We start from the raw sequence: 288,358 nt of genomic DNA, 5'->3' as shown, positions 1-288,358 counted from the left end.
CGATTTGGATCTGAAATTAACATTTGCATCAACTGTGTATGTTAATTTACTTGCTCTGTTTGACTTTATGTAGCAATCTGTTTTCTAAATTCCAAAAATTAGCAGCAAACCAAATGAACAAAATAAAGATGTATGTTCTACCATGGCTCTGATGGCAAGTTTGTGGCTTGCAATCATTAAGGTAGAAAACTCTTGTCTATTTGACAATCAAATTTTAAAATATTATGTAAAAGATTATTTTAAACACAGCTGCAATCTACACTGAAATGGGCACCATTTTCTGTTACAGCAACATAAATTTACATACGGCAGCTCGTAAATAAGCACATCTGAGGGCTAAACATGTGGAAAATGAGACACTTAGTGCAGTTGGCTATATTTTAGAAAACTATTGAAGTTAAGTTTGTACACTATGCTACGAGTGGGCAGCTTATTGATTATTTAATTGTTTCATTTGTATGTATATGGAAAAATTATCATTTGCTGATTGGCAGATATTATCCATCTTCATATCCTCTTGTGTCTTGTAATAGTGTGCATCTTTTGGGTTCTTCAGTTCTGTGACACATCACATCATGTTTGAAGTTTTATTCCTTTTCCTGAGCATGCTCCTTTTTAAGCCAAGTGTTGAAGTCATCAAATAACATGTTGAATGTATTTGGTTTGCTGTTGACTTTAAAAACTTGAAACGATGTGCAGGAATCTAATTAATGCCTTGCTGGGTACTGACTGAATCATCCTGATCACAGATTACTGTGGTGAACTTAAGCTTCACAAAACATAATGGTTAAAAAATCATTGCTGTTTTAACATTAGTAGTTTGACTGAATTTCTTAGAGGAGAGTCAATGTACTTATACAGTGTACTGCATTTATGACTCAGCATCAGTTAACTACATCAGTTGGATTCAATCGGTTAATGAAAGATAACTTAGTTTATTCAAGAAAAGCTATTTAATATTGGGGATGAGAGATAAATGCCAAATCCATCTTTTTTTATTAAGGAAATAGCATCAATAATCCTGTGTTTGAATTATTCACTCACTTGCTGTCCACCAGTTAATTTTCACATGTGAAGCTTTATTTCAGAATCCTAAAATGCTTTATCCATTTTTTTTTAATTCTAGGTACATGTATTGGACAGATTGGGGAGAAGTGCCAAAGATAGAACGAGCTGGAATGGATGGTACAACGCGATCAATTATAATCGACAATAATATTTACTGGCCAAATGGACTGACTTTGGATTATGAAGAAGAAAAATTATACTGGGCAGATGCTAAGCTAAGCTTCATTCATCGATCAAACTTTGACGGAAGCTTCCGGTAGGTATTTCCAAAAAAAGAAAGACTTCAAGAATCCAAGTTGGATTTTATATTTGTAATTATTGAGGCTCAAAAGTTGGGGATATTGGCCAGAATTCTTTGACCTTGTTGGATTCTCTGGTCCTGATACAGTGAATAGACTTTTGGTTGAGTGCCAAATTCTCCATTCAGGCAGCAGTGGCAGGGGAGACAAGATTGGAGAATCCCGGCCATCATGGCATGTCTATTGAAGAATGCAGTTCAGCAGTTGGAACTCTTCATAAAATGGTAGAAAACGTGTTCTGTTGCTTCCTTTAAAAAGAGAGCTTTACTAACCTTGTGGTACAGATGTGCGAAAAGCTAAAACAAAATTTCAGTGGAAGGAATTGAAGAATCTGAGATCTGAAAAGTCACGGAATATAGAGTTTTTGCCAGATTTTTTTTCTTTGTGCAGTATTTATATAATTCACTGGAATTCAGATAACTTATTACAAACCTGTAAGTCCAAAAGCTGTCTAATTGTATGAACAGGGCTGTTATTTTCTTTGCACACGAAAGCAAGGATTTACTTTCTAACTGCCCCCCCCCATTACTTTTTTAAACTATTGTCAATATTCCAATTGATAAACAATTTTAATGAGTGCAAACATATAACTTTGATCATGCAGCTGCAAGACATTGAAACTAATCAAATTGGAAGACTTACAACAGATATCTGTTCACGACACAATTTTTCAAAATGCGCTAGTGATGTATTCGTCTAATGAACCAGTGCTTTTTATTTCCTGGGAACGGCTCGACTCTGGTGCATAATCCTAATTGTTCCAGATAGACCTGTTCTCTCATATGATGAACCTGAGATCAAAGTTGAAGTTTGGGGTAGTTTGCAATTTATTCTAAAGATCTACTTTTGTTGAATACAAATTTTCTATACATGAGGGAAGAATCCTTTTGAACTCTGTTGTATGGTTTCCATCATGCAAGCTGAGTACTTTGGCTGGAGCCACATGGAAATGATGTAGATGTTTCCAAAATTGAATGGTTGTGGCCAACTCCAGTGTTCATTTGGCATCTGTAAGTCATTCCTTCTATATGCATTCATTTGGTTTGAGGCAGTTTCATTCTGCCATTTTGTTTTTTGTGTCTTTAGCTCGGCGAAGGTGGTCTTCCATTTCCACTGCACTTGTACACCAGCACAAATGTGTATTTATATCGTAAGAAGGAAGGTTTTGGTTTTCAAACACCTTTTTAAAAAATCTATGGTGGAATAATTTTAGAATTTTAACAATGTTTTGACCATTCTTTCATGTAAGCATTTAAAAATAAACAAAGTTTAATACTAGGCCCTAAAGGGTTTAATTATGAGGAATGTAATTAGTTGTAGAAACATGGTTTGTGTTGCTTGAGTTTAGAATGGTTGTGGGGTGATTTATTCGAGGTGTTTAAAATGATGAAGGGACTTTATTGTGTAGACGGAGAGAAACTATTTGGTCTTGTGGACAGACCCAAAACGAAAGGGCATAACCTTACAATTCTAGCTGGGCCGTGTAGGAGTGAGGTCAGGAAACACTTTTTTTCTTGTAACAGTTAGTGGAAATTTGGGATTTGTTCACCCAAAAGTTTATGGATGTTCTCAAGACTGTGAAATAGACATTTCTTGGGTATCAAAGAACATGAAGCAAAGGCAGGTCGGTGGAGTGGTGCTACAAGTCAACCATAATTGAAATGAGTGGTGGAACAGGTTCAAGGGGCTAAATGCTGCTGTCCCACCTTCCTGCAAATTAATTAACATGACTTTAGGATTCTATAACTGCTTACTTTTGTTGAGGGCACTTATGATGGATGAGGGTCATGAATTACTCGGATTTAAGTTGTGTACTTGCTTACGTATTCCCCACTCACCCTGCAGAAGTCGACATTGGGCCAGCTGCTTAGTCTGTGTACAGTTGGTTATTTCTAACCATCATGGAAAGCAGGAAGAAGAACCCAAAATTATACGCAGAGGAAGCTAAAGGGTGGAGAGTAAAGTGAGGAAGCAAGCAGAAGGAAACTAAAAATAGAGGCAGAAGAGCAAAACAAAGTGAAAAAATAGCAAAAAGTAAAAAGAGAAGTGTGAACCAAAGTATAATGTTGATAGTTTGAAGGCAATTTCCTGATTACAGTGCCTACACATGCAGCTGAGAGATTTACTTAGGAAATGTTTCCGGACACTGCCAGACTGACATGCAGGGTTATTTCACCTTCTAGGTGGGGACAGGGGTGGGTTGAGAAAGAGAGAAGGTAGACAAATAAAAATGGTTACCGATGCTAGGGCTATTTTCCCATCTGAAATAGTGGTTGGACTCTTGCCTAGAATATGACAACCTTTGATCAGACGAATGTTCAATATAGAGAGTTCATTCTAAAGCCAGGAGTTTATTGTCCTTTCTGGTTTAAAACCAGCTCAAAGGGAAACATTCTTTATTGATGGTGGCTGCATTTAGTAGCTTGTTTAGCACCAATAATTATTCCATAAAGTCGAAACTTTTTCGCATTATCATTGTTCATCCACCACCTTTGGCAATCCACTAATAGCATTTTACAAAGTGAATGTTTTTCCATACTGCCACCTTTGACTGCATTTAAGTGAGTTACTGCAGTACTCTCTCAATTTTAGATGAGTAATGGGTAAAGAATCACCTAATATCGACTGCCTTTCAAATTATCAAGGGCCACCTCTGTTGTCCAAAAATCCCGTTAAACTCTTCTACATCACTGTGGATTCCATACAATAGAATCACCAACCTAAAGTGAAAAAAGAACTTGAATATAAGCATCTTTCACAATTAGTGGATGACCCACAATGTTTCATGACTGACGAAGTATATTCAAGGTGTCATCATTTTTTGTGATGGAGAGAAACATACTAATTGTGGGATTTAATTGTGCCAAAATTTACCAGTATTTTCAAAGACCTGTTCATTCATGAGCCTGCATGAGAAAGTTCTGGATTACCATACTTTAAGAAAGCTTCTATTGTAATGATGAGCACTTCTGAATAATCTGGAAGACTAAAGTTTTGTTCATGAAGAAGTCACAGTAAAAATAAACTAGTCCTAGCGATTAAGTTTTTAAACATATGCTGTGTATTGCACGCCGTTTGCAGGGTATACTTTTCCGTTTAACCATCAGCCCACATCCTCGGTCAAAAACATCCTTAAAAAGGTTATTTCATGTGGATGGGGGAAAGAGGAGAGTTACGCGTCACATTGGTATAGTGATGGAATTGTAGAACTGGATTAGGTTTCCTCAAATCTTCATTTTGAGTTTTATGAATTTGGTAGACCTATGACCAAAGGTAACATGAGGGTGAACTTAAAAACCTGTTTTAAAATGCAGGATCAGGGTGTTTGCTCACAAATAGGCAGCAAGGTGGCACTGTGGTTAGCACTGCTGCCTCATAGCGCCATGGACTTGGGTTTGATTCCAGCTTGGGTGACTCTATGTGTGGAGCTCACACGTTCTCGCCGTGTCTGCGTGGGTTCCCCCCCACAGTCCATAGATGTGCAGATTAAATGGATTGGCCGTGTAAATTGCACCTTAGTGTCCAAAGATGTGCAGGTTAGGGGGATTAGTCATGGTAAATGTGCAGAGTTACAGGGTTGTGGGAGGGGGGGATGATCTTTTGTCAAAACTCCACATGGCCTGCTGAATATTGCCAGTCATGGCGATGGGATTTTCTCGTCCTGCTGCTGTCAGTAGGATTTTCCATTGGCACACCCCATGCTGCCGGGAAACCCGTGGCAGGACCAGACGATCCTAGGCAGCGTGAATGGCTGAAAAAGTCCGGCCCTAGTATCTGCCACATTTGTTTTTGTTTAAATACAGAAGTGTCTTTTTTCTAAAATAATGAATAGTTATTCAAGAATCTTAATGTTATAGTAAAGTCATTGATGATTCCATCAAACTATAATAGGAAAAGGCCCCAGAAGGAAGTTGCTGTAGATTCAGTTCTGAACTGGCTTAGTAATAAGTTGTACAGACTAGAAGGTTCCAAGTCTGAATCCCAATCTGTAGCTGAACTGGTTGATTTGAGTCAGAGCAGCAATTGTATTACAGGCTACTCAAGAACTCTTGGTTGATTGAAAAGGAAAATCATTTAGAATTTTGACTTCTTGATTGTTAATTAATGGCACTGGCAAGTATGTGAGCATGAATGTTTGGTGAGGACAGGATCTGGATGCATTGTGATCCTGCTAGCACACACTCTCCGATGAAGAATGACCATTTGGATAAGGCCTTGGGGGTGCTGGGTATGCAGTGGGTAGGTGAATCCTTGTGGTGTAAAGTGGAAGTAAAATAATACCATAGTCGACAGTTTTCTGAAACAGTCTTACTAGCTACTAACAGGGAAACTTGCATCATTTTCCCTGATAATCAGCTATGCTGAGATTTTCGAAGAATCTCATTAATTTGCATTGGAGCATAAAAACTGCTGAGTATCACACAAACATCTGAATTAAGAGCAGGAGTAGATGATTCAGCCACTGGAGCCTGCTCCAACATTCAGTAAAATCATGGCTGATCTGATTGTTGCCGTAAGTCTAAATTCTGTATACCCTGAACCTTTTACCCCGTGTTTGTCAGGAATCTTATCTACCTCTGCCTTAAAAATATTCAATGACCCTGCCTCCACAGCTCTCTGTGGGAAGAGAGAACCAAAGATTCTCAACTCTGAGAGAGAAAAAAACTCTTCTCATCTGCGTCTTAAATAGGAGATACATTTCCCTAGTTCTAGTCTCTCCCACAAGGTGAAACATCCTTTCAGCATCCAGCTATCAATCAGGATCTTATATACTTAAGTAACTTCACCTCTCAATCTTTGAAACTCCAATGAATCTGGTCCAGCTTGCCCCATCCAGCCCCACTCCGATCCCAGGTATCAGTCAATTGAACCTTCTCTGAAATGCTTCTAATGAATTTATATCCTTTCTTTAATAAGGAGACCAAAACTACACACCATACTCTAGATGTGGACTCAACAACTGCAGCAAAACATCTCTACCTTTATATTCCATTCCCCTTGCAATAAACAACAGCCTTCCATTTGCCTTCCTGATACCATATCTGCATACTATCTTTCTGTGATTCCCCTATCAGAACCCTCAGATCCCTCTGTACCAGAGTTTTTCAATCTCTCTCAATTTTAAATAGTTTACTCCTTTTCTACTCCTACCAAAATGGGCAAGTTCACATTTTCCCACATTACACTCCATTTACCAAATTTTTGCCCACTCACTTAACCAATCCATGTCCCTTTGCAGACTCCTCATGTTCGCTTCACTACTTACTTGCCATCTATTTGTGTCAGCAGCAAATTTAGCAGCCATATATTTAGTCACCGTCACCCCTTCACCGAATCATTGATATAAAGTGTTCATAAAGGAACTCCAGTAAATTAGTTCAATATTATATCCCTTTCACAAAACCCATGGTGGCTCTGCCTGATTGCGTTGAGATTTTCTAAGTCCCCAGCTATAACCTCTTTCATAATAAATTCCAGCAATTTCTCTACTGCAAGTGTTAAGCTGACTGGCTTGTAGTCTCCTGATCTGTGTCGCCTTCCTTTCTTGAATAGTCACATTCATTATTTTCCAATCTGATGGGCACTTTCCAGAATCTAGGGCATTTTGAAACATTGGAAATCAGCAGAACACTTGAGGACTGAGGAAAGCAGCAAACCCCGCACAATGTTTCTTCAAATTTCTGTGCGATAAAAATGAAAGGAACAATCAAATGATTAATTTTTCACAATAGGTGCCACACCGCAGCAATAAAGTTTTCCAATTTCTTACACAAATCATTGCATAATGATGCATTTAAAGATGCAGGTGAATACATTGTAGATTTCTGTGCAGAAAAATAACATAAATCACAATAACCACAAGCAATTTGACTTTGGGAACCTTTGCACTTAAAATCTGTGACAGCTGTACTTCTGCATTGTGGGGCAGACTTATGTTAATGAGCAGCAAAGGGTATCAGCAAACGCTTCACAGAACTGGTGTAAAAGGTAAGAAAATTCAGGTACAACATAAAAGTGGGTGTAAATCAATTGTGCTTCTTGGCCTTTTGACTAAGATCAAACGTCAGATCAATGCCCAAGATGGGGTGCAATGCCTTATCTTGTCAGCTTGGACCTTATTTGTCTCTCTTATGGGGACCATGAATTGGATTCAACTGAAGTTTGAATTTGGTTTTTGGAGCAAGCAATGATGTGGAGATGCCAGCGTTGGACTGGGATGGACACAGTAAGAAGTTTCACAACACCAGGTTAAAGTCCAAAAGGTTTATTTGGTATCATGAGTTTTTGGAGCACTGCTCCTTCATCAGGTGAATCCTGACATGTGAGCGCTCCGAAAGCTCGAGATACCAAATGAACCTATTGAACTTTAACCTGGTGTTGTGAGACTTCTTACAGAGCCAGCAAGGAATGGATTCGGGTTTGCCTGGTCCATTCTGAGCATTGGCTTTGTAGCTTTAAGACTGGAGTAAACATTTTAAAAAGCAAATTAATTGCGACCAAATAATCTATGAAAATAGCATTGCAGCATTGTTTCAGTGCAAGACTTTAGAGGAAACTTTGCATCATGTGGCTTTGCATCAAAGCCAAAATTGGTCCCCTTCCAAATGCACGATTGAAGAAAGCAGTCACTGCTGTTTGCAAATGTGAATTGTACATAAGTTGCTTTACTTCTCCCTCTGGAGATGCACACAGCTTGTTGATTGGGGTGTGGGGAGGGATCTGATACAATTGTGGCAGGCTGTGTGTGAGATGATACACAAAACACAGATGCACATCTGGATTTAATTGGAATATTTCCAGGACTGGAACTATTTCTGAGTGATAAACCACACAGTGTGTTGCAGCTAGTCTTTCGATACCTGCTGCATCTTTGTTTTCATTTTAGCAGTATTTCATTCAGAAGCTCGTGTCAGTGCAGTTTTAGTGACACGCATTATTTTAAGTTGGGACTTTTTAACGTGTATATTTCAACACAGTTATATTTCTGGAATTCGCTTATCTCTACATTGCTGGGCTGTAGAGGGGGAGAAGAGGGAAAACAGTCAAGTTTTTCTTTCCTGTTGACTTCTGGAAAATGTGCAGGTGACAATGCAATTGGAACCAGCTGCGAAGCCATCAATATTTAAGTAGTTTGCTGCCAGTGTCAAGGTTCACATGAGTGATGGCCATTTGGGTGAGGTAATCACTTGCAGGCACTTGTGGAACTGTACTTCACTTAAAATTCAGCATCTTCAAGAAAGAGGAGAGAAAGTGATGAGGAGCAAAATATCAGCATGAAATATAAAATCCTTCTTGAACTATTTTGCTCAACAGGTATTGACATGCACATAAAAGATCCAGTGCTGCCATCATGCCAAAGGGAAAAGAAACAATACAGAAGATTGGCTATGCTCTATTTAAACTGTTAATGCTTTTATGAATGTATATCAATAAGCTATTAAAGTATTAATAATGAGAGTACATGGCATTGGAGGCAAACTATTGGCTTGGATAGGGAATTGATTAGAAGGTAAGAGACAGGCTAGGAATGATGGATGTGTGCTCATTGGCAGAATGTGACTAGTGGTGTCTCCAGAAATCTCTACTAGGGCTTCAACTTGTCACTATATTTGTATACGGCTTAGATGAAGGAATGGAGAGCTATAATATGTAAGATTGAGTGGACAAAACTGGCAGATAGACTGTGATGTCTTCCACTTTAGGTCCAAGGAAGATAGGTCAGAGCATATTCTAAATGGTGAGAAGCTCAGAACCTAAATGAAAGGAGTGCAGAGGTCCAGGTATAGCAATCACGCAAAACTAGTAGTAGGTACAGAAATAATTAAAAAGGCTAACGGAATATTGGCCTTCACCTTGGAGGTTGCAGTTCTATAGAGTTCTGGGCAGATCCCATTTAGAATATTGTATTCACTTTTTGATGCTACATTGGATACATTGGCCATGGAGGGCGGTTTAGCACAGATTCACTGTTATAATACCAAAACGGTTCAATTCTGAGGGCAGATTGGATAGACTAGGTTTGTATTCACTTCAAAATCAAAGATTGAGGAATGGTCTAATTGTTGTGCATAAGATGATCAACAAGTTGATTGGGGAAGACATGATTTCCTCTGGTGGGAGAATCCAGCGAGTGATAGATTTTTGTTACATAAGGGTATTATGAGTTATGGAACGATGACCAGTGAATGAAGTTCAAATATAAATCAACCATGATCTAATTAAATGGCAGAGAATGTGCCAGGAGCTGAATGACTAACTTTTGTTCCCGAGTTCCGAGAAGAGTTTTAACAGAGGTTTGATCTTCTCTACAGTACTTGATTTGCAGTTTGGAGGTAGTAAAATAAACGTTACAAAGTTTTAAAGAAATAAATGGAGAAATTTTCTGCATCCTTAATTAAAATACAGAAGTCAATTATCTTACAAATTGACTACTGTAGATTTCATTAAACAAGTGTCTGACGCAACAGGCATTTTTAAATGGGACAGAGCATTTGAAAATACTCCTCACTAAACTTACTTTATAATATAAATTATAGAGATGGCCCTTATCAAATAAAAATAACTTTTAGAATAACAGTATTGCCATTTGCAAGCGTTTGAAGACATTCATAATGTGTTGTGATCTTTACAGAGTATGGAATGGGATTACATTTGTCATGGGGCAGACAATGATCTTTGGATATGAATAATTTAATATTAAAAAAATACTTGTGTGAGCAGAAGTTGGAAAGGTGACTTAAGAGGGTGTCTAAGATAACCACTGACTGAGTGCATGATCCCACAGCAAACAACATAACTGTCTATTCCTAATGCTCTGAAGAATTTGCCATCTTTTATATTCTGAGCAAGTAAAAGGAAACTGGAGTAATGGGAAAATAATTGTACACATGCAGATGTTGTAGTTACATTTTCAACCTGTTTTTAAAATTCATTTATGGGATGTGAGCATTGCTGGCTAGGCCAGAATTTATTGCCCATTTCCAGTTGTCCTTCAGAAAGTGGTGATGAGCTGCCGCTTTGAACTGCTGCAGTCACTAAGGTGTAGGTACACCCGCTGCTGTAAGGGAAGGAATTTCAGGATTTTAACTCAGTGGCAGTAAAGGAACAACGATATGTTTCCGAGTCAGGATGATGAGTGACTTGGAGGAAAACCTCCAGGTGGTGGTGTTCCCAGGTATCTGCTCATCTTGTCCTTCTAGATGGTAGTGGTCATGGGTTTGGTAGGTGCTACCTAAGCAATTTTGGTGATTTCCTGCGGTGCACCTTGTAGATGGTACACGTGGCTGCCATTGTTTGTCAGTGATGGAGGGGTTGAATGTTTATGGAAGGGGTAGTAATCAACTGGGCTGCTTTGTCCTGGATGGTGTTGAGCTTCTAGAGTGTTGGAGCTGCACCCATCCAGGCAAGTGGAGAGAATTCCATCACATTCCTGACTTGTACCTTGTAAATATTGGACAGACTTTGGGGGTTCAGGAGGTGAATTACTCACTGCAGGATTCCTAGCCTTTGATCTGCTCTGGTAGCCACAGTATTTATATGGCTAGTCCTTGTGCTTTGGCTTTGGATGTTAGGGATAGGTACTTGGGTCAATAAAGCAAAAATCACATTGTTGGCCTGTCAGGGAAGCTGCAGCGGGGTGGGGGGATTCTGATTTTCCTGGTTACTCCTCTTTGAGCAGGGTTTTCATACTGTAACCTATCTGAGAAATTCAATACATTTCTTTGTAGTAAAGCGAATCAGTTCAAAAGCATTGAAAATGACTGCAGCTTGTGAACATCAAATTACCAAGGCCCATTATAAGCGGTGCTTTTGTCGGATTTGCCTGGTATGGGCAGTTACCCCTTGATATGCGTAGACGGTATAAGTGATGGGGGCTGTACCTCCTACAATCATGTTTCCAGAAGGACTAATACCACCCTTTTTTCCCCTAACCTCGCTGCCACAGGAGTTGGAACTTGTCTGTTTTGAACGTGATGTAAATTTTAGGCACTGTCTATAATTTTTGCATAGATTAGTTTAGTTGTCATTCCAGTTGAATTAAAGATTTTTTAATTCTTTTGTTGTCCTCCTCCCCACCCCCAATTATCCACACAGTTTTAATTATTTCACCAGATTGTTGTTGATAAAATGACCCTTCTGCATCCTTGTGTTATAGCTTTCCCTTTGTGCCACATGGGAGAATTTTCTAGCTTCATTTTTTAGTCTAAGCCAACATAATTAAAAGAAACCAGCATATGTACCCTGGTTCCCAGTTTCTAGAGAATATTTTACTGAAATGCATTCATCCTCTGACATGGTAGGGCCATGCCAGTCAAATTCACACTTCTCTCCTGTGACCACTGCATGAAGCAGATGATGTGGTTTAGTGAGGCAGCTTATCAATTATATTTTGGTTTGTTCCCTGAAGCGATAACCCTTATTAATAAGTCAGGATGTGGGTTGATACAAGCAGATTTGCTACCTTTTCCCTGAGGAAACATCTGTGTTAATAAGCCGAGCTGTGAGTTATCTTGGGAGTATGTCTGACTGAATTTTTTCACTTTGTTCAGAATTATTTTGTCAAACGTCACTGCAAAATATCCATCAAAACTCTGCGCAGTCTGAATGTGCCTGTGCAGTGTTGCTTTGAAATTGAATATAAATGTGAATGATCTGTACTGTTTCACAAAATAGCCAGAGTTTCTTCCTCTTCACTGTTTTATTTTGGGGAACTAAATTTACTTGGAGGCATAACTAGCACTCGGGAAAATGGAGCATAAAGCAGCAAAACATTTGAAAACTTGCAGACAGGGCAGTTATGGGGAAATTGAAATTCAACATAAATTGTGCGGTGATGCATTTGTGGTAGGAAATATAGAAACACCACCTAGTCTAGTTTCAAAAAAAAACAATGAGATGGAAGAACAATGAGCTCTATGGATACAAGTGAACAAATCATTAAAGTCGCAAGTTAGCAAAGCCATTAAAAATGCTAATGGTGCACTGTGATTTATTTCTAAGAGTATAAAATTCGTAAGTATTGTTATGTTTAACTTGTATAGCAGCCTGAGACACAAAACTAGAAAAAGGGCAAAGAAACGTTGGAAAAAGTGCAATGAAGATTTACAAGAATTGAGAGTTTGCAGCTGTTGGGAAAAATTGTACATGCTGGGGCTTTTGCCATTAGGGCAAAAAAAAAGTAGAGAGATTTGATAGAGGGCCTTAAAATTATGAATGAGGAGCATAGGGTAGATATAATTATTAATTAGATAAAATCTTGATGGATAGAAATTCTAATAAATGCAATATAATCCTAAAATGACTACCGCACTGCAGCATAGAAGGACTGGAAGTTGGGTGGGGTGGCGGAGGAGATCACCAACAACCTGTCCTGGTCCCCCCATGCAGACGCTATAGTTAATAAAGCCCACCAATGCCTCTACTTTCTCAGTAGTCTAAGGAAATTTGGCATGTCCACTTCAACTCTCTCCAACTTCTACTGATGCACCATAGAAAGCATCCTTTCTGAATATATCACAGCTCGATATGGCTCTTGCTCTGACCAAGGCCGCAATAAACTACAAAGGGTTGGGAATGTAGCCCAGTCCATCGCGCAAAGCAGCCCTCCATTCCATCTAAATTTCCCACTGCCATGGAAAAGCAGCCAGCATAATCAAGAACTCCACGCATCCCGGACATACTCTCTTCCATCTTTTTCTGTTGGGAAAAAGATTTAAAAATCTTGGGATCACATACCAACTGACTCAAGAACAGCTTCTTTCCTGCTGCTCTCAGACTTCTGAATGGACCTATCTTATATTAAGTTGATCTTTCTCTACACCCTAGCTATGACTGTAATACTACATTCTGCACTCTCTCCTTTCCTTCCCTATGTATAGTATGCTTTGTCTGTATAGCGTGCAAGAAATAATACTTTTCACTGTATACATGCAACAACAAATCAAGTCACATTTTTGCGTCATCTGCAGATTTCAAAAATTGTGCTCTTATATACCCAAGTTTAAGTAAGGGAAATAAGGAGAGATTTCTTTAAGCGGTTGGAATGTGGAACACTCTTCCACGGGAAGTGCTTGCGATAACTGGCTTGGTCATTTTCTAAAAGAAACTAGACAAGTGCATGAGCGAAAGTTATGCTGAGATGAGGCAGATAGAATTGAGGAGACTGGAATATAAGCAGGATGTGGAGATGCCGGCGTTGGACTGGGGTAAGCACAGTAAGAAGTCTCACAACACCAGGTTAAAGTCCAACAGGTTTATTTGGTATCACAAGCTTTCGGAGTGTCGCTCCTTCTTCAGATGAGTGAAGAGTTAACTCCTTCAGATGAGTGAAGAGTTAACTCCTCACTCATCTGAAGAAGGAGCGACACTCCGAAAGCTTGTGCTACCAAATAAACCTGTTGGACTTTAACCTGGTGTTGTGAGACTTCTTACTGAATATCAGCAGCACAGACTAGTTGGGCTGAATGGCCTGTTTCTGTGCTTTTGTGCTATGCACATTCTATATAATGACAAACATTTGACAATTAAGGTCCAGATGTAAATTGTATTTTAAATATAAATTTTCATATTCCATGTGGCACAGTTATTTGTTTTAATTCCCTCCATTGCACGATGTCTCAAGAGTAAACCCCACCCCGCTCCTGTTATTTTGAGCGATTTCACCATAATTTTACTTAATCAATCTAAGCCACAGTGCTTCTAATTTTGTTTGATAATAGGCTGGGTTCTCATTTGCAGAAGTATTGCAATGGGGTGGGGACTTTGACACACTGCCCAGGCAATGCCAGAAGCCTGACCCGTTTCCTGGAGTTGGATCCATTGGGCTCTAGTTGGACACAAAATCCAGCAGTGGGGTTGCTACTGCTGCAGCACAAGAAATTATTAGCCCTTTGAAGTTAAGCTGTAGAGCCCTGAAGAGGAGATTTATTTTCCCCTGGCCTAAATCCGGGCCTAATAAGCATTGAAGTTGATATGGAGGTTTGATGGGTGGCAAGGGGCCCAGTGAGACCCTCTGCTACCATTAACGGTATTTTGGGCATATCATCACCATTTCCTGAACAGTAATACAGCAGCATTTGGGAACAAAATGGGCAGGATGCTTGCAGCTCAACTCCATCGATTAGTTTTCAGTGCCATAAAATTTAGGAAAAATAATTTTGCCTTCACTAATTTTCTGTAGAGGTAATGCACAAAAAATAGTTTGACTGTACTTCAGTATCTAGTCTTTTATAATGTAACATCACTGCCTTATGACATGACTGCCATCACTTTTTTTACTGCATTGCATATATAGTTCCTCGGACTGGAGGAGAGTAACAGGCACCTTTGTTTTTGGCCTTTCCGCCCTCCCTCTATTAATTCCATGTATATAGAATTGCAGGTATGAAGCCCAGCGCTTCATGGTCATGTGGCTAATACACTGTGGGCGGGATCTCAACCGGGATCTTGGGTTCATGTCACACTATCTGTAACCCCCACAACTTGCCTGGACTTGCAAAATCTCACTGCCTGTCCTGTCTGGAGACAATACACATCTCTTTAACCTGTGCTTAATGCTCTCTCCATTCACATTGTCTGTACCTTTAAGACTTGATTAGCTGTACATAAGAAATAGGAGCAGGAGTAGGCCATCTAGCCCCTCGAGCCTGCCCCGCCATTCAATAAGATCATGGCTGATCTGAAGTGTATCAGTTCCACTTACCCGCCTGATCCCTATAACCCCTAATTCCCTTACCGATCAGGAATCCATCTATCCGTGAATAAACATATTCAACGAGGTAGCCTCCACTACTTCAGTGGGCAGAGAATTCCAGAGATTCACCACCCTCTGAGAGAAGAAGTTCCTCCTCAACTCTGTCCTAAACTGACCCCCCTTTATTTTGAGGCGGTGCCCTCTAGTTCTAGTTTCCTTTCTAAGTGGAAAGAATCTCTCCACCTCTACCCTATCCAGCCCCTTCATTATCTTATAGGTCTGTATTAGCATTGATTAGCTTGATTAGCATTCCAATCATTATTCTGTAAATTGAGTTTGTGTCTCAGTATGCCCTGTTTGTGAGCACATCTCCCACTCCACCTGGCGAAGGGGCAGCGCTCCGAAAGCTAGTGGCATTTGCTACCAAATAAACCTGTTGAACCTGGTGTTGTAAGACTTCTTACTGTGTTTACTCCAGTCCAACGCCGGCATCTCCACATCATGAAGCAACTTACCCAGACCAAATGTTTGTAGTTGAGGTGTGACCTAACCAAATAAAGGACATTTTGAAGCATCAAATTTCATTCTTCTTGACAGTGGATCAGCTGGAAACAGTATGTGCTGTGCATTTGCAGGTCCAAGACTAAATTGGTGTATGACCTTAGTTATATTAAATCAAGTTAAATGTACTAATGGTTTTATCTTGTCGGATATCAATTTGTTTATTTAAAAACATACGTACCACAAGTCATATAATTCATTCGCACATGTAACTTCCAGCAGTATTTAGTGGGACATGCTTTCTATTGTTTAAATATCCACCATACAACTTTGAAAGTTCCCTTGGTTTAGTCATGCTTAATCCAAGCTGGAAATACCTATTTTTTATTTTAAAATTGAAATTTGTTTCTCCCTTACACATTCCTAATGTAACGGTATTTAACTTGTCTTAATCCACTTGACTGGTAATTTAGCTCAGTTTAGTGACTCATTTGATTTATTATTGTCACATGTATTGGTATATGGTGAAAAGTATTGTTTCTTGTGTGCAATACAGATAGCATACTGTTCAGACTACATGGGGAAGAAAGAAAGGAGACCAGAATGTAGTGTTACAGTCATTACTAAGGTGTAGAGAAAGATCAACTTAATATAAGATAGGCCCATTCAAAAGTCTGATGGCAGCAGGGAAGAAGTTAATTTTGAGTCAGTTGGTACATGACCTCAGCTCACTGTATTGTTAATAGCAAACATGAAATCTTGTCCTGCCATGTAATGACACAATGCTGGTACACCACTAAACTGTGGCCCAAGGCCATCCTTTTGTTTTGGGGATTTACAAAAAGAGGGGGGGTTATTCTGGTGAAATTATGGCAAATTATATTGGCACGTAAGCATTTTGATTTTAATGTTGAGCACTGTTGAGCTAGGTGGGATTTTAAAGTATTTTTTCTTGATCTATCTCTTGCTTTTCAACATCCTTGCGGATTTTTTTGGAGCATTTTTGCACTCTGCTGAAAAAGACAATTTGTTGCTAAGCCTGTTTTAATATTTTGTATTTGGCCATTTATTACATTGGATATTTGAGGATTATTTTAAATGAGAAGAAGGCACAATTGTATAGAACAGCATGATTTCATTAGCTGTGGTGAATGAGAATAGGTGGGCAATTATATGTTAAGTGCAGGACTGGAAAAGTAGGGGGTGCTAATCCTGTTTTCCTGTGTAATTGGATGGGTTGTACCTCATTTAAAGTAGTACTTTAAAAGGCAGCTGGAATTTATATTGAGACTATTTTGCATGCAGCTATTACAGTCAATTAGGAAAGGGATAATATGATTTATTATGTAAAGGCAGTGGCTTATACCATTCAAACTATCATCTGAAAGTTGCAGAACAATTTTGTTCCAGTTTTGTTCTTTTTGTTGTGTAAATGTGAAATGTTAAGGTTGACAGTCGAGCAATGATGTCTACACAATTGGGCAAAACAAGTTTCGCTAAGTATAAAATGTATGATAACATGCTTGTTCATGGACTAGGGTCTGATGCTGGCTAGTCTGATTAGCTAACCAGATGTGCATTGAGCTTTGAGTTCTCAATTTTTCTTTATATTTTGCTAATTTTCTCTCCCTTTACCTCCTCTTGATGGCTCTAACTTGTAACGGTTGCATCCATGTATGTGTATAAATCATTGAAGGTGGCAGGACAGGTGGACAGAATAGTTTGCTAAAGTGCAAAGGGACTTGGGAGTCCTAGTCCAGGATTCTCTAAAGGTAAACTTGCAGGTTGAGTCCGTAATTAGGAAAGCAAATGTAATGTTGTCATTTATCTCAAGAGGCTTGGAATACAAAAGCAGGGATGTACTTCTGAGGCTTTATAAAGCACTGGTTAGGCCCCATTTGGAGTACTGTGAGCAATTTTGGGCCCCACACCTCAGGAAGGACATACTGGCACTGGAGCGGGTCCAGCGGAGATTCACACGGATGATCCCAGGAATGGTAGGCCTGACATACGATGAACGTCTGAGGATCGTGGGATTATATTCATTGGAGTTTAGGAGGTTGAGGGGAGATCTGATAGAAACTTACAAGATAATGAACGGCTTAGATAGGATGGACGTAGGGAAGTTGTTTCCATTAACAGGGGAGACTAGGACGCGGGGGCACAGCCTTAGAATAAAAGGGAGTCACTTTAGAACAGAGATGAGGAGAAATTTCTTCAGCCAGAGAGTGGTGGGTCTGTGGAATTCATTGCCACAGAGGGCTGTGGAGGCCGAGACGTTGAGCGTCTTCAAGACAGAAATTGATAAATTCTTGATTTCTCGAGGAATTAAGGGCTATGGGGAGAGAGCGGGTAAATGGAGTTGAAATCAACCATGATTGAATGGTGGAGTGGACTCGATGGGCCGAATGGCCTTACTTCCGCTCCTATGTCTTATGGTCTTATGGTCTTAATAAAGCATATAGCATCCTGAGTTTTATTAATAGGGTAATAGGGAACAAGAGCAAGGAAGTAATGACGAACTTATACAAGGCACTAGTTAGACCTCAGCTGGAATATTAAGTAAAGCTCTGGGCATCACACTATAGGAAGGATATGAAAGCGTCGCAGAGAGTACAGAATAGGTTTACAAGAATGGTTCTAGCGATGAGAAACTTTATTTATGAGGATATATTGCAGAGGATAGGACTGTTCTCCTTGGAGAGAAGGCGGCTAAGAGGAGATTTGATAGAGATGTTCAAAATCAGAGTAGATAGGGAGAAACTGTTCTGCTTGTAAAAGGATCAAGAACGAGAGGGCACAGATTTAAAAAGTTTTGCAAAAGAAGCAAATGTGATGTGAGAAAAAACTTTTTCTCTCAATGTGGTTTGGGTCTGGAATGCATTGCCTGGAAGTGTGGTGGAGGCAGGTTCAATCAAAGCATTCAAGAGGGCATTCGATAATTGTTTCTATTTAAATAATCAATGTGCAGAGGGGTATGTGGAAAAGGCAGGGGAATAGCACTAAGTCATGATACTCGTTTGGAGAGCCAGTGCAGACATGATGGGCCAAATGGCCAACTCCTGCGCTATAATAATTTTGTGATTCTATGACCACATTTCAATATGCAAAATTATTAATCAATTAAATTGGTGTGTAACTTCCATTATGTAGGAATGTGGCTTTGTATTTTGTCTTGATTTGTCTGCTTAGCGTTAACTTTTGAGAAAAGTTCAGAGCTAGGTCTTTGTGAACCAACAGTGAGACGCACTGTGAAGTTGTTTGACTAGTGGGTACAATGCACTCATGCCTCTGATTTGATTCAGGGTTGAAGCCCCACTTGAGTTGGAGAAGATAAATGAGCTGGCATCAGTGAACCACTGGAAGAGTCCTACATTGGTGAGGTGTCGTCTTTCAGCTGATGTTAGTTCAGGTGGATGTGAAAGATCCTAAGGCATTGTTCTAAGACCAGAGATTTGTTCCAGTGATCTGACAAACATTCATGTGGGTTCAATCTCTTCTCTCAGTTGACACACACAGTGCCACAACCAAACCCCCCCCAATGTCTCCACTTTTTGGGGAAAGGTGGGGCATGGTAATCAATCTTTGCTGCGACTGTGTCAACTGAGAGAAGTGATCGAACCCACATGATGCATTATCCACTGAGTCATCAACAGAAGAGGTCCTATCCTGTATTTGAAAGGATGTATAGGGGGTCCATTCTTAATCTCCACTGATACCTCTGTGAATGGTTGCTGAAGATTGTGTAAATATGCCCTGTGATGTCATGATTATGCTTTGACATTTTTCTTGATAATGTGACCAACTTTGGAACTTAGTGTAACCATGCTAGAATCTGCTTTCCTGTGTCTCTGCTGTGCTTCCAAAAACCCCCACTTTGTTTGATCCCTTCTCTGGAACCCATTGTTCTGCATTTCTCAAAACTGTTTTTGAAGCGATGGCTAGGAGCCTCGTGTTAATTTATGATTCTAAGCTGCTGAAAATCACTTGGCTTCAGTTGACATTCCCCTTTCTTTCTCTTTGGCATGATTGCACTGAGGCATTGTATGAAATAAAAATGATGTCACTTCATCATCCCAATTAAATTGGTATGTGGGGGGGAGGGGGCGGGGGAAAGGGAAATAAAAACATTCATGACTTGGAAGATGACAGTGCGTTTGAGGGCACTGAAGGCATAGCAACCATTCAGTGTAAAGAGATGTGTAGGTGCAACAATTGCCAGAGGTAAGAAATTCACACAACCTTCAGATCAGGAAAAGAGCAAGAAATAAGCCCACAACCATAAATCTGAAGCTGAAACTTGATACTGGAGCATAGAGTAATAACATCATCCCACGCGGACTATACCACAGGATCTTTCCTGAAAAATTTGAAAGAAAATGATTACCCAAATAGAGGTGCTCTGAGTCCAAGCAACTTCATGCTAATGGCATTGGGGAACTGAGACCCGACAGCTAGAAAAAACCCAAAAGAGGGCAAAATGCAAAAGAACATTAGCGACACATTCTATGTTACTGAAACAGATGGATCCTGGTGATGAACTGTTACGAAGGATTTCAGCTTATCTGAATAAACCAGGAAATGAAGGAGACATCACTGAGGGTTGAAGGTAGTACACGCATTGGGAAAAGAACCTTTTGCTTAGAAGCAACAAATATCTGGTCTAAATGTATCTGGAGGGTTTTGACAAGACAGTTAGTTGATTTGAAGATTTTGAGCCTTACATCACTATTAATGCAGAGAAGACATGTTTTTAAGTTTTAAGTTTATTTATTAGTGTCACAGGTAGGCTTACATTAACACTTGTGATGCTACTGTGCTTTTAAGAAATGTATTTTTTAAATCATGTTCTCTGCAGTTATAAGCAGCTTTGTTTTTTTCATAGTTGCCAGTTGTCTGCTTAGCAGTCCTCTTATTGCTGCTTAAATGGTTTAAATGAGGTTTTGTTTATTTTTTACTCTGGGCTTCATGCAGTGTCCGGGATTTTACAACTTTTTTTGTTGTTACGGGGAAGGATGGTTGACAGGTCAGGTGACAGGAGTTCTTTCATTTTCCGTTTTGGGCTGCTGGCTGCTGTTTTAGTTGGAAAGCTTTTGGACATCAGACTGAAAAGCAGTGTTCTCTTTCTCCCTTGTATTGTAAATTCTGCTGGCTAGCTTGCAGCATATCTTCTTACCTTTCTGGAGTGAAAATTCTGCTGTTGGTGGTTTGCTAGTTAGTAACTAGTGTCTCTCTCTCTCTCTCTCCCTGGTGGTTTGGGAAGCTGTTCTGATTTTAAGCTTGTCTGTGTGTGTATTAAGAGAGCTGCAGAATCCAACCAAAGGACTAAGTTCCAGCATCATGTGAGCATTTGTATTTTCTGTGCTAAACCTGTGCCAAGGATATGTTTTAAGGAGATTGTTTGGTTGGAACATTTCACACATTTGTCAAGGGTTATACAATATCATGTTTTTTTTTCTTTTTGTAATTGGTAAAAGTTATTACTATATGTTAACTGTACTAAACTTTGTTTGATAAAAGCTCCCTCGTGGATCAGTTGAATCATACCTGAAGTGAAACATCTCATCCTTACCCATGCTTAGCCAAATTCAAATAGCAAAACTTATGATCCAGCGAAACTTCATAAAACACTTTTTAGACTTTCAGACCTGAATTATAACACACTGTAATGAAGTTACTGTGAAAATCCCCCAGTTGCCACACTCCGGCACCTGTTCAAATACACTGAAGGAGAATTTAGCATGGCCAATGCACCTAACCAGCACGTCCTTCTGACTGTGGGAGGAAACCGGAGCACTCGGAGGAAACCCACACAGACACAGAGAGAGTGTGTAGACTCCGCACAGGCAATGACCCAAGCCGGGAATTGAACCTAGGTCCCTGGCGCTGTGAGGCAGCAGTGCTTGCCACAGTGCCATCCCTGTTCTTTTGCATCATCATGCTGAGATACAAAGGAGGCTCCAAACTTTGTCTTATTGTCAGTACAAGCTGCACCTTTCAAGGCTGCCATGAAATTCTCTGCAGAGCTTCTTAATGGCACAAAGGACTTGATGACCTTGCCAAGCAAAATAGATCCTCCAAGTACCAGAGGGGAAGTAAGACAACACTAATTCACAGCTGGAGGGAACTCAGCACTTCAACAAGCATGCCAAAGGCCTGCCCGAGTTGAGAGGACAGCCTGTGCGTGTACAGGATCCAATCCTGAAAGCCTGGAACTCAGCAAAAATTGTTGCTGAAACTGAGACTCAAGTTCATACGCAATGGAGACAGACACCAGTAAGCAGATCAGAACCAATATTCAACCTGCACCAGAGCTGGTAAACCAAGAACGGTCATCAACAAGCAGTCCAAATTCAGCAATATCATAACAAGTGACACAACATACAACACCAGGAGCAACACAGAACATTGCTATTATCCTGTGCCAACTCATCAGTGAGAGCGATGAAGTCCAAATCCATTCACAATACTCTGAATAATTGTTTTTGAGAGAAAACAGAACAAGCTGTCAGAAAGAGTCTGTGTTCAGAATTACCTGTTAAATTATAAAAATCAACTGTAAACTTCCTTTAGTTTAGAAATTATACCAAAAAAGTCAATGATCGAAAAGGTTATGCTGCTATAAAGAAAGTGGGATGTTACTGTTATTCCAAAATATTTTTGGAGCTATATTATGATATCCAGAGTGGCACATCACTCACTACTGCGCTACAGTCACTGTAAAAGCACCAATGTATCAGTGCACCAACATGGTGAATACATTGATGTCATTTGCAACATTTGTGCCTAAAAAAGGTAATTCTTTCAATCTTCATGGAACTATAGGACATATTCCAGCTGAAAGAAAAAAATATCTACTGGCTTTCTGTTTGTCACCTTTGGATCATGGTATCAGAGCTCACAATCTTGTATTACTATGTATGAGGACACATGGCTGTGAAAAAGCTTTTAATTTTGTGGCACAGAAGCTGTTTTTGTATATTATTTGTCTCTGTACTTTGAAGTTGCTCGACATTTAATTGTAGTGCAAAACTTTTAAATGCTGGTATGCAAATTATGTTTTCAGCCAGCATTGGTTGGAAAATACTTCTTACGTTCTCGGTATAGTTTAGTTTTTGTTAAAAATGAGGTATTGTATTTTTCTTTTAACCTGAATCTTGTTTTGTCAGGCAAGTGGTGGTTGAAGGCTCACTTCCACATCCGTTCGCTTTGACATTATTTGGAGACACCTTATATTGGACAGACTGGAACACTCATTCTATTCATGCTTGCAATAAATACACTGGAGAGTATCGCCGGGAGGTGCACAGCAACATTTTCTCCCCCATGGACATTCATGTCTTTAACCAGCAGAGACAACCCAATGGTAAGATTGTGTATTTTGTCTTAAGTTGATATATTTGAATATGTGATACACTACACATCGTTTAATGAGTATTTTCCAATTAAACCCTATAATTAATCGAAGCTTGCGTTTACTCAACAAATAAACTTTATGGCCATGAAGCGAGTACAGCTCCATCCTGAGATAATGTGGTCTGCATTTTGTGGTACAATACTGATGGCTGTCTCTCCATTTATTGCATATGCAGTTATGTCGTGCCTATAACTTGTTAAATGACTCCAACAGCCCTTGTGGACTTGTAGATAATTGAGAAGGAGTTTTAGTGATCAAGAAACAAACATTTATAGAATCCCTGCAGTACAGGAGGCCATTCAGCCCATCGAGTCTGTACGACCACAATCCCACCCAGACCCTATTCCCATAACCCCCATTTACCCTGCTAACCCCCTTGACATTAGCGTCAATTTAGAATGGCCAATCAGCCTAACCTGTACATCTTTGGACTGTGGGAGGAAACCAGAGCACCCGGAGGGTGCAAACTCCACACAGACAGTGACCCGAGGCTGGAATTGAACCCGGGTCTCTGGCACTGTGAGACAGCAGTGCTAACCACTGCGCCACCGTGCCACCTTGTATAGCACATTCATGAACTCTGGATGGCATAAATTGCATTACAGCCATTGAAGTAGTTTTGAAATATAGTCATTGTTGTAGTATAGGAAACATGAAGATAGAGTATCTGGCTTAATGCATACGTGTCACATAACCTTTAAAATGTGGTGAGAATAGAATAATCTGAGAAAAAGAATTTGCTGATTGCATTTGATGTTTGCTTGTGCTCTATATATTGCAAAAGCTTTGTAATCATGTTGCCATTGAAATAAGATTTTTTATTAAAATGTTTAATTTTGATGCCAGCAGCCCTTAATTATCTCTCATATTGTGTTGATAATTTGGAAATCTAACCATTTAATTAAAACAGATTGTGTGCGCGCGCGTGCGCAAGAAAGAGAGAAAGAGTCTTTCACCATTCAGTTTGCTCCATGAAGTATAAAGGGCCAAATTTTGAAAGCTGTAAATACTGGCTTTATTTTAGTAATGGTTAGTAATTGGAATAGACAGGCAGTTAGTTAATTATCCTGACAATCTCAAAATACACAATTCAAGTTTAAGAGATCCCTTGGAATATCACTACCCTGTGCTGCTGCACATGAGAGGCCTCCCATGTAAAATCTGTAAGGCTCCTGCCTTGCTCCTTTACTTAAAACTGAGAGTCAAGAGTGGCCCAAATCTATTACCAGGGCATGGTAGGTAGCTTTGTTGAAACTGTAACACCCTCCACTATCACTTGATCTTATCCATGATGGATTTGCCTAGTGCGAGAATCATTATTTGCATTCTTTTAGAAAGAATTGAAGGCGGCATGGTAGCACAGTGGTTAGCACTGCTGCTTCACAGCTCCAGGGTCCCGGGTTCGATTCCCGGCTCGGGTCACTGTCTGTGTGGAGTTTGCACATTCTCCTCGTGTCTGCGTGGGTTTCCTCCGGGTGCTCCGGTTTCCTCCCACAGTCCAAAGATGTGCGGGTTAGGTTGATTGGCCAGGTTCAAAATTGTCCCTTAGAGTCCTGGGATGCATAGGTTAGAGGGATTAGCGGGTAAAATATGTGGGGGGAGGGCCTGGGTGGGATTGTGGTCGGTGCAGACTCGATGGGCCGAATGGCCTCCTTCTGCACTGTAGGGTTTCTAATCTTCTAATCTTCTAATCATAGTTTATATCTGAACTGAATATGAAAATACATTTTTAAAATCAAATCACTGCAAGTGCTGGGATCTAAAACAAAAACAGAAAATGCTGGAAAATCTCAGTGGGTCTGACTGCATCTGTGGTGAGAGAACAGAGCTAACGTGTCAAGTAGTTATCCAGACTCTAAACGTTAACTGTGTTCTCTCACCGCAGATACAGTCAAACCTGGTGAGGTTTTCCAGCATTTTCTGTTGATGAAAATATGTTGGTTTCTTCAGGATTGCTCTGTGTAGGAAAACCATGTTACGGTCTTGTCAATGTATTATAACTGTGAAGTGAATGTTCTCTACCCATTTGGTTAGACAGATTTTTGATCTACGAGGGAATTAAGGTTCTGGGGGACGGGGAGGGCAAACAGGAAAGTATAGTTGAGGCCATTATCAGATCAGCCTTGATTTTACTTGAATGGTGCAGCAGGCTTGAACAGCCAAATAGTCTGCCCCCGCCTCTATTTCTCATGCCCTTAGACTCTGGATGTAAGACTAATGTTTGTAACTACCATTCCTCAAATGGGGGAAAGTTTTGTAGGAAATAAAAAATGATGCCATCCAAAATCCTTTGATAGAAATGCTGAATATTGATTTGACGAAGTTATTGTAATTATAAGCCTTAGCTGTTTGAGTAACAGTGAATCTATGTTCACTGAATGTCACTGAAGTATCTCGGTTCCTGAATATCAGGAGACATGTTATTATCCTAAAATTCGGATCCACGTGCTGCTGCTTGGGTTAAGAAATTAATATTTCAGAACTGAAAATAACTTGCAGCATATCATCCATTTCCTGTTTTAACATTTATGTATGTGACTTTGTCCAATACTTAATGGATTAAGTTAATGTTTCAAATCAATTCTTAAATATAATGCTGGAGAAAATGATTGTTCTTCGTATAGATTGCATTTTGGTAGATAAATACACTTGGGAGTTTCCACATGGTTTCATAAGAACTACACACAGAGGGCCTCAAACCGAATTGTTTTTTTAAATGTTATTTCATAAATCATGACATTGTAATTCCGACCATTAGTCTCCAAATAGTGACTTATAAGGTTGCTATTCTAGTTACACTGTTCCAGTACATTATCATTTTTGTGGTGGCTGATCTCGAGTGCATAAAGTTTTCACAGGTGTTTTGGATTTTATAAGGCTCAGTTAGCCAAGATCTAGTCTAACTTGATCTGTTTTGTTTTAGCAGCAAATAGCACTGGAGAATGGAAATTGTGCCAATCAATCACTTGAAAGTTGCAATAAAAAAGAAAACCGCTCTTCTGCTAAATTGCAGACACAAGTTTGTTTAGAATATTTTGATGGTTTTGGAAGTGTCAGCTTGTACTGTTGCTAATGGGACAAACATATACGTTTGACGCAACAGTTGGGAAGATGTTGAGCAGAAGCCAGGTTCTCCTCTCGCACCCCCCACCCCCTTTATGAGAAAGGGAAAATTAGACTGAAGTCTCCTTTCCTAGAATGTTATTGCGTGTGTTAGGGTACAGATCAAAAACCCCATTGTATATTATGAATTCAGACTAGACCTGAACAATTTGCAATTTTGGCATTAATGTGAGGATATTATGTTTTACTCCAGTTGTGATTCTACGGACACACTGAGAAGCTTTTATCAAAACAAATTTTATTTAACACAGTTTAACTGAATTAGCTTAACATCTGCTAAACACTGAGTTCCAATTTAAGCAATATTCTGAGAAACTTTAAATCCCCTCTTCAAATTTAGTCAGCAAACCACAGACTTATTTGCTTGTCTCAGATTAACAGTCCTAGAGCTCTCAGAGGCCTTTACAGACAGAGACATTACTTTTCAGTGCAGGCAGTCAACTGCTTGTATTTTTTTTAAAAATTAAACTGAAACAGTGTTTCGTCCCTGCAAGCTTAGCTTCTCCCATTAATCACATTACTCTCTCCTTGTCAGTCAATCTAATGAAAACTCTACCCTGAAACCCCAGGGGAAACCTAAGTAAACACAAATGCATTAGCAGTGCTTAAACAAACACCCCAGAGACTTATCCTATTCTTCCACATACCAATTTAAAATATTTATTTGACAAATTGACACCTTGCAAACCAGATTTGAATTCTAAGCATACCCTTACAGAAAACATGATGTAAATATACTTCTTAAAGGCACAGTATCATTCCACATGCTTCCTGGCAGCCTGTTAAAAATTACATTGATGGTGCTCAGAAAAAACAGACAAAAACGATACATTGCCTTGGGAGGGAAAAAGGGAAAGATCTTTTGTGTTTTAGAGCCTAAAGAAAGCTGATATACCTGAGCTTTGGAGCATGAAGTGGAGAAGTATCAGATTTCTGTCCATTGCATTGCTCAAGGTGAGCATTGATGAGGGTGAAAACCAGAAAATAGCTGGATCTTTTCACCTTATGGCCAGAATATTGGAAAATGGAAGGTGAACTAATCAAGAATTATTTTGCGAGTTGTAAATGTCAGAAAGCTGGAATTAATTTCCTATCCAACACAACCCATCATTGCATGATGGTTCTTGGATGAACCAAAAGGAGGGAGAATAAAATGTGTGTGGGTGAATGGAGGAAAAGATGATCTGTGAAAGGTGAATTTGGTTATTTGAACTTGGTGTCTAGTTTCAATATATTTGCAGATATTGATTTTCACAGTACTTTAAGCACTAGTTTTGACTTTTTTTTACCTACCTCCAGCTCTTATTTGGATGAAAATAATTATAGTAATTACAACAGATGGGCTAATATTACTTGTCATAATGTTTTGCATCGGAAATGACTGCATTTACCCGTAACTCTTTCTATGTAACATATTGTACAGAACACAATATGCATAACACCACAGTCTACATGCTTAAACCAGTTAGTATCATAGAATCTACAGTATAGATGGAGGCCATTTGGCCCATCAAGCCTGCACCGACGTCAATCCCACCCAGGTCCTATCCCCGTAACCCCACATATTTACACTCCTAGTCCCCCTGACACTAACGGGCAATTTATCATGGCCAATCAACCTAACTGATACATCTTTGGGGTTTGGGAGGAAACCGGAGCACTCAGAGGAAACCCACACAGACATGGGAAGAACATGCAAACTCCACACAGACAGTGACCCAAGGCCAGAATCGAACCTGGGTCCCTGGTGCTGTGAGGCAGCAGTGCTAACCACTATGCCACCATGCCGCCCTTTAAAATAATGCATTTGATATGTTTTTTTCTAAAACTCTCGACAGGCGCCTGGGTTTTTATTTCTCTGAAAGTGCACCAAGTGCGTGAAAACTTGCAAAATATAACCCCTGATGTATAATAATTCTTTATATTTAAGCCGTAAAACTTGTGTTGGCCAAAATTTGGAGTGTATTGTATTAATACTTACCAACGTTGTTATTCAAACAGCTACAAATCCCTGTGGAAGCAATAATGGTGGTTGTTCCCACTTGTGCCTGATGTCTCCAATCAAACCATTTTTCCAGTGTGCCTGCCCAACTGGTGTCCAGCTGCTAGAAGATGGGACAAAGTGCAAAGATGGTAATTTATAAAACTTAATTTTAGGAAATGAAAGTAATGCCATTGAAAGGCAGAAATTATTGCTCACTCTAAAGCATTTCAGATCCTTCACAGTGTTTAATTCCTAATATTTAAATCTGAAAACTAAAACCCTTTCAGCGTATAAATATAGCAAATACAAAGTTCCATCTCTGATTTACAGTCACTTGCTTTATTGTCCTTGGGGTTGATCAATATGCAGGCAATAGCAGACAAGTGTGTCTCATGTGGTTCACATGGGGTATAGTGAATGCTTTGTTAATAGGGACTTGCAGTTAGTCTTACTCCTGAAAGTTGGGTTCCTATCTCAGAGGCACCGTGTATCCCATGCTATACCTCATTGTGATTTGGAGAATTCTAAATATTGTCTGTTACACTCTATAGAGCCTTTTACAATATCGCTAGACTATAATGATGATGAAAATATTAAAATTATTTCAATGGGTTTCTACTGTGTAATATTTAATAAACTTCAAATTCTATAATAATTTATCAAATATTCTTGATATTAATATTCTACGAAAAAATGTGTGTTGGTGGGAGCTTTGAGAACAAGGAGAGTAATACTTTTGATCTGGAGTGTTTCCCAATGCATCACAGTTTAATCTAAAATATTCATGATATATCCTATCTGAAAGGAGATGCTCCCAATTTGCAGTGAAAAATTGGCTTCCCACATGTTGGCTCTCCAGACTTTAAAAAAAATCTGTTTCTTGAACTGTCCAGTTGTGTCGATTTAGTTGGGTGTGCTGGAGTACGGAGTATCTGATCTGCATCCTCCCTGGTTCTAGATCGCACTGTTAAAGCTTAAGCCCAACAATGACATCCAACAAGTCCTTGCTGGTCTTAAATCTGCTGACTGCATGAAGAGTCTGACATGTCAGCAATTACACAATTTATCTTCTCCAATAGACATGCTGAACAAAGTTTTTTTAAAAAAAGTATATTCAAGAAAAGTTGGATTAAAAATACCTCACACCCCACCCTTTCCAACAAGTAATAATCTTTTATCGAGTTATTTGAATGCTGAGTCAGTTGTGTCCCACAAATGTCGCGGTTTACTGACTTGAGAGTGCAAAATGGTCACTTTTGTTTTGGGATACCTCTTGGCATTGATTGATGATCTTTGCATTAGAAGGTGAGATGAGCTGACCCTAAGCAAATAACAGCAACTATGGAAACTTGTAGTTTTGAATAGTCAGGATTTACAACTAGGCCATTCCTGCATGTATTCCAGCCACTGCAGGAGAAAGGTGTCTTTTGTTCTGTGGCTCTGTGACTTATGCAAGAACAATTCTTCATTCATCTGTACCTTCACTGTTTCTTTTTCCCTCAGTTTTTAAATTAAAGGAGATAGTGCATGTTTGGTCATGCATGGTACAAGCATTGGCTGCGTGGTTGAGATGTCTCTAATAGAGACTGACATGAGCCATTGATACGACTATCCCATGCTATTTACATTCCAACTGCGAAACACTGCATACGGAGTGAAATCTGATAAATGGAAACTTACAGTGGTGGAAGAAGTTTTGTAGATATGCAAAAATGGTGTTTTATTTCATGCCCACTGAAATTTGTGTAATAAAAACACTGCCACAACAAGAAAGAAATATTTCTTGGAGGGAGATTGACGTTTGTGTTGCTAGGGCATGAGCATGTGAGGATAACTAATTTTTCAAATGGCCATTTTGGTAATAAAAGGAAAGCTGTCACGAGTAACTATCCTAGAAGTGTACATTTTATTTTGTAAAACATTTTGCACCGATATAACCAAAAGTGTATTCTAAAATGGTGCGAGGGGAGACATCCATGTTTCTTATTGACATTGAGGTTGGGACAGTGATAAAAGGGCCTTGCATCTAACCAGCTTGATCTGAAAAATCTCAACACTGGATACAAATGTACTGTTTGACTATATATGTACCAGGCGATTAGTGTGGGTATTCCATATTTTGATAACCATAGAAATTCAGGGACAAATAAAGATAGTACTTAATTGTTTACAGTTTTAATTGAATCACTGCAGTATACATTGTTAACATTATCCCATCACTTGCAGTCCTTTTGTAGGCCAGTAGGACTCTTCACTAAATACTGCCACTGAATTATCCCTCAATAAAGCCCATATCCAATCTGCACAGCTTGCAATAATGACACCACCAATTGGCGTTTTCCCAGGAACAAGGATTATAGTGGTAATGATGTCAAATTGTGTCTGTAATGGAGAACCCATTAATCAGCATAAAGACTCAAATTGCAGAGATAACATTATCAGGAGTATACGCTTCATCAAACCCAGGAAATTTGCAACAGGATTATTTAAAAGCAAAACTTCCAATGCTTCCCTATGAAGTAAAAATCGCAAAATATTGTTCTGTGATCTGTGACATGTATGTATACATTTTACTCCCACGTTTTTACATACTCGGTACTTTCAATTTACTGATTACTTCCTTTACAAAAGAGACCCATTTCTTTTTTTAAAATGGCCCAAATACCCAACCGTGCTGAAGGTGAAAACCAAAATACAATAGCACTGCTCAGCGTTGAACGAGAAAAATAATACTTTATCTTGCTCCTTCAATTGCTGTTAGGCCACCGTAATTAGATGGCTCCAAGTTATTTTGTGTCACATTGATGGTCCATAGAGTCGTGACTTATATGCATCTAACAGGCTTTTTTAGTCCATCACTTCCCAGCAACAAAGCTGCTTTTTGCCATCAATCACAGCAATAAAACTGCTGCAAGCCTGAGTGTAAAATATCTGGAGCTGAATGGTGGTACCCCATTGGTCACGCACAGCTGTACAAACCAAATTGCTTCACCAGAAGTAGTTTAGCCCTTTATATCTAAAAGATTTTATTACCAAGTGAAATCAACTGCTTGAAAAGAGATAATTATATTGTAGCACATTTTTAAGTCTATTTCTGTCTGGTTGTGTCTTTCTTGTCTTTCTATTTGCTAAGTGTCTTTTTGCCTTGCCCTGACTAAATACCGTGAAATTTCGGTTTGGGTTGGCCTTGTATTGAACAGTTATTTAGCAAGGCAGTCAATAGGCTGCAAACAGAATGACGCCAGTTGTAAGCTTATTGTGTATCTTTTAAAAACAAAATTAATTTATTTTAAAGGTGCCTCTGAATTATTGCTGCTGGCTCGAAGAACTGACTTGAGGCGGATATCACTGGACACTCCTGATTTTACAGACGTCATCTTACAGCTGGATGATATTCGCCATGCAATTGCAATAGATTATGATCCAGTGGAAGGATATATATACTGGACTGATGATGAAGTACGTGCAATAAGGCGTGCTTACTTGGATGGCTCAGGAAGTCAGTTTGTTGTGACCTCCCAAATCAACCATCCTGATGGCATTGCTGTAGATTGGGTTGCAAGGAACCTTTACTGGACAGATACTGGCACTGACCGTATTGAAGTGACCAGGCTGAATGGTACAATGCGCAAGATCCTAATTTCTGAGGATCTGGATGAACCAAGAGCAATTGTGCTTGATCCAATGTCTGGGTAAGAACTTGTTTAAGATACCTTGCATGTTTTAAGAAAAATATTTTTGCTGAAGTCCACTTGTTGCATCTCTGCATTAAATTAATTTGTGCTCTTTAGTTTAAAAGCTCTTCCTGATGGAGGGAGAAAGTATCCTGTTATTTGTCATTTATATTAATGATTTGGATGAGAATATAGGGGGCATGGTTAGTAAGTTTGCAGATGGCATGGTGGACAGTGAGGAAGGTTATCTCCAATTGCAGCGGGATCTTGATCAATTGGGCCAGTGAGCTGACGAATGGCAGATGGAGTTTGATTTAGACAAATCTGAGGTAATGCATTTTGGTAGATTGAACCAGGGCAGGACTTACTCAGTTAATGGTAGGGCGTTGGGGAGAGGTACAGAACAAAGAGATCTAGGGGTACATGTTCATAGCTCCTTGAAAGTGGAGTCACAGGTGGACAGAGTGGTGAAGAAGGCATTTGGCATGCTTGGTTTCATCGGTCAGAATATTGAATACAGGAGTTGGGACGTCTTGGTGAAGTTGTACAAGACATTGGTAAGGCCACACTTGGAATACTGTGTGCAATTCTGGTCACCCTATTATAGAAAGGATATTATTAAACTAGAAAGAGTGCAGAAAAGATTTACTAGAATGCTACCGGGACTTGATGGATTGAGTTATAAGGAGAGGCTGAATAGACTGGGACTTTTTTCTCTGGAGCGTAGGAGGCTGAGGTCTATAAAATAATGAGGGGCATAGACAAGGTAGATAGTCAATATCTTTTCCCAAAGGTATGGGAGTCTAAAACTTGAGGCTATAGGTTTAAGGTGAGAGGGGAGAGATACAAGAGTGTCCAGAGGGGCAATTTTTTCACACAGAGTGGTGAGTGTCTGGAACAAGCTGCCAGAGATAGTAGTAGAGGCGGGTACAATTTTATCTTTTAAAAAGCATTTAGATAGTTACATGGGAATGATGGGTATAGAGGGATATGGGCCAGATGCAGGCAATTGGGATTAGCTTAGGGGTTTTTAAAAAATGGGCGGCATGGACAAGTTGGGCCGAAGGGCCTGTTTCCATGCTGTAAACCTCTATGACTCTAAAATTATGCCAATGTTAAAGAAACAATTTTATTTTATTTTGTATGAGACTTCATAAAGCGTAATGGTACTCTGCTGTGAACTTCTACTATGTATAGTAGCATTACAACTCCCAAGTTTAACACAAGCAGTCTGGAGAAAAGGCAGTTTTATACTTTAACTTCATGGGCTTTCAACCACAACCTCCTCTTAGTTGTTGTAACTGTGTAGGTGTGTTTGAAGTCAGAATATAATTTGTAGCAAGGATCCTGTAACAATGCCAATGCCACATTTGTATCTCTATTTCTTCCAATCAGGTACATGTACTGGACGGACTGGGGTGAGATTCCAAAGATAGAACGTGCCACTTTAGATGGATCAGACAGAGTTATCCTTGTTAACACTTCTTTGGGTTGGCCAAATGGTTTAGCCCTGGACTACAAGGAAAGAAAGATGTACTGGGGAGATGCTAAAACTGATAAGATAGAGGTTTGTATGTAACTTGAGTTAAAATATTAAGTCACTATTGATGTATATGTTCGTTAAACATTTCAGTTGAAATGGTTTAAGGAATTTCGATGTATTTAAGGCCAGATTTTTTTTTTGTGTACATCAGATCAAATTGTTTTCAAGATGTTCAATTCTGTTTTCTTGAAACTAGTCCAGCCACTATGGATAAGTAAATATTGAGGATAATGCCATCTTATGTTTTGAATCTCTTTTTTAAGCTCAGTTTCATTCACACCCCAATCCACCATGCTTTCTGCACCTTGTATAAAATTTATTCACTGGGATAGGTGTTATGCCAAATAATAATGAGCAAAAAACATTTTACTTTATGTGTGAAGTAAAATTTATTTAAATTAACAATTGAAATTTTCCAACTTCATAATTAACTCATAATTTTAAAAGCTATTTAAATAATTTAACCTTCTCTTCTACAGTAGCAGTGAGCATCTGTCTCTTAGGAACAACTACAGAAAGCTTGCATTTATGGTCATATTCTCACTTTTTATGAGTAATGATATGTTAAAGTTTCAATAACACAAATAGTTCCACTCTACAATTTCTAAAAATTACATCTATAGATGCCACAGGTGAGTTTATTTAAAAGCAAGTAAAAATAGCCTTTTGTATAGCCCATTGCCCATGTCATTCAATAGTAAAATGGTTACAATATAGAAGGAGCCCATTCAGCCCGCTAGTATTATTCAGCCCTGTCTCCACGCAGACCAACCTCCCATCCATTGACTCCATCTACACTTCCTGCTGCCTCAGAAAAGCAGCCAGCATAATCATGGATCCCATGCATCCCAGACATACTCTCTTCCATCGGGAAAAAGATGCAAAAGTCTAATAACACATACCGACCGACTGAAGAGCAGCTTCTTTTCTGCTGCCATCAGACTTTTGAATGGACCTACCATATAATCAGATGATCTTTCGCTACACCCTATCTGTGACTGCAATACTATATTCTGCACCCTCTCCTTTACTTCTCTCCTATGTACTATATGAACAGTACATTTTGTCTGTATAGCGCGCAAGAAACAATACTTTTCACTGTATCCCAATACAAGTGACAATAAATCAAATCAGAGATAGTCAAATAGCTTCTTCCTTGTTCCCTTTAGCAGCTGAGCTGTTCCATGTTAATGGTGTACATGCCCAAATAGTTAGAGACCACTGCTTTCACAAGCCGATTGTAATGAGAAAATGCTGTTTTATCTCACACTGGTGCAATAAAAATGTCAAGTGTGTTCAAGTGATCACTTTAACTTGACAGACCACCGCTGACCAGAGACATTATTTTGCACACAATAATGGCAACTGATTGCGACTCAGAATTCAGAATGGTTAAAGTCATGTTTTTTACAAACACTAACTACATCTCTGATGGGATGGAGAAAGAAGCAGCTCAGCACTGTTTGCTTTTAAAACTTGGCAGTTTCTGTTGGAATTATGTTCAAAGTAAGTTTGTTTAGACGGATTTCTTACATTTGGTGAAACAAAATCTTCCTGGAAAAGCACCAATGTTAAAAGCGTTTCAACTGAATATCTTCAGTTGATGAGAAAAATATGCCTACAATCACAGCTTAAAGATCACACTTTATGATTAACAATTCAACAATTATATCCAGCCTTCTTTAAGTGGGTGAAGGATTATTGCGATGTGTGGAAAGGAGGGGAGTGGTCTTTAATACAGAACTGCAACAAAGTTTAACTCATTCAAGTTTGGTCCATTGGTAAGATGCTGATTAAAAATTTGCAATAGGATTTGATCCTGTTTGCTCGCTTTCCCTATATTTTCACATTTTACTCTGCTTATATTGTCTTTTTGACCACAATGTTGTGTATAAATTGCATGCAACATACTCCTGCCACTAATGCAGAAACATTTAAAGCACCTATAATGGAAACTTGAAACCTCACTTCTTTGTTTTCTCAAAGCTTTGTTGCAATATATTCCTCTACCAGAGGTTTAGACAGACTGCATGTAGATAATTCAATTGTCTTCTGTCCTCTGAGTGTATTATTAACATGTTGTAGTCACCACATTGTTATATTACCCTCCATTGATGTGGCAACAATAGTTGACCTGAGATTAGTTTCCTGCCATGCATCCCAGCCCCCAACATCATTTCAAATATATCTTTCAAAACAAAATGTTCTCGCTTTTTGACAAAATTTCATCTCGTACCCAAGAAAAATTGGTAGGCTTTTATCCTGGCCAGATCTAGGCTCCTGGTCCTGTTTCCCCACCTCCATTTCTTCCTTCCTGTGTTCTAACACTTAATTTCAGCTCAGTCAGTGGAAGTTGGGAGCAAATTTGCATTTTACCATTTTGTAGACAGCTTGTTAGAAGGCTAAAATATTGTGCTGCTAATGGCAATTTTAAAAAAGTTTTAAAGCACCTCTTGTGCTAAATAATGTATAGTAGAATTAGATCCCCGGACAGATTGTGTTAAGTCTTTATTTGCCAGATCTAAAATCATCAGACACTTGAAGGTACAGCAACTGCAAGCTGGCCTTTATGTTTAGCCCAGCTTCTTTCAGACTGCTTTTTTTTAAAAAAAGCCCTGCACTTTTCTGTGAATGCAGATTCCCCTATCTTTGACCTTTGGATTGCTTAGTAACCAATTCTGTGGATGGTGTGCAGATGCAGTCTGTTTACATCAGCAGAGACACATTCATTAAGAAGCATGGCATTGGAGGTGGCTGCTGTAGTACTGGGGCCCCGAGGAGATAATAAGCAGCAGCAGGGGTTAATGGAGATCAGCAGGAGGTGCAGCAGGATGCTTTTGTTCCCAGTTTATCTGGCAGTGTACAGTGGGCAAAGCAGCCTGCAACTTGGCAGTCTGGTTTGTCATTATTCACAGTTGGTTGCTGCTGGTAAACTACGATACGATTGCGGCTGCTGACATCTTTCGTCTAGCATGAAAGCTTCATTTTTCTACATCTAAATATATTTGGACGCATTTGCCATAAGCAATGTTTTAAATACCTGAAATTGAAATAAGTGTAATTTCTCCAATTTTCTTCCAAAAACATTACTTGATGATGCTTCCTGTAAAGTATAACTAGGTAGTGCTATTAATCTGCAGTTATAAGCATACATGAAGTCAAAACCTTGAACAGTGTCAAACTGATTTTGATCAAATGTAGTTGAGCTGCTTTGAAACTAAATTGGTGTATGCAAGGTTTTCTTTTGTTTGTAATTATTAGAAAAATAAATTTACAGTGGGATAGATTTCTGGACTGTACCCAGCTAGGTTAGACATTGTATTTTTGAGGGGCATGATAATTTCTCAAATTAATATTGTACTAAAGTTGCAGCTTTCTGCTTTATGCAACTTGCAGAGAAAATTTACAAGCTTTTTATGGTTCTTGAAAGTTGCCTCCATTAGAATTTTAGAAATTCCCTTAAGTAAGGTAATCCAATGGTAAGGTGCATTGATGTACCTAAAGCATTGCCAGAATAGTGAGATATGGTTTCCTATATTAAAAAATGGTGTTGGCCCATGGTTGGAGCTTGGTGCTTCTGCAAAATGATACCGGGGATGAGTCAACCTAGGCGCTCTCATCCACTTCAATAGTCTCTGATTTCAACTGACAAATTGGCACCAAGAATGATACATGATGTAAGAAAGTTTAAAATGGGGCTGGTGTTGGGAGGTTCCAGAATGCATAAACATTAATAATTATTTTAAGACAGATATTTAATCAGATTTTTAATGCTGTATTTGTAAAGGTTGGTTTTTACGCATTTCAGTATTGTGAAAAGCATTGCTGCAATGTTGCATTTTGACCTCTGCATTCCATAAACTTATGTTTGCACAGATTCCCTAAGAATTGCTTGTACGCCTGATCAGGAAACTTGTATTCAAATTCGTGTCTTAATTTTACATTTATATGGAGACATTTTGGTTCCATCAGCTGTGGTTGTGGGCGGCCAAGGTGAACATAGGAAAAATCAATTGTGATGGGGATTTTCTTTTACCCTAGTCTGGCTTCCTGGAACCTAGGAAATTATGAAATTGATTGGAGAATGGGAAAATAAGCTTTGGGAGAGGGGTGAGGTGGCAATAATAGAAAACATTTGATTTTTTTCGGAGGAGTTGAACCTTGGATATATAATCCCCAGTTTGGTAACGTTGAGTTTTTTGTTAACCAGTGTTCAGGTTTACGTGAAAATGGCTTCTCCTGTACTCAGGAAATGAACTTGTGACTCTCAACAAAATAATTAAGTTGTGGTAACCTGGGGTGAGATTGTGATTGTAAAGCCTTAATCCTCCTTGTGTTAATTCTCTGCTGCTGTTGTGTAGTTTCTACTTATGTCCTACCTGTGGAGCAGGATCACCAACATATTTTGGATTTTAAATTGCTTCTGGGAAAAGTGTACCGGAAGAGTGTGAAGGAGAAGGATTTAAAAGGTGCCTTTTTTTTTGCTTTCAGTTAGTGATTCTACACTGTCATCCATCTTGAATCATCAGCTTACTGAGAACTGTTGTAGACATTTGCCTGTATGGTGTACTTGGATTTCTTTCAGTAAGACAAAGCCATTGGTGTAGTCTGAGGTTGCAGCCTCTTTACATTCAGTGAGGTACTGAGTAGGTTCACACAGTAATTTGCCTGATAAAGAGCTGTGCACAAAGTCAGAGGGAAACAGAGGGTTTTTTCCCTTGTTTGTTGTATTAGATGGGAACCGAGAATCAGTATCCGGAGAATGCTTCATTTTACATCCTAATCCTGAAATTGAGGCTGCCTTTTCCTCTGATGACAGACTACAAAGTCCAGCTAAAAAGAAGGTTGTTTTTAGCTGTCTAGACTGGGTAAAATTCTATCGGTGAGTGGCAGCTTGCACTGCCTACTGTGGGGAATAATGAAACACAAGGCTTCCATTTAGTCAAGCAGAGAAGATTCAAAGGTTGTAACCTTGACTTTAGTGAATACTGAGTTGAATACAAATTGATTTGGGGAGGAGGTTTACTGCTCAGGCAGTTGAAGGGCTGTTCGATATTGTGTGTCGGCAGTGTGTAACTCGATTTGACATATTTTTAAGATGGCCAAATTCCCAGAGGGGTTGTGGGGCGGTGGTGGAGGTGGAGTGAGAGAGATCTCTTCAACAATTGTTTTTGACTTGTAGGGTGAACTATGAATTAAAAGGCAAAATCGAAGCAGCGGTTATCTCTTTAACTGACAATTGTATCCAAAAGTGCTCTATATTCAATTGGTTAATACAAGGGTTTTGGAAATATGACCTAAATCTGCACTTTTAGTTCATTAGGTTATTTTTATAATTGGTCAACGGGTTGAATATTAGAATGTGCTCTTGTTTTTAAAATCCCTTTTAAACAAGTTATTTACTCCCTTCCTTTCCACTTCCTCTTCCTCCTTTTGGAGACACTTAATTTGACTTGGATTCAGATCCACATCCATTTTTAATAACCTCTGCTCCTAAACGGTTATATTTCATGTTCCATTATAAATAATGAGCGTGAGGCAAGCTGTTTAACCTGGGAAGCATCACAGTTGGGTCAGATATCGCTTCATTTTCAGTAGATTAGAAATGAGTGAAAACCTGGGCTCTTGTCTCAGTGCTACACTCCTGGTTTTAAAGTTGTTTTTAAAAAGTGAAAAGACTCACCCACGTGATCTGAGCCAACTTTGAATGAGAGCCATAGGCTGTAATCCAGCATCACAATAAACGCAAGGTAGTTTGTTAAAATGACACCAGTGTGGCATCCATGTCTCGCATCAGTACCAAGATGTTTGCATTCCAATTCCTAGAGATAAATGCTAGGGTAGTGGTTCCATTATATTGCAACTGTTAATTGATGTATAATCTTTGTGCATACCAGACTTTAGAACAGGCTGCAACATGTTCTGAAATGAGACTTCAGCCCACTGTAGTTTGATCGTGTGGTGTATAAGAGCGTTATTAAAGTAGGGTACCCTACTCTGTGGTTCAAGATTGCTGCATTTGTTATTACTCTGGTGGGGGTGAGAAGTTTAAGTCAGATGAGATTTGTGTCAGGCACTTTTATGATTAGCCTTCACCTACCTCTCACTCCATACTTGACAGGGGGGAAAATCTGGTCCAAGTGCAGTAGTGATTTGTGTCCAAGTGTGCTGACATGTAATCTTAGAATTTCTGGTGTGTTGAGATTTAGTAGGGAAGGGCTTGATTAATTTTAAAGTATTGGGAGAGGGAATGTGCGTAAAAAGTAGCCCATTTACTTCCATCAGAATCAATGTAGGTGTAGAAGGAAAAGTTCAGTTATGAACGTAGGCTGATTTTTGAATCATATATTTGATTATATAGCGTATTTATGAAATTATATAAAATATGTCCCTTATATGTCTATGTTGAATCTATTCCAAACTCTGTGTCTTATTTGTTAAGCAGACTGCCTGAAGTGGAATAATTCTGTGCACACCCTGTTTGAATCATGGGATAGATGATCCTGGCTGGGTTCAAAGGGTTACTATAAATTGCCTCAGTATGTTTTTGTTACCTCTGATTTGACAATTCCACCACACTCCCAGCTAGCCCCTCAATTTCCTCTCTCTGAACATTCCGTCATCCAAAGCTCTGATGCCCATGTCCTCACCATCACACACACTCCCCTTCACAAACACCCTTGTGCTCATTGGCCTACACTGGCTCCTGGTTAAGCAACAGCTTAATCTTTAAATTCTAATGTTTTAAAATCCCTCTATGACTCCTCTCTCTCTCTCCCCCACCCCCACCCCCAACCCCAAACTCTGCACAGTAGTCTCCTCCAGCTTGCATTTTCCTTTAATTCTGGCCTCTTAAGTAATCCCAATTTTAATTGGGGGACAAAATACTTCAACCACAAAAAGTATTCAAATCATGCTTTTGAAGGAGTAGTCCTTCATTGCATTGTCTACAGGGTCAGCTTTTGATATATATGTTGATAATATCCAGCAGCCTTACTGACTATTGCTATGTTGTCCAACGATTGGTTGTGAGGAGCAAGTTTGTACAACTTGAAATTCAATAAACAAAGGCCACCTACTTGACTTCCACCAAAACCCCGATGTTCCAGCCCCTGTCCCAAATCCTTTCTTAAGCTGAACCTGGTAGGATATACCTTCAATCCCTTTTTTGACCATACAATTTTGGCCTCCTTTGCACCTTCAGATCCAGGCTCAGTGGCAGATCCTTCAACCATTTTAACCCCTTAGCTTGTCATGTTTTCCCAAATTCTGTTCAACTTGCCATTTTCTACCTCACTTCAAAAACTTCATGAAATTCTACCACTTTGACCATTTTTACATTGCCTCTCCTCATTCTGTTGTTACTGCTCATAGTTCACCTGGACCTCTGGGAACTAACTTGGATGTTTTGCTTTGTTAAGAGCATTCTATAAAATGTAAGTTTACAAATTACTTCCAATTTATTTTAACTTTGTATTTCACTGGTGGGATTAGGGACGCAGCGTGGGAAACTAATGGAAACATTTAATTGATTTCCAAAGCACTGAGTTTCTGATGATGATCATTTGCATCGCTGTGAGTTTTATTTCAGCTATAGTCCAGGTACTTCAAAAAATGTTTTTTTTAATTCTTAGTATATAAGAACATACCAATAAGGAGCAACAGTAGGCTACTTGGCCCCTCTAGCCTGCTCCACCATTCAATAATATCATGGTTGATCTGATTATGGTAACTTAAATTCCACATTCCTGCATACCCCAAACCTTTGCTTATCAAGAATCCATCTCGCTCTGCCTTAAACATATTCATGGACTCTGTCTCCATTACGTTCCAAAGATTCACTAACCTCTGAGGGGGGGAAAAAATCTTCCCATCTCTGTCTAACTGGGTGATCCCTTATTTTTAAACAGTGGCCCCTCGTTCTAGGTTCTCCCACAAGGGGAAGCATAAACCTTCTCTGAACTGCTTCCAATGCATTTACATCCTTCCTTAAATGGAGAGACCAATACAGTGCACAATACTCCAGATGTGGCCTCCCCAATGCCCAGTATAACTGAAGCATAACCTCTCTACCTTTGTATTAATTCCCCTCATTATCAATGACAACATTATATTAGCTTGCTAATTGCTTGCTGTACCTGCATACTAGCCTTTTGTGATTCATGCATCCGGACCCCTAGATCAGAATTCTGCAATCTCTCACCATTTAGATGAAGTGCTTTTTTTCCGTACCAAAATTTTTACTTTTTCTTGCATCATACTCCATTTGACAGGTCTGTGCCCATTCACTTCACCTACCTGTATCCTTTTGTAGCTTTATTGTGTCCTCTTCACAACTTACTGTTCTGCCTATCTTTGTGTCACCAGCAAGTTTAGCAACGATATCTTCAGTCGCTTTATCCAAGTCATTTATATAAAATGTAAAAGGTTGAGTCACCAGCACTGAACCTTGTGGAACACCACTCGTTATATCCTATCAACCAGAAAAAGACCCATTTATTCCTGCCCTCTGCATTCTGCTAATTAGCCAATCTTCTGTCCACATCAATATGTTAACTCCTATACCATATTTTTCACAAATAACATTTGATGTGGCATCTTATCAAATGCCATCTGGAAATCTAAATATCCACCAGTTTCCCTTAATCCCTTCATCCATGGCAGGTGTTACTTCAAAGCATTCCAATAAATTGGTTAAACACGATTTCCTGTCACAAAACCATGTTGACTCTGCCCGATTACCTAGCACTTATTCAAGTGCCCTGCTATAGTTTCCAACATTTTCCCTATGACAGATGTTAAGCTAACTGGTCTGTATTTTCCCGCTTTGTCTCCCTCCCCTTTTGAAGAAAGGAGTTTTTTTCACTTATCAAGAATCTAATGGAAAGTTCCAATCTAATGGATAAGATCCTCTTGCAGAGTGTTGGTGCAGACACGATGAGCAAAATGGCCTCCTTCTGCATTGTAGGGATTCTATGGGATTCTATGCCCTCGTAATTGCCCTTATTTAAATTTATAATATGAGTCTTAGGCCCAGTCTTCTCTCCCTTAAACTGAATGTAATCATATTATGATTACTGCCAACTGCGGTGCCTTTACTATGAGGCAATTAATTAATCCTATCATGTTGCACAATATCGGATCTATAATATAGCATGCTGTCTGGTTGGCTATTGTAAGAAACTATCCTTAAAACATACGATGAATTCTTCATCAAGGCTACCTTTGCCCATCTGATTTTTCCATTGTATATGGAGATTAAAATCCCCCATGATTATCGCCGTATCTTTCTGACAGCTCACATTATTTCTTCCTTAGCTCTACCATATGGTTACTGTTAGGGGACCCGTACACCACTCCCTCAAGTAACTTCTCGCCTTAATCTTTATCCATCTGTACCGAAACCACATCTACATCCTGGTTTCCTGATCTTAAGCTATCCCTTTCTAATGTGCTAATACCATTATTAATTAACAGAGCCACCCCTCCACCTTTTTGTGGCTTCCTGTCCTCCCTAAATGCTTTGTACCATTCAATATTCTCGCCTAATCCTGCAGCCGTGTCTCCGTAATGGCTATCAGATCATATTTATTTCTAGTTGTGCTATCAGTTCATCCATTTTGAATGCTACGTGCATTCAGGGCGTTTAGTTTTGTCCTATTATTTTTGTAACGTCTTATCTGCTGATTTACTCTTAGATTTGTATTCCTTGTATTCTTAGTCCCTTCCTGTCATAGTCTGATTATCATTTCCCACATTAATGCCTTTCTCTCTTGCCTTGACTCTAACCTTTGATTTACCACATCTTCCCAAATGTAATCCCTCCACTATTTAGTTTAAAACCCTATCTACTTGGCTAGCTATGGGGCCCATTCGAAAATGGGCCCCAGCACAGTTTAGATGTAGACTATCGCAAGAGTACAGACCCCACTTTCCCCAGTACTGGTATCAGTGCCCCATGAACCGGAATATGCTAGGTCATCCAACATTGCACCAGTCGCCAGACCATAATCTGCCTGTATTCTAAACCCAGACAGATTGCAACAATGTCTGTTTTTGCCCCATAACTGACTTTGTATTTGTAATGTTTATTTCACCTTTACTCCAACAGTCTCGTGTTGTTTAGACACTGATTCATGTAGCTGCACTTTTCTTCAGGCTTTCAATTAAATGTTTGTCAGGTTACCTGTAGCAGAATAGTGATATGCACTGATTATTGGAGTACATTTACTACTTGATTCAGTTTCAATGTGGGACTCAGCTGGACAGACATGTTTATTGTAAAGAATTGTACTTGCTTTGTTCTTACTGGTGTAATAATGAATTATTTTAATTTTACTATTATAGCCCCAAGTTGCTCTACATATGTGAAATCCACAGAAGACAGTAAACATATTGTTAGTAACTTGAAAATAAAAATAATTTCAAACTTAAATTTTGGTCAAGATTAAATGAATGGATTCACATTCCATCTTTGAGCTCAAGTTCCTGGTTTGGACACTATTTTCCTGGGAAAATTAGATTGATCTTATCATAAAGTCATTTTTGTTTCTTAACGGTGAATTCACTTTTACTTTGTTTTTACTTGATCCTGCTTTATTCCTTTATTTTGGTGGTATGTAAACTTAAGACGTGGAAATTTGTTGTCAGATATTTGCTGAGAAAGAATTCGAGCACAGTAACTGCCATTGCAAGCGCATATCTGTTGTGTCTGCATTATGTTTACAGTGTAGCTGAAGTATGTCTAGTAAGGTGGTGACTGCGGTATCCGTCGCAGCTGTTTGCTGTTGCAGACAATATTCTTGCTGTGGTTTAAGTGTTTGATTGCCTTAGAATGTGAAATTTATACCACAGTGTGGTTCGCACAGGAAAGGAAACACTGGATGATGGAGGTCTCGACGATGAGAGCTGACATGAATTGTAAATTTGTTTTTGGGAGGGGAAATGTCAGCCTTGTGCTGCAATGTTTTCCTTAAAGTGAATCAGCCCATTTTCCTTGTGATACATGCAATCTAGGCACTGATAAAATAATGTTGTTTTAAAGGTGAGCAATTAGCTTTTTTTAAAAATTGTGCTATTTGATCCAATTTCCAGAGGGGAAGTAATTGCAAAAGAGATTGAAAAGCTTCCCTAGAATTAAAAAGTAGCTTGATTAAACCTGACTGTTGTTAACAAAAATTAGTGTGGAATGGTTCCATGTACTTATGGCATCACAAGTTCCTCCTCCAAATGAAAAATGATCCATATTCAAAAAGAATTCTTTTTTGGGTGACTCAGAATGGTCATTTTTGGCTTTTGCTTTTATTAAATTAAATAAATATGTAATTATACCTCTTGTCTGCAAATCATCTAACCAAAGAAGAGTTGGTAATTACTGAGAATTTTCCTGTGATAATCTATGAAGACTATTTGCATGAAATTAGAGAATACAGAATAAAAAATGCACTTGTATATTTTGGCCCAAGAGTGATTTCGATTTAAGCCTATTTTTGATCATAGGCAAAGTTCAAAGGCCGGAGTGGAAGAATATACCCGATTGATGGAGTGCTTTGTAATTAGCTCTCGACTAATGTGGTTGACTCTCCAAAATGGCCTAACAAGCCACTCAGTTGAAGGTCAATTAGGGATGGAAAATAAATGCTGGTCCATTCAGCGACACCCACATTCCATGAATTAAAAAGATACAAGCTACAGAGTAAAAATTGACGATGCAAAAAAACCAGAGTTGAACCTAAATTTGTTGGTGCATGGGAAGTGTTGATATACCAATGTCTTACACTATTATGATGTGGAGATGCCGACGTTGGACTGGGGTTAACACAGTAAGAAGTCTCACAACACCAGGTTAAAGCCACTAGCAGTGGCTAGTGGCTTTTGCTACCAAATAAACCTGTTGGACTTTAACCTGGTGTTGTGAGACTTCTTACTGTGTTTACGCTATTATGGCATGGAGCTGTATAGATTATTTTTCCGTTATCTATAACACCTACTGCATTTATCTCAAATGAGCAGAAATAGCATCTGGAACTGGGCATGGTAGAAGGCAACACAGATTGGCTTAGTTTTAATTAAGAAATTATTTTAATATTCGTAATACAGATCTTGCATGGTGTTTTGCTTCCACAATTCCAACATTTTTTTCTGTTAAATTGGATTACAAAGAATTGAGAATTCATAATGGTTTTGCTGTAAAAAGCAACCCAAGCCTTCACTTTATTCTGAAGTAAATTGAAGGGGGAAAAAAAAGCAATTTCTGTTTTTAAGGAATTCTTAACTTGCTTTTCTTCAGGCATTACAGTAGTACACATGCCCAATCCGCTAGAGTGTGGTGGTGAGGTTGGGGTTGTGTCTGCCCCCTCTCCTACACATTTAAGTTAATAATCTTGACTGTTGGCTGTGACAGTGGGGGGAGAAAAGATAGTAGCACACAGTGGTGGATTGGCTAGGCACAGGGGGATCTATGGCTTTCGTGCCCTTTCTCTAATTTGATGCCCAAAATTGTGGACTAAGCAATGTTTTGTGTAACTTCTTCATTATTCCTGTATTTATTTGATATATTATTGTCTCATCTATTGGTATACAGTGAAAAGTATTGTTTCTTGCGCGCTATACAGACACAGCATGCTGTTCATAGAGTACATAGGGGAGAAGGAAAGGAGAGGGCACAGAATGTAGTATTACAGTCATAGCTAGGGTATAGAGAAAGATCAACTTAATATAAGATAGGTCCATTCAAAAGTCTGAAAGCAGCAGGGAAGGAACTACTCTTGAGTCAGTTGGTATGTGATCTCAGACTTTTGTATCTATTTCCCGACGGAAGAAGGTGGAAGAGAGTATGTCCGGGGTGCGTGGAGTCCTCGATTTGCTGGCTGCTTTTCCAAGGCAGCGGGAAGTTTAGATGGAATGGAAGGGTGGTTTGCGTGATGGACTGGGCTACATTCATAACCCTGTGTAGTTTATTGCGGTCTTGGTCAGAGCAGGAGCCATACCAACCTGTAATACATCCAGAAAGGATGCTTTCTATGGTGCATCTGTAAAAATTGATGAGAGCCGAATTTCCTTAGCCTCGAGGAGTTGGTGGGCTTTCTTAACTATAGTGTTGGCATGGAGGGACCATGACAGGTTGTTGGTGACCTGGACACCTAAAAACCTGAAGCTCTTGACCATTTCCATTTCATCCCCGTTGATGTAGACAGGGGCATGTCTTCCACTACGCTTCCTGAAGTCCATGACTATCTCCTTTATTTTCCTGACATTGAGGGAGAGATTATTGTCGTCGCACCAGTTCACCAGATTCTCTATCTCTTTCCTGTAGTCCGTCTCGTTGTTTGAGACCCGACCCAGTACGGTGGTATCATCAGCAAATGTGAAAATCGAGTTGAAGGGCATCCTGTCATAGGTGTATAAGGAGTATAGTAAGGGGCTGAGGACACAGCTTTGTGGGGCACCGGTGTTGAGGATAATCATGGAGGTGTTGTTGCCTATCCTTACTGATTAAAATCACAATTTCTATGGGCATTTTCTGAGCCTTTGTTTACCAATGTTTTCGATTTCAGACAGATATATAATGAGCCCCTTTGTCTCGCTGCTTTCCAGGACTTTAAGTGTCCTTCTCGTCTCTTCCCTGAGTGGCCTGCTTCACATTATCTATATTAAATCACAGCTGCCCGTTGCACTAGACATATTCTTAAAACATTTTACTGGTCTGCTCACTGATTTCCAAACCCTTGTACTTCTGCATTCAAAGTTTGAGATTGTGTCCTCCAACCAAGTCCAAACCATCTTCATATATGAAAGAAAACATATGGACTGATCCTTCAATTAGACTATTTTCAATGCTTTTCCACCCTGATCTACACTCAAATTATTCTAAATCTCTCTCTCTTTCGATTTGTGCTGTAATGTTTTATCCTCTTACTGTTACAAAGTCAGGTGTGCTATAGATTTTCCAGAGAAAATCAGCAGCCTTATAGTCATCTGAAGGTCACGGTACAGCATAAGGACAAATGGTGGATAGAAAGAATGTGAGAATTCCAACAACTCCCAGACACCAACAACATGTGTGGTTTCTTCAGCACTGTCAAGACAATCTATGGCTAAAGCACTCAATGGCCCACCCACAGAGGCAGGCATGGAAGGGAGCTCATCAATGACAAGAGGCAGTTGGTTCATTTTGAAGAACTCCTCAACTGAGATTGTAGGTGGAATTTTATGGCCTCACTCATCCCGAAACCGTGAAATCCCACCCCAGGTCAATGGACCTTCCCATTGTCCGCCTTTTGCCCACTCCGATTCCCGTGGCTGGCAGGAGGGTAAAATTCTGGCCTATGTCTTCGACTTGAATGTCCTCAACTTGATTCCTCTGTAACCCATTGGAGCAAACTTGAAAATACCATTCAACAGCTGAAAAATAACAAGGCCTGTGGAGCAGATGGAATCCCTGTCACAACTCTTAAAACAATCCACGTGTGGTGACACAACCTCATGTATCTCTCATCTGGAAAGGGGAGTGCATGCCGGGAGATCTCAGGGAAGCTGTGATCATGACAGTATTCAAAAATGGAGACAAACTTGATTGCTGTATCTACAGAGAAGTCTCCTTGCTGCCTGCCGCAAGGAGACTTCTCTGCTCCCCCTCCCCGTGCCCGCGCGCTCTCGTGCGCGCGCTCCTCTCCCACCACCAATCTATTAAGATCAGTGGTGAGATTGTGGAAAATGTGGACCACTTTCCATATCTTGGGAGCTGCCATAAATGACATTCGTAATTGCTTCCAATATGCCAGCTCAACCTTCAGCCCACTGAGGAAAAGAATATTTGAGGACTGTGATCGCAAACCAAAGACTACAGTCGTGGTTTACTGGGCAGCAGTCGTCCCCACACCCTATAATGCCATGGAGACTTGGCCAAGCTACATCAAGCACTTAAAAACACTGGAGAAGTACCACCAGTGTTAACTTTGCAAAATTCTCCAAATTTGGTGGGAAGCAAGGTGGTGGAACAGGTCCTCTCCAATGGCAGCATGCCCAGATCATGGTGCATTTCACTCAAAAATAGTTCTGCTGAGTGGAACATGTCATTTGTATGCATGCCACCAGAATCCTGAAGCAACTATTCTACTCCAAGAGGAGAGTGGAAACGTTTTAGAGATGTATTTTCAGCATCCCTGAAAAGATCAGACAGCCTCGCTGACTCAAAGGTGTCCCAGGCTTAACGAGAAAATGGAGAAGGCAGCAAACCAAACGAGAGATGGCATCAAGAAAGCACAGTTTTCCATACAACTCACCTCCCCAACCCTTCAGGTACCACCTGCCCCACATGTGGCAGTATGCCGTTCGCTCATTTGACCAAACAGCCATCTTGGAACCCTTCGAACTGGGGGAAAGTCAGTCATCCTCGAGGTTGAGGGATTGCCTAAGAAGAAGGCCATTATCAATAGCTCCTTGTGTTCTGTGGTCTCAATCACTCCCTTAGCGGTCTAATGCCTTTCTACCATAGTAATTCCCATGTATCTACAAAAGATCAGGGAGCATTCGGGTTGATTTTGATTCAGTCATTGGTAGCTTTATTCCACAGTAAGCAACATATACAGAACAAAGGAGCATGATGAGAGCCAATTGGTACAATCAGTCCAAATGTTACAAAATAAGAAGTGGTGTCTATGAGCCCACTTTGGACTCTTAACATAAAACCACAACTTTTTTTCTGACCAGGAAAGAGGTTTCTCCCTTGCTGCTTGTCTGTGTCCTGATTTTTCCAAATGTTGCTACACAAGCTAGTCGAGATTGAAAGAGTTTGATTACACTAAGGTGCTTGGCATCTTCCTGAATGGCTAGACATTGCTAGCACGCTGGCCATTGTTCGGAATCCGCGCAAAGCAGCTGCCTTTCCTGCACTTTTTAAATACTCATTCGCCAAAGTGTCCAGCACTCTAGATAGTTTTTGCTTAGAATACTTGTTGCAATCTATGTTCAAATCTTTTCTGTAGAGAAATAGCCAAAAGACAATTTAAACTGTGTCATTGAACTTGCTTCTTGTGAGAATTTGTACTACTGGCCTTCTGAAAATCCATATACACCTACATCTATTGCATTCCCTTTATCTCATTAGTTACCTCTTCAAAAGAAAACTCAAATTTCCCGTACCTAACCAGACTTTTAACAAATCTAGGCTGATCTTTGATTACTACTTATTAATTGGTCTTTAATTATAAATTCTAAAACTACTCCCAACTTGTATTATATTAACAGGTTGATAGTTAGCTCATTTGGCCAGCTCTCCCTCCTTGAACAAGAGGGCTGTGCTAGCTCTATGGTACGATGCAGCTCTGGTACAATGCACAAGTTTTTTCTTTTTTTTCCTGATTTCTTTAAATTGTGTAAAGTGCTCATCATTAGGACCCAATGATTTATCCACCTTGAGTCCTGTTCAATTTTCAAAACCAAATCTTTTTGTATATTTACCTATCATAATTATTCCATATTCTTCTAATGTCTACTTTGCTATCTAAAAACTGATATCTAAAACCTAGCTGTCCTGCTTGAGCCCTGTAGCCGTAAGTTAACTTTCCTAATCTTTCTCTCCTTAACCTATCAGTGGAAGCAATAGAGATTACCACCTTTAAGGTTTTGTTTCACGGCCTAATGCTTAACTCATTAAGCACCCTCTGTAAGATATCAAGTATTCTTCTACCCGTGTGTGGAGGAAGATTCATTAACTTTCCAGCATTATTTTGATCATTGTTTAATGTCGTCTTGGTATCAGGTGGATGAAAAGGGGAACTAACCTGCAACACTTACCATTTGTAGTTTAAACACCATCTCTAATAAATCTGTGTCCTTGATAGTTATGTACTTTATTGTTGAATGCACATTTTGTCTTCTTTGTGTAAAATAGGTAATGAACTGTGATGGCACTGGTAGGCGGGTCCTCGTTGAGGATAAATTACCGCACATCTTTGGTTTTACTCTGTTGGGCAATTATATTTACTGGACAGACTGGCAGCGCCGCAGCATTGAACGTGTTGACAAAACATCTGCTGAACGACAGATAATCATTGACCAGTTGCCTGATCTGATGGGCTTGAAGGCCACAAATGTTCATCGGATCTTGGGTGAGTAAAGACCCTAATGGCCAACCCAACATTTTTTTTAAAAAGACCCTTTTTTTTTTGTTCTTGATGTTTCCACGCTGGATAAAGGGGACTGAATGGAACGCGTGTTGCTGCTAAGAAGCAGTGTTGAGTTCTCCATGGAAATTTCTGTAGACAGGCCTTTCTTAATTGTGCTATTGGGAAATGCTTGGGAACTAGAGAAAAACTGTTATCATTCATTTAACCTTGAGGGCTAATCCAAGGGGTAATTTTCTAGGGAACAACCCATTTTAATTCAGTACTTTAAAAAATTGCATCCGTTCCTTTTGGATTTTCGAGAAATGCTGCTTATTCTTGTGTTGTATTTGCAGGATAATACTTGGGCAGTAGTGAAGAATACAGCCATCTATATATTAATAGTTTAATAATTCAGGAAAACTGCAGGGAATTGTATCGGAAAATAGTGACTATGCTGCTATTGAAATTTGTTGTTGCGAATGTTTATTCAAAATCTCTATTGTGCCTGAATCAATATCTTTCGCAGGTAAACTATGTTGAGGTTAATATGTTTTCAGGTACCAACCCATGTGCAGAAGATAATGGTGGATGCAGTCACCTGTGCTTGTATAGACCTCAGGGTGTGCGGTGTGCCTGTCCAATAGGCTTGGAGCTCATCAGGGACATGAAAACCTGCATAGTACCAGAAGCTTTTCTACTTTTCTCTCGGAGAGCAGACATCAGAAGGATTTCACTCGAAACGAACAATAACAATGTGGCTATTCCACTGACTGGAGTAAAGGAAGCCTCTGCTCTAGATTTCGATGTGACTGACAACCGGATTTACTGGACGGATATTAGCCTGAAGGTATGAAAAGCCTTGCTGCTGCTGCTTCTCTGGTATCTGTGTCTCTCTGAGCTGCCAGGGCTAATGGGCTCCCGCAGGATGCTGCTGGAATAATAATTGCAGCCTCAGTATAAAAATAACCTGTACTTCTAACACATCGGGAAAGAAAGCCATGAGCCTGGATAGCGCAGTTGAATATTTGTGTATTGTTTTTAAGGAACAGTTATTACTATAACTCAAATGAGAAGGGAAAAATAAAAACACGCTCTCTCTTGCTTAAATGTTTCAATTCATTTATAATGTAATGCATCACATGCAGTTTTTAGTAATTAAAATCCATGACGTAAAAGATGATGGATCCAGTAATTTTGATTACTTTAAAGATACATACTTCTCTGTAATTAGTGTGACTTGCTTGGAGGGTGAATGTGAACCTGATTATTATGCTGATATAAAGTCAACACCAGTTATTTAAGCACATTTTAACCCATTGGTAACCGACCAGATTTAGACTGAAAATATATATGATCCTGAAGATAGGAAGACAACAATATTAATGTTACTTTGTATATTTTCCTTGATGCAAAGAAGTAGGCCTTTATTTTTAAAGTCAAAGTATATATTTGCAGATGAAAGTAATATTCAGAGGAAAGTAAATTTGATATGATTGTCATTACCACACTATAAATACCAAGAAACAGCTAGGAAAGATAAACAGCCCCTCATTGTCTTTCAGATCCTAGATATGTTGAAGCAAATATATATTGTACACCTCTTGTTCTACTTTGCAGACCATTAGCAGGGCTTTCATGAATGGGAGTTCCCTGGAGCATGTTGTAGAATTTGGGCTTGATTACCCCGAAGGAATGGCAGTAGACTGGTTGGGAAAGAACTTGTACTGGGCTGATACAGGAACCAACCGAATTGAAGTTGCGAGGCTGGATGGACAGCATAGGCAAGTACTGGTGTGGAAGGATCTGGACAGCCCCAGAGCTTTGGCATTGGATCCTGCCGAAGGGTAAGTCAGCAGAGCTGTTCAGTGGCATTCTCCTCGCTTTGAAGTAAAATCGAGTGTTCCTGAAGATGTCCAAAAGTCACTTCATGAGCATTGATGATCAATTAGTCCAGCCTATCTCAAAGCCTTTCTGTCTGGAGAATTAACTTTAGCTTAGATTTGTTATATCTGGAAATTGAACACTGACTTTGAAAAGATGAACTTTATATAACTACGACATTTAAAAAAAAAATTTGACCTCCTTAGTAATGCACACTGACTGGTAAATACAGTAAAGTTTTCACGTATTGCGAGTGGTGAGGGCAGCTTATGTACAAAGTTGCCATGTAAGGCAACAATTCTAAGGTTTTTCATGTTGAAGGCTGTCTTGCCAAATGGGTGATCAAGGACCTCGCATCTGGGGCGGCACGATAGCACAGCGGTTAGCACTGCTGCTTCACAGCTCCAGGGACCTGGGTTCGATTCCCGGCTTGTGTCACTGTCTGTGTGGAGTTTGCACATTCTCCTCGTGTCTGCGTGGGTTTCCTCCGGGTGCTCCGGTTTCCTCCCACAGTCCAAAGATGTGCGGGTTAGGTTGATTGGCCATGCTAAAAATTGCCCTTAATGTCCTGAGATGCGTAGGTTAGAGGGATTAGTGGGTAAATATGTAGGGATATGGGGGTAGGGCCTGGGTGGGATTGTGGTCGGTGCAGACTCGACGGGCCGAATGGCCTCTTTCTGTACTGTAGGGTTTCTATGATTTACTATAAATACTATTAATATAAAAAGCGCTGCATATAAAGGGTATTTTCTACAAAATTGTTTGTCACTGCAGAATCTTCCTATCCTTGGTGTGATCTTTGACAATGACGTTTGTAAATCATTCGACATAAAAGCTAACGTTTCTTGTATTTTTCAGGAAAGGTGAATAGAATTGTAGAATGAAGTTTCCTCAAAACACAGACAAGAATCTAATCTAATTAAAAATAGAGCTTTGTTTATTCCATTCAGTAAAACAGTGGCCCCAGAGAACACTGAGAGATTGGCTAAAGGGTGGTCTGAGACTAGTTTGACAGCTTTGTGCGTCTCCCTAAGTGAAAGTTCACCAATGCAAATGGTTAACATTTGCCACATCACTCTGCATGGGGGCTTTTAACCAAACGTTCAGCGTCTCAAGTAGCAGGAGATAGTTCTTTGTGGTGGCAAGATGAGTTCCGAGCCCTAACCTCTATGCACCGGGTGGTTGCCCCACCACAAGACCAATCCTGCTTGGCAGGACTCCCTGTGAAGTCTCCGCAGATCCCCAGGGATTCACAGATCCCAGTTTGAGAATTTCAGATGTATAAGATACAGCAGGCAATATGAAGTTTTAAATATCCTTTAAGTTAAGTTCCCATATCCAGTATCCTTTCCAGGTTATAATGGTGACCTGCTCTCATATCAATACTTGGCTATACTTGGCTGATGGGATGAATGGAAAAGTGGGCAAGGATGACTCAGTTGCCATTATTAAATTGTTTTCCTGCCTCCCTTAGCAGAAGCAGCAAGCTTCATCAATGTAGTAATGGGTAAGATCTCCACTTGTCCAGCAGTACCATCACATTGCACTGTAATGCCAATGTTTTATTTTGTCCTGAAGTATTGTAAAATGTCTCGCAGCATTTGTTGAAATAAGTGTTTGGCAGAATATGCTTGACTGCACCATTGATCAGCATGTATTTTCTTAGGTTCATGTATTGGACTGAATGGGGTGGCAAGCCAAAGATCGACCGAGCCGCCATGGATGGAACAGGGCGTATCACTTTGGTGCCAAATGTTGGCCGAGCGAATGGATTAACTATTGATTATGCAGAGCGAAGACTTTACTGGACAGATTTAGATACCAGTCTGATTGAATCCTCCAACATGCTAGGTAAATTTGTTTTTGCATTCAAATTTGGAGGGACAGGCTGACTTTCTTGAATTCGATATTGATTTCATTCAATGGCAGGAATTCTTCCAGCAACGGGCCAGGAGATGTCAGGGGAGGGGGGTGGTCTTAAGCGGGAGTCTCCCAGGCAATGTTTTTTTTCGCATAATAAGCCCCATGGTGGAAATTCCCCCCACCCACCCACCCCCCCCCCCCCCCCCCCCCCCCCAAACCTTTGCTGGAAGCAGTCCCCACCGGCGGGGTTTACACCTTCTCCCCACCAACAGGTAACGGGTGTACTTACCCCCTCTGGTGGGGACAGAGGCCACTGGGGCCTCCTGAGGGGGTGGCGGGGGGTGGAGGAGCAAGTGTGCATGTGCCGATCTCTCCACTGGCAGATCAGTGCATGTACATAGGCGCCCTCTGCGCTATGGTGATAGCGGGATGAGCCCCCCACCCCCACCCCCTCCTGGCGTGAATCTCGGCCACTCTGTGCATCAGAGTGTCAGAGATTCGTTCAGGTAAAGGGTGGGAAATTCCCTCGTTTCCCCGCCCATTGGGCACTTTCTTTTTGGGGCGAATCCCAGCCCATAGTTTCTGTCATAATATTGAGGAGGGAATTGAGGAAAATGTTTTTATAAATTATAGGCAGCACACAGCTATTATCTATGTATTCTGTGGTTTGGTTTAATTGATAACAAATATAAAAATGAGCAATTGCACTGTAAAGTGTTTGACCTGAAAAATAAACTGCCTAATATAATGATAACTGGTTGTCTTGTAGGTCTGGACCGTGAAGTTATTGCAGATGACTTGCCTCACCCATTTGGTTTAACCCAGTACCAGGACTATATTTATTGGACAGATTGGAGCCGCCGCAGTATTGAACGAGCCAACAAAACTAGTGGCCAAAATCGCACAATTATTCAAGGCCACTTAGATTATGTAATGGACATACTAGTATTTCATTCTTCAAGGCAAGGTGGTTGGAATGAGTGTGCCTCAAGCAACGGACATTGTTCTCATTTGTGTTTAGCTATGCCAACCGTTGGTTATGTGTGTGGCTGCCCTGCTCACTACTACTTGAACGTGGACAACAAAACTTGTAGCCGTAAGAAATCTTATAGTCTCTTAAACTTGGCAGTTTCTTTATAAGGCATGTGCTTTTAAAGCAATTTTCAGAAGTGGTAAAGTGGCACTCTGTAATGGGACACTAAGGCAATGGGGAGAGGGAGGCAGTGACACTAAATTTCTCATCTTAACCAGACTGCTGGCTCACAGTAAAACTGACAAAATGCGTTTCCAAATATGCATGTTCTTTGAAAATTGAAAGTAAAAGATAAAAACCTGCATTTAAAAACTCTGTTGGGCTTTTTCCATCTACTAAAGCAATTATATTTTAAAGCTATTACATTTTGCGCATGGTTAAAAGATTCCGCACAGTTGTAAGTTATAAATTACATTTATTGTTACGAATTGCAGGATTTATGCATAGTGAACAAGATGACGATAATTTGCATGTTGTCTTTTGGAAAATAATCTAATTTTAGAACTAAGCTTGTAAGAAACTTGCTTTAACATTTCTCATAGATTTTCATCAAATTTGTTTGTTCAAGCAGTTGATTATTTTTCTTTACTGAAGTTTTTTAGTAGCTAGTCCAGCCTAACAAAGTGATGTTATCATCTTGCAGCTCCAACTTCATTTCTACTCTTCAGCCAAAAGAATGCAATTAATCGGATGGTTATTGATGAACAACAGAGTCCCGACATCATTCTTCCCATTCACAGTCTGAGAAACGTCAGGGCCATTGATTATGATCCTGTAGATAAACATCTGTACTGGATCGACTCTCGACAAAATGTTATCAGGAGAGCACAGGAGGATGGAACTCAGGTTTGTGTTAATATGGGGAGCCCAGACAAAAATATTTCTGTCTTGAGCCGCATATATTAACCCAGTATTTGGATTTCTTCCCTTCTTTCAAACACTAGGAGAAAAGAATAACAATTGGTTAATACACTGTTTTCCTATTGGGACCTGTTACAAACAGTATTACCGCCATTTGAAATAGTTATTTCATTTATTAGATTCTCCCAAGAACATTTCCATTTTATAAATCCGTTGTTTATGCTGCTCAGATTGTGCTGAAAGAAGGAGTACATAAAATGGGCAACCTATTTCAAAAACTAAAGTTAAGTTAGCCATATTGCTTAGAAATTCTTACTCCAATATACCTTTGTAATTATTAGTCACCTTTTTAACCTAATTGTTTTATTTTTTGAAAGATTATGACCATGAGTGAGCTGCCATTGTTTAGTTGTTTACTTTCATTGCAGAGTTTTACAGTTGTGACCAGTGCAATTCCCAACCAAAACCTGGACATGCAGCCTTATGACCTCAGTATCGATATCTACAGTCGTTATATCTTTTGGACCTGCGAAGCGACTAATGTTATAAATGTCACAAGGCTGGATGGCAAACCAATAGGCGTGGTTCTGAGAGGAGAACAAGATAGGCCAAGGGCAATCATCGTGAATCCAGAGCGAGGGTAAAACTTAAATTTGGCATTTGATTCTGAGATGTTGTTGATGAAGCTTTTGTCAGGGGTGACTTTGGCAAGTTTGATATTAAATTATTGTTTTCTTCTTTCCTTGCATCAAACAAAAACCTGTAGGTACATGTATTTCACTAACCTTCAAGATAGATCACCAAGAATAGAGCGTGCTGCATTGGATGGTACAGAGCGTGAAGTTCTGTTCTTCAGTGGGCTAAGTAAACCAGTTGCACTCGCTATCGACAACAAACTTGGCAAACTCTTCTGGGCTGACTCTGATCTCCGCCGCATAGAGAGCAGTGACTTATCAGGTAGAAGGAGAAAAACAATATTTTGGAAGGGCTTCTAAGAAGGGGGCAAGGGGAGGAAGGGAAGAAAAATACCATTTTAAATTATCTGTGAAGTGCTGTTGTTGCAAGCATAGTCTTTTTGTTTCTGATTAATCACAACAATTTGACTGCACAGTGAACTACACAATCAGGATGATTATTCAAAATCATTAGAAAAATCATAGAATCCCTACAGTACAGAAGGAGGCCATTTGGCCCATCGAGCTTGCACCGACAACAATCCTACCAGGCCCTATCCCGTACCCCAAGTATTTATCCTGCTACTCACCTGACACTAAGGGGCAATTTAGCATGGCAAATCAACCCACCCCACACCTTTGGACTGTGGGAGGGAACCGGAGCATCCGGAGGAAACCCACACAAATATGGGGAGAACGTGCAAACTCCAGCGACAGTGATCTGAGGCTGGAATTGAACCTGGGTCCCTGGTGCTGTGAGGCAGCAATGCTAACCACTGTACCACCATGCTGCCCTGAAATGCGTTCCATACTTTCCATTTTCCCCAGGCTTCTCTTTTCCAAGTTCTTACAATGTTATGTTTTCCCTTCCTGTGTGCTTTGGACTACCTGCAGGAATCTATTCTGGACAATCCGGATTGTATAACTCATGTGCCAGATGATTTTTCTTTTGTTTACTTTGCCACAGCAGATATTTGAGCATTGTGCTACATAACATGTAGCAACACTCCAAATCGGCATTGGTCACAATTATTTGTGAATTGGGTGGGTAACATTTTCATTTTGTTTTGCAATGTAAATTTTTCCACTGGTATAGCAATCCTATCTGACACTGGAACAGTCCAACTGATCTCTGGCCGGTGTCTAATGATGTCGAGATATATTAATGCTTACAGGATTTCTTCTGTGCTCATGAGGAACAAATAAAAAATGTCGCTGGAAATCTGTAGAATTAACTTAGAAATGTACATTTGGAAGATATTGTAAAAATACACGATATGATAACTTAAATGGAAATTACTGACTAGCTGAAGGTGAATAGTTAGTGGCCCCATTTTTTGCCACATGCACTAATTTTAGTGGAAATCATTTTGCATATATTTGCACAATATCGGTAATGGCACTTTACTCATAGATTTAATTAACAAACATTAATCGTTGTTCAGAAACCAAGGAAGCAAAGCACCCATGAAAAGTCTGTATTTCCATAGCACTTCTAACACAGTAAAATGTTCCAAGGTGCATAATAGGAGCGTTATCAAACAAAATCTGACATCAAGCTATATAGACAGGTGACTAGAAGCTGCTTCAAAGATCCAGAAAACACTCATTCTGCTTTTCTGTATCAATACATTACCAACATGAAGAGGTTACATGTACCTGTAAATACATTGTGCAATTATTGAGATCACATGATTTACTGATGCAATTAGCCATGTCTTGGATTTCCCAGTTAGCCATGTGAGGTTAGCGGCTGTTGTGTTCAACAACACTGCTATGCAGAGTAGCATAAGGCACAAAGCATTATGGTAGACTTATAAAATCTTTTAAATTGGCTTTTAGGTGCAAATCGAATTGTTTTGGAAGACGCCAACATACTTCAACCTGTAGGTCTGACTATATTCGGTAACCACTTGTACTGGATTGACAGACAGCAGCAGATGCTTGAGAGGATTGAGAAGACAAATGGCAACAGTCGCACTAAGATTCAAGCCCGTATCGCGCAGCTGAGTGACATTCATGCCGTGAAAGAACTCGATCTGAAGGAATTTGGTATGATAATATAAATGCTGGATATATCTCTTCCATGTTCCAAAAAACAAATACAAGTCGAAATCTGTTTAAATAAATCTGTTTTCAGGGGGAAGGAATTGAAAACAAACAAACATATGGACTACAGTTTTGTTATGGTTGCGTAAGGCATGGCAGTTTAAAACTAAATAATATGTTACTTTCCGGTGTCTGACTGGATAATTACTCCATAGACTTGCAGTGCAAAATCAGACTCTTTAATCTTTCTCTCTGAATGTCATCATGCATCCCGCTGAATAAACTGGCAGCCCATGGGTGTCACAACTGATGCAGAATAAAATCAGGCCAAAGTTGAGTAAAACCTCCTCCTCAATTCCAGGTCAGATTGTTAAAGTAATGTGTGCAAGGAGTGATTCAAAACTGTAATCATTTCCCTAGAACCCATTATTTTCTGTATCCACCTGAAAACAGGATTTTTTAAAAATGAAACATAATTTGACTCTGTCATTATATAGACACCTTCAGGATATTTAGCAAGCCATTCCTTTACTTTGTGACTTTTTTTCTGTACAATGCCCATACTTGTACTGATTGATAACACCTGTGATTAGAAAACATAACAAGCATGAACATGTAAATAATGACTAGATTTTACAACATTAAAAAAATAATAATCATTTGTTTTACAACCAATATAATAACCTGATGCAGGAAAGGTTCTTATTAACTGTTTAAATATATGATCCACAGCTTTGGTTAGTACCGTGTTGAATCACATCAAAAATCTTGTTAAAGATGGGAGGGAGATTCTTAAGTTTTAAATGTTTTGCATTTGTATATTAATTTTTCAGTTATTGAACTTCTTAGGCATAGGTAACTTTGAAACATGGTTGAGATTATTAGTGCTTTTCTCGCAAAATTTGTAACTGGTTCATTAATTTTTGCTGCATTGTAACTGCTGCTGTTATGATATTACAGCGGAACATCCTTGTGCCCAAGATAACGGTGGATGTTCCCACATCTGTATTGTAAAGGGAGATGGTACTACACGTTGCTCTTGTCCTGTTCACCTAGTACTACTTCAAGATGAGCTGTCTTGTGGCGGTAAGGGAACAAATGTTCATTCTCAATGTTAGGCCCATCCTTTTATCAATCTGTTTTTCAATCAGCAAGCTAATTGAACACCAAATATTTGAGAACCAAGAAATTAGTCTTTTTTTTAGATTCTTGTCGGGTGGATTTACATAAGCTTGTTTGAAAATATTGATATGCTGAAAAATCTAATCCTGTTCCCCTTCTGGATATCAACAAGTTAATGATGGAGATATGGAGTGACAATTTTGTTCTTCCTGTTCCCACCCATTTGCCTTTTTAAATAGATGCTTAACTTGCTTAATTTTCCCTTTTCTCCAACCTGTAAAAATAGCCATCAACCTTTCTTTTTCCCAGAGCCACCAACTTGTGCACCAGATCACTTCACTTGTGCCACGGGTGAGATTGATTGTATTCCTTTAGCTTGGCGCTGTGATGGGTATCCAGAGTGTGATGATCAGAGCGATGAGCAAAATTGTCCAGTATGCTCGGACAGTCAGTTCCAGTGTGCCAGTGGACAATGCATCGATGCTGCCTTCAGATGCAATGGAGAGACCAATTGCCAAGATCAGTCTGACGAACAGAAGTGTGAAGGTAATTGAGCATTTTCTTTTATAATCTGAAACTTTTTTTAATAAACTGCTGAAGTACCACCACTTGCAGGTGGCTAGCTCCACGGCGAGCTGTGATCCTATGGTCCATAAGCTGTTTGACCAAGACGCTGCGGATCTGATTCTGTTCACGATGAGCATAACACAATTTCAAGCAGTGGTCACTGATTAACAATTAGGAAAGGAGCTCTTGCCGATTACCCTCGCTTTTACTTATCCACTGATGCTGAGGCCTTTTGTGGTAACCCGGTGGTAATCAGCACAGACCAGAGGTTAATGGTTAGTATACTGATTGTATATTAATTGTATTTAACTATATGCAGGTGAGCACTAACTGGGGATTTCCTTGAGCCCCATATAAAAAAAACTGACTAAAACTGCAGTTAGGATGTACATAATTGTAAATGTGCAATTCTATAAATAAACATCAGTGTGTAAAGATGGGCATGATGTGGAGATGCCGGCGTTGGACTGGGGTAAGCACAGTAAGAAGTAAAGATGGGCTCCAGTTCTCTCCTTCACCAAATGGCTTTCTGGAATAGGGGGTCACCAACTTGGGTCCTTTATGGTCCTTGGGAATCAACTATTCATTGCCGTAACCAACAACGCTCTCTGGAAAATTTTAAAAGATCTTTAAACTAATTAAAAGAATCATAAAGGCAAATTGGTGTCTGATTGGGTGTAAAGTCGCCATGGTTCCAGATGATCATAGACCCCTCTCCCCTTTGAGGGGGAGAGCTGACTGATTTAACCTGAGGATCTCCACACCTCGGGTGAGGGGCAAGGTTGAGAAGGCAGGGCCTTCATGAATAACTTCAGCCAGTGCGGGAATTGAACCTGCACTGTTGGCGTCACTCTGCACTAAACAAACATTGAGCATTTGTTTTCAATTTACAATGTACAGTGATATTGAGGAATAAGAAATGCTGAGTGAAAAGAAATAGGAGGGTGAATCATCAGGGGCTACTGTTTTGCTCCATTTTCAGGAGACTGGGAATGAATTATATGCCGCCTCCTTTCTATGTTGGAAAATTGACTTTTGGTATTCAGAGGGGTTGGTGGAGCTAATGTAAGAAAGGTATGTTGATTTACTAGTGAGCTGCGCCACCATCTGGCAGGATGTAGGTTTGCATTCCAGAATTTTAATTTTTCTTAATTTATGGAATGGGACCAGCATTTATTGGCCACATCTAATTGCTCTTAAGAAGGTGGGGGTGAGCTACTTCCATATGGTGATGGTACTCCCACAGTGCTGTTGGGTTGGGAGTTCCAGGATCCTGATCCAGTGTTAATGAAGGACATTTCCAAGTCAGGATAGCAGCGGACAACTCGCAGGTAGTTATGCTCCGACCTACCTTCTGCCCTTTCAGATGGTAGGGGTCACTACTTTGGAAGGCACTGTGAAAGGATTCTTGGCAAGTTGCTGTGGTACATTTTTTAGATGGTACAGGCTACTGCCACTATATGGTGCTGGTGGAGGGAGTGAGTGACACCCGGTTTACACCCTTGAACAATTTTGTCAGGATGCCGTTGCGCTTCTTGAGTGTTATTTGAGCTGCATTCGTCCAAGCAAATGGAAAACATTCCATCATCATCCTGACTTGAGCCTTGTAGATGGTGGACAGGCTTTGGAGAGTCAGGAAGTGAGTTACCTGCTGCAGAATTTCAAGCATCTGACTTGGCCTTGTAGCTAGCGTGTGATTGATCCAGTTTAGTTTCTGGTCAACGGTAACCCCCCAGGGTGTTGATAGTGAGGGATTCAGCAATGTTCAAGCCCATAGGTTACTAACCCAGTAATGTAACCAGTATACATCTAGACCACTGGAAATTCATGCCATGAAACCAGATTTGTCTGGGTGGAGTAGGAAAAAACAAAGCGATTCTGAATGTTGTGGGGGGAGGGGGGGGGGAATCAGTAGAGGGTCACTTGCGTAACTGGGGTTGGGGGGATGGTGGAGGAGTGCGTGATGGAGTGTTCCTCTCCTGGCATCACATTCAGTTCAGTATATTTTGGTAGCTTACCTTTCTGGTGGTTCGCACAGCCAAAGGACCACTGGTTAAACCACATTCTGAAAGCAGCTGGTCCAGCTCCATCCCTAGTCAGTGCTCCCCAGTTTGCCAAGGAGTCTTCAGATGGATTTTAGTTGTCTTATTTGCATATGCAAATGATCTAGCACCTGTTTCAGGTATATGCCCAGAATGCCTTTTTTTTTTGCCTTTGCTGATATGACATGTGGTTCACTCCTGGCTGTAATGAGCGCATGCTTCCTGCTCGCCACTTTGGAAGCTCAAACGCTGAAGATTATTGTGGCATCATTGACTTTCAAGGTCCAAGAATTTCCCAGTCTTGTGGCCCCGTGAGAGCTGGATCAATCTATCCCACTCTTGGCTAACTTCTGGCAGATAGTCACAAAATAACATTGGTGAGGCTGAAGGTGTTGAAAAAATGAACAAGGAATCTAACTATTTTACTTTTTACGAAACCATCTCTCCGCGAACACTATTGATGGTGATTATAACATATTGGGAAAAAGTTGCAAAACTGAATACTGTTTTTAAATTGCTCGGCATTTAAGATGTGTTCCAACTCTGCATCCCCCCACCCCCCCTATTATGCTTGACCTCTCAACTATGTGAAGTCTTATCATTTTTCTGCTTCTTCTCAGTTCTGTGCCCTATGGACCAGTTCCAGTGTACCGATGGCCAGTGCATTGCCAAACATAAAAGATGTGATCGTAAGAGTGATTGCACCGACAATTCGGATGAAAATGCTTGCTGTAAGCTTTCACTAAATAACATCTTGTTTGTACTACAGGGTTCTGCTTTGATGCACTTGTATGTTGTATTTACAGTGAATGTAAAATAACAGTTTACTTTAGTCAAACAATAATGATTTTCTCTCTCCCTGTCTCAAATTTCTGCAATGCAGCAAATAAATGCTGTATACTGATTTGGGTGGGGTTAAGAGCAGATCCTGAATGGACTGAGGTCCATGTTTCTTGTGCTGTGTTCTTGTTTGACACCACTTGGGGGAATTTACCAGGTAATCAGAATTCTAGTTTGACACGATTACAGGTACCAGCTGGGATCTCTCATCAAAGTAGGTAATAGGGTACCGCAGATTAAACAAAGGTAGTGAAAATTGCACAGTCCTCTCAAGGAAAGGATTTGTCTTTTTGAAAATTTTTGATTTGCCAGTTTATTTTGGCAGGTGTCGGCCATGGTTCAATTGACAACATTATCACCCATGAATCAGAAGGTCATGGGTTCAAGTCCCATTCCAGGACTTGGAAGACAAAAATCAAACCTGTCAATACAATGCAATACTGAGGGAGGTCTGCACTATGGGGGGGTGCTGTGTTCATCCAATGAGATGATAAATGAGGACCTGTCTTCCCCCCCGCCCTCAGGTGGATGTAAAAGATCCCATGGCAGTATTTCAACAAAGCACCGAGGAGCTATTCTGAGCGGCCTGGCCAATGTTTACCCTTCAGTTAACATCACATACAGACTGTCTGGCATTATCACATTTGCTGCTTGTGGGAGCTTACTGTATGCAAATTGGCTGCCATGTTTCCTATGTTACAACAGTGACTCTACTTCAAATGTACTCCATTGGCTTTAAACACTTCGGGACGGTGGCACATGCAGAATTTTTTTTCTTTGCATTTGCGAGAGTTGAATCAGCCTATGAAATTTTGAGGTATTCAAAATAAAGTGCAAGAGGAAATGACAGAAAATCGTTTTAAAATAAAGGAAATAGAACTGAGATGGGGGACGGAGAAAAATTGAATTGAACTGTGATGATTTGGCCGTAACAAAAAGTAGCATTTACATTTGGCAGCAGAAGAGGGAATTAAGTCTATTTCTGTTGGAGGTTGGGCAGGAGAGGGGCGAGAAAATGAACAGCCACTTAGGTAACAGATGGTATTTTTTAGGATTGAAATTTGCACTTTAGAAATAGAATTTTGTGTAATTGCAGACCGAGTTTTTCCATTGCATATTTTTGTGAGTGTTGTACTTCATAGTCTCTACGCTGTGATGAAGCTGAGTATTTTAAACAAAACCTCAGTGATATTTTGTTCAGAGCTTTTCACTTTGGTTCTGCTTTGTTACTCTAAATTTAACAATGTGAAGCACAGTAAGACAGTAAAATCTCAATTCATCCCGAGAAATATCCTTTTAATTATATTGTTTGCTTCTCTTTTTTTTGAAACCAAACCCAACAGTATCTTTCTTAAATACATTTATCTATCTGCCTCTTTTTTTCTTGAATATACTAATGGTAAGCATTAATGCACAAAGGCTGTAAATATATATTAATTTAATGGCAACCAGATGCAATAAATTTACCACCTTGGTTTACTGATCAAGATCAACATTGTTACAGATCCCACAGAGGAGCCCACCCCTCAACCTACAAACACCATTGGTTCAATTATTGGTGTGATCCTCTCTGTCTTTGTGATTGGAGCTATATACTTTATCTGCCAACGTGTTCTGTGCCCACGGATGAAAGGTGATGGTGAAACAATGACAAATGACTTTGTTGTTCATGGATCTGCTTCAGTGCCCCTAGGCTATGTACCACATACTAACTCCCTCCCAGGATCGCTGCAAGGTAGGAATAATTTATTATCTTTGAATGCTGAAAATTGAGGCCTTGTTTTTGCGGCATTCACACTGGGAAACTATAATTGTCTAGTTATTAACCAGGCTTTTTCTATCCCCAAATGTGTAGCAAAGTTTATTTTGTGGAGACTGTTTTAACATGGCTCACTGCACATTTTTAAAAATTTGTATTTTACATTAGTTTAATCTGTGTTAGATACTGCAAAGTCTTGGATCGATAACTACAGCATTACGTTCCGATAACTTTTTGTATATTTTCTGTTGGCACACTTTCTTATGTTAACGCCATGCTAAGGTTATCCTTTATTTAGCCATTGTCGCTCTATCTCTCATTTACTGCTAGGTATATGGTTCCATAGGAACTAAACATCCTCTGGTGCCACATTGGGATCAACAGTAGCCAACCCCAGCAGAAACTGGCTGCAAAGCCTGGTGCTTCCTTAGTCTTTGCTACTCTATTACACTTTTTTTCTATCACCTCGGGTCACTGAGGGCACGTACCAGGTTTTTCACTTTGTAGATGCCAGAGAAGTCTGCTGTGCCATAACTGATTGTAGTGCCTACTGCCATAATTGAGAATCACCAAGCAGTAACTGGACAATAAATAAACATCATAGCCGGAATTTTCCTGCCATTCACACCGGTGGGATTTTCTGGTCCCGCCGCAGTGACCAGAGATTTGGCTGGGCGCCAAATCCTCCGTCCTGGCTGCAGTGGGGGCGGGGCGTGAACAGCCGCTACGGTCGCGCTCCATATCTTATTGTAAACTTTATTACCATTATGAAAAACTGATATCTTCAACCAGTTTAAAAAAATAAACCTACAACCACAGTAAGCCATCTCTCCATCTCTAACCTCCACATCAAAATTAACAATACTGTGGGGGGGGGGGGGGGGGGGGGGGGTCGGGGGGAATAAAGGAGGAGAAGGGACATGAGATCTGGCCACCGATTGTATCTGAATTTTTAAATAAGACTGAATTGTTTAAATATGTTTAACATGCTGTAAATATTTAATTTAATTGCTGGGTTGTGTTTTCTTTAATTGCAGGTATGTCCCGTGGCAAGTCTGTTATGAGTTCCCTGAGCATTATGGGTGGGAGCAGTGGGCCTCCGTATGACAGGGCTCATGTTACAGGGGCCTCTTCCAGCAGCTCCTCAAGTACAAAAGGCACTTATTTTCCTCCTGTAAGTAGCCAGCTTCGTTATCAACATCGCTTTTTTTTAAAGAATATTCTGAATTTAACCAAAGCGATTTAAATAATAAACTTCACCCTTCCTTTATTTCCATTTGCTCGGTGGTCTATTTCCTGAATCTGTGTCTGTGTTCCCAAACTATGTGAAGGAAAACAAATGTATTGTTTTCTTTTAGAATTAGACTTCTTGGGGCTGCAGTGCAAATTTTCTGAGAATAGATGTCAGCAACACTCCAGAACCTTGTACAAGAGGCATTTTTTTTTCTCGTGTGTAGCATAGAACAGAGTGTTGGCAGACTGTCTGACAAGGAATCACATGCACTCTCTTACAGACTGCATATAGTGGTCAGAGGCAAGAACACTGGTTAGCTGAATTGTTGCTTAGTCCTCCCTGCTCCTCCAACTCTCAAGGGAAAACCGAGACAATTGATTTTTCGATTGAGAGAAATGCCAACACAGCACATTAATCCAAACACAATCCAAGAAATCTGTGTAACTCGGTACCACAACAAAAGGGCATTTGCCCAGTGTGAACATATCTTTTTGTGCAGTTGATTTGGATTTATGGTTTACTTTTTATTCTCTCTCCAGATGCTGAATCCACCACCTTCACCAGCTACCGAACGTTCACATTATACCATGGAATTTGGTTACTCCTCAAACAGCCCTTCTACTCATAGATCATACAGGTAAATGAAGAACACAGTGAGATGGAGATTTACCTCGAGTGCGCTTAACCGCTACATCATACTATGTTACTTTGCAACTGCAGAAACCAGATAAAAGGATTTTTTCCTCTTTGAATGTAATTGTTTCTTGTAATTGCACTGCACCTATGTAGAATTTCTGGGAGCCTCGAATGATACCTAACTATCTTTTGAGCAAACACGTTGGAATTTTGGTTATTTACTTTCCTGTTTCATCTAACAGTTTAGTAAAGACTTTTGTGTAATACTGAGAGCGGTTTCATGCACTTGAACAGGCTACACTAGAAAGTCAAACAGCATTCCCTTACTTTTGGTGTGTGTCTGTGGAGGGGGGAGCGGCAGCGAAGGGAGAGGGTTTAAACCATAATCTCACCAGTTCTGTGGGTTTTTTGTGCTGGTACAATTCATTTTTCCGCAGAACTAGAATAGCTTCTTTAAATTCACGGTGCATAGTGTAAAGATAAACTACCCCAAAAGTTTATTCAGCCATACTTGAAGAACAGGTGATTGTGTAAGCCACTAATTGTTTTGTTACCATGGTTGCATCTGGTTTAATTTAAGGTCTGGCATTTCTGCTTAAAGAGAAATGTGCAAGAGTTGTTTCTACCCTTTGAAAAAAGTTTAATTAATTTTGTAAATTATGGTGTGTGTGCTCAAAACATTCTTTGTAATAAAGCTAAATGATTTTAACCAGTAAATTCAATTACATGTACTCTACAAACAAGTTGATATTGATATCTTGTACTTTTTTCCCTATCTACAGCTACAGACCATATGCTTACCGAAATTTTGCTCCACCTACTACGCCTTGCAGTACTGACGTATGTGACAGTGACTACACTCCTGGGAGGAGAATTGGTACAACAAAATGTTATAGTGACTTGAACTATGACTCTGAGCCTTTCCCTCCGCCTCCAACTCCACGGAGCCAGTACTTGTCTGCCGAGGAGAACTATGAAAGCTGCCCACCCTCTCCTTATACAGAAAGGAGTTACTCGCACCATCTTTATCCGCCTCCTCCCTCCCCGTGTACAGACTCCTCCTGAGCACCACTTTTGCCTATTGTAAATAATTGTTAATATGAAGAGACTGCATAAAAGAATCACTAAAGAGGGGAGATGTGATTTGTACAGTGCAAATAAATTAGATTGGGAGGGAAGGGAAATGAGCTGCAAACAATTTGTACAGTAGAGAGGATATTTATATATTTTCTAACAGCATCTGCTGGTTGTGCCATAAAAAATAATTGTAAAAATTTGTACAAACAAAAAATCTTTTTTTTCCAACATGCAAACAAAAATGCCTTAACCCAGGGAAGCAATTGTACCTAAGAAGACAGAAGAAAACTAGCACACACATTAACAGGGCACGGTATACTGGATGGATTGCAACTCCAGTGCCCATAGAGAATCACAGTGCATCCTACAGTGAAAACAGAAATGCTTGTACTATCTTCCGTTTCCACCGTGAGAAAGACAGCTGCACAACACTGTTACAGAATTGAAAAAAGCGACTCACGGAAAGCTAGCAAGAGGATCTGTTCATGCATTTTTGTACAAAGCTGTTTCAGCAATGCTCAGTTGAAGGAGAGCACATGTAGAGTCACGTACTGCGATTCTTGTCACGCCAGTGCCAATAACAGTGAAGCCAGTGTCAGCCGCTCTGCAGCTTTTAAAGCTAATTTTAAAGCTAATTTGTGCCATGTGCTCTGAAGCGATTCCACGCCCTTGCTGCCTGGTCAGGGTGGGGTAGGATTGAAGGGGTAATCACCTTGATTCAGCTTCTTTGGAGTGATAATCATCAACATTACCATTTAAAGTAATATGGGGAGAAATGGTGGAATAGCACCGGTGACTTTTTAAAATTTATTTGACCAAGGGCATAAAACATGCCTTGATATCTTTTAAATTTGTCAATGAGCTTTTAACTTCAGTGCCCACAAATGTTCTGAGTGTATTTTTATACCACATATTGTGTAGATAACCTATTTATAAGCTATAAAATAACCTTGTATTAGATATCTGTAAAGCCTGTCCATATATCCTTGCAGTACTTTCATGTATAGTTGTATTACTTTATGCATCATTTTATTTTTCTATAAAACATTAGTATAAGGGTAATGACAATCTCAGATTTTTTTAATAGATGGCCAGATGAGTTTATTTTTTCCATTTTAAATGTAATTTTCAATTATCAGTTAAGGTACTGTGCAAAATACAGATATCACCTTTATATATTACATTGTATAAAAAGATTACATTTTGTAGCAAAGACTGAATACTTTGTAATGGTCCTTATGATTGAATGACATGCCCAGGATATCTAAATCATGTTGCAGCCCTTTAAGATGTTTCCAGTATTCAATTATTTAATTAAGTCAAAATATTTTTCATAAAACACTTTGATCAAAGCATGCATAGGATGATTTGTACATGAGGATTTTTAAATTGTCTGCTGCTGTATACATGGTGCCAGGAACGTCTGGTATATTTGACCTGGGATACTTCTGAGTGATAATAGAACTCTTGTGTGCCAAATTCTGTTACAAAAAAACACCCTAGCGGTGTGTGTCTAAAGCAAACAACCTTGTTTGGAAGTGAAGGATCTGGTGCTGCTGAATGCATTCATTGTAAACCTCTGCATTTTTTCTTCTTTTGATTTTCCTTCTGCTGTCAGTTAGAAGCTGACAGCCTTGTTGTGTTCCAGGAGCAATCCCTGGTACCAATATGCTTTGCAAGGATGTGTTTGTATTAATGACCAACATTTGGTCAGTCCTATCCAATTGCCTAATAACATCCTGAAAATGTAAAATAAGTGCTTTACTTGTCTAAACTGTGTTTTAAAAAAAGAAAAAAAAGCACCTTGTATAAAGCTCTTTCGGTTTCTATCAAGTTAAGTTGTAACAAATGAAAAATTGATTTTTATAATAAAACGAAGAGTGAAATCTGCATTTATTCTTTTCACCAAGATGCCAAAGCAAGGAGCAGAAAGAAGTGTAGTTGAAACACAGCTAAATTTCTTTAATCAAACTGGAGGAACTGAAATTACTGCATCTCATTTGTGGGTTTCACTGTTTGATGTTATTTACTGACCATAAAAGAATCTTAAAAATAGGAATAAGAACAGAAAATGATGGAAATATTCAGCAGGTCTGGCAGCCTCTGGAAAGTTGAACAAGAGTTAAAGTTTCAAGTCTGTGATCTTACATCAGAAAGGATTGTTGGGTCTGGGAAGCAGAGTTATTTAGGCCGGACTTTTCTGGCTGTTCTTGCTGGCAGGATATTCTGCTGCATAGAACGGGAAACCCTGTTTGCAGCAGCGGGACCAGAAAAATCCCACTACCAATGGTAGGCTGCCTTTGCTGCCATGAAACATGCCATGGAGGGCATGGAAAATACTGCCCATAGTAAAAGTTTGTAATAAAGTTTGCTGCTGTATACGGCACGTTTCAAAGCTAAATGAAACGTTGAAGATGTGTGTAAATTTGTAAGCATTCTTGAATTAGTGTGAGTATTGGTGTATGACGTGGTGGGATCCATAAGGCATTGGCTCCTGGCACAGATTAATGTATAGAACAGCACAGAACAGGCCCTTCGGCCCACGATGTTGTGCCGAGCTTTGTCTGAAACCCAGATCAAGCTATTTCCTCCCTATCATCCCGAAGTGCCCCATGTGCCTATCCAATAGCTTCTTAATGTTCCTAAAGTTTCTGACTCCACTATCCCTGCAGGCAGTCCATTCCACACCCCAACCACTCTGAGTAAAAAACCTACATCGGACATCCTTCCTATATCTCCCATCATGGACCCTATAGTTATGCCCCCTAGTTACCGCTCCATTCACCCTAGGAAATAGTCTTTGAACATTCACTCTATCTATCCCCCTCATCATCTTATAAACCTCTATCAAGTCTCCTCTCAACCTCCTCCACTCCAAAGAGAAAAGCCCAAGTCCTCTCAACCATTCCTCATAAGACCTACTGTCCAAACCAGGCAGCATCCTGGTAAATCTCCTTTGCACTCTTTCCAGTGTCTTCACATCCTTCTTATAGTGAGGTGACCAGAACTGCACACAATATTCCAAATGTGGTCTCACCAAGGTCCTATACAGTTGCAGCATAACCTCACGGCTCTTAAACTCAAACCCCCTGTTCATGAACGCCAACACACTATAGGCCGCCTTCACGGTTCTATCCACTTGAGTGGCAACCTTCAGAGATCTGTGGATATGAACCCCAAGATCTCTCTGTTCCTCCACATTCTTCAGAACCCTACCGTTGACCCTGTAATCCACATTCAGATTTGTCCTACCAAAATGAATCACCTCGCATTTATCAGGGTTAAACTCCATTTGCCATTTTTCAGCCCAGCTCTGCATCCTATCTATATCTGCAGCCTACAACAGCCCTCCACCTCATCCACTACTCCTCCAATTTTGGTATCATCAGTAAATTTACTGATCCACCCTTCAGCCCCCTCCTCCAAGTCATTTATAAAAATTACAAATAGCAGAGGACCAAGCACTGATCCCTGTGGCACTCCGCTGGTAACCGGTTTCCAGTCTGAAAATTTCCCATCCACCACCACCTTCTGTTAGATAGCCAGTTACCTATCCAATTGGCCAAACTTCCCTCTATCCCACACATCCTTACTTTCTTCATAAACCGACCATGGGGGACTTTATCAAACGCCTTACTAAAATCCATGTATATGACATCAACTGCACTGCCTTCATCAACACACTTAGTTACCTCCTCAAAAAATTCTATCAAATTTGTGAGGCAAGACTTGCCCTTCACGAAGCCGTGCTGACTATCCCGGATTAAGCTGCATCTTTCTAAATGGTCGTAAATCCTATCCCTAAGGACCTTTTCCATCAACTTACCGACCACCGAAGTAAGACTAACCGGCCTATAATTACCAGGGTCATTTCTATTCCCTTTCTTAAACAGAGGAACAACATTCACCACTCTCCAGTCCTCTGGCACCACCCCCGTGGACAGTGAGGACCCAAAGATCAATGCCAAAGTCTCCGCTATCTCATCCCTTGCCTCCCAAAGAATCCTAGGGTATATTTCATCAGGCCCAGGGGACTTATCAACCTTCAGTTTATTCAAAACTTCCAGTACATCCTCCCTCCGAACATCTACTTCCTCCAGCCTATCAGCCTGTGACACCCTCTCTTCCTCAAGAACATGGCCCCTCTCCTTGGTGAACACCGAAGAAAACTATTCATTCATCACCTCTCCTATCTCTTCTGACTCCATGCACAAATTCCCATTGCCGTCCTTGACCGGCCCCAACCTCACCCTGGTCATTCTTTTATTCCTCACAGAAGAGTAAAAAGCCTTGGGGATTTCCTTGATCCGACCCACCAAGGACTTCTCATGCCCCCTCCTAGCTCTCCTAAGCCCCTTTTTCAGCTCATTTCTTGCTAACTTGTAACCCTCCATCGAGCCTACTGAACCTTGTTTCCTCAACCTCACATACACTTGCTTCTTCCTCTTGACAAGACATTCAATCTCTTTTGTGAACCATGGTTCCCTCACTCGGCCATTTCCTCCCTGCCTGACAGGGACATACATATCAAGGACACGCAGTATTTGTTCCTTGAAAAAGTTCCACTTATCATCAGTGCCTTTCCCTGACAATTTCTGTTCCCATCCTATGCTTCCTAATTCCTGCCTAATCGCATCATAATTACCTCTCCCCCAATTTCAAACTATGCCCTGCCGTATGGCCCTATCCCTCTCCATTGCAATAATGAAAGACACCAAATTGTGGTCACTACCTCCAAAGTGCTCTCCCACAACCAAATCCAACACTTGGCCCGGTTCATTTCCCATTACCAAATCCAATGTGGCCCCACCTCTTGTCGGCTTATCCACATATTGTGTCAGGAAACCCTCCTGCACACACTGCACAAAAACTGCCCCATCCGAACTATTCGACCTATAAAGGTTCCAATCAATAACATAACTAAATTTAACAGTAGTCAAACAGCATGGTATTTGTTAAAAGCTGTACTGACATCACAATTCAAATAGCATAAACTGGCAGTCTGTGAAGCTAAAATAACTTTTAAATGATAGATAGATAGATACCCTACAGTGCAGAAAGTGGCCCTTCGGCCCATCGAGTCTGCACCGACCACAATCCCACCCAGGCCCTATCCCCATATCCCACCCACTAACCCCTCTAACCTAGACATCTCAGGACTCGAAGGGGCAATTTTAGCATAGCCAATCAACTTAACCTGCACATCTTTGGACGGTGGGAGGAAACCGGAGCACCCGGAGGAAACCCACGCAGACACAAGGAGAATGTGCAAACTCCACACAGACAGTGACCCAAGCCAGGAATCGAACCCAGGTCCCTGGAGCTGTGAAGCAGCAGTGCTACCGTGCCACCCCTAATATATATTACTAACCTTTAACTATTTCATATCCATTGACAAATGACATATTTACAGATTCATTAATATGGACAGGACATTGGTATAGAATCTACCACAGAGTCACAAAGACAAAACTAGGGATGGGAAACTGCAGCTGTGTGGAAAACCTGATATCCTAAAACAATTTCCATTGGAGCTCAGAAAGCCAAGAGGCGATTTAATAAATGTAAGTGTTTGATCTTTCCCTCCGGTCATGAAGGATTGCCAATTTCAAATAGTCACAGAAAGGAGAGTTGCAACTACATTGTGGTTGTTGGAGTACAGAATACTTAATCGAAGGCAGTGATTTAGATAGAGATCATGACACTTTTTTAAACTGAAAATTGGTAAAATATTGGAAGCAGGGAAAGATACAGGGTTGTGCAGTAAGAGCAGGTTAGTGGAATTAGTTTTTTATTATTGCAGCAAAAAAGCCAGCACAAATCTTGTGTTGCAGACTACTGTGATTCATTGGGAATGACTGGTACACATGCAAGTTTCACATACAGTAAATTTCATATTTAACAGCTCAGTATTGGATATATTGGACCAATTTTATTTCATTGCGCAACAAGGCCCATGCAGGAACCACTATAAATCTCCCCGTGTCTTTACGTTAATGGTGTTTCACCATCTCCAGAAAATTCAGTCTGCTGCCTTGAAATTACTATTAAAAGGGGAAATAAGGTTAGAAATTTTAGCCAGCAACAGTGTGGACGGCTGTAATTTATTTCATAGTTTTTCATAGCCATTAAACAGTTTGAAACTCAGTATTTGAAGAAAATAAATGCAGTTGCTTGTTTTTCGCGTGAGCAAATACTGCAGGAAATAAAACTGCTGACTGAATTTTAAAAACATATTTGGAGTGCAACTAAGGTGGTGATTAAAAGATAAATCTAGCAATAAGAGGACTAATTAAATACATAGAACATAGAACATAGAACATTACAGCGCAGAACAGGCCCTTCGGCCCACGATGTTGCACCGACCAGTTAAAAAAAACAAACTGTGACCCTCCAACCTAAACCAATTTCTTTTCGTCCATGAACCTATCTACGGATCTCTTAAACGCCCCCAAACTAGGCGCATTTACTACTGATGCTGGCAGGGCATTCCAATCCCTCACCACCCTCTGGGTAAAGAACCTACCCCTGACATCGGTTCTATAACTACCCCCCCTCAATTTAAAGCCATGCCCCCTCGTGCTGGATTTCTCCATCAGAGGAAAAAGGCTATCACTATCCACCCTATCTAAACCTCTAATCATCTTATATGTTTCAATAAGATCCCCTCTTAGCCGCCGCCTTTCCAGCGAAAACAATCCCAAATCCCTCAGCCTCTCCTCATAGGATCTCCCCTCCATACCAGGCAACATCCTGGTAAACCTCCTCTGCACCCTCTCCAAAGCCTCCACATCCTTCCTGTAATGTGGGGACCAGAACTGCACACAGTACTCCAAGTGCGGCCGCACCAGAGTTGTGTACAGTTGCAACATAACGCTACGACTCCTAAATTCAATCCCCCTACCAATAAACGCCAAGACACCATATGCCTTCTTAACAACCTTATCTACTTGATTCCCAACTTTCAGGGATCTATGCACACATACACCTAGATCCCTCTGCTCCTCCACACTATTCAAAGTCCTCCCGTTAGCCCTATACTCAACACATCTGTTATTCCTACCAAAGTGAATTACCTCACACTTCTCCGCATTAAACTCCATCCGCCACCTCTCGGCCCAACTTTGCAACCTGTCTAAGTCTTCCTGCAAACTACGACACCCTTCCTCACTGTCTACCACACCACCGACTTTGGTGTCATCAGCAAATTTGCTAATCCACCCAACTATACCCTCATCCAGATCATTAATAAATATTACAAACAGCAGTGGCCCCAAAACAGATCCCTGAGGTACACCACTTGTAACCGCACTCCATGATGAATATTTACTATCAACCACCACCCTCTGTTTCCTATCCGCTAGCCAATTCCTGATCCAATTTCCTAGATCACCCCCAATCCCATACATCTGCATTTTCTGCAGAAGCCTACCATGGTGAACCTTATCAAACGCCTTACTAAAATCCATATATACCACGTCCACTGCCTTGCCCCCATCCACCTCCTTGGTCACTTTCTCAAAAAACTCAATAAGGTTAGTAAGGCACGACCTACCTGCCACAAAACCATGCTGACTATCACCTATCAATTCATTACTCTCCAAATAACTATAAATCCTATCCCTTATAATTTTTTCCAACATCTTGCCGACAACAGAAGTGAGACTCACCGGTCTATAATTCCCGGGGAAGTCTCTGTTCCCCTTCTTAAACAATGGGACAACATTCGCTAACCTCCAATCTTCTGGTACTATACCAGAGGCCAACGACGACCTGAAGATCAGAGCCAGAGGCTCTGCAATCACTTCTCTTGCCTCCCAGAGAATCCTTGGATAAATCCCATCCGGACCAGGGGATTTATCTATTTTCAGACCCTCCAGAATATCCTGCACATCCTCCTTATCAACTGTAATACTGTCTATTCTACTCCCTTGCAACCCAGTGTCCTCCTCAGCTATATTCATGTCCCCTTGCGTGAACACCGAAGAGAAATATTGGTTCAATGCTTCACCAATCTCCTCCGGTTCCACACATAACTTCCCTCTGCCATCTATAACTGGCCCTAAACTTGCCCTAACCAACCTTCTGTTCTTGACATACCTATAGAACGCCTTAGGATTCTCTTTAACCCTATCCGCCAAAGTCTTCTCATGTCCCCTTTTAGCCCTTCTAAGCTCGCTCTTCAACTCCCTCTTAGCCAATCTAAAGCTTTCTAGTGCACTACCCGAGTGCTCACGTCTCATCCGAACATAAGCCTCCTTTTTCTTTTTAACCAACAAAGAAACTTTTTTGGTGCACCACGGTTCCCTAGCCCTACCAATTCCTCCTTGCCTGACAGGGACATACCTATCACAGACTCGCAGTAGCTGCTCCTTGAAAAAACTCCACATGTCGGACGTTCCCAGTCCCTGTAATCTCCTAGTCCAACCTATGTTTCCTAATTCTCTCCTAATAGCCTCATAATTACCCTTCCCCCAGCTAAAACCACTGGCCCGAGGTTCATGCCTATCCCTTTCCATCACTAAGGTGAACGTAACCGAATTGTGGTCACTATCACCAAAATGCACACCAACTTCCAAGTCTAGCACCTGGTCTGGCTCATTTCCCAGCACCAGATCCAATATAGCCTCACCTCTAGTTGGCCTGTCTACATACTGAGTCAAAAAACCTTCCTGCACGCTTTGAACAAAAACTGACCCCTCTAACGAGCTAGAGCTATAACAATTCCAGTCAATATTAGTCAAGTTAAAATCCCCCATAACAATTGCCCTATTACTTTCACTCCTAAGCAGGATTGACTCCGCAATCCTTTCCTCAACCTCTCTAGAACTTTTAGGAGGTCTATAAAAGACTCCCAACAGGGTGACCTCTCCTCTCCTATTTCTAATCTCCGCCCATACTACCTCAACAGATAAGTCCTCATCAAACCTCCTCTCTGACACTGTGATACAATCTCTGACCAATAATGCTACCCCTCCCCCTCTTCTACCTCCTTCCCTACTTCGACTAAAACATTTGAACCCCGGGACCTGCAGCATCCATTCCTGCCCCTGCTCTATCCATGTCTCTGAAATAGCCACAACATCGAAGTCCCAGGTACTGATCCACGCTGCAAGTTCACCCACTTTATTGCGAATACTCCTGGCATTGAAGTATACACATTTCAAACCCTGCTCCACCCCACCTCTGCAATGCCGTGCATTGCAGTCCCCATCCATGCATCCCTCACTTTCAGCCCCACTACTCAGGATCCCTCCCCCCCCCCGAATCAGTTTAAACCTCCCTGCATGGCCTTAGCAAATTTACCCCCCAGGATATTGGTCCCCTTCTGATTAAGGTGTAGACCATCCTTCTCATAGAGGTCACACCTTCCCCAGTACGAGCCCCAATTGCTTAAGTACCTGAACCCCTCCCTCCTGCACCATCCCCTCAGCCATGAATTCAAACCTTCCCTCTCCCTATTCCTCTCTAAACTATCCCGTGGTACAGGCAAGAGTCCAGAGATAACCACTCTGTCAGTCTTGGCCTTTAGTTTCCACCCCAACTCCATAAATCCCTGCCTAATATCCCCTTCCCCTATCCTCCCTATGTCGTGTGTCCCCACATGTACAATAACTTGTGGTTTATCTCCCTCCCCCCTAAGAGTCCTGAATACCCTGTCAGACACATCCCGGACCCCAGCCCCTGGTAGGCAACACACCAACCCTGAGTGGTTCGATTTAGAGTAGCAAGGATGGGGTTGAGGTTGGAGAGGAGATAATTCCTGGAAGAGTTTTTTTTATTCATTCGTGGGACATGGGAATCTCTGGCTGGCCAGCATTTATTGTCCATCCCTAGTTGCCCTTGGAGGACAGTTGTGGGGTCAACCACATTGCTGTGGCTCTGGAGTCACATGTAGGCCAGACCCGGTAAGGATGGCAGATTTCCTTCCCTAAAATACATTAGTGAACCAAATGGATTTTTCCGACAATCGGCTATGGTTTCATGGTCATCAGTAGATTCTTAATTCCAGATATTTTTTATTGAATTCAAATTCCACCACAGTTCTCTCAATTTTGGCACAAGCCACCAGATGTTAGTAAGGACAGCTTTGCAGGATCAACAGGGCTCGGTGTGCCATTGTTATTTCCAGTACTTGGGTTAACCGCAGTGGTCTGACCGGTTTTGTTCCTTTTCGGCTTCATAGTGCTTTGATACATTTGATTTATTATTGTCACGTATTAGCGTACAGTAAAAAGTATTGTTTCTTGCACGCTATACAGACAAAACATACTGTACATAGAGAAGGAAAGGAGAGTGTGTAGAACGTAGTGTTACAGTCATAGCTAGGGTGTAGAGAAAGATCAACTTATTGCAAGTTAGGCCCATTCAAAAGTCTGATGGCAGCAGGAAAAAAGCTGTTCTTGGGTCAGTTGGTACATGTCCTCAGACTTGTATCTTTTTCCCAATGGAAGAGAGAATGTTCGGGGTGCGTGGGGTCCTTAATTATGCTGGCTGCTTTTCTGAGGCAGCGGGAAGTGTAGATGGCGTCAATGGGTGGAAGGCTGGTTCGGCTGATGGAATGGACTTCATTCACAACCCCTTCTAGTTTATTGCGGTGTTGGACAGAGCAAGAGCCACACCAAACCATGATACAACCAGAAAGAATGCTTTCTATGGTGCATCTGTAGAAGTTGGTGAGAGTTGTAGTGGACATACCAAATTTTCTGATTCTCCTGAGAGAGTAGAGGTGTTGGTGGGCTTTCTTAACTATAGTGTCCGCATGGAGGGACCAGGACAGGTTGTTGGTGATCTGGACACCTAAAACCTTGAAGCTTTTGACCAATTCTAATTTGTCCCCATTGATGTAGACAGGGCATTCCCTCCACTATATTTCTCGAGTCGATGACTACCTCCTTCATTTTGCTGACATTGAGGGAGAGATTATTGTTGTCACACCAGTTCACCAGATTCTCTACCTCTTTCCTGTACTCTGTTTCATCATTGTTTGAGATCTGACCCACAACAGTGGTGTCATCAGCAAACTTGAAAATCGAGTTGGAGGGGTATTTGGCCATACAGTCATAGGTGTAAAAGGAGTATAGTAAGGGGCTGAGGAGACAGCCTTTTGGGGTACCGGTGTTGAGGATGATCGTGGAGGAGGTGTTGTTGCCTATCCTTACTGACTGCTGTCTGTGGGTTAGGAAATCTGTAGGGAGGAACCGAGCCCCAGGCCATGGAGTTTGGAGATGAGTCTCATAGGAATAATGGTGTTAAAGACTGAGCTGTAGTCTATGAATAGGAGTCTGACATTGGTGTCTTGTTATCTGAGTGGGTTACTCAGCCATTTCAGAGGGACAGTTAACAGTCAACCATGGTGCTGTGGGTCTGGAGTCAATGTGGCCAGACCAGGTAAGAATGGCAAATTTCCTTCTCTTAGTGAACCAGATGGCTTTTTACGATAATCAACAATAGCTTTAGACTCGCTTTTAATTCCTGATTTATCAGTTGCATTTTATTGGTGGGATTTGAGCCATATCCCCAGAGCATTAATCTGGGTTTCCGGATTACTATTTCAGTGACATCACCACTACAAAACCATCACCCCTTCAGTAGGAGTAGTAGTAATAGGATAAAGTAACAATTAGAGAACTGGCTCATGCGCAGTATAAATATCAGCAAGGCCAGTTATTGAATCGTAGAATGGTCATAGCAAAAAAGGAGACCATTTAGCCTTTTGTGTCTGTAAGAGCAACTCCACTGGTCCCATTCCCCAGGCCTTTCCCCATAGCCCCGCACATAATTTCTCCAATCTATCCAGGTAACTGAAATACCTTATAACCGGAATCATTCTATTTTTTTCTGCACCCTCTCTAAAGCTTTCACATTTCCTAAAGTGTAGTGTCCTGGGTTGGATACCATTTTCCATTGAAGGCTGAACCAGACTTGATGAAAGTTTATCATAACTTCCTTGCTTTTGTACTCTATTTATAAAGCCTGGTATCCTGTATATTTTAACAGGAGCGGTTGGATAAACTTGGATTGTTTTCAGTGGAAAGACGGAGGATGAGGGGCGACCTGATAGAAGTCAACAAAATTGTGAGAGGCATAGATAAGGTGGATAGTCAGAGGCTTTTTCCCAGGGTGGAAGGGTCGCCTACAAGGGGACACAGGTTTAATGTGAGAGGTGATAAGTTTAGTGGAGATATGCAGGGAAAGTTTTTCTGACAGGGTGGTGGGTGCCTGGAGGTGTTGGAAGCAGACACGTTAGCAACGTTCAAGGTGTATCTTAATTGACACATGAAGGGGACGCAGAGGGATAGAATCTGCGTATTGGTGCAGGCTTGGTGGGCTAAAGGGCCTGTTCCTGTGCTGTATTGTTCTTTGTACTTTCTCAATCTCTCCCTTTACACATTCCAACAGTTTCTGCCGGTATACTCCAGTTCTCCCTCTTCCTGCAACCCCTTTAGAATTATGATTGTTGTATTACATATCTTCAATCTTTCTACCAAGATGCACCACTTCACACTCTGCATTATATTTAATTTGCCACATTTTCACCCAATCCACCAGCCTGTATGTCTATCACTTTATATATAAATATCAAAAAAACCTTAATGCTGACCCTTAGGGGACCACTGCATATTTTCCTCTAATCTATACAACAAATGTTTACCACTATTTTTCCCTCCACATGGCCAATTTCTTGTTGTCGTTGGCAGGCAGTGACTAGTGGGGTACCGCAGGGATCTGTGCTAGGACCCCAACTGTTCACATTATATATTAATGATTTAGAAGAGGGTACTAAATGTATTATCTACAAATTTGCAGATGATACAAAGTTGGGTGGGAGGGTGAGCTGTGAGGAGGATGCAGAGATGCTTCAGTGTGATTTTTACAGGCTGAGTGTGTGGACATCTGCAAGGCAGCTGCAGTATAATGTGGATAAATGTGAGGTTATCCACTTTGGTAGCAATAATAGGAAGACATTATTACTTGAATGGGTGTAAATTGAGAGAGGTGGATACTCAGCGAGACCTTGGAATCCTTATGCATCAGTCGCTGAAAATAAGCGTGTGAATACAGCAGGTAGTAAAGAAGGCAAATGGTATGTTGGCCTTCAAAGCAAGAGGATTTGATAATAGGAATAGGGATGTTTTACTGCAATTGTATAGGACGTTCGTGAGGCCACACCTGGAGTATTATGTGCAGTTTTGGTGTCCTTATCTGAGGAAGGATGTCCTTGCTATAGAGGGAGTACAGCGAAGGTTTACCAGGCTGATTCCTGAGATGGCAGGTCTGTCATATGAGGAGAGACTAAGTCGGTTAGGATTATATTCACTGCAGTTTAGAATCATAGAATCCTACAGTGCAGAAAGAGGCCATTCGTTCCATCGAGTCTGCACCAACCACAATCCCACCCAGGCCCTATCCACATATCCCTACATATTTACCCACTAACCCTCTAACCTATGCATCCCGGGACACTGAGGGGCAATTTAGAATGGCCAATCAACCTAGCCCGCACATCTTTGGACTGTGGGAGGAAACCGGAGCACCCGGAGGAAACACACGCAGACACAGGGAGAATGTGCAAACTCCACACAGACAGCAACCCAAGCCGAGATTTGAACCCAGGTCCCTGGAGCTGAGAAGCAGCAGTGCTAACCACTGTGCTACCGTGCCGCCCAGAAGAATGAGAGGGGATCTCATAGAAACTTATAAAATTCTAACAGGGTTAGACAGGGTAGATTCAGAAAGAATGTTCCTGATGGTAGGGGAGTCCAGAACGAGTCATAGTTTGAAGATAAGGGGTGAATCTTTTAGAACTGACATGAGGAGAAATTTCTTCACCCAGAGGGTGGTGAATGTGTTGAATTCACTATCACAAAAAATAGTTGAGGCCAAAACATTGTCTGATTTCAAGAAGAGATTAGATATACCTCTTGGGGCTAAAGGGATCAAGCTATATGGGGCAACGGGGGGATCAGGATATTGAATTTGATGATCAGTCATGATCATAATGAATGGCGGAGCAGGCTCGAATGGCCTACTCCTGCTTCTAGTTTCTACGTTTCATATGCAAATGATCACTTTTCCATATATACTATGGGCTTCAGCTTTACTGGCAAGTCTATCATATAGCACTTTATCAAATATATTTTGGAAGTCCTTATACACCACATAACCTGCATCACCCTCATCAACCCATCTTTGTTACCTCAGATTCATCAAACACGAAATTAAAACAAAAACAACCACTGTAAATGCTCAGTAGGTCCAGGTAAGATCCATGGAGGGAAAGAGTCCTGTTTTGATCTGCTGACCATTTACTGCATTTTATGTTTTTATTCCAGATTTCCAGCGTCTGCAGTATTTTGCTTTTGTGTTAGTTTGTTAACACAATCTTCCTTCAACAAATTGATACTGGGTTTCCCTAATTAAGTAACAGTTTTAACAACATCAGGTTAAAGTCCAACAGGTTTATTTGGTAGCAAATACCATTAGCTTTCGGAGCAGCCCAGTCCAACGCCGGCATCTCCACATCATTTCCCTAATTAAACCATAGTTGTCCACGCGCTTTAATTTTGTTCCAGGTTACCATCTCTAAACCTTTTCCCGCTGTTAAGTGACTGGCTTAATTTGGCTGAATTGCTTGTTTCCGTGCTCTAGATTCTGTTATTCTAAGTAGCGTTCAGTCGTGTCTTCAGTGGTGTGAACCAGATTATTCACTGCTTTGTGATGTTTACAAAATAATTCAATGACCTACAGAAAGCCCACCTAGCCCCTACTTGGTGTTTCTAATCATCCATACAAATATATGTAATCCTTTTAAAAATTGTGTAGACTTACTTAAATTAGCTAGTCAAACATCTGATTTTGTGATGCAACACTGTCTCTATATAAAACATTTACTATGATAAATTGGGGTTAAAACCTCACAATATATTTTTATTACATATATTTATATCATGGCTAACTTATAAAGTTTTAACATTAGACAATGACCTTTTAAAATGGCTGAAGCTATGTCTATCTATGACCTTCGAACAATAGGCATAATCTGGCAGTATCAGGGAAATTTGTACCTCATTATCTCTGAAGAAACTCTTATCCCTGTGGGCTTCAAAGATCAAATTCAAATGGAACTATACAAAGGTCATTTACGTTTCACAACCCAGGCTGTCCAAATAGAGCTTATTAGTCTGCGAGAACAAAGAAACCTGCAGCCTTCCTTCAATTCCTAATGGCTGGAACATTTAACCACCTTGGGACCCAGACGAAAAATACATGTCTTTTGTCACAGTTGGTAAAGAGAGATGGGAGTGATGTGACATGAACCTCTAACTGGGAGAACCAGCTATACTGTCTTGCTGTACTGCAAAGCTCAGTATGCCATCTTTCCATCTAAGAAACAGCCACATGGAAAGGGGACTTTGTCCAGGTTGGAATGCCTGATGCCATCTGCACTGTTTCTACTGGAAATATTCAACCTCGAGTACTATTGCCTACACGATTGATTAATCTCTGCATGCCTGCCTATCTCATTGTTGAAGTCATCTCTACTAGAAAAGTGAATTATCCAGCATCAGTTTTCAACCTGCTGACCACAGTGAAAGGATACACCATTGGACTTTGATTCTCAAATCTGGACTCATGTGAAACAATGTTTCTTTGTGGGCTTTGCCCTGTAAATCTTTCTTTTTCTATCCCTCTTTTATTGCATGAATGCACGGGGGCTACATATAACCCCGCCCTCTCCACCACACATTTTGAATTTGTGCAAATAAACTAACCTTCTGGGTTTACAATATTTTGAATTTTCGATGGGGTTAGTAATAGAAATTGGATCACACCAAAACCATGGGGTTGGAAATTATGCTTATAAATGGGGAAATCAAAAGCCTTTCTGTTTACATACAGGGGTGGTGAGAAGAGAAATCAGGATTCTTTAAATTAAATCCCCTCCTGTCCACAACAAAATAGACACCACCTTCCATGGTACCATTGTTAAAATGAGAAATCATAATTCTAGATGTGTCAGAGTAGTGGACCTACAACTACTGCTCCAGCTAATCTAACGCACTGCACAAACATACATCTGCAAATTTGAAAACGTATAAAACCTATGTCATAAGTTGGTGTCCTACAATGATTACCATGATGACGATGCAACATAATCAAGACCTCTCCTCGGAAGTGTTGCAGTAAAACCACCTCTGTTTTACGCATAGCAATAACTACTGTGCCAGACAACACAGGATGCAATAATTCCAGTTCTGTAACTGCCTGTAAGACAGGAAATTGTATGGTTTTTTACACTGCCCTTAAAATATCCTTTCTATTGGCGTGCATTCTGGGCTGTAGCGAGATGATAATTAGACACACTGCTTAAGCTTTGCCCTCTGGTATTAATTTGTCAGTCTCCTGATTACATTAACAGCCATGCAACAACACAGCTGCACTGTTATATCTTTCACAGCATGACCCTCTTGGTACTTGCAACTTTTAAAGAATTTGTCTTGCAGGAAAAACACAGTTTGGTTGATGTTAGTATTCAATCCTCAGTTTTTATTTTGCCAACTAAAATGAAAATCAAATATGAAAACACAAAAATTGAATTTTGCGTGACAGGATAGTACCATGATTATTGAGCAATCATTACTTTTCACTTCAGCTTGGATTTTGTTTTTGCAGTGAATTCTGGAGATGCTTTCCTTTCCCAGCCATGCTTTGCAAAACAAACTGGAAACATCTGTCGGATGTAGTTTGAGAAGGCTGCAATCCTACTTGTTGAATTCAGGTCAGGTAAAGAAATGTTTGAGAACATTTGACTTTGCAATTCATTTGAGTAGAATCTGCAGGTTTTAAGCATGAACTAACTTTCAAACACAGTGTCTCGTATTGAAAATTAAATGTTTTTTGCGAATATTAACTCCATGAACAACACCCCCCGCCACCCACCCCCCCAAACACTTCCACTGCCACATTTCAGATCTTGGTAAATAAGAACTTCACAAAACTACATCTTGTTTAATTCTGTGTCCTGAGGGTAATCAGATCAAGCACTTGAAGAAATTTCTTCAAGAAGGTATCGACAAGAAAACAGTTGTACCCCGGGCTTGATGTACTTAATGTTGTATTTTCATCCACAAAGGCAACCAACTGGATCATAGAATCATAGAATCCTACAGTGCAGAAGGAGGCCATTTGGTCTATCGAGTCTGTACCAAGCACAGTCCCATCCAGGCCCTATCCCCATAACCCCATGCATTTACTCTAGCTAGTCCCCCTGACACGAAGGGTCAATTTAGCATGGCCAATCCACCTAATCCACTATAAATTACAACGACTGTAAGGTTCAGTTTTCATTGAGTTTGATTTCTGGACTCTGAATAGTTTTATTCAGTTCAATTTAGATGTACAGTGCGGCCCTGTTATAACGCGATGGTTGGGGTCCATAAAATGTGATCGCGAAAAAAGCGGGGTCGCACTAAATCGGGGTCGCGCTAAATTTGCCAATTTTTTGCGGAAAAAAAAGGGTCCAATGATTCATCGTGTTATATCCAAATTCGCGCTAAATCGGGGCGCGTTGAATTGGGGTTCCACTGTATTTAGAGAAATTGGCTTGAAAGCACAAGTTATAATTCTGCTCCCTCAGTCCAAAAATTAGCAATTTCACCTGATAGCGTACAGGGTAGAAAACTTAACTGAGGTTATTTAACATATTTTGAAGGTTTTTTAGGTAAAGCCTCCTACTTTAATTGCATGTATGATACATTCTCCTTTCTTGACGCTACATTAGCATGTCACTGACTGGTCGGAGCGAAAATTATGAAAATGATATCTGAACTACAAAAGCTTTTGTCCAATAATATTGATAGCGGCTGCCAACATTGTGCATTAACTAGCACTCCCCTTTAACAATCTCACTCTGGTTTAGCTGACTAAAGTAAAGCCACATCATCCAGGAGTGGGATGAGCCTTCTCCCCAATACACGGGATTCTCATGTTGTTTCCAGAATTATATGTTTTAAAAGTAAGTATGGACAGATGGAGAACTACAAATGGCCATCAACAAAAAAAAGCCTGAGACGCCTTGTACTAACAGTTAGTTCTTCAGCGTTTTGTTGGTCTTCCTGGTCAAGGAAGACAAACTTTTATCCAAAGATTTTGTTCATGCTGCTTCTTGCTATTTTGGCCAGTTTAGTCATTTAATTGTGTTTGTTCAGCTGCACAATGGGCTCTGATCATTTGTCATGTATCTATGTTGTATCTCACATGGGTTTCATCTGTCACGTTTCCAGATGTAAACATGTTGTATGTGCACCTGCTTGGTGAAAGATTCACATGTTTTTTTAAGTGAGTCACAAATTAACCGGTTTGGAAGCTAGCAAAAGAATGAAATGCACTACGATACTATTTTAAAAAGTGCAAGTCAACAAAAGCTCCCAGTAAAAGGGTGATCAAACAAATAACTCCAGATATTACTTTCACCATCGGCCCTAAGCTCGGGAATGCTCTTCCTTAACCCCGCTTCTATTGTTTAACCCAATTTTTTGACCAAGCTTTTGATCATTTCTGTCACCACCTCCTTTGTCAGTTGCTATCCATTCTTTGTTTACAACTTCCATGAGGCATGTGGGGAGTTTTTTCTGCACTGAAGGTGTCTTATAAATCCAATTGATCTTGTTGCTAAAACAGCATTTATGAATGCTGCCCATTCCAACAAACAATATTTTATCTAATAGGGGCGCAAAGAAGTAAGCTCCTGTAAAAACAACTACGGGAAATCTTTTTGGTTACCACATTGTGCTCATTAAAATTTATATACTTTTATCAGTGAGTAGCATAAGGCACTGATTTATTAAAGTCTTCAACACTGAGGATAATTTGATACTCACTAAAAGATGATTATCATAAATGACAATATATGCTTGACTTTCTGCCCAGTGAATTAAATTATGCGCTGTTTGAAATTCTACTTGAGGTTGACTCTCACTTGGTCACCAATGAGTTAACAAAGTTGATCATGCTCATAGATTAAAATTATTGTCATATAATTCAGCATCTTCCGTAAACATGCCATTTTCTCTAATGGTTCACTGTGTGCCTTGTACCTACTGGTGATTTTGGTCTTCAGAAATACTTTGATTTGTTCCTTTAAATTCTTACAGATTTTTCTCCAGAAACTAAAAATACCAATTTCAAAGGAGATCAGAATGTTGATGGTTTCTGTGGTAGGTATTTCAAAATGATTTTCTTTCTAATTAAGGACCAGGCTTAAAAGATTGTGCTCAGTATTCAGTTATAGTTTGAGAGCATATGGAAAGCTTAATTATTTACTACTCGGGGCTATAACAGATGTTAGTTAAAATATCATCTTATTCGGGACTTCTAACTATAGACTCACAGCTTAGGAAACTAAGGTGTACAGTTCAACAGTCTTTAATATTTTCTTCAATTTGTTTAAAGAAACATAATTTACTAGATAATTAATTTAAGGCAGCGTACCTACAATCCAGCTTCACATTTTGTATATAATATGCCCAATGACAAGAAATAAATCATTGAATTATAGAATCCTACAGAGCAGAGGGAGGCCATGCGGCCCATCGAGTCTGCACCGATCACAATCCCACCCAGGTCCTATCCCCACAATCCCATGCATTTACCCTAGCTAGTCCCCCTGACACTAAGGGACAATTTAGCATGGCCAATCCACCTAATCCGCACATCTTTGGACTGTGGGAGGAAACCGGAGCTAGAAATTCAGTTTTGTTTAGACTTCATGACCGATGGTGCAATTCAGTGGTGAGCATGGTAAATCTTAGCATATCATTATACAAAAAACAACATTTTACATTTATAACCCAGGGTACTCTAAAGGAGTGTTTTCAAACATGTTTTGGCACCGGGTCACATAAGATATTAGGACAAATGACCAAAAGCTTGGTCAAAGAGGTAGATTTTAAGGAGTGAGTTAAAGGAGAGAGAGACAGAGAGTTCAGGTTTGGCAAATAATTCACAGCGCCAGGGATCCGGGTTCGTTCCCAGCTTGGGTTATTGTCTGTGTGGAGTTTGCACGTGCTCCCCATACCTGCGTGGGTTTCCTCCGGGTGCTCCGGTTTCCTCCCACAGTCTGAAAGACGTGCTGGTTAGGTGCATTGACCCAAACAGGTGCTGGAATGTGGCGACCAGGGGAATTTCACAGTAATTTCATTGCAGTGTTAATATAAGCCTTATGTGTGACTAATAAATAAACTTTAAATAATTTTGGAACTTCGGAGGTAGGCCTGAGAGCAAATCACCAATGGAACTCCAGTGTAGTACTGAGAAAATGCTGCTTTGTCAGAAGTTCTGTCTTTTGAATAAGACTTTAAACCAAATCTTTGGGGGAGATTCCATGGCACTATTTCAAAGAAGGGCAGTGGAGTAATTCTCAGTGTTCAGACCTATTAATCCCTTTGTCAATATTTCAAAGAACAAGTTAACTGGTCATTACTGGTTTTGTTTGGGAGTTTGCTGTGTACAAACTTGTTGTTGCCTTCCCTGAAGTATAATTGTAATTATACTTTGAAAAGTACTTCATTAACTCTAAGCACTTTGAGATGTCCTGACATTACGAAAGGCGCTACATAAGTTCAAGTTTTCTTTTCCATGGTGGAGCAATGACAATCAGGAATGCGCAAGAGGTCAGGATTGTGGGGTCACAGAGATCAGAGGTTGGAGGAGGCAACAGTAAAGACCCATGGGGGGATTTGGAAATAAAGGTGAGAATGTTAAAATCAAGGCACTGCTGGTCACACAGTTTGGGAACATGGAAGTAAGGTTTTTTCCATTCTCTCTCAGGATATGGCAAAGCAGGAATTTATTGCCCAAGTTTAGTTACCCTGAGAAGGTGGTGATAGTGGGCTTTCTCCTCAAACTACAACAGTCCATTGTACTGGTTTGATACAGTTGGCTAGCGCAATTACCTTTCAACCATGCTGGTGTGGCACTGTATTATCTTTTGACTTGAATTCAAATTCTCAAAATGCCGTGGTGGGGTTTGAACTCATCCGTCCAGGTTTTTGGATCAGTAGTCCAGTTATACAAGTTCTAAATTATGGTACCCAAAGCAAATTACACAACTTGGTACTTGTTTTATTGCATTGGAGCAGAAATGTGTTGTTAAATTGGTAACCAAGGATTAAAGTAATACACAAAATAATCAAAAGAAATTCTCAAGAAATCTTTAATTAAGCTCACTTGCTTTCTGTTGAGGCTGGAGAGTTGTTTTCCAGTTTGACCATTTTTAGCTTGCCTCAGGAGTACACCACAGGGAGAAAAAAAAACCTTTAGAATCGTTTTCAGGAATTAACTACAGTCAAATCCAAATCCCCAGAGAAGAGACCTGATTTTCACGGAATGCTGGTGCAACTCCATCCAGGCTGAGGTGTGCCACCTGCTGGTTGTCAAAATGTATTACATAAAACACAAATGTGAGCCATACCTACAATCAGGAGAGCAAACTGGAGAAGGGGACAAATGATAATAAGAGGAATACGACAGAATCCATTCAAGACTGTTATAATGTTCCGGTTGATTTTGCTCATTTCCAGCAATTTTCCATCTACGAAAGGTGATGGACGCACAGCAAATAAATCCATTTCAGATTACATGTCTTCAACCTTGCTGATGGCTCTGCCACAATTGCTGCCCATGAAGCTACCAAGTGTCATTGCTGGTTGTTGTTTTCGGTGTTCCCTAGCCACTGGTGATGCATGCCAGCCAGCCCACAGGAATTGTCACCATTTTCCTATGTTGCCTGCCAATGCCTCACTGGGTGATAGTCGATGTCCAGTGCCTTCATGTTACGTTTATGAGCATCCTTAAAGCAGAGCTCTGGATGTCCCACTGGTCATCTAGCTCCAGCTGCCTCACCAGACAGAAAGTTCTTGGGTATGGGACCATCTTCCATTCTGCCATTTTCAAAGTCCTTAGAATTGTATCACCGCATCCACAAGAGGTAATTATATATAATATATATTAATTATTTATAATATATATAGACGGTCAATAATACAGACACAAGCCAATACCAATTGGCGGAAATCATGTTTTTTTCACATTTAACGAAGAGTGAAGGATAGAGTTGCTGCAAGGGGTAGATTTAACACCGAGCTCATTCTACTCAGTCTTGCCTTATGTTTCTGTTCCTCCCAGCACCTAGCTGCAGCTGCCACCAGTGTCCCAGCTGCCACCAGTGTCCCAGCTGCTACCAATGTCCCAGCTGCTACCAATGTCCCAGCTGCCACCAGTGTCCCAGCTGCTACCAATGTCCCAGCTGCCACCAGTGTCCCAGCTGCCACCAGTGTCCCAGCTGCTACCAATGTCCCAGCTGCTACCAATGTCCCAGTTGCCACCAGTGTCCCAGCTGCCACCAGTGTCCCAGCTGCTACCAATGTCCCAGCTGCCACCAGTGTCCCAGCTGCCACCAGTGTCCCAGCTGCTACTAATGTCCCAGCTGCTACCAATGTCCCAGCTGCTACCAGTGTCCCAGCTGCCACCAGTGTCCCAGCTGCTACCAATGTCCCAGCTGCCACCAGTGTCCCAGCTGCCACCAGTGTCCCAGCTGCTACCAATGTCCCAGCTGCTACCAATGTCCCAGTTGCCACCAGTGTCCCAGCTGCCACCAGTGTCCCAGCTGCTACCAATGTCCCAGCTGCCACCAGTGTCCCAGCTGCCACCAGTGTCCCAGCTGCTACCAATGTCCCAGCTGCTACCAATGTCCCAGTTGCCACCAGTGTCCCAGCTGCCACCAGTGTCCCAGCTGCTACCAATGTCCCAGCTGCCACCAGTGTCCCAGCTGCTACCAATGTCCCAGCTGCTACCAATGTCCCAGCTGCCACCAGTGTCCCAGCTGCCACCAGTGTCCCAGCTGCTACTAATGTCCCAGCTGCTACCAGTGTCCCAGCTGCCACCAGTGTCCCAGCTGCTACCAATGTCCCAGCTGCCACCAGTGTCCCAGCTGCCACCAGTGTCCCAGCTGCTACCAATGTCCCAGCTGCCACCAGTGTCCCAGCTGCCACCAGTGTCCCAGCTGCTAGCAATGTCCCAGCTGCTACCAATGTCCCAGCTGCCACCAATGTCCCAGCTGCCACCAATGTCCCAGCTGCTACCAATGTCCCAGCTGCTACCAGTGTCCCAGCTGCCACCAGTGTCCCAGCTGCCACCAGTGTCCCAGCTGCCACCAGTGTCCCAGCTGCTACCAGTGTCCCAGCTGCCACCAGTGTCCCAGCTGCCACCAGTGTCCCAGCTGCTAGCAATGTCCCAGCTGCCACCAATGTCCCAGCTGCCACCAATGTCCCAGTTGCCACCAGTGTCCCAGCTGCCACCAGTGTCCCAGCTGCCTGACATTTCTGTAGCCCAAAACCAGTGAGTTGCCTTTGATTGTTCATTTGGTATTCACAGCTCAGCAGTAAGATTCAAACAAGGCCCAAGCCTCAATTTATTTACTAAGAATTCCATTATATTTCTTGCTGGAACAAGAAATGTTGGGCTGATTAAAGCAGTAAAGATTAAAACCCCTCTCTATCTCTGTAATCTCCTCCAGCCCTGCAAACCTCCAAGATATCTGCTCTCCTCTAATTCTAGCTTCTTGCATATCCTCGATTTTAAATGCTCCACCATTGGTGGCTGTTTCGTCTTCAGTTGCTAAGGCCCTAAGCTCTGGAGTTCCCTCCCTAATCCTCTTTACATTGATTGAGACACTGTATGATAATACAATATTGATCAAATTTAACTCAGATACAGTCAAATGTTGCAGAATTGAATGCTCATTGTGTCTGTTTCCCATGATGAGTGAGTTTGGCTCAGTCAGTTTGGGAGTAGCACTATCATTATGTAGTGGGTGGCTATGTTTTGTTTGACATGGAGTTTATGGAGAGAGCATGATGAGAAGTTTGCAAGGAGATTAGTGAGACCGAGTTGAATGATAAAAGCAGGGGTAAAGGTTTCAGCAGCAGTGGGACGAGATAGGCAAGGAGGTGGGATTAGATATTCCTCGTTAGAGATAGGATTTGGATTTGTAAATCAGGTTTCTGGCACACAGGAGGCTTAGCCTGAATCATTCTCAGAAAGTGGTTAGAGACGGGGATGGTAGGACAAGGAAGCAGAGTTTATGTTTCCATTTTCATGTTCCGTTGGAGTGAATTTTCATTCATCAATACTCTGTCAGTCAGGAGTTCTGAGCATGGAGGTGTCTGTTGGACATCGGAAGCACTATCTTTTGTTATATGGCAGCTAGCCTGTGCTGCAAATGGTGTGACTGAGAGACTCATGTAGACAAAGAGAGACAGTAAGAGTTTTAACAACACCAGGTTAAAGTCCAACAGGTTTATTTGGTAGCAAATGCCATTAGCTTTTGGAGCACTGCTCCTTCGTCAGATGGAGTGGATATCTGCTCATAAACAAGGCACACAGAGACATAAACTCAAGTTACAGAATACTGATTAGAATGTGAATCTTTACAGCTAATCAAGTCTTAAAGATACAGACAATGTGAGTGGAGAGAGCATTGGGACAGGTTAAAGAAATGTGTATTGTCTCCAGACAGGACAGCCAGTGAGATTCTGTAGGTCCAGATGCAATTTTACAACTCATCCGCTTCATCCTGGACCACAATGTCTTCACCTTCAACAACCAGTTCTTCATCCAGACACACGGAACAGCCATGGGGACCAAATTCGCACCTCAATATGCTAACATCTTCATGCACAGGTTCGAACAAGACTTTCAACCGATGCTATACACTAGATACATCGATGGCATTTTCTTCCTTTGGACTCATGGTGAACAATCATGAAACAACTATATGATGACATCAACAAGTTCCATCCCACCATAAGACTCACCATGGACTACTCTCTGGAATCGGTTGCATTCTTGGACACACACATCTCCATTAAGGACGGTCACCTCAGCACCTCACTGTACCGCAAGCCCACGGATAACCTCTCGATGCTCCACTTCTCCAGCTTCCACCCTAAACATGTTAAAGAAGCCATCCCCTACGGACAAGCCCTCCGTATACACAGGATCTGCTCAGATGAGGAGGATCGCAACAGACACCTCCAGACGCTGAAAGATGCCCTCATAAGAACAGGATATTGCGCTCGACTCATCGATCGACAGTTCCGATGCGCCACAGCGAAAAACCGCACCGACCTCCTCAGAAGACAAATACGGGACACGGTGGACAGAGTACCCTTCGTCGTCCAGTACTTCCCCGGAGTGGAGAAGCTACAGCATCCCCTCCGGAGCCTTCAACATGTCATTGATGAAGACGAACATCTCACCAAGGCCATCCCCACACCCCCACTTCTTGCCTTCAAACAACCGCACAACCTCAAACCGACCATTGTCCGCAGCAAACTACCCAGCCTTCAGGAGAACAGTGACCACGACACCACACAATCCTGCCACAGCAACCTCTGCAAGACGTGCCGGATCATTGACATGGATGCCATCATCTCACGTAAGAACACCATCTACCAGGTACACGGTACCTACTCTTGCAACTCGGCCAACATTGTCTACCTGATACGCTGCAGGAAAGGATGTCCCGAGGCATGGTACATTGGGGAAACCATGCAGACGCTACGACAACGGATGAATGAACACCGCTTGACAATCACCAGGCAAGACTGTTCTCTTCCTGTTGGGGAACACTTCAGCGGTCATGGGCATTCGGCCTCTGATCTTTGGGTAAGCATTCTCCAAGGCGGCCTTCACGACACACGACAGCGCAGAGTCGCTGTGCAGAAACTGATAGCCAAGTTCCGCACACATGAGGACGGCCTCAACCGGGATCCTGGGTTCATGTCACACTGTCGGTAACCCCCACAGCTTGCCTGGACCTACAGAATCTCACTGGCTGTCCTGTCTGGAGACAATACACATCTCTTTAACCTGTGCCTAATGCTCTCCCCACTCACATTGTCTGTATCTTTAAGGCTTGATTAGCTGTAAAGATTCGCATTCTAATCAGTATTCTGTAACCTGAGTTTGTGTCTCTGTATGCCTTGTTTATGAGCAGATATCCACTCCATCTGACGAAGGAGCAGCGCTCTGAAAGCTAATGGCATTTGCTACCAAATAAACCTGTTGGACTTTAACCTGGTGTTGTTAAAACTCTTACTGTGTTTACCCCAGTCCAACGCCGGCATCTCCACATCATGACAAAGAGAGAGGCAGGGATAGAACATGAGACACTACAGAAGTAACTGTACAGAAAGAGAAACCTTTCCTGGAGATGTGGTGGCTATGTTGGGGCAGGTAAGAGTGGAAAAGTGGAGAATGTTATGGTTAATCATGTCAAAAAAGACTTGGATCATGGTGCATCATGGTCTCAGCTGCAGAATTTGGTGAATTTTGCCAGGGCAGCTTCAGCAATGTTATCAGGACTGAAGGAATTCGAACTGGGTTGTTACAACAAGTTGCATTTTTTTATAGCACCTTTAATGTTGTAAGATATTCCAGGATGCTTACAATATTCAAGAAATTCAGAGAAAAAGGAAGATAGAAATGAGATGATAATTGAAAAGGAAGAGGGGTGGGCCTTTGTGATGGAGAATTAATAGGTTTGAAAATCGAAAAATGTCTTCGCAAAGAGGGCCCATTAGTTTAGGGTTTAAAAAATTATTTCTAATACTTGACTCAGAATTGTTCCACTGATGTTTACAGAACTGGAATTCAGTCATCGTGGGCCGAAGGGCCTGTTCTGTGCTGTTCTATGTTCTAGTACCTGGGAGCAGCTCATATTCAAATAATGTCTTCTTAGCAACAGACAGTCGGCAGTTTTTGTACTCTTTACAGCCAGCTGGTGGTCTTTCTCCTCTGGGCTGAGGTGAATCCATTGAGTCCATCCCTAGGGATGGGTGAATCATGCTCAGCTTTCCTTTGGTCCACAATAGGAGCCTTGTAACAACTGACATTGGATATCTCTGACCGCCCTGGAACCGGAGAACCAGTCTTTGCAGTTTGGTTCCCTGACACTTCATACTCTTTGGCGAATCTTTAAAACTATTTTCTCTAAAATTAACCCTAATATTAAACTTCACTCTTTTTAAAGCTTTCCCTCATCTTTTTGAACGTGTAGAATACGTGCATCTGTTAAGTGAGTTAGTCCTATTTCAATATTGTGTTCTTTGGAAAGTGAATTGAAATAATTTGGGCTTGTAAGACATTGGTCGACACCTGTTTGCATTTGTGGTTTAAAGTGAGATGTTGGTTGGAAAGAAGAAAATAAGTAGAAACAGGCCAGGGTATTGGGTAATTTTGGTAAATGACTGGGCTCACAATCCGAGAGGTCATATCTCAGTTTTCATTCTGAGGTTTAACATCCCAGGCACTCGATCTGCTCTTTGCTATCACTGCCAGCACTGAAATCAAGTGCTTACGACCGATGCAAGTAAACGCCGGCTTTGCTGATGATGGTTACGGCTGGGGGACCGGTATTACCTTGCAGACGGCTGCTATTTTGTCTCCGGGGTTTGAGGGTGACCCGGAAGTGAGCAGTCACTGCGCTGCTTGTGTTGTGTTGCATTTGCTGGGCGGAATTACTGTCAGAGAGACGCGAGCGGCTGTGTGTCCAGTGGCCGCGTCCCATTCCCAGCGTTACCCGGAGAGCGTGAGCCTGCAGGAGGCTGTGTGTTTGCAGAGAGCAGCTGGAGTCTGACCGAGAGACAGAGGGAGGGAGAGGTTTGAATGTTCTAGAGGAAGGTTGGGATACAGCAGGCCCCACACTCTGGAAAGACATCTTTATTTGTGTTGGGGAACTGTGTCCACGCTTGTGCTGTTTAAAAGGCTTGTTGGTTTTGTGTGTCTCTACACACTTTCAGCTCCAGGTAAAGCTGTTACACTGAATGCACTAAATGTTTTTTAAAAAAAATAGGGAATTAGTCTAGTCATGAGTAAATAAAATGTAACCTAGATTCTGTGGTTTGGGGAATTGGGGCGGGTGTTAGTTCAGTGTTTAAATAGTAAGTTGTGTCTTGAAAATGAATTGAACTCTGCTGCAAGTGTTGCTATGGCGGGACTGAATGAAGGGTATTGTTACTGAAATATCTGCGTAATGTGTAAATTAAGATCTTGAAAGGTTTATTTAAAAAAAATATTTATGTTTGCAGGTTTCTTAAAGCATTTTGAATGGATTACACCTTTTGTGCATGTTGTTAGGTCATTATACCAGATAACTCAGGAGTAATTATATGAAAATCTTGCCAATTTTGGATATTTTGATTTGATTTATTATTGTCACATGTATTAGTATACAGTGAGAAGTATTGTTTCTTGCGTGTTATACAGACAAAGCATACCATACATAGAGAAGGAAAAGAGAGGGTGCAGAATCTAGTGGTCCAGTTATAGCTCGGGTGCAGGGAAAGATTAACTTAATTTGGGGTAGGTCCATTCAAAAGTTTGATGGCAGCAGGGAAGGAGTTGTTCTTGAGTTGGTTGGTACGTGACCTCAGACTTTTGTATCTTTTTCCTGACGGAAGAAGATGGAAGAGAGTATGCCCAGGGTGCATGGGGTCCTTAATAATGCAGGCTGCTTTTCTGAGGCAGCTTTACGGGATTGTCCTTGTTTAGTTCCACATTTACCTATTCAGTTGTAACTAGAATGTCTCCGACAATGACTTTTCTTCTGCTGCTGCCCCCTTCCCATTCCTCATCTACATGCTGCCCTTGGTGACATGATCTGCAATCTTTGTTGACTCCAATACTGTATTTGTCTGACTGCTTGACTAATATTAAATCTTTGATTGCAATTTTCTCTTTTGGGAAGACTGAAGTGATGGTCTCCAGCCTCCAGCATAAACCCCATAGGTTGCCACTCCCAGGCTGTTGTTTCAAGCTGAACCAGACTGTTCACAATTTCAACATTCTTCTGATGCCCACGTGCTCTCTGTCACAAAAGCAATTTACTTTCACCTTTAACACCAACTGTATCAGCTGAAATCCTAACTACTGCCTTTGTCACCTTCAAAACTGATTATTCCAATACTCCCCTGGCCGGCCTCCCATCTGCCACCATTCTGTCAAAACTCCATTCTGGGTTTGCAACTATACCATCTGCTTATTGCCCCTGGCCTTGCAGATCCATGTTGGTTCCCAGTCTCCCTCTCTGGCCCCGCCAGCAAAATCTCCAATTTGAAATACTTGATGATGCCCCAGCCTATTTCTGTAACCTCCTCTTCTGACCTTCAGTGCAGACCACTCTCACAGACACACCATTAGCAGTTGTGCCTTTTAATATGTGCTCGAACTTCCTCCCTTAATCTCTTCTGAATCTTTAACTCTCCTCGCTCCTATAGGCTCTCCTTGAAGCCCAGCTCTTTGACTAGGCCTCTGACCACCCCTCCTTTGGCTCTGTGTTCAATTTATTTTCTGATTACGCCTCTGTGAAGCATCTTGGAACAACCGAGCAACAGAATCAGTTCAATCAGTAAAACCTGTCTTTGAGTAATAATACAAATTGATGAACACTTGTCTCCACATCAGTGGGTTGTCTTGTTTGACTTAAAGCAATGTAACTTCTAATTCCCTTCTTGCATCCGAACCTTCTGTGACCTTGCACATTTCATGGTAAATTTTGTTTGAGATGCAGCCCCTGATATCTGCTGGCAAGGGTTCCAACTTGTGCTTGTCAGTTGCTAATGGCCTATTAGTGAATATCCTCAAAGGAGTAGTTTAGCAATGTGTTTTGGGGATCAGTGGAAACATGCATGCCAGTGATGTTCAGGATGAGATTAACCCTTAATGACAGACTGGATATCTGAGCTAGGTACATATGCAGTGCTGGAGGGCACAGTTAATGCCTGACCAGCCTCCTCTGTCACTATTGGAGCTTGGAGGTGAGAGCTGTGAGATTTTTCTCACGTAATTCCGGATAATCCTGCAAGACAGTGTGTATACCTGTGGAGAAATCCCACATACGGGTGTCAATTTCTCAGCAGTTTGGTTTAGAGATTCTTAAAACTCCTATTGGATTTTTCACCCCTGTCAAAACATTTGGCTGATCAAAAATAAATCTCCACACTCCGAACCCCTGTACATCATTTGGGATTTTTTTTTAGTTTGTTTATTCAGAGGATGTTTAGATGAGTTGTAATGAATTGGATACTTTACTGTTTAAAAGTATTTGTCAAGATAACTTATCAACAATTTGCATATAATGTACTAAAAATTATTGTTTATATTGTAAACAGCCTTTTGTTTGAATCAATTATTTTAGCTGTACATATTTCTGTGAAACAATTCACTGCAATATGGTTGCATTCATTCTTTTAACAGGAGCCAGTACAGGGGCAGTAAGAATCTGTCCACTTTATGCTAAAACCTGAACCAATTTGGTTCAGGAGTGGCACAGTGGTTAGCACTGCTGCCTCACAGCACCAGGGAACTGGTTTCGATTCCCAGCTTGGGTCGCTGTCTGTGGAGTTTGCACGTTCTCCCCGTGTCTGTGTGGGTTTCCTTCGGGTGCTCTGGTTTCCTCCCTCAGTCCAAAGACGCACCTAACGTGCATTGGCCGTGCTAAATTCTCCCTCAGTGTACCCGAACAGGCGCAGGAGTGTGGCAACCAGGGGATTTTCACAGTAACTTCATTGCAGTGTGAATGTAAGCCTACTTGTGACTAATAAATAAACTTTAAAACTGCCAAGTGAAAACCAAAATATTTTCTAACAAATGCTGGGGCCTGTAAGGTCAAAAACAATTCTGTTTTGTTTCTATCATTAAGTTACAAACTATGTTGGATAATGAATATTGCTAATTTATGTTTTGTTTGCAAATACCTGCATTCAAACCTGAAATTGTCGTGACTGCTAAACAGGACATCCTCCTCTCCCAAGAGTGTGTTTTCTAAGTATATTTTTAAAAAATAAACTACAGAAAATGTGCATTGAGCAGTCCAGAACTAACAACTCCAGTTGCAGAATGGTCGTGTGCGCTTTCTTAAGATCAATGTGTATGTGTTGGACGTGATTTTACCACCTCACTGCACCCAGCAATTGGCCTTGAAAGGGCGCCAAGCTTATTAGCACGGGATTGATTGGATTTCAGTATCATTAGGGAGTTCGGCATGCTTGCTTCCCACCTCTCAGGCGAGATATCGCATCGATGTGAATCACTACTGGTCTGCACTAGCGCAGCTGGTCACGCCAGGGAGCACGGAGACCAGTGAACCCCCCCGTGTGATTGGGGTTATGGCCGGACAGTGCCCAGGCACCTTGGCGGTGCACCCTAGTATGGCAGGGCAGTGCCGGGAGGGTGAGGACATGGCGAACGAGGGAGCAGGGCTATGCAGGGGGTCTTGCAATGGTGGATCAGAAAGGGGGTCATGGGGGAGTCAGTCAGGGGACCCATCGGTATGGCCCTGATGCCCCGAATGGGTGACCCATGTGGGGGTGAGGGGGAGGAGTGGGGGGAAGAATCTCTTGGTGCATTGTGAGATCGGGGCACCCTTGTGACATGGCGGTCGAGCGCTCTGAAGCCGTTTCACCGGTGGGTTTAGGCTGGGTCATTCCTGTACCAGCGCCAAGCTCCCAACTCGCCAAAAAAAATGACCGGATGTTGAAAGATTGCGATGTGAAGTGTGCCTGAGAGACTGGCATGGTTCACCCCATGTTTCTCACTCTTGTGACATTTAGGAAATTTTTTGGAAACATTCAGCCTGTTGTCTTTACTGGACAAACACAGACATAGGAATCTTGAGTTCAGTGACAAAGGAATGGCTCTGATCATTCTCCTCTGGTGACAGTTGCCTGCAGAGTTTTTGCAGGCTTTCGAGAAGAGTTCCTCTAATCCAGTGTCTGCTTAGCATGGTGCCATCTACAGGGGATCTGTAGCACCTGTGAGTAGGATAAGTAACAGCTTGGCTCATCAATCAGATTGCTGAGACTAATTCAAAACCAAGAACAGGGTGGGAGGGAGGTTATAAATTAGATTTAAATGAAAGTTGCCAAAATCCCAGAGGACCATAGGCTGCTCTCCCCCTTTTTGAGAGAGAGAGATCTGACTGGTGGTGATGTAACCACACCTCAGGTGAGGGGCAAGGTTTAGAAGACAGGGCTTTCAGCTGGTACTGGAATTGAACCAACGCTGTTGGCGTTGCTCCATATCATGAACCAGCTGTCCAGCTAAACTGACCCCCTTATTAGATTCAGATATTGCAGAGCACACAAAATAAAGATGGATAAACACAGATGGGGTTAAAAGAGAGAGATAAGAGACACAGAAAAATAAAATATATTTTGAAAAGCTCTAATAAATTTGTGCTGCGATTGAGACTCCACGCCTCCAAAATCAAAATTTGTCACTTACCACACAGTTTAAAAACTCATTTGCTTCTGAATATACCAGTCCAAGAGCCTTTGAGACATTTTTAGTGCAGAGTTTGCGGGAAGTTCTACACATTCAGCCATTGCAGACAATTCAGTGTTGAGTTGATCAGTGAGGACTGTTCGAGCTTGGCTTGTGGAGGAGCAGGGATTCCCTACCAGCCACTTACTGATTGATGTACACCCACCTGCAGACAGAGTTGTTGTACAGTTTACCCATTAATGGCAAAAGTTTCACCATTATTTTTATTGCGAAATTCAGGCCGTTGTTTTTAGGGCATATTCCATAGCACACAAGCAAAGTAACAATGCTGAGAGAGTTATATAAATAGACTAACTGTAACAAACCAGGATTGCTTTGAACAGGAGAATGCAAGATACCTGAACTGTAAACTGTGATGTAAACATAATTTTCTGCAGCAATTAAACAGAAAATGCTGGAAATATGCAGTTTAGACAACATCTGTAGAGGAAAAAATACAGTTTATATTTAACTCTCTGATATTATTTCAGAACATCTGCAGCAGTTCTAGTTTGCAGGGTGCTTGTCAAGTGAATGACTGTAACATGATGTCACCAGACAAGTGTCATGATGTCATCATGCCCACTCTCTTCAAATTGCTAATTCAACCAAATCCATTAAATAGCACCAAATGTTTCTTTCTGCATTTTGCAGTTGTTATAGCACAGAGGAGGCCTTTCGGCCCACTGTGTCTGTGCTGGCTCTCCAAATGAACAATGCCCCTAGTATTATTCTCCTGTAACCCTGCATTTTTTACTTTTTAGATAATTATTTTGCTGTATCCTTTCAAAATTGTATAAAATTTAATGCGTAGTTTCCATGCATAGAACATAGAACACAGAAAAGCTGCAGCACAAACCATAGGGAAAGCATAAGATCTTCAGCTGACAAGTCGGTTCCTGTGTTGTGCTTTGTACAGTAGAATACACAGCTTGACTTCAATTAAAACGTTTACAATATGGTGTCATGCAGATGAAGCCCTAGTGCGCTGGGATGCAGAGTACTATGATGCTTATTTGTCTCTGTGATCGCAAACGTTGTGCTGCAGACACCAGTGCCTCCAGAGAGGCAAAACAAGAACACATTCAACATTTGCCTCCTAGTGGCTGGGTACTGAACAGCATGGGGGAAACCGCAAATCTTTCTTTATTCCTTCGTGGGATGTGAGTTTCTCTGGCTAAGCTTAAATGAGCTTGCTCTTTGTGGTTAGGGAGCTGTGGAGGGCAGAAAATGTTCAATTGACAGCACTTCTTAAAACTTCCCCTTTTGACCAAGTTTTTAGTCACCTGACCTAATATCTCCTTGCATGTCTGAGTCATTTTATAACGATCCTGTGAACTGCCTTTGAACAGTAAGAAGTCTCTCAACACCAGGTTAAAGTCCAACAGGTTTATTTGGTAGCACAAGCTTTCGGAGCCCTGCCCCTTCATCAGGTGAGTGGGAGTTCTATTCACAAACAGGGCGTATAAAGATACAAACTCAATTTTCAAGGTAACGGTTGGAATGTGAGTCTTTACAGGTAATCAAGTCTTCAAGGTACAGAACAATGTGAGTGGAGAGAGGGTTAAGCGCAGATTAAAGAGATGTGTATTGTCTCCAGCCGGGACAGTTAGTGAGATTTTGCAAGCCCAGGCAAGTCGTGGGGGTTACAGATAGTGTGACATGAACCCAAGATCCCGGTATGCCGTGTTTGTGAACAGAACTCCCACTCACCTGATGAAGGAGCAGCGCTCCGAAAGCTTGTGGCTTGTGCTACCAAATAAACCTGTTGGACTTTAACCTGGTGTTGTGAGACTTCTTACTGTGTTTACCCTAGTCCAACACCGGCATCTCCACGTCTTAACTGCCTTTGGGACAGGATGTTTTGTTAAGTTAAAGGTGCCGTATAAATACAAGTTGTTTTTGTAACTGTGTTTGGTTGTGCAGGGTTGAGGAACTCTGGGACCACATTGCAATACCATGGGAGCTGAACAGAGCACGTACGATAATAAGCAACCAGAATGTCATGTGTCGGGTAAGTAACTGTTAAAGCACTGTGTCATCATTGACATTCATTTCAGTCTAACCCAGGTGATGTCCTGTGCCCTGCCAATGAACAGATTAGTATTAAAGAAAGCTAGAGTTCAACTTCTACAATACTGAGGGTAGATACACATGCTCAAAGGTTAATTTTAATTTAAAAAAAACCAATATGAATTGTTAGTACAGAAAAATCAACTTAGTGAACAGGATCCAATTTGAGCTCTATACCCAATAGATCGTTATACCAGGTGTAGCACACCTGATTGATTGGTCAACTATTGCGCCACTTCAGAACTTCCATTGAATAGTCATTCAAGCTGTTCCAGAACTTGGGTGGAGGAGATTGTATTGTCTGGGTCTGTACTTGATGGAGTTTAGAAGGACCAGGGAGGATCTTATTGAAAGTTATAAAACACTGAAAGGCCTGGATAGAGTGGACGTGGAGAAGATGTTTCCACTGATAGGAGAGACGAGGGTCCAAGGCCACAGCCTCAGAGTAAAGGGACAACCCAATCAAGATGAGGAGGAATGTCTTCAGCCAGAGGGTGGTGAACTGTGGAATTTATTGCCACGGTAGGCTATGGAGGCCAAATCGCTGAGTGTATTTAAGACAGAGATAGATAGGTTCCTGATTGATAAGAGGATCAAAGGGAAAAGGCAGGAGAATGGGGTTGAGAAACTTATCAGCCATGATCGAATGGTGGAGCAGACTCAATGGGCCGAATGGCCTAATTCTGTTCCTATATCTTATGGTCTAAACTATCTTTAAGATGTGTTTTGGTTTAGATTCCCCACTGCTGGTGTCTACTTCTGAGTGCTGCTGCCTTTAGCTCTGTAGCTGAAGACTCACTGCAAGACAAGCAGTTGACAGTCTTTGAAAGGACCCATCTTGGATGTGTGTTCAGTTCAGGCAGGCGAGCAGGAATTACACAGGAACAAAAGCTGAATTTTAAATAGCCAGCTGCACTAAATCAGATGCTGACGGATAGTTGATAGTTGATCAGAGATTTGAAACATTTTTTGGTGACTAAGAAGAATTAGAACACAGCAGGTGAGTTTGATGATTTGTACTGATCAAGACATGCAATGGAAAGACTTGTATAATTTGGTTTTGGGCATCATAGTATGCATGCTATATTATAAATGCTGGCTTCCTCTATATATGAAGGTATTGTAAAAGCATGATCTAGGGAAACCTTCTTGGTAAAATCACCCTAAGTTATCACTGCTCCTTTGAATCAATTACTGTTGGCCGAAGGATTGGAATGGTAAAACTTTTGAGTTTTTTGATGACCAACCGAACTACATAACTACTTTTGTAGCCTAGTCAGTCGTCAATTCTGTGAACTGTGGGGCTTTTCCTTTCTCCACTGAATTGATTAAATGGGCCATTTCTATTGAACGTGAGGTGAGATTATTGGTGAATTGACTAAAATATGGTTTTTGGAAGCAGTATATGGGACAGGTTTTTGCTTTGTCTGATTCCATTGCAAACAAAAGTGAAATACACCACAGGGACTTATTTGAATTGATGCAAAATATAAACCGTGTCAGTGTGGAGCTCGTAGATTAAGTGTCAAATTAGCTTTATCATTCCCCGGTTGTCCCACCACTTCAAAAAATATTTACCGATGACGGTATGCACATGAAGTAATATCTATTTTGTAGTAACAATCTTGGTTTTGCTTTTTTTCTGCTTGCTTGTTCCAATTCAATCTCTTTTCCACTTGTGTTCTTTCCAAATCTGTTTCGTTAGTGTTCCTGTCTCTCACGCTCTCTCTTTCTTTCATATTTCTTTCTCTTGCCATTCACACTTTCTTTTTGTTTATTAATTTAAGATATGGCGCTATCTGGTTTATAGTGGTACTGTCACTAATAATCCAGAGGCCTCACGGACAGCAAGGCAGCTGGTGGAATTCTAATTCAAATAGTTAATAAACAGTTGGAATTGAAAGCCATTCTCAGTAATGGTGCTGTAAAGCTGTCATCGATTGTTGTTTAAAAAATCCATCTGTTCATGAATTCCTTTAGGGAAGAAAATCTGCAGTCCTAACCTGGTCTGGTCTACATGTGACTCTAGTCCCGCTCTGCGGTGGATTCTTAATTGAACTCAGCCAGTCAGCAATTGGGAATGGGAAACAAATGCTGACCTTTATCAGTGACACCCACATCACATGACCAAATATGTTTCTATTTTTCCACTTTCACTTCTCTCCATTTATGGGGGCGATTCTCCCATCGCGCCGCACTAATTTTTTAGCACGGCGGGTCGGGAGAATAGCATGTGGGCTGATTCGAACCTACGTTCCCACCGTTCGTGCATTTCCTCGAGCCGGATATCCAGCACTGTCGGGACCACGCTGGAAACTGGCGGGAACAGCAGGTAAGTGATTTAAATCTTATTTTAATGTTATTTAAATATGATTAGCAGGCCTGGGACTGAAGTCTCTGGGCCCGCTAGCACCTCCCATCCTGCCAGGAGTATTTCACTCCAGTGGGGTTCAGACCAGCTCCCCACTTTCGGGGAAGTAGCAGGAGACCCTGCTGGTATAAAGGGGGGTAATCAGGACCACCCAAGGGGTTGGGTGGTGGGGGGGTTAGTTCATGGGCACCCTGGCAGTGCCAGCCTGTGTGCATGGCATTGCCCAAGAAGCAAAGTGCCCATGGAGCAGCGCCAAGGGGGTGGGGCCTGCTGAGCTTGCTGCCTCGGGTGATCGGTGGGGGTGGGGGTCCCGCTGCCAGTCTGCATGGGGATCGGTCTGCTGGGGGGGGTGGAGTCAGCCTCCTGTGGGGGGGGGGAGGGGAGGGTCTGCCAGGAGGGAGAGGTCTGCCCTCTGTGGGGGGGATGGGGGTTCTGCCAGGGGGGAAGGAGATTGTCACTGCTGGGTGAGGGGGGGGGTGAAGGCTGGAGATCGGGGCGCTCTGAGATGGGGGGGGGGGGTGATTTTGGGGTTAGCCCGCGAATAGATGGGGGGGGGGGGCAGCACTTTGAGGATTCCAGGCTGGCCAGCAATCGAGCGATTTACATCAGTTTTCCCGCGAATTCAACACTTGGACCTTTTTTGGGAGAATCGTCCCCAATGTTTCTTTTATGTTCATTTTGTTTCTATCTCTTCACTTGTTGTTTTTCTTCCCCTTTTCCTTTTCTCTCTTTTTAATTGTTTATCTTCCTGCTCTTCACTTTTTCCTTTCCTCTTTTTATTGCCATCACTTCTGTGCCGTGAGCAGGCTGTAGCTTCAGTGTTCATTGAGCTTGTGGCTTCTTTAAAAGATACATGTTGCTGTATTCATTTTCATGGACAATTTGTCTTTGTGCATGTTTGTATCCATCAACAACTATATTAAGATGTGTGTTACTCTTTTTTTGTTCTTATTCAGCAACCAATTCTCCAGCGAAGCAAAGAGCTAAAATGGATGACATCATAGTTGTTGCTACAGGAACACAGCAACCTGCTCGAACCACGTGGAATGATCCAGATGTTATCAAGCTGCACGAAATCCCTACCTTCCAACCTCTGCTCAAAGGTAATGCTTAGTCATCCAGCATCTGAAGCACATGGCCTGTAACTATTATCTAGTTATAGTTAAATATCACTTGCTTTCATTAGTTACATCTAAATAAAGATATCACTAGTGCCCATCCGATCTAATTATTGGTTTTCCCTCCCCTTTACGTTCTATTTCCCCAAATAAATCTTTGTCCACTTCTTAAGCAAATATTTTGGATATTTTTACTGATTATGTGCCACCTGTCTGAAGTGTGGGTTTCTATATTGAGGGTTGAGGAATATCATACTTATGAGTAGATTGAATTTGTATCTACTTTGCGTGATCTCTATGCTATAATATTACTAAAATGCTCTGCTTTACCGAAGATATTTAAATTCAGAACTTTTATTTCCTGCAACCGATGGTGCAATTATTCCATATCATATTAAATGTGTTGTTATTTTTTTGCTGATTACTTGAATGTTTCCAGTTATTGAGGAGGTCAGAACACTGGGGCACAGATCAACTAAATAATGTTATCCATGTCAGAGGGCAGGATTTATTTTGTTTTTCTAGAGAGAGCAGTGAGGTTCTATAGCTGGAGTTACTGACTTAAACTTTACTCTTCAGAAGTTTGTTTGTCAGTGTCACAAGTCAGCTTACATTAACACTGCAGTGAAGTTACTGTGAAAGTGGGCAAGGCTGCATTTATTGCTCATCCTTTATTGCTCTGAGGTGGTGGTGGACTTTCTTGTAAAGCTGATCTTGTGGTGATGGTGCTCCCATGATGGTGTTGGGAGGGGATTCTGGGATTATTGCCCAGTGATGATGAATGATGTGTATCTACGTTTAGATTTGTGTGCAACCTGGCAGTGATGGTGCACCCACAGCATTGCTGCTTTTGTTCTTGTTCGGAGCAACTTTGAGTTTTTGTAATGTATTGGTAAATTGTGCGTGCAGCTGCAGACTGCTCTGTCCCAGGAATGCTGTTGTGGCTACACCCACCCAGGTGAGTTTGGAACATTCTATCATGTTCTTGACTTGAAGATGATGGAGAAACTTTTGAGGGGTCAGGAGGTGAGCTAGTTGTCCAAGAGGACCCAGTGCTCTGGCTTGTTCGTGTAACAGTCTTGATATGGTTGGCTGTTTCTCGGGTGGTCAGTCTGCTGAACAAATTCTTCCACACGACTTCCCGTGATTAACCAAATCAAACCTCCATCGCTGCAGAAGTGAGATCCTTGTGGGCTTTGGCTTTATACCCCTTGATCTTTTAACATTCAAATCAAGCCAATCGATTGGATTTCAGTGCCTTACCTATCCTACTTGAGACTACCTACATGTGGTCATTTCCTGTTCTCAGCAGTAGGGTTGTCTCCAGGTGCATACCAGCAATCTGCATTCTGATGTGCGTGAAGAAGGCCATTTACATATATTCAGAAAGACCATTGTCTCTGGGAGTTGTTGTAGGCAGTGTCTGAGTGCAATTAGTCTGGGCCGCCACTTTAATGACATGTCATGTGTCACTGACACCATCACTGCCGGGACACGCACAAATCTAAACTTAGATATAGGCACGTGTCACGAATCTGCTGATAACTGTAGGGGTGTCCCAGCTTGGAAACATTGGTTCATGGTTTGTCCACGGGAATGGTGTAAGAGGTTCCGTCTAATATCCATGAGAGAAGTAGCCAGTCCAGTTGTACTATGACACTTATTAAAGACTATTTATTACAATGAAGAAAAGAGACAAATACACACACAGGTCTATAATAGTTTAAAGTTTATTTATTAGTCACGAGTAAGGCTTACATTAACATTGCAATGAAGTTACTGTGAAATTCCCCTAGTCGCCACATCCCGGCGCCTGTTCGGGTCAATGCACCTTACCAGCACGTCTTTCAGACTGTGGAAGGAAACCGGAGCACCCGGAGGAAACCCATGCAGACACTGGGAGGACATGCGAACTCCACACAGACAGTGACCCAAGCCGGGAATCGAACCCAGGTCCCTGGTGCTGTGAGGCAGCAGTACTAACCACTGTGCCACCCGTAATAATCTAAGACCGTTAAGTACAAGACTAATAAACACACCCACACAGTTTATGTAGGAATTACCCTTTTGATCCAAAGTACGTTTACAAGATCTGAACTCTTTCAGGACTTGATCTTCCCCAGCAACATCCAATCCAATAGGCCTATATGTAAAGGCCAGCTTATCGTTACCACACTGCATATGATTGAGCAGTTATTCTGGAGAATGTCTGTTCTTGGTTCAGTGAAGATATGGGTTTTAACTGCCTCCATGAGGTATTCTGCACACTTGCCTCGGGTCTGCTAACCAGCACTGGCTTACAGGCTGCTAGCTGAACTCTGCTGCTAGATGGATACTTCCTCCTGCTTCCACAAAAAGGTTGCCAGTTCTATCATTGTTTCCCTTTGATGATACTCTGTATATTTGGGTATCTGTCCCATTGGCTGTTGTTGGTTCTGTCATTAGCATATGCATGTTTTCCCTGAATGGTTTCATCATCTCCCCAACTATTTCCTATTCGCAGGATGATATATTTCTTTTTTGAATTGGCTGAAGCTGCTAACCTTGTTATTGGGACTCATCCTGTGAAATACGCTTTGAAATGCTGGTGGCTTTGGACCTGCTGACACATTCATGACATTAGTTAAACTGCTTTTATTTCCTTTGATAATATTTTCCTGTCCATGAGCACAAACTTGCAATAATACTCGTGCACCCAGTCTAACAGGTGAAGCTGGGGTAAAATGAAACATTCCACCCTGGCTAAAACAGATCCGGTCCTCGTACTGTTATTCCCAGCGAATGGCTGTCACATAATATTCCCCTTTTTCTTTATAAGCCACTTGTGTCAGGAACTCTTTTTTTTCCTCTCCTGGTCACCATGCCCATGCACTTGGCTTCTTTCTGATCCCAAGCGAACCCGCAGGTTAGTGCTGCATTTTCAGTTACATTGTACAGGCAAACAAAAGTATCCCTCTCGACAAGTGCACCCAGACAAATCCGGGGCTAACCAAGTGATCCTATCACTTGTGCCATGTATCTAAGGTTTTGGTGATAATGTGACAGATGACCCTGATCCTCTACAACAATGTTTTCAGCTCTAAAATGATGATTAAGCTTCTCCTTTTAGGACAAGGTAATACAAAACCAACACTAGCATGCCACGGTACTGGTCCTCAGATGGCACTCACTGGGTGTACTTGTACAAGATCTCTGATTTCACAGGCATCAGTAATCAGCTGGCAAGTTGACATAGCCCTACGATGCTTATCAGTAACCCAGGAGAGCAACCTCTCTCCCACTATTTTCTGGAGGTGTTCTCAGACCTGTTCCACCAACCAGGAACAATATATTGTGTAAACATAATTCTCAGCAGCCTCTTGTGATTTCATGCATGCTTTTCCAATTCCTCCACCACATCTTGCTACATCATTCATCCCATTAATATTTTCCTTAACCTATTTCTAACAGAATTTACCATTTTGTCTAAAGTAGCTAAATCTAAACTACTTAAGAGTGATCCCCCCCCCCCCCCCCCCCCCCCCCCAAAGAGAGTGAGATTTTGTTTGATTCCCTGAACCCTTATACAGACTTGTGCATCCATCCTCCACAATCGCAGTGCTGGTTTGTTTCTGGAATTATCGTAAAGCTTGATGCAGCATTTCAATTCTGCAATGCTCAGGTTTTATATTTGCATGATATCCACTTAATTAATCATCACGGGCACTATCTCATGATTCACATTGTCATATAGGACCACTTGTGTGGGCACAACAACCAGTCAGTTCTTTGGGCCTGAAATATGGCTGGGACATTTCATTATTATTTGTGTAAGGAAAGGCAGGGCCATGAGTTTCTTAGGCAATGTCACTTGGATATCTACGCTCTGTTCCTCCTGTCACTTGAACAGCATAGTTCCCAATCTTTACCCTCACACATCTAGATGCATACTAGAGCTACAAATTGCTTCCAACAAAATGCCTCGACTCCCTGGTGTCACCAACAGTACCCACTCTAATCCATACCTGCTCTTAATTTAGTGGTCTCCATGTTCCTGACTCTCTCTCATAGCCATGGGACAATTTTCCCTTCCCAGAATATTCTCGGGCCTAAACCTTTCTTCTGTATATGGGGAACATTCTACCTCTACGTCGATTAGACTCACAGCTGCATTCTTAGGGCAAGTGTTTATTATTCTCCTCCTAACCACAACCCTCCTGACCATCACTTGGTATTCTCAGTTCCCCTTTCCCTCCTGCATGAGAAATGTAACTTGCGCCCAACCAGAAGTTGGGGGTTTCAAATCAGATTTGCCCCCACCTTCTCAATGGTTACGGTGCTGGCTCCTTCTCTCCGCTGGTTGCCCTGGCCATTTTTTTGCTGCCTTAAGCCACTGAATTATAGATTTAACACATGACCTCCCCTTGAAAACGGGTGGGTCTCAGATTGGTGGGCTTAGGGTCATTATATGTGCAGTAGCTGAGCAGCTGGAATCAAAAAATGATGTGACGTCACTACCGGCTGTTTATAACGACCCCTCTGGATCATAACCATATACTGTTGTGGTTTGATATCTTTCACTTCCTCTTGCAAACGCAACTATTGTTTAGTCTAACTTCCACCACCTTTCCTGTAAAACAAGATAAAAACTTTCTCTGAGCAGATTTGGTGACAGGCGTATTATAGTTACCTATTACTTCATACAGTTTTGGTTTTGTATACACACACATCATAGAATCCTACAGTGCAGAAAGAGGCCATTCAGCCCATCGTGTATGCACCGACCACAATCCCACCCAGGCCCTATCCCTGTAATCCCACATATTTACCCTAGCTAGTCCCCCTCCGCCTCCTTGTTGTATTTCTCTGCTTCTCCCTCTGGGGGTACCAAAGTAGTTCACTGCTGCTTTTAAAGTTTATTTATTAGTGTCACAAGGATGCTTACATTAACACTGCAATGAAGTTACTGTGACAATCCTCTAGTTGCCACACTCCAATGCCTGTTCGGGTACACTGAGGGAGAACTTAGCATGGCCAATGCACCTAATCACCACTTGCGGGATTTCTAGGAATTCTTTACAAGTCCACATTATAGGCATGATTTTACCCGTGCACATAACCGCCTCCAGTCAGTGAGATGCCTTGATTTGGGACGTTGCTATCTAAATGTGTTTAATGCGGAACAATTTTGCCCGCTTGGGCAACTGTACCACATGCACCATACAGCTCACCTTGTCCACCATGCTGTTGGGTTCTTTGTACAGGAGTCGAAACAACCCACTGTCGCATAGTTCACCTGCACCCTTCTGACTGCTTTGAAATAGGGAGGGAGAAAAAGCCTTCCATGGTGAGTGATGTCTTCACCCCCATCAAATCCTGCCCTCTTTTTCTTTGAAAAGAGCAGAACAAGGACGATATCGGATGCGGTGGCTGGAGTTTGAACTGGGTTTTTGCTTTCAATGAGGAATATACCTGAATCTCTCCCTTTAGACTTTTTTTTTTGGTTTCAAACTCTTGTGATTTTTGTTCCCTCCTTTCTCAGAATTCAGAACATTCTGCTCTGTATTTTAAATCACTCAATTGTTCCAAAACTCCAAGCTTCTTTTTCCAAGCTTTTTTTTTTGAAAATCAAGAAACAAATGCATCCCATGAGTCCAGACAAACCAGCTCAACCATCTGAACAAAGAAAGTCTTTATCAACTTTTACCAAATTCCTTTTCCCATTTATTTCAGAACTCCAAAGATTCCCAAAAAAATCTTGTAACTTTTGTAAAAAGTCTCTAACCTGAATTCCAATTCACACTACCAAATGTATAAACATAGGTATGAATTTGTATTAAAATTGGATTAAAAGTCCTACACGCTTATCAAAATACCCTGGAATCATGAATGCGTCTAGTAACCATAAATCCAGCTTCATAACTTACAATTTATGTCATCATTTACATTTCTCTTTTGTTAGCTTTTAAACTACTACTAATAGTAATACTGAAACTACTACCACAATTTTGAGAAGAGAAGCACACAAACATCATCCACACACACAATAGTTCAGGTGGCACAGTGGTTAGCACTGCTGCCTCACAGCTCCAGGGGCCCAGGTTCAATTCCGCCTCGGGTCACTGTCTGTGTGGAGTTTGCACGTTCTCCCCATGTCTGCGTGGGTTTCCTTCGGGTGCTCTGGTTTCCTCCCACACTCCAAAGATTTGCAGATCAGGTGGATTGGCCATGTTAAATTGCCCCTTCATGTCCCAAGATGTGTAGGTTAAATGGATTGGTGGGGTTAATATGTGAGGTTGTGGGATAGGGTGGGGGAAGAGGGCCTGGGTAAGATGCTTTGTCAGATAGTCAGTACAGACTCGTATGTCTGAATGGCCTCTTCTGCATTATAGGGATTCTTTTGACTTGATTTATTACTGCCACATGTGCAAAGATGTGCTGGTTAGGTGGACTGGACATTGTAAATCGCCCCTTAGTGTCAAGGGGGCAAACAGGATAAAATATTTGGGGCTAAAGGATAGGGCCTGGGTGGGTTTATGGTTGGTGCAGATTCGATGGGCCAAATGGTGGCCTCCTGCGCTGTAGGGATTCTATGTATTAGTATACAGTGAAAAGTATTGTTGCGCGTTATACAGACAAAGCGTACCGTACATAAAGAAGGAAAGGAGAGGATGCAGAATGTAGAACGAGAGTAAAAGAAAGAATTAGAGGATAAGCTGGGCACAGCTCACAAGAAGTCGCCACACTCCGGCGCCATCTTGGAACATGATATTCAGAATGTATTTTCAGGGCCACAGGGTTAACACACTATAGAAGAGCAATTTGCATTACTCATTAACACAACTGATTACAAATGACACACTGTTATTCCAATATTATGATAATTTGTGTCTGAATGGGTCATTGAAAATACTAGCTGATACGATTGTCGGAAGCTGATACTGCTGTAAGACGGAGGGATCAGTTGACTTGACTGAACTCGGGGCAGTGCTTTTACACTTGGAAACCTAGGCATAGGTTTCCAATAGTGGATGGCTGTCAGTGATTGAGGTATGTTTTTTGGCTTCCTTGTGCCATATTGCTTCTGCTCGCAAGCTTTATTAAAGAGAAACTTCTAGAAGCACTCAGCAAGTCAGTGAGTCTCTATGAAGAGAGGAAGGTAGATTGTTTCTGGCCGATAATGTTTTGTCCAAATCTTTTTTTGAAGGTGCAAGTTAAAAGCAAAATTGATGAAATTCTCAGCTCAGGAAAAGGCGCAGCCATTCATCAAGGTGCCGTAAAAAGAGGTTAGAAAGGGGGGCATGAGCAGTACTGGAATAAATAATACTCTTAAATCCTCCAGGCATAGTTATGACTCATGGGGGTTCTCACAGTGACTCCTTTTATTGAAAGGAAGTGTGTGGAGTTGAAGGACGTTTTGTTCAAATGCGAGGAGAAGTTCAGCCAAGTGGTAGAAGGTGGTGTTGGATGGACGCTGGTTAGGCTGTGCTTCAAGGAAAAAGTGGAGGACTTGCAGTAATATTTTTCGGGAAGGTGAAGAAGCGTTGTCAAAAAGTCATTGACCTGAAACATTAACCATACCTTCTCCCTCCAGAATTACAGCCTGACCTACTAAAAGTTTCTGACTCTTTGAGCTTTCATTTTAGATGTCCAGCAACTGCAGGCTTTTCTTTTTATTTTGCTCACTATTGGTCTTTTAATTTGACATTTAACCGGCCTGAGTTTTGTACCTTTTTTTTTATAAGAGATCCTGGGCTACATCTTTGGCCTTCCTGTTAAAATACCTAGAAATGTAGCTCATCAACCACACAAGGCCACTGAAATTTTGGGGCAGCACGGTGGCACAGTGGTTAGCACTGCTGCCTCTCAGCGCTAGGGACCCGGGTTCAGTTCCAGCCTGGGGTGACTGTCTGTGTGGAGTTTGCACATTTCCCCCCGTGTCTGCATGGGTTTCCTCCGGGTGCTCTGGTTTCCTCCCATGCTCCAAAGATGTACAGGTTGATTGGCCATGCTAAATTGACCCTCAATGTCAGGGGGATTAGCAGGGTAAACGCGTGGGGTTGCAGGACTAGGGCCTGGATGGGGTTGTCGTTGGTGCGGGCTGGATGGGCCAAATAGCGCTGTCTGGGTTCTTTGATTCTATGAAATTAAATATAAGTTAACATGTGATTTAGAATTCTGATATGTTACCATTTTGAGTAAAGAGCAATGCTATTAGTCTTGTCTTTTTGTTATATATACTTGAGATATATAGTACATAACAGAAATGGTTGTTCCGATTGGTCATTGAATAAGTTCTCTACTGACCTGCGATTGATGAGCATAGCAAGCTACAAGAACAAAATACTGGGATAGGGCCTGGGTGGGATTGTTGTTGGTCCAGGCTCGATGGGCTGAATGGCCTCCTTCTGCACTACAGGGATTCTAAGAATAAGTTCTTAATAGGGGGCTGCAATAAACTGTTGTGCATTACTACATTCCGTAGAGGGTGATCTTGAGCCTTTTTCAGGCTTTAGCTGTGCAGTGGCCCGGCTGATTTTTCTGCTGTGTCTTTTATATAAGTTTTTAAAATGTAAATTGAAACCAAACAAATCATCAGAAATCTCACCAGGTCACATTTTGCAAATTGAAGCTGCGAAAATGGCACAGTCGAGCCTTGTTAAAAAGTGATTTTTGGCTCCTCGCCTGCCAAGTAATACATTTTAAGCGGAGAATGTTACAGAAAGGATCCATAAATGAGTGCTGTAGGAAAACAGTGATGTTTGATCAGCTGTAATTATTGGAGCTACACACTGGGAACTACTGTGTGTGAGGCCTGATTTGTTCACTCTAAGTTCCAGAACCCATGTGTTTTGCATGAACTTGGTCATGCTTGCTACTGGTAAGGGAGCACCTGTTGCTGCTACTAACATGAATCTAATGTGGATTTGAAAATTGGGGGGGCGATTCTCCCATCCCATTGCACTACCTTTTTAGCGCAGCAGGCTGGGAGACTCTAGAGGGGGTTGTTTCACGGGCTCCCCGCTGGGTGCCCGGGCCTGAGTGCATCTCCCCATGGCGCCGTCAGCTCTGTGCCGGAAATCGGTGCGGAGCTCCATAATGTACGCAGTATCTAATTTGCATACTATTTAAATTTATATTAACGTGCCGGGACTGAGATCTCCACATCTGCTAGCATCTCCCACCACTCCACTGGAGTGAAGGGCAATTGGGCCCTTCAGAGGGGGATGCCCCCTGGTCATTGGCACTTTGGCAGTGCCAGCCTGGGCCCCTGGCATGGCCCAAGAGCCAAAGTGCCAATGCCTAGAGGACATCTTGGCACTGCCCACCAGGCATGTGGCAGTGCCAAGGGGGGCGGGGCCTCTGGGAGGTTGCGATCGGTGGGGGTCCCGCTGCCATTCTGCAGTCAGGATCGGTGGGCGAGGGAGGGTGGCCAGCAATCGAGGTTGGCCATCCGGTTTAAGGGTGGAGGGGGCAGCCTGCCAGGGGGGTTGGCACTGCGGTGGTGGGGGGGGGTGGGTAGGCACTCTGGAGGGGGGGGGTTTGGGACTGCCGGGGGTGGTGCGAGCCTGGGCATGTTTGGGAGGCCAGCGATCGGGCCTTGGGAGGGTCACACAGCTAGCGATGCGGGGCTGCTCAGTGATCGAGCTGGCCAGCGATCGGGATGCTGGCAGACAGGTGCCACTGTGCATGCGCCAATCTCAGTGCTGACAGATCCGCGCGTGTGCAGTGGCCCGCTCAGCACTGTGCCGCCGGCCCCTCCAGCGGGAATAGGCCCCGCCCACTGAATTTTAACATGATTCACGCTAGTGCACTCTGCTGTGCACAGAATGTGGGAGATCCTTTTTTTTAAACTCCCGCTGAAAAAACCAACATGATTCACTCCAGTTTTTTACGCAAATTTGACATTTAGAATATTTTTGGGAGAATAGATTTAGGTTTTTCGAAATGACAGTAAAGGGGACTGAGTGATGCAGTAATTCCCTACATGACCCTTTCATTTCTGGGAGTTAAAATGGAATTGGTCCAAACGGTGGGTTAGAGATCGAGTGAGAGGAAGAGATAGAGTGGACAGGATAAAATTGTTTCCTTTGGTGGAGAATTCTAGAACCAGAGGCCATAGATTAAAGATAAGTTGCAGTAGGTGTAGAGAGAACGTGAGAAAGAACTTTTTTACGCAGAGGGTGGTGGGTGTCTGGAATTTGCTGCCCGAGTTGTTGGTGGAGACCCTAAACTCTTATTTACAAAGTACCTGGATCTGCACCGGCTATGGGCCAGGTACAGGAAGGTGAGATTAGAAAGGGCATCTGAGTGTCCTGGACATAGGCCGAATGGCCTCCTCCTGTGCTGTATGGTAGTGCGATCCTCTTCTTTCCCCAGGATGTGAGCATCACTGGCGTGGCCAGCATCTATTGCCTATCCCTAACTGCCCTTCGAGAAACATAGAGTAGGCCAATCAGCCCTGCTCCACCATTCATTATGATCATGGTTGAATATGAGAAATGTGGGAAACGGCTCTCAAGGGGTTAAATCAAATAGACCATTGTTAAGATACTTTGAATTCTCCCTTTGGGACTTGAGATGAAATAGTTAGGAAGAAATAAACAATCTTGTTTCTCAGTGAAAATAGAACACAGGATGAGATTTAAGGGAACCTCAAAGTCTTAATACATCCTTGTATTTCACAATGAGACACACCAACTTGTTTATACAAAATAATTGCTGTTTTTGTTATATTCATTGTTCCAACTAAGGTCATTCTGTTAGACAACAGCAATCTTCTGAAGAATGCCAACAATCTTTCGGTTGACTATCAGGGAGTAGAGCAAATGTGTGCCATATGGGTTTGGGTAATCTGACACTTCCGCTGCACATTGCACATCAGACCTATTTAATTGTTATTCGGTCAAAGCACTTTCAACATAGTAGTTTTCCTCCGAAAAGTTGAAGGCAGGAACAGAAATTAACTCCCTACTTTGAGATCAAGCTATCTTTACATTCCATTTGAAGTGCAAACAAAACATATTCTCCCCTTTCTGTAACTACTTCTCAGTTTCGTGACTACCCTTGCGGACTAGTTGACTTACTTGCTAAATTCCGAATCTCCTTGGAAGTTCTTCTGAAGTGGCGTGAGGCGGGTGGCAGGGATGGAACCTGGGAAGGCCTGGGATGATTGGGGTCTCAGGATGATAGGCCAGGTGGGAGTGGTTTCTAGAGATTGCTGGGCCTTAAAGGGAGGATGCCACTGGTCAGAAGGCGGCTTCTGATAAAAGTGTCCCCCACTTCTTCCCACCTGAGAGCCAGCTATGTTCATTAATGCAATTACCCCCTAAGCTGTCATCCACCTGCCAGCCTAAAAATTGGGACTGAGCAGGAAAAGACCCTTGAGTGCTCACTGAAGGGCCTTAATTTGGGCAAGGGTGTGCTGCCCCTCCAAGGACCTGTCGCCTGTCCCAGTGTAAATTCGCTACCAGGTCAGGCGGGCTGGAACCCGGAGGGAATCCCCTCCATGCAACCTCACACTCTGAACCTGGGTTCAATTCAGGCCTTGGTTGACTGTCTGTGTGGAGTTTGCACGCTCTCCCCATGTCTGCGTGGGTTTCCTCCAGGTGCTCCGGTTTCCTCCCACAGTCCAAAGATGTGTGGGTTAGGTTGATTGGCCATGCTAAATTGTCCCATAGTATCAGGGGGACTAACAGGGTAAATACGTGGTGTCAAGTGGATAGGGCCTAGGTGGGATTGTGGTCAGTGCAGACTTGATGGGGCTGAATGGCCATCTCCTGTACTATAGGGATTCTATGATTCTTTCTCCCTCCCCCCATTTGCCTCAGAATCCACCGGGGGGCGTAAAAGTTTGGCTTTGGGGTTTGGGCGCAACTCTAGAGGGTTTGATGAGGGATGGAGGCTCTTTGTTTAAAGAAAGTTTTTTTTCAAAGAAATGAAATCTAACTTAGTAAGGGGGACAGTGCAGCATTCTATTATTTTAATTGCTAGGAGAAATGGTAAAGAATCAAATCAAAGTATTGAGAGAATTGCTATGAATCTCTATTTTTATTTGCTGAACAGTTTCGAAATAAGTTGGCCTGTTGATCGTTATTTGGCTTCATCTGTTTAAAGTGTGAATCCATCTGCTCCTGGAAAATTGGCCTTGCTGTGAGTCTCATTTTAAATTTAAAACACATGGTGAGAAGTTCACTGAAGCGGAAAGTAACTACAAGGGCAAATGGTGTTTTATGAGCTTTATTTTACAGGCAGGAAAGCAGGAGGGTAAATGTATCAATTGGGGCACTATGCCACCAATGGTATACCTGTGACCCCCTACTGTTTTACAAGCTGCAGAGGAGGTGTCTGGTCGGTTGCTTGTCCATGGCCCAATTGAGATTGAGACCCCTTAACTGTCTACCACACCGCTCTCTCCCACTGCCCCCCCCCCCCAACATGCCTCCATCCCCTTGGTGGGGCCTGTTAGCCTGACCCCAACGAGATCCAAGAGACACTTGGATCTCCAGGACTTTCTGAACGTCACCTCCTTGGCCAACCTGCAACACCAATAGTGGCCACCGCTCCAGCTTGGTGTGTAGAGCTGCTGGCCTCGCATTGGCTATGAGACGTGACTCATGGTGATGGAGAAGACCCAGCTGATATTAATTAAGGGGCCATCGCTGACCAATTAAGGATCCTGAACTTCCTAACTCACAGACCACAATCAGTAAGGATAGGCAACAACACCTCCATGATCATCCTCAACACTGGTGACCCACAAGGCTGTGTTCTCAGCCCCCTACTATACTCCTGATTCACCTATGACTGTGCGGCCAAATCCCCCTCTAATTTGATTTTCAAGTTTGCTGACGACACCACTGTAGTGGGTCGGATCTCAAACAATGATGAGACAGAGTACAGGAATGAGATAGAGAATCTAGTGAACTGGTGCGGCAACAATAATCTCCCTCAATTACAACAAAATGAAGGAGATTGTCATCGACTTCAGGAAGCGTAAAGGAGAACATGCCCCTGACTACATCAATGGGGACGAAGTAGAAAGAGTTTCAAGTTTTTAGGTGTCCAGATCACTAACAACCTGTCCTGGTCCCCCCCATGCTGACACTATAGTTAAGAAAGCTCACCAATGCCTCTACTTTCTAAGAAGACGAAGGAAATTTGGCATGTTAGTTACGACTCTCTCCAACTTTTACAAATGCACCATAGAAAGCATTCTTTCTGGTTGTATCACAGCTTGGTATGGCTCCTGCTCTGCCCAAGACCACAAGGAACTACAAAAGGTCGTGAATGTAGCCCAATCCATCACGCAAACCAGCCTCCCATCCATTGACTCCGTCTACACTTCCCGCTGCCTCGGCCTTCAGCATAATTAAGGACCCCACGCACCCCGGATATTCTCTCGTCCACCTTCTTCCTTCTGGAAAAAGATACAAAAGTCTGAGGTCACATACTAACTGACTCAAGAACAGCTTCTTCCCTGCTGCTGTCAGACTTTTGAATGGACTTACCTTGCATTAAGTTGATCTTTCTCTACACCCTAGCTATGACTGTAACACTACATTCTGCACTCTCTCGTTTCCTTCTCTATGAACGGTATGTTTTGTCTGTATAGCGTGCAAGGAACAATACTTTTCACTGTATGATAATACATGTGACAAAATAAATCAAATCAAGAGTTGAGTCGGCTAAGCAAAGGTGGGCTCAGCCCCCCAAATTTTAGCAGTGGAGTCTGCCTTCAACATATCATCGAGCCAATGTTTCTTCGTTCTTTTTCTTAAAGGGTACTCCATATTACCCTTCAATATGTTTATCTTATTCTTTGCTGAGCTTGAAAGAAGTAACAAATCTTGCTGCACTCGGAGTTTTCTTGGTAAGTGAAACAAACAAATGGCTCAGATCAATGCTGTTGGAGGAAATGTCCCTTGAAGATCTTTGGATTGCTCTTAATACATTAAAAATACATGCTGTCTGGGCAAGCCCCTCATCTTGATTTGTCTGAAAAATGAAACAGTTGTATCTTATTAAAAATGACTGAAGTAAACTTTGAAAATTACTTTCTTGCTGACTATGTAACTATTTGCATTTCACTGGCAGTTACATTGCTTAATATATTGGCCTTTATTGCAAGGAGATTGGTGTACAAGAGTAAAGCCTTGCTACGATTGTGTAGGACTTTGGTGAGACAACATCGGGATTACTGTGTGCAGTTTGGGTTTCCATATTTGAGGAAATGCAGTGAAGGTTCAATAGTTTGTTTCCTGGGATGTGAGAGTTGTCCTTTGATGACATACTTGAGTAAATTGGATCTGTCATCTCTGGAGTTTAGAAGAATGAGAGATGATCTGTTTGAAACATATAAGATTCTGAAGGGGCTTGTTAGGGTGGACGCTGAGAGATTGTTTCCACCGGTTGGGGAATCTTAAACATGGGGGTACGGTCCCAGGATTAGGGGCCAATCATTTAGTACTGGGATGAGGAGAAATTATTTCACTTAAAGGGTTATGAATTTTTGGAATTCTCTACTACAGAAGGTTGCAGACATTTCAATGTTGAATATGTTAAAGGCTGGAATAGTCAGATTTTTGGTGTCTCGGGAATCAAGGGATATGGAAATTGGACAGGAGAGTGGAGTTAGAAGCCCAAGATCAACGTGATTGTGTTGAACGACACAGTAGGTGCGACAAGTCATCTGGTCTACTCCTTTTTCTTTTGTTTTGCAATGGAGAAATTTCAATTTTGCATTATTGACAGTTAATAAAACCTTAGCATCTCCCCTGGTGTTTTTCAGATTAATTTAGGATTTGTTTTTAAATTATTTTTATTGTTATAATCTCTGTAGCTCCCACCCCCCCCTCCCATTGTACATCATGTCAAGTAACAATTGCAAATGGAAAAATGACACAGTCCCCAAACTTTTATCTCTGTCTACCTTTGAGAGGGGCGGCACGGTAGCACAGTGGTGAGCACTGCTGCTTCACAGCTCCAGGGTCCCGGGTTCGATTCCTGGCTCGGGTCACTGTCTGTGTGGAGTTTGCACATTCTCCTCGTGTCTGCGTGGGTTTTCCCCGGGTGCTCCGGTTTCCTCCCACAGTCCAAAGATGTGCGGGTTAGGTTGATTGGCCAGGTTAAAAAATTGCCCCTTAGAGTCCTGGGATGTGTAGGTTAGAGGGATTAGCGGGTAAATATGTGGGGTGGGATTGTGGTCGGTGCAGACTCGATGGGCCGAATGGCCTCTTTCTGCACTGTAGGGTTTCTATGAAAAAGGGCACGAGGAGGTGCTTAAGAATCAGTTGATTGAAAGCTCTCCTACTGATTCCTTCTACCTTACCCCCCCCACCACTGCCACCACATAAGCATTGGTTTCCAGTAACGGTCTGGCTGAGAGATTACGCAGTAGGGAATTCTACCAGATGCGCACATTCGCCACTCCGTTGCAAATACAACAGAGTGGCGAATTTGTGCATCTGGTAGAATTCCCTATATCCCTGAGTGATATTTGATTTTATTTTACATGGGTAGAGAACATTCCTTGTTGAAAGTATGATAATAATATCCATCACAATATTAGCATCAAAACTATTGTGCTATGTTTGGACAAAATCTTCCTTTCCGAATGTAGCAGGAAGAAAGTTACCATTATTTTCACCCTAAATTTTTTTGTGTGGAGAAATATCCTCAGCTAAGAATGTTGCTTTTTGTTTTACAGATTTAAGAGTCATAATTCAAGGTATTGCAGGTGTGAATAAGTTACATCTTTCAGGCGTGTACCCAAGCCCCAAGTTTTGTTTGATTTTTTTACTGATTATGTTTAATTTCATGCCAGTAGAGGGCAGATGTGTAATGGAAGAATGTTATTTGTTCCAGTGTCTAGTTGTGGTGTTTTTACTCGGTGACAGTGCACTGCTGGTCAAAACCTCAACATGCCTTTAGGTTGGACATCATAATCATTCCATTTTACTCTGCCACAGAAGCATTTCCTCTAACCTGTGATGTCCTATCCTGAGCTCAGTGGGAAACGATCAAGAGAGAATTCCAGACACACACATTGAAAAAGTGCACATGAATCTTTTTGAATGTGCAGAGAAACAAGCAAATTCCCAACTGGCATTAATAACCCGAAGCCTAAATGTAAGCTTTCAACATGAGGCTGATAAATATGCACAAAAGTATGCCAAACCTCCAATGGTTGAGATGGAGTACAGGAATGAGATAGCGATCACTGGTGAACTGATGCGACGATAATAATCTCTCCCTCAATGTCAACAAAATGAAGGAGATTGTCATTGACTTCAGGAAGCGTAGTGAAGAACATGCCCCTGTCTACATCAACAGGGACGAAGTAGAAATAGAACATAGAACAGCACAGCACAGAACAGGCCCTTCGGCCCACGATGTTGTGCCGAGCTTTATCTGAAACTAAGATCAAGCTATCCCACTCCCTAGCAACCTGGTGTGCTCCATGTGCCTATCCAATAACCGCTTAAACGTTCCTAAAGTGTCTGACTCCACTATCACTGCAGGCAGTGCATTCCACACCCCAACCACTCTCTGCGTAAAGAACCTACCTCTGATATCCTTCCTATATCTCCCACCATGAACCCTATAGTTATGCCCCCTTGTAATAGCTCCATCCACCCGAGGAAATAGTCTTTGAACATTCACTCTATCTATCCCCTTCATCATTTTATAAACCTCTATTAAGTCTCCCCTCAGCCCCCTTCGCTCCAGAGAGAACAGCCCTAGCTCCCTCAACCTTTCCTCATAAGACCTACCCTCCAAACCAGGCAGCATCCTGGTAAATCTCCTCTGCACTCTTTCCAGCGCTTCCACATCCTTCTTATAGTGAGGTGACCAGAACTGCACACAATATTCCAAATGTAGTCTCACCAAGGTCCTGTACAGTTGCAGCATGGTCGAGGGTTTCAAGTTTTTAGCTGTCCAGATCACCAACAACCTGTCCTTTTCCCTCCATGCTGACGCTATAGTTATGGAAGCCCATCAACGCCTCTGCTTTCTCAGAAGACTAAGGAAATTTGGCATGTCTGCTATGACTCTCTCCAACTTTTACAAATGCACTATAGAAAGCATTCTTTCTGGTTGTATCACAGCTTGGTATGGCTCCTGCTCTGCCCAAGACCACGATAAACTACAAAGGGTCGTGAACAAAGCCCAGTCCATCACTCAATCCAGCCTCCCATCCATTGACACTGTCTACACTTCCCGCTGCCACAGGAAAACCAGACAGCATAATTAAAGACACCATGCACCCTGGACATACTCTCTTCCACCTTCTTCCGTCGGGAAAAAGAAACAAAAGTCTGAGGTCACGTACCAACCGACTCAAGAACAGCTTCTTCCCTGCTGCCATCAGACTTTTGAATGGACCTACCTCGCATTAAGTTGATCTTTCTCTACACCCTAACTATGGCTGTAACACTACATTCTGTGCACTCTCCTTTCCTTCTCTATGTGCTTTGTCTGTATAGCGTGCAAGGAACAAGACTTTTCACTGTATACTAATACATGTAACAACAAATCAAATCAGAAAAGGTTTGTATTTCTCTAGCTGTTCACGTATAAAACTGAAGAAGCAGGGGACGAGTTGAGGGGAGAATCGTCCCAGCAGCTGTGTTTTTCAGTACACAGAATTTGACAGAAATAATTTTTGCTCCTGGGTGGAGAACACCAGGCGAGAGTGTTCACGGATCCGCAAACTCAACTTTTTGCGAAAGCCATGATATTGCAAGCCACACCAGTGTCTGTCTGACACTTCATATTCACTCAATGCTCTCCTTCTGCGGTCATCATTCTAACAGTTAAAAACTGTTTGTCACCCACAACAGATTGGTTCCATTAAGTTTGTATGTCGTGTATTAATTTGCCAGACTCTTTGGCTCATATCTCTCCGGTGGCCATCCGTATAGGCTTGTTTTGCTCCAGCAAAATGATTTGCCTTCATACAGTTGAAACACTGCTTTCCCCATGCTGGACAATCCTTCTTTTCCTTTGTAGGATGTCCTCCGCAGTATTTGCATCCTGTCCTTTGACCATGATTGTATCGCTCTTTCAGCCTGGTCTGTTCTGCCCTGACATTTTACAACTTCTGTACACATCTGTTGCTTCTTGAGAGTAAGTTTCTCTCCTGTCAGACTTGGTCTCACTGCAGGATCTCTTTTATGCCTAACGCAGTCTTTCTTTTAATGAGATTATCCTTCAGATGCCCAAAATCACAGGATTCTGCAAGTTACGGCAGTCACAACTGATCATTGGTCTATTTTTCACCTTGAGCCCTAGCGTTCATAAGTCATTCATTTGATGTTCAAAGCATGTCTTCAAGGCTTGCAAAATCTTAGCCGTCTTTCTTTTCTGTTGTTCAGAGAGATTTAGGGTGGAATATAATTTATAGCGTCCCTCCCCAGCAGTTTTATTGGCTTTGGCTTATTAATAAATCTGTTGCAATCTAGTATTTTTGCCATTGCGAGTGTTAAAACTGCCAGTTCTGCTGAATATCTCCTTTCATTTCAACAGGAGCTGGGCAAGGAAAATTAGCAGCCATTTTTGACTTGACCACTGATTTTTCTTATAGCTTTCAGCTTGTGTTTTGCTTTTATTGTCACTGGCTATTTGCAGCTCTGGACTTTTACATTCCTCTTTCAGTAGCTGCGGCTTCTCTCTAACTTGTTAAAACTCGATCTCAGCTCCACTTCTGACACCGTGTTAAGAACGTAAAGAAGTACAGTGCTCCTAGTACTACATCTTTATTGAACTGAATGGAATATTGTTCTCCTCAGTCTGTATCCTGTGGCAGAGGTCACATATGGCAAGTCAGATAGGACCTTTCTTACATGATTGACTGTTTGGGTTTTGAAATGCAAAGGACATTCAATGTCACCGAATATCTCGGTAGTTTCAGACCAGTAAATTAATGACCAAGTTACCTTCAGATGTTGGCAATGATGATGTTTAACCCCAAAACAAACTTGTGAATGACTGGTGATAGTTTTCTCTTACTCTGCCAGTATTATAAGTTTTAGCTTCATAATTTTCAGATGGAAAATCTTTGGTCATTGTTAGGAAACTGTTTGTGTAAACAATAATAGACAGTCCAATTGAGCTGCCTCTGATCTTTTATTTTATGTCATCAGAGTATTAATTGGCCTGCCTGTTTGTTTACTTTTTGCGTTTAGTTTCCTGTTTAAGATATTATTGCTGTTTGCCTCCACCGTGGCAACCTGTCTGTATTTAACCAGTCTGATGATGTTTGAGGAATTCGCCTGAGAGTGGAGAGCAAGCAAAGTTGTCTGCTATTCTGATTTAGATCCCTCCTTGCTGCTGGGGAAGGCCTGACATCTGCTCAGATTGACTGCCCGAGATTGAAAACATAATTTGTGGAAAACTGTGGGTGCAAACCTGTAATTTGCTGCACTCTGGTGAAACATGTTTGAGTTCCAGCGGGCAGTGCTCTCGAAATGCCCTGCCTACAAATATATACAGTTTCTGCATGTATAAAGCAATGCATGGTGTATAAAGCAATGCATGGTGTATAAAGCAATGCATGGTGTATAAAGCAGCTTTTTTTATCTGAGCTTATTAATATCTTAACATTTGTTACTAATGTCAACTAATTTACTGAGTACATAACTGATAAAACTTATCCATTTGAACCATGCAGCTGTCATTTAGATGTGTGAATCATCACCAGTCATAGAGTTTTACAGCACAAAGAGTCCTTCGATGCATCATAGAACATAGAACATAGAAAGCCACAGCACAAACAGGCCCTTCGGCCCACAAGTTGCGCTGATCATATCCCTACCTCTAGGCCTATCTATAGCCCTCAATCCCATTAAATCCCATGTACTCATCCAGAAGTCTCTTAAAAGACCCCAACGAGTTTGCCTCCACCACCATCGACGTCAGCCGATTCCACTCACCCACCACCCTCTGAGTGAAAAACTTACCCCTGACATCTCCTCTGTACCTACCCCCCAGCACCTTAAACCTGTGTCCTCTCGTAGCAACCATTTCAGCCCTTGGAAATAGCCTCTGAGAGTCTACCCTATCCAGACCTCTCAACATCTTGTAAACCTCTATCAGGTCACCTCTCATCCTTCGTCTCTCCAGGGAGAAGAGACCAAGCTCCCTCAACCTATCCTCATAAGGCATGCCCCCCAATCCAGGCAACATCCTTGTAAATCTCCTCTGCACCCTTTCAATGGCTTCAACATCTTTCCTGTAATGAGGTGACCAGAACTGCGCGCAGTACTCCAAGTGGGGTCTAACCAGGGTCCTATAAAGCTGCAGCATTATCTCCCGACTCCTAAACTCAATCCCTCGATTAATGAAGGCTAGTACGCCGTACGCCTTCTTGACCGCATCCTCCACCTGCGAGGCCGATTTAAGAGTCCTATGGACCCGGACCCCAAGGTCCTTCTGATCCTCTACACTGCTAAGAATGGTACCCTTCATATTATACTGCTGCTTCATCCCATTGGATCTGCCAAAATGGATCACCACACACTTATCCGGGTTGAAGTCCATCTGCCACTTCTCCGCCCAGTCTTGCATTCTATCTATGTCTCGCTGCAACTTCTGACATCCCTCCAAACTATCCACAACACCACCTACCTTGGTGTCGTCAGCAAACTTACCAACCCATCCCTCCACTTCCTCATCCAGGTCATTTATGAAAATGACAAACAGCAAGGGTCCCAGAACAGATCCCTGGGGCACTCCACTGGTCACTGACCTCCATGCAGAGAAAGACCCCTCCACAGCCACTCTCTGCCTTCTGCAGGCAAGCCAGTTCTGGATCCACAAGGCAACAGCCCCTTGGATCCCATGCCCTCTCACTTTCTCAAGAAGTCTTGCATGGGGGACCTTATCGAACACCTTGCTGAAGTCCATATAGACCACATCCACCGCTCTTCCTTCGTCAATGTGTTTGGTCACATTTTCAAAGAACTCAACCAGGCTCGTAAGGCACGACTTGCCCTTGACAAAGCCGTGCTGACTACTTTTGATCATACTAAACCTCTCTAGATGATCATAAATCCTGTCTCTCAGGATCCTCTCCATCAACTTACCAACCACTGAGGTTAGACTCACCGGTCGGTAATTTCCCGGGCTGTCCCTGTTCCCTTTCTTGAATATAGGGACCACATCTGCAATCCTCCAATCCTCTGGAACCTCTCCCGTCTCCATCGACGATGCAAAGATCATCGCCAAAGGCTCCGCAATCTCCTCCCTCGCCTCCCACAGTAACCTGGGGTACATCCCATCCGGTCCCGGCGACTTACCAACCTTGATGCCATTCAATAGTTCCAACACATCCTCTTTCTTTATGTCCACATGCTCGATCCTTTCTGTCCACCGCAAACCAGCAGTACAACCACCCAGATCCCTTTCCACCGTGAATACCGAGGTAAAGTATTCATTAAGCACCTCCGCCATTTCTAACGGTTCCGCACAAACTTTTCCCCCTTCACCTTTTAAGGGTCCTATGCCTTCACATCTCATCCTTTTACTCTTGACATATTTGTAGAAAGCCTTGGGATTCTCCTTAATCTTACCCGCCAAGGTCTTCTCATGACCCCTTCTCGCTCTCCTAATTTCCTTCTTAAGCTCCTTCCTACATCCCGTATACTCCTCTAAATCCTTAACACCTCCTAGCTCTCTGAACCTTCTGTACGCCTCTCTTTTCTTATTCACCAGGTTCATCACAACCTTCGTGCACCACGGTTCCCGTACCCTACCAACACCCCCCTGTCTCATCGGAACGTTGTCATGCAGAGCTCCAGACAAACATTCCTTGAAAATCCTCCACTTTCCTTCGGTACTTTTCCCCAAGAATGCCTCCTTCCAATTTACCCGTCTAATTTCCTCCCTGATGACACTGTATTTCCCTTTACTCCAGAGAAACACTTTCCTAGCCTGCCTGATCCTATCTCTTTCCAATGCTATCGTGAAGGAGATAGAATTATGATCGCTATCCCCAAGATGCTCACCCACCGAGAGATCCTCCACCTGTCCAGGTTCATTAGCCAGCACCAGATCAAGTACAGCCTCTCCTCTAGTAGGCTTATCCACATACTGTGTCAGGAAACTCTCCTGGACACACCTAACAAACTCCTCTCCGTCCAAACCCCTAGCCCTAGGGATATTCCAATCTATGTTTGGGAAATTAAAATCTCCCATCACGACAACTCTGTTATTCCTACATCTCTCCAGGATCTGTTTCCCCATCTGCTCCTCAACATCTCTGTTACTATTGGGCGGCCTATAGAAAACACCCAGCAAAGTTACCGACCCCTTCCTGTTCCTAACCTCCACCTACAGAGACTCCGTAGTCAATCCCTCCACGGCGTCCACCTTCTCTACAGCCGTGACACTATCCCTGATCAACAGTGCCACTCCCCCCCCCTCTCTTGCCTCCCTCCCTGTCCTTCCTGAAACATCTAAAACCCGGCACCTGAAGCACCCAGTCCTGTCCCTGAGACATCCAAGTCTCCGTAATGGCCACCACATCACAATTCGAAGCAGCAATCCACACTCTAAGCTCATCCACTTTATTCACTACACTCCTGGCATTAAAATAGACACATCTCAGGCCTTCAGCCTGAGCACTTCCCTTCTCCATCACTCGTCTAACCTCCCTCTTACCCTGTCTACATTCCTTATCTATTTGCGAGCTAACCTCCTCGCTCTCAGTCCCCTCATTTCGATTCCCTCCCCCCAACCTTTCTAGTTTAAAGTCTCTCCAGTAGCCTTAGCCAACCTTCCCGCCAGGATATTGGTCCCCCTGGGATTCAAGTGCCACCCGTCTTTTTTAAACAGGTCACACCTGCCCCTAAAGAGGTCCCAATGATCCAAGTACCCAAATCCTTGTCCCTTGCTCCAGTCCCTCAGCCACGCATTCATTCTCCACCGATTCCTGTTCTCACTCTCCCGCAGCACAGGCAGCAATCCCGAGATTACTACCTTTGCATTCCTCTTTCTCAGCTGTCTACCTAACTCCCTATATTCTCTTTTCATGACCCCTTCCCTCTTCCTACCTATGTCAGCAGTACCTATATGCATCACGACCTTCGGCTCCTCTCCCTCCCTCTTCAGGATTTCTGGGACTCGACCAGAGACATCCCGGACCCCTGCACCAGGGAGGCAAACCACCATCCGAGAGTCCCGTCTGTGTCCGCAAAAACGCCTATCTGACCCCCTCACCGTAGAGTCCCCAATTAGCACTACCCTCCTTTCCTTACCCTTTTGCACTACTGGGCCAGGCTCAGCTCCAGAGACACTGCCACCGCTGCTTCCCCCAGGTGGGCTGTCCTCCCCAGTAGTACTCAGACAGGAGTACTTATTATTAAGGGGCACATCCACCGGGGTGCTCACCATCAACCGAGCTTTCTCCTTCCTCACTGTTACCCAGTTACCCTCCTCCCGTGGTCCCGGTGTGACCACCTGCCGATAGCTCCTGTCAATGACCTCCTCACTATCCCTAACCCGGCGAAGGTCCTCGAGCTGCAATTCCAGTTCCCTAACATGGTCCCTTAGGAACCGCAGCTCAACACACCCAGCACAGATATGGTCGTCCGGGAGGCTAGGAGCCTCCAGGACCTCCCACATCCTACATTGGGAACAACATACTGGCCTCACACTCATAATTGCCCTTTTAAACACACAGGGAAAAAAAAAGTGAATGAAAATTTTAAACTTTCCTTTCCTCCTCCTGTTTTCTCCAAAGCGCAGACATGATGGCCAGCGCCATCTAATCCCATTTTCCAGCACCTGGTCTGGCCATTTGTATATCTTGTGATCTAACAGGTTATTACAGCAAAATTAATGCCATTCCGAATTGGCCAGCTATGCTGATTTAATTTTTCTCTTTGAAAACTAAAAAACTGATCATTAATTATCCACTTTTAGTGTAGACCAATGGAGAGTGTATATTTTATTAATACTGTCCATTGGAATCAGGCTAATGTTTTTATTACATCCGATAGATGGAGGATGTGGACGATCACAGGTAGTTGAGGCAGTGGCAGGAGTAGACTTAGGTTGACCGTACATGGCGTCTCGGTGGTTAGCACTGCTGCCTCATAGACCAGGGACCTGGGTTCAATTCCCAGCTTGGGTGTCTGTCTGTGCGGAATCTGCACGTTCTCCCTGTGTCTGCGTGGGTTTCCTCCGGGTGCTCCGGTTTTCTCCCGCAGTCTGAAGGCGTGCTGGTTAGGTGCATTGGCCGTGCTAAATTCTCCCTTGGTGTACCCGAACAGGTGCCGGAGTGCTGCGACTAGGGGATTTTCACAGTAACTTCATTGCAGTGTTAATGTAAGCCTACTTGTGACACTAATAAATAAACTTTTGAAAGCTTTAAACTTTACGTTGCTTGACTGCCATTACCTGAGGATGCAAGTTTTTAAAAGCTTACTTTTTAATTTGGCGCAAATTTAAAATAGTATAGGGTTTAATTCAGTATCGAGTTTAGCCCATGAAATAAGTAAATGTTAGGTTCCAGCTTGCAAATACAAACTGGGTGAGTTAATGTGAGCAGGATGGAGGCTAGAAGAGGATGGAATGAAAATTATTTGGATAAACTTACAATGTTAAAATAGGAAAACAATCTTTTGTGTGTCTTCAGTGCATGGAAAGCATCAGTAAATACTAATGAATTGAAGTCAGACTTGGCTGAATGAAAGATTTGATTCTTATTCCAACAAGCCTGGATATACAAGCATTCTTTATGAACAAGGATGAAAAAATACTGATGTTTGTGTTCATTATATTAAGGAATAAATCATTTGAAGGGGTAAAGGTTAAGGTCCCACATGGCATGCGATCAGATGATGCATTGACAATTTCAAAAAAGAATGTTGTACTTGGGCATCTGTTTAAATATACATAAACAGCACAATGTAATCATTTGTTTTAACATTTGTAGCCCTGAATTTCTTGTGTTGAAAATGAACCTCCTCTTGCCTTGTAGTCAAACTGTAAATGGCCAATTTACTTTCCTATTCTTTTAATTGGTTATTGAAGGCTGTAATAGTCCATGATCTTGTGAACTTTGGGGTATTTTTGTTTCCAATCTCATTGAGGTTCTGCTCGGTTACATGTGTTTTTGGGCGCAGTTTTCCGAAATCACTGGTGCTAGAATTCGTAGAATTTTAAGCGCAATTTGCATTCGGCACAACTTGAATAGCTGCAACCTTTTTGCGCTAGTTTTGAAAGCATTACACTGGAAGCAGACCCCGCTCACAACACTCGCCCCTGGGGCGAATTAATCACCATTGGACATTTCCGCTAATTGTGCTCATTTGAATGCCTTCAGGGAGGCTTTAAAAATTAAACTGATTCTTTTGTGCATAAGGACACTACGGATGTGTTTTAAAGCTTTGAATTCTTTGGAATTACTAAGAAACTGATCACTGTCCCCAAATATTACACGAAAGTGCTTTATTTTATAAACAGCGAATTTCCATAATTTAAAATTGGTTATTCAGAAGTGGTGGATTGACATTACATTAAAAATGCTCATCTTTTGTGACATACCAACCTTCAGCTGTTTTAATCAAAATTCAAGTTACCGTTTTTTAATATATGAAAAAATAAATATTTCTGAAAAAATTACATTTGAAAACACTGCCCGATTGTGCTGGTTTGTTGGCAGAATTTGAGTTCACCGATACACAAATGAGTTGAGCAGAATTTCAGGGTGGGGACGGAGGGGGGAAGCACTTGTCAAAACTGAAGCATTCTGCATCAAAATTGGTGATTTTGCTCGAAAGTAGAAACCCTTACCGCAAACTGTTTTATCTCGTTTAGGCATTGTGTATCTTTAAATCCAGTTGAATACACAAAAATGGCCAGATTCTCTGACCTCACCCACAGCTTGGTTTCTCCCATCTCACCCACAGCTTGGTTTCTCCCATTCCACTGCAGAGAATGGAGATTTGGCTAAGCGCTACATTCTCAGTTCTCGCTGGCAGTGGGGCATGAACGGCTGGAGAATTCCAGCCAAAGTGCCAGTTGCAGTTAAAATCCATGTCCTCGGCCTAAATCGATAAAACTCGTGAGCTTTAGACCATTTGTCTCCAAGGCTACAATACAGTGCGACTGGTTCAGTTATGTACCTAATCAATTCTTTTCAATTGATTTGTTAATGAAATCCAAGAGCCCAGCTACTGCTTATCAGCTAGCGTAACACTCAATGGTGAGAAATAAAATAACATGATGCAGAAAAAATTGTCATTTTATAATGGAGATTCCAAACTTGCTTTCTTTCTGTTGAGCTGGCCAGTGGGTTTTGTACTGCAAATGTTATTAATGTTCCTTATTTACTTGTCTATATGTGGTTGAATACGTTGGCTTGGTGGTCAAAATCTGAAGTGAGGGTTGGGAATTTCCTGAACTACTGCTGCCCCAGAACTGGAGATAAATTCCATTTACATGTGTAGATGGAGTTTCTGCTGCAATTAGGAACACAGCCCCACGAGGTTAATCATGGTCACTCTTGCCTCCACTTACCCACTTTGACAGGTTGTTATCCAAGACCATTAATCTCAAGTTTTAGATTTTTCAATTGACCCAGCCTCAACAGCTTTGTGGTGGGGAGAGATTTCCAGATTCCCATTCTGCCTTGTATAAGGAAGTGCTTCCTGACATCATGAACAGCCTAGACCTAAATTTAAGGATATGTTACCTTGTCCTGGACTCCCCCACCAGTGGAAATTACTTCTCTCTCTGAGCTCAATCAACCTCTTTACTCATTTTAAACACCTCAATTAATTCACCTCTTAATCTATATTCAAGGGAATACAAGAACAATCATTAGTCTTGTTAACATCCCTGTGAATCTGTATTACATGATGTGGAGATGCTGGCGTTGGACTGGGGTAAACACAGTCAGACGTCTTACAACACCAGGTTAAAGTCCAACAGGTTGGTTTGGTAGCAAATGCCACTAGCTTTCAGAGCGCTGCTCCTTCGTCAGGTGGAGTGGGAGATGTGCTCACAAACCGGGCATACAGAGACACAAACTCAATTTACAGAATAATGATTGGAATGCTAATCAAGCTAATCAATGCTAATACAGCTAATCAAGTCTTAAAGGTACAGACAATGTGAGTGGAGAGAGCATTAAGCACAGGTTAAAGAGATGTGTATTGTTTCCAGACAGGACAGCTAGTGAGATTTTGCAAGTCCAGGCAAGTTGTGGGGGTTACAGATAGTGTGACATGAACCCAAGATCCCGGTTGTATTGCATCCAGGATATGCTACCTGAGTTTCAGTACTCCAGATGTAGTTTAAACAACTTTATACAATGGCACCTTAACTTCCATCCCTTTGTATTCCAATCCCTTAGCTTTTTAAATTATTTTTTCTTGCTCCCTGGATTTTAATGAGTTCTGAACATGGGACCCTAAATCTCTGTTCCTCAGTAGTTACAAGCTGCTTGCTATTTAGGAAGTATCCTCTCTCTCCCCTCCTTCCTCAGCCCAAGTGGATGGCTCACACTTTGCCTTACTGCACGTCATTTGCCGCAATGCTGCCCACTTGCTTATTCTATCAATGTGAAAACAAAGTACTGAGGATGCTGGAAATCTGAACTAAGATAAGATTTTCAAACACTCGACAGGTCTGGTATCTGCTGGAGAGGGAAACAGAGTAACCATTTCAGGTTGATTATCTTTCAACAGAACTGATAATCTGTCAGTGTTCCTGTGCAACTTTCTGCTTGCATTTACATCACTTACTGTTCTACCTACTTTGTCTGCAAACTTCGTTATGTGGCACTCTATTCCTACATCGAACAGCACAGGAACAGGCCCTTCGGCCCATGAGATTGTGCCAAACATGATGCCAAATTAAACTAATCCCTTCTGTCTGCCCTTGGTCCATATCCCTCTATTCCTCGAACATTTATGTGCTTATCTAAAAACCCCTTAAATGCCCCTATCACATCTGCCTCCACCATTACCCCTGGCAGCGTGTTCCAGGCACCTACCACTCTGTGTAAAAACAAAAACTTACTCCTCACATCTCCTTTGAACTTCCCCCTCTCACCTTAAGTGCATGCCCCCTAGTATTAGACATTTCAACTCTGGGAAAAAGATTCTGACTATCAACCCTATCTATAATTTTATAGACTTCTATCAGGTCTACCATGAGGGACCTTGTTGAAAGCATTACTTAAAACTATTCATAAAGTCATTCATAAATAAGATAGCAGTATAGATTCTCTAGATACCTCACTGGTCATCGAGTCAACTGGAGTACATACCTATCATCTGTTGGTGAAGATATTCTTGCAGAGAGCTGGAACTCTCCTGAGAGTAATCAAAAACACAGGAGCTGGAAAAGCCAAGGTACATTAAGTACATTAGAAAAGACAAGAAAATATAACTCCCTTGATAACCTCCATGAGCTCCACGGGGAATTACTGATTGATCTCACTGTGGGGCTCGTTGAGTAGGAGTTTCCCTGGTAACTGGCAGTGGCCTGCCCACCTGAAATTCATTATTTGAGCCTTTTTTAAGGCAGGCCCAGGCCTGGGCCTGCTGAATGGTCCCAAGCAGGGACTAGTGTGTGTACACCACAGTAGTGGTTTTACTTTGCATTCTGTAATAAACTATGTTCCTTTCCAGTTGGGCTTCCTGAGTCATTACACCAACTAAGCAGGCCAATTTATGATATTGATTTACCAGACCTCATGAATGGAATGATATTAATGGAATTTATTATATTCACAATGGATATACACATTATTCCTTCCAGCTATAGTAAGGTCATATTTCCAGCCTTTCAGAACTTTACAGGACATTGTGATGCCTTTGCAAGCAATTGGTGCTGAAAATTTGACACAACCCTCTGCAAATATCATGATTTCACCATCACAAGTTGATCAGTATTTTGACTACAATGGAAAATTAAACTTGGGCATAGTTCTATAGTGTCACAATTTTGTTAATTGACTCAAAGTAAAATAATAACAATCAAGTAGGGAACATACAAATCAAAAATGAACAGAACAATGAGGAAAGTACTAAAAAGTTATCAAAAACAAATGAAAACTACTAATAAGAGAAAGGAGACATTAAAAGGTACTTGTAATTCATGGTGTAAGAGGATTTAAGATTTTTTTAGTTTTTCCAAATTATGTGAAAATAAGATGCTGGAAACATGTTTGTTTTAAAGTTTTACATTTGTCAAACTTTGTGTGGTGAATCATTCACTTCATGATAACTGAATGTTTCCCCCTTTGCCACAAGGCTCAAGTAAGGAGATGGAGAGTTAAATACCCTCAGTGAAACACCATGCAAGACAAAGCAGCACACTTGGACAGTGCCACTGCCACCAAACTCAGTGTCCATCCTCTTCACCACTTTGCACTATTACAGATTTACTCATACATCTTTAATACTTCTCAGCCCCATTACATTTACCACTAAGAAGGACAAGAGCAACAATACCATGTTATAATGCAGTGTTCTTGGTTGTTGGGCTTGAGTAGGTTGTAGAGATGGAGAGGGATTTGAATGAGAATTTTTAAATTGCTAAACAGATGTGAGCAGCATCATAGAAATCATAGAAACCCTACAGTGCAGAAGGAGGCCATTCGGCCCATCGAGTCTGCACCGACCACAATCCCACCCAGGCCCTACCCCCACATATTTTACCCACTAATCCCTCTAACCTACATATCTCAGGACTTTAAGGGGCAATTTTTAACCTGGCCAATCAACCTAACCCGCACATCTTTGGACTGTGGGAGGAAACCGGAGCACCCGGAGGAAACCCACGCAGACACGAGGAGAATGTGCAAACTCCGCACAGACAGTGACCCAAGCCGGGAATCGAACCCAGGTCCCTGGAGCTGTGAAGCAGCAGTGCTAACCACTGTGCTACCGTGCCGCCCCATCAGAACAGAATTTGGAGTGGGTTAGGATACAGCAGCAGAACTTTGGATGAGTTCATGTTATAGATGCAAGATGGAAGGCTGGTCAGGAGGGCATAGGAATAGTTGATTCTGGAGGTAGTAAAACCATGGATGAGGGCTTCAATAGCAGGTGAGTTGAGATGGGGCAGAAACCAACAATATTATGTAGATGGAAGTAGGTGGTTTGGTGGTGCAGAGGAAAAGGGGAGGAAGCTCAGTGTGGTTGGCAGCAATGCAGAGGTTGCAAACTATCAGGTTCAGCTTGAGACAGTGGCTATGGAAGGTGGTGGAATCGGTGGAGAAGGGTTTTGTGACTGGGCCCCACAACAATGTCTTCTGTATTCGCAAACCTTAATTGGATGAAATTGCAGATCTTCAAGGATGTTTAGGTAAGCAGCCTAACAACATGCAGACAGTGGAGGAGTGTGAGGAGTAAAGCAAAGTGAGGATAGTGTACATGTGAACCAGTAATCGTATCTTCAGATAATGTTGGGCAGAAAGTATCTCAGAAACAGGAGGGCACTTAGATAGATCCTTGGGAGATTGTAGCATGTTGAAAGGGAAGCCATTTGCAGGAAATCCTCTCTATGACTGGGTAAGCAGGAATGGAACCAGGTGAGGACAATCCCTTTCAGCTGGATAGGGTGGGGAATTGGAGGAGAATGGTGTGGTCAAATGTAAGAAGTCTCACAACACCAGGTTAAAGTCCAACAGGGTTTATTTGGAATCAGGTGAGATTCACCTGATGAAAGGGCAGTGCTCCGAAAACTCATGGTTCCAAATAAACCTGTTGGACTTTAACCTGGTGTTGCGAGACTTCTTGCTTTGCCCACCCCAGTCCAACACCGGCATCTCCACGTCATGGTCAAAAGTGTTAAAGGCTACAAACAGTTGGAGAAGGATAATGAAGGGGTAGCACTCAGACAAAGGCTGGAATGTTCTAACCTTTGACACCAGTGGGATTTTTCCATCCCGTTTCAGTGGTTGCAAACTATCAGGTTCAGCTTGAGACAGCCTCATCAAATTCTCCAACTTCGTTGCAGTGGGAGCGTGGCATGAATGGGCGGTAAGATCATGCCCAAGATATTGTTTGTGATTTTGTTTAGGCCAGTTTCAGTGCTGTGACGCAAGCAGAAACTTGGTTTAAGTACAGAACCATTAGATAATATAAGTGTGTGGTGGTTCATTTTGACAGGTCGAATAGGATGAAAGATTATAATATTAAGGGTAAGACGCTTGGCAGTGTGGAAGATCAGAAGGATCTTGGGGTCCGGGTTTATAGGACGCTCAAAGCAGCGTCGCAGGTGGAGGCTGTGGTTAAGAAGGCGTATGGAATACTGGCCTTCATCAATAGAGGAATTGAGTTTAGAAATCGGGAGATAATGCTGCAGCTGTATAGGACCCTGGTCAGACCCCACCTGGAGCACTGTGCCCAGTTCTGGTCGCCTCATTACCGAAAGGATGTGGAAGCCATAGAAAGGGTGCAGAGGAGATTTACAAGGATGTTGCCTGGATTAGGTGGCATGCCTTATGAGGATAGGTTGAGAGAGCTAGGTCTTTTCTCCTTGGAGAGGCGAAGGATGAGAGGTGACCTGATAGAGGTGTATAAGATGTTGAGGGGTATTGATAGAGTGGATTCTCAGAGGCTTTTACCCAGGGCTGAAATGGTTACCACAAGAAGTCACAGGTTTAGGGTGCTGAGGAGTAGGTACAGAGGAGATGTTAGGGGTAAGTTTTTCGCTCGGTGGTGGGTGCGTGGAATCGGCTGCCGGTAGTGGTGGTGGAGGCGGATTCGATAGGGTCTTTTAAGAGACTTTTGGATAAGTTCATGGAAGTTAGTAAGATAGAGGGTTATAGGTAAGCCTAGTAGGTAGGGACATGTTCGGCGCAACTTGTGGGCTGAAGGGCCTGTTTGTGCTGTAGCTTTTCTATGTTCTATAATGGTTCTGATGAAAGCTTGGCTCTCTTAAAATAAAATCGTGCTTCTTACATAAAGATGAATTCGAGATGTTTATCATCATTTTCTCATGGTGAATAGTTGTGTTTATCAAACTGACAAATGTCACTGCTGGGAAATGGAACACATTTTTCTGATTAGGTCATTTTGTCACTAGCAGCATTGGGTCAGGTGCAGGGCAGCCAGATGCAAAACAAAGTTCTCTTTACTGTGCAACATCAACTTGTCTGAAAACTTGCCTAAATCTCCAATTCTGCACCCCCTGCTGCTAGGTTTATTTTTTTCTAATTTTCTGAACTTGTAGGCTGGAATTATACCATCCGGCCTGCCACAGGGAATCGGGATGAGGAGATGCTGGCGTTGGACTGGGGTGAACACGGTAAGAAGTCTCACAACACCAGGTTAAAGTCCAACAGGTTTATTTGGTAGCAAATACCATAAGCTTTCGGAGCGCTGCTCCTTCGTCAGATGGAGTGGAAATGTGCTCTCAAACAGACAAAATCAAGTTGCAGAATACTGATTAGAATGCGAATCCTACAGCCAGCCAGGTCTTAAAGGTACAGACAATGTGGGTGGAGGGAACAGGGAATCAGAGCAGGGGGGAGGGCGGACAATGGAAAGGTCCATTGACCTCCGGTGGGATTTTACTGTTTCGGGACGAGCGTGGCTGTAAATTCCCACCCGTAGAATCATAGAATCCCTACAGTGCAGAAGAAGCCATTCGGCCTATCAAGTCTGCATCGACTCTGCCAGAGTCTGTTCCCCTGCTCCTCTTCTCTCTCCTTTCTCCCCTGGCCTCTCTCCCCATCCCTGTAACCCCCCACATTTCCCATGGCTAATCCATCTAACCTACACATCTTTGGACTGTGAGCAAAATGGAGCACCTGGAGAAAACCCACACAGTCACAGGGAGAATGTGTAAACTCCACACGTCATCCAAGGCTAGAATTAAACCCAGGTCCCTGAGAGGCAGGATTGCCAACCACTGTGCCACCCTGCCACCCCTCACTCATCATTATATCCAACTAACTTCTGGGCACTGTTGGAACTTGTTACTACTTGTCTCATAAAAGGATAACTTGCCAGTTTATAAATTTTAAGTGGGATTGGCTGGGTTATAGTGATAGTGATGAGTCAACTTTTATATTTCAGTGGTCTGAAGTTTTATTTACTGCTTCAGGAAAATGGGGTATTGCAGTAAGTTTTTATCTTAATTGGAATGCGTAAATGGCAGAGAGAAAGCATTATAAGTATTTTTGAAACAGATTTGCTAAAATGATTATTTCTGGATGTGTGTACATCCAAACTAGGATTGAGCTAATCTAAATATTATAAACTGTAATGCAGCCCTACAGAGAGTATTCAATGGGGCTGCAGCTAAATGCAAATGATGTAGGTAGCACTTGTTTATGGTTTATTTTTCTAAGAGGTAGCAAATTGCAATGTATGTAGCGCAGATATCGCAGTTTTAGATTTTTGAAAAAATTTAAGACAGCATAATTGCTTTATGGTGTGAGAATTTATTCACTGCAGCAAGTTATCTGACGTATGAAACTTGGTCCAATAGAGTGCTGAGGTCAAATTGTTAGGTTGCTGCTTTGTTACGTGCAAGTGTGTGAGATCCTGGAACTCGGTCGTGGGTTGAGAAATGGTCCTGTGGGACTCTGCGCATTCAAGGCTGCGAAGGCTAGAGCTGAATTTTAAAATGCAATTGCATAGTTGGAGGTTTGGTTCTAACTATTTGTTCAGGAAGTCTTTATGATGAAATTAGATTCATCTGATTTAAAATCACAAGTTGTACAAAGAACAAAGAACAATACAGCACAGGAACAGGCCCTTCGGCCCTCCAAGCCCGTGCCGCTCCCCGGTCCAGGATTGAATCCTGAATCCAGGATCCCCGCCCAATTTTCCAGCCTATCTACATACCAATATCCTATCCACCGAGCTGTCCCTCACAGCTACGATGCTTTGTTCATTACAACCTATTAACTTACCCCCACCCCCCCATTCCAGACCATGTGATCTCCAGGCTATAATTAATCTCTCAGCTTCTTTAAATGAAACTAAAGTCTATTAAGAATTCCTTTTTCAGAATGAGGGCTCAGTGAGATGTAATCTATGCTTTCCTGCTTGGAATGAACCTTGATATTTGAAGAGGACCCACTAATGTTAGTTTGTACTGACCGATCGCAAACAGTCGTCTGTAGAACTAAATAGATTTAAGAATTTTCATGGAGAATGTATGTGATTCGTTAAGGAAGCAGGCCAAACTATTTATTCTTCCAAGAGGTTGGTGCCCTATCGGCAAATTTCTTGTTTGTTGTGCCAGTTTTTTTTGGATGTGTGACAATTACTTGAATCAAACACCCGAATACGATGCCTCATGTCTTTAAATTTGACATGATTGACACTCCCGTGACCAAAGGCAGCTGAGAAACACCCAGTTTTTCATTATCATTTTGCACTCCAGAGTAGGGAGCTGAAATTCCATGTTGGTTAGAGCTCAAAGGACTCCTGGTGGTATTTCGGATATTAACGAAGGTTTGGTTCACAATATACTTGTGACCGTAAAGTATTAAATTGCAATCTCAGTTGATTTAGTGGCAGTCTGGATTATGTGCCTTAATCTGCAATGGGATTTGAATCCACAATCTTCTGGCCTAGTGTTAAGACTGCGACCAACTGATCCAAGTTCATATAACTAGAGGAAAGAAGACATAATGATTAGATTATGTCACACTTGGGTTTTAAAACTCTTAACTATTCAAAGGATATTAGCTCTTGATGTTGGGGTAATATATTGGAATGAACGGCAAACTGGAAACAGAGTTGGGCGAAATGGTCATTTTTAGGTAGGCAAAAATGCAACTAGTATGGTGCCACAAGGATCAGTGCTAGGACCTCAACTCTTCACGATCTATGTTAATGACTTCAATGAAGAACCAAGTATATTGTAGCCAGGTTTGATGATGATACTAAAGGCATTTCACTGGAACCAGCCAGACTGCTCACCACAAGGAGACAGGCAACCAATTCCTACAATCAAAGGCCTATTATTTTACCATGCCGGCAGCATTCTACTGACAATAGACAACTTTCCGCCATGTGAGGAAGGAGACCGCCTTCCAGCAGCAGCCTGGAGGGTAAGGCTTCACGGGCCAAAGAAGGGGTGGCAGGCGGGAAGGCAGTACCTGTGGTCTCAGCAAACTGTCGAAGGGGTTTCCCTTCAGCCCAGTGAATATTAAAAGAAATGTTTCACTTAACCGGTCTATGATTTCTGTGACACTGCTAAGGTTTCTGGCCCTAGAGCCAGCCCTGAATTCTTATTCGAAGGCAGAGTGGGTCCCACTGCCATCAATCTGGGCTCAGGACTCACTTTTCATCATGACATGATTCTGGTTGTATCACAGCTTGGTATGGCTCCTGCTCTGTCCACGCTCGCAAAAAAACTACAAAGGGCCGTGAACAAAGCCTTGTCCGTCACGCAAACCAGTCTCCTATCCCCATGTACCCTGGACATACTCTGTTCCATCTTCTTCCATTGGGAAAAAGATACAAAAATCTGAGGACACGTACCAACCGTCTCAAGAACAGCTTCTTGGAACATAGAACATTACAGCGCAGTACAGGCCCTTTGGCCCTCGATGTTGCACCAACCAGTGAAACCAATCTAAAGCCCATCTAACCTACACTATTCCAATATCATCCATATATTTAGCCAATGACCATTTAAATGCTCTTAATGTTGGCGAGTCCACTACTGCTGCAGGCAGGGCATTCCACACCCTTACTACTCTCTGAATGAAGAACCTACCTCTGACATCTATCCTATATCTATCACCCCTCAATTTAAAGCTATGTCCCCTCATGCTAGCTATCACCATCCGAGGAAAAAGGCTCTCACTATCCACCCTGTCTAATCCTCTAATCATCTTGTATGCCTCTATTAAGTCACCTCTTAGCCTCCTCTCTAACGAAAACAACCTCAAGTCCCTCAGCCTTTCCTCATAAGACCTTCCCACCATACCAGGCAACATCCTGGTAAATCTCCTCTGCACCCTTTCCAATGCTTCCACATCCTTCCTATAATGCGGCGACCAGAATTGTACGCAATACTCCAAGTGCGGCCGCACCAGAGTTTTGTACAGCTGCAACATGACCTCCTGGCTCTGAAACTCAATCCCTCTACCAATAAAAGCTAACACTCTGTACGCCGCCTTAACAACCCTATCAACGTGGGTGCCAACTTTCAGGGATCTATGCTCATGCACACCGAGATATCTCTGTTCATCCACACTACCAAGTATCTTACCATTATTCCAGTACTCTGTAATCCTGTTACTCCTTCCAAAGTGAATCACCTCACTTTTCTGCATTGAACTCCATTTGCCACCTCTGCAACCCCTCTGCTGCCACCAGATTTTTGAAAGGATCTACCTCGTATTATGTTGATCTTTCTTTCCTCCTTAACTATGACTGTAACTACATTCTGCACTCTCTCCTTTCCTTCTCTATGTATGGTATGCTTTATCATGCAAGAAACAATACTTTTCACTACGTGACAAATCAAATCATAACATTTTAAACAAGGTACCAATCGCCATCAATTGTGACGATGCTGGAAAAAAACAAAAGTTATTAATATAGGAACTTGACATTTAATTTCATTATTTGCTCCATGATATAGTGAACAAAAATATGACTTAAGTGGTCCAGTAATAACTCTCCTAGTAGGTAGGGGCACCCACCCTCAAGGGAAACTGACCAGCAGGTCTTGTCTATTAGCCAAGTCTACAGTTAGGGCAGAACAATTGATTTCAACATCCCTGGGGATAAGGAGGATTAAAGATTAGTATGATTTTCAGCTTCTGATTTCTCCTGGAATGTGAGTGTTTGGTGCTGATAGAATCAGCTTCAATTTTGATGCCCTCTTTGGCTGCTTAGCCTGCCATCGCTTGCTGTCTAATCATAGAGATGGAGAAGAACCACTTAACTGAGGTGCTAATCTTGTTAAACAGTGACTTGTGGCAGGGCGAAATGCAGAATTGGTGCAGATATATTGTAAAGTATCAGTGTCTGCAGGTACTGCAAAAATGGCACACCCCAATCTATAGAGTTTTCTGTCAGTCTTAAATATTAAACCTACAATCATTTAGATGTTTAATCACTGGCGTGAGCGTAGCAGCCAAACCGTAGCCAGAGAGACAATTCTCTTGGGATTGAATTCTCAGTCTTGGAAGGATTGGTTGAGATGCTTCCAATAGAAGGCAAAACATATCATGGTCTGTAGTTGAGTTAACTTGGTTTTGCTATGATGGAGAACTATGGAGGTGCTATTTCCAAGGGCTGAAATGGTTGCTACGAGAGGACACAGGTTTAAGGTGCTGGGGGGTAGGTACAGGGGGGATGTCAGGGGTAAGTTTTTCACTCAGAGGGTGGTGGGTGAGTGGAATCGGCTGACGTCGGTGGTGGTGGAGGCAAACTCGCTGGGGTCTTTTAAGAGACTTCTGGATGAGTACATGGGATTTAATGGGATTGAGGGCTATAGATAGGCCTAGAGGTGGGGATGTGATCGGCGCAACTTGTGGGCCGAAGGGCCTGTTTGTGCTGTGGCTTTCTATGTTCTATGTTAACCATAATGTCCCATTCTATCATTCAAGGCTGAATTTGTTTGGCCCTGTGGTGTTGGACTTGGTGGGGGAGGGTGGGTTAGGCTGGAAAAATTAGGAGGAATTGATTTTGGATAGCTCACTAATTCATTCCCTGCCAATGAGGAATTTTTCCAGGGTGCATTGGGAAATAGAGTAGCAGCTTGCTCCATGGGCCCAGGTCGCCAATTAGCATTGTTAAAGCTCGAATTAGGTGCATTCCTGCGACCTTGCTGGCATTTTAACAGCAAGCTAAAGTCGCTCCCTGCCTGTGCAAAGAGCTGACTGCTTCAGCTGTGTTGCATTTCCGCCCACTGTTTTTGAGAGCGCCTCCATGTTGAGGCACCTTCGCACCACCATCAGCAGCTTCCACCTCTCCCAGTGGGTTGCCAAAGCTCCAGAACTGCCAGTCCTCTGAACGGACCTGCAGATTTTAGAGGCCATGAGGAAAGCAAGGCCGGAAGCGGCCTATTAGGAGCCAACTTCCCAGAAGATTGCACAGCTTGTCTCCCTGTCTTTGGTCTCAACATTTGGGGTCCCAAAACTTGCAGAAAAATCCAGCCCATAATTTCTAAAGCACCCTCTATACTCTTTTTAATCAAACACTTTACAAAGTGATGGCAAGTTTCTACAATTCAAAAGTTTAGATATGGACATTGCAAATTTCATTTAGGGGATAGAAGCAGAAGTAATCCAATTCCTTTTTCGTCTCTTGCTTTTAATGCCCTGTGTATTTAGGCTCAGTTAGCTAGCTGGAAAATTATATCATAGAAACCCTACAGTGCAGAAGGAGGCCATTCGGCCCATCGAGTCTGCACCGACCACAATCCCACCCAAGCCCCACCCCCACATATTTACCCGCTAATCCCTCTAACCTGTGCATCCCAGGACTCTAAGGGGCAATTTTTAACTTGGCCAATCAACCTAACCCGCACATCTTTGGACTGTGGGAGGAAACCGGAGCACCCGGAGGAAACCCACGCAGACACGAGGAGAATGTGCAAACTCCACACAGACAGTGACCCAAGCCGGGAATCGAACCCGGGACCCTGGAGCTGTGAAGCAGCAGTGCTAACCACTGTGCTACCGTGCCGCCCATATGCTGAAACTCTGATTTTAATTACAAACATGCACAGGCTTTCATTCAATGCTTTGTGGCAACGCCATCTTTCATAACCGGGAATGAACAGGGCCACGGTGCGCTGGTTCAGCCAACCTTTCAAAGCAACATTCTGTATCTCAGTGCAAACCGTTAGGCGGGACGTGTTCGGGATATTTTCTAAGGCTCAGTAATTTTTAATTGTTTTTTTGTATAACTGTGTCCTACCGCTTCTCTGAAGCAAATGCATTTCATGCCAGTTGAAAGCAGAAAGAATACACACTTGTGAGATATCACCCAAGACTCCATTCAGCATTCCAGAACTTGCAGAAGAATGTAAAATATACAGTCGCTAATTCAGAAATATATAACGCCACCGATGAATCCCTATTTGTAATTTGCTGTGTGGTGTGAAGTAACTAATCAACAGCTGTTGCGTTGCAGATGTTTGAGTGGTTTATGTGGAAATTATGAAAGGCTGCATTGAAAACCCCTCCACAGATTAACTGCCTATGGAATTACCCCACGTAGAAAGCCTACAGTGTGCATTCAGTTTTGGAATAAATATTTTTAAAACATTCAGGTGCCTTGCATAGTGTATTGAATGGAAAAGATAAAATTGCTCTGCATTTTATATTCTATCTTCACAAATATCAATGTGCATATTTGGGATTCTTGAATGTTACCAAAAAGAGGAGCATGTAACCGAATCTCTTTGTCTTGCACTCAATCAGAACAGTTTATGCATTTATCCTGATGAGTGCAAGCTGAAAAGATTTGGCAATGTGACTTTCTTTTCAGCAATATTCAAGTTCTGTTCTGCCATTATTATCAGAATGAAATATGTGTATTTTGTTTCCAGTGAGGCATATGCTATGGCACTTGTGTACTGTCCTTGTGTATAAATTAGTTAATTACAATATTGAAATAAAGAATCAGAGTGGAGGGTTAGTTAGTAGCATTGTGATTTAGCAGTGGATGTAGCTGAGCTCTCAAAAGATCAACTGTTGATTTTAATGAGGCTTTGTATTTGTTTTTCAATAATTGCAATGCTACCTTTACAATAAAAAAAGCTCCTCTTCAAAAACACTCCAGCTGAAGAATATTCTCTCATCCTTCAAATTGCCTTTGGAAAACATAGCCAATAATTAAACCTCCATGGGACGGCACGGTAGCACATGGTTAGGACTGCTGCCTCACACCTCCAGCGACCTGGGTTCGATTCCCAGCTTGGGTAACTCTGTGGAGTTTGCATGTTCTCCTGGTGTCTACGTGGGTTTCCTCTGGGTGCTCTGGTTTCCCCTCTCGGTCCAAAGATGCACAGGTTAGGTGCATTGGCCATGCTAAATTGCCCCTTAGTGACCCAGAATATGTAAATCGGAGGGATTAGCGGGATAAATATGTGGGGTTACGGAGATGGGGCCTAGATGGGATTGTCTTCAGTGCAGACTCGATGGGCCGAATGGCCTCCTTCTGCACTGTCGGGATTGTATGATTCTTTGTATGATTTTAAAATTAAACTATGATAATGACCATATTTCCTCAACCAAAACTGGAGGGGCTGCAGGCGGGGGAGCACAGCAAAGTAGCCAGGATGGAAAATGTAGGTTAATTAGTGTTATGAAGCAAAAAAGCTTTTAGCGACCTATATTTCAACACTTGCACATATAATCTCCAAATGCAAAATAAATGTTCCTACAATTACCCTGGAATATAGGGATATGTGGTTATCCTGCACTATTGAATAGGATAAACTTCCTTTTTCTTTTACTTTATTGGAGACTGTAATCCATTGTATTGCAGCTGGCCTTTTCACCTCCTAAGCTTAGGAGCATTGCCATTGCTGGCAACTGTTGCCTGGACTGAGATCAACTATGAAACAGAACAGGCATGGAACCTAGGATCTCTTATTCTGTTTGACGTGTGCTGTGCCAATCAGTGCCTTAAGACTTTTTGTACGTTTTGAACTTGAATTTATGTTGTGTTTTTCCTTTCTCTACGTAATTATGTATTTGAATGGTTAACCTTATGAATATATCTGCAAAATAATTTACTAAAATCCAGGCCCCACGGGGGCAATGGGCTGGTGTGCTTTTAAATTTATGTGTATAGGCTAATTTTATCTTTGTGTTCCACAGGACTGTTAAGCGGTCAGACTACAATCAGCAACAACAAACTGGAGAAGCTCGACTCGCAGCAAGTTCTAAAGCTGTGTTTACGATATCAGGATCATCTGCACCAGTGCGCAGAGGCAGTGGCTTTTGATCAAAATGCCCTTGTTAAGCGAATCAAAGAGGTAGGAGGGAGGGAATGAGAATCGGATGAAATAGGAACTACCAAATGAACATCTGTAATTAGCTCTAAGCTAGTTTCCCTGCGTTTTTTATTGTAAATATCAGGACAGAATAATTTTCACTGTTATCGCCTATAAGCTGACCTGGATTTTGTATTCTTTGCTAGTTTCTTAAGTCTTGATACAAGTATGACTGAGTATTCTCGTGCTGAAACACTGATGTATTTTAAGGAGCATTGAAACAAACGGCAAATAGTTAAATATTAGATCTGAAAAAAGGCGCAATAATTGGAAAATTTGTTTTGCAAATTAAATTGTATAAATTACCTTGCTACTTTTTTTTTTGCAACAAGTCAGAACATTAAGCATTAATAATTCAGATATGATAAAGCTATCTCCTCTTGTGTCCTAGTAATATTCCCTGACCTAAATTACAGAACACAACTTCTCCTGAATATGCCTTGGCATGTTTCATGCCAGCAAACGGCAAAGGCTTTCTGTGTTAATAAGTGCTCACCAGGTCTGGCAGCATCTGTGGAGAGAGGAACTGAGTTAATGCTTTGAGTCAAAGAAGAGTCCTATTCATTACCGCTAATGTTTCAAGTCGAATATCACTCCTCTTTGACTTGTAACATTAACTCTCTTTCTCTCTTCACAGATGCTGCCAGAGCTGCTGAGTATTTCTGACACTGTCTATTTTCATTTCGAGTTTCCAACATCTCTTTTTTTTTTTAGCCTTTGTGGGTCAGCTTCCAGGTATAGATAGGTCTTTGACATGACTAGTCCAACTAGTTTAACTGGGGGCTTTATAACCATTTCAAATTGATCTAGATTGCAGAAAAGCCTCCATTCCACCCTTCCTTTCCTCAGGAAACAAGGATGCATTCCATCCAGACTAAGCTCTCCCACATTGAGCACAGCCAAACTTTTAACTACCTCCTCTTTATCTATTTTTATCTTTTCCAATTTTGCTCCTACCTTCTCCTTTACTGCTATGTTGGTCTCTTGTCTAGTGATGACAGACACAAAGCACTAATTTAGTCTCTTTACTTTGACTCGTGCCTCTTCAATTTCATTTGAAATGCTTTAAGCCACAATCTAGATCGGAGTTGAACTCAGAACTCAGAATCCTGAGGATAAAAGGCCAGTACCCTGACCTTCTATGCAAACAAGGGCTTTCTGTACTGACCTTTTGGGTCAGTCCTGACCAACATTTAGCATGAGCTGGCTTGTCAATTTGTTGCTCCTTCTAAAGTCCAGCCACCTGTTCTCTGTTCCCTTTTGAAAGTTCAGCTCACCTCTCCCTCTCCCTTTTTGAACATACCACTGTCCAAACTCTGCTCCCTTTGAAGAACCCTGCTTCACATTCTTTCTGAAAGTTCAGCCCTCTCATCTTTCACATTCTGCTCCTCGTGTGGCAACTGCAAGAAGCAGCATAAAAAGAAGTTATTGAAAAAGATAAAAGGAAGAAGTAAGAAAGAGGACAGAAAGATGAAGCAAAAAATAAAGAGAAGCAAAGTGAGGGGAAACGAAAATGGGAAAGAGGAAAAATCGAAAGGGAAGCGGCAGAGGCAAGAGTCAAAGAAAGGAGACTAAATTAGTGCTTTGTTTCTGTCATCACCTCAAGCGGATGCTGCCAACAGAGCAGTAAAGGAGAAGGTAGGGGCGATATTGGGAAAGAGAAAAATAGATAAAGAGGAGGTAGCTAAAAGTTTGGCTGTGCTCAATGTGGGAGATTTATTTAGTCTGCATGAAATGCATCCTTGTTTCCTGAGGAAAGTAAAGGTGAAATGGAAGCTTTACTGCTATCTACACTTCTTAGATGTAAAAATGGTACCAATGAACAATGGCATTGCCAATGTCATGCCCCATTCAAAAAGAGAGAGGAATAAATCCAGAAACTATGGCCTAATATCGATGGTGTAGATGTTTTTACAGACTATGATCGATGGCAAAATTAATTGAATCTTGAGAAAAATACAGGTTAGTAGATGAAAGCCAGCAGATTTATTAAGGACAGTTCATGTTTGACTGATTTGATTGAGTTCTTTGAAGTAACAAAGTGTTGATGCAGGGTAGTGCAGTTATTGTCTTGTATATGGAATTTCAAAAGGCATTTTATAAAGTAACCCTTGGTAGACTTGTTACCAGAGTTGAAGGGGCAGTGCCTACATGGATATAAAATTGGCCAAAGGCCAGAAAGACAATAGCAGTGAGCCATTGTTTTTCAATGGAGGGAGGTACTCAGTTGTGACCCAGGGGCTGGTGTTGGGCCCACTGCTCTTTTTGATATATTTTAATGGCCTGGACTTGGCTTTACAGGACATATTCTCAGAATTTATAGATGACATGAAACTGAAATTTTGTGAACACTGAGCTGGATTATAACAGACTGCAGGAGGGCATGGTGGATCGGTGAAATCGGAAGACATGTTGGTGAAATGGGCACTTGGTCATTGGACACGGAGACAGACAAGGATATATTGACGTGTCATTTTTGAGTTGGCAAGACTGTAACTAGTTTGGTACCACAACAATCTGTGCCTGGGTTTCAGCTATGTACAAGCTACATCTATAACTTAGATGAGGGGACCAAGTGTAATGTATCCAAGTAAGTGGTGAAGTAAGCTGTAAGGAGGTTGTAAAGAGACTGCTAATGGATTTCAGCAGATTGTAATTGGGCAAGTACATGACAGATGGAGTATATAATGTGGTGAAGTGTGAAGTTATCCATTTAATATGAAAAATATAAAAGCAGAACATTTTGAACTAGGAGAGATTGGGAAATACTGGTAATCAGTAGAACCAGGGGGTGGGGGAGCAGGGCCTGCGAGAGGGGAGGGGGAGCGAGGACTTGCAAGAGAAATGGGTGAACAGGGCATGCGGGGAGGGGGGGAGAAACATAGCCTGCGTGTGCGTCCAACATTCTAGAAGCAGTCTTCCCATTTGAACCAAAGGAGCAGTAACACTCCCCACATTAAAAATGTTAAAAAGATGAGACCCAAGTATGTTTTTTCGTAAGATAACTTTTTAATGATAGTAAACACACATATATATAGGGCGGCACAGTGTTAGCAGCACTGCCGCCTCACAGCACCAGGAACCCGGGTTCAATTCCGGTCTTGGGTGTGTCTGTGTGGAGTTTGCACATTCTCCCTGTGTCTGCATGGGTTTCCTTGGGTGCTCCAGTTTCCTTCCACACTCCAAAGATGGGCAGGTTAGGTTGATTGGCCATGCTAAATTTCCCCTTAGTGTCAGGTGCACTAGCAAGGTGAATACATGGGGTTATGGGGATAGGACCTGGGCGGGATTGTTGTCAGTGCAGGCTAGATGGGCCAAAAGGCCTCATTCTGCACTGTAGGCATTCCATGATTCGATATAAGAAATAAAAAAAGACTTCCATAAATTAGGCTTTTGTGTTTGCACCTATTGCGCAAAAGTCATTTTTTGTGGTTTGACTCTACAGCACAATAATGATGTTTTTCAGGGGTTTGCTCAGCACTCTTGGGAGGTCAAAAGGGTTCCATGGCTGCAACTGTTTGGGAAACCATGCCTTAGATGAAGTGCAACAAAGGTTCATAGACTGATTCCTGGGGTGAGAATATTGTCCTATGAGGAGGGATTTGAGAAGACTAGGTCAGTGATTCCCAACCTCTTCAGTAACACAGCTCACCTCAATGAGTCAAAAAAGTCCACGGCACACCCATTTCTTCAGCTGAATCGATTGCTCATAAATGGCCCACAATGTAGTCACAAACGACAGTGACCAATTACATACAAGGGACGGGGTCACTTGGTATCCCGTTACCATGGAGATTAAATGTTGGCACCTGCTAGATTTTTAGTAGTTTTCACTGGGGGCAGGGTGGGGGCGCGTGGAGTTGGATTAAACTTGTGGATTATATTCTGGCCTCTGGGTCTGCTACATTCCTGCTACCTCCTCTCTTCCACCCACTCTCCTCACTGCCCACTGCCACACTCCTGCTCTGGGTCCACCACACTCCCGGTTCCCCTCCCACTGCATTTAGTGCCACATTGCCAGCTCCCAATCCTGGGATTGTTTTCTTGCTCTTTCTCAGGCTCCTATGGCGTGCGCTGTTTAAAACCTGCTCCAGGCCACGGCACACCTGTAAGCTTCCTGCGGCTTGGGAACCACTGGACTAGGTTTATGTTTCCTGGCATTTAGCCGAATGAGAGATGACCTCTTTGAAACATATATCATTCTTAAGGGCCTTAACAGGGTAGATGCTGTGTGGATGTTACCCGTAGCTACATAGTCTAAAACAATGGATCACAGTCTCGCAATAAGGGGTCAGTCATTTGGGACCAATATGAGAAGACCAGCCACTTCGGACTCAAAATGAGAAATTCTAAAGATTCACAGAGAACTGTGGATGTTCGTTTATTGAATATATTCAAGGTGGAAATTGATAAATTATTAATTACTAAGGGGATCAAGGATATAGGGATGGTGTGGAAAGCTGGAAAGTAAGCCATGATCTTATTGAATGATGGTGAAGGTTGGAGCAACTGTAAGGCCTACTCCTCCAATTTCTTTTCTGTTCTTGGGTTTTTAGAAGAAATTGAGTGATTTAGAAGGCAGATTGAGGAAGTATAGAGGAAACAGTTTTAAAGTGTTTGCAGGAACTGAGGGAGCTGAGGATGTGCATACACAAGTCTTTGAAGGTGCAGGGACAAGTTGAGAAGGCTGGTTGAAAGGCCAACCAATTCTTTTACTTTTAAAAAGAGGCATGTAGTGCAAAAGCAAGGAAATTATGCTCAACCTTCATAAGAGACTGGTTAGGCCCCAGCTAATGAATTGTGTCCAATAATAATAGGATCAGAAAATGCTGCAAAGATTCAGCAGGTCTGGCAGCATCTGTGGGGAGAGAAACGAGAGTTCATGTTTAGAGTCCGTTTAACTCTTCGAGACCTGCTGCTTTGCAGCATTTTTCTGTTTTTATTTCAGATTTTCAGCATTTGCAGTATTTAGCTTTTATTATAGTATTATGTCTAATTCTAGACTTGGAGAGGATAGTAACCCAAGAGAAGGTGCAGGGGGAATAGACTTCAGTTACTTGGACAGGTCAGAGAAACTGGTGCTGTTTCTCCTTAGAGCAGAGAAGTTTGTGGGGGGATTTGATAGTTGTGTTCAAAATCATAAAGGGTTTTTGTAACTGAGGAGAACCTGTTTCCAGTGGCATAAGGGTCAATAAACAGAGGCACAGATTTAAGGGTAATGACGGGGGAAGAACCAGAGGCCCCATGAGGAAAAATGTTTGAGATGAGTTAGGCAGTGCATTCCACATTATAAAAAGATTGGTAGAGGATGATTCAGTAACACCTTTCAGCAGGGAATCAGATATATACCTGAAGAGAAAATAATTGCAGGACTCAAGGCAATGAGCAGGGAAGTGGGACTCGCCAACCAGCTCTTTCAACATGCTGGCATAATAGGCACAGGAACCGAATGCACTACTTTCGTGCCATATGATTCTTTGAAAGTGAGATGCTGGTGGAAGAAGAAATAGTAAGAAAGATGTTGCAGTGATTATAGAGCGGAAAATCCAAGTTAAGAACAGCATGTGAGAAAAGCTACAGATGGAGACCAAGGTACCAATGGAAAAAGAGAACATGCGTGGGTTTCCTCCGGGTGCTCCGGTTTCCTCCCACAGTCCAAAGATGTGCGGGTTAGGTTGATTAGCCAGGTTTTAAAAAATTGCCCCTTCGAGTCCTGAGATGCGTAGGTTAGAGGGATTAGCGGGTAAATATGTGGGGGTAGGGCCTCGGTGGGATTGTGGTCGGTGCAGACTCGATGGGCCGAATGGCCTCCTTCTGCACTGTAGGGTTTCTATGATCTATGATTTCTATGAACCGAGGAAATGAGAACAAAACATTGAACGAAAGAGACCTTTCTTGCAGATTTGCTAAGGGGCTGCGGGATTTTCTTTTGATGGGTGATCAGCCATTGGACTAAGCTTCTTTGGGCTGAGATTAGTTATATTTATTTTACCATTTTTATTTTATGAAACGTGAATGAGCAGTTGAGCAATGACCTCGGGGCAAAATTGTGTCTGCAAATGTAAGTAAATTCAAAAGTTGATTCAGTCTGTTTTTGCCAGTTAGGAAATTGAGTTTCATTTTGAGTGATGGAACTGTGATGACCTAAGAAGCGATAAAACGTGTTTATGTTTGTGTTGTGGTTCCAAACTGCATGCCAAGCATTACACAATATCTAAAGATATTTGCAGATGTTTCAGACTCGAGCTGTTTCCAATGCACTATTCTCCTTTGAGTTATGCAAGTCAAGGATGTATTTTCCCAAATCTAAATGTCTCGCACTAATATTTACCATTTTGTTTTGCATAACCATATTATCAAAGTCCTGATTATATTTCAAAACTTTAAGTTTAAAAAGAACTTCAATTTTCAAAATTCCTAGGAATATTTATGTCGAGTCACTTCAACTAAAGCATGTTTTTAAAAGTAGGCACTGTGGCACAATGCATGTTGGGTTGCCGCAATAAACTGCTGATATAAATCTTCTAATTTGCAGTAAAATATGATTGCAGTGTGTGCCACAAGCAATTGGACGGCACAATGGTTAGCACTGCTGCCTCACAGCGCCAGAGACCCGGGTTTGATTCCGACCTCGGGTCACTGTCTGTGTGGAGTTTGTACATTCTCCCCGTTTCTGCATGGGTTTCCTTGGTGCTCCGGTTTCCTCCCACAGTTCAAAGATGTGCAGGTTAGGTTGATTGGCCATGCTAAATTGCACCTTTAGTGTCAGGGGGATTAGCAGGGTAAATACATGGGGTTACAGAGCGAGGGTCAGGGTGGGATTGTTGTTGGTGCAAGCTCGATGGGCCGAATGGCCTCCTTCTGCACTGCAGGGATTCTATAATTCTATTCTATGAATTGGATCGCATTTTTCATGCTACTTTGTTCCACACTTCTGTTACTTTACATTCCTCCTCTCTCACTTGCCATCCCTCTCCCATCCCCTCATCTCTTACTTGCCTTGTTTTCTCTCATTTCCCATTTACTTTAGATAATTAAACAGTGATTCTGCTATAATGCAAAATACATGATAATCCTGGGTCTTTACTAATTAATAAATGCCTTCTCACAAAAGGATATGGACAATATCTGACCCGTTGATTATTAATCAGTAAATAACACTTGTACCAAAAGACAATTGAATTGTTTGTTTCAAAGGCCATCCATTAATGCCATGATTATCTTTACACAATGAAACAATTTGTATTTATATAGCAATTTTACCACAATGAATATTTTTAAGGCACTTCATACCAGCATTATAAAACTGAGCCTCATGGGTCAGATGACCAAAGGTTTGGTCAGAAAGAAAATTTATAAGGAATGTCTTAAAGAAGGAAAGCAGAGAGGCGGTGAGGGGTAGGGAGGGAATTCTAGAGCTTGGTGGTGTGCCAGGGCAACTGAAGGCACGGCCACCACTGTTGGAGCAGTTACAATTGGGAATGCAAAAGAGGCTAGAATTGGAGGAGCGCAGATATCTGAAAGGGCTGTGGAGTTGGAGTAGATTAGAGAGGTAAGGAGGGGGCAAGGCCATGGAGAGATTTATTTTAAAGTTTATTTATTTGTGTCACAAGTGGGCTTACATTAACACTGCAATGAAGTTACTGTGAAAATTGAAACAAGGATGAGAATTTAAAATCATCAGGGGTCTGTAGGTCAGCGAGCACAGGGATGATAAGGGAACAGGACTTGCTGCAAGTTAAAACATGATCAGCAGGATTTTAGATGACTTCAAGTTTACAGAGGATAGAATGTGGGAGACCAGCCAGGAGTTCACTGGAATAGTTGGGGCTAGAGGTATCGAAGGCATGAGTAAGAGTTTGCGCAGCAGGACAACATCTGAAGAGGGAGAGCCATTTGCAGTATTGGCTAATATAGGGGCCAGAAGAAGTTGGGTGATCAGCAGTTTAGAGGGATTAGGATAGAGGCTACAGGAAGTGAGTCTTATAGACAAGATGAGCTCAAAAGAGGGCATGAGGGAAGAGGGAGAGAATCTGGAAAAAGATGTGAGTTCAGTGCTTTTAAATCATGTTCATTTTGCTAATTTATCTGGATCATTGAGTTTCATGGGCATTAAAGTATTACAGATTAAAACAGACTATTTGTTCTGCAACTGTGGAAGTATGATTACCTGGGTTAGGCTATGCAGGAAAACTTGAACCAATAAATCTAACAGATTCTGAGTGCGTCTAAATTTCACTGCACTTCTACTTGCGGTTCTGAGGCACCATCTCTTATCGTATCGTAATCTAGTGGAAAATCATAATTTTGGGCCAAGACTTTATTTACGGTCTTTCCTCACACTTGAAAGTGCATAAAATTAAGATGTGTGAAGTAAATGAAATTTGTGAAAATAATCTCTTCACAACGTTACATGTATCTACCCGAGAATTCTGGACGTCTTTCCCTCATGTTAGCTAGTAAAGTTGCCGTGTTAGAAAATAATGAGACCACTGTCTGTTTCTTGTGACTAAACAATATTGCTGTCCTTGTCAATGAAGTGTTGTTGGTTAAAAATGTTTGAACAATTCAAATAGACTGGAATGCAATCATTTGCATGTAATCATCACAAGGATGAAATTCAAGGCCTAATTATGCTTTGTAATTATTAAAGCAGCTAAAAGGACAATTTGGAGTCAGTCTGGGGTTGCAATGTAACCTTTCTTGTTGCTTTTGCTATTTTTCTATCAGTAAAGATTTCTTCCCAAGTTGTCAGATAGGAATTTTAACCGGTTTATCTTAACTACTGAATTTATATGCCTCATAAATTTCCATTGTTCTAATGCTGCTCCAAAATATTACTATCTCATGCAGCACTTTATCATTAATGGGTTTGTGAATCCAATGACTTGACCCTGACCTAAACCAATTGTTGTTTAGATCTGTATTTGTAGCGGAATAAATATTTCAAGAAGAATTAAGAGAGAGAATTACAGTTCTGTACTCTACGGTCAGTGTGTACTTGTGTGTTTGGATAGCTCAGAATTTAATATACAAGAAAATAAGAATGTGGATCTGTTTACTGTAGTATTCCAATGCCAACTCTGATTGTAATACCAAATTCAGTTCTGAAACCTGTGTATGGGTAGAGTTTTGCAGTAGATCATTTATGGAAGGGAAGGAATCTTAAATTTAGTAGTCCTACCGATTCAATAGGTGTGAGTTTGAGCTCATGGGCATGTATGACATCAGTGTTGCGTGGTGCCGAATCCAGCTCAAGGGTTCACCATTTTGTACTGTTCCTTGAGCTTTCCTTTGTCCTGTATCATTGAAGGACCGCAAATTAGTTGCACTAGGTGATGTCATATATTTGATTGAATTCAAGCTAACACTTGGCCTGAGCAAGACCATTTATCTGATCTAGCTACTGGGATTAGCAGTTTTGAGATCGGTGATTTAAAAACTTTTTCTCCCAAAGCCTGTTGTTGACTGCAGAATAGTTGACGTGCAACCCTGAGAAGTATTTTTTTAAAGAAGGCAACAGCATAATCACTGTTTGTTTTCCACTCTGTCTAAAATTATCTTTTTGCCCTTCCAACTGTCCTGCTGCCAGAGCTTTCAATGTGTGGGAACATTTTTGTTTGACAGTGGGTCTTGGGAAACCTCTCCGTAGAGGATAATGGGGCCACTGTGACAACATTTCATGTATGTTTGAGAGTTGAAAAGTCTACTTTAAAAGTTTCCGGCTTGTTCTTTTTCCCCCTCACCCCCCACCTTATTCCCTGTTGTTTTGAGGATTTCTCTCTTTCCCCCCCCTTCAGTTCCATATCATGGATACTTTTTTTCTTTTGTGTTCTGTTGGTCATCAGATTGATGTATCTGCCATAATCTCAACTAATGTATTATGCTTGCAAGGTTGATCACTTACAACAGAGATAACATTTTATGTTTAGATTGGAAACCACAAGGCCTGTCAAACCTTCCAATCTTGCGTCAAGCCAGTAGGAAATTGTCGATCTAAAACCCGATTGACAGAGTAGCACAAGGTGGTCTCAGTTTGCAAGAGAATTTGAGGTGAGTGCAGCAAAGCCTACTTGCCATAGTGCTGTACACTGCTGTGCCAGGGCAGACTAGTTCCTGACCTCTATCTTCACGGACAGCGCCAGTAGCAGTCCCTCGAAATAGAGGATGATGTCCGTCAGGCTTGGTGAATCTTCAGATGAATGAGGAGCCTAACTCTGGAACCGCATGTTTTTTTTCTGCAGTGAGGGCATGTGGTTTTGCAGAGTAGTGGAATTTGCAGCTCCAGGTTGCCCCCCCCCCCCTCTTCCTCTGTCCCCGACATAATGCCTCGCTGTCAAGTTGCTGAGCCTCAAAACAGCTTGCGCCTTGCTGGACCAGGTGGAGCCATACCAAGCAGTCTGCAGCCTTCTCCTCCCAGCCAGTGATGTTAATGCCTCTGTGCTTTAGGGTGGCCTTAAGCAAATCCTTATACTTTTTTCTTTGCCCTTCAAGTATTTGCCAGCAGAGAACTGGGCAAAGGATACCTGCTGAGGGAGGTGATATCTCGGCATTCTGACGTAATGGCCCATCCATCAGAGTTGATTCTGCAGGAGCAGGGATTTGATGCTGATAAATGCAGCTTCATGACGGGCTAGCGTTGGTCCAGCGATCCTCCCTTTTGATCCCCAGATTTTGATGCAAGCACTGCTGATAGAAGCTCTCAAGCATCCTAACATGGATTTGATAGACAGTCCAGGTTTTTCTACAATAGAGAAGGGTGGTTAACACAATAGCTTTGTAAACCAGGACCCTTGTTGACTTCCAAAGGTCCCTGCTGTCAAAGACACATTGGTGAAGCTTGAAGATGGCAGCTCTGGCACAGTTGACTCATTGGACTTCCTCATTGATGTTAATCTCTTAGAAGAGGTGGCTGCTAATCTGGCCTCATCTTGGCAGTGTTTAATAATGTGCCAAGCCTTTTGTAGGAGGTGTCGAAGAGGTCAAGTGTCCTTTGCATGTCCTGTGCAGAGTCGGCCATTACACAACAGTCATCCGCAAACAGAAGGTCATGGATGTCCATGGTGGTCAATTTTGTCTTTTCCCGGACATGCGTCTTCACCCATCAGTTGTTTTCATGTCACAAATGCGATGCTGGACCTTAGCCTTCAGTTGGTAGTACACTGCTGTCCTTTGCTGGTACACGGGTGACTTTGACAGGCAGTGAAGGTTGCTCGCGTCCGTTCAAGGAGATTGTGGTGTCATTGGCGTCAAACCAGTCCTGGTCCTGTTGCAGCACAAACCCGATAGCCTGTGCACAGGTGTCTAGGACGGTGGACTTGAGTTGCTCCGAGTGCGACTGGATGGAGATGACATTCGTGCTGGGCACTTGCTTCAGTGCACTATGCAACTTGGCCTGGAACCCTTCCGGCTGTTCCAGGTCCTTCAATGTCACAAATTTCAACTTTCTCCAGGCCTTCTGATGTCTTGCCACCAGGCAGTTATTCATTACCGAGCGCACAAGTCGATGGTCTTGTGCAATATTTGGAACGCTTCATGGCCTTTGTGACAAGCATGTCCCTTGGGTCTCTGCCTCTGACAGTGATGTAGCGCAGGAGGTGTAAATGCCTCGACCTTGGGTGCATCTTGAGCTGCTTCTTCTGGTGGAAGCCTGTATTCATCACAATTCTGCAGTATTGGGCGCACTTGGTTAAGAGTAGGATGCTGTTGACATTGTCCCCCCTCATGCCATTCTTGTCGATTAGTTGCATTGCACATTTCATGGTCACGTCCGATCCGGGAAGGATGACCTTGTCCCTGGGGATGGAAGCAGTGATGTTGTCGAGATCAGAGTAGAGCCTCCTCTTGACTTTGTGGTCAGAATCTAAAGTTGGAACGTTTGCGCTGATGACAATGGTGCATTGGTTATGGCTGAGATGTAGGCATAGGGTCATCAACTTCTCACTGAAACTTGGGGGGAGTTCAGAAAGCATGACAGTGACCCTGTTGTTCATGGTGAAACCGATTGCATTGATATGGGGGTCACGGTCTGACTTCCCTTTCCAGAAGAAAGTGTATCCTTCACTGGCCTCCCTCAGCTGCATCTCCCACGCCAGCAGGGTTTTGCCAGCAGTAACAATGTCAATGTTATACCTTGCTAGTTCCCAAGCCATAATGGCAGTTCATCTTTCCGGGTGACCGCACTTTGTGTTGTCAATGAGCATTCTCGCGTTCCAGCTTCCGAAGTCCAGCTTCTTGTTTTGACAGCAGGGATAGTGATCCTGCTGTGTGTGGTTACCCAGCCAGGAGAAATGGGGCAGCCTATTTTTGCGACACTTTTTTTAGCCTCCTCTCCATTTGGGGTGAGCAGAGGATATCCTGAAGAGGGCTGCTGAGTCACTGATGCCAAAAGGCAGCCCTGTCCTGTGACAGGTGCCTGACGTCCATCACACGTCCGCCACCACCTGTCTGTGCAATCTTGGCTGGGTGCCTACAGGAATCACAGCCCTGCCCGTTGCCACTCCTCCATCGCCATAGGACTTTTACATTTGACTGACGGAGACCTGCGTGTTTAGCGTGGGGACTCCGGTGCGCAGCCTGGTTCCAGACAGTCTTGGCAGGTGATGGCCACATTCAGTGGCATAGTGAACCATGACGACTGGGACCACTTCCCCATTGCAGCCTTTTTCTGCCCCCTCAGCCATTGGGGTTGCTACGCCCCTCTACTTGTCAGATTCATTGGAACATGCAAGCCTCTCTTCCACGGCAAGCTGATGATCCTTGAATAGGTTATGGACAGTACTGTGCTTCTGGACCCATGGACCCTTCTGCAACATCAAGTTGGAGCAAAGTTCGACACTGGGTGAGTGCGAGGTAATAGCAGGGGGTAGGCTGATGAAGACAAGGAGGGCTATGCAAGGAGGGGTTGGTGGGTGGCAAGAGCTCACAATGACAGAGAGAGGGGCAAGAGGTGGATGAAGAAAAACAACGGAAGGCAGAGGGAAGACTGAGGGGAGGGAAGCGGAGCCCCAACCAGGCTGCATGAGAACTCTCAAAGGGGTCAGAGGACTACCACATTATTCACTGGCGGGGGATGCACAAAGGTGTGGTGGGTAAAGTCCAAGTGGGGCATGGGTGAGCTGGAGAGAGTGACGTGTGTGTGTTTGCTGGGCTGGTGTTCAAATATGGCGCTGGGACCTTCAGACCCGCTAGCTGACGGTGGGCGGACAAATCAGCTGCCGGCCCACCAGGTGATTCAGAGGGGAACCCACCTGTTTCCACTAGTTTACTGCTTGAGAATTGATTTCCACCCTCCACCCAAATGTCCTGGGCTTATTGGCCCATTTTGTGAATTCTCCATCAAGCCCTGGATATTCCTTCTCATTTAAATTTCTAAAAATGTGGGCCAATAGTAGTTTCCTGCTTTTACACTTGCTGTAGGCACTCGGGGTCACTTAGACTATGAATTCTAATGAATAGCTGTTGGCAGCAGCCTGTGTTCAATAGTGTTGATTAATTAGTATTTCTCAATCCAGTTTGCATCAAACATGATCCTTCATGTTAATCCCAGTGACTAGGGCAAAAGCTTCTCTTCTGATATCATTTTTATTGTGAAAGAATTGAGCAAAATAAAGAAGCCTGAACTTGTGTCAAACCCTGTTGTACATCAGGCACAGTAGTTCTTGACGTCTGCATTAATACCAACAGTGTTTACGTGGCTACTAACAAAATTCACTCTCCCACCCTTTCCCCCAAAAACTACTTGTGGTTTTTTTTCGGAGGTAATTGTTGTCTGATTGTACATTTGTAGTTCTTAGTTTCTTTAAACATTCAGAAGAACAACTGAAGGTGTAAATCGTGGGATAATCAAAACCATTTTGTTGCCTTTCAAAATTATGTTAAGTGCCTGGCAATCAGAATAAATTAAAAAGTAATTCCCCGAGATTATGAGGATATTGCAAACCTGTATGAGTGATCAAAGCTGGGTAGATATTTTGACAGCAACACAGATGAAAGGCGCAGTGTTCTATCAATTTGATTAAACCCCAGCTTCAATCTAAGCATGTCTGCATTGCGGTGGGGATGGTGATCAGAAGAAATAAATGCCATTGCTGACATGTCAGAGATTTAGAAACTTTTAAAAATGGAACACATTAAATATATGTTTGTGGTTTATTGGATCAAACCGAAGTATTGAGCTTTAACTTCGCATTTGTGTGATGTTTCTGGGCAACCAGAGATAAAAGAGCTATGCATTTTGGAAGATACAGATAGGAGTGCTCTTGATGATGCCAATTGAATTTTCAAAGGTTATTCATTCATCAGTTGGAATAATAATTAGCCAGAATCCAACCAGCTGCAACTCAGAAGGGAAGTGTGTAGGAATTTAAATCTTCATTTAAACATGCATTCCAGGCAGTAGAATAAGTTAAGAAATTTGGCTAGGTTCAGGCTGTTAAGTGTTGGATTCCTGCCCCGCCCCCCCACACACACACACGCGCACGCACACACACAAACCTGAGCATATATTCTATGTTGGCTTTTCAGTGGCTGTTACAGTGACACTTACCAGTTTTAAATGCTGTAAATCTTATTTTATCATTTGAAATCTATTACTAAGTGCTGAAGCATTTTTTGGTTAGAGGAAACCAAAGCCATTTTATCGCATTTGTTTTTTCTTTTTCACTGAAGGCAGTAACATGTTGAGGTGTGGTTCCTTGTGAGTCAGCAGCTTGCTGGTCCTTTACATTGACCCAGTTGATTATTTTTTATAAGCATTGATTGAGTTGTGGGAGGTTATGTGTTGTTTGGGAAGCTATTGCCAATCCTGTTCTTGCCTTACCTGTACTCAGAGTTTATAGCAGCTTCCCAGGTTATTGACTGAGTGGAAATGAGGAATTATTTACATTCTGTATTCCTCCAGTCCCAGGCCCAGCTGCGCTAACTCGGTAGAAAACAGGAGTTGATCCTGAAAGCTCTCTGCTTGCTTCGGCATCAAATCTTACTGTCTGTTTATCCACTGAACATTGGGGAGCTGTATTATCATCATCAAAATGAAATGTGAACATGCATGTTACGGGGTAAGGGGAGAACATACATTGAACTGATTGCTGTAGCGAAAATGTTTATTACTTTTGGATGTATTATGAATTATGGTTCAAAATCCAGGATGACAGATTTGCTACAGTCTGTATTGGGTCATGTTAATTTCCAGGTTACAGTTGGGCAGAGCTAGATTCTGCCTTTATTTTCTGGTGTACTGTGTATTCTGGGTTCACCTTTAGTTGCTCAATCATGTGGAGTGTTGGGACTTCTTGCAAGCTGTGGGCTGATGTTAGACATTGTAATATTTTATTGTAAGTCAGGTACCAAATGTATCAATTTTTAATGCATCCAATATAGGACACCTAGATTAAGGGGGGGAAACAAGCCCTCGGTTTACAATATGGACAGATTTCTTCTAATCTCTGCCATGCCTAAGGGCAGACGAGAAGATGGAAAGTCAAATGTTAACTGTGGAAATTAAAATTACATTTGCCTTCAATTTATGGATAGCTAAATCTCAGTTATTCTGCAATATATTGACAAAAGACCCTAGTGGTCTATATTTAAGTTTTGTTGGAACTCCAAACTACTGCTCCACATCAATCCCATGATGCCTTCAGGTACAATGCAACCTAAAGTCACATTTTCAGTTTGCTACACAGTTCAATGTTTCTGTCATTTCTCAATGGAGTCGAGGACACAAATGTCTTTGTTCCAAATAACTTTCCTGGTTTTAAGAATGAAAATCTTCATCTATATTAGCTCTGTTGAAGCTGAATAGATTAATAAAAGCATACTTTCATATGTAAACCCTTGTCTCAGTTCTTAGGTCCTGCCATTTTTGCTCTCCTGTGTAGGTTGCAAATATCTGTCCATCCCATAATCAGAATTTCTTTTGGGATTTCAGTTGCTATTTGTATGTTATTATGTTTCAGGTTCTTTTTAATTCCACTGCATTATTATTGCCAATTTGATCATAACTACTTGTGAGGAAAATCAAAGTGACATCAATTGAGCTGTTTTCTCTTTTAAACTTCTAAATTTTTGCCCAGTGCACCATTTTGAATTGTCTTACTGGTTTTATAAAACCAAAATAACAAACCATAGATATATGAGTGGTAAGATCATCTTTTATGAATGAATTAACATTATATTTCTCTTTTCAACTTTCTCTAGCCTTCTAGATACTATTCTGTACCACCCATTAAAAGCTTAGTGTATTTATTAGTGTTAAAAGTGAGCTTACATTAACATTGCAATGAAATTACTGTGAAAATCCCCTAGTCACCACACTCCAGCACCTGTTCGGGTACACTGAGGGAGAATTTAGCATGGCCAATGCACGCAACCAGCACATCGTTTGGACTGTGGGAGGAAACCGGAGCACCCGGAGGAAATCCATGCAGATACGGGGAGAATGTGCAAACTCTGCACAGTCACCCAAGCCGGGAATTGGACCTGGGTTCCTGGCACTGAGGCAGCAGTGCTAACCATTGTGCCACCGTGCTGCCCCAGTCAGTATACTTTGAGTGGGAGACCTCAATGTCCATCACCAAGAGTGACTTGGTAGCACCACTACTGATCGAGTCTTAAAGAACATCGCTGCTAGATGGGATTTGCCAGAGATGGTGAGGGATCTAACAAGAGGGAAAACCTACTTGACCTCATCCTCACCAACCTTGCTGCTGCAGATACACCTGTCCATGACAGTATCAGTAGGAGTGACCACCACACAGTCCTTTTGGAGATGAAATCCTGCCTTCACACTGAGGATGCCCTTCAACGTATTGTATGGAACTACCAGCAAGCTAAATGGGATAGATTGCACACAGATCTAGCAGCTCAAAACTGGGCATCCCTGAGACACAGTAGGCCATTAGCAGCAGCCGAATTGTACTCTGAACACAATCTGTAACCTCATGGCCCGGCATATCCCTCATTCTACCATTACCACCAAGCCAGGAGAACAACCTTGGTTCAATGTAGAGTGCAGGAGGGCATACCAGGAGCAACACCAGACACATCTGAAAATCAGGTATCAACCTGGTGAAGCTACAATGCAGAACCATTTGCATAAACAACAAGTGATAGAGCTAAATGTCCACAACCAACAGATCAGGTCTAAGCTCTGTAGTCCTGCCAGATCCAGCTATGAACGTTGGTGGACAATTAAACAATTCACTGGAGGAGGAGGCTCCACAAATATCCCCATCCTCAAAGTACATCAGTGCAAAAGATAAGGCTGAAGCATTTGTTACAATTTTTGACCAGAAGTGTTGAATGGATGATCCATCTCGACCTCCTGAGGTCCCCAGTATAACAGATGCCAGTCTTCAGCCAATTTGATTCACTCCACATGATGTCAAGAAACAGCTAAGGGCACTAGGTACTGAAAAGACTAAGGACCCTGACCATATTCTGGCAATAGTACTGAAGACGTGCTCCAGAACCTGCCCAGCCCATCCCAGTACAGCTACAACACTGGCATCTTCTCAGCAATGTGGAAACTTGCCCAAGTACGTCTTGTACACAAAAACAGAACAAATCCAATCCGACCAATTACCACCCATCAGTCTATACCTGAATATCATGATGGAAGGGAGTCATCAAGTAGTACTTGCTCAGCAACAACCTGCTCACTGACGCTCAGTTTAGGTTCCACCAGAGCCACTCAGCTCCCGACCTCATTACAGCCTAGGCACAAACATGGACAAAAGAGCTGAACTCCAGAAGTGAGGTGACAATGCCCTTGACATCAAGAAACCCTAGCAAAACTGGAATCAATGGGAACCAGGGGAAAACTCTCCACTGATTAGTGTTATACCTGGCACAACGATAGATGGTTGTGGTTGTTTAAGGTCATTCATCTCAGCTCCAGTGCATCACTGCAGGAGTTCCCCAGGAGAGTGTCCTAGGCCCTACCATTTTTAGCTGCTTCATCACTGACCATCCTTCCATCATAAGTTCAGAAGTGGGGATGTTCGCCGATGTTCACCATTTGCGGCGACTCAAATACTGAAGCAGTCCATGTCTAAATGCAGCAGGACCTGGACAATATCCAGGCCTGGGCTATAAGTGGCAAGTAATCTTTGCACCGCACAAGTGTCAGGCAACGACCATCTCCAACGAGAGAATCTACCATCGCCACTTGACAGTCAGTGGCATTACCATTGCTGAATCCCCTATCAACATCCTGGGGGTTACCAGAAGCTCGGCTAGACTAGCCATACAAATAGTGTGGCTACAAGAGCAAGTCAGAGGCTAGGATTCCTGCAGTGTGTAACTCGCCACCTGACTCCCCAAAGCCTGTCCACAATCTATAAGGCACAAGTCATAGAATCATAGAAACCCTACAGCACAGAAAGAGGCCATTCGGCCCATCGAGTCTGCACCGACCACAATCCCACCCAGGCCCTACCCCCATATCCCTACATATTTGCCCACTAATCCCTCTAACCTACACATCTCAGGACACTAAGGGCAATTTTAGCATGGCCAATCAACCTAACCCGCGCATCTTTGGACTGTGGGAGGAAACCGGAGCACCCGGAGGAAACCCACACAGACACGAGGAGAATGTGCAAACTCCACACAGGCAGTGACCCAAGCCGGGAATCGAACCCAGGTCCCTGGAGCTGTAAAGCAGCAGTGCTAACCACTGTGCTACTGTGCCGCCCAGGAGTATGATGGGATACTCTCCCCTTGCCTGGATGGGTGCAGCTCCAATAACACTCTAAGCTTGACACCATTCAGGACAAAACAGCCCGCGTGATTGGCATCCCATCTACTGATGCACAGTAGCAGCAGTGCATACCATCTACAAAGTGCACTGCAGAAACTCACCAATGAGATCCTTGAGTCCCTAAAAATCCTTTAACTGGCCTTCTGTCCCACCTCCACGGCCGTTCCCATCTCTTCTCACTCAGCAGAGGCGTGAAAGGCTCCCAAAGTCTGTCTACGCCAGTGAAAATCCTGAAAGGCCTGACCTTGGGCCTTTTGATTGGGGCAGGCGGGCATACTGCCCTGCGCCCTTTCCCTGGCCCTGCAAAATGGTCTCCAGCGGAATTGGAATCATGACTTCTGTCCATGCTGTTCAGCAGTCCTTTTTTGCCATCTCATCTCCATTGGATCTGCAAAATCAGGTGTCAGTTTCAGATGTAAAATATGCCTTAGGCAGATTAAAGAGCAATATTGGTAGAAATCTGGGAGTTAGTCATTCAGATACTCACATCCCCAGAACTGTAAAAACTTGTAAATTAAAATGTAGAAATAAAATGAAAGAAGATGTTTGTCTTGATCTTCCTTGAATGTTCTTTGATTTAAAAAAATAAGCCTGGAGTGGTACTGACCCATGCAGACTTGGAAATTCCTAGATTCAACCACAGGTCTGTAGTGCATATGATAAGCTCTACTATGCTGGGAGGGGAGGGGGGAGAAATATTGACCAGGATCCAGAGTGTTGACTCTGTTCAATTATAGAAGTATTACAACCGAGGCTAATTGTTATTTTACACTTGCACTTTATTGAGAGTTGGAATGTTGAAGAGTCCCCCTTCCCCCCCCCCCCCCACCGCCCCCGCCACCACAACACGTGCACACACAACTGTGAGAAACAGTTTTTAAAATATTGGTAGAAGAGTTGAGTTTCACAGATAATGAAATGGTTGGAGAATGGTGATTTTGTAAACCGATTCAGCAATCCCCCTGAACTACCATCATTTTGGTTAACCGTGACGAAAGTTGATGAAATGTGTTTGTATTTCAGCTCTTTTCAGTTACCAGTAAAGCAGCCAAGTCTTGTAGCTAACAGAAATTCAGTTAAGCGGGGGATTCAGCCAGCGTATTTCACCTGATATTTAATTGAGAAGGGGGAAGAAATTAACACACATTGATACTCCTCTTGGCACAATATTTGGATTGCAGTTTCACCCTGGCAAGCTAATTGGTAGTCCTTCAATGGCTGAGAGACGTTGCTCGCAAAATAACTTTTGTACTTTCATTTCTGTAGGAAGTCTCCTCCTGGCACCACAAAAATGCTGCACCCTGTGTCAGCCCAAGCTTTACCATCACCAGTTTGCCACCCCCAGACATATCTGCTACTGTTATAAAGTTATAGCTGGCAGAATTTCAGACTGGTGAGCTGCTTTGGCAATCGCCAGTCAGCGGTGTCATAAAGTTGAAGCTGAGGATCAAATTTCTTTGGGTCCAGCATCTTTGAATACACGTCAGTGGATATTTCCTGTTTCACGTTAGTTTCTGGCATCCTTGTATTTTCACTTCTAATATTTGTTTCATCAGGGGAAAAAAAGTTCAAGAATCTTGCTGTATTGAATGAAAAATAACTGAACTCTTTTTTTTAAGCAAGGAAATTACAAGATTCTAAAATAAGTGGCAAATAAAAGACCAGATCCAAAATCATAAAATCACAGGTTACCAAGATGGTGGAAAACTGGTCAGATTTTAGAGAACTCGAGGAAGTTTTAAGAAAACCTTGTGCTTAAATGGAAACTTCTGGAATTTGCTGATCTTGAGATTGTCACCACTCTGAAATCTAATATTGAGCTGATTGAAGCATTCAACACATTCAAAGCTGTTGAGGATAATTTGGGTTTCACCATCTGTGATCTTTGCAATGCGCAGGAACAGCTAGCATTGGGTGAGGTGGTGTTGGGCAAGATGTTTGAGATGTGGAGATGCCAGCGTTGGACTGGGGTAAACACAGTAAGAAGTTTAACAACACCAGGTTAAAGTCCAACAGGTTTATTTGGTAGCAAAAGCCACACGAGTGGCTTTTGCTACCAAATAAACCTGTTGGACTTTAACCTGGTGTTGTTAAACTTCTTAAGATGTTTGAGGCCATTGCTTGTTGAAACATAAAATAAATGCTTGCCAAAAAGGCTGAGTAAAGAATCATACAAATATGCCAAGAAAAGGTGTCAAAATTTGTGCAGCGTGATTCATGGAAAATAATCCTTGTTCCTGGCTCTTTAAAATATTTATAAATCTGCCACAGCCTGTATCCAGTACTACTGATCTGACATTTTTAAGTGCCAGATTGGTCAGAATTAATGCCTTCCTGAAATACTGGAAGTCCGGGCTGCTGCAGAGCAAGCCCCTTGTTAAGCCGTTCCACTTAGATACTATATACTCTGTTACCATAAATTGGGTTATGTCCTGTAATTCTGTTTAACATGTATATTCTACTTCATTGCATGTATTTCTTATCTTTTCTGTTGTGATAACAATCAGTATTTAGAAATTTGCTGAGAAAGAGACAATTTCATTTTTTCTTAATTACACTGCCAGATTCTAAGTGAGTCACACTTAATATAGAGGTGAGATTTACTAGCTATTACTTTCTTTAAAAATTTTAACCTGCACAATTTTGCATAATTCTTACTTTAATTCCTACTGGTAGCACAGTGGTTAGCACTGCTGCTTCACAGCTCCAGGGACCTGGGTTTGATTCCCGGCTTGGGTCACTGTTTGTGTGGAGTTTGCACATTCTCCTTGTGTCTGCGTGGGTTTCCTCCGGGTGCTCCGGTTTCCTCCCACAGTCCAAAGATGTGCGGGTTAGGTTGATTGGCCATGCTAAAATTGCCCCTTAGTGTCCTGAGATGCGTAGGTTAGAGGGATTAGTGGGTAAGTGTGTAGGGATATGGGGTAGGGCCTGGGTGGGATTGTGGTCGGTGCAGACTCGATGGGCCAGATGGCCTCTTTCTGCACTGTAGGGTTTCTATGATTCTATACTTCCTGCAGTCTGAAATTTTTGCCATCACATGTTTTGGTTGGTTCAAAGTAGCTGACAGGCGTCGAAGAGGTGCAGAATGTGTAAATCAAAAAGTAAGAACATGTCTGGAAAGCTACTAAGATCCTATGTGAAGGCAACCTATCTTGAGTAAGTAGTTAAGAAAGGGTTAGGCATAGATTTAAGTGGCAACATGACATTTCTATGAGTAGGAATAGAGTCCTGAGACTAGGAGATTGGTCTGATTGACAAGAGGGCATGAGTGGAGATGGGAGATGCACATTGACGGCCAGGGCAGGGATTCTTGGGGGAATGTTTGCTTGGTAAGCTGAATGAAAAGATTGATAACACAGAGGCAACTGAACAGATGGTCTCAACCTTTGCAACAAAGAAATTTATAAGTTCCTCGCACAAGTTGGAAATGAGGGTGGAGGGGAAAAGGCCTTTAAGAAGACCCAACATCACAATTGGCTCACTATATTTGGTGCCACAGGTGATCTGTCAAATAATATTTATTTATTCGTAAATATCTTAAGTTGTGTAAACATATTTGTCAGGGCACTTTGAATCATTAATGTTATTGTGCAATACTACAGTGGAAGGTAACATTAAATTATTTTGCTGTTAAGGTGAAATTCCAATAATAGCTACAATAATTAGGTCTAAACATTCAATGTTTGTGATATAATATACTTCTAAAAGAGATAGTTGAGGAAATTGTGGAGGCATTGGTGGTGATCTTTCGGGAATCACTGGAGGCAGGGAGGGTCTCAGAAGACTGGAGAGTAGCTAATGTAACACCACTGCTTAAGAAGGGAGGGAGGCAGTAGATGGGAAATTATAGTCCAGTTAGCCTGACTTCGGTCATTGGCAAGATTTTAAAGTCCATTATTTAAGATCAGATCGCGGAGTACTTGAAAGTGCATGATAAAATAGGACTGAGTCAGCACAGCTTCATTAAGGAGAGGTCATGTCTGACAAATCTGTTAGAGTTCTTTGAGGAGGTAACAAGGAAGTTAGATAAAGGAGAACCAGTGGATGTGATTTATTTAGATTTCCAAAAGGCCTTTGACAAGATGCCACATAGGAGACTGTTAAATTAAGAGTCCATACCATCCTGGCATGGATAGAGGATTGGCTGACTGGCAAAAGGCAGAGTGTGGAGATAAAAGGGTCTTTTTCAGGATGGCAGCCGGTGACTAGTGGTGTGCCTCGGGTTGGTGCTGGGACCACAACTTTTCACAATATACATTAACGATTGGAAGAAGGAACTGAAGGCACTGTTGCTAAGTTTGCAGATGATACAAAGATATGTAGGGGGACAGGTAGTACTGAGGAAGCGGGGGGCTGCAGAAGGACTTGGACAGGTTAGGAGAGTGAGCAAAGAAGTGGCAGATGGAATACAATGTGGAAAAGTGTGAGGTTATGCACTTTGGAAGGAGGAATGAAGGCATAGACTATTTTCTAAATGGGGAAATGCTGAGGAAATCAGAAGCACAAAGGGACTTGGGAGTCATTGTTCAAGATTCTCTCAAGGTTAACGTGCAGGTTCAGTCAGCAGTTAGGAAGGCAAATGCAATGTTAGCATTCATGTCAAGAGGGCTATATTACAAGAGCAGGGATATACTTCTGAGGCTGTATAAGGCTCTGGCCAGACCCCATTTGGAGTATTGTGAGTAGTTTTGGGCCCTGTATCTAAGAATGGGTGTGCTGGCCTTGGAAAGAGTCCAGAGGAGGTTCACAAGAATGATCCCTGGAATGAAGAGCTTGTTGTATGAGGAACGGTTGAGGATTCTGGGTCTGTACTCGTTGGAGTTTAGAAGTAAATGGGGGGATCTTATTGAAACTTGCAGGATATTGAGAGGCCTGGATAGAGTGGATGTGGAGAGGATGTTTCCACTAGTAGGAAAAACTAGAACCAGAGGGCACAACCTCCAGCTAAAGGGACGATCCTTTAAAACAGAAATGAGGATTTTCTTCAGCCAGAGAGTGGTGAATCTGTGGAACTCTTTGCCGCAGAACGCTGTAGAGGTCAGGTCATTGAGCGTCTTTAAGACAGAGACAGATAGGTTCTTGATTAATAAAGGGATCAGGGGTTATGGGGAAAAGGCAGGAGAATGGGAATGAGAAAAATATTAGCCATGATTGAATGGCGGAGCAGACTCGATGGGCCGAGTGGCCTAATTCTGCTCCTATGTCTTGTGGTCTTGTCTTGTAAAATACATAACCTGAATTATTTGACAGTTGAAAAAGATAGTTATCATTCAGATGGTTTGCAAAACTCCAGCTTGTTTATACTTGATCCTTTGTAGATCTCGCGTAAATACACTACAATCGTTTTAATGTTAGGAAAATTGAGTACATATACTTCAAACCTCCTCTGAGGACTAAATGAAAAGAACTCACTAATCAAATAATTATTTCATAAACATTGCGTATTCACTAACTGGATGACGAGCTAATCGTTCATCTGGTTTAGGGCTGAAATATCTCACATTCAGACTGAAAACATGTAAACAAGATCTTGTGGTTAAAATGCAGATTGCTTTGGTAACAGTAATAGAAGCCCTAACACAATACTTGACGTAAAGCTATTGAATAATGTGGTTACTATAGAAACTGGTATCCATAAACTTCTTTAATGACTCTGTAAATATGACCCCTTTGCCCTAGTTTCCCAGTAGTAAGCAGCAACTGGGTATTCCATCAAATAGAATGCTTATAGCAGTAGCACTGCACTGATCATTATTCATGCTGTATACTGGCATTGCATTTGTCTGCTGCTGACGTGTAGTCAAATTTCATTTGTTGCATTGTATTTTTGCTGATTGGCTTCTCTGGGATTTTATTTTCCTCAGTTTTGAACAATAATTGGTAGACCATGTTTTGATGATGACTATACAGATGTTTTGAGGGACAGCACAAGAATACGTCATTCAGCCCAAAAGATCTGTGCCGGTGTTTAAGCAAGTGCGAGGGGAAGGAACAAAAGGGAAGGAAAGTCTGTGAAAGGGCGGAAAGCAGGAGAGATTGAATGATTAAAAGGGATGACGGCAGAGAGAAAAATGAGATGGTAATGGAACAAGGAAAGAAACAAAAGATTGTTCTAGAGGTGTAAATAAGAATAGCAGAATTATCACCAAACAGCTACTGTCTGAAAAAAAATAAAGGCAGAGGTTATGATCTGAAATTGTTGAACCTCACTCAGTTTTGAAGGCTGTAAAGTTCTACTATCTAGCAGTGAGTTCAGAACATATATTCATAGTCATAGAGGTTTACAGCATGGAAACAGGCCCTTTGGCCCAACTTGTCCATGCCGCCCCTTTTTTTTAAACCACTAAGCTAATCCCAATTGCTTGTGTTTGGCCCATATCCCTCTATACCCATAAGACTCCATCCAAATTTGGGTATTATGCAAACTGAAAGAGATTTTAACTGGAATGTTAATGCATTGCATTATTGTATATTGTACCAGAGTATTGTTGCAGTGCAATTCCATAAGTCCTGCATTGATTCCAGACAGAAAAATATTATGAATTTGTAAGTGGAATATTTGACAACGCAAGAGCATTTCATACCATGTCTAGGCCGGATGTATTTTGCTTTCAATACTGCGGAACAATTAATTTACTAGCTTCCCTTTTGTATAACATCATATGTAAGAAAACAAGCACTTCAGTTAATAGGATGACTGAAAGTAGTTAATGGAGGGTTGTTTACGTTCGCATCTGTTCTCCAGAACATTCAGTACATTCCTATGTCATTTACGTAGTTCATGTAAACAATAACCCAAGTTTAGAAATAAACTGTAACAGGCTTGGAGACTGGAACGTGACATTGTATGGAGTTATTTTGACACACTTTCAAGCTGACTCCAGTGCATACTGTTTGAGTTAAAGCTGGGTACTATTTGGCAAAAATAGGTTCAGTTTCTTGTCCTTAATACAATAATTAAATCCATAATAATGTCTGCATTTACATCCTGTTCTACTTTGTCTTATGAATAAATTGGATCTTAACACAAGTTAATTTTTAGCCCTGACGTTTTCCAGGTCCAGATGGTCTTTAATCTGCTGAATGAACATAAATGCTGTACAGTCAGTCAATGTGAGCTTTAATGATAGCATGGTAAAGGTGATCTCTTGAATAATGTAGCAAGCCCCAGGTACAGAAAACAATGGAGAATTTACATAGCAGGGTTTCAACTCAAAATAATCATGTCTGGATCCATTTGCCCCATCATTAGTGGCTGTGCCAACAGCTGTCTAGACCCTAAACTGACAATCCCTTCTCTTCCTTTAATTCCTGACTTAAAACATACCTCCTTGACCAAGCATGCCTCCTAATATTTCCTCCTTTTGTTTGTATCATTTTCATCTGATTTCATTTCTGTGACGTGCATTTGGATGCTTCATATTTGTTAGAGGTGCTGTATAAATGCGAGTTGTGGTTGATTTCTGGGCCAAAGAAATATAGGACCAACTAATTGTATGACAAGTACTTGTTGCAGGTCAGTGTTATCACTTAACATTATAATTCCTATTAGTGAACTACCTAATGGTGTGACAGATAAGTGTTCACATTTTAAGTTTGGGATTCCCTACATAACTATTTATAAAGTATATATAAAATGATGGGAATGATTAATCGGTATGAGACCTGTGCTATGTGAAGTTAGATGCTTTTCAGATATTCTCAAATACATTATGCATACATTGGCATCATAAATTGTGTATGAATGAACCTTTCTTTTGCTGGGGACAGCTGTTTGTAGTTTCCAAACCAATGAGCCATTTTTAATGTTACAGTTAGTTGCATGCTAATAGAAATGAATTTGATTGTTTTGCCGATAGATTTCTTTTCAGTGTGATGATAGACAGGTGTATGTTACTGCAAGGAAAATCTGAGCACAGTTTGTTGGAATATAAAAATTGCAAGATTCTAAACCAGGTATCTTTGGCATTTGTTTCCATCTATACGCTAGTCCTACCTATATTTCACAAAAATTAAATCTTCAAAAGCTGAGCTTTGTTGCAGTACATTGGGTAGGTGCTTCCATGTTTTGGACATCATTCCTGAGACTGAGGTACAACTTGACGAATTGGTATTTTTAGATAAGTTTACATGCTTTTTGCCTCAGCTTGTGTAAAATTTCTTTATTTTATAAACAAATGTTAAATACTTGCTCTCCCTGCAAGTGCAGTTTCTAATAGTTACCTTACAGTATTTTTGTTCTATTACAGATGGATCTCTCCGTTGTTGCCTTATACAGTGTTATGCAAGAGCGACAGAAGCGATATGCCAAGTATGCTGAGCAAATACAGAAAGTTAATGAGATGTCTGCTATTCTCCGGCGAATACAGATGGGCATAGATCAAACTATTCCATTAATGGAGAAACTTAATAGCTTATTGCCAGAAAATGAAAGACTTGAACCTTTCAGCATGAAAGCTGACAAAGATATAAAGTACCAGTAGAGTACCGAGCCAAATCTCTACCCTCTTCACTCCACTAGGTTTGTGTACAGTCACCACCATCCAATCTGTGGTTTGGATGTAAAATCAGCAAAGTGTCATGTGTATATTCAGCATTAATTGCAGTGTGCTCTTCTGCCTCACTTCCAGAATGTTCTGGATTGCAAATGTAAAATCTAGCTCCAAAGTACTGGCTATTGGCTGATGCCTGTGTTGACATTGTCATCCATTATTAGTTGGCTGGATATTGTTGTTCAAAGGTGAGATTACTGCAATCATTTGGAGAAACTTAAGGGTTTGGGGACAAATATTTGCACTACCACAAATCAGTTAGCATTGCCGTAATCACTACTAGATTTTGAATTAATGCATGCAGAAAGGACATGATATTAATACTTTGATTTGGAGCCTTCGACACTTACCTAATTAAACATGTTTGTTGGTGCCCAGCAGCGTAAATACATGGCTAATATGTGCCTTGTGTATCTGTTTGATGCATCTCGAGACAATTTATTTTAGTTTGTGTTTTTTAAAAATTTGTAACGATATCATTGTGCTTGGGTAAAGTGCGTTTACTTGCTATATAGTATACCTCAGGAATTAGCCATAGACTGCAAGGCATCAACCAGATGGTTCAAAAAAAGTGGTGACTGCTACTGGAGTTTTTCTGTTGTTAATTTAAGTTTAATCATTGGATCTGCTCTAATGAAAATGGATTAATAAATAATTTAGTGTTTTGAATAGTCCAACTATGCTGAAATTTGAGTCCTGGAGCTCAGAGGAAATAAATATAGGTATGGTACATAAGTATAGGAAAATGGGAGGCAAAGGGAAGGGGGAAAAAAGTACTTTGTTGCCTTTCTAGTACTTTTTAAAAAAATGGCATTTTTACAATAGCCTCTCAAAATGTTACTTAAATGCCTACAGCTAATATTTATCATAGTTTAGTATGGAGCTTTCACAAAGTCTTGTTCTTTGTCTGAAAGCTTGAACAGTTGTAAAATGCAGTTGTTAGTTTTATAACAAGTCTTGAAAGTTTATGAAGCTGCAGAGAACTGTAAACAATATTTGGTTATATTGCATGTAGCTAACCATTTACACTTAAATTTAATATCTAAATCTCTCCACTAGCTTCTCTAGTTCTGTGATCAGCAACAAATAACATAAATTGGACACTTTGTTCCCCTGTTAGAGGCAAGTAAAATAATAAAAAATAATTTCTTTCACCAGTTAAGATTCTTTAGCTCAGAACTGTGAAAACAATTATGGGGAAAGAAATCTTCAGCTTGCATGATCCATGATCTTAACTTCAGATATTATAGGTTTGACTAGGTGAACATGCAAGAGGAAAATTGCTCATTGGCTTTCTGTAAGCTACTATTTGTTGTATTGTTGAGCCTATGTCTTTGATAACTCATGTTCCACCATTGTGATGGTGTAGATGTTCGAAGTTTATTTTATTAGTGTCACAAGTAGGCTATTTTATTCATTTCTGTGCAGTATATTTTGTGCATTTTATTTATATTTTCAAAATTAAAAAAAAACAAGCCAATGCAAGATTTCTCCTTGGTGTCATTTTAACTTAATCCAATCAGACGTACCAACCCAAATCTTTTTCTTTCGGGGCAAGGGGGGAGGTTGTTTGTGATTTTAAACCAATTTAGTCGCAACTCAGATTAAGCTGCACCACAGACCAAGAGTAAAACCTCACTTCAAAACTACTCATTTTAGATAGGGGGGTCGCACAGTGGTTATTAGCACTGCTGCCTCACAGCGCCAGGGACCTAGGTTCAATTCTGGCCTTGGGTGACAGTGTGGCGTTCCTGTGTCTCCATGGATTTCCTCCCACAGTCCAAAGATGTGTGGGTTAGGTTGATTGGTCATGCTAAATTGCCCCTTAGTGTTAGGGAATTAGCAGGGTAAATACGGTGGTTACGGGGAGGCGCCTGGGTGTTGGTGCAGGCTTGATGGGCCAAATGGCGGCCTCCTGCATTGTAGGGATTCCATAATTCTAACTAACTTGCAACATTTTGATCTGTGAACATAAAACTGAAAATAAGTTAGCTGTAGTGATGATTTGGAAAATGTTGTTCACTGTAATCTCAAGAAACTTGTTATATTAATTCTAGCCACAGTTTACCTCTCAGGATTTAACTGGACATTTCAGTGATTTAAAAGTGAATTTATGGCACCTTGGAACATGTTATATTCATAGCTGATTACTCAAAAAATACACCTGACTGTTCTAAAAATTGAAATTAAAACTTAAAATAAACCCAGACAATACTGGAAATGTACAGTTGATCGGCCATCATCTGTCAGGAGAAAAAGCAGGTTATATTTTGGGAGTTTGTTCTTCCAACCTATATATTTCCAGCATTTTGTTTTCATTTGAAAATGGTTCAATGAGATTCTTCAGCTTTGATTTTGGCACAACAAAATGGAGGCTAGTTGCAATGGTACTTACTTTCTAAGTCACTTTTATGTCTCCATGGAAATACCTGGCAGGTCAGGTAGCAGCTATTGGAGAGAGACACCAGAACTCTACCCCCTCGCCTGCCACGGAATCGGAGCAGGCGAGGATCTGACAACAAAAATCTCCGTTGAACTCGGATGGGAATTTCTGGTCTCGCCTGAACAAGGCCATAAAATCCCACCCAGAATATTTCCAGAAATTTTCTGCATCTGCAATTGTTGGAGCATGAGGAATGATTTACTTTTGGGCATTACAGAAGAGCATCAACTTGACACTATTTAAATTACGCTTCTATGTAACAGGTACCATCTCAGATTTTATTTAAAAATGTGCTCATCATTTCACCTCAAGATGAAGAACTCTTTTGTTGGTTATCCATTGACAACACTTCATACATTACACATTTAAACAAAATAGCTCCATCGTGCACAGACATGTTGTACCATCCTGAACGATTTCCAGCACATCTCCACCAGAGGACTCCCACAAGCATTCTAACCTGCAACTCATGCACTCGGCATAGAATTCACTTATCTGTTTTATTTAGACTTCTACTTGTTTTTGATTTTGTCCTCCTTTATATGGCCACAAGTAAATGTACAAACAGATGTTTTCTCAGTGCTAATTTAGCAGTCCACATTAGCAACTTAAACTCAAACCTAGCCAAAAACTGGAAATCTCATCTGTATCGAGTAAGACCTGAGATTTGATTTGTTGAATACTACATACAGTATAAGCTTTAAAATTCTGAGGTATTTGCTCTAAGCAGCACTGGCACATTACCTATCCATAAATTCAAATCACGATAGTTACACCATTTATTTACAGATGCAAAGACATTTGCATCAGATAAGCTATGATTACACCAGATATCCAGATTCTGCCAGCTTGTCTGGAATTTAAAAGAAATCTCCGTGGAACTTGGCTCAGTCTTCAGAGGCAAAGTGCATTATTGGACAATTACATAATGCTAACTGGATTTTTTCAAATGCATACAGAAAGACTGACAATTATGCGAAATTGCATTGATTAGATAAGAAACTTGTATGTGGAGTTGATTGATTGAACAGACAGACAGTCATCACCTGTAGCACTTGAGCAATAATATTCTAAATTATTGAAGTCCCTGGCTGAAATTATGACGTGCAGAAACTGTCTACGTTGTGAATTATAACGTGACTGAAATCACCCCACAGTCTGTTTTTTAGCATTCTTCAGGAAACTTCAATGATCTCCATACTGCCAGAAAAGCTGGACTGACTTCCAATTTTCCCCAGGTCCTCCCGGGACCTGCTTTCATTCATGCCTTCCTCAAATTCCATTTGACAGCTGCGGCGTTTGTATTGTTTTTCATACGGGCTTTCCTCATGCCAGCTGCGCCTGGAATCTCGGCGGTCACAATGTTTCTCACGCCGACGCACTGTCCCTGACTGGTCACAGCCTGATGGTAGTTGGCTGCAGCTAAATGCCGAGTAGGCCGTAGCACCGCCAAACAGAGTAGAACTTGACAAAAACTGGGGAGATTGGCCTGCCAACGCTTCTGTCGCAAAGTACCAGGTTGATGTTTGAGGTGAGAGTATGTCTGAATGCCATCCTTTGAGCCCCATTCCTGCTGCAGATGTTGCTAAATGCTGTTGGCTGCTAGAAAGACCTAGTAGGAAGTTTGTTCTGTAGTTATCCTCCATGCTACCACTTCTGTGCAGAGGATACAGGAGTGTTCTAGGCATTGTGTTTGTGTTTGCTGCTGTCTGTGCTGAAGGAATAGCTGCACCTTTCGGTGCCCCTTGCTCCCATATGGTTTGTGGCTGTTTTGTGTTTACCTCCATCACAATAGGGGTCGTGTGTTCCGAAAACTGCTCCACTTCTTTCTGAGCTGATGAGAAAAAACAGAACCGGCCGGATTCACCTGCATTTGATTCGTTCAAAGGATCACAACTACCTTCCCCAGAAGCAGCAATTGGTGCAGAATCAGCACCTCCACTGGCACTTATAGGATAAGATACAGACTTTATGTCCAATGAAAATGAACGTTTCAACCGGTTGTTGTCCTCTAGCCTGTCCAAGGACAGGTTAAGTCCATTGATTCCTTGAGCCAGAAAACATTCTTCTTCCAGATTGGAAACAGTGGATTCCATAAGTGCAGATAAAGGCGTAATGGGTGCAATAGGGTTCTGATCCATAGTCTCTGAGGTAGTGGATGTAAAGGCTTGGTTTTCTGTTACTGTATCAAAATGGCCACTGTCCTGGGTCATCCTCTGTTCCCCAGGTCGCTCTAACTGCAGGAACTTTAGCTTGGTAATGGTTCCTGTTTGTCCAGTCTGAGTCTTCAACTTTTTCTCAAAATCCAGCAACTGGCCAAGAAAGTTAAAGTTGGGTGAAATGGTTGGTCTCTTCTCCTTGACAAATCTTAAAAACAAAAGCAAATTTAATGTCCTTATAAATGAGAGAGTACCACAAGGACGTAAATTCCCAAAAACTACTGTTCCAAAAATAGGCTTACCTGTATTAACTTGATACAACATAAGCTGGTAATTAGGCCAGCAAAAAATAAAAGCACATCTTTTGATCAACTGTGTAAAGAGTATTAATACTTCCCCATTGTTGACGGCCACCATAATGATTTACCATGGTGAAGATACCACCTCAAATTCCTTGTAGCAAACAGGAGAATCTGGGAGCAGCTTTGATTCACAGAACAAAAACTATAATGCCTAACAGTGCTATTTTAATACCCGGAGCTGCCATTGAGCTGCATGGAAGGGATAATTGTTGTTGTTAGGCAGGGGGAATTTGTAAAATGGTGGTGGGGTACCAATCACCCAAATGCCTCCATGACACATACCACAGCTATCAGAAGTGCTGTATTTGGCATAATTCAAACATTTACCTGCACTATTCTTGCTCCAGTACTCACCAACATATAATACTAGGAGCAAACCGAGATAATCACCTTTGAGGTGCTGTGCTTTAATTTTCTTTGAGGAGAAACTCTGAAGGCCTGTAAGGAGCCTGAAGAACCTCAATCCCTGTCTACCTATGTCGTTGGTTACAATATGGCCCACAAGTTTCGGCTGTTCCCCTTTTTCCATGCAGAGTGCCTTGCATTCATTTGTTTGGCTGTGTTTGAGGTCGTAGTCCAGTTATCAGTTAATCCTTATCCCTCTAGTCCCACTTCCTGACGTGTTTCTTTAAGTATTTTTAAATTTATGATAGAAAACTTCATGCCTTAGTATTAAGCTCCTGATTTGAATCTATCCCAAATATACAGCAACTATTCGATGTGTTCTGTATCGCTTCACAGGATTATGCAATCTGATGGAACGGCAGATCTGTAATTCCCCTTTTTCAGGAACAGACTGTACCAAATACAGTGCCCTGGAAAAGTGGTGCTGTGTCGAGGGCTTCCAAGTATTGGAACCAGTTCTGGGACTAATGTCTTTGTAAGGAGGTTTACTAATTTTGTTTACAGGGATAGATCGTATGAATTTAAATTAAATAAAGCAAAAGATGCACTTTTGATTATTCTTAAACTAGTGTAATATGTTGTCCAGTGAGAATATTCATACTGCACCACTTAAGCTGTGCAAACTTTTCCAAAATATTTATTTTCACTTTAAAGTCAAAACTTTAAAAAAATCCAGTAGATTTTGAAGATATGGTAGAATTATTTACAAAAACACTTCTGGATTAATCACACGGTCACTGTTTATAGCTTCTGTAAACTCTGGCTGTCTCCACTTTCTCCCAACCAAGAGACTAGGGGAGGAAGAGAAGAGGATGATGGAGATCTTCTATGTACTATATTATTTCTCAAATAGGTTTACCATTTGTAGAGAGGAATGTTCTTCCTCCTCATAGTTAAGTTTCTTACAGGATGTCTGCCAAAAGATCAACTGATTCACTAATTTCTTTCAAGGGAAAGGAACCTGCTAGTCTTACCTGGTCTGGCTTACAATTACACTACTCCTGAAATAAGTGGTTAACTCTCCACAGGAGTGTAGGAACAGGAGTAGACCATTTAGCCCCACAAGTCTGTTCTACCATTGAATGAGATGATGGTTAATCCATGATCTTATTTCATATACCCATCTTTTCCCCATATCCCTTAGGTTAACAAAAATCTATCGATCTCAGATTTTAAACTGAGCACTTGTCCCAGCATCAACTGCCATTCCTGAGAATTCCAAATTTCCATCACTCTTTGTATATGGAAGTGTTTCTTAATATCACTCCTGAAAGGTCTGGCTCCTACTTTTAGATTCCCCAACCAGCAGAAGTAGTTCCTCTTCTATCCTTTTAGTTTGAAGTGATGATCTATTAAAAACATAATCAAATAACTCAATCTTCCAAATTTCAGGGACCACAACCGTAACTATCATTCTGCTAAATTTATGTTACATTCCCTTCAGAGCCAGTATATCCTTCCTGATATGGTGCCCAGAATTGAATACAGTACTCTAGATGTGGTCTAACCAGGGCTTTTTCTGTACAACAGCAGCATGATTTTCTAACCCCTTGTTTTCTGGTCATCTAGATAGCTAATCGGAACTGACCTGTCTATTTGATTATTTTTTGTGCCTGATCATGATATTTTGATCTGTGTATATTTAGACCTCCATGACTTCTAGCTTTTCACCATTTAGGAAGTACCCTGTTCTAACCATTTTACGTCCAACATGGATTACCTCATTTGCCAAATGGCCATAAATTTTAAAAATGGAAAAAATCTATCAACACTTTGCAATTGTATGCTTGCTTAAAAATGCTCTTGATCAACTTGACAAACTTGGATGTAAGTAGTAAATAGTGAAGAGTTCAAGCCCCAACACACATTCCTGTGAGATGGTACTAGTCACATCCTGCCAATTAAGAGTATCTGCTTATTATTCTTACTCTGTCTATTGTAATTGAGCCAATCTAATCAGGTTAATAATTTATCAAATCCATGAGCTTCAACTATAGCTAATAGCCTCTATTGAAAAATCAATTCTTCTGGAAGTCCATATAAATACCATCCATAGACGTTCCCCTGTCTACTACTTCAGTCATCTCTTCAGAAAAAATCAAATTCATCAAGTCTGCAAAGATGCAGGTTGCACCGTTTAAGGGGAGGTGGTAGATTAGTGATAATCCAGAGGCTCAAGTGGATGGCTCAAGGAAACAGGTTCAAATTTCACCATGGCAGCTGGTGTCATAAAAACTAATCTGGTTCACTGATGCTCTTTAGGGAAAGAAATCGGTTGTCCTTACCTGCATTGGCCTACATGCGACTCCAGACCCACAGCAATGTGTTGATGCTTAACTGACCCCTCAAAGGGCCCAACCAACCTCACGGTTGTATCAAACTGCTATGAAGTCTAAAAGGGATGAAAATGGATGACCCACCTGGCACCAATCTAGGCATCAGGAAACAAATCCTGTCAATCCTACAAACTCCTTACTAACATCAGAGCTTGTGCCAGTTTGATATTGTCATAATGGAATCATATCTTACAGACGTTGTTGCAGCCACCACCATTAACATCCCTGGATTGGTTCAGTGGCATCAACTGGACAGATCCACTGGAAATGATGGCATAGTGGTCTGCAGACAGAAGGAGTTACTCTGGGAGTCCTCAACATCCATTCCTGACCTCATGAAGTCTTATGGCATTAGCGCAAACATATACAAGGAAACCTGCTGATTGTGGCATCAAAGAGACTGCTGCTTTGATGTCCAGGACCTGATGTCACCTCTGAAGTTCAGCTCTTTTGTCCAGGTTTTGACCAAGGCTGTAATGAGGTCAGGAGCAGAGTGGCCCGAGCGGAACCCAAACTGAACATCAGTGAGCAGATTATTGCTGAGTAAGTGCCTCTTGATAGCACTGTCGATTACACTTTCCATCACTTTAGTGATGATTAAGTGTAGAGTGATGGGGCAGTAATTGCTCAGGTTGGATTTGTCCTGCTAAAAATAAACTCCATGCTAGCTGTTCGATCAGCTGAAAAATTTTCAAGGTATTCAAACATTCCATCCTTAATTATAGGCGCTCTCATTTGTTATTGCAAAATTACTAACCAGACTATAATTCTCGGATTTCCTCTCACCTTTGTAAAATAACTGTGTAACATGCAATTTTACAATCTATAGGAACAATTCCTGAATGGAGAGAACTTTGTAAGATCATAGGGTAATGTTCTTGCCTACTTCTTTGCAAACCTGGAGTTGAAAACCATCGGTCTTGGGAGATTGGTCACTCTTTAGTGCCATCATTTTCTTCATTACTGGAAATTTGCTCCTCAGTTTTGCTGAATCCCGGTTCCTGATTCAATATTACTTTTCTTGGGTTGTCCAGCACGCCGACCTCTTGCTCCAATATGCCTGCCATTTCCTTATTTGTATTTATCGCCATTTTGTTTTTAAGAGGTTACATTGTTCTCAATAACACTCTTTTTCTTAACTAGTTTTTTTCGTCTTGGTTTCAATCTCCTTGCAAGTTTCTTTTCGTGTGCCATTTTTATCACTCTTTACTAACTTTTTAAAAATCTCTTTCATTCTTAAAAAGTATTAGCTTTTAGTTTTATGGTGTTCTTACTTCTTTAGTCATCCATGGCTTTTTCGATAAGTAAAGTTCTCTCTCTTTAGGGGTATAGACCGGTTACTAAACAGATGAAATTATTTTCTGAACAGCCCATCATGAACGCGGAGTTTTTCAGGGTGCTGATATGACCCCTTTAAAAAGAAAGGTGAAACAGAACTTTCTGAAAAGGGTGAAGTTATGATAAACACCTCAGTTCAGAGATATGTCCATGAGATCTGGTTGCCACGGGCAAAGAAATGCAAACAGAAGCTCATTTAAGTATTGGATGCCAATTTTAACACCTTTTCAGTGTTTCACTGAAAAGGGACAGCTGCTGTTTGAGACACAAAGAGAAAGAAGCTACAGCTGTGGGCAAGTGGATGGACTGTTTTGTACTTGAGACCAAGCAGGATGTTGGTGAAAGTTTGGTTTCTGGGAAAACTTGGACTGAGTAGAACGATTGTCGTAGTACTCTGGAAGTTTTGACTAAGCATGTTGAGAAGAAATGAACCTGCTGGAAATATGGGAATGACTCGAGGACTGTTGCTGTAGTTGTACATATCTACCAAGCAAGGCAATGTGTAAAAGTGTTTCATAAGATGATTTTGGTTGCTTTAGGAAATTAATACAAATATACCTTTTCTTTAGTTCAATGTATTAGTGACTTGTTAAATAATGTTTGAGCCATGTTGATTTTTGTTACAGTAAAAGTCTTAAAGTGAATTCTTGCCTTTGCTTCTTTCAGTCGGTTGCTGAGAAATCCATCTCTTTAAAAGTTATTTATCAGTTTTTACAGGAATCATAACATTCCCTCTGTCATTTTACCCATTAACAGATTTACGGATGTCTAATTTATAGTGGACAGTCTGTACCTCATCCTATTGAAACTGGCTTGCCCTAAATATAGAATCTCAGAAGATACTTTGTGTTTCTCCTTTTCGAAAACAATAATGAACTCAATCACATTAGTCATTATTAGATAAATACTCATGTAACCGTAGGCTGTTAAAGAAATCTGGCTCATTGCTCATTATTAAATCGAATATGGCCTGCCCCTTTGTTGATTTTAGAACATATTGTTGGGCAAATCTATCCTGAACTTGTGAGCTTATCTGCTTTTATCCTAATCTATATTAAAGTTCTTATTCTGTACACTATCAGTCACACCCACCCCTTTCTGAACTTTTACCTCAATGAGGTGTGACCATGCTCTATGGCAAACCATCCAAATGCTCCTCCCCTCTTGTATTTTGGAGTGTCTACAACTTGCATGAGAGCCAAAGAGACTCAAAGCAGAGACATCTACTGCGAACATGTTTCACTTGTGAAAGACTCACTGTCCATAAACTCCCACGTACTGCAGTCTGGACACAGCCAGTTGAATGGCCTTTAAGTAACCACAAGTGATTAAGCTATTAAACAGTTGCCACAGGACAACACACTCATAATTCCAGCCCAACTGACCCTGTAAAGTTCCTCTCTTAAATCTGGGGACAGTGTCCAAATTTGGAGTCTGTGATTATACTATTTTATAGAATCATATTTATCAGCCAAATACCCAGACCCCTCCATCAGCTGCCCTGAAAATGCCTTGTCCAAAAAACCACATGGACATCCCCACTCTCAGCAACTGACAAGAGATAAAGCTGAAATGCAGTTTCCTCCTGTTATAGATGCCAGACTCCAACCAAATCTCCACAATAACAAAAAAATACTAATTTGCACAAGACACAGAATAAACCATGGGCCCTGAACTCATCCTGGCTGCTGCTTGGAAGACCTACATACTGGAGCTAGCCACATTCTGAGTCACGTTATTCCATTACAAACATCAATTTTGCATGATTAGAAACCAGTGCTAAGATAGGACCTACCACAAAAAGGACACATCCAACGTAACCAATAATTGACCTCTGAGGTTTTTCCTAATTAATAGCAAATATATCAGCAACATCAAGCAATACCATCATATCACATTTAATAACTGGATTGCTAATGCTTAATTGGCCATTCATACATGACACCAGCTATAAACCATATTACCTCCAACATTTTTTTAAGGATTTGGTCATGGTTTATTAACTATTTAAACAAAACATGCATCTCCATACCTTTCATTTGTTACTATCTTTGCCTTCTGCTGCTTTAACTCACGAGTAAGAGACAAAATCTCTGCAAAAACTAACTGATAACATTAATACTTCTTACCTATAAGCTTCATCTAGTGACATATCCATTCTCTTCATTATATAAGCTATGGCAATGGTGGCAGAACGGGAAATTCCAGCCAAGCAGTGCACCAACACGCAGCCATTTGATGCCTTTGCTTTCTCTAGAAATAAAATGATGAAGGAACTTTAAGCAATTTGTTTAAACTGAAATTAGATGCAACTTACTGCCTATAATATTATAACACTAAACTCTTAACCAGTAGACTGGATTTCACTGTTATAACTTGTATATTTTATTCACTTTGCCCCAAGTCCCTTTACGCCATTGCCCAGGTGAAGTTCTAGCATGCATCTCAGTACCACCTCAGACTTTCATTATTAATCAACTCATGGATTTGACCTTCCCATGAGCCATCTTTGCCAATCTGATGTTCTATCAAGGAACCGAAAGAAAACTCAACAGCACGATGGCAGCTTAATCGAGGAATGGATTTGATGACATCAATCCTGCCATATGGATTGACCTGTTCTCGTCCTTTACTGAGGAAAGCTGAAATTTAGCTTCAAGAGAACAAATTGATTGGTCACATCAAACAGACATTGAAAAAAAAAACCACAAAAATTCTGTTAAATAGCTGGCAGTGCTTGGAAAATTTATAAATTAGGATTTTTATATTAGTTGAAGGAACTCAGATGGTTAAGTACTAAAATACAAAAAAATTAAACGTATCCACAAAATGAAGATAGTTAAACATCAATAGGCAGTACATTTGCTTCCTCTATTTGAGTGGTAACAATTCTGTGAATATTCTTATGAACATAAAAAAAATCCAGAAATGCACGCCAACCAACATTACGCAGCCAATTTTAAGAAATATTTTGTTTGTTGCTGTACATAAACTTGGATATATGTCAAAATATCAAAACGACAGCAGAGATTTTAGTTTCTATGCTCATGGCATAATGTAAATTTACCCGTGACTTCTCACGTGGGTTCCCAATTTCAGTGCTATGAAGCTGTCAAATGGAAGAGATAATATTCTACTATGGGGAAGGGGGGAGACCACAACAGGGCCATCCGCCCCAATCTTCTCTTACACAACCATCTCCTGGCTGGCTAAAGAACAACTGCAGACAGAAAGTTTCAATACAGAGTTGCAACAAGACAGCATCAACAAAATTACCTCTCAGAGAAATTTAACACTCAAGAATAAAGTTCCGACTGACCTATAAATTCTACCGACTTGTCAAGCCAAGGTAAGATCTTCTCACAAAAGCTGTCATTGACTGGAACTCGTAGGAAGTGACTCTCTGGGATAAAGTCAGGTTTTGGGCATGTGTTACTTGCATTGAGTACATAGCCAACATCAATCTGTTGCATTAGCTCCTATATTTGAAATAAAACAGAAGGCATGTAAGTACAGTGAAATGCTAATCAATGCAGTTCAAATTATAGTACTGTCTCAAACTTCAGCTTTACTTTGGCTTAATCCTACTATATAATTGTGATGTACAAAATTAGCTCCAGAAACACTATAGGCCCAATTTTAACTCTGTGAACTTGAGGGTTTTGAATGAATGAAAATCTCATTCTGTGGGTGGGAACTTTGGGTCTCATTTGGCCCAAAGCAGAAAATCCCGCCCGAGGTCAACGGACCTTTCCATGGTCCACCCCTCGCTCACTCCGATTCCCATGGCGGGCAGGATGGTAAAATTCACCCCTTTTTTTGTATATTTTCGATATTATTAATGCCAAAAATACCTAAAGCAAGTTGAAAAGTACTTGCTTCTTTAATAAAACGTTTAATTACAGTGGGCGGGGTGTTTATCTTGTGCAAAGACAAAGGTTTATGCACACTGGTAGCTAACACTCCTTACCCTGTTCAATACATCACGCTGGCAACCCAGATAAAGATGAGGAAGAATGCGAGTTGGGCCAGTGTTGGTTACAGGTAAGCATGGCTGTGAAATGCTTGTTGGCACTAGAGCAGATTTTCCCTCACACAGGCCTGAGAAGCCAGATGAAAATGTGGCAAATCCACCTAAAAGAAAACATTTAAAACAGGCAAATCATCAGAGAACAAGTGAAAACCGTAGCAGTTTATTGTTCTGCGTTAAAGATCACTATTCTAGGAGACTCTGCTATCTTGAGGGCTCAGACTCAATCAGTCCTTGATTTATACCTCCTTACATACAAACTCCTCGCTACCACTGCAAGTCATAACAACTGAAATATGACTCAGAGCACAAATCATTCTTCAGCACAATGCACCAAGATTAAACAGAAATGCACAATCACACTGTCCCCATTTTTAAAATGATGATTGTGTCTAACTATTGTCTGAAAAGAAAATAAAGACTTGCATTTATATACCACTTTTCTTAACCAGAATCTCAAAGCACTCTACAGCCAATTAAGTACTCTTCAAGTGGAGTCATTGTCCTTTCATGAAGACTCACGATCAATCAGTTTGAATGCGTCTGCTGCATGTCATTTCACATTTTTTCAGTCATTGCTTGAAGGGAAAACCACATTACACAGAAGATGATTCTAACCCACATTAGCAATTGGATTAGAGTTTATATGCCAATAAAATGAACAATTTAACCTTGCTGTTCTTGCCTGCCATTTTAACTGCTCACTTAATTCAAGTTGGTGCCTCCTGAATGCACCCAAAGGTGATATTAACTGCCCCCCACCCTGTGGCTAGTCCACTGAATAAAACCTGACGGCACTGCATTCTGGTACTGCCTGTCTGACTAACTTGACAGATTTACTGGAAGCATTATTTAAAAGGGGCATTTGGATCATAGGAATCTGTGTTGTGTTTCATAGATTTTCAAAGGGTTTTTGAGCTTAAAAGATTGCTTTCATGTCACCTTTTCCCTTATTCATCGCGATGAAATTCCAACTCAACATAGATGTTATTTGTGCTTCATTGCTTTGGATGGAGGAAGAGAAGAACAAAGAACAGTACAGCACAGGAAACAGGCCCTTCGGCCCTCCAAGCCTGTGCCGCTCATTGGTCCAACTAGACCATTCGTTTGTATCCCTCCATTCCCAGACTGCGCATGTGACTATCCAGGTAAGTCTTAAACGATGCCAGCGTGTCTGCCTCCACCACCCTACTTGGCAGCGCATTCCAGGCCCCCACCACTCTCTGTGTAAAAAACGTCCCTCTGATATCTGAGTTATACCTCGTCCCTCTCACCTTGAGCCCGTGACCCCTCGTGATCATCACCTCCGACCTGGGAAAAAGCTTCACCCTATCTATACCCTTCATAATTTTGTACACCTCTATTAGGTCTCCCCTCATTCTCCGTCTTTCCAGGGAGAACAACCCCAGTTTACCCAATCTCTCCTCATAGCCAAGACCCTCCATACCAGGCAACATCCTGGTAAACCTTCTCTGCACTCTCTCTAAAGCCTCCACGTCCTTCTGGTAGTGCGGCGACCAGAACTGGACGCAGTACTCCAAATGTGGCCTAACCAGCGTTCTATACAGCTGCAACATCAGACTCCAGCTTTTATACTCTATACCCCGTCCTATAAAGGCAAGCATGCCATATGCCTTATTCACCACCTGTGCTGCCACCTTCAAGAAGACTCGTATCTGAGAAGAATAGCTCATGGGCCCATTATAAGCTAGTAAGTGAGTAAGGTTGCTGGAATACCCAGGCCACATAGCCAATAGAACATTATTTTTCTGGATATTGAGGAGCAGGAAGCTGCACTTCACCAGACAGGCTGCTGTTGATGTATGCTGCCTTCTACAACATGATCTGGATTCTGCACACATGGACTACATCGTGCCACTGGCCGTCAAAGTCACTGGCATCCTTAACCTTATTTATACAGGTCCCTCCACCTGTTAACACGATATCACCAGCATCTCGTCATCTGTAATTTCCGCTATATTAAGCCACAAAGCCCCATTTGCCAGGCCTACCAATGCATAACCTTTCCCATGTAAGCCATTATTCAAAATGAAAGTGGTGTGGGATTTGACTCAGTGGCTAGTTTCCCTTGTACTCAAGATCTTGTAGTGCACTCACGAAGCCATGAAGACACCAGACAACCAGCTGGCAGATTTCAGCAACAGAAAAAGCCATCACTCAATTAATGGCCTGTTGATCTGATTACTGCAAAAGGATCATAGGGCTCTATACTTGTTTCATACGCAGGTAGCACCAATGCCTTCATCCTCTGACATTCACCTCCCCCCCCCCCAAAATATAATTCCATCCTCTAACCATTGTAAGTAGGAGATCAAGAGCTAATGCAGAGCAATACCTTGGATATTGAACAACATGATGCACTGATACAAGGAGCAGTCAGCCAAAACACCAACGTTCAAGAGTTGTACTGCTTTAATCTTGCCAGACTGGGGCGGCATGGTGACACAGTGGTTAGCACTGCTGCCTCACGGCGCCAGGGACCCAGGTTCAATTCCGGCCTCGGGTCACTGTGTGGAGTTTGCACGTTCTCCCCGTGTCTGCATGGGTTTCCTCTGGGTGCTCCGGTTTCCTCCCACAGTCCAAAGATCTGCAGGTTAGGTTGACTGGCCATGCTAAATTAACCCTAGTGTCAGGGCAGGGTAAATATATGGGGCTGGGGGAATAGAGCCTAGGTGGGATTGTGGTCGATGCAGACTCGATGGGCCGAATGGCCTCCTTCTGCACTGTAGGGATTCTATCCTCCCTACTCTGTAATCTATTTGTGTGTGAACTTCGAGTGTGTGTGAGAGAGAGAGAGAGTGAGAGAGAGAGAGAGAGAGAGAGAGAGGAGTGAGAAGAGAGAGTGAGAAGAGAGAGAGTGAGAAGAGAGAGTGAGAAGAGAGAGTGAGGAGTGAGAGAGAGAGAGAGAGAGAGAGAGTGGAGTGTTTTTTAAATTATTTAGACAGTGTAAAAACTATCTTTTCTTTTTTAAGAACTCAAGCAAACCTACCTGATCGATCTTTTATGGTCACTGCCATAAACAGTTGAATACACATTGAATTGGCAAATGTGTCCTTATTAAACAAAAAAACCCATTGCGGTCAAATAAGGAGGGAAAAGAGGAAAACCATCTAACTCCTCCACCCAACCCCCTCACCTGACTGCAACACTATCAACAGTGAAAATCCTCCAGTATTTGACGAGATTATATCAAATAATAATTCTCAGGTCAATCATAAACCTGTCACAACTCATTTCAGGCCATTTTGTAATTTGAAAACTACTTTGAAGCTAATTTCCAAACAAAACAAGAAGTTTACCCAGCGTGGTCATCTCTCAAATGAAGAGGTACTGGCTGAAAAATCAGCAACACCCTTGTCTTCACTGGTGTTATTTTTGTACCAATACACACATCATTTAATCATTCCTCCTTTATTACCATAGGCTAAAGTAAATTGTTCAAGTGGCATTTTAATCATAAAGAACAAAGAAGAACAAAGAAAATTACAGCACAGGAACAGGCCCTTCAGCCCTCCAAGCCTGCACCGACCATGCTGCCTGACTGAACTATCAAGTCGTCCCTCAACCTCCGTCGTTCCAGTGAGAACAGACCAAGTTTCCCCAACCTCTCCTCATAGCTAATGCCCTCCATACCAGGCAACATCCTGGTAAACATCATGGCTGCATGTTGTGGAGATTTTTAAGTATCGCTAAAGGTTAAATCCCATTTCATTTCCCTCAAATAAAACACATGCAAAAGTTTAAAATTTAGCTTGCCGATAAATATTTTTACTTTCCTGCTCTATGGTATGACGCAGCTTTCTGAAGCCTGTAATTGCAAGAACAGATGTTCATTTGCATTTAACAGAAGTTTATAACAAATGCAGCATGCGGCAACTGTCTGAAGAAGTGGTTACTGTAATGCAAATCAAACTACTTCAATCAGGAGCTAATGCACCGTGGATCTGTTTATGATTATCTATTCATACTTAAAAACACTTTTACATTAAAAGCACAGTTGACACGTGTTTCTCCCTTGATTTAGTTACAAGCATTCATGAAAATGGACCATTTCAAACCCATGAAAACATGAGTCCATGAGTTTGCTATTTAAGGCTTTACATTATAGAGTGGTGCATCAAGGTTACTTTCCTGTCATGTTCCAGGACATACATATATAATTAATACTTCAAAATACAAAAGTATACTTATGCAATTTCCTATGATATCACCAATTAATAAATTTAGATTTCCACATGACATTTTAAATTCAATTTTACTCATGAATATATTACATTTAGTACATATATGCACTAAAACATGCCCTGCAAACTATTTCTGAAGCTTGGCTATTCCATTTCTATTTGGTAATCAGTAATTGGGCACAACACAGTAGTTGACAGAAGCATTTATTTTTAATCTGTATACCACATGAGGCACAGTTAGGTTAATTTATTTAACTACTCAGTCAAGGACATGTGCAGTCAGTACTCCGTTTATTTTCTTTATTAATCCGTTGAACCATATTCCAGAAGATCCATTAGTTTATATCTACATTTACATTTGGCATTTAAAAAAAGTATTTGTAATATTGAAAAAAGATCAAATATTTTCCTAGCTGGAATCCAGAATGACATCAAGTTCACAATGAGTCAATGATTAATAGGGCAATAAGGCAATTCTGATTACCTCCAAAACGTTCAAGTTTCAAAGACAAAGTACTTTCATAGAAGCATAGAAGCTAATGGTATTTGCTACCAAATAAACCTGTTGGACTTTAACCTGGTGTTGTTAAAACTCTTACTGTGTTCACCCCAGTCCAACGCCGGCATCTCCACTTCTTGAACCACCGCAGTCCATATGGTGTAGGTACACTCTCAGTGCTGTTAGGGAGAGTTCCTAAGTTGATGTCGGGTGGTCTGTCTGGTTTCACTCCTGATAGAACGTCTACTGGTTTGATACAACTTAATGGCTTGCTAGGCCAGTGGTTTCCAACCTTTTCCATGTCATGACATACCTCTATACTGTAAGAAAACTTTTCTCTGTCTTCTTCCCTTACTGGGCTGAATGGCCTCCTTCTGCACTGTAGGGAATCTATGATTCTATGAACTTTGTTTTAAAACTTCGCACTGTCCTCTTGCCTGTTTTTTTTTAATCTCCCTGTCTCTCTCACTTCACCAGGTTAAAGTCCAACAGATTTATTTGGTAGCAAATACCATAAGCTTTCGGAGCACTGCTCCTTCGTCAGATGGAGTAGAAATGTGCTCTCAAACAGTGCACTGACACAGAAATCAAGTTACAGAATACTAATTAGAATGCAAATCTCTACAGCCAGCCAGGTCTTAAAGGTACAGACAATGTGGGTGGAGGGAGCATTCAACACAGGTTAAAGAGATGTGTATTGTCTCCAGACAGAACAGCTAGTGAGATTCTGCAAGACCAGGGGCAAGCTGTGGGGGTTACTGATAATGTGACATAAATCCAACATCCCGGTTTAGGCCGTCCTCATGTGTGCGGAACTTGGCTATCAGTTTCTGCTCAGCGACTCTGCGCTGTCGTGTGTCGAGAAGGCCGCCTTGGAGAACGCTTACCTGAAGATCCAAGGCTGAATGCCCGTGACTGCTGAAGTGCTCCCCCACAGGAAGAGAACAGTCTTGCCTGGTGATTGTCGAGCGGTGTTCATTCATCCGTTGTTGTAGCGTCTGCATGGTTTCCCCAATGTACCATGCCTCGGGCCATCCTTTCCTGCAGCATATCAGGTAGACAACGTTGGCCGAGTTGCAAGAGTAGGTACCATGTACCTGGTAGATGGTGTTCTCACGTGAGATGATGGCATCCGTGTCGATGATCCGGCACGTCTTGCAGAGGTTGCTGTGGCAGGGTTGTGTGGTGTCGTGGTCACTGTTCTCCTGAAGGCTGGGTAGTTTGCTGCGGACAATGGTCTGTTTGAGGTTGTGTGGTTGTTTGAAGGCAAGAAGTGGGGGTGTGGGGATGGCCTTGGCGAGATGTTCGTCTTCATCAATGACATGTTGAAGGCTCCGGAGGAGATGCCGTAGCTTCTCCGCTCCGGGGAAGTACTGGACGACGAAGGGTACTCTGTCCACCGTGTCCCGTGTTTGTCTTCTGAGGAGGTCGGTGCGGTTTTTCGCTGTGGCGCGTCGGAATTGTTGATCGATGAGTCGAGCGCCATATCCTGTTCTTATGAGGGCATCTTTCAGCGTCTGGAGGTGTCTGTTGCAACCCTCCTCATCCGAGCAGATCCTGTGTATACGGAGGGCTTGTCCGTAGGGGATGGCTTCTTTTACGTGTTTAGGGTGGAAGCTGGAGAAGTGGAGCATCATGAGGTTATCCGTGGGCTTGCGGTATAGTGAGGTGCTGAGGTGACCGTCCTTACCTTTAAGACCTGGCTGGCTGTAGAGATTTGCATTCTAATTAGTATTCTGTAACTTGATTTCTGTGTCTGTGCACTGTTTGAGAGCACATTTCCACTCCATCTGACAAAGGAGCAGTGCTCCGAAAGCTTATGGTATTTGCTACCAAATAAATCTGTTGGACTTTAACCTGGTGTTGTGAGACTTCTTACTGTGTTTACCCCAGTCCAACGCCGGCATCTCCACATCATGTCTCTCACTTCTCCCAGGGTTTTTGTGCCCTTTTTGAATTTCACTCTTTGTGTAGACACATGGGACCTTTGTCTTCAGCTCTACGTCCTGGTGGTCGTGTGCATGGGGCCTGACCAACATAAAAAATCTAAACCACGCATTTACGGCTCTTTTTCAGCCAGAGTGCATGCGGGAGGCCCACGATTCGTTGGAGCTGCCAAACAGAGTTGAAGACGAAGGTTAGTTTTCATTTAATTACATGAATTTTGAATTAGTTTGAATCTTTTCACGGCATTCTTGGGGGTCTTCACGGCACACCAGTGTGCCATGGCACTGGTTAGGAACCACTGTGCTAAGCCATTTCAGAGCTTAGTTATATTGTTGGCTCAGAGTAGGGTGATTGGCTCCTTCATTGAACTCACCTGCAGAATGCAATCTGTTTTCAAATGAACATTGGCTGCAACCAGCATATCCAGGAGCTGGAGCTTCATAAATTCCTACACCAAACGATCTGTTGATTTTTTTTTTTTGAAAGTTCCACGTTGGAACTAAAAAATAATTTATTTCAATATCTCATTATTAGTGACAATCTAGTGGACAAGCACCTTCTCCCAGTCCACCAGGACACGCAGACTGATTACTCATCTTCACTGTACTGTGCAACTACCAGGATGATTGAAGGCAAACAAGATGGACTTTGGTCTATTTCTGTCTATCAATTTCCCTGATACTATAATTACTGCAATGTTGAGATAGGGCTACAGACCTTTCCTCCGATCAATTGACAACAGTCTCTCCGTAACTTACTGCTTTGTTTTTTTTTAGCCTGTAGGTAGCTTCACTAGGTACACATCTCAATCGAGGTTATGCCAAGCTGTTTCTGGCACACTCTTCTGCATAATTCTGTCATTGATCAAAGAGTGTGCCAGGCCATGAGTTATAGATTGCAGTGATATACAATGCACCAATGGTGTTGTCCTTAGCACCTAATGAATGCCAAGCTTAGCGCTGCTGAGTCTATTCTGAACATGATGAAAATAAATCATAGAAACCCTACAGTGCAGAAGGAGGCCATTCAGCCCATCGAGTCTGCACCGACAACAATTCCACCCAGGCCCTATCCCCATAACCCCACATATTTATCCCACTAATCCCTCTAACCTACGCATCCCAGAACAATTTAGCATGGCCAATACACCTAACCCACACATCTTTGGACTGTGGGAGGAAACCCACGCAGACACGGGGAGAATATGCAAACTCCACATGGACAGTGATGCAAGCCAGGAATCGAACCCGGGACCCTGAAGCTGTGAGGTAGCAGAGCTAACAACTGTGCCATCATGCAGGCAAGGGCAGGAAAGCATAGGAGAAAAAAAAAGTAACATCTGTTGCTTTGATTAGTTCATGATGTGGAGATGCCGGCGTTGGACTGGGTTAAACACAGTAAGAAGTCTAACAACACCAGGTTAAAGTCCAATAGGTTTATTTGGTAGCAAAAGCCACTAGCTTTCGGAACAGGCTGTTCCTTCGTCAGGTGAGTGGGAGTTCTGATCACAAACAGGGAACAAAGACACAAACTCAATTTACATGAATAAATGAATGAATACATCATTATTCATGTAAATTGAGTTTGTGCCCTGTTTGTGATCAGAACTCCCACCCACCTGACGAAGGAACAGCCTGTTCCGAAAGCTAGTGGCTTTTGCTACCAAATAAACCTGTTGGACTTTAACCTGGTGTTGTTAGACTTCTTACTTGATTAGTTCAGCCATGGAACTGAGCAAAGTAACTGATATAAACATTTCACCTAAATGACAAATTGCATTAAAGATTTAAGATCGATGGCCAGGATTAATAATTAACTGAAAATCACATCTGGTGCCACAAGGGTAATTGCATAGAAAAGTCAAACTCATGGCATCACAAAATGCTTACAGAACAAGGTAACAATCCACAGAATTAAGATGGAAACCTACAAACATGTTTTTAAAAAAAAAACTTAGTCCTTCCACAAGGGTTTCAAAATATCCCCAGAACAAATATTTAACTTGCAAGGTTATTAAAATCTTAAGAAACAGGTATCCACCGTACTTCTTTTTAAGCAGTTTCCTTCAGTTTCACCCTGTATCCCTTCATGTTACATACTTATTAAAAGCAGCGGGGATGGACTATGCCTTGCTTCCCAGACCCAAACCCCTTAACAATGATATACGTGGACCACACACACTAGCACAGCCTGGTTTGTGCTGAATAGTCCTTTTTCTGTGCTGTAATTCTGTGAAACTAAAGTGGATTCAAAATTACATATCCTTCAAAGCTGAAAATCAAAATAGAAGTTGAATGGGGCCCTGGGCTAAGGCAGTTGCTGGAGAACAACTCATAAACCACCAGCAACAAGGCAGTGTGATTTGTTCGTAAACTAAGCAGCACGCCAGCAAATCTTCTCAATTAACTTGCATTAATTCACAAAATATTTTAAATACTCCAGACGGAATATTCCAAAAGAATGGCAAGTGTCACATTTTGACTGAAAACCAGAAACACAAGCAGATTTTCTCACCTGATCTTCTGACACTTTGTCAAAAGAGAAAAAAAGTAATTGGGGGTGTGGTTTGCACAGACATTACGGCAGAGCAGGGCAGAGCCAAAGGGCACCCCTACCCCCACAGATATTGGGACCCCCAATGTACAAAGGGAACATCCCCAACCTCCGAATGCAGAGGGGCAACCTCGACTCCATCACTCAATGACCTCACCCCCACCCCATCGTCTCTGCCTCCCACCCTAATGCAGGCACAATCACCCCAACACCCCCAATCAATCATTGGACTTTCACTGCCCTGCCACATCCCTCACCCCACGGGGGGGCTATACTCACCTTTCTCGTTTTCGAAAACCAGCAGTGATTCCTGCCAGTGGGATGGAATTTAACGAGGCCAGAAGCAACAGCGATAAATTCATTCAAATTGATGGAAAACAGGTTCATGCCCAATTATGTCGCTGGCGGGAAGGACAGGGAAAATCTCAAACCATGATCTCGCCACCACATATCCCATTATGGTCCTCTCACAAAACTTAGCAGCCATAACAGGATTTGCACCTGCAGAATCGCACCCTTCAACTACAGCTAACTCTCTCAATAAGCGACTCTGGGGGAGAGATTTGGTCATAGTGGCAATACACAGACTTGTGTCGAATCCCTAGGGACAGACAGCCATAACATAAACCTGTTGGACTTTAACCTGGTGTTGTTAAAACTCTTACTGCATTTACCCCAGTCCAATGCCGGCATCTCCACAGGCAGACAGCTCTGCAGGCCTTTACCTGCATGGTTCTTGTGGCGTTCTCCATTAATATTGGGCGCTGTGCAGGTCACTACCCAAGCAGCCTCGTGGCACTATGCGCTCATGGTAAATCGAGGCAAGTTTGCACAACTCAGCGCTACTTGTGCAAATTCCTCCCCCTTCTTTCATTACGCTGATGAAATGATAGTCTTGAGTAAATATGCTGTGCTAACCAGAGTTCCACAAGAGATGAGGTTTTCATCTTTTATCCATCAACGACTGAACAGCTGAGCATTTAAAGGAGTATAAATAATGGGGTTTTTTTTGAAAATTTCATTAAATCCCTACAGTGCAGAAGGAGGCCATTCGGCCCATTGAGTCTGCACTGACCACAGTTCCACCCAGGCCCCATTCCCCTCATATTTACCCTGCTAATTCCCCTGACACTAGGGTTAATTTAGCATAGCCAATCAACCTAACCCATCTTTAGACTGTGGAAGGAAACCAGAGCACCCGGAGGAAACCCATGCAGGCTCAGGGAAAATGTGCAAGCTCCACACAGACAGTCACCCAAGGCCAGAATTGAACCCGGGTCCCTGGCGCTGTGAGGCAGCAGTGCTAATCACTGTGCCGTCCTCTATTTATGTTCTAGATTCACATATGTTAACTGATCCGAGGCTTCAGTCAATCTAGCAACCAAAACCAGTAAGTGCAAGGTTTTTCTCACCACATTCGCAAGATCCACAGGACAACCTTCTAAAAAGATGATTTCATATCCCAAACATACAGCATTCTACAGAATTAGATGAAAGATTTAATAGTGCAGAAGTCCATCCAGAATTGACTACTGTTCCCGTTCCAGCAAGGCCACAATAGGACTGGCAAATTTCTCAAGATTATCAAACTTATCCACATCATTCCGCTCATTTGAATCAGAATCAAATTACATTTGCTAAACATCATGTACAAAATCATCAGCTTGAATGATTCTCTCTCACTTGGGACGTGAGTAACACAGGCACGATTACATTTATTACCTGCTCTTAAATGCCCTGAGGAAGTGGTGGCAAACAGCACTAATGATTGGTTTATTAAGCCACATCAGGAGGTTTTAAGAGCCAATTACACAGTATGGGGCTGGAGTCACATATAGAACGGGATAGGTATGACTGCTGGGTTCCCTTCACTGAAAGGATTGTCAATAAAACCCAACTCTTTCAATAATGGCTTTTTACAATTCAGCAGTTCTCATTCTCAATTATTTTCTGGAGCTAATCCAAAACTTACAAGATTTATTGAATTTAGCCTCACAACTTTGCCATGATGGAATATTAACTGCATTAAAGAGAGATAGAGATAGGTCTGGAATTTGCCAGCCTCCCTGCAGTGTATTTTCTGGCGACAGAGGCAGCTTGCCACTGGTGGGATCTTCAAGTGCCACTGAGGTCTATGGTATCTTGTATGGCTCGCCCACCCCACCACTGGGGAACCCGCCATGCGGGGAGGAATTGCCTTCAGCAGGGCTATTAAATTTCGCTGGTGGGAAGGGCTGAAAAATCACACCTCTAGGGCAGTATTCTGCAGCCGCACCCACCCCAATACTAGGAAATCCCTCCCGAGGTCAATGGACCTTTGCGTGGTCCACCATGCACTACAACTCCCATGACTAATAAAATACCTAATCAATTGAATCACTCAATTTAGACAGTAAAAACAAGTAACGCAAAGGCATTAGAAGACCACACAACAAACAGAAGGCAAATCCCCAGCCTAATCTCACAACCTTTCAACGAGTTATGAAGCCATACGAGAAGTCAAGTAAACCATCAAGGTGTGAGACTGTGATAACTGCAGAACTCCAGGAATAGAAAGGAATGCAGTTTTCTTCCTCACATCAATAAAATCCATGATTCCAAATATAACATTGAGTGGTTTCACTGTAGATTAATAATGATTTTTAGATGCATTTTGTGTTGCAAATATTTTTAATCAATACTTAAAATATGACGAACAATGAGAGGAAGGGCTAAAATTGCAGAAGTGAAATTTTTCATTTATCGGTTCAGTGACAGGAAGTGTTTTGGTTGCTACAATTGTCCCTGCTAGGAAAATTACTGCTTCATTTATCTGTGTCCTGGCTGAATGTTTAACAATAAATAAGCTGCCACCATTGCAGTGTACCTGCATTGCATGTACCTTCTGGGAAGCTAAAGTGCAGGCATTTTAAGAGAGGAGTTTCATAACTTGTTCCTTTTTCAAGCCACTAATGGTTGTGGAGAATGGGCAGGAGGATTTGATTTGATTTATTGTCACATGTATTAACATAGTGAAAAGTATTGTTTCTTGCGCCCTATGCAGACAAAACATACCGTTCATAGAGAAGGAAATGAGAGAGTGCAGAATGTAGTGTTACAGTCATAGCTAGGGTGTAGAGAAAGATCAACTTAATGCAAGGGAAGTCCATTCAAAAGTCTGACAGCAGCAGGGAAGAAGCTGTTCTCGAGTCGGTTGGTACATGACCTCAGACTTTTGTACCTTTTTCCTGAAGGAAGGAGGTGGAAGAGAGAATGTCCGGGGTGCATGGGGTCCTTAATTATAGAAACATAGAAAAACTACAGCACAAACAGGCCCTTCAGCGCCACAAGTTGTGCCGAACATATCCTACCTTCCAGGCCTACCTATAATCCTCCATCCTATTAAGTCCCATGTACTCATCCAGGAGTCTCTTAAAAGTCCCTATTGAGTTTGCCTCCACCACCACTGACAGCAGCCGATTCCACTCGTCCACCACCCTCTGTGAAAAACTTCCCCCTAACGTTTCCCCTGAACCTACCCCCCAGCACCTTAAACCTATGTCCTCTCGTAGCAGCCATTTCCACCCTGGGAAAAAGCCTCTGAGAGCCCACCCGATCTATGCCTCTCAACATCTTATATACCTCTATTAGGTTTCCTCTCATCCTAAGTCTCTCCAAGGAGAAAAGACAGAGCTCCCTCAGCCTATCCTCATAAGGCATGCCACTCAATCCAGGCAACATCCTTGTAAATCTCCTCTGCACCCTTTCAATCATTTCCACATCCTTCCTGTAATGAGGCAACCAGAACTAAGCACAGTACTCCAGTACTTATGCTGGCTGCTTTGCCGAGACAGCGGGAAGTGTATACAGAGTCAATGGATGGGAGGCTGGTTTGCGTGATGGATTGGGCTACATTCACGACTTTTGTAGTTTCTTGCGGTCTTGGGCAGAGCAGGAGCCATACCAAGCAGTGATACAACCAAAAAGAATGCTTTCTATGGTGCATCTGTGAAAGTTGGTGAGAGTCGTAGCTGACATGCCAAATTTCCTTAGGCTTTTGAGAAAGTAAAAGCGTTGGTGGGCTTTCTTAACTATAGTGTCGGCATGGGGGGACCAGGACAGGTTGTTGGTGATCTGGACACCTAAAAACTTGAAACTCTTGATCCTTTCTACTTCATCCCCATTGATGTAGACAGGGGCATGTTCTCCTTTACGTTTCCTGAAGTCGATGACAATCTCCTTCGTTTTGTGGACATTGAGGGAGAGATTATTGTTGCCACACCAGTTCACCAGATTCTCTATCTCATTCCTGTACTCTGTCTAGTCATTGTTTGAGATCCGACCCACTATGATGGTGTCGTCAGCAAACTTGAAAATCGAATTGGAGGGGAATTTGGCCGCACAATCATAGGTGTATAAGGAATATAGTAGGGGGTTGAGAACACAGTCTTGTGAGGCACCGGTGTTGAGGATGATTGTGGAGGAGGTGTTGTAGCTTATCCTTACTGATTGTGGTCTATGAGTTAGGAAGTTCAGGATCCAGTACAGAGGGAGGTGCCGAGGCCCAGGCCACGGAGTTTGGAGATGAGTTTCGTGGGAATAATAGTGTTGAAGGCTGAGCTGTAGTCAATAACTAGGAGTCTGATGTAGGTGTCCTTGTTATCTAGGTGTTCCAGGGTTGAGTGCAGGGCCAGGGAAATGGTGTCTGCTGTGGACCTGTTGCAGCGCTAGGCAAACTGTAGTGGATCCAGGTAGTCCGGGAGGTTGGAATGGATTTGTGCCATGATTAACCTTTCAAAGCACTTCATAATGATGGATGTCAGAGCCACCGGCCAATAGTCATTAAGGCACGCTGGTTGGTTTTTCTTAGGTACCGGGATGATCATCATCTTCTTGAAGCAGATAGGGACCTCAGATTGTTGTAAAGAGAGGTTGAAGATGTCTGCGAATATCTCCACCAGCTGATCCGCGCAGGATCTGAGTGCACATCTGGGTACCCCATCCGGGCCAATTGCTTTCCTTGGGTTGACCTTCAAGAAAGCCGCCTCAAGAAAGGATGAGAATCAATTGGCAAACTCACCTGGCCTAATGATCCATTTCTATGCTGTAACTTCTATGGTAGACATATTGCTTCGATGAACTTAGAAGTCAAGTCTTTATTAAGTATCAGATGATATGAGCATCATTTGAACAAACGAAAGGTTAAAAAAAAAACTCCAGTAATTTTACTTTTTGAAGATTTGGATAAAGTTAATTTTATTTTAAAATGAAATACCAAAACCGCGCGTGTGTGGTGGAGAAATGCATTGTCGCTGGATGGTTTATGGTTACACACATGAGTCTAAACACACTATTAAGATCACGTTCAATCAGCGGTCTACATGTGTTCATTGATCTCAACTAAGATGGCAATGGAGAAACAGCAATTTATCTCACTGTAGCCAAGGTGTGCAATCTATCATGTTCTTTTTGATCTTTTTTTACTATTTTTGTTGGCTTAGAAAAGAGGAGAGAAGAAGTATTATCAGGAGTTCATGCTTCTTGTTGATAAGCTATAAGCAAAGGGGAAAGATCTACATAGATGAGAATTGGATTTGGACCCACATGATGAAATAGTCTCCAAACAACTAATTTTCATGTGTGACTAATGTTCGCCTAAGCAAGCTGGCAGAGTCTTTGAGGTGGCTTTGGAACCGAACTGCAGCACGAGTCACAAAGGAACAAAACAAAAATGCAAAATAAAAGATGCACACCTCCGAGTTATGGTAAATGACTTATGTAAAACTCAGGGGGGCTGTCTGTATGAAAAGTAGTTGTCCCAAAGGCCACCCTTGCACAATCACAATGGATTTAAGTAGGTGGAGCATCTTGATGTGGCGCAATTACTGTGAAAAACTACAAAGTGAAGAGGAAGGAGAAGAAAGGAAGTGAATTTAAGCTGCATTGAACTCCAAGAAAGGTACTAATCAGCTTGCCTTGGCAAAGCGTCGTCAATACTTTATATCTATTTAAATAAGCTTTCATACGTTTACAAAAGAATAAATTGTGCATCGAGTTAGTCCCTTTATAACAATTTGATCATTGAGGACTAATCAGAACAATAGGATTGTATATTTGGATGTATAAATGGCTTTGCAAATGCTGAGAGCTAACAGTAAAATCCAATCAGTTCCAAGTAGCTTAGATGGGATGTTTCATCTAAAAGGTACAGAACATTTACCTGCCCCATTTGGTTCCTACACATCTCACCAACTGAATAGGGATACAGATGTGAACAGCTGTTGCTGAAATTTTAAAAGCAGACGAGGAAATTCTGATACAAAGGTTCAGTCCGTATTCGATATTTGCACTTCATCAACCTGAAATTTTATTCAAAATTATTTAACAAAAAATCTGAATAAATCGATGTTTCTCCTATTTAGTCGGAGCATAAACACCATCACCTGGTACAGAGGGTTGAGAGTAGGCGATGGCCTAGTGGTATTATCACTAGTCTATTAATCCAGAAACTCAGTTAATATTCTGGGGACCTGGGTTCGAATTCCATCATGGCAGATGGTGGAATTTGAATATTCAATAATAAAAATAAATCTGGAATTAAGAATCTACTGATGACCGTGAAACCATTGTCGATTGTCAGAAAAACCCATCTGGTTCACTAATGTCACTTAGGGAGGGAAATCTGCTGTCCTCACTTGACCTGACCTACATGTGATTCCAATGTGGTTGACGCTCAACTGCCCTTGGGCAACTAGGGATGGGCAATAAATGCAGGCCAGCCAGCGATTAATTTTTAAAACAAGAGGGCAGCAATGTTTTTAATCTGCGCTTGGTCCTGTACCCATCTTGTGTCCATCATCAGGAACCTGAAAAGTATCACTAACTGATTTTCTCTGGCCCCTTTTGGGAAAGTACCTGGGATAAGTTGCGTTTAATTTTTGTAGCTTCAGTTGTTTTGTTACAGAACTATCAATCTTTCATTGGCAAGGTGGAAAGCCTACTGATCTGCAATGGGGAACAGTGTACTGACACATGCTCAAACTAGCACCTTTCTGAAGGTAACAGGAGTTACCAGATCAAAGCATAAGATTCAAACTCATTATTTTGAGAATAGGTAAAGAATTCAGGAAAAACAAAAAGTTTAATTATGTTATGGTGAAACATGTTTTTAAATATTTTCATATATATTTACATCCTTACATTTTGCAAATTTTAATTTGAGAAATCAGCAACAAATGGAAACATAGAAAACTACAGCACAAAACAGGCCCTTCGGCCCACAAGTTGTGCCGAACATATCCCTACCTTTTAGGCCTACCTACAACCCTCCATCCTATTAAGTCCCATGTACTCATCCAGGAGTCTCTTAAAAGTCCCTATTGAGTTTGCCTCCACCACCACTGACGGCAGCCGATTCCACTCGCCCACCACCCTCTGTGAAAAACTTCCCCCAAACATTTCCACTGTACCTACCCCCCAGCACCTTAAACCTGTGTCCTCTCGTAGCAGCCATTTCCACCCTGGGAAAAAGCCTTAGAGTCCACCCGATCTATGCCTCTCAACATCTTATATACCTCTATTAGGTCTCCTCTCATCCTACGTCTCTCCAAGGAGAAAAGACAGAGCTCCCTCAGCCTATCCTCATAAGGCATGCCACTCAATCCAGGCAACATCCTTGTAAATCTCCTCTGCACCCTTTCAATCATTTCCACATCCTTCCTGGAATGAGGCGACCAGAACTGAGCACAGTACTCCAAGTGGGGTCTGACGAGGGTCTTGTATAGCTGCATCATTATCCCCGGACTCCTAAACTCAATCCCTCGATTGATAAAGGCCAGCACACCATACGCCTTCTTAACCACCTCTTCCACCTGCGGGGCCGATTTTAGAGTCCTATGGACCCGGACCCCAAGGTCCTTCTGATCCTCTACAGTACTAAGAGTCTTTCCCTTTATATTGTACTCCTTCATCCCATTCGACCTGCCAAAATGGACCACTATGCATTTATCTGGGTTGAAGTCCATCTGCCACTTCTCCGCCCAGTCTTGCATCCTATCTATGTCCCTCTGTAACTTCTGACATCCCTCCAGACTATCCACAACCCCACCAACCTTCGTGTCGTCGGCAAACTTACCAACCCATCCCTCCACTTCCTCATCCAGGTCATTTATGAAAATGACAAACAGCAAGGGTCCCAGAACAGATCCTTGGGGCACACCACTGGTGACCGACCTCCAATTAGAAAAAGACCCATCTATATACACTCTCTGCCTCCTTTGGGCAAGCCAGTTCTGGATCCACAGGGCAGCAGCCCCTTGGATCCCATGCCCTCTCACTTTTTCGAGAAGCCTTGCATGGGGGCCTTATCGAACACCTTGCTAAAATTCATATAAACCACATCTACCGCTTTCCCTTCCTCAATGTGTTTAGTCACATTTTCGAAGAGCTCCACCAGGCTCGTAAGGCACAATCTGCCTTTGACAAAGCTATGCTGAGTATTCTTGAGCATACTAAACCTCTCAAAATGCTCATAAATCTTGTCTCTCAGGATCTTCTCCATCAGCTTACCAACCACTGAGGTTAGACTCACTGGTCGGTAATTTCCTGGGCTATCCCTATTCCCCTTCTTGAAAATATGAACCACATCCACAATCCTCCAATCCTCCGGCACCTCTCCCGTCTCCATCGACGACGCAAAGATCATCGCCAGAGGCTCTGCAATCTCTTCCCTTGCCTCCCACAGTAACCTGGAGTACATCCCATCTGGACCCGGCGACTTATCTATCTTGATGCCATTCAAAGATTCCAGCACAACCTCTTTGTTAAAGTCCACATACTCAATCTTTTCAGTCCACCGCAAGCCCACAGTACATCCACCTATGTCCTTCTCCTCTGTGAAAACCGAGGCAAAATACTCATTAAGCACCTCTGCCATTTCTACTGGTTCCGTACAGATTTTCCTGCCTTCACCTTTTATAGGCCCTATTCCTTCACGTCTCATCCTTTTACTCTTCACATATTTATAGAACGCCTTAGGGTTTTCCTTAATTCTACTTGCCAAGACCTTCTCGTGACCCCTTCTGGCTCTCCTAATTTCCTTCTTTAGTCCCTTCCTACAAGCCGTATACTCATCTAGATCCCTATCTTCGCCAAGCTCTCTGAACCTTTTGTACGCTTTCCTTTTCTTCTCGACTAGGTCCCACACAGCTTTCGTGCACCACGGTTCCTTTAACCTACCAACTCCTCCCTGTCTGCTCGGAACATTGTCCTGTAGAACCCTAGACAGACATTCCTTGAAAAACTGCCACCTCTCTTCAGTAGATTTCCCCGAGAATACCTCCTTCTAATTTACTCCTCTAATTTGCTGTCTTATGTCTTCATATTTCCGCTTACTCCATATAAACGCTTTCCTAGCTTGCCTGATCCTCTCTTTTTCCAATGCAAGCCTAAAGGAGATAGAGTTATGATCGCTATCCCCAAGATGCTCTTCCACTGAGAGATCTGACACCTGTCCAGGCTCATTGGTCAGTATCAGATCAAGTACAGCCTCTCCTCTTGTAGGCTTGTCCACCTGCTGTGTCAGGAAACCCTCCTGAACACACCTAATGAACTCCTCCCCATCCAATCCCCTTACCATAGAACATAGAAAGCCACAGCACAAACAGGCCCTTCGGCCCACAAGTTGCGCCGATCACATCCCCACCTCTAGGCCTATCTATAGCCCTCAATCCCATTAAATCCCATGTACTCATCCAGAAGTCTCTTAAAAGACCCCAACGAGTTTGCCTCCACCACCACCGACGTCAGCCGTTACTCTAGGGATATTCCAATCTATGTTTGGGAAATTAAAGTCTCCTGGATATTTTTGTTCAGTTTGATTGGCTAGTGCTCTAGTCTAACAAATCTACAAATGAGAAGGTACATTTTTGTGTATATATATTTCTAAGTTCCTGAGCAAACTAAAAGTAAGTTTCTCAACTTAATGATTCTGAAATGAGATGTTAGTTGGATTTTTAAAACTAATAAATTCTCTTTTTGTCACCTTTTCATACCCCTCCACCCTCCTTATTCTGCATCCCCATAGCTCCCCCAACCAGTTCACTTTCCCCAAGCCTTGCTGGGTACCCACATCAAACTGCCATGTCCTTGTCACCCACAGATCCCCTCTAGCCCTGGACACCAGCAGCCTGCACATCTATTCCCATTGTACTCTTGCCCAATATTCCCTCCTCCCATAGTCAGTAACACCCTCAACATTCCCACACCGCTACTTCAGTGTTGACACACCCTATTGCAAACCCACCACCACTCTCCCAATACTTTTGCATATTGCAAGGTTTACTCAAGTGCTATTATATCTTTGAACCTAATGGACCTGAGAGAATAGCCATCAGATAGATATCTCTTGGTTTCCAAGCACCATGACTTTCCCCTCCCAATGGCCTGACTACTGCAAAATTGTCACTTCTCCAGATTCTTTAACCACTCCCATTTAACATTACTCCCTCCCCCACCCGACCAAGTGAATCCAATCTCAGTGCACCCAGACTCAATGTCAAGCGCTGGCTCAAGGGAAGATTGGGAATTCTCAGGGAAGCCCCAGAAATCCTCGGGAAATATAAATGGTGCAGAGGTAAAATGGGTTCCAGCCCCTCACCTCCACTTCATGGCAAAAGAAAAATCAGGAAAATTGGCTGTATTTATTCAGTGTAAAAACAGTGACCTCCATCATCATAATGCATTATAAACCATAACAGCGGAAGGATCACCATAAAAATAGTACATCTGGGGTGAATTTTCTGTTCACTCTATCACAGATGTCACAGTGTAATGTACGTTTCTATGCCACGCTCAAAATAAAACTATAAAGAAACAAAGTTAGTGATGTGGAATCTACAGAAATACTGGAACCACAATATCTGCTGGCTGTGAATTAACCTTTCTACAAACTCAGGGTCCTGCCCTCTAGCCTGAATAGTAATTAGCTCATCTAATTTTGACTTTTTAATTAGGCAGAATATACATTTTCACATTACATGGTATAATATTCCCTTCCCATATCATTCAACTTACTGTGAACAGTTATATTTTGCAGAAAGCCATCTGGTGAATGATAGCACTGGAGCCAATCTTTACTCAGTTTTCCATTTATTTACAGAGTTAAACATTGCAAACATTTACCTCCTAACTCAATCATACAGTTTCAATAAATGTCTTTATGTATGTTCTCAAATGAAATTCCAGTTGTCATCATCTGCACAAATAAATGTAATAAGTGACAAGAGATACCATGGAAGATCCACTATTACTAACATTTGAATACCAATCTTACAGGAAGATGGTTTATTTTTATACATTCAAATTTTATTTGCTAGTAAACTCTCTCTCCTCACCCTTCTCAATTTGTCTGCAGTTTTTGACATGATTGATCACTCCTCCAATGCCCCACCACCAACTTCAAGCTAGGTCGGACTCCAGCTCGCTAATTCCATTCTTATCAGTTGTAGCCAGAGAATGGCCAGCAATAGGTTCCTTTCCCATTATCTTTGGTGTCTCCCTAGGAACTAGTCCTAGTCCCAACTTTTTTTTTCTCATCTACATCCCACTTCTCCTTGACATTATCCAAAAAACACCATCCACATGTATGCCAACACCCAGATCTATCTCACAGCCATCTCTCTCTCCACCCCTCCACTGGACGCAGACATTTCTTCCAGTTGAATATTGGGTAGACTGAAGACTCGGCCCCTGCCACAGACCCTATCCTTCTCACTAGCTGAGGTTGAACCAGACTGTTTGCAACCTTCATGTCATATTGCCCGGATGGGGTACCCGGACGAGCACTCAGATCGTGCACAGATCAGCTGGCAGGGGTATTCACAGACATCTTTAACCTATCTTTACACCAGCTGAGGTCCCTATCTGCTCCAAGACGACAACCATCATCCCTGTACCAAACAAAAGCCTGGCAGCGTGCCTTAATGACTATCGTCCGGTGGCTCTAACATCCATTATTATGAAGTGCTTCGAAAGGTCAGTCATGGCATGAATCAATTCTGGCCTCCCAGATTGCCTGGATCCTCTACAGTTCACCTACTGCCGCAACAGGTCCATAGCAGACACCATCTCCCTGGCCCTTCACTTAACCCTGGAACACCTGGATAAAAAAGACGCCTATGTCAGACTCCTATTTATTGACTGCAGCTCAGCCTTCAACATTATTCCTACAAAACCCATCTCCAAACTCCGTGGCCTGGGGCTCGGTTCCTCCCTCTGCTTCTGGATCCTAGACTTCCTAACCCACAGGCTGCAATCAGTAAGGATAGGCAACAACATCTCCTCCACAATCATCCTCAACACCGGTTCCCACAAGGCTGTGTCATCAGCCCCCTACTATACTCCTTTTACACCAATGACTGTGTGGCCAAATTCCCCTCCAACTCGATTTTCAAGTTTGCGGATGACACCACCGTAGTGGGTTGGATCTCAAACAATGATGAGAAGGAGTACTGGAAAGAGAATCTGGTGAACTGGTGTGACAATAATAATCTCTCCCTCAACGCCAACAAAATGAAGGAGATAGTCATTGACTTTGGGAAGCATAGTGGAGGACATGCTCCTGTTTACATCAATGGGGCCGAATTGGAAATGGTCGAGAGCTTCAAGTTTCTAGGTGTCTAGATCATCAACCTTTCCTGGTCCCTCCATGCCGATGCTATAGTTAAGAAAGCCTTTACTTGCTGAAGAGGCTAAGGAAATTTGGCATGTCCGATACGGCTCTCACCAACAAATGCACCATAGAAAGCAATCTTTCTGGTTGTATCGCAGCTTGGTATGGCTCTTGCTCTGTCCAAGACTGCAAAAAACTACAAAGGGTTGTGAATGAAGCCCAGTCTATCACACAAACCAGCCTCCCATCCATTAACTCTGTCTACACTTCCCGCTGCCTCGGAAAAACAGCCAGCATAATCAAGGACCCCGCGCACCCCGGACATACTCTCTTCTACCTACTTCCGTCACGAAAAAGATACAAGTGTCTGAGAGCACGTATCAACCGACTCAAGAACAGCTTCTTCCCTGCTGCCATCAGACTTTTGAATAGACCTTCCTCACATTAAGTTGATCTTTCTCTACACCCTAGCTATGACTGTAACACTACATTCTGCACTCTCTCCTTTCCTTCTCTATGTACGGTATGCTTTGTATAGCGCGTAAGAAACAATACTTTTCACCGTATGCTAATACATGTGACAATAATAAATCCAATCAAAAATTTAAACCCATGACAAGTTTGAAAGCATATCCATGCCATCACAAAGATGGCCTAGTTCTACCTCCAAAATATGGCATGTCTCTGCCACTCTCCAGGTCATCTGCTACTGAGACCCTCTACCATGCCTTTGGTCTCCTCCAGACTTGAGTATTCTTGTTCACGCCTGTGTGTCCTTCTCCCATGTTCTACTTTACGTAGACCTGAGGTCATCCACAACTCTGCTGCCCGTATCCCTCCTTGCCTCAAGTCCCATTCACCATGTACTCTCCTTCATGCATGAAAGTTTAAAGAGGTGCACAGTTAAAGAAATCGCCCACACTCCAAAGAAGAAATGAGTGGTTATACTGCTTATAACCCTCCAATATAGCCTCCAATTCTGGCCTCTTGAGCATCCTCGATTTAAAAGTGCCACAACCGGCATCTGTGCCTTCAGCTGCAAAGATCTGAAGCCCTGTTAAACATTAAAATCTACCCTAACATCTTATGTGGTTTGGTATCTAATCTCATTTGATAACCTTCCTGTAAAGCACTTTAGCACATTTTACTATTTTAAAGACGTAATATAAATACAAAGTATTGATGTTTATAGTTGTTTACTCCATTTGTAGGCCTGATGAAGTTCCAATATATGCAACACAACTTTGAAGTTTTTCCCAAGTGCAATGATCTTTATAAAAATAAACTGCAAACTCTGAACTTTTGTCAACCATTTAGTGGACTTTCCCAATGAGCTCATTGGGAATTATTACATCAGACACAAGATAACTTTGCCATTCAGATTATTTCCTCTTTTCGTAAGAAGACAAAGTACAAACTAACAACAAGTGTCCTATCAGCAAATATCTGTAAAAGGCTGATACTGGTTTTAGCAATATTAGAACAACAGATGTTTATGCCACATACTGGTCACAAATGACGCAATCATCATAGCATTGGTGTAATCCATTGCTAATCTGGTGGGCAAATGGGAGGCTGATCCAAAGCATGAGTTCACAAGGGAGTGCATCAACCAGGGCCGGGGAAAGAAATCAACGGCCCTGGTGTTTCCCCGGTTTCTGGGCCCCTTAACCACTCACCCTCCATCTCTTAAGTGCCACCCCCGCCTCCCCCCTCTCCGCACAGAACTGGAAAGCATAGTCACAGTGAGATTGATATAAGTTTAGCAACACTTGTTGGCTTTTGTGATCCAAGCCTCTATTTATAATGCCCATCAAAAGCTTAGGTTTCAGTATGATACACTCTGTCAGACAATTATATACACAACTTATTCATTCATGCTATGCAACCAGTTCAGCTTCTCTGAATCTGGCCCTAAGCAATGTCTAGACAGCCACATTCAGATGACTTGAACCTCACAGCACAATCCTATGTACAAATGAGAATATCTTGAACTAACAGTAAAATATTAGTCGCAATGTTTCGGTAGTGTAGTGGTCATCACGTTTGCCTCACATGCAAACCGAGCAGAAGCATTTAATTTTAGGGCGGCACGGTGGCTAGCACTGCTGCCTCACACTGTCTGTGTGGAGTTTACACATGCTCCCCCTTGTCTGTGTGGGTTTCCTCCGGCTTCTCCAGTTTCCTCCCACAGTCCAAAGATGTGCGGGTTAGGTTGATTGGCCATGCTAAATTGGCCCTTAAGTGTCAGAAGGATTAGCAGGGTAAATATATGGGGTTACAGGGATAGGGCCTGGGTGGTATTGTCTGTGCAGACTTGACGGGCCAAATGGCCTCCTTCTGCACTTTAGTGATTCCATGATATTCATCAGTGCATGACCCCTGGTTTCAATTCCAGGTTTAAAAATGACAAAACCTCCCAGTAAACTAGCACTGACCAATTCACCGGTAATATAGTGCTAGTTGTATCCACACAACTGGACTGTGTTGAGAGAAAAATTGCACTTTGCAGCCAGTACGGTTCTCACTGTAAATCAAAACTTACCACACCTACAAATGGCCAGCATGGAGAATATAATAGGAAAACAAAGTACATCACAGCAAATGCTGAATATCTGAAATACAAATAGAAAACGCTGGAAATATGCAGCAGGCAGGCAACATCCTTGGAGAGAGAAACAGAGTTGACACTTCACCCCTCAATCCGCACTATTTCTGGCGAAAGATCACTGATCTCTGGCTGGAATTTTCCAGAACTGGGGATGCTGAGGCCAAGCCAAAAGCCCATCCACTTTCGGCAGGACCAGACGATCCCAGTGCCTGGTGGTGCCGGAAAATCCCATCCTCCGTTTCTTTCTGCACAAATTCCGCCAGACATGCTGAGTATTGACAACACTTCCTGTTTCTATTGGAGCAAAAATAAACTGTTTTGCCAAAAGGCAATTAGAGTTCACAAGAAACCCAGCCGCATCTGCCCAAGATCTGGTTTGACACATGCCAAAGCAATAAATAGATCATTTTAAAAAAATTAATAGAAATGACCATTACGAAGTGCCAAGCAGCTAAGCTAACTACTAAAACTATTTGTGTCCTTTCTGGTGGTGCACACTCTAAACTGGCCTGTGTGGAATCCATATCAAAGGGACTGCTTTTCAGCCCGAGTTTTCCCCCTCTCCTGGTCGGTATGTGGATGTGTGAGCTCGTGTATCCCACACACCATGCAGCCTCTGCGTGTGTGTCTCGTTCACTCAGGGTTTTCTCTCTCTCACTCCCTCACACTCTCCTTCACTTCCCCTCAGAATACATCATGCAGTCTGCTGTGTGCGTGTCTCGCTCACTCTCAGTCTCAGGGCTTTCTCTCCTCCACTTCCCCTCAGAATCTCAGCAGCTGTCTAAATTGAAAACTTAAAGCAATTGAAAGTGCTCCAAAATTAGAAAGGTACTTATTTTACTGGGCTACACTTACAATGCTGTAAAATGTATTTTACAATTTATTTAACTTTTACATTGTTTTAAATTCACTTTTCCCACATTTCCAATGTTGATCTTTTACTTGAAAGCTTGCCAGTTGACAAAATTCAGAATAATTAACAGCAAGAATCACGTATGACATTCACTTCTTTAACGAGAAGAAATATTCCATTTTGTAAGTTAGGCTGCCACGATTCACATTTCCCCATCAGAGGATGGGTAAGCAATTGCCCAAGTTTGGCTGCAACTGTCCAAAAAGAGGTACATGTAAGCAACCAGATTGCCATTCATTACCAGCAGTTCATTACACTCTGCATCACACTCAAAGCTAGTAATTTCTACAACATGTCAATGTCAAGCAAAAATTTGGAAACAACGTTATTCAATGGGTTGTTAAATCTGCCATTCATAGCACTGTCACGACTCACCCAAATGAACACAGATACAAATTATGCTATAGTACTGGGGCGACACGGTGGCACAGTGGTTACCACTGCTGCCTCATAGCGCCAGTGACTCGGTTTCATTCCCGGCTTGGGTCACAGTCTGTGTGGACTCTCTGCATGTTCTCCCCATATCTGCGTGGGTTTCCTCCAGGTGCTCCGGTTTCTTCCCACAGTCCAAAAGATGTGCTGGTTAGGTGTATTGGCCATACTAAATTCCCCCTCAGTGTACCCGAACAGGCGCCGGAGCGTGGCGACTTGGGGATTTTCACAGTAACTTCATTGCAGTGTTAATGTAAACCTACTTGTGACACTAATTCCTCTAGTCGCCACACTCTGGCGCCTGTTCGGGTCAATGCACCTAACCAGCACGTCTTTCAAACACCCGGAGGAAACACGCAGACACGAGGAGAACGTGCAAACTCCACAGACAGTGACCCAAGCCGGGAATCGAACCCGGGTCCCTGGCACTGTGAGGCAGCAGTGCTAACCACTGTGCCACCGTGCTGCCCCATTATTCTTTTCTATTCTCACATTGAAGCCATGTTGTGGTCAACTTAATTTCTCAAAACTAGATCAAGCAATGCATCTTTCCTTCTTGGGCTAGAAACATACTGATCCAGCCCTGAATGCATTCCTCGAGTTTCTCAACTTGAAATATCTTTATTTTGGCTCATTTTGGAGCAATTAAAATCACTTGGTACTAATGCTGTTTATCTTATGTCTCTGAACTGTCTAAAGATCTTGATTGGTGGCCTGTAATGTACATCAGGAACCGCCCTTCCTCTTTCTTAACTCTATCCATATGGATTCTGTCTCCACGCAAACCCCCAAGACACACTTAAATTGTTGGGTTGTGATAGAATCCTTCACTTGGAAACACTGCTGCCACATCCCCTTTCATTTCCTCCCCATTTCTCCTGAAAACATTATTGCCAGAACTATTACATTCTGGTCCTGTTCAAACTTATAGCACATATTCACAATGACTATTATATGATATCACTACCGATTAATGTTTCTAATTCTTTTTGTTTTGAATGCTTTCGTCACTCAGTGCATACCACACACGCAAGACTTCCTTTTTTCAGACCACGGAGGTGATCTTACCTGCTTGTCACGCTGGTCGATCAGCATGGCGAGCTGGTAAGATCGCGAGAGAGGCGGAAAACGGGTTTGCCCCTGGTTTCACACTTTTCGTGATCTTACTGGACCTGGATTGCCAGCGTGATCAGCTTCCTGCCCAGGAAGGGCGCAAGGCTGATTTCATTATGTATGAGCTGAATTTAATGTTAGTAGTGAGCCCAGGATGCAATGGTCTGGGCTAACTTGCCTTAACAGCCGCGCTGGTGCAAGTCCTCCTCTGTGAGGAGCACATATGGTCCCCAGCAACAAGGACTTGTCGTGATGGGGGCTTCGGTAGTGAGTCCCCCACCCCCTTGTGGTCAAGGGCAGGAGGGGCAGCCTAGCACTGCCAGTCTGGGACCTTGGCAGTGCCAGCCTGGCACCCTGGAAATCTGTAACTGACTTTGTAAGCAAATATCAACGATAACCCACTACCATCGGACCGGCCTAAATACAGTAAGAAGTTTAACAACACCAGGTTAAAGTCCAACAGGTTTATTTGGTAGCAAAAGCCACACAAGCTTTCGGAGCTCCAAGCCCCTTCAGGTGAGTGGGAATTCTGTTCGCAAACAGGGCATATAAAGAGACAGACTCAATTTACATGAATAATGGTCGGAATGCATTCCAACCATTATTCATGTAAATTGAGTCTGTGTCTTTATATGCCCTGTTTGTGAACAGAATTCCCACTCACCTGAAGGGGCTTGGAGCTCCGAAAGCTTGTGTGGCTTTTGCTACCAAATAAACCTGTTGGACTTTAACCTGGTGTTGTTAAACTTCTTAGTGTGTTTACCCCAGTCCAACGCCGGCATCTCCACATCATGACCCTGGAAATACCCAGAGCTGCAGCCATGATGAGGTTGGGACCCAAGAAGAGGTGGGCAGGGGGAGCTGCTCACTCTGCAATCGGGGATCAACGGGGACAGTGGTCAGCCGGGGGTGGGTAATCAGGGTGATATCCCTTGGGGGGGGGGGGGGGAAAGAGAGGATAGAACAGCCTGGGAGGCCAGCGATCCGGGTGGGGAGGGGGAGAAATATTATCCGGGGGTTTGGGACGTATGACTGATCTCTCTGTTCTGTGTACACTTCTACACAGAACACAGAGATCTATACATGCGCAGTGGCACCCTCCAGCTGTGAGCAGCCGGCTTTCTGGTGAGAGTAGACTTTGTCCACTCTCCCCACCGCCGTCGCCTCTTTTTTTGAACTAAGTGACATAAGGTCGAGTCTGAAAGCTCACTGAAAAGAATGGGTGCAATTCTCTCCCATTTTCATGCTCATTCAGCACTTAGAATTTTTTTGGTAACATCTCTCTTCCCCCACCCGCACTGCCCCACCCCCCCCTCCCCACCCCCCATTTGTTTTTACCTGTTTTTATCATTTAATTTTAATGTCATTTTTGCCCCCTCTACAACAAGGGTTTACATCTCACTATTTCAAATAGCTTCATGAAATTCATAATTCAAATATGTTCCCAATCAAAACTGTTACATTTTTTCAAATAGAATTTGGTGAGTGATTGGCCCAAATCTCCCGGGATTTTTTTGGTCTGTATTTAAACTCTGCGTGTCTCAGAGAGGATACTTTAACCTAATTGGTTCAAGAGCCTCACTGTTGCTATTCTCTGCTTACACATGCCACAGATCTGATTTGTGGGCACTGTGTAGAAGTAGGTACTTGCTTAGTGGACATCCTGGCAGGTGCCATTGCTTCATGGCCGAGAGCAAAATTGAGACCAATATAACAGACACTTTCTAGTACTTAAGATGGTATGGAAAATCTGTTTCTAGGAATTTTAAAAGGTCAATGAATTCTGTACATTCTGCATAGAACGTTATGAAGGTACATACAATCGACAATTCATTTACCATGTTTCTTACAGAAATTCTGAGATAATAATAGATCCTACCTATTAAGAGGGAAACGTTGTTAAAACTCTTCTCTAGTTTGCTCAGAAGAACAGAAAGAAAGCAATCAGAGGCAATCACATTGACATCTTGTGTACATTGGTCATATACGACCACCTCCTGTTCACCATCAAGCGTAATCTGCAAGAGCAATGGGAGAAGTGATTAGTGGAAAGTAATGCCCACAATGCAGCTTGATCTCAAAATGCAAAGACAAACATAATTCACTCTGATTTTTTTTATACATGATATTATGGGCTGGATATTTGTCTCCCAATGGAGTTGAGAATCAGATCATGTGATGCTATTTTTTGCTGGAGAAGCAATTTCCCTGTGCCATCCTAACCTTATACCATTTGTGTGGCCTTTTGGCAGATTGGGAAGGCCTGAGGTGCAGAACGCACATGCACCTCTTCCAAGGTTGTGAAAACTATTTCTTCACATACACAATTTCTGTGAGCTTGTGTGGGTTTCGGCAGCTCGAAAAAGACACTTCACCCTGAATGCTCCGTATGCAAGGGCAGCTGAAATTGAATAGATTTCATTTCTCTTGCCAGAGAGAAACACACAATGAGTACACCACTTTACCGGGATCACAGGCTTCCCCATGGTGCAGGGTATCACTGAATGCACATTCAATGCTTATGGACATCACATGTAAATTCAGAAATGCACCAATCGCAAGTGGTTCCACTCCCTCGACGTCCAACCAGTGGGTACTTCTTAGCGTAGCATGTAGATCAATGTCCAGTACACTGACAGCAGCCTCGATGTCTTTATTGTGTGGCACTCTCCAAACCATCAGCATTTGAGCCACCACAACATATCAAAGGTTACTGAGTAACAAGGACTATCCAATGAACTCTTGGCTAACGACTCCAGTGTGCAACCCATGCGCATACACAGAGTCAATGCATAATGAGAGCTGTGTGGTCACACAAAGCATCATCAAGCAGATGCTTAAGCAACACTTCTGCTGCTTGGACAGTCCTGTAGAGGACCTGCAATACTCTCATGTTGCGTCCTGCATAACCTTTCCATCAAAAGGGCATAGCCCTCGTCACAAGCTTGGTCGAGATTCTGAGGAGAAAGATTCCAGCCAAGCTTTGTGATCAGCTCATCTGACTGTGAACCAGTGAATGCAATCCCAGTTCCTCACTCAACAACAAACCTTAACATCCTTCATTGCAGTATTCTCTTGTCCTCAACACCGACATAAAAGCCAACACAAAACAAACATTCCAAAGCAACTTTACGAATTAAATCATCTAACAAAGTATAATCCAATACAATCAAAATGTCAGCTCATCCCCATGCGTGTTCACTTTGTGCTTGTTTACTGCGCTGCCTTTACCTGCGCTCCAATGCAGAGCTATCCCAGCAAAGGCAACATGACTGGTGAAAGCTGCTGACTTTCAATAAGAGAGACCGCACCTGGTGTTGCAGGATGATCTCAATCCTCTCAGGCCCTAGAAAGCCCCATTTCAGACTGCACCACCTCAGCATGGGCAGCAGCAGGCTGGGCACATTGGCTAACTGGCACTGGCAGGGTGGCTGTGTTGGGAAGATGAACGTCATCGTTCTGAGAAAGGACATGGAGAAATGGAGGCAGCCCTTCAGACTGGCGCCTCAGTAATTCTAGCAATGTGTTGGAGGACAGATCGCTGGACTACTGTGAGACTCTACAAGCTGCTTTGCACACTGATATCTGCAACCACAGTGGCTTCTGAGCTTGCACAACTACAAGCTCTGCCCACATGGCATCAAGCCGAGCTCACACAACTTCAGTTTGCACTATAGCACTCAGACATCTGGCAGCTTCTGCTTGTGCTGCGATGGAAGTTGAGGCCCCAGCCATAACATTCTGGTTTGGTCTACAAGGGCGATGATGGCACTAACCACCACTTCCTCACTGCAAAGGACAGACTCAGAATACTGTACAAAGTTGGACCCAGATTCCCCCATGTTCCTCAATAGTGACCATGGCTTCCAGGCATGTCTGCCAATGCAGCAAGATTTCAAATTGCATTTCAATCAGCATTTTTCTAAACTCTGCCCCATCAAGTCCTTATTTGAGTCCTCGACAGCACAACCATACCCTTAGGGAGCTGGTACTGCACAACCCTGTCCTCCTCTCCAGGCAGCAGGTCACTTATGCCCAGTGTTTCACCATATGCAGAACCAGCCTCTAAGCTACCTCTAAAATACACACAGTGCTCAGTTACTGAGCTGGTGGTTGGAAGTGTGAGATAATGTGACATTGTTGGTTTATTAGTCTCATCTTGCTCTCCTACTTCTTGCTCCTACACCACTGTCAGGCCAGCTAACAGCACTTGGATATGTGAAAGGACAAAGACACAAGGGTAATATTCTGGGAGGATGGAGTAGGGATGAAGCTTGGGGGGGCGGTGGAGGGTGTTGGAAAGCAAATAGTCAAGACCATTTGCAGCTTGCCAATCATAAGAGAATATAGAAAGAGAGGAAAGTGAGATGTGTGGAGGAAGATTAAGTCTGAGCACACAGTCCTGTTTAATAGTTCTAGGAATGCTGACGGCCACTCTTATGATGGCAAGCGCCATCTCCTCCAGTGAGGCAAGGACCTGTCTCCTGCCCATTTAGTGCTGCTGCCTGAGATTTTTGTCACCTTGTCCTTCAGGAGAGAGGGAAGCATGCCAGTGAATGCTGTGCAATCTGTTTTGGTGATGATTGAATAACTGGCAAGATAGAAGTGTGGAGCACGGTTGATGGAGATTATTGGTCAGTGTGTAATGGAGGGTTGGTGAACAGAGCAATAAGAGGGGCTTGTTGAAGCTTATAGTTGAGGGGATTTTGCACTTAGAGATGCATTCACTAACCTTGGCCACTAGTGTGAAATCATTGGATTTCTTGCAGCACTACATCAGAGTCTGGGAAGGGAGGGGGGGGGGGGGGGGGAAGGACTGTGCTGCTAGCATTGGTCCGGGGGGGGGGTGTGGAACGGCTATGCTGCTAGCATTGGTCGGGATGGTTATCCACTGCCTTCCCAGATTCTGGAAGGTCTCTTGGTCCCCTGTGGATATCCCCTGAGGTGATCTGTCCTCCTGCTGCCTTGCCGAACCTTGGAGCGTGCTCTCTGCTATGTGGTGTCCATCTTGTGTCTTTTCCAGCTCAAACTAATTTCTAGAATTATTTGCAACACTTCCGCCAGTCAAAAGCCACCTCCCCTATAAGGGGTGCAGCTGATTTTAAGCAGAGTAAGCTAGTTTGAAATCCTGCTGGCATCTCATGGTTTTGAACCCTTTGCACAGGCACGCCACCAGTCAACGGCACACTTCACACTGGCTGCTTGCTTCTATCAAGTAAATGAGAGCCGGCACAAAAGTTCATACTGTGATCCCCATTCCCACTTTCCGAATGTATCCAATTTTTCCCTTTTAAATCTATAAAACAGCAACTGCAGTAAGTCACAATCAAAGCAGTTTAATCACTTCTCACAAATCTACAATGGTTCGAGGCACTATATACCAGCAAGGGTTAAAATTTGAGACAACATTTCCAAATCAGTTGAACACTACCGATGTTCTTTACAGATACTCAAGGTAGTTCTGTCAGATTGCACTAAAAAAATGAATTATTGAAATTATATTAATGCAATCAAAAGGGAAACTTAATCACTGAATGATCAGAAAAAGTGAATTAAGCAACTAAAACATAATTACTTATAAGAAAAGGCATTCAGCATCTATCATTTAATTCTATAGTAAACCAAATTTGACCTACATTTCAAAACTTATCACACAAAATATAAATCCATTCGCTAATAGAAGGGTTATATTACTTCTGATTGCAAGTGTTTTATGGTTTATTCAATCTTATTTTGTAACGCTCTCGCCATTAAAAAACAAAAACTTGTGCAATTTTGTGTGGACAAAACAATTGCAACTGTGCATTTTGTTGCAACAGTTCTTTGCAAAATAGTGCATTGGGATCTGCTAGGTTGTTTAGCTATAAATATGCATTTGGTTCACCAGCAGCTGTGTTCTATAAACAACTTCAGAGCTTAAGATTAAAAATGGCAAAGATGTTTCTTATAAAAACAGGTATATAACGCAAGTGTTGGCCATATGCCATTAGCTTGGAGTGTCATTTGTTGAGGCTTCATTTGCAAATGCTACCTGTTCTATTTATGCAACTATTAAAATTACAACGACAACATACATAACGCACTTAAAATTCAGAAATACAAGTTATAGAATACCTGGTTTGGCCAATATCATTGCTCAAGAACATGTCACACACTTGTGAATTCAAGCTCATTTCAGACTTATGAAAACCATGTCAATGATGCAGCCTTTCACGTATATGATGAAATTATATTTAATTTTTGACATCAAAAAAACTTCATTGAAGCTTAAAGAAAATATAACAGACCAGCTCATTTAACAGTCATCATATTAACATCCTTTCAATAGGTCATAGCATCTCTGTTTGTGTACCCAATGTTTAACTGTTTTCCCCAAAAAACAATGCATTGTGAGGAGAAAAATGGGAATGAGTTCAGACAATAAATTAGTTTTGGGGTTTTGCCGATACACAGTGAGAGCTTTGGTCTTGTAGTTTAAGAAGTTGTCAGAAGCATTTTTCTAAATTACTGTCTTACATATTATTACCAGTTATATTCTCGTTCTCTCGGAATATAGAACATAGAACATAGAAAGCCACAGCACAAACAGGCCCTTCGGCCCACAAGTTGCGCCGATCACATCCCCACCTCTAGGCCTATCTATAGCCCTCAATCCCATTAAATCCCATGTACTCATCCAGAAGTCTCTTAAAAGACCCCAACGAGTTTGCCTCCACCACCACCGACGTCAGCCGATTCCACTCACCCACCACCATCTGAGTGAAAAACTTACCCCTGACATCTCCTCTGTACCTACCCCCCAGCACCTTAAACCCGTGTCCTCTCGTAGCAACCATTTCAGCCCTTGGAAATAGCCTCTGAGAGTCTACCCTATCCAGACCTCTCAACATCTTGTAAACCTCTATCAGGTCACCTCTCATCCTTCGTCTCTCCAGGGAGAAGAGACCAAGCTCCCTCAACCTATCCTCATAAGGCATGCCCCCCAATCCAGGCAACATCCTTGTAAATCTCCTCTGCACCCTTTCAATGGCTTCAACATCTTTCCTGTAATGAGGTGACCAGAACTGCGCGCAGTACTCCAAGTGGGGTCTAACCAGGGTCCTATGAAGCTGCAGCATTATCTCCCGACTCCTAAACTCAATCCCTCGATTAATGAAGGCCAGTACGCCGTACGCCTTCTTGACCGCATCCTCCACCTGCGAGGCCGATTTAAGAGTCCTATGGACCCGGACCCCAAGGTCCTTCTGATCCTCTACACTGCTAAGAATGGTACCCTTCATATTATACTGCTGCTTCATCCCATTGGATCTGCCAAAATGGATCACCACACACTTATCCGGGTTGAAGTCCATTTTTATTATTAAATGCTAAGAAAAGTAACTTCATGAGATCAAGTCAAATGATCAATCTGTGTCATCTCATCTTTCCAGAAGGTTAACCACACTACTCACTTATTACCACATCTAGTTTCTTAATGAGTGCAATCTTTGTTTTTTGAGCTATCAAAGTGATACTGCACTGAATGGTATTTTTCCATGTTCCACAACCGATAATTTGGATTGCTAATTTTTGCTAAATTATAGTTTGCTTTGTGCTACAGACCCACGTCCACCAGGAGCTAAATTAAGAATCTTACAGCTGGCAAAGCTAGTGCAACAAAGGGAGCGATGGGGAAATTGAACAAGTTAAGAGCACAGAATGTTAACTCACTGTAATGCACAATCTGTTAATTCTCAATTCAATGAAATACAATTACTATACAAGAGTATGCATCATTGCTGCCCTGTACAAAGTTCCATCTACCCGCTTTGGCTGGATATCCTATCTTGCCCTTGTTTTATTACAATCCATCGATCTATGGTTGAAAATTATTAATTGAAGAAATGTTTCCCAACTCCTCCCCAAATGGCTGGGCTCTGATTTTAAGATTAGACTCCCCAAACAGCAAGAAAAGTTTCTCTCTATCTACGTTAATGCTTTCAAAATGTTAAAACCTAAATTAAGTCACACAATGATGACCAATGTGCTTTGGGGAAAGTCTCTAATTTCTTTTGCTGAGATGCCTCCTTTAGACCAGGGTGAACTGGGGAGTATTCTGAGTTGGTTTGTTTCCAAACTGGGACATCCATGAAATGCCCACTTGACCATAGGTCGTCATGGAATGAACAGCTAAGAAGCAAAGAGTAAATAAAAAGCTAATTGAAGGGGGGTTGGGTTTCGGTCGCTGTTTCTGTTTGGCAATTCAGAACACACACAATTTGAGAGAGAAAAAAACAAGCAAAGTCTTTCCAAATGGAACAGTTTTGTGTTTGGCTGTTTCTGAAAAAATCCTTGCAGTGAAGTAGGTCTTTGAGAATAGAGAAAAATCTGTGTTACTGTATATGTAATATAATTGGAAAGGATGGAGAGTTAAAGACAGGAAGGGCAAAGGATTGTGGATTGGACAAGACCCATTGCTGCTATTTCAGAGTTGATGAACCCCACCAAATCATTTAAATGAATCAGAAAAGGGAGTCCCGGGGATTATGTGCTATCAGGACCATCATGACCTGAGTAAGAAAGGGTTTATAGATGTGTATCTGGACACTGGTAACCATGTCTGGGGACTTCAGATGGAGTAAGGCTGCTGGTGAATCTGAGTCAAGGGCCAAAGCAATTGGTTTAGAAGTGAGAGATCCTGTATAACAGATACTGATGGAAAGACCGAGATTGCCCATGGTGCCACATTTATGCAGGAATTAATGTGGGTGCTTGTAATTACGCATGGCACATCTTTGTTATATTGATTATTTAAAGTGGAATTTACCTTTTTGTTTGAAATATCCTTCATCTGTTAATTAATGTTTGATTTATGTTGGTTTTAGGTGGTTTGTTACAGTGAAAGTGAAATCTTGTCCATCAGCTTCCTTTCCATTGGCATCGTGCGGATTCCTTTCTTTTAAAAGTTATTTGTCTCGACGGGGATTGTAAAATTAACCCATAACCTTCTACATTACAAGGAATACAAATCTAGTTTATGTAATTTCTCCTCACAATTAACCCTTGGGAGTCCGAGAAACATTCTGGTATGAAATCTCATGGACTTGGGCAGAAAGAAACAAACTTGCACCATCATGTCCTCGGATGTCATAAAATGCTTTATAACTAGTGATGTTTGAGTATAATCACTGTGGTTCTGTACATAACGCTGTGTGCCAACTGGTCTCACCGGAACTCTGACTTCCACATGAATACTCCACTCTCAAAAAAATGCCTTGGAATCTTCTCCCAAACAAAACTTTCTCTAGGATGCCTTCACCAAGGGTCCACATCCAGGATTTCAGTCTCTCTTTTCAGCATTCCTCTGCCTTCAAGTTTCCACACAATCTCTCTGGCAGCCACCCACATCAACAGAACACCACTGCTTCACAGGCTGTATTAAAATGTCATCAAACTTTAGAAGTCTGGCATCTTACTTTAAATCAGGTTCTTGCAACTATCTCTTTAACTGAGAGCACTTTCCCTGCTTTTTACTTTAAACTCACCCACAGGACCTTGTTCAACTTCCTATTCTTTGTTCCTTTGACTTAACTGTCTTCCTGAGACATACTTTCTGTCCCAACTTCCTGGACTTTCTTCTGTTCTTTTGGAAAGTCTTCAACCTGCAGCTCCCTTTGTCCTGTCCAGCTTCTACTAAAACTCCTTAAAACTAAACTCAAATGTACTTTCTAACCTAGAATGGCCGCTGGTTGCAAAGCAACAAACTAATTTTTCCTTTAAATGCTGTTTACTTTCACATTGTAATTACAATGCAGGGATACTCTGTCTTTCTCATATAGGATATCATTTGTCACTTTGATGAGAGCTGCTTCAATCTGTGGCAAGGATGGAAACTAAGGGAGGAATTCAACAAAGGAGTTTGGGGAAAATGAGCATGAATTTTGTAGCTAACAACATTTGTACAGGATCTTGGAAATGGATGATAGTTTGCGAGGATGGAGGGAGTCAAGGGTTTTCTCACTTTGAGGAAAGTGATGATGACAACAGATTTGAAGGAGAGGGGGACAAAATCGGAGGAGAGAGAAGCACTAACAATGACAGATAACAGCGGGAAGAAAGCAGGTTGGGTGGTCAGTAGTTTAGTGTGAATAGGATTGAGAGACCATAAGATGGATCTCATAGACCAGATGAGCTCAGAAAGGGCATGAGGGAAGCGAGCAGAGAAAGATACAAGTTCAAGGTTAGGGCGAGGAGGGACCTTAGAAGAAATTCAATTGTGTCGGCTAGGGTAAGTGGCACAGGCAGCTAATCAGATAGTCTCAGTCTTGTTGTCCAAGAAATCCAAGAGGTCCTCAAACATACTATTGAGGAGACGGAGGAGCAGGGTTTACTAATATACTTATGGTAGAGAAAAAAAGCCAAGGTTATATTTGCATTCCAGAACGACCCTACAATACCAAGTAGTTTTTGTTATAAACACCTGAAGTTGCTTACAGTTTTGTTCACACTTAGCCATGCCCAAAATATCCAAGTATAGATCATATATGTAATTTTGAAATATTATATGTCTTTGAAAAAAACAATTACTCAAATTTTACCGCCATGCCAGTCCAGGAATTGGGGCAGGCTTGGCTCACAGAACAGAATCCTCCGTTGGCCTCGGGCAGGATTTTACAAGCCTCGCCCAAGCGAGGTCGTAAAATACCGGCCAATGTTTCCAATACTGATCTTTGGGAGACAGCCTATTTATGTCCTTCCAGTCCTAAAAATACTTCTGCATCATTACTCTCCCATTTTAGTCCTTTAACAAATTGTCTCGCCAGGATTCTACCTTCTTAATACTTTATGCCTCAATTTCCAAACAAGTCTTTCATACAGCACCTTATCAAATTCTTTTTGCAAATTGATATACACATCTAATGTATTTCCTTTACCAACACTGTAAACTCAGTTATAATCTTGACTTATACCACTAAGAGCTCTTATAACCTACAAATTATCTGGAGCTGGGACTCTTTCTCAAGTTAATTGGCGTAATAGGCATAGGCCAAGTTCTGCCGAAATTGTGTGACCAATTGTATCCTCTCCAGTCAGAATGGCAGAATACAGGGTGAGGAGCAAAGCATATACAGCAATCCTAACTGTGGCTATGTCAGCAGCCAGAGTGTGGCGACTAGGGGATTTTCACAGTAACTTCACTGCAGTGTTAATGGAAACCTACTCGTGACACTAATAAATAAACTATAAACTATCACATTGCTTCATTTACCAGATTACTCTTAACTGGGCTCTTGAATGGATCCTGTAACAATGTTTTCACTAAATGTATCCAAGGATTTTTTGAACAAAATATTGCAAAAAAAAAGCTTCATAAAAGTTTTTAAATTTTAACAAACCTGTCATTGTATTGGTCATACTCATTTACAAACCATGTGCACTCCTCAAGGCAAAAGTCTGAAACTTAACAGCAAGCCGAGACATTTTTGTGAAACTTAAATTATACTCCTTGAGAAAACATTAGTACTTCTATCATTCGAAAAATGAGGGAGTTGCAAAGATAATGATCTTCACACCCATTTTCATGGAGATAGACAGCACTCAAACTATCTTCTTTCTGCCTCATCGTGTATCTGATTGTAGCATTGGTCGGAGCAGAGCCCAGGCTACCAGCTGCCACAGTGCTCAGAGAGCCAAGCAGCATTCACAGAGAGCACATGGTACAGACAACCTTCTCCTCTTAACAGTCTGTGCCTCTTATAGGAAACAGCACTGAATCACAGGACATGACTGCTGAACATTATTGTTACCATTCTAAACATGCAGAACAGAACATTAAAGGCAAAGAGGCTCCCAGCTCACAATGTGATAGTGGAGTTCTCCATAGTGCTGAAGGTGGACAAAAAGGCAAGAAGACATGCTTCCATGGAGAGGACAGGAGGCCCTCAAAGATAACCCAGCGAAGGGAATGGGAGAAAATGACCAGGGTTTTGGCTGCAAGGACCTGGTGGCAATATGTCAAGAAGCATAATGAGCTGATGAAGATAGCCTAGGCCAGTGAATGCATCTTCATGTGACATCCCCTATGCATCACTCCATCAACCTCTCATGCTGTTCAATGCACTAAACTCTCACCACTAACTGATCCGCAGCTCCTGGCACTCAAAACTGAGTCCAAATACCCCACTTCATGTTTCTCACACCTTCCAATGATGCCATCCTCATTACGACCTCCTGTTGATTTCACATACTTCCAGCTATTTGGTTGTGGCAGGCATATTACTTAATCACAGTACTCCCCAGTCAATCACGAACACTCTTCCCTTTGTCTTTCTGGATTAAATGGGTCATAACAGGAGGGAGTAGAGTAGAACTGATGGAGTTAAGGATGCTGTGTCACCTGAGCCCTACGGAAGTGGCTCCTTGAACTATGGGATCCTCCATAACAGAGCATGGGGCGTTCAGTATTGCTGAGAGAATTCATTCATGGGATGCAGGCATCACTAGCTAGGCCAGTTTTTATTATCCATCTCTAACTGCCCTCGAGAAGCTGATGGTGAGCTGCCTTCCTGGATTGCTACCATCCACGCTGTGTAGGTACACCCACAGTGCTATTAGGGACGGACCCAGTGACAGTGAAAAAAAAGGTGATATCGTTACAAGTCAGGACGGTGTGTGGCTTAAAGGGGAACTTGCAGGTGGTGGTGTTCTCACACGTCTCCTGTCCTTGTCCTTCTAGCTGGTAGAGGTCATGGGTTTAGAACATACTGTTAAAGAGGCATCTTAAATATCACACTGCTGTCACTGTGTGTTAGTGGTTGAGGGAGTGAATGCTTAAGGTGGTGGATGGGGTCCCAATCAAACAGGAATATATTTTCTGGATGGTGTCAAGCTTCTTGAGTGTTGTTCGAGCTGCACTCATCCAGGTAAATGGGGAGTATCCATCACACTCTTCACTTATGCCTCGTAGATGGAGTGGTTGAAGCAAATTGCACAGATGCATTTAAGGGAAAACTAGTTAAGTAAATGAGGGAGAAAAGAACAGAAGGATATTTACAGGGAAAGCTGAAGTAAGGTGAGAGGAGGTTCGTGTGGAGAATAAGAACACACCTTTAGAACAAAACATCCATGCCTGTGCTGTAAATTCCAGGTGATAATGCTCTTCTTAACAAAACGTAATTTGGAAACAAGATTTATGAAACTATTTTCTAAAAATGTAGAAGAAAACATGCACAATTACCAACAATCATCAGTTACCCGTGAGTATTTTGTGAATCATGTGATACCAAGACTGAGAAACAGCTTTCAAATTCTTAAGCGTGTCATAAACTAAATATCAACCTTCTTCCAATGTACATTTTTTCATTTTCCACTTCATAGCGACAATGTTGGATTAGTGTTTAAAAATCAACGTTATTGGTTCATGTTTAGAAATCAAATGAGAATGAGGCGAGAGCATTGCAATACTGTAAAAATTGCATTTTATTTGTATAGACAATCCCTTCCCCATTCACTATTTAAAAAATGAATTTGAGAGATAAAATGTTAAACTTAAAAACGAGAAAGGATAAAAACTGGCAATGACTTTGTAAGCAATGCACTTTTTAAAATTCCCCTGGTAATCTTTCAAATTTTACTTTTCCAGCAGAAACCTACCTTTTGTTTTGCAGAATGCTGGATGAGTTCTATTATTTGTACTTTGTCTTGCTGTAGTCTTCTTTTCATGAGCTTTGAGCAATTAATATTCACAGCATCCAAGATATGTGAGGCATTGTACTCGACAAAAGAACGGCTGTCAATAACCAGCACTCTCTCCATGCCGTTCTCCAGCAGTCCCACCAGCTTCTCAGCAGTTACCATTTGAGTCCTGGCTTTTCCATCAGCCATGGTGACACTGGACTGTCCCCAAATTATGGGTTAGTTGGTACTTAAAGAACCAGCCACTTCATTACAGCAGAAACCTAGAACTTCACGTAGATTGCAAGTGATCGAGAAAAGTATAATCCATTTCAACAGTCTGTAAAGCTTGAACCGTTTCACTGCCGGTATCTTGTTGTTGGACAACTTTACTGTGGGTTGCTCGAAGTCACCATCACCTCATGAGTGCAAAGGATAACTCAGCTATACATCATTCTTCACCTGCATCTCCAACTCAACATTCTGAATGGAAAATCTGCAAACAAAACAAAAACAATCTTTAGAAAGAAGGACTAACAATAATCTGAAGATCAATTTACGAAATACAAATTAGTGTCGGAAAAAAGAGAAAAAGTTGCAAAGATATTTGGAATTAAATCTACTTTCGCCCAATTTTGAAATTACCACATGCAGCTCCCGTTTCAAAAATCACACAAAAGAATAAATACCCTCCCAAGAATTGCAACTTCACAAAACATTGTAATTAAAATACTTTGTAAATCAATTAAGATTTTAAATGCTACAATAACTATATTCAGAGTAAATATCCACATACAGGTCCGTGTTGGACAGCTTTGCCTATAACTCTTACATTAATTGTATGTTGTTGAATCTGAATAAATTATGTTCCTTTCCAAAAAGGACTTTCGGATTATAATTCACTCAAAAAGAATAACACCTCAGTATTCCAACGTGTCAAATTTCAACAGTTCAGCAGGAACTAAACACATGTCTGCCAAGCTCCATAGTAGGTTTTTTAAATATTATCCACTTTTCCAAATGATACCATATTCTACTAATTATATAGTTGCTCAGCATTGGTACAAGGAAGATTGACCATATAGAATTACAAGCCTCAGAGACGCGTTTAATACAATTTCTTTTGGGCATACAGTCTGCTTTATTTCAAAATGTCACAGCTACCAAAATTTACTTTCTCACAACACTGACATTGTAGCATTGCATTAAATTTACAATGAAGGTTTTGTGAATATGAAAATTAAAAATCTGTAATGTATTTTTCAGATCTATCTATATTTGTATAATACTAAAAAATCAATACTGGATAAAACTATTGCTAAAAGGGGTTTGGCCTTTTTACGTGCTTGCATTAGTTATTAAATCAAACTTGGCACAACTACAGGTTTGCAAATTTTGGGATGTCAGTAATATCAATCATACTTTGGTCACTGGAATCTCAAATCATCAACCAAACAAGTGTCATGCATTTGGCAGAGTATTGTTTAAATGGTGATCGATTGGAAAATGGTTATTTTCTTTGTTAGTCACAAGTAGGCTTAAATTCACACTGCAATAAAGTTACTGTGAAAATCCTCTAGTCGCCACACTCCAGTGAAGGTTCAGGTACACCGAGGGAGAATTTAGCATGGCCAATGCACCTATCCAGGGCGTCTTTCAGACTGTGTGAGGAAACCAAATCACCCTAAAAATCCCATGCAGGCAAGGGGAGAACGTGCAGACTGTCACCCAAGCCAGGAATTGAACCTGGGTCCCTGACACTGTGGGGCAGCAGTACTAACCACTAAAAAGGGGATCTAGATGTTCCACTGCACCAGTTACTGAAAGCAAGCTTGCAGGCTCAACAAGCAGTTAGGAAGGCAAATGGTAGGTTGGCCATCATTGCAAGAGGACTTAAGTACAGGAGCAAGGATGTCTTACTGCAATGTACAGGACCTTGGGGAGACCACAGCTAGAGTAGTTTTGATCTCCTTATCTAAGAAAGGATAAACTCGCCATAGAGGGAGTGAAGCGAAGGTTCACCAGATTGATTCCTGGGATGGCAGGATTGTCACACGATGAGAGATTGGGTCAGCTGGCATTTTAAAAATGGTGCCCTGGCCTTTCAAAAACCTTGAGCCCATGATGTTGTGGGACCTGACCTTTCACTTTCTTTCTCTAAGAGGCTATAAATACAGTGGAGGAAGTTGTCCTTGGGACTGGCAGCTTCCACACCATTTTTCCCACCCACTGTTCCACTCTGCCAGAAAATGAGAAATCCAATGCTTCATCTCCACGTGGTTCCCGAGGTTGGCCCAAGATGGATACTTTACAAGTTGGCTTGGGGCATGAGTGTAGGGGTGGGGTGGGGATGGGGGATAAATGGGTGAGAACTAGAGGGCCTAAAATTTATAATTCAACTGGGACTAAGTCCCAGAAAACTCAGGCAGGCTGGTCCTGCCTCATGAATCACTCACCTTCCATGGTCACCTCCACTCCGTTTCTGGGTTTGGATCAGACCTAGCAACTCAAAACTGGGCATCCACAAGGCACTGTGGACCATCAGCAGCAGCAGAGGTATGCTGAACTATAAGGTGTAACCTCCTGGCCTGGCATATCATCCACGTCAAGATGAGGGATTAACCCTGGTTCAATGAAGAATTCAGGAGGAGCAGTACCAGGCATGCCTTAAAAATGAGGTGTCAACTTGGCGAAGCTACAAGGACTACTTGCGTGCCAAACAGTGGAAACAGGATGCGATAGACAGGGTTCAGCAATCCCACACAGATCAAAGTTCTGCAGTTCTGCCACATCCAGCCATGAATGGTGGCGGACAATTAAACAACTCACTGGAGGAGGAAGCTCCACAAATATCCCCATCCCCAACGATGGAGATCCCAGCACATCAGTGCAAAAGAGAAGATTGATTTTCAACCAGAAGTGCCGAGGGGATGATCCATCTTAGAACGTCCCCACCATCACAGTCTTCAACCAATTTGATTCCCTCCATGTGATGCCAAGAAACAACTCAGTGCACTAAGTGCTGCAAAGGCTATAGACCCTGACAACATTTTGGCTCCAGAATTGGCCGTGCCCACAACCATGCTGTTCCAGTACAGCTACAACACTGGCCTCCCCGACAATGTGAAAAATTGGCCAGGTATGCCCTGGTCTACAAAATGCAGGAAAAATCCAACCCAGCCAAATACCACCCCATCAGTCTACTCTCAATCATCAGTAAAGTGATGGAAAGTCTCCTCAACAGTGCTATCAAGTGGTACTTACTCAGCAATAACTTGCCTACTGATACTCAGTTTTGGTTCTGTCAGGGTCACTCAGCTCCTGACTTTATTACACCCTTGGGTCAAACATAGATAAAAGAGCTGAATTCCAGAGCTGGGGCGAGAGTAACTGCTCTTGACATTAAGGCAGGATTTGCCCGAGTGTGACATCGGGGAGCTCAAGCAAATCTGGAGTCAATGGGATTCAGGGGAAAAACTCTCAATTGATTAGAGTCTAGCACAAAGAAAGATGGTTGTGGCTGTTGGAGCTCCATCATCTAAGTCTCGGGACATCACTGCAGGAGTTTCTCAGGATTAGTGTACTAGGTCCAACTATCTGTAGCTGCTTCATCAATGACATTCCCACCATTCTAAGTGGAGATGTTCGCAGATGATTGCACAATGTTCAGCACCATTCGTGACTCCCCAGATATTGAAACAGTCCAGTTCCAAATGCAGCGACCTAGACAAGATTCAGGCTTGTACTGATAAGTGGTAAGTAACACTAGCACCACACAACTGACAGGCAATGACCATCTCCAACAAGAGAGAATCCAACCATCTCTCCTTGACATTCAGTAGCATTGCCATCACTGAATCCCCCACTATCAACACCCCGAGGGATTACCAGTGACCCGAAATTGAACTGAATCAGCCATATAAATGCCGTGGCTACATGAGAAGATACTAGGCTGGTAATCCTGCAGAAAGTAACTTATCTCCTTCCTCCCCAAAGCCAGTCCACCATCTCCAAGGCACAAGTCAGGAGTGGGATGGAATACTCTCCACTCACCTGGATGAGTGCAGCTCCGACAACACTCAAGGAGCTCAACGCCATCTAGGACAAAGCAGCCTGCTTGATTGGCATCCCTTCCACAAACATTCACTCCCTCCAACAGTGATGCACAGCGGCAGCATCATGTACCATCTAAAGATATCCTGCAGCAACTCACCAAGGTCTTTCAACGGCACCCTCCAAACCCACGATCTCCACTACCTAGAAGGACAAGGGCAACAGATGCATGGAAACACCACCACCTGCAAATTCCCCTCCAAGCCACACACCATCCTGATTTGGAATTATTTCACAGCTCCTTCACTGTCGCTGGGTCAAAATCCATGGCTCCATTCAAGGACCCTCCAGCTCCATCTGTGTGGAGAGTGGGAAGGAAAAGAATGAGAGAGACAAACATGGGAAAGCAGAGTGAGGGAGAGACACACACAGTGGGAAAAGAAAGCAAGCAAAAAGTTGTGCCAAGTTCCAGAAGTGCTGTGTGAGAGACACAGAAGCTGTGCTACTCAGGGCTTTTTTTTGGATAATCTAATTTCAATGTATATAGTATTGCCAGCATATTCAGCGATTTATTTTGCAACTTATTCCAGCAGCTACGCAGAGTGCTGCACATATGGTACAGTATCTTAAATTGTACGTTAGTTTATTTGGGTAAGAAGGAACCCACAATTCACTTAAACTGTTCACTTAAAGTTGTGACGTACAGGAAGGCAGCCATTGTGAGGACTTATTGTATTACATTCAATTTCAATTGGTTTCAGAACTGCAAATGCACATGTGATGGTGTCCTATAGAACACTTGGAATTCAAACAGTAACTATTCACTTGTGCATTCAAGTGACTTTGACTTTTTCTTTCCTTGTACAATGCCAAATCAGCGCAAGACGACGATTAAATAACAAACAATAAATGGGGACTGAGTGGAAGTCTAGCATGCTGTTCTTTCACTTCTGGTTTCTGAGCTACAACCCAGCTCAAACTGATGGAATCAAAGGGGCCAATTCTAATCCAACTCCTCAGGTTGGTAAGAGTGGGTCTGGATTAGCCGCCTGTTTTACATCACACCTAATTTTAATGTCCACCACAGTTAATGACAGGTAAAGTTGGGGAATATTAAATAAGTTAGGTCAAAATTACTTCCAAAATCTCTACTTTTCTTCCCTGCATCCACTATACAAAATGAATTTTGACAGACTTAAAGCGGTTTCTGTTGAACCGTGACCCACTGCACAAAACTGCCCGGACTTTAATAAAACGGAAGAGAAGCTGTTTATTTTTCTCTGGTATTTTCTGTCACTTTATATTTGTCTTGTTAATTTTGAAGCTATATGTACACATGGAACACTTTTAACTCTACATACTTGGCTTTCATCAAATTAGACAGGAATGGCATTGTGCTTAAATATACTGTATAATTTTGTTTTACTCAACACTCCCTCCCACAGGGCAATTATTCTCTTTCAATTAAGTACAGTGCAAATGTAATTAGAGTAGCACATATCCAATTCCCCCAGCGATTAAAGGTTGTCTAAGATCAGGTACAGTGGGAACCCACACCCCACCGCCCTCTGAGGCCTGCATCTCCCCACACACATTCCATCTGGATCATCAAAATTCAATTTGTCACTGCCATAGACTAGATTTGGGTGCTCACAAACAAAGCAGCAACAAATTGTAGGAAAGAGTATTCTGCTGTATGTCCATCTCTGATCCATCATTGCTATGCCTCTACCTTGTTACACTTTCTTAAACAACTTCAGATTCAATCTTTCGATGATCGGTTGAATAACCTACAACTGAAAGCCAACACAGTCAAAAATTGATATTAAGGTTCAATTTTAACACGGTGCTGCTGTAATCTCTGCCATGCCACAGAATATGAGTTTGCCATTGATTACAAATACAATACCTTGCAGAAATGTAGTAGAAAAAAGTGGAAAGATCTTTTGCCTTGCATAATATGCCAAGTTCCCCTGTCTGCTATTCACTGAAACTAAGCACAAAGTACCCAGCATAGCAGACCAATCATCTGTAATTGCTGATTTAACTTGACTCCAGATCCCCAAATATATCCATTTGAAAATTATTTTCATATTCAAATTCCCTACATGTCTTTGCCACTCCCTGACTCTAACTTCATCCAGACCTACAAACTTCTGAGAGTCTGCATTCCTCTAATTCTGTCCTGTTGTGCATTCCCCACTTCCTGCACCCAGCAGTTATCTCAGCCCTAAGCTCTGGAATTCCCTCCGGAAACCCCTCTGCCTTGTTCTGCACCTTAAGACCCATTTTAAAACCTACTGCTTTGACCAAACTTTTGGTCACCCATCCCAAGGTCTCCTTACTTGACGTCATGTCAACTTTTGTCTTGCTATGCTTGTACAAAATTCCTTGGGACTTTTTACTGCGCTAAAGTGCCAAACAAAGTGAAATTATTACAGTTTTAGGGAGAACATAGAGAAAAAGTTGATAAAACCATGATGTAGAAGAGTACACAAAATATTTTATTATCTGATTATGGGGTAAAATTTCTGCTTTGGGCGCAATTGGCAATTTTGGTGCAAATTGCGTTTGAAATTATGCTAATTTTCCAACAAGAAGTTATGGTTCAAATTTAAATACAAACTCCATTGCATAATCACAAATGCAAAATTTTCCACCATCAGGCAACATTTTAGAAAACTAACGTTAGAGTGATTTTAAAAAGAGCCTCATTGAAACTTGTAAACACAACTCGCGGAAACTTGCCACACACTCTGATTCAATTTGGGGGTGTGGGCAGTTCACTAGGCAGAGGGCTGCTGGCTCTCTGCCCACTTTAAACTCAAATTTTGTGCAAGATCTAACTTACATTGGAAGTCCATCATTCTGTTTACTGATTTGGTCAAATTCAGGTGAACCCTGTGAAACATATTTAAGTTTATATACTAGTCATAGAATCATAGAAACCCTACAGTGCAGAAGGAGGCCATTCGGCCCATCGAGTCTGCACCGACCACAATCCCACCCAGGCCCTACCCCCACATATTTACCCGCTAATCCCTCTAACCTATGCATCTCAGGACTCTAAGGGACAATTTTTAACCTGGCCAATCAACCTAACCCGCACATCTTTGGACTGTGGGAGGAAACCGGAGCACCCGGAGGAAACCCACTAGTGTCACATGTATTTTTACATTAACACTGCAATGAAGTTACTGTGAAAATCCCATAGTCGCTGCACTCAGGTGCCTGTTCGGGTACACAGAGGGAGAATTTAGCATGGCCAATGCACCTAACCAGCACGTCTTTTGGACTGTGGGAGGTAACTGGAGCACCCGGAGGAAACACATAGACACGGGGAGAACGTGCAGACTCCACACAGACAGTGACCCAAGCTGGGAATTGAACCCAGGTTCCTGACGCTGTGAGGCAGCAGTGCTAACCACTGTGCCACTGTCCATCCCTATATGGATATATCCCTATATCCAGCCACAGAATAATAACTTTTTGCTTGTCCACAATGACCATAATATCAATATTCTTCTTCCTCATGGGTTTATATTTCTTCTACTTTCTAATTGGCTGCATTCTATTTTCATATTTCATGAATGATGTTGCTCAAAAGCAAAAGATTTTCTCAAATTCCCCAAAAACATTCCCATCGCAATGTAGTGACAAAACCTCTCAAACATACAGTTGCCATGATAACCTCCGACCATTCTACTAACTTGCCACAAAGCATAAAATTTATAATATGACAAAAAGAAATTTAAGAAAATCACAAAGGTACCAATTCTTTTATCCAATAATTTCCACTACCCCTCAATTTTCACCACTTTTATGCATTCCACTTGGCTTTTTAAAAATGCATTCATGCAATATGGGTATCACTGGCTAGGCCAGCATTTAATACCAATTCCCTATGAGAAAGGGGTGGTGCGATGCCTTCTAAAATCACTGCAGTCTGTGTGGTGAAGGCACTCGTATTCCCTTGGTGCTACTAAGTTAAGGAGTTCCAGGATTTTGATCCAGCAACAATGTATAACACAGATATATTTCCATGTCAGGATGTTGTGAGATTTGAAAATAGTGGTGTTCCTGTACACCTGGTGGCCTTGTCCTTCTAGATAGGAGGTGGCTTAGGGAACTGTTATCAAACAACTTTGGCAAGTTGCTTCATGCTTCTTGTACAAGACACACACTTCAGTGAGAATTCGATGGTGGTGGAGGAAATGAATGGTTAAGCTGGTGAATGGGGTGCCCAACAATAAAGCTGTTTTGTCCTGGTTGATGTTGAGTTTGAGTGTTGTTGGAGATGCATTCATCCAGGCAAGTGGAGAGTATTCCATCACACACCTGACTTGTGCCTTGTAGATGATGGAAAGACATTTGGGCGGGAGGGGTGGGGAGGGTTGTATGGGGTAAGGAAATGAGACATGTAGCACAGAATTCCTAGTCTCTGTCCTGCTCATTAGCCACAGTATTTATGTGGCTGGTCCTGTTCCATTTCTAGTCAGTGGTGACCCCCAGGATGTTGATGGCAAGGGATTCAAAGGTGTCACTGAATGATGATGCCATTGAATGACAAGAAAGAGGTGGTTAGACATCCTCTTGTCAGAGATCGTCCAGCACTTGAGTGGCATGAATGTTATTTGCCATTCATCAGTCCAAGTTCAAATGCTGTCCAGGTCTGGCTCAGTGCAGATGTAAATTACTCCAATATCTGAGGAGTTGTGAATAGAACAGAACACTCTGGAATCATTGGTGAATATCCCCACATTTCTGATCTAATGACGTAAGGAGGGTAATTGATGAAACAGCTGAAGATGGTTGGACCTAGAACATTGCCTTGAGGAACTCCCGCAGCGATGTCTTGGGTTTGAGATGATTGGTCTCCAACAACCAGAGCCGTCACCTTCCTTTGCACTAAGTATGATTCTAGCCGATGGAGATTTAACCCTCGGTTCCCTAAGATTCCTTGATGCCACACTTAATCAAATACTTCCTTGATGTCAAGCGCAGCCACTCTCACCTTTTCTCAGGAACATAGCTCTTTAGTCCATACCTGCACAAAGACTGTAACAAGATCTGAAGCCAAGTTGTTCTAAGCATCAGTGAGCATGTTTTTCATAAGTAACTATTACCCTAATAGCACCATCAACAACACTTTCAAGCACCTTTCTGATGCTGGACAGCAGACCATTGGAACAGTAATTGATCAGATGGAATTGTTGTGATTGTTGGGGACAGGACATACCCAAGCAAATTTCCAGTTGCCAATGGTGTAGCCATCATGCAACAGCTTGACAAGGGGATGAAGCTAGTTCTGGAGCACAAGTTTCATCATTACTGTCAGGATGTTGTATGGTTCATAATCTCTATTGTATCCAGTTCCTTCAGATATTTCCTGATATCACATGGGCTGAATTAAATTGATTGAAGATTGACATCTTTGAAGCTATGGGGCACAGGGGAGACCTAGGTGGAAAATTCACCAGGCGCTTCTGCTGGAAGATATCTGAAAAAGCTTCAGCCTTGTCTTTTGCACTCACAAACTGGTCTCTGCTAACAGTGAGGTTGGGGATACTCATGGAGATTCCTCCTCCCATTAGTTTAACTGTCCACCACCATTGCCCACAACAATCAAGATAAATATGGGTGGTCCAAGGATCATGAAAGTAAGAATAGCGATAAATAAGATGAAAAACAATGAACCCAAAGGCCCAAATGAAATAATCATCAGGCAACTTCAAAGTTTCAGTAGACTTTGAGACTCTTATCTTTAAAGTTTACAACAGGATTAATCCCTGAAGACTTGAATAAAGAAGGTGCCGGAGCGAGGTGACTTCTTGCGAGCTGTCCCCAACAAACCCTCTAATTCTATCTTTTACTTTCGTTCTATGCTTTTAAAACTCTACGCTAACTCTTTTAAACTCTCTAATAATGCCCTATTTCAATCTCTTATACTATATTCTGCACCCTCCCCCTTTCTGCTCCCCTATGTACTCTATGAATGGTATGCTTTGTCTGTATAGCACGCAAGAAACCATATTTTTCACTGTATCCCAATACATGTGACAATAATAAATCAAATCAAATCATTCACAGTTGGATGTAGCAGGACTGCAGAACTTTAATCTGAGATAATGGCTGTGGAATTATTTCTGTTTCTAACATGCTACTGCCACGGTTTATCAGGAATAGTCTTGTATCTGGTCATTTTGAGGTAAGCCTACTGTTGGTTTTGCATGTTCTGCTCCACTCCTTAAGGAACCAGGAATGGATTTCTAGCTTGATGATAGGGTGAGGAACATGCCAGACATAAGGTTAGAGATTGTGGAATACAATTCAGCTGCAGGATCATGGATCATCATTTTGATGCTCTAGATCTGATCTGAACCTATACCATTATAGAGGTGTTGGCACACAGCAGGATGGAGGGTATGCTCAGTGTGAAGATGGGATTTTGTTTCGAAAGGATTGTATGATGGTCGCTCCCACCACAGGTCGCAACACTGTCAATGACAGGTGCTTCAGCAAGGATGAGGTTTTCCTTCTCTCACCACCTACTGGACACTTGGTCTGGCAGCTACATCATTCAGGAGTTGACATGTGTGGTCAGTAATACGGTTATCAAATCACCCTTGGGTGAGGAACACTGAAATCACCCATCCCACTGTTTATTCTGTGCCCTTGCTATCGTCAATGTGTCTTCCATGAGGTGTTCAACATGGTGGGTCAGTAGGTTGTAATCAGGAGAAGGTTTCCTTGCCCATGTTTGACCTGATTCCATGAGATTTCATGGGGCTTGGGGTCAATGTTGAGGGTTCCCAGGGCCACTTCTTCCTGACTGTATACAATTGTGGTGGCACCTCTGCTTGGTTTGTCATGTGCTGGGAAAACAAACATTCCCAGGGATAGTGGAGGAAGAGTCTGATAGAAGTCAACATACAACTATATCAGGCTGGTACATGTTCTCCCAATTTTGGCACGTCCCCAAATGTTGGCGGGGAGGGTTGACTGGGCTCTTGAAAGATCGACCATGCTTTCAACTCATATACACCCTTCCCTAGTATTTCACAACCCAACCCGCCCAAATGTGATTCAATGTTCTACCCTAAACAGACCAACACATCATAACTGCACCACTCAGGTTCCATCACAATGCATACACTGAATGCACAATCCTATTGCAGGGCTGATCCAATAACTGAGCCCACTACATGGCCTGCTCTTCGAATTCCCAGTTCAACACATACCCCAAAACTGATGATTTGCCACTCCCGCCCAGTCTCAACTTTAAATTTTATACAGACAACTCCCCTACCCTCAGGAAACCAAAATCAAATATTATGTCACTCCCGCTTACTCCGGCTCAATCTTATCCCACTCCGATGTCCCCCAGTTGCTGTTCTCCTCTCAGACATTCTCATGGACTCCGCTACAAACTTTCCAATCTTTCTGTTTCAGAATTGCTCCATGCTACCTCTTACATTCTGCCATTTTCTCCCTTCTCTCACTTAAGCACCATGTTATCTCTTTTTTTAAGGAAATAAAATGCACATTGTGTGCTTTAACTAAACATTTCAGACATATAAAGCACAAATATTGCTGTTCAGGGACAAGGGCATAATTTCAAAAGATTTGTGCAAATTATTAGATAGAATGCCAAATATAATTTTGCTTATGGAAAGCAGCAGAAAGAACCATGTAAAAAAGTTAAGTATTGAAAAACAGATTGACTGTTATAAGATAACTGTAGCAAAAGACATTAATATGTTGATATAAAAGCCTATCCATTGCCTGAATTACGACAGTGATTTCAAAATAATCAGTAGTATATTTAATACAAAACAGTTTCACTTCTTGTGCTGAAATTACACTGGAGAACTTGTTCCATCCCTTGCTACTTCTCCCTTTGTCATTCATATAGATCTAGAGTTTGCAAGTCATTCCCATCATTTTACATTATGAAATTGTGCTACTTACACAGTCTTTAGCAACTCTGTCAAATATTATTTACAGATGCACTGTGCTATGTACCCACATAATTGTTTTGCATCCAGTACATGTCTGTAGAGAAAAAGTGGCCCATGCAGAACAAAAGGTTGCGTGGGAAACGTTTGAGACAAAACATACCATTCACAAAACACAAACCACTACCTTCCAAATCATTTAGTACCTCATTCTTTAAAAAATCCATTCGCTAAAAAGCTACTGATGAACAACTGACAATCATCATAACACTAGTTAAACAAGTGCCTCCAGTATATTTTTTCAGGCTTTGTGCTGGTTTCCATTCATAAAAATGCATCCTAGTCCCTAACAACATTTGTGAAAAAGAAATCACAAAATCACTAAGACGACTCAGTCATCAAATCTTTCAACTGTACAGGCTTCTTCTCTCACAGATTTACCTTCTCAAATCCAGAACTTCACACCTTTCAGCAAATATACTTTGTGGCTCCGTACATGTGTTAATTTTAAAAATCGGCCCTTCTCATGGACTTCCTTTTATAAATTGGAAGTCCAAAGATGTGTGGATTATGTCGATTGACCATGCTCGATGGTCCCTTAATGTCCCAAGATGTGTAGATTAGGGGGATTAGCAGGATAAATATGTGGGATTACGAGGAAACAGCAGGGGGATGGGCCTTGATAAGATGCTCTGTCAGAGAGATGGTGCAGACTTGATGAGCCAAATGGCCTCCATCTGCACTGTAGGCATTCGAAGTGCATAGATTTAAAAGTTGGGCATTCCGAAAGTGTCCACTGCATTGGGCCAGGTAGGAAAATTGGGCTAGTTTGGAATTAGTGCTACCTCTCTCAGTAGAGACTGGTCAGACCTTAAGTTAAACCTTATGTTTCAAAATTAAACAAAAAGTAATTACCCATACCATGTGGTTTTCATTTGTCTGCGGATTTTTACAATATTAAATGTGAATCCCTACATGAGCATTAAGTTTATTTTGCAAATTGCTTTAAATGCTAAAAATTTACAATCCTATTTTAGCATCGTGTTCCTGTAGGAATATAAAAACCCAGCTCATCTTCAAATAATGCGCAATGCTAAAACTGTAACACATAAACGCACATTATATATGCATTTCTCTTATCCTTCCTCTTACCTACAGCTGAATCTGCAGAGATTAGAGTTCTCGGGCTTCAAAAAAGCATTTTTTTAAAAAAATCTCTAAATGGCAACCATCAAGTTTTCACAATGTGAACACAAATTGCGGTTGTACAAAAAATAAATTATTGAACAAATTGGATGAAACTGACTACAACATCTGCACATTTTGTACCAAGGAAGATTATTAATAAGGTGGCTGATTAGAAAACAGTGTCTCTTGCCAACACATGATGGTCACACAAGATGGCTGCCAATACCCATTTGCCCATGTACAGTGGATGTGATTGTGCAGAAATCCAATTATGTTACTGCTGGAGTCTACAGCCTGGAACTCGGAATGGCAGAAGGGGATGGGGAGGATTTGCAAACGGTAGACTAAAGTCTTTTCCTTGTGGGATATTTTGCTGCAGTCACACTGGTCAGTTTTTCTGAACTCTGTCTCACCTTCCTAGTAATATAAGTGCATTGTACATTGCAGTGAGTATTAAACAAGGCAAATTCACAACTGCCTACAATACACGTACATTACTGGGTTAATGAGGCAGCGTTTAGAAACACTGACCAACATAACTGTAGTAAAATATCCCACCAGGAAAAGATTTTAGTTTTCCGTATGCAAATCCTTGCCTTCATACCCCTGTAAGTGGAATATCCAAAATCCATCAGTGTCAGTCTAGGACAGAAACTCACATCATTCTCTACTCCTGCTGCCAATGATGGCTACACAACGCCCCCTAAAAATACGGCGGCCATTAACCCAGGCCTGTCATCAGCATACAACTGTGCATGCACAGCATTGGCAGAAAATGTAGCCATTTGAAAATGGCTCCTTAATTGTTAATCTGATGACAAATTATTTCAGCCACAGCCATAAGCTCATTCCACTTCTTTCGGTTTCTCTCCTGCCCCAGTGCCTTGAGCTGAAACAAAAGTATCACAATTTTAACTCCGCGTAATTGAATTTCAGACCTCTGCTCCAGTCCATCACCTAGATTGCTGATTGGAATTGTTACAACATTGTCTTGCCTCCATTTCCAAAACTGCAAACCAGGCAAAACACGCTTCGTGATGACCTCAAATCCTTGACCTTCCACAAGATCCTTGCTGCTTAGTGAGAATCCTCTGATTTACAAGATCTTCACTTCAATTAAAGTATCAAATCATCTAAGAAACTACAGGCCTGCCATGAAAGAGACAGACAATCATAAATTGTAGTAGTGTTTTACTTCTTCTGTATCTAAACTTTGTGTGTTGAGTGAGTGAGACATCGTGTTTTAAAAATCCAGGGCAAGTATGTGATAATAAATATCCCTTTTTTTAAAAAAAACTCCCTAAAAGCTTGTTGCTGAGATTATTTAAATTGGGCAAACTCTTTGAGGGTAAGAAAACACATGCCTTTCATATACAAATATACTGATATTTGGCAATAAAAAGGAACTCATAAATTTTGTCCATGACAGTTGTGTATCCAGAGCAGCTACCCCTTGGCCTCTGCTAATATCATTCATTTGTTTGCCAGAACGACATAGGAGATTGTGGTCTGGTGGGAACTCCAGTCTGCCTTTCCTTCATGTGCTATAAATTCCAGGCCTCCATGTTGTGATTTCTCATAGAGTGTTGCTAACAAAAAAAATGGAGATGGGGGAAGAATAGAGCACATAATCAGAAACCCGTTACGAGATGTATTAAATTACTATTTTTCTTCTCTTGGTTTTTCCCTCAGTTACTATTTGTTTTCAAAAAAAAAAGGCGATCCTTACGTGTGCATTGACATTTGTGCACTAGATTTTTAACAAGACCATTAGGTTCAGTACGCCTGTCCCAGTGTTCCATTATCTTTAACATAGCATATTTTGATCAAGTCAGGATGGATTTTTTTGACACTGATAAAAATTTGGACAAACAAATCAAAAATTAAAAACCAAATATAGGTTATAAAAAAGGTAACATTTTACTAATGTGGTTTCTTACTAACAAAAGATATTTGAAAACAGAGAGAGCTGTCCTTGGCTTCCTGGAAATGTTTTCAACTCTTTTACGGAATGCTACTCAAATCAACTGCAACAAGATTAAAATGCCAAAAAATTATTCAACATCAGTTGATTCAATAAGACCTTTTAACTGATTTATGACAATCTGGCTAACTGAGGAAGTGTTAGTTTAAATGACAATTTAAAATTTTGCCAAGGGTGAAGGTCAAACTATATATTTTCCCTTGAAAACAGCCAGCCAATTGTTGTCTCCATTTAAACTCAAGTAACCTTTTGTCCTATTGACTCGAACAGAAAAACAGAAAGTCCTTCTGTATTCTTAAAAGGGTACAAAGGTCATTTTTTTTTGTTTTGACTTATCACAATTATTACAGTTACCATAAGAGATAGCTTTACACTTGTGGTCTTGTTTCAAGCAATACCCCAAATTACTGTCATAATGCTGTTTAATACTCATACCAATTTAAAATAAATTAATTTTCGCCAATAAACACAAATTTGCAAATTTTCTTGCAGCTCGATGGATAAATTACCAACCTGCCAACAGACCAAGGTAAAGTACCAGGTTTGATCATTAGTCTATGGTAAGTTAGCTATTGTCAGCTAAGGCGAGGATAGGAGTACTGCAGTTGTCTTCACTTGCCCCTGGGGTGCTAAAAGGGGTAAACAGAGCGCATATTGCTGACTTCTAACGAGTGATCTCTGGTGGAAAGCATGCCTGAATAGCTAACAAAAACAGAAAATTCTGGAGAAACTTATGGGTTATCCTGACTTGAAATGTTGGCTCCATTCTCTCTCCACAGATGCTGTCAGATTTGCTGAGTTTCTCCAGCATTTTCTGTTTTTGTTTCAGATTCCAGCTTCCACAGTATTTTGCCTTTATGCCCGAATACATAAAATTTATTAGTGTCACGAGTAAGCTTACATTAACACTGCAATGAAGTTACTGTGAAAATCCCCTCGTTGCCACACTCCGGCGCCTGTTCGGGTTCACTGAGGGAGAATTTAGCATGGCCAATCCACCTAACCAGCATGTCTTTAGGACTGTGGGAGGAAAACGGAGCACCCGGAGGAAACCCACGCAGACATGGTGAGACTGTGCGGAGTCTGCACAGTCAGTCAAGTTGGGAATCTAACCTGGGTCCCTGACGCTGTGAGACAGCAGTGCTAACCACTGTGCCACCCCTTGACCAGGGATAGATTGAAGTTCACATTTAGGGTTCAGCAACTGATTGATCTTCTTGGCTTCAGCAGACTCACGAAGATTGACAAACTGGATAAATTTTGCTCGTGCCCTTAAAACCAGACCCGAGATGAGTCAGTATCTCCAAAAAAATTACACGAGAACATTGAAGATAAATATACATTAATTTATAATTTGAGACTATTTTCTATAAACGATACTTCCAACATTCGTATTAAACAAGAATGTGCATTTAGAAGATACTTCTAACTTAGCAATGTGACTGAAGATGTTTCACAAGGCAGGAGATAGTAGAAAGGTGCACACACCCACACAACCCTTAGGAATGGTGCTGGTTATGTCCCTCCAGTCTGAAAATCACCCATTAACCAATTACCTGTACTCTTTTCGGTCCGCAGCAACTTCCAAATCATGCTCTCACATTCCCTTTAACATTAGTGACCTTAATTGTATCAACACTCCTCTTATATAACCCCTTATCAAATGTGCATTCCATTCCTTGGAATTCCCAAGAATTCAAGCAACTTTGTGCTGTAGACTCCCATTCTCATTTTGAAAACTACATTATTACACTGTTATAACTTATCACTCAGTTGTAACACAAAATTCTTCCACATGCATCAAAGTGTGTACAATCCTTTGGTTGAAATTTTCAGTGATTAGCCAAAACAGTTCACAAGCTTGTTTAACATTTTGTACCATTACGTTACGACCAAAAACAGACTTAAACTATACCGTTAATCACACTCTAATATGTGAAAACAGCTGAATGATACTGTTCATTTATCAAATTGCTCCCAGTGGTAGATGTATAACCAGTATTTCATCATATCATGGAGCTAATTTTTAACTTTTAGTAATGTGGGCAAAGCAAGCATTAATTGTCCATCACTAACTGCCCTGAAGGTGGTGGTGTGCCACCTTCTTGAATTGCTGTACTTGTGTGGAGGGCGTTGATCCAGAATGCCACTGGGCAGAGTGTTCCAGGATTTTGAGCCAGCGACAGTGAAGGAATATGATATATTTCAAAATCAGGATAGTGTGTAACTTGCAGGGGAACTTGTAGGTGGTGGAGTTCCCATGAGCCTGTTGCCCTCTCCTTCTAGGTGTTAGATGTTGCAGGTTTGGGAGATTCTGTCAAACAAGCCGTAGCAAGTTGCTGCAAGCCATCTTGTCGGGTACACACTGCTGCCACTCCATGATGGCGGTGGAGGTAGTGAACGTTTAAGGTGGAGGTTGGGGTGCAGATCAAGCACGTTGCTTTGTCCTGGATGGTGTCAAGTTTCATTGAGTGTTGTTGGAGTTGCACTCATCTAGGCAAGTGAACAGAATACTATCACACTCTTGAATTGTCCTTTAAAAGATGGACAGGCAGGAGTCAGGAGGCAACTCATTCACCGACTCTTACCTGCTTTTGTAGCCACAGTATGTATGTGGCTGATCAATTTAGTTTCTGATCAGTAGTGACTCTCAAGGATGCGGGGGTTACATGATGGTAATGCTGTTGAATGGCCTCTTGTTCAAGGTGGTCACTGCCTAGCTCAACCCTAAATGTTGTCCAGGTCATGCTGCATGCAGACAAAAACTGCTTCATTTTATGAGGAATTGCGAATGGAACTGAATACCCGTGCAATCGTCAGCAAACTTCACAGCTACTGACTTTATGCTGGAGAAAAGGTTGTTGATGAAGCAGCTGAACATTATTAGGCCTCAGACATCACACTGAAGAACAGACTCCAATAACCACAACCATATTCCTTTGTCCTAGATACGATTTCAACCAATGGAGAGATTTCCCCCCAAATCCCATTAAATTCAGTTTTGCCTTGATGTCAAGGGCTGCGAGTTTCATCTCACCATTCATCGGACTGGATGTGGCAGTACTGCAGACGCCCGTTGACTCGATTGATTGCTAATTTAGCTCTTTGTGCAAATGTTTCAGCGCTGTTGACACTTTAGGAACATTTAAGCGGTTATTGGATAGGCACATGGAGCACACCAGGATGATAGGGAGTGGGATAGCTTGATCTTAGTTTCAGATAAAGCTCGGCACAACATCGTGGGCCGAAGGGCCTGTTCTGTGCTGTACTGTTCTATGTTCTATGTTGCCGTTACCTTGAAATCTGGGTGCTAGGTCTACTTGAGCTGTGTACTGCTCAATGTTGTTCAATTACTAACTGTGTCTTGGTACAATCATGAGAAAGCAAATACAAGGCTGAAGCAATGGCTTCCTTCAACCAGGTGCAGTGCATTATGGATCTTGGCCTCTTCCTGAGATTCCGACCTTGGCAGACACCAGTCTTCAGCCAATTAGATTCAAACCACAAAATATCAAGAAATGGCTAGATGTGCTGAACAAGGCTATAGGTGCCAACAACATCCCAGAAATGTGTTCCAGAAATATCTGTGCCTCTGGCCGAGCTACTCCAGTACGGCCACAACACTGGCATCTACCTGACAGAGTGGAATAATGTCCACAAATGCCCCATCACGAAAAACAGGACAAATCCACACCAGCCTATTACCACTCCATCAGTCTCAACCACCAAAGAAATGGTGAATATTCAAAATGATTGGATTCTAATTTTCATACTTTTGTAAACAAGGTATTTGTACAAGTTTAAAGTTTATTCATTAGTCACAAGGAGGCTTACATTAAAACGGCAATGAAGTTACTGTGAAAATCCCCTAGTCGCCACACTGAGGGAGAATTTAGCTTGGCCAATGAACCTAACCTACATGTCTTTGGGACTGTGGGAGGAAACGGAGCACCTGGAAAAAACGCATGCAGTCACCCAAGCTGGGAATCAAACCCGGTACCTGGCATTGTAAGGCAGCAGTGCTATCCACTGTGGAGTTGCTTACAAATAACAATCATCCAAGCATTGAATGATACTGAAAGAAGCTGATCAGCCCAATTAGTTCCACCGCTGCTCTTTACCAATACCTCTGCAATTTTTCCACTTCAACTATTTATCCATTTCCCTTTTGAAAGTTAATATTGAATCTGCTTCTACCACCCTTTCAGGTAGTGCATTCCAGATCACAACACATTGTAAAAGCATCTTTCTTTTGCTGCCCCGATTCTTTTTCAATTACCTTAAATGTGTGTCTGCTAGTTACTGATCCTTTTGCCGTCAGATATTGATTCTTATTTTCTCTACAAAAACAATTTGTAATTCTGGACAGCAGGGAGTCAAAATTATGGTCGAAGCTTCTACAGTAGCCAATCAAGTAAAGGGTGGCATATTCCAATTTATACCCTTCTCTGTGGCTGACAACTTACACATATAACGTGTAATGTCTTAATGTAGAAAAATGTCTCAGTAGTTAAAAAAATAAACATCTTTGAATGATTTATTGTCACATGTATTGGCTTACAGTGAAAAGTATTGTTTCTTGCGCGCTATACAGACAAAGCATACTGTTCATTGAGTACGTAGGAGAAGGAAAGGGGAGGGTGCAGAATGTAGTATTACAGTCATAGCTAGGGTGTAGAGAAAGATCAACTTAATATAAAGGTAGGTCCATTCAAAAGTCTGATGGCAGCAGGGAAGAAGCTGTTCTTGAGTCGGTTGGTATGTGATCTCAGACTTTTGTATCTTTTTCCCCCAACAGAAGGTGGTGGAAGAGAGAATGTCCGGATTGTGTGGGGTCCTTGATTATGCTGGCTGCTTTTCCAAGGCAGCAGGAAATATAGACAGAGTCAACGGATGGGAGGCTGGTTTGCGTGATGGACTGGGCTACATTCACGACCCTTTGTAGTTTCTTGCGGTCTTGGTCATGTCAAGCCACAAAAAGGGGTATTAGAAAGGCTGACCAAAAATTATTCAAATAGTGATTTTTGAAGAAGGGCCTTAGAGGAGGATCAAGAACTCAATAGCAGAATAGGTGTGTAGAGGGAATTCCAAAACTCAAAAGTTGACCATCGCCAATGGTGGTACAAATAGAGGGGAATGGGGTTGATGCACAAGAAACCAGAATTAGAGGAATAAGAATTTGGAGCCATGTGGACGAGTTGCAATTGTAGCACTGGAGAAGTTTACAGAGATAGTGAGGCCATGATGGGATTTAAACACTTAAGAGGAGAATATTTTAATTGGAAGCGCTGGAAGACTGGTAGCCAATATAGTTCAGTGAGGACAGATTTGATGGGATGATGGGCCAGGACACAGGCAGCACGATTAGAAATCTTCAGTGGTTTAACAGAGAGGTATAGGAGGGCTGGACGTTATCAGCATACATGTGGCATGCAATTCCATTGAGGTATTTAATTGAACCACTCCCAGGATGGGTGGGTCAGTGTCAGGGAGTTAAATAAAAGCTTACATTTGACTGGGGCCTATTTGGAGTTGGACTATTAACCTGCTCCAAGTGACAGGGCCCCACTTCTAACACTTAAATAAAACAGGAGGCTCGCACCTTCATCATCAATTTGAATGTAATGGCTGGAGGCTGGGTTTTCTCAAATCTCCGGAAAAGTGATAGGTGAAGGGAGACAGGAACTGCCAGATCCAGCTGGTAGGAGCTTCTCCAACATACCTGTGGGGCATAAAGGAGCAGAAATCCTTCCCCCCCATAGCCCCTCAGGCAAAGCCCCTGTGATCTGTCTCTAATGTTACGAACAGGTGATTCCAGCAAGCAAGGCACCATGATCCTTCTTGCTTGCATTCCAAGTACCAACTCCACCTCGCCTACTTCTTCAATCTTCTCAATTGCCTGGACTTGCTGCCTCAGAACGCAGCAACAACCAGCCTTCAATTTGTTTCCTGCCCAGCTCTCAGCCAAAGTTTTAAACAAAAACTAATGAGGGCTTTCTGTTAAATGGGGCAAGGCTTCTGCTTTCCAAGCTTACCTGCGGTTGATAGGCATCCCTGAAGCCATCCCATAAATATCAGGGTTCATGCCTTTGGATGATGTTGCCCTTTAGATGAGGAAAAGTGGGGGCTAAAAATAGATGCTTGGGCCCCTTTTCTTCATCATATCTATGGACAATTCAATGGACAGCTAGATTGGCTTTTACCGATTACCCTCAAATCTTTACTCCAACTTCACAAATATTACACTGTTGACAAGCAAATCTTTGTCCACGTCCCAAGGAGATCGAAAACATTGTCAATAAAGCCAGATATCTTTGGAAGGCAGTAGAAATTGGGATCAGAAATCTCCTTGGAAATGTTTGAGAACTACAACAACCTAGCCATGTGCTATACCGTGTATGAAAGAAACTCCAGATTTAAAATTGAATAATAAATAAATGCTGAATATTCAAGGCAAGTTCATCAGTATCTAAACAGAGAAAGAATAATTTCCAATGAGGCTGGCTTTGGATGCTGATTGAAATAATGAACAGAAGCCACATTTTAATATTTACACTTTTATAATCCTCTATATCCAGTGCCTAGTGATCATAAAATACAAATATGAAATACAATGCACTTAAACAACCTTTCACAACAGCAAAGCCACAAAAAACAAATCACAAAATATATAAATGGTGTATATGAACTGAGAGACTGATGTGCCAAAACAAAAGTGCCTTATTAACTAGGTAGCATCTTCCAATCTTTATAATCGTTTTACTAAATTCTGTCCATTAGTAATTATTTAAGTTACAAGTCAAGACTGCTGTTCACCTAGGTCTCGGTCCCAATAATATTGGTTTTAAGTTCACACCCTTGACATTTCACAAATGGTTACCACACGTCTGCCAATAATTTGTTGGTTTAAGGCAGTTCCATTTGTTATTTTTGTGAGATCAACTTTGCCCAATCCTGCTAAAATAGAGCTAACCTATGGTGAATCAGAAACAAGTGCCAAATTACCTTGAGAAAACAAAAAGAGAAAATCAGGGCATTTTAAGGCCGATTAAAATAGACATTCAATTTTTGACTTCCCACTGAATTGAAACCCTGCAGAGGTTTTCATTCAAAAATACAGAATACACATATCCAGGAAGCTGCAAGTGACCATGATTGAGATAACAAGACTATTCTCCACAATACACTGCATTTTTAAAAATGACCTCCTCGTGAAACAAGAATTCAGAACGTGTGACTAAGGTTTTTCTATGCTTTAATAAACAGAAAAGGCAAGAATCCCCCCACAATATACTAATTACATCTGCTGCAAGGAACTAAGCACACTATAGGGCAGTACAGTATCACAGTGGTTAGCACTGCTGCTGCACAACGCTAGAGACCCGGGTTCAATTCCAGCCTTGGGTCACTGTTTTAACATTCTCTCTGTGTTTGCGTGGGTTACCAATGGGTGCTCTGGTTTCCTCCCACACTTCAAAGATGTGTGAGATAGGTTGATTGGCCATGTTAAACTGCCCCTTAGTGTCAAGGGAATTAGCAGGGGTAAATACCTGAGGTTATGGGTATAGGGACTGAGTGAGATTGTTGCCAGCGCAGGCTCGATTGGCCTCCTTCTGCATGGTAGCGGTTCTATGATTATAGCCTGAAAATTCTTTCTTGAGAATCAGCTAATTTAGTGTCGATGTGGGGATTGGTTAGTCTCGTTTTCACAGTTTTCTGATAGCAAAGCAGTGAGACTCAGGACCTTAAAATGCTGCATTAGATTGATCACTGAAGTTCATCCATCAGAATTGAAATATTTGTGGCCTTGAATTTTTAAGATTCCAACAAAACTTCCTTCCATTCAAATAAAAGCTTCAAAACTATTGAGCTTTTTAAATCTTTCCTAAACTTTGATCGTAATTGAATACACTAAGTTTTGGCATTGTTATGGTTCAGGTTAGAAACTCCATGGTAGTTTATGAAGCCCGCCTGAATCATAAGTTTTGCATTTTGAATTTGGCTAGGATAAGCATGAGATATTCCACTTCAGATGTGATTCAAAAGACCCACTAGGGAGCTTTTATCAAACAAAGTTTATTTAAGAATATAGTTAACATATATAGCAAGAAAATGAGCAAGAACTTTTATCAATTACAAATAAGAAACAAAACGACTATAATGTATAACCCTTAATGAATATATACAAGTTGTCCCAAGAAAAACCAAAACCTCCCGTAGACAAAAGACCTTTTTCACAGATTTAAGCAGCACAGACTAATGCTCACGTGACTAATATAAACTTGAATCTGTTGGTTGAAGTCTGCAGTTCTCTGGATTCACTTCAAACAGTTTGAAGACAAGACAGCTTCCCAAAGCACCAGAGAGACTCTGGTCCAGCCCCCAAGAACAACAGATTTTCACCCTTCAAGAAACCAAGAGAATTTTCAAAATAACAGGGAGGGAGGGAAAACACTTCTTTTTAGCATGTTGCCCCTTCTAAAACTCAACTCCAACCTACAGCTCCAAACCAAAAGTGAAAATGAAATCACTGTCACCTGAGCTGCAGTTTTTACTCCTCCCAACAATGACATCACCCAAGGCTGTGAGCATGAATTTAAAAAAACTCTTAAAGGTACACTAACATCACAGCATCTTGTCAAAAAATGTTCCAACCTAATGTCTCAGCCATCTACCAGTCAATGAAGATTAAAAAGATACCCTCTCCCAGCAATGAGAATGTTATCAGTTAATACCTTCTGTATAAAATTCAAGGTTTATTGTTGCATTTCTTTTTTTAAAAATTAAAAATAAAGTGCATAATTTTAATTCAATTAGTAAGACCGCTGCTTCATTACTACACAATAAATTTCAGTTCTTATTTAGGTTACTAAGGGGGAAAAAGAGGGGAGATTTTTTTTCTTGTCCAGTTGAGATCAAAACAACATGGATCAGAAGTCACAAATAATCCATGATTCAATAAGATGATTACATTAAGTATTTAAGAGTATGGCGAGTTAATCAGATCTAATTAGAATGACATTCTACAGAAAAGATCATTCTTCAGTAACCTTGTTGAATTATTTGAAGAAATAACAAAAGGGATTAGTGGACGTGGTTTATATAGATTTTAAAAGAACATTTGATAAGGTACCATATAAGAAACTTATGACAAAAATAATAATGGAGTGATGCTTGAAGGGCAGAAATCACAGGACTAAAAGGAGTTTTCTCACAGACTATAACAATGTGGTGACCTGTTTCTATGAGCTGTGATGATGTGACTATCACCCAAACAGACGGCCACCTCAGCAGCAAATGGAGTTCAATGTCAAAACATTTTAATATATTTTGCAAATAAAAAGAGAAACAAAATCCAGCTTAAATGGAGAAATTAATGTGGTGGAGGAACAGAGCAATTCTATGTGTAGATGCACAGGTTAGTAAAGGTACCAGCACAAACAAAATAAGCTTTCATAAAGTCAGAAGATGGGACAGGTAGGAGCTAGAAAATGGAAGATGGAACGTTATTTTCAAAATGGATTGTTGTGGTTAGTCTGACTTCAAGGTGAACATAAAATACATATTAGGCTTTTTCAGAATTTCCTTATAATTGGCATGGATTGGTATAGGATAGGGAATTTTAAGGTTGACAGGATTCACTCATCATCCTTTGGAATCTTCAATCAAATCACCACTACTAAATTCCAGGGAATACAATTTTAATTTGTGTAACCTCGCTTGTAATTTAAGCCTTGAGGTTGCATTCAGATAAATGTATGCTACACATTCTCACAGAGCCAATTTATTCTTCCTAAGGTGTTTTTTTAAAACTCATGCACAGTGGGTGTCACTGACTAAGCCAACATTTATTGTCCATCCCTAATTGATCGCAAGAAGGGGGTAATGAGCTGCCTTCTCAAACCATTGCAGTCCATGTGGTGTAGATACACCCACAGTGGGAGAGGGTGCTTTGGAATTTTGACCCAGCAACAGTGAAGGAATGATGATATCGTTCAAAGTCAGAATGGTACATGGCTTGGAAGGGAACTTACAGGTGGTGGCGTTCCTATTTGTTTGCTGCCCTCGTCCTTCTAGATGGTAACAATTATAGGTTTGGAATGTGCTTTCAAAGGAGCCCTGGTAAGTTCCTACACTGCATCTTGTAGATGGTAAAGGTAAAGTCGCCATAGTCCCAGATGACCATAGGTTGCTCTCCCACTGCTGGCGATGCATGTCAGTGATGGAGGGAGTAAACGTTTGTGGATGGAGTGTCAATTTAGCAGGTTGCTTTGTCCTGGATGGTGTCATGTTTCTTGAGTGTTGTTGGAGCTGCACTCATCCAGGCAAGTGGAGAATTCTATCAGACACCTAACTTGTGCCCTTTGATGGTGGATAGGCTTTGGGAGTCAGGAGCTGAGTTACTCACCTACTGTGGTGCCCAGAATTGATCACAGAACTCCACGTGTGGTCTAACCAGAGTTTTGTATAGTGAAGCATGACTTTGATCAACCGCTAAATATAAAAGCCAGAATTCCTTCGGCATTTTTGATTATTTTCTGTACCTGTTCATTACATTTTAATGACCTATGTATCTGGACACCCAAGTCTACTTGGAGCTCCACTGTTTCGAGCTTTTCATCACTTAGAAAGTACCATGCCCTTTCCTTTTAGGTCCAATGTAGCTGACCTCACATTAGCCTACTTTGAAATAAGTTCATAAGATATAGGAGCAGAATTTGTCACAGTTTTTCCCATTCAGTTAATCAATATCTCTTTGTAATTCTATGCTTCCATCATTGTTGGAATGTAACCGGTGACAATTTTGTATTGGATGTAATGTGACCAAGATGTAAGGATCAGCTGACCCAGTAAACCATGGAACCAATTACAGAATGATGTAATAGTCAGCTGACCAACTATAAATAAGAACCTGTGTAGAATTGTGTGGAGCTTGGATTGGCCCAGAGCAAGGCCCCAAGTTTGGAGTAATGATGTTTCTTTATCAAACCCTTTCTTTGATTTATAAGTTGGAGTAAGTTATGTTCTATTTTTATTGTCTGCATTTGAAGAGTTCCTTCTGAAGAAACAATCACTGCTTACAATGCTGCCTATCTTTGTTTTATTAACAAAGTAACTTTCGATTTCAAAGTTGTCATTAAATCTGGTGAATAGATGAAGAGTGAAAACGCGATAGTCCACTTTTCTTCAGAGAACTATTCATACTAGTGACCTTATACATAAATTCAAAATCATAACCATTTCCAATGCCTAGCAGCACATTTCGCAAAGCTTGTGGTAATTTATACTGGTGCAATGTCCAAACTATGCACACATAATTTCCCATAAACAAATGGATAATCGTGGTACAACTCTGCAGTAAAACTGCATGGCAGTTAAAGTCTTCATTTTTATACTCTGTAGTGTTAACAAACAGCAGACTGTCCATTCAACAATTGATCAACATCAGAAATGTTACCCATTTTTGGGTGAGTGCGAGAAAGCTCTACACATTTAGAAATAATAACTGCAATTTGCATTTAGCTGCCACCTTTAATAAATAAAACATCCAAAGTGCAAGCAAATTTGAGGGAGAGGGGGTGGCTCCGGTGTGTTTTGAGGAGAGATAGGGAAGCAGGACAATTTAGACATCCTCAGTTTGTGGGTGGGTACCGCTCAAAGAGGTCTATTTTGGATGAGTGAGGTGTTCCGGTGGAATAACGGGACTAGAGAAGGCCATAACTACAAGTTGGCCTTCATAGCGAGAGGATTTGAGTATAGTGATAGGGATTTTTTGCTGCAATTGTATAGGGTGTTGGTGAGGCCACATTTGTAGTATTGTGTGCAGTTTTGGTGTCCTTATCTGAGGAAAGATATCCTTGCTATAGAGGGAGCACAGCGAAGGTTTACCAGGCTGATTCTGGGGATGGCAGGTCTGTCATATGAGGAGAGACTAAGTCGGTTAGGATTATATTCACTGGAGTTTAGAAGAGTGAGAGGAGATCTCATAGAAACTTATAAAATTCTAACAGTGTTAGACAAGGTAGATTCAGAAAGAATGTTCCTGATGGTGGGGGGAGTCCAGAACTAGGGGTAATAGTTTGAGGATAAGGGATAAACCTTTTAGGACTGAGGCGAGGAGAAATTTCTTCACCCAGAGGGTGGTGAATGTGTGGAATTCACTCCCACAGAAAGCAGTCGAGGCCAAAACGTTGTGTGATTTCAAGAAGAAATTAAATATAGATCTTGGGGTGAAAGGGATCGAGGGATATGTGGGGGAAGGGGGATCAGGATATTGAATTCGATGTTTAGACATGATCAAAATGAATGACTGAGCAGGCTCGAAGGGCCGAATGGCCTCCTCCTGCTTCTAGATTCTATGTTTCTATTAGAAAAAAAAAGTGGTAGACATTTTTTAAACTGCTGGGAGTCTGAAACATAAACCTGTTGCTGTCAATGGTACTCATCGTCTTTCTAAAAAGGCAAGCAAATTTGTCAAGAAAAATAGAGAGCGTTAAACATGAAGTATAACGCGTATAGATCCGACTAGACATTGGTACAGCTCAGACACCAGTTGAATGTAATGGAATGTGTGTACTTTCTTTATCTGTAATTCCTGTTTGTGTAGAGTGGCCATGTCATAAGTGCATATCCAACATCACAATGGACAAGGGAAGAGTTTATTTTATGCTGTTTGATATCTGCCAATTTGAACCCCAGTCCCCCACGTCGTACCCTGGGTTTCTGAGTTACTGATCCACACTATGGATCACTATGCCATGCACCTCCCTTATTTCATGCTATTTGACATCCTACCAGTTTGGATAAGGGGAAAGATCTAGACTGACCGACCTAGGTGTAGAGCTGGGCCGAGACTGCAAAGAGTAGACTCCAAAGATGTGCGGGTTAGGTGGGTTGGCCATGATAAATTGTCCCTTGATGTCGGGGGGCACTAGCAGGGTAAATACGTGGGGTTACGGGGATGGCGCCTGGATGGGATTGTGGTTGGTGCAGACTCGATGGGCCGAGTGGCCTCTTTCTGCACTATAGGGATTCTATGATTTGGCCTTTTTGGGAGAATTAGGAGCTTGGTCGTGTTTTCAGAAGACTTTTAAAGATGGGCCATGAGATAAAGAGGCAGCAGGTTTTGGGAGGGTATTCCAAAGCGAGCAGCAAAGGCTGTCTCTCCATTGAAGTTGGAGTAAATGGAGTTCAAGAACAGTCCAAATCAGATCAGAGACTGTGGGATGGAACTCTTGGAGAGGGTTGCAGAAGAAGTTGGAGATGAGGATGAAGCTTTAAGTTTTGTTCCATCGCAGCGCCAAAGGCCAGTGTAGGTCAGCGAGGATAGGGAATGCACGGGACAAAATGCATGTATTATGGAATCCCTACATTGCAGAAGGTGGCCATTCGGATCATCGAGTCTGCACCGACCACACTCCTTCCCAGGCCCTATCCCCAACCCCATGCATTGGCCCTGCTAGTCCCCCTGACACTAAGGCACAATTTAGCATCCGAAAGAAACCCACGCAGACACGGGGTGAACATGTAAACTCCAGACAAACAGTGACCCAAGTCAGGAATTGAACCCGGGTCCCTGGCACTGTGAGGCAGCAGTGCTAACCACTGTGCTACCATGCTGCCCCTGAGGTTAAGCTTTGGATGATTCCAAGTTTATGGAGAGTGGATATCAGAAAGACAGAAAAGAAAAGCATTGGACAAATCAAATAGAGATAAAAGCTTCACAAAGTGGAATGAGATGGGGGAATATGGAAGCAATGTTGCACAGTTGGAAGTAAGTGATTTTGATAGTGAATAAGATAGGAATTGAACAGTTGCAAGCAATCTGCTTCAGTATTCAATGAGTAGCCAGGCAAAAAAAATCAAGTTTATGCATAAAGCTCAGAATTCTTAACAGGTACTGAATGCAACATCAATTTTCCCAATATATAAGAACAATGCAGAGGCTACAGTACGTAGCATATCTGTGCTACTGGTAAGCAACTCTAAATCAGATACTGGTCATAAACCAATATTTGCAGGGTATCTGCAATGCGATTAAAACATCAACTGCATGTTTTGATTTAATGGTCTCTTGAAAAAAATCCCCAAGTACAATGACTGGGTAGCAACCAGGTAAGCAATATCCAACAAAATAAGGTTTATTGCTGTATTCTCTCTTGTATCAGGCCTGAGAGGAGGCCTAACATACAAGAAATGAGGAATGTTCAGTTCTTGTGGGCAATTGAAGAATTTCATGAAGAAAGTCAATTGGAAAGTCCCTCAATAATTTGAGCGTCAGTTTAAAAATCTCATAAAAGTAGATAGCGTGAAAATAACTGAACAGGTTAATATCCCTGAAGAAAAAGGGAAATTCCATGCAAATTTAGCTCAGTTTTACACAGAAACATACGTAGAAAATAGAAGCAGGAATAGGCCATTCGGCCCTGCTCCGCCATTCATTATGATCATGTTTTGTTTTAGGAGTTGCAGGTTTTTATTATTTAGAGTCATAAATAGCTACACTTCATTATTGCATCATTCACTTGGGTATTATCCAAATAATAGCAATACATTATTTCATAATAATATCACACTTCACATTCTAAATTTAAAATGAAGACCACAGTAAAACTTGATAGCTTTCAAAGATTTAAGTAGGATTTTATGAAAACATACGAAAATCCAGTAGCTACACAGTGATTGTTGTTGATACAAATTAAAAACTTACCTAAGTGTAAAGAAAAAGATAGAGGCTCTCAAAAGGTGTTAGAAGTTTGGATTTACCAACCAGGATGATTTAACAACTAAAGTCAAAATAATATGGTTTAAAAAGCACCCACAAAGTAACAAATAGAAAGTGATAGACAAAAAACAGTGTTTGTATTGTTATATTCACATCATATCCCCATAAAGCTATGATGGTGATGGACATTCTACTTTTAAAAAGCAATACAAAAGATGGACACTGTACCTTCACAAAATGGACTCCAGAAAGTCAGGGATTTATTTTGTAATTTCTGTACAAATATGTCTGGACATATCCCCGGGCAGTCACTTAAAATGTAAATGGCCATGCCTGGTGCCGGTTGATTGTCCCTCACCATTTCAATGGAAGAGATTTTAAATGACAATCACTACTATGCTTGCCAGCACCACAAAGATGGGATTTCAAATAAAGTCATTCAGTGCGGGTGATCACAGCTGGAATGTTGATGGGATATCGACATTCCCCCATTTGTGTCAATTACATCAGCTCCATCCCATAGTGTGGACAATGGAATATGTTGACATTGTCATCACATGACTGAAACTGGCTGGTGAGGGAACCAATTCTTTATTAATCCACAAGGGCAGCCCAACAAGGCAGTCTGGGACAAACACTTCACAGGGAGAGATCTCACCCAGGAAAAGGAAAGAACCACGCTTGAAAAGAAAGTCATCTCAGGCAGTGAAGAGGGTCTAATTTATACATACATAGAAAATAGAAGCAGGAGTAGGCCATTCGACCCTTCAGGCCTGCTTGGCCATTCATTATCATGGCCGAGTATCAAATTCCCACCTCCCCACCACCCCCCACCCGTCCATATCCCTTGATTGCTTTAGCCCCAAGAGCAATATCTAATTCCTTCTTGAAATCACACGACTCAACTACTTTCTGTGGTAATGAATTCCACAGATTCACCACCCTCTGGGTGAAGAAATTTTTCCTCACCCAAGTCCTAAAAGGTTTACCCCTTGTCCTCAAACCATGACCTCCAGTTTTGGACTCCCCCACCATCAGGACATTCTTTCTGAATCTACCCTGTCGAATCCTGTTAGAATTTTATAAGTTTACATGAGATCACCTCTCACTTTTCTAAACTCCAATGTATATAATTCTAAATGATTTAGTCTCTCCCCATATGACAGACCTGCCATTCCAGGAATCAGCCTGGTAAACCTTTACTGCACTCCCTCTATAGCAAGGACATCCTCCCTCAGATAAGGACATCAAAACTGTACACAATACTCCAGGTGTGGCCTCACCAACACCCTAATTGCAGTAAGACATTCCTATTCCTATACTCATGTCCTCTTGCTATGAAGGCCAGCATACCATTTGCTTTCTTTACTGCCTGCTGTACCTGTGTGTGATTATTTTCAGTGACTGATGCATGAGGACAACAAGGTCTTACTGAGTATTCACCTCTCAAAACTGACACCCATTCAAATAATAATCTGCTTTACAATCTTACCTGTATGATTACATTGCTTCATTACAGGAGCTCAGCCACTATTTTGTCTGAAACACCCAGAAATGTCTGAACTCCATGTGATTTCAAAGAACTAAACAGAATCCTTCAGACCTGCAATGTTCTCAACCACCACCTTAAGGACTGTATAAAGAAGTGACCCATTTCTACTTTTTTCTTCTGATAATCCACAGACATGTTACATCTTTAGAATCGTCTTTTCTTGTGTGTGTGTTTAGGAAATGGGTGTTTGTTACATTTACATTCCGGATGTTGTGAAAATAAATATTTATCTTTTCTTTTGACTTAAATGTACAAGGAAAGCTATTATTGTGTATGTTGTTTAAAGGCACAGTGCTCAAAAGGGTTAAAATACTCCTTCTCAAAAATACATCTTGTTGCAGTCAGCTGAGAAATTAGAAGGGGAAATTATCCCACCTTTTTTGCCATCTGTAACAGTATATATAATCAGACTTCCACCCTGCAAGCACTGCTATACTAGTGACAACTTAACAAACTCAAACTGGGTCACTAATGATGTTTTCATTTACACTGGAGCAAGAACAGCTAGATCAGTAATCTGGCATAAACTGGGCTAGCAAGAAATTGTTTTCACTGATTTGCTTTTGCAATATAAATTCTGACTGCGTTAGCTGTTTCAACCATTTTAGTATATTATGATAAGCACCATGATTTTGAGGGGTTATTTGACTTTTACTTTGAATGCACATTTCTGAGCGGTCTGAACTGGAAACAATTCAAATTTCAGCGATACATTAAACACAATACCCAGGTGGTTTAAGCTGCCAAATAGATCTTTCTTGCATACATAGAATAGATGTTGAATGACGGTGGAATACCCAGCTTTCTTCTCGGAGTAAAAGCATTGACTCAAAGTGCTTCTCCATCACAGAATACAGTGCTTCCCACTGTATATTCTGTTCATGCACATTTGCACGAAGGGATACGTTAAAAAATTTTAATTCAGCACAGTTAGCACAGTGGGTGCTTTAATATTCCTGGTATATAAACTACATTACACCTCTCTGAATGTTGTGTTTTTACTTCCTGAAAATTATCAAAATATATTTGCGTAAATAACTTGCAAAATCCTAAAAGAAAAAGGATGTTTTAAGAAAATATGAACGTACGAAATTCCATAAACTCTCCTGTGCAGTTAGGCTGGCTTGAAGAATCTTCCTTCTTATAAATTAACTGTTCATTTTTACATTTGATTCAGTGTCAAGTTTTTCTTGATAATGGAACATTTTACTATGTTAAAGATGTGACATAAATGCAAATTGTTGTTACAAAAACGAACAAGTTTCATGGGTCTAATATCTTATGCAATGAAGAGTACTTTGAATCCAAAGGATTGGTGTCAACAGAACTGAAGCCATTCTGTCTTTGACTGATTCAATCTTACTTGCTGCTTGCTCAGGCTCAACCCAGCGAAATGCTCCTTAGGCATTCAGTTAGACTGAACTTTCTAACCCCCGCCTTTCTCCTCCAGAACATTGCCCTCATCTCCCCAACTATACTTTCTCTACAGCTGGAACACTTGGTCTTGCCTTCATCATCTTAAAGATCAATTTCTCAAATGATCACTTTCCCAGCATCTAAACCACTGCCCTTCAAAACGTCAGATAATCCACAACAATGTGATTCAATTATTTTTCATGCCCACTGCAAGAGAGAAAGAAAGGAGGAATTGCATTGATATAACACCATTGCTGTCTTAAAGTCCTTCCAAGTGAGTCATAGGCAACTAAGTACTTGTAAAATGCAATCACTGTTGTAACTCAGGCAAATGTAGCAGCCATTTTGTACACATCAGTATTCTTGAGGTAAATTACTATATAATCTGAGGGCATTGTCTAAAGAGTAAATTTTGGTCAGGATACCAAAACTGCCAGTTTCCCCCCCAACTATACTGATTTCCTGAACCCCAATAAATTCAAGATTATTCCTTGTTTTAATTCCTCCTATGGACCATTTTACTTCGGAACCTTCTGCAAATATAACCCTTATTCATACCCTTTGTTCTTCAGCCCCTACTTGACTACTCATTTCCCATTCTCACTGCCCCGTTACCAAGGCTGATCTTCCAACTGAAGCAGGCTGCATCTGATCATCTTAAATGAGTAATCCATGCAATCTCTTCTCTCATGCAGCTCCATCTACAAGAGCTTTAAAAAAATTATCTTCCAATGTGCTTTCAGCACCACCCAATACTTCACCTCCTAATCTGCATTCACAGCTATTGCTTGTAAAATGCCTTCAGTAATACACTAATGTGCAATTTCCTCATGAAAATAAGCAGAAATAAGTAGATACCCAAATATCCACTTCATGTCCATTGTGACTTATTAATCATTCATTTCTGTATCACTCTGGAATTTACAATAATTCAATTCATTTTTAAAAACAGAACCGTAAGTCAACTCAAGCTGCCTCCAATGATACCTAATATGGTATTTCTTTAAAGAAAAAGTAGATGCATCACTGAAAAGCTGTTTAGATTACAGTTATGATTACACAACTGTACCATTGGTGCAAAGCTGTTCTCTTTAATGTTGTTGGAAAGTAGAAGTGCAAATGCTCCAGTCTGTACCATTAAGCCAAACCTGCTTCATAACAACGCTAAACTTGTACTGCAATACACCCTAGAGCTTTATGTACATCATCATTGATTTACTATTCTGTATATTTAATTTAGTACATAGTTAAATCGGGTACTAGTGATTGGAGATGAACAGGTGGTTGAGACAGAGTTACGAGCCAGGGCCGTTTATGAAGGTCATCTAAGTCTCAGCAGTATTGCACTTTTGAACATACTTTTTCAAAGCTTGATATCAGTGGGGTTTTTTCTGGAAAGTTCTCTCATATTGGGCTTCATCCAAATTTTAGCACCAATGTTTTGAATTAGACTGTCATTATGGTTACAAACTTTAATGTCATTTAATGAGAGAACATTTCAGAAACAGTTTAAAGTTTATTTATTAGTGTCACATGTAGGCTTACATTAACACCGCAGTGAAGTTACTGTGAAAATCCCCTAGTCGCCACACTCTGGCGCCTGTTTGGGTACAATGAGGGGGAATTTAGCATGGCCAATGCAGCTAACCAGCACATCTTTCAGACTGTAGGAGGAAACCAGAGCACCCGGAGGAAATCCACGCAGACACAGGGGGAATGTGCAGATTCCGCGCAGACAGAGACCCAAGCTGGGAATCAAACCCAGGTCCCTGCTGTTGTGAGGCAGCAGTGCTAACCACTGTGCCGCCGTGTCGCCCAACACACGAATGCCAAAATCATTATAGTTAAATACATTGGCAACAACATTGCTGTCCTATAACACAAATTTACATACTGATATCAGAATTAAAATCCAAATGCCTTGGAAGATTTTGAGGCAGAATTATTTTAAAGTAACAAAATCATTTTATGATTTGAGATACTGTCCATTGTTTAGCATTCATTAAGTTAATTATTGCTCTATTTGCAATGCTTGTTATGTATAATACAGAGAGCATCAGCCATGTGCTGCAATACATTGCTAGATTCTTGCTTAACCAGCTGCTATTTTCACCTGCAGAACTTGGTATCGGTTTGGCAGCCATCGCCAGGCTCAATGCATATCATTGGAAAGTTTTTTCCCATCCCTCTTCCTTTTTAATGTTGGCAGTATTCCAATATTTCAAATCTCCCATCTTCAGAAATTTGCACCAACCATGCCATTTTACCATTATCTTGCGAACGATATTAATATATTCTTTCCTGCAGGCATGAAAAGCATATAACTGCACAAAGATGAGTGACAGGTCAGATGATCAGTCAGAATATAAAGAACAGCAGAGAATAACTAAAGGCTTAATCAGGAGGAAGAAAGTGTGAGGGGAAGCAAGCTGGAAATGTAAAAACAGAGTGAGAGCTTTTGCCAGTATTTAAAAAGGAAAAGAGTGGGTAAAGTGTCTGTTGGTCCTTTGGAGTGTGACAATTGGGAGGGGATAGTAGATAATAAGGAAATAACGGATGAAATGAACAAATATTTTGCTTCTGGCTTCACTACAGAGGATACAAAAACATTCCAGTAACAGCTGCAAATCAGGAGTGGGAGAGGGGAATTTGGTGAAATTACAATCACTAGGGAAGTGATACTGAGCAAACTGATGGAGCTGTGAGATGGGAATGTGATAGTGCGGGTGTTGGGACTAGTAATCCTTGGGTTCAAATCCCACCAGAGCAGATGGTGAAATTAGAATTCAATGAAAATCTGTAATTAAAAGTCTAATGACAACCATTGTCGATTGTCATAAAATTCATCTGGTTCACTGATGTCCTTTAGGGAAGAAAATCGGCCATCCTTACCTGGCCTGGCCCACATGTGACTCCAGATCCATAGCAAAGTGGTTGACTCCTAAATACCCCCTGAAGTGGCCTAGCATGCCATTCAATTCAAGAGTAATTAGGGATATCTTTCGATAAATGCTGGCCTAGCCAGTGATGCCCACATCCCATGAATTATTATTTAAAAGTGACAAGTTTCTGGATATTTATGACTTCACCTTAGGGTCTTAAAAGACCTGATTAATGATGTAGTCGGTGTTAATTTTCCAAAAGTTTGCTAGATTCTGAAAAGGTTGCATCAGACTGGAAAGTGACAAATAATACCCGTCTATTCAAGAAGGGTGAGAGGGAGGCAGGAAGCAGGAAATAAGCCAGCTTGACGACTATCATGGGGAAGATATTAGAGTCGATCAGTAAGGAAGTTATAGTTGGGAATCAAGAGGAACTCAAGGTAATTAGGAAGAGTCAGTATCATTTTGTGAAAAGAAAATCATGTGTAACCAATTTACTGGAATATAATGTCGGAAAATATGAAGTTATGCACTTTGATCAGACGAATAAAGGAGCTAAATATTATTTAAATGGAGACAGACTGCAGAAAGCTGCAGCAGAGAGAGATTTGGGGGTCCTCATACATAAATCACAAATAGCTAGCACACAAGTTCACCAGGTAGTAGGGAAAGCAAATGGAATGCTGGCCTTTATTTCAAAGGAATGAAAGAATAAAACTAGGAAAGTATTGCTAAAACTATACAAGGCACTAGTTAGGCCACACCTGGAATACTGTGAACAGTTTTGGTTTCTAAGGGCAGATATACTGGAATTGGAGGCAGTCCACAGAAGGTTTACTAGGTTGATCCTAGGGTGGAGGGATTTTCTTATGAAAGGTTAAGTAGGTTGGATCTGTACTCATTGGGAGTTCAGAAGAATGAGAGACGGCCTTATTGAGGTGTAGATGCCGAGAGGATATTTCCTCTTGTGGGACAGTCCAGGACCAAAGGACATAATCTCTGAGTAAAAGGTCGCTCATTTAAGATAGGGATGAGGAGGAATTTCTTCTCTCAGAGGATAGTGAATCTGTGGAATTCTTTAGCACAGAGAGCTGTAGGGGTTGGGTTGTTAAATACATTCAAAGCTGAGATTGACAGATTTTTAAACAGTAAGGAAATTAAGGGTTATGGAGATAAGATCAGCCATGATCTCATTGAATGGCGGAGTAGATGCGATGGGCTGAATGGCCACTTCTGCTCCTATGTTCTATGAAGGAGCAACTTGCATTGTGGATAAAGGGAAGCCTGTAGACGTGCTGTACTTAGATTTCCAGAAAGCATTTGATAAGGTGCCACATCAAAGGTTATTGTGGAAAATAAAAAGTTCATGGGGGTAACATATTGGCATGAACAGAAGATTGGTTGGCTGGTAGAAAACAGAGAGTATGCATAAATGGGTATTTTTCTGATTAGTAGGATGTGATCTGAGTCCCTCAGGGGTCAGTGCTGGGGCCTCTCCTCTTGACAATTTATATAATGACTTAGATGAGGGTGGTGAAAGCATGGTAACTCATTGCAGATGACACAAAGACAGGTAGGAAAATTTGTCTTAAAGAGGGCATAAAGAGGTTGAGGGTTGTGGCAAAATGTGAAGTTGGTCACTTGACTAGATGAATAAAAAAAAAGCAGAGAGTTACTAGAGAACTGCTGCAGAATTCCAAGGCGCAGAGGGATCTAGGTGTTCTTGTGCATGAGTTACAAAACGTTAGCAATCAGGTACAAGTAATTAAGAAGGCTAATGGAATGCCATGCTTTATTAAGGGAGGAACTGAACATAAAAGTAAGGATGTTATGCTTCAGTTATACAGGGCACTGGTGAGATCACATCTCGAATGTCGTTTGCAGTGTTAATTTCTTTGTTTAAAGAAGGATGTGAATGCACTGGAGATGATTCAGAGGAGGTTCACTGGATGATGACCTGGAATGAGTAGGCGGTCTTTTCAGGAAAGTCATGATGTGGAGATGCCGGCATTGGACTGGGGTAAACACAGTAAGAATTTTAACAACACCAGGTTAAAGTCCAACAGGTTTATTCGGTAACAAATGCCATTTGCTTTCGGAGCGCTGCTCCTTCGTCAGATGGAGTGGATATCTGCTCTCAAACAGGGCAGAGGCACAAAATCAAGTTACAGAATACTGATTAGAATGCGAATCTCTACAGCCAACCAGGTCTGTATCTTTAAGGGAATCAAAGGTTATTTGGGGTAGATGGGTGTGTGGAATTTGAAACACAAACAGATCAGTTGTGATTTTATTGAATGGCGGAACAGGCTCAAGGGGCTGAATAGCCTCTTCTGCTCATATTTTGTATGTTCGGATGAGAAGTATTGTAATAGCAATTTTAGAAGTGGGTATGCTGTAGATGATGCATATTTGCTCTCTCGAGCATCCACGACATATTGTCCCCATGAAAATGCTTTCTGACATTGCTTTTGTGCATTTTCATGCATTTAAGAGAAAAGGTAATAGTCAATCTCTTATAGTGATACATACACAGAGTCAAGACCAAGTGTGGTTAGCACTGCAGCCTCACAGTGCCAGGGACCCAGGTTCAATTCTGGCCTCGGGTCACTGTCTATGGGGAGTCTGCACGTTCTCCCCAAGTCTACATGGGTTTCCTCCAGGTGCTCCGCTTTCCTCCCATGGTCCAAAGAGATGTGTTGGTTAGGTGCATTGTACATGCTAAATTCTCCCTCAGTGTACCTGAACAGGCGCCGGAGTGTGGCAACTAGGGGATTTTCACAGTAACTTAATTGCAGTGTTAATGTAAGCCTACTTGTGTCTAATAATAAATAAACTTTAAAAACTAAACTGCAGTCGTCAGATTAAACTGTACTGTAAGACATGGGATAGTTAGACCTAGGCAACCTGGCAGGATTTAAACAGCTGCTTAATATCATGTGCTGTGAATTTGATCCTATTGATTATGCTACAGTTTTAAAACCTCTGTTAGGAGGCATTGTATTTGAAGAATTTTATAGCTAAAATTCAAATACCCAAGGTGCAGAACAGAAACTATATATAGGGGTTGTAAATAAACACAAGATGGCTGCTCTGTTAAATGGATTCTTATTATTTGGTAACTTTGGTCGTGAAGTTTTATGCCAAACATATATTTGAGACAATACAATTTCTGGTCAGTTCTACAATAGTTTCCAGTGACTCAAATAATTCTGTTAAGTTGGTAGTAGGTCCTGAAGGCAGCATTACTGGTAGATAAGGTGGTTAAGACATATGGGATACTTGCCTTTATTAGCCAAGGCTAATATATAAGAGCCGGGAAGTTTTGATGGAGCTGTATAAAACACTCGTTAGGCCTCAGCTAAAGTTCTTTGTGCAGTTCTGATCGCCACACTATAGGAAGGATTTGACTACACAAGAAAGGGTTCAGAGGAGATTCATCGGGATGTTGCCAGGACTGGACTGTTTCAGCTATGAAGAGAGGCTGATTAGGCTGGGGTTTGCTTTCCTTAGCGCAGAGCGGGCTGAGGCGTACCTGATTGAGGTATGCAAAATTATGGGATATAGATAGGAAGAAACCTTTCCCCTTAGTAGAGGGGTCAATATCAGGGGGCAGAAATTTAAGGTATGGGGCAGGAAATTCAGAGGGGATTTAAGGAGAGTGGTGGGAATCTGGAATTCACTGCGTAAAAGGGTGTAGAGACAAGAACTCTCACAAAAGCATTTAGGTAAGCACTTGAAATGCCATAGCATACAAGGCTATGGACCAAGTGCTGGAAAATGGGATTCGAATAGATAGGTGCTTGATAGCTGATGCAGACATGTTGGGCCGAAGGGCCTCTTGCTGTGCTGTAAAACTCTATTATATAGGATTTAGTTTTTAATGTTTAATTATTTCTGCCAACAACAAAATGCAACCAGCATTCAGATGCCACTTTGATTAGGTTGTGACTGAAATTCGTACTAGGAGTCTAACATGACCTTGTTTTCAACATTTAAAACTTACAGGGCTTTAAATCTCGGAGCTCTCTTTTATTTTTTTATTTAATTATGTCACAAGTAGGTTGACATTAACACTGCAATGAAGTTACAGTGAAGTTACTGGTGCCTGGTCGGACACACTGGGGGAGAATTTAGTTTGGCCAATACACCTCACCAGCATGTCTTTCGGACTGTGGGAGAAAACCGGAGCACCCAGAGGAAACCTATGCAGACACCGGGGAAACATGCAGACGCCACCCTGTGACCCAAGCCAGGAATCGAACCCGGTCCCCTGGCACTGTGAGGCAGCAGTGTGCCACCATGCCGCCCCATCCATATACAACAATTTGTACATTGCTGGAACAGCGGACGACAGGTAGAATAGGGAAAGGTGCAACTCCCTTGAAGTCTCAAAGCTCTTTTTCCATTTAACTCCAATCTCTTGTGCAGTTCCCTCCCATTAGCTTACCCTTGAGGCTGTCGATGCCCTCAGTAACAGTCTCAATCTCTGGAACTCCCTCCCTACATTTGTCTGCCTCTTCACTTCTCTCTCAAAACAAAGAACAAAGAAAATTACAGCACAGGAAAAGGCCCTTCGGCCCTCTAAGCCTGCACCGACCGTGCTGCCCAACTTAACTAAAACTCCCTACCCTTCTGGGGACCATATCCCTCTACTCCCATCCTATTCATGTACTTGTCAAGACGCCCCTTAAAAGTCACTATCGTACTATCTACAAGTATGTTAAGAGTGAGAGGATAAGATGTGAAGGAGTAGGACCTATCAAATGTGATGGTGGGAAAGTCTGTATAGAACCGATAGAAATGGCAGAGGTACTCAATGAATACTTTGCTTCAGTATTCACAATGGAAATGGATCTTGGTAGTTGCAGTGCAGACTTGCAGTGAACTGAGACGATTGAGCATGTGGACATTAGGAAAGAGGATGTGTTGGAGCTTTTGAAAAGCATCAAGTTAGATAAATCGCCGGGACCGGATGGGATGTACCCCAGGTTACTGTGGGAGGCGAGGGAAGAGATTGCTGAGCCTCTGGCGATGATCTTTGCATCATCAATGGAGACGGGAGAGGTTACAGAGGATTGCAGATGTGGTTCCGTTATTCAAGAAAGGGAGAAGAGATAGCCCGGGAAATTAGAGACCGGTGAGTCTAACCTCAGTGGTTGGTAAGTTGATGGAGAAGAACCTGAGAGGCAGGATTTATGAACATCTGGAGAGGAATAGTCTGATCAGAAATAGCCAGCACGGCTTTGTCTAAGGCAGATCATGCCTTACGAGCCTAATTGAAGTTTTTGAAGATGTAACTAGACTGCCTCTTCACTTCTCTCTCAAAACAAAGAACAAAGAACGAGGGAAGAGTGGTAGATGTAGTTTATATGGATTTCAGCAAGGCGTTTGATAAGGTGCCCCATGCAAGGCTCATTGAGAAAGTGAAGGGGCATGGGATACAAGGGGACATTGCTTTGTGGATTCTGAACTGGCTTGCCCACAGAAGGCAAAGAGTGGTTGTAGATGGGTCTTTTTCTGCATGGAGGTCGGTCACCAGTGGAGTGCCCCAGGGATCTGTTCTGGGACCCTTGCTCTTTATGATTTTTATAAATGACCTGGATGAGGAAGTGGAAGGATGGGTTGGCAAGTTTGCTGATGACACAAAGGTTGGTGGTGTTGTGGATAGTGTAGAGGGATGTCAGCAGTTGCAACGAGACATAGATAAGATGCAAGACTGGGCGGAGAAGTGGCAGATAGACTTCAACCTAGATAAGTGTGTGGTGGTTCATTTTGACAGGTCAAATAGGATGAAAGAATATAATATTAAGGGTAAGACGCTTGGCAGTGTGGAAGATCAGAAGGATCTTGGGGTCCGGGTTCATAGGACACTCAAAGCAGCGTCGCAGGTGGAGGCTGTGGTTAAGAAGGCGTATGGAATACTGGCCTTCATCAATAGAGGAATTGAGTTTAGAAATCGGGAGATAATGCTGCAGCTGTATAGGACCCTGGTCAGATCCCACCTGGAGCACTGTGCCCAGTTCTGGTCGCCTCATTACCGAAAGGATGTGGAAGCCATAGAAAGGGTGCAGAGGAGATTTACAAGGATGTTGCCTGGATTAGGTGGCATGTCTTATGAGGATAGGTTGAGAGAGCTAGGTCTTTTCTCCTTAGAGAGGCAAAGGATGAGAGGTAACCTGATAGTGGTGTATAAGATGTTGAGGGGTATTGATAGAGTGGATTCTCAGAGGCTTTTACCCAGGGCTGAAATGGTTGCCACAAGAGGTCACAGGTTTAGGATGCTGGGGAGTAGGTACAGAGGAGATGTTAGGGGTATGTTTTTCACTCAGAGGGTGGTGGCTGCGTGGAATCGGCTGGTGGTAGTGGTGGTGGAGGCGGATTCGATGGGGTCCTTTAAGAGACTTTTGGATAAGTTCATGGAAGTTAGTAAGATAGAGGGTTATAGGTAAGCCTTGTAGGTAGGGACATGTTTGGCGCAACTTGTGGGCCGAAGGGCCTGTTTGTGCTGTAGCTTTTCTATGTTCTATGTATCTGCTTCCACAACCTCCCCTGACAACGAGTTTCAGGCACCCACTACTCTGTGTAAAAAAATCTGCCTTGTACATCTCTTTTAAACCTTGCCCCTTAAACCTATGCCCCCTAGTCATTGACTCTTCCACCCTAGGAAAAAGCTTCTGACTATCCACTCTGTCCATGCCTCTCAATCTTGTAGACTTCTATCAGGTCTCCCCTCAACCTCCGTTGCTCCAGTGAGAACAAACCAAGTTTCTCCAACCTCTCCTCATAGCTAATGCCCTCCATACCAGGCAACATCCTGGTAAATCTTTTCTGTACTCTCTCCAAAGCCTCCACATCCTTCTGGTAGTGTGGTGACCAGAATTGAGCATTATATTCCAAGTGCGGCCTAACTAACGTTCTATAAAGCTACAACATGACTTGCCTATTTTTAAACTCAATATGCCAGCCGATGAAGGCAAGCATGCCGTATGCCTTCTTGACTACCTTCTCCACCTGCATTGCCGCTTTCAGTGACCTGTGTACCTCTACACCCAGATCCTTTTGCCTATCAATACTCTTAAGGGTTCTGCCATTTACTGTATATTTCCTATCTGTGTTAGACCTTCCAAAATGCATTACCTCACATTTGTCCGGATTAAACTCAATCTGCCATTTCTCCGTCCAAGTCTCCATCTGATCTATATCCTGCTGTATCCTCTGATGGTCCTCATCGCTATCCGCAAATCCACCAACCTTTGTGTCGTCCGCAAACTTACAAATCAATCCAGTTACATTTTCCTCCAAATCATTTATATATGTTACAAACAGCAAAGGTCCCAGCACTGATCCCTGAGGAACACCACTTGTCACAGCCCTCCATTCAGAAACGCACCCCTCCATTCAGAAACGCACCCTTCTACTGTTACCCTCGGTCTTCTTTGACCGAGTCAGTTTTGTATCCACCTTGCCAGCTCACCTCTGATCCCATGCGACTTCACCTCCTGCACCAGTCTGCCATGAGGGACCTTGTCAAAAGTCCTCCAAGCTTCTGGCCATTTCCTAATTTCTTTCTGACTTTGGTTCAGCATCCATATTTATCATGTCTTTGAGGCACATTGGGACATTTTTTGCATTAAAGCCACTATGAAAATGCAATCTGTTGTTACTAATAATTGGCAGTCAGTATACAAAACTTACATGTTACTGTATTTATATAAAATGATGTCATTATGTTGCAGCTATCTTAAATATTTATCATTTGAGGTGAACATATATTTTCATTCCTTTCCTGACCTTGGGGTCAGGAAGGGAGAGCTGGGCCCAATTCCCAAAACTTCAGTAAATTTTACATTTAAACACTTCTGTTGTACACTTTTATCATTCTTTTAATTGGACGTGGAACATCTGTGATGTTCTACCAAAAACATTTGGTAATTTACCATGTCCAAAGTTTTAAGCGTGTTGATGAAACCTGATCTGGTGACTAGGTTAGATGACCATCGTACCCGATTTTTTTTTTATTTATATATAATATATATAATTTTCCAATAACATGCCTGACAAATTTGATATTACAAATCATAACATAAAAGCTAAAAGAGACAGATACAAGCTGGAGCTCTGCGGGAGTTTATTTGCATTCTGTAATTTTTTTTATTGGCAGGATTAGGATTTAATTAAGTCCATTTGGGCCAATGTAACCAATGGCAAGTACATAAAATACCGGGTGAGCTCCTCTGCGGAAGAAAACACAGTTCTAATATTAGGTTTCCAGTGTTATTAAAAACTTCGGGATCTGTTTAAAGTTCGGTGAAACGTCCCTTAAATGCTTTTTGTTGTTGTTGCTGTGAATATTGTCCCTTTCCTCAGGCCTTTTACATGCAGGGGAAGACAGGCAAGCTTCGCATACAGAAGCGGCGGGGACCTTTTACCCAGTAACATCATTAAAAGCTGTTGAACCACATTTCCGAGAACAAGATACAATATTTTCTAAACAATCGCAGATATATCATTCCAATAATAATAAGCAATTAGCCTCCGACACTTTCCCACATCTACCCCACCCCCAACACGTGAGGCGACAACTGCAGGCCCGCTGGTGATTTCTTTTGGGTTGATTTTTTTTGTGTGTGTAGGGGAACTTACTTTAACAAACTCGAGGCTCCAACGCCGTTCAAAGTCTCCTGCTTCGATGGTTCTGTGCAGCCAGTTTGCAATCTCAACGTGACACACAAGAAGGAAAGGAGTAAAAGCTAGTTTATATATTTTTTAAAAATACACAGAAGGAAGGGGCTTTTTTTCTGTTCAGTAAAACTTGAAGCAGGGATGAGGTCATTGGTTTAAAAATAAAAGGATGGCGTCATTTCAGACCAATCCCACTGATAGCCACTTAGCAGAGAGAGAGAGAGAAGGGGCTGGGGAAAGGCCAACCATTCACTCACTCCGCTTCTTAGCCGCACTGAGGCACCTTGTAATAATGTAACTCCGTCCACATAAAGAAGGTGCGAGTGAAACCCTCCCCTTCCCTCCCCTCCCCTCCTTCCCTCCACTCCTCACCTTCCCCGCTCTCTCCTTCCTTCGCCTTTCCATTTCTTGCTACTTAGTTTGGTCACGGGGCGGGATTTCAGCGGAGAAAGGACAATGCTCCGTATTCAAATGACTCTTTCGCTGCTTGGGAACGCTTCCCTAAAGGGCTGTTTGTTAACCTCTCTGTTACCCTGCTTCTTTTAGGCTGAGATTTATTTAAATGCAATCAATTGTCGCCTGTAAATGTTTTACTGTGTTTACACAATGTATAGACATCATATACAATGTGTTTCTCGGGACAAACATTAGCAAAGACCGATCGTTTCTGATTGTGTTCCATTCAACGATACTTTTGTTATATTAATCCCTGTGTCCGATTTATTGAATTACATTCAGTAACAGGAAGGAGTGAGAGTTATCTCATCGGAAGCTCAGGACAGGTCATGTCTCACCTTTTGTTTTTTTTAGTTTCCCTAATAAATTAACTTAACTTTCCCCATCCTTGGTAATTGTTATTTTACCCGGAAACGGAGATATTATAATTTCAGAAGTGTCATTTTCTGCATTCTTGAGACCTCTGTGACAAACTGAACACAGTGCCTGGCACTCACCAAAGGGATTTGCAGTGACAATCTGCCGCTGGTAACATGAAAAATGAACACAGCATATACAATGCATGTATCACTGTATTTTGTGCTATAGAGCAATAGTTGTATAGAAAAAAGGAAAACGTTTGAAAAATAAGTCCCAGCTTAATAGTAAAAAAAACTGCAAATAAATTATTTTCACTTAATATAATGTATGCATTGCTTATTTACAGATCAATGTATTAGTAGATTTGATACTCCTTAAAATTCAGGTAAAACTGAGTACAATACAGGCCCATTGAAGAAACTTTCTTTGGAGCGAATTCAATTGGTTCTCCAAGACTCAATCATATTGAAAAAACTAAACATCTATTTTGTGCTACCTTTCTTCACATTTTTTTAATGGTAGCTTTCCTTTTAAAATAAACACTTGTATCAAGACCCTTTGTGAAATCAAAACAAATGCAGCACATACAAAAATGTTAAATCAGTAGCTGAGGGTAGATTGCTCTTTGCATAATTACTGCTTCAGTAGTTATTTTTCCTTGTTTTGAGGTTCTCCCTCGCCTTTACTGGTGGAAGGGATACCGTCAGTGTCCTTCAAGACAGTCTCCAGAGCTGTATCAGAAAGCGATAAAGTGAGTCTCAGTACTATGTCCCTGTGAAGTCCACCAGGCATCCACTCAGTTACCATATTTAATGGCACAGGCAACATTTGGAACAGGTGTCAAGGCCATAAACAAATACATAGTTCATTATTCCTAATTTGCCATCACATCTGGATTCTGTCAAACTAATCTTAAACACTCATCTGATAGAATGAGAATCCACTAGTAGGTTTAGTAAAATCTGAACATTTAATGGGGGTGGCACGGTGGCACAGTGGTTAGCACTGCTGCCTCACAGAGCCAGGGACCCGGGTTTGATTCCCGGCTGGGGTCACTGTCTGTGCAGAGTTTGCACGTTCTTCCCGTGTCTGCGTGGGTTTCCTCTGGGTGCTCCGGTTTCCTCCCATAGTCTGAAAGATGTGCAGGCTAGGTACATTGACCCGAACAGGTGCTGGAAGTGGCGACTAGGGGAATTTCACAGTAACTTCATTGCAGTGTTAATGTAAGCCTTACTTGTGACTAATAAACTTTAAAAGACTCACATACTAAATCAGAACACCACACCACATGTGAACACAATATTTGCTGTGTATTCTAAAGTTATGTTAATTACATGGGTTTTAGAATGAAAGTCTTTGCCTGTCTGTTTTTTAGTACCTTCCATTCTCCAGATCGTAAGAGACCAGATATACAACCCAATTTTGTGCAATGTTTTCCATCAGTCACTGGAAAATTTGTATCTCTTTTTTTAAAAGTTATTGGTTTCTACAGAGATTGTAACAATACTGAATAACTGGTATTTGGGAATGTTAGCAGTCTATCCCATGAGGAAATAAGATGGTTGTTTAAATTGTATACTTTTTAATAACCAATAGTTTTGACAGAATGGGAAGTCATTGAACATTTGAGAGTGGCATACAATCTGTGGAATGGTTGGTTGCTCAATACACTCAGCAAGTGAGGCGGGGGATCCACAGTTAAACACAAAGTGAGTTTCCAAACCAAGGGAGGGAGGGGTTCTCATTCAACCAACAACATTGATGAGCAGCTTAATATACCAATAGCCTTACCATAGGAAGGTGAGGAAAGAAAGCAGAGATTAGTCCCTCTCTAGAGAATTCAGTCTACAACAGAAAGGGAGACAGACAGAGGATGGATGTGAGACTTCAGGCTGAGGTTGGAATAAATATGATTGACATTGGATCAACATCAGTTTGTTAATGTATGCGAAATTGTAAAGTGAGCTTAGACCATTAGCAAATGTAGGTTGGAATAGTTTTGTATTTTACACAACAATAAGGATGATAAATAGTTGTATATTACTGGAAGATTTGTTTTTTTGTTTATTCATATATTTTATACACCATTATTTATTTTTCTGGCTCACGGCCTTGTTCGCTAGAGTGTTCATCATTCCAGCTTCCAAATAACAAGAGAATGCAAGTGAGCAGAGGGCAGTTAAGAGGCAACTCCATTGCTGTGGATCTGGAGTCACAGGTAAGCCAGGCCAGGTAAGGATGGCAGATCTCCTCCCCTAAAGGACACCAGTGAACCACATGGGTTTTTATGGCAATCAACAACAGTTTCATGACCATCATTACTGAGACTAGCTTTCAATTCCCAGACATATTTAACTAGATATTTGGGTGGCAAAGAAGCTGTCCAGGTAGAAGAAGATGCAATATTCATTTGAACCCAAGAGAATATCAATTGTAAAACCATATATTTGCAACTGGACACAATGGGTGTTATTGCAAATCAAAAATGGTACTGGGAAGACAACTAATTTTCCAAAAGCTGATCATTTGCTTTTGCGATTTTCTTTTACAAGTTGCAGGGTCACCATTCAGTAAATCATTATGTACCAGCTCATCACTGAATGAGTTTGTGTGTTCATTAAAGCTGATTAATTTAACTGGTGATGTGAAGAGAACAGTGAGAAATATTAGAATGTTATTTGGAATTTCATTTCAACTTAATCTTCTGTCTCCCTGATACTCAAAAGGCAAACATCAAAACAGGTTCCATCAGAAACTTCCTTTATTTTATGACCTGGGCCTGCTAGCATCACTCCTGCTCTTTCTTTCGTCCATGATCTTCTCAAACCCTGCTCCTCTGCAGCCTTGAGCCATATTCCCTCCCAACCAAAGTGCCTCATTTCCACAATTGTAATTCTCTCTCATCCATGTGTGTTGCAGCAGTTTTTAGGTACATCGGTACAGCAAAAGCCTGAAACTTCAAATCCACTGCAATATCAACGAATATATCACTCTGCTATGCCCTCTTTGGGACCATTCAAGGTCAGATCCAGTACCTCCCCATTGGCACCTGGCCCGTTTCATCCCAGTAGCATCCTTAGACATACATGACACTTCAATTCCAGACCATTGCACCATAGCACTTTTTGAAAAAATGTGAAAGGTAGAAATTTAGTAGATCAATAAAGGACAAAGTTCTAAATGCATGTTGGACTGGCACTATCAGATGCTCTGATAGTTAATTCTACTCTCCATTCAATCAAGCTATAATGCTCTTCTGTAGGGAGGATTCCCTGGAAGTGGCAAATGTAGATTGTGCTTTGGAAGAGGTGTTGAGTAGTATTTTCCAATAGTCAGAAAAGGAAACAGCACTCAAGTAGCACAGCACTCAAACACCACCCCACGGTGGCACAGTGGTTAGCACTGCTGCCTCACAGCGCCAGGGACCCGGGTTCAATTCCTGGTTTGAGTCACTGTCTGTGCGCTCTCCCCATGTCTGCATGGGTTTTCTCCAGGTGCTCCGGTTTCCCCCCACAGTCTGAAAGATGAGCTGGTTAGGTGCATCAGCCATGCTAAATTCTCCCTCAGTGTACCCGAATAACTAGGGGATTTTCACAGTAATTTCATTGCAGTGTTAATGTAAGCCTACTTGTAATAAATATACTTTAAACCTCTGCACACCACCCCCATCTAATGGTTTAAAAAGTAAAGGTGATACTGCATAAGGTGATAGTGAGGAGGGTGACTATGTCCACCACACTCTGTCCTCAGCATCTCCCCCAGCTGACAAAGTCCATGGAAGAGGGGCCAGCAGAGGGACAACTGGGAGACTGGCCAATGCGAATATGAAAATTGGCAAGAGAAATCAGTGGAAAAATGTAGGAGCTGCTCCCAGATCCTAGACAAATGCAAAAGACTGTTTATGTCCCAGACAGACTGCTCTCTGGGACACTGAATCTCTGGATGTACATCATCCTTCATCGTCAACCAGACAGACAGACTGCTGTCTGGTTGACGATGAAGGATGATGTACATCCGGAGATTCAGTGTCCCAGCACTCTGTCCTCAAGACAATTGCAATGGGGAAAAGACTATAGTCCACCATTTACTGGAATGTGCCATTGCAAAGACTGTCTGGAAAGAGATGAAGTGGGTTTTTTTTGTTGAGTTTCAACTGGAGCAGCTCTTGAACGCAGGACTCTATGCTCTATAGACTGTTCCCTGGGATGCACACTGGGAAAAACATCAACTGCTGCTGGAAGGCATCAATTGGGTGAAAGATGCTACTTGGTCTGTCCAAAGCCTACTGGTTTTCTGACACAAGGAACTGTCCGCAATCAAGTAATGCAGACTGGAATATTCCAAGATTTGGGATGTAGAGAAATCCACTGATGCTGGAGGCAGCTGTCACAAAGGCTCAGTTGGGAAAAAAACTCAGTTTAGTACTCTCCTGCCATAGTACATCAAAAGGCTGGAACCAATGTAAAATCCGTTTGCATGATTCAGGAGATGTTTAATCTAATTTAAATATAGATGAAATCTACATAGTTCTGCAAATGTAGAATAGCCGATATTATATTGAACCAAATGGATCGGCATTGCACTGTGAGCTGCCACAATTGAATTGAACTATCTATAAAGCACCTTTACAAATTTTATGAATAAAATATATATTTGACAAAAGACAAAAATTGAGAGAAACACAAAGAATGTGAATGAAGACTTAATTGAAAAAGATTGGATGAACTGTGAAAGCTAAGGGTATAATACATAATTTACCTGAAGTATGGGTGCAGGTAACGTTTTAAGAGATAACAGAAATTTTAGTTTTATAAGAAGGGTACAGCGTACGAAAGTAAGGAAGTAATGATCAATTTATGTAAAACATTGATTTGGCCACAAATTATAGGTGCAATTTTGAATACCCCATTATGGAAAGGATATTAAAGCCATAGAGAATGTATCACATAGATTCACCAGGATAATTCAACAGATGGAAACTATAATTATGAGGAGAGACTTGAGACACTGTGATTATTTCTAGTGGAGTAAAAAAGGTAAAGAAATTTAATGAAAGTTTTTTAAATTACGACACCTCCACTATCTCTTATTTGTTACATAGCTTGTCCAAAAGTCAATACTAGATGAGCAGAAATTTCTTTTTAATAAGTATTGGGAAGAGTGGAGCCACTGGTGGGATTTTACCGCCTTGCTCTTCCCGAAACTGTAAAATCCCACCCGAAGTCAACGGACCTTTCTATGTTCCTCCCCTCGCCCGCTCCGATTCCCATGGCGGGCTGGTAAAATTCCAGCCATTGTCTTCAGTCCCCCCCACAAACTCCAGTCTCTTACCACCACCTCCATCCCTCTCTGGACAATTGTCTGAGGCCTAACTAAACCATTCACAGCCTTGTCATATTTGATCCCAAGGTGAGCTTTCAAACACGTCTGCTCCACCATCCAGACTGCCTAATTCCACTATTGTAACATCACCCAAATTCACCCCTGCCTCAGCTCAGCTGCTGCTGAAACCCTCATCCATGCCTTTGTTGCATCTAGGCTAGATGCTGCCCGTATCCTAATTCGCACCAAGTTCTTTTCACCCATCACCCCTGTGCTTACTGGCCTATATTCGTTCCCAGTTAAGCAATGTCTCAATTTTAAAATTCTCATCCTTCTTTTCAAATTCATTCATGGCTTTTCCCCTCACAGTTATTGTAATCTTCTCCAGTTCTACAGCCTCTGAGATTTCTGCAAAGCTCCACTCCTGGTCTCTTGCACACACTCCAGCATTGGTGACTGTGCCTTCAACTGGCTCCGCCTTAAGCTCTGGAATGCCCCCTCTATATCTCGTCACCTCACTACCTCTCGTCCTTTAAGATGCTTCTTAAGTCTGTCTCATTGACCAAGCTTTTGGTAATTTTTCCTAATATCTCACATGGTTCGATATCAAATTTTGTTTGATGGTGCTTGTATGAGTGCCTTGGGGTGTTTAATTACATTAATAGTGCAATATAAATGCAAATTATTGTTGTTGAAGGCACTTATTTGGGTGAACGGGATAGATTATTTCCTCTGGTTTAGTGGTCATGGATAAAGAAGTCAGCAATTTAAGATTGTTGTGTGGGTGCAGAGAATGCTTTCTCCATGTAATATTTCCAATTTTGAAAAAAATATTGCCTTCAAATAATTAATTGCATACAGTAATTCTAATGTCTAGGGTTGGGATAGAGAAAATAAAACATACATACAAATGTGAAGAGAAAAGCAGACGTCACCCTAATTTGGTTTCTTTTATGATAAAAACAAACAAGTTGAACCTTATCTTTAGCAGCCCATTTGTCTGCTTGACAGTGGCCCTGGTGGTTCTGTGGCTGTTGTTCTACAAACCTGTCTATAGTTTGCTTAATAAATTTGCTTGATATTTTAGAACTAGAACAGCAGTTTGAAATGACGTCTTGTTGCTTATCGAGGCCTGAACACTAGAAGCATATAAATAATTCCAATAGCTACAAAACAATTGACAGATCAGGCTTTTCTGTTTAATAAGCCTGGGATATTACTAAATATTTTACCTCTAGATAGTATAGCTACTGAAGGCATGAGATGACCTCACTTGTAAGAATGATTTAAGATTTAAGAAAAAAGAATAGAAGACCCCCAACAGCTACCACAGGGTGTAGGACTCCTCAGCAGCAGCACATTGTATCATATTAAAGGGTTGCTATAACTCAAATTCCAATAATAGGAAGTCCTTAACAACTTTGGAAGCATTACATATACGTTACTGCTATTACATCATTTCACTTGTGTTCATATTTATATATAAAATACAGCCATAAAAGTTACAGCATAGAAGAAGCTGCGCTGTGTTGTATCTTTACTAAAAAAAATACGAAACTAAATCCACTGGCCTGCTCTGTCTACAACCCTGTGTTAGACTCTACCAATAAGGTTTTAAACAGTTGCTTAAGAGCCCCACTCTCCTCAGACATTTTCAACAATCCTACACCTATGTGTAAGGCCGAGCAGGTTTGTGTTGATTGTAACAGACACGTTGTAGTGTATATAATGGGGTGGATGAGAAACTGTGTGAGAATTTGAATTTAACTGGAATGTAATTAGTTTTGGAGAGAGAAAAGTTTTGAGCAATATGTTTGGTTAAAAGAAAATAGATAAATAATTGGCTTATTGAAAGATCAGCATGGCAGCAGGTGTTGAATTGTGATGACAATACAAATTTTAAAAGTAATCATATTTCGTGACATAGTTACAGGTAATCATTAAAACAAAAATAAATATAAAATAATAAAAGGATTGGATAATTATGATAATTTCAACATGCGAATAACTACAATAATTTACAAAATGCAGGCCTCCTTCATTTACAAATAGAAATGAAAGGTCTATTGAACTCTGCATTTTGTATTAAAGTCTATAGTTGATATGTTGTCAGGTTGAGTTAATTCAATTCTCAATTATTTACATACTATTAATGAGTTTTATAAAGTAGTGCATTGGGCTGTCCTGTAGTCTGTTCATTCTATATTTTAGTGGTAGTGTGTCCTTTTTACTTTTCATGGTAGTGTGTCCATCGTACATTTACTTTTGTGTGTTTATAGGGAGATATTGTGGAAGTGGGATTCAAGAATTTTCTCGTGAACTCCAGACAGAGATTTTCATAGAATCATAGAATCCCTACAGTGCAGAAGAAGGCCATTCGGCCCATCGAGTCTGCACTGACCACAATCCCACCCAGGCCCTACCCCCACATATTTTACCCGCTAATCCCTCTAACCTACACATCCCAGGACTCTAAGGGGCAATTTTTTAACCTGGCCAATCAACCTAACCCGCACATCTTTGGACTGTGGGAGGAAACCGGAGCACCTGGAGGAAACCCACGCAGACACGAGGAGAATGTGCAAACTCCACACACACAGTGACCCGAGCCGGGAATCGAACCCGGGACCCTGGAGCTGTGAAGCAGCAGTGCTAACCACTGTGCTACCGTGCCGCCTTTGGGCAAGGGAATACAATTTATTCGGCACGGTACGGTAGCAGAGTGGTTAGCACTGCTGCTTCACAGCTCCAGGGACCTGGGTTCGATTCCCAGCTTGGGTCACTGTCTGTGTGGAGTTTGCACATTCTCCTCGTGTCTGCGTGGGTTTCCTCCGGGTGCTCCGGTTTCCTCCCACAGTCCAAAGATGTGCAGGTTAGGTTGATTGGCCATGCTAAAATTGCCCCTTAGTGTCCTTAGATGCGTAGGTTAGAGGGATTAGCAGGTAAATGTGTAGAGATATGGGAGTGGGGCCTGGGTGGGATTGTGGTCGGTGCAGACTCGATGGGCCGAATGGCCTGTTTCTGCACTGTAGGGTTTCTATGTTTTAAATTAATTTGTTTGTGTCATTGTAGCACTGGTACGCATTACCATGGATCATTTTCAGTGCTCTTTTCTGTACACTTTGGAGCTTATTCACGTTCACTTTGGTAAGTTCAGATTTCCAAATGGATGCTGTGTATTCAACAATGGGTCTATGTAACTATTAATCACAGTGAATGGATCTGTTTGAAATATGTTGTGATGCTTGAGAAGGTGTATCATGCAAAATCTTCCATTTGCTCTCCTAAACATTTCACGTACTTGGTAATCCCATTTGAGATCACTTTGAATGTAGATTCCAAATAGTTTAATGTGCACTTGTTGCACAATCTCAGCATCATCTAAGTTAATGAGAGTGAGATTAGGGGGTTGTGCATGAAACAAAATTCCAAAGCATCGTGTTTCTCAAGGTTCTGTCTCACGTGTTTCACTATTGCCCATTGACTCAATGAAATGATTGCCCCTTGCGTGTGAGATGTGTTGCTTTGATCATGACACCCCAAGAGGGTCAGATCATCCTCATATTTATAGCGATGAATAGGCGGGGCAATATCAATACAGGAATTAGAGAGGGGAAAAAGAGAAGAACCAAATGAAAACGGACAGAATTAATAGTTGTGAGATAATGCCCTAGTGTGCTGAAATAGGAAACACACGCTCCACTATTGACGGTCACTGTGAACTGAGAAACCTATTATTATATTGTCGGAGCAGTGGGTGAGAGCCTGGAACTGGGAGAGTGAAAAGCTGGAGAATCAAACATCATTTAAGCAGACAGATACACTGTTGTCCCATACATTTATGTAACCACTCTGCTCATTTGCAAGGTGAGATCTTTGGGTGCATGTTCAGGATTCTATTTTTACTCTTTCACAAGACCATGTTGGCTCTGCCTGATTGTATTATGACTTTCAAAATATTCTGCTACTACTTCCTTAATAATGGATTCTAACATTTTCCTAATGACAGAAATTAGATTAATTAGCCTATATTTTCCTGCTTTCTGTTTCCCTCGTTACCTTGAATAGAATGAGATTTTCCAATCCACTGGGACCTTTTTAGAATCTAAGGAATTTTGGAAGATTGAAGTTTATTTATAAAATTTATTTTATTTATTTGTCACAAGTAAGGCTTACATTAACACTGCAATGAAGTTAATGTGAAATTCCCCTAGTCGCCACAATCCGGAGGCTGTTCGGGTACACTGAGGGAGAATTTAGCATGGCCAATGCACCAAACCAGCACGTCTTTCACAACTAATGCATCCACTATCTCTGCAGCCACTTCTTTTAAAATCCCAAGATGCAGACCATCACATCTAGGGAACTAGCTAGCTTTTAATCCCATCTATTTTCCTCGTACTTTTTTTCCTCTAGTGATCCTGATTGTTTTAAGTTCCTCCTTTCCTTTTAACTCTTGATTTTCTACTACCCTGCAGTCTGCAAATGGAGTGCTCCATTAGTATGAGATTGTAATTCTTAGGCACATTGTACAGCTTGAATACAGTAAACCTAATAGTTCTTAATCTAAAGAGTTTTCTTTCCCATTAAATTTATAACAGTTTCCTTCATGTTGATTCCCCTCACTCCTTAATGTCTTTTAGGACAGCTACCAAAGCATGTTCCCAATTTTTGTTTTATTCTCTTTAGTTAGAATCAGCCAGTCATCCCAATAATTTATGTGGAGTTAACTTACCTTTTTAGCTACTTTAAAAAAAATTAAATCCAATTTACACAACTATGTCCATTTTCTTTCCACATTGTCCATCCAAGATTGACCAGTTCCCACTTATCTGTCTCAAATTGCCTATCAAATATTTTTACAAAGATGTTGGAAATAGCAATGTAACATCTCTGCGAATATAGCAAATAACTCTTTAAACATATGGTAAGCATTTTTAATGTTCAAGTACAGATGTTGCCTCCAATGCTGAAACTGAAGCAAGTGTTAGCAAACAAAAGGTATGCAAACCAGGACATATTTCTTGGCGTAGGCTAAAGAAGAAATGTATGTAACAAGATATTTGTGAGAGTATGAATAGATTTGTTTGCCCTTTGATAATGAGCAATACTTCATGGAAACAACCTAGTTTCTTTCATGGAATAAGAAAGTGTAGCAAAGAAAAAAAATTCAAACTGAGTACACTCGCTGCTTCAAGCATTTCATGAATTTCAAATGATCCACCCACTTATACCCTACCTCTGTCATCAGCTTAACCATAATAATAGTCTTTTGTTTACATGCCAAATTTACAAATCAAAATACATGTTGCGGAAAACAGAACATTATATAGGCCATTTGTTCTTCATTTATGGGAGCAGTTATTTTTGCTACCTTCTGTGCTGAAATGTCTCTTCCCCTTTCAGATCTTCACAGCATTTCTTTGTCTCCATATTCCCTCCCTTTGCGCCTCACTCACTCTCCACTTTGGGCTTCCCCCAAAGATAAATTTGAATTTGATTTCTCCTCTGGTTGGATTATTTGGAAAAAATAATAAATTGTGCCTTTATCCATTTACACATCTTTTTGTCGAGAATTTAAATTGTGGATTGGACTTCTATTCTAGAACATAGAACATTACAGCACAGAACAGGCCCTTCGGCCCACGATGTTGTGCCGACCTTCATCTGAAACCAAGATCAAGCTATCCCACTCCCTACCATCCTGGTGTGCTCCATGTGCCTATCCAATAACCGCTTAAATGTTCCTAAAGTGTCTGACTCCACTATCACTGCAGGCAGTCCATTCCACACCCCAACCACTCTCTGCGTGAAGAACCTACCTCTGATATCCTTCCTATATCTCCCACCATGAACCCTATAGTTATGCCCCCTTGTAATAGCTCCATCCACCCGAGGAAATAGTCTTTGAACGTTCACTCGATCTATCCCCTTCATCATTTTATAAACCTCTATTAAGTCTCCCCTCAATCTCCTCCGCTCCAGAGAGAACAGCCCCAGCTCCCTCAACCTTTCCTCATAAGACCGACACTCCAAACCAGGCAGCATCCTGGTAAATCTCCTCTGCACTCTTTCCAGCGCTTCCACATCCTTCTTATAGTGAGGTGACCAGAACTGCACGCAATATTCCAAATGCGGTCTCACCAAGGTCCTGTACAGTTGCAGCATAACCCCACGGCTCTTAAACTCCAACCCCCTGTTAATAAAAGCTAACACACTATATGCCTTCTTCACAGCTCTATCCACTTGAGTGGCAACCTTTAGAGATCTGTGGATATGGACCCCAAGATCTCTCTGTTCCTCCACAGTCTTCAGAACCCTACCTTTGACCCTGTAATCCACATTTAAATTAGTCCTACCAAAATGAATCACCTCACATTTATCAGGGTTAAACTCCATTTGCCATTTTTCAGCCCAGCTTTGCATCCTATCTATGTCTCTTTGCAGCCTACAACAGCCCTCCACCTCATCCACTACTCCACCAATCTTGGTGTCATCAGCAAATTTACTGATCCACCCTTCAGCCCCCTCCTCTAAGTCATTAATAAAAATCACAAAGAGCAGAGGACCAAGCACCGATCCCTGCGGCACTCCGCTAGCAACCTGCCTCCAGTCCGAAAATTTTCCATCCACCACCACCCTCTGTCTTCGATCAGATAGCCAGTTACCTATCCAATCGGCCAACTTTCCCTCTATCCCACACCTCCTTACTTTCATCATAAGCCGACCATAGGGGACCTTATCAAACGCCTTACTAAAATCCATGTATATGACATCAACCGCCCTACCTTCATCAACACACCTAGTTACCTCCTCAAAAAATTCTATCAAATTTGTGAGGCACGATTTGCCCTTCACAAATCCGTGCTGACTATCCCGGATTAATCCGCATCTTTCTAAATGGTCGTAAATCCCATCCCTAAGGACCTTTTCCATCAATTTACCAACCACCGAAGTCAGACTAACCGGTCTATAATTACCAGGGTCATTTCTATTCCCTTTCTTAAACAGAGGAACAACATTTGCCACTCTCCAGTCCTCTGGCACCATCCCCGTGGACAGCGAGGACCCAAAGATCAAAGCCAAAGGCTCTGCAATCTCATCCCTCGCCTCCCAAAGAATCCTAGGATACATTTCATCAGGCCCAGGGGACTTATCGACCTTCAGTTTATTCAAAACTGCCAATACATCCTCCCTCCGAACATCTATTTCCTCCAGCCTATTAGCCTGTAACACCTTCTCTTCCTGAAAAACATGGCCCCTCTCCTTGGTGAACACTGAAGAAAAGTATTCATTCATCACCTCGCCTATCTCTACTGATTCCATACACAAGTTCCCACCACTGTCCTTGACCGGCCCTAACCTCACCCTGGTCATTCTTTTATTCCTCACATAAGAGTAAAAAGCCTTGGGGTTTTCCTTGATCCGACCCGCCAAGGACTTCTCATGTCCCCTCCTAGCTCTCCTCAGCCCCTTTTTCAGCTCATTCCTTGCTAACTTGTAACCCTCAATCGAGCCATCTGAACCTTGTTTCCTCATCCCTACATAAGCTTCCCTCTTCCTTTTCACAAGACATTCCACCTCTTTTGTGAACCACGGTTCCCTCACTCGGCCATTTCCTCCCTGCCTGACAGGGACATACCTATCAAGGACACCCAGTATTTGTTCCTTGAAAAAGTTCCACTTTTCATCAGTGCCTTTCCCTGACAGTTTCTGTTCCCATCTTATGCCCCCTAATTCTTGCCTAATCGCATCATAATTACCTCTCCCCCAATTGTAAGCCTTGCCCTGCCGTCCGGCCCTATCCCTCTCCATTGCAATAACAAAAGACACCGAATTGTGGTCACTATCTCCAAAGTTCTCTCCCACAACCAAATCTAACACTTGGCCCGGTTCATTTCCCAGTACCAAATCCAATGTGGCCTCACCCCTTGTCGGCCTATCCTCATATTGTGTCAGGAAACCCTCCTGCACACACTGCACAAAAAGTGCCCCATCCAAACTATTTGACCTACAAAGGTTCCAATCAATATTTGGAAAGTTAAAGTCCCCCATGACAACTACCCTGTGACCCCCACACGTATCCATAATCTGCTTTGCAATTTCTTCCTCCACATCTCTATTACTATTTGGGGACCTATAGTAAACTCCTAGCAACGTGACCGCTCCTTTCCTGTTTCTATTCTGTACAATGAAATAGTATAAATATGTTGGAAGTCATCTGAATCCACTAATTTATACAAATCGTTCGGGCGTGATTTCAAGAGGCCTTGTCACATCACTAGAAATCTTGAGATTGATATTAAGTAGTGACAAGAAATGGACAGTAATGTTACTTTGCAAGGATGATTGCCTAAATAAATAATTTCTCCATCTTCATTAAAGATTACATTAATTGTGCAGTTAAAATCTAATGTCATATCATTGTTTTCTTTTTTTTCAATGTTACCCTCCCTTGTAATGAAGTCAGTATCTCATATTGGTGTACGGTTCTACAGGTACTGATGTCCCTCCAGTTGCTGCTGTCATTCTTTGTCATGGCAAGCTACTCAAACGGGAAGGCATCAGACCTGAGGTCGCTCCAGGTTTTGTGCAATGTTCGCGCGCACACATGTGGACACACTATTAGACAGTCACTAGGATACTGTCAGGAACGAGAACCTGATTGATTTACCCTACATCTCAGTGCACAGAGGTCAAGGAAGGAGAAAAGTTATCCCACCATCTCTCCCCATCCGTAACAATTGCCAGCTCACACAGCAAATCTTCTGGGGCTGCTCTGTCAATGTTTCTTTTGCCTACCTCTAATATTGGTCTATTGGAGAGTGCTCCATCTAGAGGTCATTGTTTATAATATCCAAGATGTGGAGATGCCGGCGTTGGACTGGGGTAAGCACAGTAAGAAGTCTCACAACACCAGGTTAAAGTCCAACAGGTTTATTTGCTACCAAATAAACCTGTTGGACTTTAACCTGGTGTTGTGAGACTTCTTACTATAATATCCAAGCCAGATAAACACAGATGAAGTTAATGTTTTGAGTATGTAGGATTGGCGTTCAATGATTTAAAGCTGAACCAGCTTTACTGGGGCTGTTAAGTAGCAGGTAATATCTGTGACCCACGGGTGCCAAGCAATGAGCAGCTCCCCTCAAAATAATCTGTATGCTCTGGTCAGGCTGCATGTCTGGTGTTGTATCCATTCACGGTCATTATGGCACAAGGAAGCTGGCTGTTTTCAGTAGTTCATGTACTGCTGGTTGCTAGTTAACAAGAAGAAACAACGATCATTCATTCATTCTGAATTTTGTTTATTTATGTAGATTATTAGAAAATGGGGATTATTACATAATGAAGCAATCCATGCTTGCATGCAGCAATACCTGGACAACATTCAACCTGGAGCTGTTAAGTAGCAGGTAACATCTGTGACACACACGTGCCAGGCAATGAGCTGTTCCCAACAACAAAGTGCTGATTACCATCATATTCCTCACTAGCAACTTGCTGCATGTTGCCATTGACCAACTGGATCAGCCACACAAATGCCATGGTTATTAGAGTACAAACCAGTAAAATACAAGTCAGATAAGTCTGTATGCTCTGATCAAGCTGGATGACTAGTCCTGTATCCTTTCATGGTCAATGAGGCACAAGGAAGATATTCATACCCTGGAGAAAATGCAGATAAGATCCGCAACAGTGAACCTAAAATCAATGGAATGAATGGGTTAAGTGAAATTTAGTGGTTTGCAACCTTTCAGAAAGCTGTGAGGCTACCTCACAGAAATATATAAAACAGTAAATGGTATAGAAAAGATAAATCTGAAATACTTTCTCAAACTAAGGCTTGGCCACAACTCAAAAAAATGAAAAGT

The 288,358-nt window shown here is 41.8% G+C and overlaps 3 protein-coding genes across 7 annotated transcripts in view; 2 read left to right on the top strand and 1 right to left on the bottom strand.

The window, feature by feature from the left end:
• The window catches only part of lrp6 (low density lipoprotein receptor-related protein 6), a 156,243-nt gene extending 86,312 nt beyond the window's left edge, over window positions 1-69,931 (top strand). For both annotated transcript variants that reach the window (XM_078219941.1, XM_078219942.1), the window contains exons 2-22: window positions 1,127-1,324; window positions 22,731-22,927; window positions 28,103-28,234; window positions 31,381-31,777; window positions 33,155-33,326; window positions 50,197-50,413; window positions 50,968-51,257; window positions 52,028-52,254; window positions 53,958-54,142; window positions 54,924-55,250; window positions 55,831-56,033; window positions 56,477-56,688; window positions 56,815-57,005; window positions 58,565-58,774; window positions 59,732-59,857; window positions 60,203-60,439; window positions 63,123-63,233; window positions 64,847-65,077; window positions 66,139-66,275; window positions 66,875-66,972; window positions 67,754-69,931. In XM_078219941.1, coding sequence (XP_078076067.1) covers window positions 1,131-1,324; window positions 22,731-22,927; window positions 28,103-28,234; window positions 31,381-31,777; window positions 33,155-33,326; window positions 50,197-50,413; window positions 50,968-51,257; window positions 52,028-52,254; window positions 53,958-54,142; window positions 54,924-55,250; window positions 55,831-56,033; window positions 56,477-56,688; window positions 56,815-57,005; window positions 58,565-58,774; window positions 59,732-59,857; window positions 60,203-60,439; window positions 63,123-63,233; window positions 64,847-65,077; window positions 66,139-66,275; window positions 66,875-66,972; window positions 67,754-68,036 — 4,377 coding nt within the window. In that variant the 5' untranslated portion in view covers window positions 1,127-1,130 and the 3' untranslated portion in view covers window positions 68,037-69,931. The remainder of the gene's footprint in view (window positions 1-1,126; window positions 1,325-22,730; window positions 22,928-28,102; window positions 28,235-31,380; window positions 31,778-33,154; window positions 33,327-50,196; window positions 50,414-50,967; window positions 51,258-52,027; window positions 52,255-53,957; window positions 54,143-54,923; window positions 55,251-55,830; window positions 56,034-56,476; window positions 56,689-56,814; window positions 57,006-58,564; window positions 58,775-59,731; window positions 59,858-60,202; window positions 60,440-63,122; window positions 63,234-64,846; window positions 65,078-66,138; window positions 66,276-66,874; window positions 66,973-67,753) is intronic.
• Window positions 69,932-95,577: 25,646 nt separating this feature from the next.
• On the top strand, window positions 95,578-175,737 carry borcs5 (BLOC-1 related complex subunit 5). 2 transcript variants are annotated; one of them, XM_078219939.1, is made up of 6 exons: window positions 95,578-95,920; window positions 102,363-102,450; window positions 105,837-105,983; window positions 138,180-138,254; window positions 146,761-146,918; window positions 173,952-175,737. In XM_078219939.1, the coding sequence occupies exons 2-6, from the start codon at window positions 102,396-102,398 to the stop codon at window positions 174,183-174,185; spliced, it is 669 nt and encodes a 222-aa protein (XP_078076065.1). In that variant the 5' UTR covers window positions 95,578-95,920; window positions 102,363-102,395; the 3' UTR covers window positions 174,186-175,737. The 2 variants fall into 2 exon arrangements, with proteins under 2 accessions (XP_078076065.1, XP_078076066.1); XM_078219940.1 differs by lacking the exon at window positions 138,180-138,254 and having other exon boundaries at window positions 95,597-95,920.
• A 1,201-nt stretch (window positions 175,738-176,938) lies between these two features.
• Window positions 176,939-272,773, bottom strand: dusp16 (dual specificity phosphatase 16). 3 transcript variants are annotated; one of them, XM_078219937.1, is made up of 8 exons: window positions 272,307-272,486; window positions 232,116-232,312; window positions 227,882-228,398; window positions 216,129-216,267; window positions 187,268-187,431; window positions 186,617-186,776; window positions 185,427-185,550; window positions 176,939-179,064 (listed from the first exon to the last, which is right to left on the bottom strand). In XM_078219937.1, exons 3-8 carry the CDS (start codon window positions 228,110-228,112, stop codon window positions 177,873-177,875), a joined length of 2,010 nt encoding a protein of 669 aa, XP_078076063.1. In that variant the 5' UTR covers window positions 228,113-228,398; window positions 232,116-232,312; window positions 272,307-272,486; the 3' UTR covers window positions 176,939-177,872. The 3 variants fall into 3 exon arrangements, with proteins under 3 accessions (XP_078076063.1, XP_078076064.1, XP_078076062.1); XM_078219938.1 differs by lacking the exons at window positions 232,116-232,312; window positions 272,307-272,486 and adding an exon at window positions 272,718-272,773; XM_078219936.1 differs by lacking the exon at window positions 232,116-232,312 and having other exon boundaries at window positions 272,307-272,746.
• Between the last annotated feature and the right edge of the window lie 15,585 nt (window positions 272,774-288,358).

Source organism: Mustelus asterias, chromosome 9 (genome assembly GCF_964213995.1).
Source record: "Mustelus asterias chromosome 9, sMusAst1.hap1.1, whole genome shotgun sequence".
Classification (NCBI taxonomy): domain Eukaryota; kingdom Metazoa; phylum Chordata; class Chondrichthyes; order Carcharhiniformes; family Triakidae; genus Mustelus; species Mustelus asterias.
This window is presented reverse-complemented; position numbering and strand designations above follow the sequence as displayed.

Excerpts from the sequence above, each read along its gene's own strand:
- borcs5 (XM_078219939.1), top strand. The coding sequence starts at position 102,396 with ATGGGAGCTGAACAGAGCACGTACGATAATAAGCAACCAGAATGTCAT. Across the intron at positions 102,451-105,836 it reads ACCAGAATGTCATGTGTCGG|CAACCAATTCTCCAGCGAAG; the intron begins GTAAGTAACTGT and ends GTTCTTATTCAG. Across the intron at positions 105,984-138,179 it reads CTTCCAACCTCTGCTCAAAG|GCTGGAATTATACCATCCGG; the intron begins GTAATGCTTAGT and ends CTGAACTTGTAG.
- dusp16 (XM_078219938.1), bottom strand. The coding sequence starts at position 228,112 with ATGGCTGATGGAAAAGCCAGGACTCAAATGGTAACTGCTGAGAAGCTG. Across the intron at positions 216,268-227,881 it reads AGCATTCTGCAAAACAAAAG|ATTACGCTTGATGGTGAACA; the intron begins GTAGGTTTCTGC and ends TTGCTCTTGCAG. Across the intron at positions 179,065-185,426 it reads TCACTAGATGAAGCTTATAG|ATTTGTCAAGGAGAAGAGAC; the intron begins GTAAGAAGTATT and ends TTTGTTTTTAAG.